Source organism: Triticum aestivum, chromosome 1B (assembly GCF_018294505.1).
Source record: "Triticum aestivum cultivar Chinese Spring chromosome 1B, IWGSC CS RefSeq v2.1, whole genome shotgun sequence".
NCBI lineage: Eukaryota > Viridiplantae > Streptophyta > Magnoliopsida > Poales > Poaceae > Triticum > Triticum aestivum.
Genome location: NC_057795.1, coordinates 471,086,254 through 471,374,611, shown reverse-complemented (window position 1 = coordinate 471,374,611; position 288,358 = coordinate 471,086,254). Strand labels below are relative to the sequence as shown.

The 288,358-nt window shown below is 48.5% G+C and overlaps 5 protein-coding genes and 1 pseudogene across 5 annotated transcripts; 2 read left to right on the top strand and 4 right to left on the bottom strand.

Annotated features, from left to right (window-relative positions):
- Positions 1-110,094: 110,094 nt before the first annotated feature.
- Positions 110,095-111,891, top strand: LOC123092804 (UPF0481 protein At3g47200). The gene is made up of 2 exons (XM_044514634.1): positions 110,095-110,818; positions 110,908-111,891. The coding sequence occupies exons 1-2, from the start codon at positions 110,192-110,194 to the stop codon at positions 111,655-111,657; spliced, it is 1,377 nt and encodes a 458-aa protein (XP_044370569.1). The 5' UTR covers positions 110,095-110,191; the 3' UTR covers positions 111,658-111,891.
- Positions 111,892-113,267: 1,376 nt separating this feature from the next.
- Positions 113,268-120,710, bottom strand: LOC123132401 (pyrophosphate-energized vacuolar membrane proton pump). Its single transcript, XM_044552187.1, has 4 exons — positions 120,289-120,710; positions 114,767-115,721; positions 114,589-114,675; positions 113,268-114,492 (listed from the first exon to the last, which is right to left on the bottom strand). The coding sequence occupies exons 1-4, from the start codon at positions 120,569-120,571 to the stop codon at positions 113,490-113,492; spliced, it is 2,328 nt and encodes a 775-aa protein (XP_044408122.1). The 5' UTR covers positions 120,572-120,710; the 3' UTR covers positions 113,268-113,489.
- A 13,020-nt stretch (positions 120,711-133,730) lies between these two features.
- Positions 133,731-134,715, top strand: LOC123092798 (uncharacterized). The gene has a single exon (XM_044514625.1). The coding sequence runs from the start codon at positions 133,918-133,920 to the stop codon at positions 134,266-134,268; it is 351 nt and encodes a 116-aa protein (XP_044370560.1). The 5' UTR covers positions 133,731-133,917; the 3' UTR covers positions 134,269-134,715.
- A 344-nt stretch (positions 134,716-135,059) lies between these two features.
- On the bottom strand, positions 135,060-252,683 carry LOC123079001 (cytochrome P450 734A1-like; annotated as a pseudogene).
- On the bottom strand, positions 252,667-255,892 carry LOC123132394 (cytochrome P450 734A1). The gene is made up of 4 exons (XM_044552180.1): positions 255,299-255,892; positions 253,962-254,206; positions 253,421-253,778; positions 252,667-253,315 (listed from the first exon to the last, which is right to left on the bottom strand). Exons 1-4 carry the CDS (start codon positions 255,806-255,808, stop codon positions 252,899-252,901), a joined length of 1,530 nt encoding a protein of 509 aa, XP_044408115.1. The 5' UTR covers positions 255,809-255,892; the 3' UTR covers positions 252,667-252,898.
- Positions 255,893-256,832: 940 nt separating this feature from the next.
- LOC123132386 (cytochrome P450 734A1) lies at positions 256,833-259,703 on the bottom strand. The gene is made up of 4 exons (XM_044552168.1): positions 259,073-259,703; positions 258,212-258,456; positions 257,673-258,030; positions 256,833-257,558 (listed from the first exon to the last, which is right to left on the bottom strand). Exons 1-4 carry the CDS (start codon positions 259,574-259,576, stop codon positions 257,142-257,144), a joined length of 1,524 nt encoding a protein of 507 aa, XP_044408103.1. The 5' UTR covers positions 259,577-259,703; the 3' UTR covers positions 256,833-257,141.
- Positions 259,704-288,358: the final 28,655 nt, after the last annotated feature.

The following is a 288,358-nucleotide window of genomic DNA, read 5'->3' as shown; positions in this document are numbered from 1 at the left end:
CCCGAAATATTTAATATATATCTTTGTCTCATCGTGCTCCGACAACTCCCTCCATCTCAACCTGCGCCTTGCTATTTCGAAATTACAACGCGCGCGAAAACTCCCACCTCCTGTGAAATCCCGACACGTGAAATGCCCGTGGTACCCCTGAACTGAAAGAACCGCCTCAAATCGGTGGAGGTACTTTCATAACTTACCCCACATTTCGGACAAGCGCGTCCCTAAGCCATGGTTCCCCACTGCCATCCCATCCACCCACCCATTCATACACCGAGGCCGCGAAAACCTGCGACGAAACCCCACACCCTACTCTATCCGCCACCCAACCGGAGCCTCTTCCCCGACGACGTCATCCACAGCAACACCTCGACGCCCCTCGTCTACCGTACCGGATGAGGATCCATCGTCGATCTCGTCGTCTCGCCGGTTCAGCCACCCCGTCCTCCACCTCCAAGTAGCTGCCCCGACGTTCCCCTCATCTTTCGCGCCACCTCCATTCCCACACCGCCGTCTTCACCTGCACCACCAGAAGAGCATCATCATCACTGTTTCCTCGGATGAAGTTGCAGCCTAATCGGCGCCACCAAAGAGGTTGTACACTAATCGCCGCATTTTCTTCTTGATTCGATCTCACGGTGCTGTCGGCGCTCGGTCCCAAGCTGACATAGCGCAGCTCCATCCACGGTGGCGTCACCCGCCACTTCCTCCACGGCATTGCTCCCTCGGCGGCGACGTCCACATCAATAGGAGCTGCAGCTGCTTTAGCTCTCGATCGCGCTACTGCTCTGCTCTTGCTCTCGGTCCCCTGCCTGGTCTGCTCTTGCTATTGCTCTTGCTCGTGCTTCTGCTCTCGCTGATGCTCTCGCTCCTGCTCTTGCTTGCGATGCTGCTCCGATTTAGCTACACTTCAGTCGACTGAATCGACTTTTGGGTCATTCGATTTTCAGGGGGTGGGGGGCTCGCCGGGGTGAAGGAAGAACTAGCCGCAGCGGGGAGGGGGGCTCGCCGGAGAGGTACCCCTCTATCTATCTTAGAGTTCAGGGTGGGGGCGGTGGTTGCCGGCGGTGGTGGGGCGGTGGCGTGGGGATCACCGGAGAAAAGCTCGGCATAGAGGGGGCTAGAGGGATGGCCGGGGTGGCGGCGGATCGGCGGTGGGGAGTGTTTTCGGGGCGGGCGGGGCGGCGTACCACCGGCCGCGGGCGGCGGGGGGGCTGCTGTTTGGCCGGTGGTGGCTGGCGGCTCAGGGGGGTGGAGGTTGAAGATGAACCATAGGCCCTTGATTTCGTATCCAACGGCTGCAAAATCGATTGACCAGAGATGAAAAAGTCAGTCGACCGACGTGTAGCCTCACCTTGCTAGTGCGTTCAGTTTCGACAGCAAAATTCAGTTTCGATAGCAAAATTCAGTTTCGACAGTTAAGTTCAGTTTCGACAGTTAAATTCAGTTTCGACAGTTAAATTCAGTTTTTACAGTTAAGTTCAGAGATGAGCGGCTGATGTATTTTACATCTAGCACTTTTTGGTTATGTATTTTACATCATGTATTGGAGATGCTATTAGAATTCCACTCAGGTTAACGTTGTTCGTTGTCTCTCTTGTCCTCCTTCAGGCTCGGCATCATACAACTCACCGGAGCTGCTCCAATGACGAAACCCTCCATCACAGCGGAGCAGTACCTCGGGCTCCATCTCCAGATGCCTAAGATCTTCTTCCCCTCCTCCAATAGCAAAGTCAGCCAGAGCATCCTCACCGGACAACCCAATCACGCTGAGATCTACATGGCTTCACCAAAGAGGTTGTACACTTGTTGCATCTCTTTTTTACTGTACATGTTATATATATTGTCCACTGAGCACACGGATTTGTTCCTTTAGTGTCTCCTTGAAAGAAAAAATGTAGGAATTTTAATTTTCACTTGTCCTCCTTTTCAAATTCCTATTCATGAAGCACAAGACTAAGAGCTAGTAGCATAATAGCATTATAACCATACATTTTCTTGTGGTTTGACTTAATCTCACCATGCTTCTTTGCATCCTGTAATCTTCCAATTGTTGTGAATCAAACACCCAGATTGGAAGAAATCATGTGTTTTTTAATTCTCTATTTTGCACGTGCATTCCTACCCTATTCCTGTCTATTTCCTATCCCTGCATTGTTGGAATCCTCCAATTCAAACGAGCCCTTATAGAATTACTTCTCTTACAGACAGTTGCCAAAACAAACCTTGTGTGGTTTATCCCGCTCCTGCTGCGTCGTCGTCCACCCCAGCTCAGCTGCTCCAACGACAAAAGGGTCCAGCACAGCAGGGATCCGGCCTCCAGACTATATTTCGCCGCCTCAGATCTTCTTCCCCGCTGCCGGCAGCCATGAAAACTGCATTACCATCATCAACCGAGCAGATGACCTTGTTCGTAGTAGTTTCACATGTACTCCCTCCGGTCCTTTCTATACAAGTTTTATCTGCAGTCAAAGTATCTCTACTTTGACCAATCTTATACAAAAAAGTATGCACTTTCACAATGTGCAAAGTAAAAAGGAACAGAAGGAGTACAAAGAGTTTGAGTAGCTTTTTAGCGTTTCTGTACATTGCAATCAAACACACAAGGCTGGCAATTCATAGAGAACATACAAAACAATCGATGATTATGCATCTCAGCGACTCACATGTCAGAGGCAATATTTACTTCAGAACTAAAGAAAAAAGAAAAAATTGATCGACGCTGCTGACAGCAAAGGGCGTCCCATTCGAAAATATCAAACTCATGTCTTGCTAAAATCAATGAGCAAAATTTGACAAGGTTGTCCCATTCCAAAATATCAAATTCCTACGATTGTGGAATGGGCAGGGTTTGCCATCAATTCGGACATTGACATGGCACCTCGTGCTAAATAAACCAGCTGTTCTTTTTGTGCAGTTCCACCAAAAGCAACCAAATTCGCGCGTAGCTTGTATGATTTCGCCCTTATATGTTGCAACGCCTTGAACTTATCAGCACCTCCTTTCTTGTGGTGGAAATGAATGATTTGATGTATTCATGAACATTTTGTGCAGTTCCCATTGAAATCAAGCTGAGCACCCCTGTTTGCACAAATACAAAAAAGTGATTAGTATAAAGCAAACTGTACTATGAATTGACAGTTTAAACAGGCACCTACATGGTCCATGTAGAGCACACTTTTAGAAAAATGGAACTCACCAGAAAGAATCCTAGAACAACATTGTACTCGCGCATCACAGCAAAAAAATGGAGATTTGTCAGTCCTTCTGAGCTGAAGTTAGTTTGGTCTTGTGGGGAGTAATGTAACCATCCTTCAACTGCTCCTTCTGATGAGAAGATAGACAGGGCTTCTTCATCCTGGCATGATCGGAACTAGTCACTTCACGTACTCCATATTCTTCTTTAGAGGAAGATGATCCTGTTGTGCAAAGACAAGAGGACTACTAAATGCTAGCATCCCTATTTGCTCGAAAAAAAGGAAATGAAATATTTAAAATAGCACAGATGAAGCACTTCTCAAGGACAATACCACTTTTTCATGACAGTATCTAAATAGTAGCACAACACCAATAGAGATGACAAAGCTCAATCATATGGATGAAATCAGTGGGCTAGTACCAACCTTTGCCAGGAGGCTTACTGTGTAGAGCATATAGATCAAGCACTTCTCCGGAACCATCTATTGCTATCTACTGTGGTGGCCATGCTTACTATATACTTCTCGATTAGTTTAATGTTTCCAACATCTTCTTGTGCAGTTCCACTAAAATATATGGTATCTTCAAAGAAGATCCCTATTTGCACAAGTAGAGATAATTACGTATTATATTAAGAGTGTCATCAAATTAGTGGCAAAACAATTGCTCGTTCCAGCCATAGCTATAAATTAAGATGCAAAACTATATCGTTACTTGTGTCATCACAGTTCTAGTGCTTCATTACAACACCAGGAGTTAATTTTTGTTTTTATTCTGCTTGTTCTTCCCCTTCATCACTTGGTTCAATAATAGACAAGCTTCGCCTTCAATGTAAGATTTGGCATGTCAATTAGGGAGCATAAGTATAGCACTAAACAATGACATTAATTTTCGGATGAAAGTAGCCAAATACAGGCCAACCATTGTGAAATATCCTTATCTTACCTCAATGGGATATTATAGTGCACACACAGATTGGAAGTCTTGTCTCCACTTGTGTAGTTCACTAAAATCAAGCAATATTACCGTACAAGTAGCACAACATATGAAAGCACACTGCAGAATCATGTGAAAGAAGGCTAGTACTGACCTCTCATGACGCGGAATTCAAACAACTCACAAGAAGAAGATCTGAACCAAATTTGCCAACACGGATAGGAAGTAACATCTCCTCTTGTGCAGTTCCACTAAGATCAAGCAATCAAGCAACGCTGTCGGTGTCACATATTGGTTGAACTGCACAAAACACTCCTAAAACAAAAGTGTTTTGTGCAGTGCAACAAATGGTCACAATGGCAATGAGGTTAAGTAGATAACCCTATTTACACAGAGGTGCAAAGGAAACGCCTAGTGGTCAATAACGGTGGATGACACAGAAGCCAACAAAAAGAAGCATCTAACTTATCTAAATGGCAAAGAAAGCAAGACGGTAGCATTTCTCAAACGATGCATTGATTTATATTAACAGAGAGATTATATTAACAAGAAAATTCATTAAACATGCAATTTGCTTTTAACTGTGGCATTGCATCAATTTTCCAGCGGCATTATTAGAGGGTGTTTGTTTACAGGGACATTTTGGTGTAGGGACTAAAAAGCTTCGTGTCAGTCCCATCTAAACCAAACAATAGGTACTTTTAGGGACTAAAAGTGGGAATTTGGGACTAAAGAAATAAGACCCTGAGGGAGAGTCTTTTGGGGACTTTTTCCAACAGTTGCCCCTGCCTTGCATCACACCTTGTCTCTATTAGTTCATTTCTACGGGTGACATGGTCTTTTATCATGTCATTTAATAACCTCTAGTCCATGTTTAGTCCCTGGAACCAAGCAGGTAGGGACTAGGGAGTTTTTAACCAAACAGGGCCTTAGATTAACAACAGCTAAAGAGTTGCACGGGAAAGTGGACGCACCAGCACCATGTGCATCTACCGCTATGCATAGTCTATTGCAACAAAGAACAAACAACCAAGGAGCATATTTCTGTTGGTCCCAGTTTTGTTATCTTTAGACACCTTTCCCTATGTGAGCACAGCAAATCTAGTCCTGCTCAAGCTCTACAGCCTTGTCCCCCAAAACAAAAGATCAGTTTGTTACAAATGTGTGTACTATGTTTGTCATTGTTTTCCCTTTTTGACCAACGTAGGTGCTGGATAGCCAGTCTGTACTAGTACTTTCCTCCCTTCCTTTCCTCTTTGAACCACGTCCTAGATTTATGCCATACAACTTTCCCCACTACTTTCCCCCATTCCTTTCCTCTTTGAACCACGTCTTAGATTCATGCGATACAACTTTCCCCACTACTTTCCCCCTTCCTTTCCTTTTTGAACCACATCCTAGATTCATGCTATACAACTTTCCCCACTACTTTCCCCCCTTTCCTCTTTGAACCACGTCCTAGATTCATGCTATATGACTTTCCCCACCTAGATTCGAGTACAGAAGCGGAAAAAGCCCACATGCAGCTAGAGCAATGCATGTGGAATAAGTAAATTATACCTTAAGGTTCTTGGGGTGTGGTTCGATGCAGGCCTGTCGATGAGGGGGAGCAAGGTGAGCGATCACACAGGGCCCCCAAAATCGCGGGGCCCCCATCGAGAGAAAAAACCGTTCATACGTTGCCTCCCTTTGGTTGAAAGATCGCTAAAAAACAGGAAGGGAAACTAACGTATGTGTGTACGTGACTACGTGGTGTCTTTGATTAATCTGCTAGGCTTCCAGGACTGCTAGGCGTCCAGGTCTGCTAGTGCTAGAGGCCCAAATAACATATTTACATAAAAGAATTTTTGAGGCCCAATAGGTTGACCGGAAGATTGGATACAAATTGCTTGATTCCAGCGATTGCAGATGAACAGCTAGCAAACTGCCATCTAGGTCTCGCGAGCGGCGATCGGGCATTAACAAAGGCCCTGGAAGTTGTGCCGACGCCGAGGTAGTTACCTCTGATCTTATCCTATTGCTGGGTGTATTGCTATGTTAAGCTGCAACAGGTGTGGATCGCGGTTCCGTTCATTGTTTCAATCAGGATCGAGACATCGAGGAACACATCCAGGCCAAACTACAGACTGTGTTTTAATCTCCAAGTGCAAGGTTCTATTTTCAAATCATTTTCTTTGTGTTTTGATGATCTATTCATCTGATGATTGTTACTATTAGAAACTAAATAGATTATGTTTAATCAATGATCACTTTTATAATTTGTTATGTTCCGTGTTCCTGAATCTTCATCATGTTTGCTAGAATTAGGAAGCATGAATCTGGTGCTGCAAAGCGTAAGAAGGAACAAAAACTCGAAGTTGAGGCTCAATCTCTAACGGGTTCCCTTGATAGATATTTGGTGAAAGGGCCCCAACATAATTCTGAAAATCAAACTACAGATTTAATGTTGATGATGGTCTTGATGATAGTGCAGTAGAGGTTGAGGCTCCTGATGCAGAAATTAATGATGGTAATATTGCCAATGAAGGGGTTGATGGTAATACTTGATGGATGCTCCTTTTTGGTAGGACATGAGGTCCGTTCATTGCTTTGCAATCCCTTTACCTTCTAGCATTAGAGTTGAAATATGCCTAAATAAGGTAGAAATAAAGCAGACTTGAAATTAAATAATAAAGTGAGAGTATTCTTTACACATATTAATTATTCCTTCATGTGAATTGTCAAAATTTCAGGCCACATTTTGGTTTTCGCCCGGGGCCCCAATTTTCTGGAGACGGCCCTGGTTCAGTGGGCGAGTGGAGGCCGTTCGGCCCACACAATGTACAACGGCAAAGAAGAAGGGGTCGGAAGCTCTCCCGCGCCACCGCTGGGTGAAAGTGAATAGTTGCGCCGATAGTGGATTCCCTCCCTTGCCGATGGCGACAGCGTTAAGCCTCCTTCCCTTTCCGGCGAATGGATCCTGCCGGCTCTTTGACCAGCAGTGATGGGAGAGAGAGAGGCCAACGAAGTCTTGTATAGATCTGGAGAGGGTGAGAGAGTGTGAAGAGATCAACTACAAGCGCTGAGGCTCCAGCGTGTATATATATACTTGAGAGAGAGTGTGAAGAGTGCAAACCCTAGAAAACAAGCGCTGAGGCTGCATCTTATACGTGATGAGGTGATTATACGGTCACTATGAGATCGTATAGCTCCGTATCCATCCATTTTGACCAGTCAAAGAATCCTCCTGGCACCGCCCCATATCACTTTCTCTCTCTGTCATGCGCGGCCTACCTGTCATTGGGTGGAAGAAAGAAGTCGAACAAAAACAAAATTATGCTCAAGTGTAGTTATCGAACCCGAGACCTCAAGTTTGATGAGCGAACAGGCTAACCAGCTACAGAACCCTCCCGTTATGTTCAATGAGAGGAAAATAACGTTTTGTACATTCCTGCATTCGTGTGACAAGCATGCCGTGTTTTTTTGCATGGTAGTCATTGGGATTTAAATCATAATTGTGTCATGTCGCTTTGGTGGTAAGAGTGTCCACAGTGAGAGTAACATAGGTGGTAACATCACACATCTTTAGGCAAAATACATGATGTGGTGAGTAATAAATGAGGAAAGAGAGGCATGTGGTAACATATCTAGTTATTGTAGTATCACACATACCAAGACAAAATGAGTCTACAATCTAATAAATGAAATGTTGCATGATACCACACAATGTTACTCCCCACTATAGAGGTAGTAACATGGACTAGTAATATATGCATGTTGCTAGTCTAAGTTACTATCCATTGTGACTAGTCTAAGGTGTTTTGGGATTTAAAGCAGTGTTGGTAGTAAAGAAATAATGCAGCCTTAGTCACCTTATCTCTCTCCACATAGTACGTTGGGTCCCACCAGTCAGAGGGTGAAACAAACAAATTAATAAGAAAATTTAAAAGCACCAGCGGTGTATATTACCTCACACATCTCGCTACTGCTCGTGAACACTGTCCAATTGATCCCTATGTTCGCTCACATACTATTTTAAGTGAATCCTTGTTATAACATGCACACAATTTTGGGCACTTGTATTTGACCTAAGTCAGTGTGCCACCGTATCTCATACTACTCCCTCCGTGTAGGTGTAATAAGTCACGTTAGAAGGTGCAGCAGGACCAACGTCCAAGCAGATTGGAGGAGGAGAAACTTGACCGGTCCTTCCTCTAATCAAATCCCTGATTTCTTTCTCTAAACGCAACAATTAATCCAAACAACTAAGAGATGCCATTTTAGCTACCATGCAAGGCCACGTATTAACTTGCATGCAAGCCGACTTTGATTTCTTGACTGATCAATGCGTAGTTGCGCTCCATGCATTGGGTTTCCGGGGGAGATAACAAGGCAGAGTAAGGAGCATTTGGTTACATTGCTTAGGCTGGTCATAGTGGTGAGTAACTTGGACTAGTAACATGCATATGTTACTATTCTATGTTACTACTACATGAAGTTTGCCGTCGAAAGTGAGCCGATCTGGCTCTCCTGAGCTAGCAAGGTTTTTCTAGCCCACCCAAGCTAGCTGGCCCACAAAAGCTAACATATTTTAACACTTCCAAACGCCTAACCTTGCACGGCTAGGCTATAAGCTGTTCTTGCTAAGGATCCAAATGCTCCCTAAGTAACAACGCTCACTAGCAATGAGGCCAGGAGGGGATTGAGATGCGAAGTTAATGGATGACGCCTAAACATTTTGGGAATATCTGATTTCCGTAACATGACTTAACACCTAGACAGAGGGAGTACTACTCCTCAGTCTAGGTTTGATGGAATATTCGTCTCCTCTTCTCTTCTTGTACGTACTCCATTTGTATCTTACTTCATGTGGCTCCGCACTCGCACGATTTTCCTATTCTATGAACTTTTGTGTGCGTGTGCGTGTGTGTGTCCGACATTGGTGCTTTCATTGAGAGTTCCACTGTGCCATCGCGATAAGGCTAGATGGCTCCTTCAATCATCTTAAACGACACGGTCCAGGGGGAGGTTTTCCTCCCCGGACAGATCTTCGTATTTGGCGGCTTCGTACTGCGGGCCAACTCGCTTGGCCATCTGGAGCAGATCGACAGCTACACCCCTGGCCATCAGGACAGGTTTGGAAGCTTCAACTACATTGCCGACATCCGCAGAGACTTGATATTCGACGGATTCAACCCCGTGTCAGGTGCGCCGGACAGTCCTGACGAGCATGACTTAGATCTGCCACCGGACAGTATCCGGGGGATCGCGCCTGCGGCTGCTCCAGGACTCAATCCGGAGCAGATTGTGTCATCCGAGGACGGGGGGATGGACCCCGCCATGGAGGCCGCACACTCATTGGCCCTGGAGCCGAACACTGATCCCACCTCCTATGAGGCCGGTATCATTGGACCCTCGGACTCGTCTCCGGCCACATGATCCGAACCGCGTACGCCTGTGCCTATCGAATATCATTGGGCACCAGTCATGGAGTTCACCTCCGCGGATATCTTTCAGCACTCGCCCTTGGGTGATGTGCTAAATTCATTAAGGTCTCTCTCCTTGTCAGGAGACTCCTCGCAGAACTATGTCCGGCTCGAGTGGGAAGCGGATGACGAGGAAATTCGTCCCCCACCCACCGCCCACTTAATAGCCACTATCGATGACTTAACCGACGTGCTTGACTTCAACTCCGAAGACATCGATTGTATGGACGATGATGCAGGAGAAGAACAGGAACCACCGCATATAGGGCGCTGGACAGCCACCTCGTTATATGATATATATATATATATATATATGGTGGACACCCCCAAAGAAAACAATGGTGACGAAGCAACAGAGGATAATCCCTTGGGGAAGCAATTAAATCACCGACGTCATCGATGCCGCTCTAAGTCCCGCCATGGCAGAAATAGCAACACCGGCACAGGAGATGATAGCAATCCGGATGGTGCCAAAGACGAAAACAACCTCACCCAGCCTGACTTCGAGCAGGCCGAGCATGATGATGGGCAAGCTAGCCGACATGAACAGGCAACGGATGGAGACTTGGAGGATGACAATTATATGCCTCTATCCGAAGATGAGGTGAGCCTCGGCGACGACGAATTTGTTGTGCCTGAGGATCCCGTCGAGCACGAGCGCTTCAAGCGCCGGATTATAGCCACTGCAAAAAGCCTCAAGAAAAAGCAGCAGCAGCTCCAAGCTGGTCAGGATCTGCTAACAGATAGATGGACTGAGGTCCTGGTAGCCGAGGAACACGGACTCGAGCGCCCAATCAAAAGTTACCCGAAGCGTAGGTTGTTACCCCAACTCAAGGACGAGGCGCCAGAGCCTACACTACCAGCGCAAGACGGGGCGACCGGCCATCTCGTGGCTGAGACAACGCGGCATATCAGACCGAACAACCGCCCGCACCCCGCCGCCAAACAAATAAAAATACTAAGGCTCGGGGCAACACGCAGGACCTGCGAGACGTATTGGAAAACAAAGCAGGATAGTCAAGATCGATCTACGGATCGCGGGGGTGCGCCACAATGCATGATGATGACTGTCACGCCGGATACGCTAAAAACAAGTCCGGCCGGGCCGAATACAACAAACCAGACTCATTTGAACCGCATCGAGATGTAGCCCGGCATAGAGGCGCTGCACACCCCTTATGCTTCACTGGGGAAGTAATGGATCATGAATTCGTAGAAGGGTTTAAACTCATAAACATCGAATCATACGATGGCACAACAGACCCCGCGGTATGGACTGAAGATTTCCTTCTCCACATTCACATGGCCCGCAGCAATGATCTATATGCCATCAAGTACCTCCCCCTTAAGCTCAAAGGACCGGCTCGACATTGGCTGAATAGCCTGCCAGTGAACTCAAATGGCAGTTGGGAGAACCTGCAGGATGCATTCCTCGACAACTTCCAGGGCACTTACGTGCGACCACCGGACGCTGATGACCTAAGTCAGATAACCCAACAGCCCGGAGAGTCAGCCAGGAAATTCTGGACTCGGTTCCTAACTAAAAAGAACCAAATTGTCGACTGTCCGGATGCTGAATCCCTAGCGGCCTTTAAGCATAACATCAGCGATGAGTGGCTCGCCCGACACCTCGGCCAAGAGAAGCCGAAATCCATGGCAGCCCTCACGACACTCATGACCCGCTTTTGCGCTCGCGAAGACAGCTGGCAGTCTCGTAGCAACATCACACCAAAAATACTCCGGCGATTTAGACGCCAGAGATAGCAACGGCAAGCCACGATGCAATTGAAACAAGCACCAAAACATTGGCAACAACGCCAAAGACACGGCAGTCAACGCCGGATTTAGAGGCTTTAAATCCAGATAGCAGAAAAAGCCTTTCAAAAGAAACATCCCGGGCTCGTCCAGTCTGGACTGCATACTCGACCGCTCATGTCAAATACACCGGCACCCCCGATAAACCAGCCAACCACACCAACAGAGAATGCTGGGTGTTTAAATAGGCCGGCAAGTTGAATGCCGAACACAAGGAAAAGGGGCTGCAGAGCGATGACGATGAGGAGCCCCGACCACCGAACACAGGAGGACAGAAGAAATTCCCTCCCCAGGTAAAAACGGTGAATATGATATACGCAACCCATATCCCTAAGTGGGAATGGAAGCGCGCACTACGGGACGTCTATGCGATGGAACCAGTCACCCCAAAGTTCAAACCATGGTCTTCCTGTCCGATTACTTTCGACCACAGGGACCATCCTACCAGTATACGTCATGGGGCTCTGCCGCATTGGTCCTTGACCCAATCATCTACAAATTTCACCTAACACGAGTCCTTATGGACGTTGGCAGCAGCCTGAACCTGCTTTATCAGGATACAATGCGCAAAATGGGCATCGATCCCTCGAGGATCAAACCCACCCAAACCACCTTTAAAGGTGTAATACCAGGTGTAGAGGCCTGTTGTACGGGTTCAATCACACTGGAAGTGGTCTTCGGATCTCCGGACAACTTCCGAAGCGAAGAGTTAATCTTCGACATCGTCCCCTTCCGGAGTGGCTATCATGCACTGCTCGGACGAACCGCATTCACTAGATTCAGTGTGGTACCGCATTATGCATACCTCAAGCTCAAAATGCCAGGACCTCGTGGGGTTATTACAGTTAATGAAAACACAGAGCGCTCGCTCCATACAGAGGAGCACACTGCGGCCCTCGCGGAAGAAGTACAAAACAACCTTTTTAGGCAAACAACCAATTTGGCGCTGAAGAGCCTGGACACCGTCAAGCGAGTCTAGAGTACCCCGCAACAGGATCATCCGGCACGCCCTGAGATCGACTAGTAATTCGGCGTCCGTCCTAGTCCTAGTCAAGCGGCAAAATTCGTGTCGCGCGTACATAATTACGCACTTAAAATACCATGGGCATAGGCGGAGGCACGACTATGCTACGGTCCATAGTGCGGCTCAATCGCCATGGAACTCGTATACCTTCATCATTTTCTTTCCTTTCAGGACCCTACTTTTGGGAAGCGTTCTCAGATAGCCTGATTATCGGACTCATCACAGGAAGGAACAACCAAGGAGGCAAGAGTCTTTGACGTACAAGGGAATACCCAGGTGGTCTCTGATAACGATCACTATACCTATTTTACATACCCAGACGCAGCCTGTCCTCGGTTAGGACATGTCAAATAGTCCTATTCTTGCTTATCGCATTACTTGTATAAATACGCTTTGACATATTATTTAAATAAAAATGGAAAAACACATAGCATCAACTTGTTATTCTACCTTCTTTATCCTTTTTCCTTGATTGTTTATATACTATAAATTGCACACGTACACTTTTGTACGTTCAGTTTGCCAGGGGCTTCAGCGTACCCCATAACACGGCAAGAGAAGTCCGAACACTTTTGACAGTGTGGCACCCCGAACTTATAGCACTATATGCATCAGCTCCGAATCATGTCTTGGGTCAATAGTTGGGTTTTCCCGGCTCCTATGTTTTGGTACCTTATGTTCCGCTATATTGGCTAAGGTAGCGCTAGGAGAACTACTGCGATTGTGTCCTGATTCTTCTGGACGAGCACCTCAGTAGAGAAAGCCGAAAACTGACTGTCATGATGCGGCGAGAGCTGGTCGCTGTTCGAGAGGTCTGAAATCCTTAAAGATTTTTTCTGCTTCGACCGAGGAATCGACCTTGTCCGATTTAGGCGTGCATAGCGCCCCAAGTTCGGCCTTTCGAATACTAGGGGCTTCGCCAAAATTTAAAATTGTAGACTTCTATGGCTAAGTGAGAGTGATAAAGCTGTATAATCTGATTGCCTCGTTCGTTTCGCTAAACACCTCCTTATTGGACCAAAAATTTGGATAAAGAGTGTTTAAATTTATCCCGAACACCCCAGTACTAGTTACATGGGGGCAGAAGCCGATGACTGGCCAACTTCCATATTTTTATAAACGGCCGCACAGAAGGTAATATTTTAAATCAACAAAGCGTCACACAGTGCATATGAACCATTTTTCATATTACAGGATGACATGAGTACAGTTACTCAAACATTACATCCTTAGCACATTCATCTGCCACAAGGCGGGCACCCTTCAGGACACCCTCATAATACTTCTCGGGGTGACGGTGCTCCTTGTCCTTCGGCGGCCCCTCCGTCACCAGCTTCTCGGCATCCATCTTCGCCCAGTGCACTTTCACACGGGCAAAGGCCCTGCGAGCACCTTCAATGCAGACTGGCCGCTTTATGGCCTCAAGCCTCGGGCAGGCATTAACAAGCCGCTTCACCAAGCCAAAGTAGCTGGTGGGCAGGGGCTCGGCAGGCCACATCCGGTCTATGAGGTCCTTCATGGCTAGTTCGGCCGCCTTGTGTAGTTCGACCAGTTGCTTCAAATGGTCACTCAAGGGTATCGGCTGTTCGGCCCCAATATACTGGGACCACAACAACTTCTCCATCGAGCTCCCTCCTTCAGCCCGGTAGAACTCTGCAGCATCAGATATGCTGCGCGGCAGATCTGCGAATGCTCCTGGAGAGCTCCAAATTCTGGTAAGTAATAGGAAACCTCCTTCACGTGCTTGCTTTGCATATTGAAAGTCTTACCCGCAGCAATCTTCTTGGCCACCGGCACCTCCTGGAGGGCCTTTTGGGCTTCGGCCTTGGCGTCTTGCGCGCTCTGGAGGGCCTTTGCAAGCTCGAACTCTTGCGTCTTGGAGTCACGCTCCAAGGACCCGTATTTCTTTATGAAATCCTGGAGCTCTTGCTAGACCTCATTTACCCGAGCCTCATGCTTCTCGCGCTCGGTGCGCTCCTTGGCCGCCTTGTCTTTGGCCTCGGACAGCACTTTCTTAAGGGCGGCCACTTCGGTCGCGGCTGAGGAGTCCTGGATAAGGGGGTATCCGGACAGCCGGACTATATACTTTGGCCGGACTGTTGGAATATGAAGATACAAGACAGAAGATGTCGTCCTGTGTCCGGATGGGACTCTCCTTGGCGTGGAAGGCAAGCTTGGCGATTCGGATGTAGATCTCCTCCTCTGTAAACCGACTCTGTGTAACCCTAGCCCCCTCTGGTGTCTATATAAACCGGAGGGTTTAGTCCGTACAACTCATCATTATCAACAACAATCATACCATAGGGTAGCTTCTAGGGTTTAGCCTCTCTGATCTCGTGGTAGATCAACTCTTGTAATACTCATATCATCAAGATTAATCAAGCAGGAAGTAGGGTATTACCTCCATCGAGAGGGCCTAAACCTGGGTAAACATCGTGTCCCTAGTCTCCTGTTACCATTAGCCTTGGACGCATAGTTCGGGACCCTCTACTCGAGATCCGCCGGTTTCGACACCGACATTGGTGCTTTCATTGAGAGTTCCTCTGTGTCATCACTGCAAGGCTAGATGACTTCTCCAACCTTCAACCACGTTGTCCTGGGCGAGACTTTTCTCCCCGGATAGATCTTCGTATTCGGCGGCTTCGCACTGCGGGCCAACTCGCTTGGCCATCTGGAGCAGATCGATAGGTACGCCCTTGGCCATCAGGTCAAGTTTGGAAAGCTAAACTACACTACCGACATCCGCGGAGACTTGATCTTCGATGGATTCGGGCTCGTGTCAGGAGCGCCGAACAATCACGACGTGCATGACCTAGATCTGCAGTCGGACAGTATTCAGAACATTGCACCTGCTACAGCTCTGGACTTCTTTCCAGAGCAGGTCGTGCCTTCCGAGGACGGGTGGATGGACCCGGCCCCGAAGGCCGCACACTCATCGGCGCTGGAGCCGAACACATACTCCTCTCCTCAGGAAATATGTACCTCCGGACCCCCGGACTCATCTCCGGTAGTGTGTTCCGGACCGCGCGCATCCACACCCATCGAATCTAATTGGGATCCAGTCATGGAGTTCACCACCGCGGATATCTTTCACCGCTCACCCTTCGGAGATGTGTTGAATTCATTAAGATCTCTCCTGGCCAAACTATGTCCAGCTCGAGTGGGAAGCTGGCGACGAAGAAATTTGTTACCCACCCACCACCCACTTAATAGCCACGGTCGATGACTTAACCGATGTGCTTAACTTCGAATCCGAAGACATCAACAGTATAGACGACGATGTGGGAGAAGAACAGGAACCACCGCCCACAGGGCGCTGGACTGCCACCTCTTCATATGATATATATATATGGTGGATACTCCCGAAGAAACCAATGGCAATGAGGCAACGGGAGATAACCCCTCGGGGAAGAAATCAAAACATGGGCATCATCGGCGCCACTCCAAGCCTTGCCACAACAATATCGGCACTGGAGAAGAAAATTCAGATGGTGCCGAAGAGGAATACGATCCTGATCAACCCACCTTCGAGCAAGCCAAACAAGAACACGGGCAGGCTACCCTAGACGAACAGGCGACAGACGGATACTTGGAGGATGATAACTATATGCCTCCCTTCGAAGACGAGGTGAGCCTCGGTGACGATGAATTCGGTGTACCAGAGGATCCCATAGGGCAGGAGTGCTTCAAGCGCAGGCTTATAGCCACTGTAAGAAGCCTGAAAAAGAAGTAGCAGCAGCTCCAAGCTGACCAAGATCTGCTCGCAGAAAGATGGACCGAAGTCCTGGCGGCCGAGGAATACGGACTCGAACCCCCAAGCAGGGGATACCCAAAGCACAAACCGCTAGAAGAAGAGGCCGAAGAGCCTGAACTTCCAGCACAAGATGAGGCTGACCGGCCACCACGTGGCCGGGATAAAATGGCATATCAGGTCGGACACCAGCTCGCACCCCCCTCCCCTGCCGGTTCACTACGGCTCGGGGCAATATGCAGGACCTGCGAGACATATTGGAAAACAACGCAGGACAACCAAGATCGATTTACGGATCATGAGGGCGCGCCACAGCTCATGACATCGATCATCACGCCGGATACAATACTGATAAATCCGTCCGGGCCAGACATTACCGATCAGACCTAATCGGACTACGCCGCGACATAGCCCGACACAGAGGCGCGGCACACCCCCTCCGCTTCACTGATGAAGTAATGGAACATGAATTCCCAGAAGGGTTTAAACCCGTCAACATCGAGTCATATGATGGCACAATAGACCCCGCAGTGTGGATCGAGGATTTTCTTCTCCACATTCACATAGCCCGCGGTGATGACCTACATGCCATCAAGTATCTCCCACTCAAGCTTAAAGGGCCAGCCAGACACTGGCTGAATAGCCTGCCAGCAAACTCCATTGGCAGTTGGGAAAATCTTGAGGACGCATTCCTCGATAACTTCCAGGGCACCTACATGCGACCACTGGATGCTGACGACCTAAGTCACATTACCCAACAGCCCGGAGAGTCAGCCAGGAAATTCTGGACTCGGTTCCTAACTAAAAAGAACCAAATTGTCGATTGTCTGGACGCCGAGGCCCTAGCGGCCTTTAAGCATAATATCCGTGACGAGTGGCTTGCCCAACACCTCGGCCAACAAAAACCGAAGACCATGGCGGCACTCACGACACTAATGACCCGCTTTTGCATGGGTGAGGACAATTGGCTGGCTCGCAGCAACACCGCGCCAGGAAACCCTGGCACTTCAGATATCCGTGATAGTAACGGAAAGCCACGGCGCAACAGACACAAGCGTCGAAACAATGGCGACAATGCTGAGGATACGACAATTAATGCCGGATTCAGCAACTCCAAAATCCGGTCAGCGGAATAAGCCGTTCAAAAGAAACAATTCGGGATCGTCTAGTCTGGACCGCATACTCGACCGCTCGTGCCAGATTCACGGCACCCCCGATAAACCAGCCAATCACACTAACAGAGATTGTTGGGTGTTCAAACAGGCCTGCAAGATAAATGCCGAGAATAAGGACAAGGGGGTGCACAACGATGATGACAAGGAGCCCCGACGTCCGAACACTGGAGGACAGAAGAAATTTCCCCCCATGTAAAAATAGTGAACATGATCTATGCCACTTACATCCCCAAACGGGAGCGAAAACGTGCACTTAGGGACGTCTATGCGATGGAGCCCGTCGCCCCAAAATTCAACCCATGGTCATCCTTCCCGATCACCTTTGATCGTCGGGACCATCCCACCAGCATCCGTCACAGCGGCTCAGCCGCATTGGTCCTTGACCCAATCATCGACGGGTTCCACCTCACGCGAGTCCTCATGGATGGTGGCAGCAGCCTGAACCCGCTTTATCAGGACATCGTGTGCAAAATCGGCATCGATCCGTCACAGGTCAAACCCACCAAAACGACCTTCAAAGGTGTAGTTCCAGGGGTAGAGGCCCGCTGCACGGGCTCAATAACACTGGAAGTGGTCTTCGGATCTCCGGATAACTTCCGAAGCGAGGAGTTAATCTTCGATATCGTCCCTTTCCGTAGTGGCTACCATGCACTACTTGGACGAACCGCGTTTGCTCGATTCAATGCGATACCACACTATGCATACCTCAAGCTCAAGATGCCAGGACCTCACGGGGTCATAACAGTCAATGGAAATACAGACCGCTCCCTCCGTATGGAAGAGCACACTGCGGCCCTCGAGGCAGAAGTACAAAGCAGCCTCCTCCAACAAACAGCCAATCCGGCAACGACATCCCCGAACACCGCCAAGCGAGTCCGGAGTACCCCGCAACAGGACCGTCAGGCACGCCAGGAGCTCAATTAGCAACCCGGCCTCCACCCCAGCTCCATTCAAGTGGCGTTCGTGCCACGCGTACACAACTACGCGCTCAACATACCATGGGCATAGGTGGAGGCGAGACGACAATGCGGCCGGAGTGCGGTTCAGCCGCCATGAGGCCCGCAGACCATTTTTTTTCAGGACCCCACTTTCGGGAAGCCCCTTCAGAGAGATCGGATAATTAGACTCATTACAGAGGGGACACCAAGGAGGCAAGAGGCTTTGCACACAAGGGAATACACAGGTGGTCTTCTTCAATGATCGTTATACCTGTTCTTACATACCCACATGTAGCCTGCCCTTGGATAGGACATGTCAAATAGTCCTATTTCTTTCTTCTTAATGCATTAATTGTACACCTACGCCTTGCCATATTGCCATATTGCGTCAGCTTCTTATTACTATCTTCATATTTTCCGTTGAATATTTATTCAATATTGCATCCATACATTTTGGTACGCTAAGTTTGCCAGGGGCTTCTTATCGAGCCCCATAATATGGAAAGAAAAGTCCGAACACTTTCGACAGTGCGGCACCCTGAACTTATAGCATTATATGCATCAGCTCCGAATCATGTCTTGGGTCAATAGTTGGGTTAGCCTGGCTCCCTTGTTTTGGTACCTTACGTTCCGTTATATCGGCTAAGGTAGCGCAGGGAGAACTACTGCGATTGTGTCCCGGTTCTTTCGGACGAGCACCTCAGTAGAGAAAGCCGAAAACTGACCGTCATGATGCGGCGAGAGCTGGTTGTTGTTCACGAGGTACTAAATCCCTAAAAAAATCCGCTTAAGGCGAGGAATCGGCCTTGCCAGATTTAGGCGTGTATAACGCCCCAGCTCGGCCTTCCGAATACTAGGGGCTTCGCCGAAATTTAAAATTATAGACTTCTATGGCCAAGTGAGAGTTATAAAGCCGAATAGTCCAATTGCCTTGTTCACTGCGCCAAACACCTCCTTAAAGGACCAAGAATTTGGAAAAAGAGTGTTTGGGTTTTCCACGAACACCCCAGTACTTGTTACAAGGGGCGGAAGCCGACGACTGGCCTACTTTCAGATTTTGATAAACGGCCGTAGAGAAGGTAATATTTTAAATCAAACAAAGCGTTATATAGCGCAATCAAACTCGTCCTCATATCACACAGACGACCTGAGTACATTTACTCGAAAATAATGTTCTTAGGACATTCATTCGCCACAAGCCGAGCGCCTTTCATAACGCAATTATAATACTTTTTGGGGTAGCGATGCTCCTTGCCCTTCGGGGTTCCATCCTTCACGAGCTTCTCAGCATCCAGTTTGGCCCAATGCATCTTCGCGCGGGCAAAGGCCCGTCGGGCACCCTCAATACATACAGACTGCTTGATAACTTCTAGCCGTGGACAGGCATGCACCATCCGCTTCACCAGGCCAAAGTAGCTGTCGGGCAGGGGCTCGCTAGGCCACATCCGGACTATGAGGTCCTTCATGGCCTGTTCGGCCGCATTGTGGAGTTCGACCAACTGCTTCAGTTGGTCACTCAGAGGCATCGGGTGTTCGGCCCCAGTATATTGGGACCAGAATAGCTTCTCCGTAGAGCTCCCCTCTTCAGCGTGATAGAAATCCGCGGCATCCAAAATGCTGCGTGGCAGATCTGCGAATGCCCCTGGAGAGCTCCGGATTCGTGTAAGTAAAAGAAATGACTCCTCCACATGCTTGCTTTGCATAAAGAATGCCTTACCCTCCGCTATCTTCTTGGCTGCCTAGATTTCCTGGAGGGCCTTTTGGGCTTCGGCCTTGGCGTCGGCCGCGCTCTGGAGGGCCTTTGCAAGCTCAGACACTTGCGTCTTGTAGTCATGGTCCAGGGAGTCAAACTTCTTGCCGAGCTCCTGGAGCTCCTGCTGTACCTCTCCCACCCGAGCATCTTGCTTCTCTCGCTCGGTGCACTCCGTATCCGCCTTGGCTTCGGCTGTGGACAACGCTTCCTTCAGGGCCACCACTTCGGTCGTGGTCCCTATCAAAAGCCATGATGCTTTTTATTAGCATCACCAACTTTTTATCCTCTATACGACATATGCATGGGGTTCCACTTACCTTTGTTCTCCTCGAGCTGCTTCTTCACGAGGTCGAGCTCTTCTTTGGCCTGCCCTAGTTCGCGCTTGAGTCCGGCAACCTCAGCCATGCGCGCAGCAGCGGTCAGCAGCAGTGCCTGTTTGTTCATACAGACAAATATTATTAGCATCCTACGGTTTTTTATTTGACCCTCCGTTTGGCTTTTCTTTCCGAACACCAACCAGAGTATTAGGGGCTACTGTCTATCAGGTGATATTTCCTCACACTTTTTTTACCTCAAAGCCTGTTAGTAGGCTGGTGCAGGCTTCGGTCAATCCGCTCTTGGCGAACCGAACCTTCTCAATCATCGTACCCATGAGCGTACGGTGTTCATCCTTGATGGAAGCGCCTCGAAGCACTTCCAACAAATTATCCGATGCCTCAGGCTGGGCGGAGGTCATCGGCACGGCCGGCTCGCCCTCCTTTGCGAGGGACTGCTTACTAGAATCCGGAACCTTTGTAGGCTCGGGCGCAGTAACCGGCTGGGAGCCAGACTTGTTGTGGCTCCTGTCAGCATAATCCATGGGGTTCCCGCCCCCCATGTGTCTGGCGCCCGAGATTTTGCCTTGGGGCGTCTCCAGAACCATCGCCTCCTGCGCTGGCATCGTCCGAGACAACACCTCAGTGTCATCCATAGGTCGTGGGGAGGTTGCCGTCGGGAGTGAATACATCTCCGACTCGTTCAGAGACTCCTCCGAAGAGGACTCCTCGAGATCGGACCCGGCCGGACTTCATATACGTGTTCGGCGTCATTACAAACCGTGAGGTCAAAGTCGCATGTAAAATATTATGGAATGCAGATACTTACGACCTCGCCCGGGGATTGCCCCTGGGCAGCCACTCCTCGTCGCTGAACGCGGCGGTAGTGGAGTGATCTGGAAAGGAATCCTTTCCCTTCTTCGGCGTCCCGGCCTCCCCCGACGGGGCGGCCTTCCTTTTCTTCTCCTCCCTAGCACGGGGAGGAGGCATCTCTTCATGTTTTCCCCCGTCTTCAGGGGGGAATCTTCCTCGTCGTATTCGGATGACGATTCTATCACAGCCTTGCGTCAGAGACCTTTTTTGGTCCCTGCTGAGGGAGTCTTGGATTAGGGGGTATCCGGACAGCGGACTATGTTCATCGTCCGGACTATTGAAGCGTGAAGATACAAGACTCAAGACTTCGGCCCGTGTCCGGATGGGACTCTCCTTTGCATGGAAGACAAGCTTGGCGATCCGGATATTATATTTCCTTCCTTGTAACCAACTCCATGTAAACCCTAGCCCTCTCTGATATCTATATAAACCGTAGAGGATGGTCCTTAGAAGGCCAATCACAATTACAATCATACCATCATAGGCTAGCTCTTAGGGTTTAGCCTCTATGATCTCGCGGTAGATCTACTCTTGTACTACTCATATCTTCAATATTAATCAAGCAGGAAGTAGGGTTTTACCTCCATCGAGAGGGCCCGAACCTGGGTAAACATTGTGTCCCTTGCTTCCTGTTACCATCAGCCTAAGACGCACAGATCGGGACCCCTACCCGAGATCCGCCGGTTTTGACACCGACATTGGTGCTTTCATTGAGAGTTCCTCTGTGTCGTCGCTTTGAGGCTTGATGGTGTCTTCAATCGTCAACAACATGGTCCAGGGTGAGACTTTTCTCCCCGAACAGATCTTTGTGTCCGACGGCTTCGCACTGCGGGCCAATTCGCTTGGCCAGCTAGAGCAGATCGATAGCTACGCCCCTGGCCACCAGATCAGGTTCAGAAACATGAACTACACAGCGGATATCCGCGGAGACTTGATCTTCGCTGAATTCGGCCATGTGCCAGGAGCGCTGGACAGTCACAACGAGCACAGCCTAGACCTACTGTCAGACAACGCTCGGGATACCATCCCTGCAATAGCCCGGGATCTAAATCCGGAACAGGTTGTGTTGCCTAAGGACGACCCCGCCCCACAAGCCGCATACTCATCGGCGGTGGAGCCCAAAACAGGTCTCACCTCTATTGAGGCCTGTAACCTCGGGCCCCCGGACTCGTATCCGGTTGTTGGTCCCGGTCTGCATGCCCTCGAGCTAGTCAAACTAGGTTGGGCTCCGGTTTACCGCTGTGGACATCTTCCAGCACTCGCCCTTTGGCGACATGCTGAACTCATTAAAGTCTCTCTCTTTGTCAGGCGGCTCTGGGCCGAACTATATCCGGCATGAATGGGAAACACGCGACGAAGGAATTCGTTGCCCACCCACCACCCACTACATTGCCATAGTCGATAATTTAACCGACGTGCTTAACTTTGACTATGAAGACATCGACGGTATGGACGACGATGCAGAGGACGTACAGGGGCCACCGTTCAAAGGGCGGCGGACAGCCACCTCTTTATACGATATATATATGGTGGATACTCCGAAGGAAACCAATGGCGACGAGGCAACGGAGGATAACCCCTCAAAGGGAAAAGCAAAGTACGAACGTCTTCGGCGCCACTCCAAGCCCCGCCATATCAATACCGGTACCGGAGATGAAAGCAATCCGGATAGTGCCAAAGAAGAATACAGCCCTGATCAGACTACCTTCAAGCAGGCTAGACAGGCCACAATGGGATACTTGGAGAGGGACAATTATACACCCCCCTTCGAAGACGAGGTAAGCCTCGGCAATGTTGAATTCAGCGTGCCCGAAGATCCAGTGGAACAAATTCGCTTCAAGCGACGGCTCATGGCCACGGCAAGGAGCCTGCAAAGGAAGCAAGAGCAGCTTAAAGCCGACCAGGATTTGCTAATGGATAGGGGGACCAAGATCCTAGCCACTAAAAAGTACGGACTCGACCGCCCTAACAAAGGGCATATGCGGCACAACTGGCTACCTCAACTTAAGCAGGCGATCCAAAGGCACACAACCTGACGTCCGCACACCACTACAGTCCAAGACAGCAAGAAGGATACACGAAGAGGCATCCTCAAGCCTCGGCGCAATGGCCATAAACGTCAAGTTAGGGAAGCTGGTGCCAAGTTCCGCAACTTCTAGTCCGGTCGGCAGACAAAGAACAGCTCAAGCCTATTCGGCCCAAGCCACAAACTTGATCAACCATGTGAAATTCACGGTACTCCAAGAAGGATGGCAAAACATACCAATAGAGAATGCTGGATCCTCAAAACAAAGCGACTAGTCGTGTGTCGAAAATAATGAAGGGAGGCGTCTAGTCAAAAGACCCCCAGGGCACAACAGTATGGCCGATCGCCCCCCATCATACAAACCACAACAATTCAATTGACGTACCCCCAGACCTAGTAGTACAGGGGCTCCATAATACACAAAGCCCCCGCGGGTATGAATCTACAAACAACACCTTCTACAAGACGTCAGATGCAAAGGCCAAGTTCATTGGCCCACCGCTCTAACGGTTGTTTTCAGATAACCAACAAACACCACATCATCGGCGCATCCCCCCTCATACGGTAACTCACCGTCTGCTAACGGATTGAACCACACTGACTAGATTCCACGTGGTAAACTGTAAGGCCAACACCAGTGATATACTCACGCCTACGTACAAGCCCAACCCCGCCACTAGAGCGGAAATCATACAGCTGCCGAAGTAACAAGTCGTGCATGCATATCAATATTTTGATATGACAGCCAATTATCCTAACACCAACTAAGGAGTCCGGGCTACTTCTCGGTATAGCGGCTGGGGTCACCAGGGTCCGATCAAGAACCTTGAGACCAACCACGGGAGAAAGCTCGGCTGCCTCCAAACATTTACCTTCACAAACTAACTTTTATGCAGAACAGGATTGGCGGTGTGGAATCGGCCCGGACACACAAGGACAGGACCATGCAGGTAGAAGGCAGTCCAGATTCACTTTAGATCCATTCACAGGCCCCACCAGTCCGGCCATCACAGGTTCCGCCAAAAACCATTCTTTTTTCATAATCATAAATCGCACTCATATGCATAGACATATTATCCTACTGCAATGCGTAGACTTACATAACATGCGTCGGCCGTCGTTTATCATCGACGGCTCTTTGCCACAAAACGGCAGCCACGCTTCGTGTTACGCCTGGTTATTCCAGGGGCTTCACAAGACGGCAACAAAGTCCGACCACCTTTTCGGTCGCTCGGCACCCCGAACTTATAGCACTATATGCATCAGCTCCGAATCATGTCTTGGGTCATTGGTTGGGTTTGCCCGGCTCCCATGTTTTGGTACCTTACGTTCCGTTCCGTCGGCTAAGGTAGCGCTGGGAGAACTACTGCGATTGTGTCCCGGTTCTACCGGACGAGCGCCTTAGTAGAGAAAGCCGAAAACCGATTGTCATGATGCAGCGAGAGCGGGTCAGCTGTTCGAGAGGTTGTAAAATCCTTAAAGATTTATTCCGCATAACGCCATCATAATTGCAGACTGCGATGGATTAGTCTTCCGATCAGGCGCCAATAGAGCCCCTAGTTTGGCCTTCCGAACACTAGGGGCTGCGCCAACCATACTCGAATTCCTATGGCTAAGTGAGAGTAGTAAAGCCCTATAGTCCGATTGCCTGTTTCGTGGTGAGAAACACCTCCTCACAAGGACCCAATCATGGGATAAAGAGTGTTCAGGAATATCCCGAACACCCCCGTACTTCTCACGTGGGGGCTGAAGCCGACGACTGGTCAACTCTCAGAATTTACATACAATAAACAGCCGCTCGGGAAGAACATATGTTCACACAAAATAGGCAATACATAATAAAAGTTCCATTATCCCATATTACAAATATTGGCAAGAATGCCCTTAGGGAAATATAATGTCTTTGGTGCACTTATCCGCCGCCAGGCGGGCCCCCTTCAGTACACCTTCATAGTACAGTTCGGGCTTGCGATGCTCCTTACCCTCCGGTGGCCCCTTAGTTATCAGCTTCTCCGCATCAAGCTTCCCCCAATGCACTTTTGCATGGGCAAGCGTCATGCGCGCACCTTCTATACAGACTGATCGCTTGATAGAATCAAGCCGAGGACAGGCACCCACAATCCTCTTCACAAGTCCCAAGTAACTGCTTGGAATTGGCTCTGCAGGCCACAGCCGGATAACCAAGTCCTTCATGGCTAGTTCGGCCGCCTGGTGCAGTTCGACCAGCTGCTTCAGCTGATCGATAAAAGGCACCGGATAGTTCAGAGCCAAATACTACGATCAGAAGTTCCTCTCCGCAGACTCCCTCTCCTCGGTCCAGTAAAAACAGCTTCTGATATGCTGCGAGGCAGATCCGCAAACGCCCCTGTAAAATCAAGAATTCAGCTTGCCTCTTAGAGTCCCCCCCCCACTATCATGTAATAATAGCCATAAATACAACAGGCCTTACCAGCCGCAACTTTCCAGGCCTCCTGAATGTCCCGTACAGCACCTCGGGCTTCTTCCCGAGCATCTTCCACGGCTTGGAGAGCTTGGGCGAGTTCGGATTCTTTCCCTACTAGGCTCTGCTCCAAGCTCTCCCTTTTCCTCACAGCCTCCTGGACTCCCGCTCTGTTGTGATAACCCTGGCCTCGTGTTTTTCATGAAGCGCCTGTTTAGCGGCAGCCTTCTCGTGGGCATCCGCCACTTCCTTCTTCAGCGCCTCATATTCGGCACTCGCTCCTAGAGTGTACAACATAAATACTTTTCGATAGGCACACTTATTCATTCGTGCCCAATGCAAGACAATTTTTAAACATACCTTGCTTCTCTTCTAACTGCTTCTTCACACGGCCAAGTTCTTCCTCGGTCCATTCCAGGCTCCGCTTCAGTTCGGACACTTCCGCATCATGAGCGGCCGTCTTCTTCGCAGACGCCTATTTTTCAAACAAAGGGATATACATCATTAAACAAAGGTTCCCACTACAAAAGAGGGTTTGATCCCCTGCCCGGCTCTCTTTTGCCGGACAGTGTATCAGGGGATACTCCTCATATCATGATGATTCTTCAAAGGTTCCTTTGAAACCATACCTCAAAAGCCTTTATAAGGCCAAGACAGGACTCATTCAGCCTGCTTTCGGTAGCCCGAATCTTTCCAACCACCGTACCCATAAGGGTCCGATGTTCATCGACGACAGACGCGTTCTTTAATGTTGTCGATAGACTGCCCAACAGCTCTGTGTAGACAGAGGTTGCCGGCGGAGTTGTCAAACCTCCCTCCATGGAAGGTGGCCGCTCGCCCGATCCTGGAGCCTTAGAGGCCTCCAGAACCTTATCCGGCTGTGAGTCTCTTTGATACGACACCTCGGTTTAGCGCCTGGACTTCAGAAAAGGAGTCCCCGGAGGCGTCTCGCTCGCCACAGCATCCGAGCTCAACGAATCCTCCGACGAGGGCTGTCTGGCAGGAGACCTTGTTGGGCTGTACGAGATGTGGCGACAGTCAAAACTACTATACCCAGACGACCCTGGATACATAGGCGTATTCGGATTTCGGTTACTTACGATTTTCCCAGGGGCTGGGCCTCGGGATCCCACTCCGAGCTGTTATCGGCAGCCGGGGTGGATGCCTCTGGATGGGAACCTCTCCCCCTCTTGGGCGATTTGGCCTCCAGGGATGGAGAAGCTGCACGCTTCTTGCCGCCTTCAGAGCGAGGCTCGTCCTCCTCTGATTCCTCCTCTTCATCTTTGGAAGAAGGAGCGTCGCTGGAGCCTTCGGATTTGGCGTCCGAAGCCTCGCGGCAATGGAGGCCACTCCGGGTCTTCTTGACCTTCTTGGAGGCCTCCTTCTTTGGTGCCTTGTAAGGCGCATGGACCAGCATCTTCGTTAGAAGAGGTCCGGCCGGTTCCTATGGCAGCGGGGCCAGACATTGTATCCCCTCCACCTTCTTTATCCATCCTTGAGGTCACGACGAAGCACGATTAAAATTTTCCCTCATAACATGCCGGTTGAAGCATGGATGGACATGGCGTGGTTGTAACTTACCGGGCTTGCAGAATGGGATAATTGGTATCCCCGGTCTTCGGCGGAGTCCGGCCATGACTTGTCGGACTTGAAGAGCACCTTCCAGATATCCTTATGGGTGGAGTCGTAGAGCTCCCAAAGGGTTTGGTGCTCGGTTGGGTCGAACTCCCACAAAGTGCAAGATCGACGCTGGCAAGGGAGAACCAGGAGAACTAACATCACCTGGACTACGTCGATGAGTTTGACGTCCTTATCTACCACACTATGAACGCGCGTCTGGAGCAGTGACAGCTCATCGGACGAGGACCAGTTCGGGCCCTTCTTGGGCCAGGACGTGAGCCGCAGTGGAGCTCCGGATCTAAATTCAGGAGTTGCAGCCCACTTTTTGCCGCGCGGTTCGCTGATATAAAACCACTGCTGCTGCCACTCCTTGACGGAGTCATTGAAAGTGCCCTTTGGCCAAACGACCTTGGGCATCTTGCTCACCATGGCACCACTGCACTCGGCGTGTTCGCCGCTCACCACCTTGGGCTTCACATTGAAAATCTTCAGCCATAGGCCGAAGTGAGGCGGAATCTGGAGAAACGCCTCGTATACGACGATGAACGTCGAGATATTGAGAAAAGAGTTGGGGGAAGATCATGAAAATCAATCCCATGGTAATACATGACTCCACCTACAAATGGGTGGAGGGGAAACCCGAGCCCGCGGACAAAATGGGGAAGGAACACGACTCTCTCGTGAGGCTCCGGAGTAGGGACAACCTGTCCCGCCGGTGGGGGACGGTGGCCAATCTTTTTGGCCAGATACCCGGCTTCCTGGAGCTTCTTGATATCCTTCTCCCGGACGGTAGAGGCCATCCAGCTGCCTCCTGCTCCGGATCCGGACATCTTTGGAAAACCTCTCTTCAGTGGAAAGGGAGAGTGCTTGGGAGTTAGGGCTAGAGCGGAGGGGGATGAGTTAGCGGAAGGAGAAGGCGTGGGTAAAGAGGAAGAGACCTTATCTCTTTATAACCGGTGGTAAAAGCTTTTTGCGCCTCCCCACTTGCCTAGTGGAACCCGCTCACCTCCCACTTGCCACGATTAGCGGTGCGGTTGGATTACCCATGCCCGTATTAATGAGAATCCCGTGATAAGGGGACACGATCTTTGCTTTGACAAGACGTGCCAAGGGAACCGCCTCGTGATATACGCTGAGGCTGGAGGAGAGAAAACGGCTCGGATAATGACCCAACCTTGATGACATGTCGCACTGTCCAAAAAGTTGTCAGCAGAGTACATTTTTGAAGTATCGCTATCTCTATGGTGGTATGTGAAGATCATCTTGCAGAACCGAACACGGCCTACGTGTTCGATAATCACCTTGGAGTGTTCGGAAGGAGGAAACCGCCTTGCAATGCCGAAGACAAGACTGCGCGCCGAACTCACCGTCATTGAAGCCTGGTTCAGGGGCTACTGAGGGAGTCTTGGATTAGGGGGTATCCGGACAGCCGGACTATGTTCATCGTCCGGACTATTGAAGCGTGAAGATACAAGACTCAAGACTTCGGCCCATGTCCGGATGGGACTCTCCTTTGCATGGAAGACAAGCTTGGTGATCCGGATATTATATTTCCTTCCTTGTAACCGACTTCATGTAAACCCTAGCCCTCTCCCGTGTCTATATAAACCGGAGAGGATGGTCCTTAGAAGGTCGGTCACAATTACAATCATACCATCATAGGCTAGCTCTTAGGGTTTAGCCTCTACGATCTCGGGGTAGATCTACTCTTGTACTACTTATATCTTCAATATTAATCAAGCAGGAAGTAGGGTTTTACCTCCATTGAGAGGGCCCGAACCTGGGTAAACATTGTGTCCCTTGCTTCCTGTTACCATCAGCCTAAGACGCACAGATCGGGACCCCCTACCCGAGATCCGCCGGATTTGACACCGACACCCGTGGCCACCTTCTTGGACCCTTCGACCCCCTCAGTTGAGGCGGCCTTCTTCTTTCTCTCCTCCCCTTCATGGGAGGAGTGCGCCTCGTCATCTTCTGGCGAGGCGTCTGGTGCGGCCTCACGCCGGAGACCCTTTCGGGTCCCTATGACCTTCTTTTCCGCCTTTTTCTCCGACACCTTGTAGGGCACCGGAACCAGCATCTCCGCTAGGAGTGCGCCTACTGGGTGCTCGAGCAATGGAGCTGGATAGTCAATCCGCTCCGCCATCTCCACCCAATCATGTTCGGTCAGCATAGTGACCTAAGAATCCTCCCACGAATGTACTAGGAAGGAAACATCTTGTAATAACCAGAGGACTTACCGGACTGGCGAGGCGCCTTGTGCTGAGCCCCCGGGCCTCAGAAAGGGGAGGAGAAACTTCGCCGGTCTTGAACAACACCTTCCAGATTTCTTTGTCCATTGTGTCGAAGAGCTCTAACAGCATCTGGTGTTCGGCCGGGTCGAACTCCCACATATCAAATGCCCGTCCTTGACACGGGAGAATCCGGCGAATGAGCATGACCTGGACAACGTTGACAAGCTTGATCTTCTTGTCCCTCATACTCTTGATGCAGGTCTCGTATACGGTCAGCTCCGTGGGTTCGCCCCAGGCCAGACCCTTCTTTTCCCAAGAAGTGAGCCGCATGGGGATTCCGGATCTGAATTTGGGAGCCGCCGCCCAGTTGGCGTCGCGCGGCTCGGTGATGTAGAACCACCCTGATTGCCATCCTTTTATGGTCTCCACGAAGGAACCATCGAGCCATGTAACATTGGGCATTTTGCCCACCATGGCACCTCCCACTCCGCCTGTTGTCCGCTCATGATCTTCGGCTTCACTCAGAAGATTTTCAACCACAGGCCGAAGTGAGGCTTGATGCGGAGGAAGGCCTCACACACGACGATGAACGCCAAGATGTTGAGGACGAAATTCGGGGCCAGATCGTGAAAATCTAGCCCGTAGTAGTACATGAGCCCGCGGACAAATGGGTGGAGTGGAAATCCTAGTCCACGGACGAAATGAGGGAGAAATACTACTCTCTCCCGATAATTCAGAGTGGGGGTAATCTATCCCTCTGCCAGAAGCCTATGCGTGATGCTCTTGGCCAGGTATCCGGCCTCCCAAAGCTTGGTGATGTTCTCCTCTGTGATAGAGGAGGCCATCCACTTGCCTCCCACTCCGGACATGTTGTGGTCCTACGGAGAAGGTGAGAACTTGGGCGCTGGAGCTCGAGGGTGCGAGAACGGATGAGCAAAGGAGGAAGAAGGCGTGGGTGAAAACGGGAGATCTCTGCCCCTTTATAAAGGCAATGTAAAATGTACGCCTCCCCACTTGCCCATCGAAATCTCTTATTTTTACAAGCGCCTCGATTGATGACGCTGGTTGGTTTACCCATGCCCGTATTAATGGAGATCCCACGATAAGGGGACACGATCTCTGCTTTGACAAGAAGTGCCAAAGAAACTGCCTCGCGATGTGTGCGGAAGCAGGTTGTAAAAACGGTTTGAATAAGTTACCGAGTCGTGGCATGATGTCACACTACGAAGAGTTGTCAGCAGATTAGATTCGTGGGTTATTATTCTCTCTACGGTGGTATATGGAATTTTTCTTTCAGAGCCGGACACGGTCCTTGTATTCGGAATTTATCTTGAAGTATTCGGAGATGGAACCCCCCTCTCAATGCCGAAGACAGTCTATGCGCCGGACTCGTTGTCATTGAAGCCTGGTTCAGGGGCTACTGAGGGAGTCCTGGATAAGGGGGTATCCGGACAGCCGGACTATATACTTTGGCCGGACTATTGGACTATGAAGATACAAGATAGAAGACTCCGTCCCATGTCTGGATGGGACTCTCCTTGGCATGGAAGGCAAGCTGTGCGATTCAGATCTAGATCTCCTTCTTTGTAAACCGACCATGTGTAACCCTAGCCCCCTCCAGTGTCTATATAAACCGGAGGGTTTAGTCCGTAGGACACAACAACAATCATACCATAGGCTAGCTTCTAGGGTTTAGCCTCTCTTATCTCGTGGTAGATCAACTCTTGTGATACCCATATCATCAAGATCAATCAAGCAGGAAGTAGGGTATTACATCCAACGAGAGGGCCCGAACCTAGGTAAACATCGTGTCCCCAGCCTCCTATTACCATTAGTCTTAGACGCACAGTTCGGGACCCCCTACCCGAGATTTGCCAGTTTTCACACTGACAGCGGCCCCTATTAACATATATGATGCTTCTATTAGCACCAAAGATTTTCCTTTATATAACACACGAACGGGGTATCACTTACCTTTGTTCTCCTCGAGCTGCCTCTTCACGAGGCCGAGATCTTCTTCGGCCCGCCTCAGGTCCTTCAGTCCGGAGACCTCCGCAGTGCGAGCGGCAGCGGCCAGCAGCGACGCCTGCTTATTCACATAGACATGTTCTTATTAGACTCCTGCGGAAAGAAATTGATCCTCTGTCCGGACTTTCTTGCCGAACACCAAACAGAGCATCAGGGGCTACTGTCTATGCCATGATATTTTCTAATAAATTAATTACTTACCTCAAAGCCTGTTAGGAGGCTCGTGCCGGCTTTGGTCAGTCCGCTTTTGGCGGACCGAACCTTCTCAATCATCGCACCCATAATGGTGTGGTGCTCTTCGGCAATGGAAGCACCGCGAAGCGCTTCCAGCAAATTGTCCAATGCCTCTAGTTGGACAGAGGTCATCACAATAGGCGGCTCACCCTCCTTAGCGAGGGGTTGCCTACCTGAATCTGGAACCATTGGAGGTTCCGGCATAGCATCCTGCTGGGGGCCGGACTTGCTGTGGCCCCCATCGTCAAGATCCATGAGGGTCTTTCCCCCCATGGGCCAGGCGTCTGGGATTTCGCCTCGGGGCGTCTCCAGGACCGTCTCCCCCTGCTCCGGTATCCTCTGGGATAACACCTCGGTGTCGTCCGCGGGTCGGGGGGAGGAAGCCGTCGGGAGTGAATCACTATTCATCTCCGACGGACCCAAAGACCCATCCGAGGAGGATACGTCGATACGGGCTTTGGAAAGACTGCATTACCACATTTGACATGATAAGAAGCAATAAAGAAAAACAAACCAGAAGCATTAGTGTTCGGATACTTACAACTTCGCTTGGGGCTTGTCCCTGGGCAACCACTACTCGTCGCTGTAGGCGGCTGTTGTGGATTGGTCCGGAGGGAGGGTCCTTCCCTTCTTGGACCCTTCGGCCACCCCAGATGGGGCGGCCTTCCTTTTCTTCTCCTCCCTGGTGGGGGGAGGAATTTCCTCTTCCTCCTCCTCGTCTTCATTGTAGGAGTGCGCCTTGGCGTCTTCGGACGATGCGTCCGGTGTAGCCTTGCGTCGGAGACCTTTCTTGGTCCCCGTGGCCTTCTTCTTGGCCTTCTTCTCCGGCACCTTGTAAGGCACCGGAACCAGCATCTCCGTCAGGAGCGCGGTTGCTGGATCTTCAGGTAGCGGAGCCGGACAGTCGATCCGCTCCTCCGTTGCCACATAGTCCTGTTTAATCAGCGTGGTGGCTTAAAATCCTCCCACAAATATACTGGGAAGGCACATCTTGTGATATGTAGAGAGCTTACTGGATTGGTGGGGCGATTTGCGCTGAGTCCGCGGTCCTCGGTAGTGGGAGGAGGTACTTTGGCGGCTTTGAACAGCACCTTCCAAACGTCTTTGTGCATCGTGTTGAAGAGCTCTCGCAGCGTCTGGTGTTCGGCCGAATCGAACTCCCACATATTGAATGCCCGTCTTTGACACGGGATGATCCGGTGAAAGAGCATGACCTGGACCATGTTGACAAGCTTGATCTTCTTATCTGTCATATTTTTGATACAGTTCTGGAGTCCGGTCAGCTCCGCAGGTACACCCCAGGCCAAGCCCTTCTTTTCCCAGGAGGTGAGCCACATGGGGATGCCGGATCATAATTCGGGGGTCGCCACCCAGTTGGCATCGTGTGGCTCGGTGAAGTAGAACCACCCCGATTGCCACCCCTTCACAGTCCCCACGTAGGAGCCTTCAAGCCAGGTATTATTGGGCATCTTGCCCACCATGGCGCCTCCGCACTTCGCTTGCTGGCCGCCCACTATCTTCGGCTTCAAGTTGAAGATCTTTAGCCACAAGCCAAAGTGGGGCTTGATGCGGAGGAAGGCCTCGCACACGATGATAAACACCGAGATGTTGAGGACGAAATTTGGGGCCAGATCATGAAAATCTAACCCATAGTAAAACATGAGCCCGGACAAATGGGTGAAGTGGAAATCCCAGTCCACGGACGAAATGAGAGAGGAACACTACTCTTTCCCGAGGTTTCGGAGTGGGGATGATCTTCCCCTCCGCCGAAAGCCTGTGCGTGATGTTTGCGGCCAGGTAGCCGGCCTCCCGAAGCTTCGTAATGTCCTCCTCCGTTACCATCCACTTGCCTCCCGCTCCGGACATATCATGAATGGCTTTACGGAGAAGGTGAGAGCTTGGGCGCTGGAGCTCGAGGGTGCGAGAATGGATGAGTGAAGGAGGAAGGAGGCGTGGGTGAAAAAGGGGAATCCCTATCTCTTTATAAAGGCGGTAGAAACTGTGTGCCTCACCACTTGCCCGTTAAAATCGCTTATTCTCCAAGCGCCACGATTGATGGCGCGGTTGGGTTACCCATGCCCGTATTGACGAGAATCCCGCGATAAGGGAACATGATCTCTGCTTCGATAAGATGTGCCAAGTAAACCGCCTCGCAATATGTGCAGTAGCTGGTTGTGAAAAATGGTTCGAATAATGACCGGGCCATGGCGTGATGTCACATTACAAAAGGTTGTCAGCAGACTAGATTTGTGGAATATTTTTCTCTCTACGGTTGTATGTAAAATTTGTTTTGCAGAGCCGGACACGGTTCTCGTGTTCAAAATCTTCTATGGAGTATTCGGAGAAGGAACCCGCCTTGCAATGCCGAAGACAATCTGCGCATCGGACTCATCGTCATTGAAGCTTGGTTCAGGGGCTACTGAGAGAGTCCTGGATTAGGGGGTATTTGGACAGCCGGACTATATACTTTGGCCGGACTGTTGGACTATGAAGATATAAGATTAAAGACTTCGTCCCGTGTCTGCATGGGACTCTCCTTTGCATGGAAGGCAAGCTTGGTGATTCGGATATGTAGATCTCCTTCTCTGTAACCAACTTTGTGTAACCCTAGCCCCCTCTGGTGTTGATATAAACCAGAGGGTTTAGTCCGTAGGACACCAAAAATCATATCATAGGCTAGCTTCTAGGGTTTAGCCTCTACGATTGCGTGGTAGATCAACTCTTGTAATACTCATATCATCAAGATCAATCAAGCAGGAAGTAGGGTATTACCTCCGTCGAGAGGGCCCGAACCTGGGTAAACATCGTGTCCCCCGCCTCCTGTTACCATTAGCCTTAGACACACAGTTCGGGACCCCCTACCCGAGATCCGCCGGTTTTGACACCGACAAACGGCCTTCCACCTCGAGCCTGGTGTCGACATTGGCAAGCTCCCCGCCAAGCTGGATCATCGCACGCATTGCCTCGCCGAAGAGCTCGAAGCGAATGGCGTTGCGCCCGCGTGCAAGCGCCAATGCATCGCCAAGGCCTTCTTCTGGCCCAGAGGCTGCCGAGAAGGCACTGGGCATCTCGCATGCCCCCAGCCGGGGGCCACCAGTGTATCCCCACAACTGAAGACAAAGGCCGCCCAAGAGGCGCTATCGGGGATATACCCAGCGGTATGACCCGATCGGAGATATGACCCGGCTGGGATTGGATGTTTCATTGGTGACCCGGCAGACTATAAGCCGCCGGGAACAGTTAAGCAGGTTAAGCTGACGGGAAGAGTTAAGCAGGTTAAGCTGGCGGGAACAGTTAAGCTTTATAACACGGCAGACGCAGTCATATAACCCGGCGGACACAGTCATGTAACCCAGCAGACACAGTCATATAACCCGGCAGACACAGTCATGTAAGCCGGACTATTAAGCCAGCAAATGTTAAGTCAGGCAGTAAGCCAGATGGTAAGCCAGATGGTAAGTCAGATCGTAAGCCAGACGGTAAGCCAGATGGTAAGCCAGATTGTAAGAAGCCCAAGACGTTAAAGAAGCCCATGGAGAGAAGCCCATGATGAAAAGTCAGAATAGTTTAAGTCTTAGTCCGAGATGGACTCTACATGTAACCCGCCCCTCCAACTTATATAAGGAGGGGCAGGGCACCCCAAGAGGGACGAGCAAGAAAATCTCTAAGGCTAGACACAAAGAGCCGGCTTACCAGCGACTCTCTTATGATCATAATGAGACCTAGCCACAAACAACTTGTACGGTTATTACAGGATGATGTTTCCTGGGGCCCGACGCTGTCTAAATCCTTGTATTATGTTGCGTCTCTCGATTCTGCTCAACCCCTCTCAAGCTACCACATAGATGCGTTGGCCTCGCGACTAAGTCATCACATTAAGGACATCTGCCGTGATAATTCCATGACAGTTGGCGCCCACCGTGGGGCTTGCGCATGGTGGTGTTGAGTTCTTGAAGGGATCTCGTACAAGGATCAAGAAGCTCACAAATTTCCGGAGGAAGAAGAGTTATTGCGGAAGGATTTACATTTCCTCGAAAGTAGGCAGTCAGATCGAAGACCCGTCGGAGGTTCAAGAGAAAATTAGGGTTACAATTTGTTCGTTGCCGAGAGTCGCCAACACGAGTCGCCGAGATCAACAAAAGTGATTTCACTTCAGTCAAATATCAGCTGGTTATTGTTTATGATGGAAGAAGTTTCGAAGCAATTCAACAGCCAACGCACAAACATACAATCATCTACTCACGGTCCAATTGAGCACTACGCCACGTGAAATCCATCATCAACTATTTTCTTTTGGAAGAGGGCCAGCACTACTTGAATACTACTACAACCGCAGGTGGATCAGATGTGTCTTCCCCTTGATTATTACATCCATCCGGGTCAGAAGAAATCAAGTGTTGCCGCCAGATATCCTCAAACCCAATGACGACCCGGAAGCGAGTTATTTCAAGACCCGGGCTCCGCCGTTGACTGGCCCGGTTGACCACCAGGCTTTGTGTCGAGCCATTGCGGACTCGCCCCGTCTTGAGACCTCTGTGTGTCGCATAGCCAAGCCGCCATCGCATGAGTGGTCGTTGCTCCTCTGCCGCACTTCAGCTTGATGCCTTGATCCTCCTGCAACTACTCTGCTCCACCTGCCAGCCTCTACCTGCTGGCGAACGGACATGTTGCTTCAGTCGCCGTCCCGCAAGCCAGGTCAATCGCCTCACGTCACCGGCGCTCCTCTACAATCGTACCGACCCGGTGACCTCGTCAAACTGCACCAACATCCGCCCGCCGCAGGCTCAGCTACCATCGCCTCTGCAGTGAGCCACCCTTGCTGACCCGCTGCCACCACGGGCCGCCGTGGCCGACTCTGCATCTGTACCGTGGGATTCGTTGCTGTTGGTGGATTGCCTCTGTTTCAACTACTTCACCTGCAAGCCACCTACTACTGTTCATCTCCACCGGGTGCCTCCGATCGAGGGATTGGTATCACCACAATACCCCTCTAGTCTCCGCTTCACCTCACCCCGTGTGTCGTCACCACGGGCTTGCTGGCGTGACAAGACACCTCCGCTTCAAGCCCCATATCAAGATTCAAGAGGCACCGGTGGCTTGCCGCTGCCACGAGCCGCCCCGGTTTTCACCTTGTGCTGTTGTTGAGCCGCCAGAGCGCCCTCGCACGTCGCGCCTGCCTGAGTCGCCATTGTGTAGATTCGCCGGGGTGCGTGCGTCTGCTGTCGCTCTCGCATTACTGCACCGCCCGGGTGATGCTACTCCGGCCGCGAGTCCTTCTTGCGCGCCCCGACCACTCGGCCATGCGTCTGCGCCCGTCGCCGTCCATGACTCGAGGGTCAAGACACTTTAACCGCAGGCCCTGTTGAGCCGCCGGCCTCCACAAGTCGCCCTGCGGCCTTGCTCCTCTGTCCCCGTCCCCGCGCTTGAGCCACCGTGGCCCCGCCTGAGCCGCCATGGTTGCGCCTGAGCCGCCGTGACCGTGGCCTGCTCCGTTCCACTCCGATCGGCTCCTGCGGCCTCCCCGCATCCGAGCCTCTGCTCCGAGTCGCTTGTCTCCAGCATGGCCCCGATTTGCCTCCACCGCATCGCGTATGCTCCCGAGTCATCACCGTCTTCACGCTGCGGCCCGCCTCTGGGCTCCTCCACCGTCTCAAGTTGCCTTGCTCCTCCACCATAGTGGCTGCGACCTCGGCCACCCTTCCAGCTTCGCTTGGCTGCGTTGATCCGCCGGCTACCGGCTTGCTGTCTACGCAGGCCTCTGCCACTGCTGTGCGCCATCTTCACAAGCTGCCAGTACGTCACTCCGTCGTCGGGCGTTGAGCCGCCCTCGTGCTCCCCATGAGCCGCTGCAGCCTCGGCTGCCGCCGCGAGCTGCCGGCCGCTGTGGTGCTGTCCGGGCCTGCGGTTTTTTCACCGCATCACCGACCCGCCACTCGTATCTGCCCCTGTCTTGATCTCCGCCTCTAACCCATCCATGTCTCATCCTCCTCTGGCTTTCAAAGTGGCCCATCGTCGGCTTCCCGCTGGGCTCCTGCGCGACCTGCCCCCATGGTCTCAAGCCGCCCTTGGCTCAGTGAAGCACCCCTCGATCGGGGCTAGCGACGAGCTGTGCGTTTTCTTGCAGATCGAAGGCAAACTACCACTGCTGAACAGCGCTGATGCTGCATCACGGGTGCTTGATGGCTCAGCGCGGCTGCCAAAGCAGCTGTTCGGGGAGGATGTGGTGATAGAGCTACGCAAAGGAATGTTCGGGAGTTAAGAGAAACAATAAGGGAACGGAGGGAGTACTGAAGATGCTAAGTGTTGTGCAAGTACGGGAGTATCTAGGCCCAAGTTCCAACAAAAACCACTGTTTTGCCGTTGTCACGTCATTGGCAAAAGAAGTCATGGCCACTTGCAAGCAAAACCAGCTCCTAGTCTAGTCACATCAAGTTTCAGTCTACAGTTACTGCATCTACACACAGTGGATTAAATTTTATGTTGGGGACGATCAGCGCAGCACTACGGACTGGACAACTCCGACCACACACGCGCCCTGTGCAAAACAGGGAATCATCAACATACTTGATATGGAGGCTGTCAGTTGGTCCTGTTTACATACCAAAGGCCACAATACGTCCAAACATTATCCAGTACTAGTATCCGCGTTCATCCGGAAAACTAATCAGGTGCTATCTGTACTCAGTATTTTTATAGCACAGGTAAATTTCTTTAAAGAATAAGTACCCTGGATTGCAACATTTTTATGCAAGGCCATTATTTATGACAAAAGGTGATATTATACCGCGGCGGAGGCACGCCAACATTTTTTGGCACAGGTGGTCGTCGTTACTCAAAGGGCTCTCACACCGGTTTACAACGCCGTGGCCGTCTCTCACGACCACACCGGCTTACAACAAGGAGGAAAACTTGCCCGTCCGCGCCGGCTTACAACGAGGAGGACAACTTGCCCGTCCGCACCGTCTTACAATGCCACGGCCAGTTCATCTGTCTGTGCCGCCTCAGATGTCGCGGTCGTCTTTACCATTCGTCTCTCACGGCCTGGTCTACATCAATACACAGGGCCGTGCCTGTATGCATGAGCTATTTATTGAGTATGAGCAAGTCACTGCTTGGGTAGCCCGGTTTTCTTCTAACAATTTGGAGGCAAATTATTATATATTCAGCCGCCGTCTACACTGGATGGCTCAATGGGCATGCGCACAGGTCGCCGCCACTACAGTTTGGTTAACGTCAAACAATCAGTTGGAAGGAACCATTGGCCAAGTTGCTGACATGACTCATATGGGATCATTTATAGCCCGTCGGGATTCAACATATTTCAGCAATCTGTTGTTCAACTATATGCCGGTTTATATCACAGTCAAATATGGAGAATCTCAAGACAACTCCTCGAGTCATCTTAAGACTCGGGGGCTACAATGGCATGACTCGGTAGAATTGGCCGGTTTCAGTGCATTCAAGAACTCCAGGTCATTGGAGGGAAAAATAACCCGGCCCCTGATCGATGAAAATTTAAAAGGCCGTCAGAAAAAATCCGGCTCACAATGATGCTTCCGGTTTACAATCCGGTTCAAGGGAAATCCCATTTACCACAAAACGCCGAAGCTCTCAATATTTGGTTCAAAATCCAGGTCAAGGGAAATCCCGTCGCCCACAAAGCTCTGAAGCTCTCAAATCCGGTTTAAAATTCCGGTTCAAGAAGGATTATCTCTTGCAAAATTGAGTTCCTAGGAAAAATTGAAGGTTGCTAAAGAGAATTTGCTGCCATGATGCGCGATTCAAACATAGGTACCCTACTTTAATGACCATTGGGAGCGGATCGTATTCGAATCTAGCTTAACCCTTTTGGTCTGACCATGATCGTATTCAAATCAAAGTCGTTAAATATTCCCATGATTACTTGGGGGCTTCCTGTTCAAACATAGGTCGTATTCGAACCAAAGAGAACATAGCTGTCGGTACCCTCTTGATCGGCACACTATCGAGCTCACTAGGGTGCTTCTTGATCGTATTCGAATCATAGCTCAACCCCTTTTGGGAACCAACTTTGATCGTATTCGAATCAGAGTCGTTCAAAAACTCTCAAGGTCATTAGGGGGCTTCCTGTTCAAACATAGGTCGTATTCGAACCAAAGAGAACATAGTTGTCGGTACCCTCTTGACCGGCGCAGCGCCAAAACCACTGGGGGCTACATGATCGTATTCGAATCCTAGCTTTAACCCCTTTGGAACGGTTTACTGATCGTATTTGAATCAGAAGCCTCGATTTTTCTTTCTATTTGGCTTAAGTTTTTTGAAAACAATCTTTGATTTTGTCTTGAGACTTTTTTGTTCAGATCTAAGTATAAGTGTGGTTTGAATTTAACCTGGCTTGGTTTCGGATGGTAAGTCGCCAACATACGACAAACATCATACATTTGGAAGTGAGTGGTTTCTAAGGATTGGGTTATCACCCTTACTGCACAGGTATCCTAAACCGGCAGTACGATTCAATATCACAGGAACCGGTTTTCAAACCGTGTTATATTATTCAAATCTTCAAATAGCCAACATGGCTGGATTTTTATTATGGTTATCAATAGCCAATATTATGATGGAGGTCTTCAAAGTCACTTCAGCGCAATGGTTATTATTTTATTAATGGACATGATTTATTTCTACAATGGAAGGAATAGTCCCGAGTCACTGCTGGCTTCCGACCTGGCACTTGGGGGCTACTTTATTCAAATTGAGATTACATCAAATATGCAAGTCCCATGTCACTGCCAACATGCACCATGGCACTTGGGGGCTAATGTAAAGTCATTTTTTGATCAACTTGTTGAAGACCCGACTCATCCCATTGTAATGAGCCGGCCCTTGGGGGCTACCAATTGCTCATGTCCAAATTCAAGGTACACAACCTTCAATCCATTATATTGAAAGATCCACTACTCAGTTGGTAGAGTACAAAGCTCTTAACCTTATGGACATAGGTTCAAGCCCCATGGTGGATATTACATCATATGATGTTATTATCAATGAATTATATTCAAAGTTCCAGCTCAGTATTATCTTACTGAGACGGCCCTTGGGGGCTACTTGTTGCTGCTCAAATTTACATGATCATATTTATAAAGTCCCTGCTCGTTATTTCATAATGATCCGGCACTTGGGGGCTACAAGTGATATGAATATAATGAAGTTCTACATCTTCAAGCTGGCTGAAAATCAGATGAGTGTTTCATGACCAATGTCTTTGAAGCTGGTCTGTTGACCCGGATTTTCTAGAAGAAGCAAATACCAAGGAGTTAAGGATGATCAGGTGCCGACTTACAAGAGTTCTTAACCCGGAGCATAATCTGTCAAAATTGTTCTCGTGTTTGTTTTACAAGATCAATTTAACATGGATGAATCCAAATTAAACTAGGGGCTAATGTCGGGGAAATACCCCATGGTATGACCCGGCCGGAGATATGACCCGGCTGGGATTGGATGTTTCATTGGTGACCCGGCAGACTATAAGCCGATGGGAACAGTTAAGCAGGTTAACCTGGCGGGAACAGTTAAGCAGGTTAAGCTGGCGGGAATGTTAAGCTTTGTAACCCGGCAGACACATTCGTATAACCCGGCGGACACAGTCATGTAACCTGGCAGACACAGTCATATAACCCGGCAGACACAGTCATGTAAGTCAGACTGTTAAGCCGGCAGATGTTAAGCCAGATGGTAAGCCAGATGGCAAGTCAGATCATAAGCCAGACGATAATCGAGATGGTAAGCCAGATTGTAAGAAGCCTGAGACGTTAAAGAAGCCCATGGAAAGAAGCCCATGATGAGAAGTCAGAATAGTTTAAGTCTTAGTCCGAGATGGACTCTACATGTAACCCACCCCTCCAACTTATATAAGGAGGTGCAGGGCACCCCAAGAGGGACGAGCAAGAAAATCTCTAAGGCTAGACACAAAGAGCCGGCTTACCGGCGACTCTCTTATGATCATAATGAGACCTAGCCACAAAGAACATGTAGGGTTATTACCGGATGATGTTTCCCGGGGCCCAAAGCTGTCTAAATCCTTGTCTTATGTTGCATCTCTCGATTCCGCTCAACCCCTCTCAAGCTACCACATAGATGCGTTGGCCTCACGACTAAGTCCTCACACTAAGGAGATCTGCCGTGATAATTCCATGATAGGCGCCTAGTTGCCAGCAGTGACTAGAGGAAGGATTGTTGGTGCATCCCCCATCCTACAAGACGGGACATGAAGAAAGGAAATAGGAAGCTCGGGCCCAGGGCCCCTTGCGGCACCTCGGCGGCCGGAGTCGGCCCCGCTCCCCACGCAGGGCCCGGGCACCGGGGGCTGTGTGCTGGGGCCAAGCCTGGATCCTTGGAGGCGCGAACCTCCCGAGGTTTCTTCATCACAAGAACCCTGCAAGGCCTTGTCAGGAGAGAATGCGGCACGAAAGGAATCGAGAGAGAAGGTACTTACACGACTGCAGCCATATATCTCCTTGGCTTCAGCGGCCGACGGGTGCCATCGTTGCAGCATGGAGATCCCTTCCTCTTCAGGAGTGATTCAAGACTCGGGCGGGGCCAACCGAACCCCGATGGGCGACCCTCGGGAGGAGGAGCGTTCGGCGGGGCGCTCGGGGCGGAGGCCCCAGGAGCAGGGGCGTCTAGCGGGGTCTTCTGGCCAACGGCTTTGGAGCTGTCGATGGGCGCCTCGCCATTAGTAGCCAGCTTGAAGCCATCACCCCGGGATTCAGGAGCATCTGCCTCCAGAGCATAGGGTTGCGCTGACCCCGCGGTGGCCCCCATCAGCGCCAGGCCTCCAGAGGAACCCTTGACAGCTGCTGGCAACGGGCGCCCCCTTGCTTCCACACTTGGGGCGCACGCGGCAGGATCAAGTAGCAGGGGAGCCATGAAGACGGGGTTATCACGAGGCCCCTCAAGGCCCTCCAGGCACAACCCCCACTCATCGAATAGGGGCATCTGCCCCACGAAGGCCGTCTTGTTCGAGCACTGGTAGAGGAGGCAACCATCTCCAGGAAGGTTGGCGGGCTCGGATTCACCCGTCAGGAGTTTAAGCACCATGCTCAGGGTCCCAACGGCCAGTGACGGCTTCTGCAGCCTCATGGGATCCTCGACGCCAGCAAGGTCCCACATAGGGCGATAATGGCGCTGGAGCTGAGCGATGTGCTGCCCGACGAATTCCTTCACCACCATCAGCGTCGTCACCTCCAGCTCTTGCAGCCTCGCCAACCTCTTCCAGACGCAAGTAAGGCATCGGTCCGAGAGCTTCGCGTGCCCCCAACTAGAGATGGGTGAGGCCGGCGCCTCAGGAGTCAGGAGCAGGGGGTTGCACGTGCCGGCATCCATAAGCAGCCACTTCTTCCGGAACCCCTTCGCTGCAGGCGAAAGTTCAAAGTCGATCCCCAAGCCGGCGGTTGCGGCCACTGCTTCGAAGGTCGCACATCCTGAGCATTGGCGAGCATCAACCAGCCGGAGTAAGAAGAAATGGTGAAACAGGGCCACGGAAGGAGTAATGCCGACCATGGCCTCGCAAAGGAAGGCGAAGGTGGCGAGAAGGATAACAGAGCAGGGATCCAGATGCAGTAGGTGGATCTGGTAATGCGAGATTACATCATTGAAGAAGGGAGAGAAGGGGGGAATTAGACCCGCAAGGAGAGCGTGGAGATAGATGGGGATCTCAATGGCACTCATCACACCCACACGCCAAGACGCAGGACGGACATCCGTTGCCTTCCATTCGTTGGAATTGGCTGCAAGGGCATGGCAGACCTTGTCCAGCCCCTCCTGGTTGATCATCGTCGACCACTCAAGAGCTGGCTCCAAGGCCGGCGAGGGCCCGGCCAGGGTACACGGCTTACTCTTCTTCCTCCTGGGCTGAGGGGCCATGACGAAAGCTGGAAAAGGGGGCGAGGCGCCGATGCTGGATCTATGCACGGAGCTACAAGATTTGGAGATGAAGAAACAAAGGCCGAGCGCGACAATCTGCGAGGGTGAGCTACTCTATTAACGGGCAACCACTAGGCCTGGTGAATATCAAGACGGCGTGGGGAAGTGGAGACGCCCACGACCCATCAATCGCCACACGTCATCAAGGCCGCAGGCGGTTAGGGCCCGCGGTGTTCCGCACTTGCCCTTTGGCTTCACCTGGAAGCCAAGTCTGAGCGCGCCTTGGGCTGGGGCTACTGTCGGAGTTCTGGATATGGGGCTATCCAGACTTGCCTACCTGCGTCCCACCGTGTGGCTCCATTGACAGCCTGGTACGGCCCAGCTTCGACATCAACAGCTCAAGACCCTCGCGAGGGGCCAAGCCTCTTAACGCGGACAACGCTAAGACCCCTGAGGGGATCGGCCTCTTCAGTCCGGCTCCCGGGGGGCAGAGAGTTCTATGCAAGGTGCACCTCATGAGGCTCAGCTGACATGAGCCATGACGACCAAGGCCAGGCGGGCGACAGCGGGCGCAGAGCGCCAGTTTACACTTTGGTGCAAGGGAGGAAAGCCATAGGCACAGTGTCCCGAGGAATCAGCCAAAGGTTTCCATTCTGGTGCAACAAGACCAAGACCACTAGGACGGCAGGATGGAGGTCATCACTGAGCCCACTGCAGTGTCATGACCAGGGGCTTTTCAAAGGCGAAGACCACTTTTTTTAGGATAAGTTGTACTACTTGTCTTCTTTCAAATCCGGTCATTGTGGGATCCCTTCCCGCCAACATTTGGGAAGAGGACCAAGGCCACTATAAATAGGACTTAGCCACCACCATAGAGGGGGGTCAGATCACATCTGAGCTAGTCCAGATCCCACTAGCTCTCTTGAGCTCAAGAACACCTCACCTCCTGAGGCTTGTTCATCCACTGTACTAGTTCATCCTCAGCCCTTCGAGGCAATCCACCAAAACGCTGGAGTAGGGTATCACACCACAAGGTGGCCCAAACCAGGATAAACTGTTGTGTCTCTTTGTCTCTTCGAGCTCGACGCTCTAGGCTTAGGAGGATCACGAGTAGGCAGGCTGGGTAAGTTGAGATCTCCGCACGCACCCCAGAGTTTGAACCTTTCAAGGGTTTGCGTAACCCGTAATCCGACAAAGAGAGCACTGCCAGGGAGACAACCCAGAAGTTTATAGAGTCATTTTATTCTGTTGATTGCTTTTATAAAGTTTAAAAACAAAAATAATATAGAGGGGAACTTAAAACTTCACAGAAATAAAAGTGAAAGTGAGAAGGACGAGCACCGTGGAAGCGGGAGCATGCCTTGAACTTTGTTCATGCCCATGGAAAGTTTGTGAATCTTGAATTACAGAAACTTTTCAACAAAAATAATTATCCCGTTGTACAATTCCATTGTATTATAAAAATAATGTGTCAATATTTGCCTTTAGGATGAGTAGATTGCTTGTTGGTATGTGCAATGCAAAAACAGAAACTTTGGTTGTAGCACGCGATTTTATTTAACTAGAATGACGAAAGGTTCTGAAACTTTTTGCACATTCTTGCTATACAAATTGTTTATTTTGTCATAAATTTTTTAAGAATTTTTGGAGTACCAGAAGTATGGTGAATGTTCAGATTACTACAGAATGTCCTATTTAAGATAGATTCTGTTTTTGATGCATTGTTTTGCTTGTTTTGATGAAACTATCGATTCTATCGGAGGTATAAGCCATGGAAAAGTTATATTATAGTAGCTACAATTCAAAAACAAAATATGAATTGGTTTGCAATATTACTTAGAGTAGTGATTTGCCTTATTATACTAATGGATCTTACCGAGCTTTCTGTTGAGTTTTGTGTGGATGAAGTGATCAAAGATCGAGGAGGTCTCAATATGAGGAGAAGGAGGAGAGGTGAGAGCTCAATCTTGGGGATGCCCAAGGCACCCCAAGTAAATATTCAAAGAGACTGTTGGGGATATAACTATCAGGTATGACCCGCCAGGAGGGACCGGGTTATACCTGCAAGACTTCTTGAAGCCCAACGCTCAAGGTTGAAGACGGCGGCTTAGTAAGGGCCTACGGCCCAGAGGCGACTTAAGGCCCGTAGTGATAAACCGCCGTATTCATACGACTTGTATTGTAAGGCAAGAAAGATTAAGAGACCGAGCCGGATACTGTTTATAAGCCGGCCGGGACTCTGTAGAGGCGCTGGGCGTCGACCTCTGTATATAAAGGGACGACCCGACGGCGGTTTAAGACAGAGAACAACAATTCGGGACTCAGGCAAAGCGTATTTGCTCCCTGGTCATCAAAACCCTAATAATCCCATCACAACTAGACGTAGGCTTTCACCTTCATCGTAAGGGGCCGAACTAGTATAAAAACTCTCGTGTCCCTTGTCCCGATTAACCCCTTCAAGCTTCCTGGTTGCGATGGCTCTACGACAAAGTCCGTTCCTTAGGACATTTGACGTGACAATTCCACGACAGTTGGCGCCCACCTTGGGGCTCGAACCCATGACCACAAGGGGTCGCGCACGGTGGATTCGAGTTCTTGAAGGGCAGCTTCGAAGGGCTTAAGGGATATGTTGTGGGCCAGATGACCAAGAGTCGTCGCGGCAAGCTCTACATCGATGATGTAGGCTGGGGCCCCGACGCCGGCTCGATTGAGTACGGGTACCGGGTCCCCTTCGGCGAAATCCACGTCTTCATTGGCAAGATTGGCGAGCCAGGCCCTAAGCCGGACATCTGCACCGACCTCATCGAGACGGCTCAGCATGCAAGACCCGCCCGGGCTCCGCCAGCTGTGAATCGTGCCTTCATGGGATGCATCCACGGAGGGCCTTCTGAAGGATCTGCCTCTGGCGGTGAGACGGCCATCTACTCTAATGGTGATTCATTCATAGGTGAGACGGATTCATTATATCAACTGCAAGATGGTGGGCTTGGGGGCTCTTCTGATGGCAGCAGTATTCCGGACTGCCTTGAGCCGCCAAGCAGGGTTGGGATCTCCATGGCCAGCACACAGCCTGTCCAAGATTCCATAGCTGCGGCAGCCATAACCTCCGGGTCAACAGCAGCCGGGGCAGGAGGCCCTATGCGCTCGCCAGCTCAGGTGTTGATGGATCTCAGAGACAAGCTGACCACCCTGTGAACCGCCATCGTTAACCCGGTAGATCAGGCTCTTCATGATGTTGAGGTGGCGCAGTTAAAATTGGATATGGCACAGGCTAAAGAAAACCTAGCAGCAGAAGATGTCAGGATCACCGCAGAGAGGGAGGCTCTGGATCTCCAGGCTCAGCAGATCCAGGCACATACCTTCCGACTCACACAGGACCAGAACGCGGCTAATGAGGTCATGAGGAGGAGGCACCAGAAGACTCAGTCTAGACTCCCCCCGGTTTATGATCCTCGAAACCTTTTTCACACGCCAGGGGCAGGGCCCAGTAACCCGCCATGGCTTTCTCCGCGTATAGGCAACCCGTCGTGGCTCTCTCCATGCGCGGGAGCGGATCATGTTGCGACACCCGGAGACGGTGCACCGGATCAGCCGCGGATAATGGTACCCCCTCGCGTAGACATGGCACCATGGTACCCGTCGTGGCTCTCTCCATGCGCGGGAGCGGATCATGTTGCGACACCTGGAGACGGTGCACCGGATCAGCCGCGGATAATGGTACCCCCTCGCGTAGACATGGCACCACCTCAGTATGTACTCACACCTCCGGGTCACTATTCTAACCCGTTGGAGAACATGATAGCGGCAGCCACACGATTGGCGCTCTCCCAATGGATGGTGACTCTCCGGCGGCGGTTGAAACCCGCTGGATCAGGGAACTTCTTCAGACAGCTTTGGCACAGCAGGCGGCGTACTCATACAATCGGGACAGGATCCACTCGACTCCTTGTCCAAGCCGAAGCTGGGACCAACCGGGTGGGCTTAACCCGACGCGTCATGAGGCTGTCAACTTGGTGGATCAAGACAGAATATGGCAAGAGGCCGAGCGGGCGGCTCAGCAGGCTGTTCAATGGCAGCTGAGCAGGCGGATCAGTTAATAGCTTACCAGCCATATCCGGGTTATCCGACGACTTCTCTTGAGGCAGGCATATCCACCAGGACCAGAGGAGTCCCATGTCTAGTGTCGGCTCTACGTAACGAGCGTCTGCCCAAGGATTTTAAGGGACCTAGGAAGGTGCCGAACTACACGGCCGACTTATAGCCTGGGGCGTGGATTGAGAGTTATGAGATGGCCATGGAGTTGTTGGAGGTTACTGATGCTGCAATGGCTAAATACTTCACCATGATGTTGGATGGAACTGGCCGCACCTGGTTGAAAGGCCCGCCACCTAATTCAATCAGCTCTTGGGCGGAGTTAAAGGCCCGGTTCATCCAGAACATCAAAGACACGTGCAAGCAGCCCATGTTGATCGTAGATCTGACGAACTGCAAGCAAGAGGAGGGTGAGTCTACAACCCGTTGGGTGTGCCGAGTTAAAGCCATAATACATTCATCTGATAAGATGGATGCCGGCTCTGCAGTCTTAATGTTGGAGAAAAATTGCCATTTCTTGCCTCTGAAACAAAAGCTGGGTCGGCTCAAACGCGAGTGTAATGATATGGGCATGCTGATGGCGGCTCTAGTTAAGTACGCTGATTAGGATAGTACCAAGGATCCCGAGTCTGACGATGACAAGGCCGGGAAGGGAAAAAGAACGGCAACGACAAGGGCCCTCAGCACAACCCGGCAAATCAAGGAGGTAATAAACGTAAGGCTGACGACGATTTGGATTTCATGGCTAACACCAGCGCGCAGGGTAATAACCAGCGGCGCAAAGGGAGGCCACCTCCCTGATCTGGCAGGTCGGGCCCTACACTTGAGCAATTGTTGAATGAGCCATGTCCGAGACATGGCACTCAGCAGAAGACGGCTACCCACTTGTGGAAGGGCTGTATGATCATGAAGGCATTTAAAAATTCCAACATGAATGACGGTAGCAATGGATAGGGCGGCGGCTTAGGTGGCGGCAGGTTTCATGGCCCGGGCAGTGGGTCAAATCCCAATTTTCAGGGTTCCCAGGGCAACCAAGGTGGATATAACCAGCAGTCTGGCTAGGGCGGTCAGCAACAGCAGCAAGGCAGATGCCAAAGCCATCCAAAGCAGCTGAATGGTGGGCAATATCATGTGTTTACCACCAATTTATGTAAACGAGACCAGCAGCTTCATAAGAGGGCTGTGAATACAGTTGAGCCGGCAGTTACTCAATATTTGAGGTGGTTCGAGCAGCCTATCATATGGAGACGGGAGGATCACCCTCCCCGGGTTGACAATCCGGGTCACTTAGCCCTGGTCGTGGCCCCTCAAGTGGGTGGGTACAAATTCACTAAAGTACTCATGAATGGAGGCAGCAGCATCAATATCCTATACTATGAGACTTAGCGTCGCATGGGATTGACTGATAAAAATCTTAAGCAGTCTAACACTGTCTTCCATGAAGTTGTGCCCGGTAAGTCAGTGTATCTAGTCAGCAAGATCGAATTGGAGGTAGCCTTTGGGGATGAATATGACTCCATATCTAAGAAATTGACGTTTGAAGTAGTCAAGATCAAAAGCCCGTATCATGCCCTGTTCGGGCGGCCGTCTTACGCCAAATTCATGACACGGCCGTGTTATGTATACTTGCAGCTCAAGATGCCGGGTCATAAGGGAACCATCACGGTTCACGGAAGCCGGAAGGTGGCCTTGGAGTGTGAAGAAGGTGATGCTGCTTACGAAGAGTCGGTTTGTGCAGCAGAAGAGTTAAAATACTACAAGGACAATGTCGACCCGGCAAACATGACGTCTTTGAAAAAGCCAACCACAGAGCATGAGCCGGTCATGAAGTTTAAGTCCGCAGATGATACCAAGCTCGTTGATTTTGTGCCTGGCGACTCTTCCAAGCAATTTAGTATCAGTGCTAATTTGGATCCCAAATAGGAAAGCGCGCTCATCGAGTTCATCCGTGAGAACTGGGACATCTTTGCATGGAAACCTTCTGACATGCCGGGTGTACCGAGAGAACCCGCTGAGCACACTCTTAACATTGATCCTAAGTTTAAGCCTGTCAATTAGTTTCTTCAGCGGTTTAATGAAGAGAGGCGGAAGGCCATTGGTGAAGAAGTAGCCCGGCTCCTCGCAGCAAGGTTCATCATCGAGGTGTTTCATCCGGAGTGGTTGGCTAACCCAGTGCTTGTTCTTAAGAAAAACGGCACTTGGCGTATGTGTGTGGATTACACGGACTTAAATAAGGCTTGTCCAGCTAATCCTTTTGCTCTCCCTCGTATTGATCAAATCATTGATGCTACGGCGGGTTGTGACCGTTTGAGTTTTTTGATGCTTACTCTGGTTATCATCAGATCAAGATGGCGGTTAAGGACCAGGAGAAGACGGCATTCATTACTCCGTTTGGATCCTTCTGCTATGTTTCAATGCCTTTCGGGCTTAAGAGTGCCCAAGCGACTTACCAGTGGTGTGTGCAGAATAGTCTTCATGACCAAATTGGGCGTAATGTTCATGCTTATGTGGATGACATAGTGGTTAAATCCAGAGAGAAGGAGACCTTGATTGATGATCTCAAGGAAACCTTTGACAATCTTTGGGTTTACAACATGATGCTTAACCCGACGGCTTATCACTGTGAAGTTGACGCAATTGCGGGACACTTCAAGGGTTATCAGGTGGAGCACATTGACCGATGAAAGAACGAGGCAGCTGATGCTTTAAGCCGGCTGGGCTCTCAGCGTAAACCGGTGCCACCTAACATCTTTTTGAAAGTTTTGCATAACCCTTCTGATAGGTTACCTATAGAGGAAGACTTGGCGATTCCTGACCCAGAAGCACAGTTGGTGGCGGCTCTTCGTGTCATTCTAGACTGGACGGTTCCATACCTGGCGTATATGACTCGGGGCGAGTTACCTGAGGACGAGACATTGGCCAGGCAGATAACCCGGTGGTCTAAATCAATGACAATTGTGAATGGCGAGTTGCATCATTGCAGTGTTACAGGGACTTTCCTGCGTTGTGTCTCCCCTGAAGAAGGCCAAGAAATTCTACGTGAGATCCATGAAGGGGATTGTGGTCATCACGCCGGGTCAAAATCCCTTGTGGCCAAGGCCTTTTGTCATGGGTTTTATTGGCTGACGGCTCATGCTGATGCAGAGGATCTGGTCAGTAAATGTGACGGTTGTCAGAAGTTCTCAAGACGGGCTCATGTGCCGGCTCAAGAATTGAGGATGATTCCAATTACTTAGCCGTTTGCAGTCTGGGGGCTGGATATGGTGGGGCCTTTCAAAAGGTCCAAGGATAAAAAGACCCACCGCTTGGTGGCGGTTGATAAGTTCACAAAGTGGGTTGAGGCAGAGCCTGTCAGTAAGTGTGATGCAGCCACAGTAGTTCAATTTATGAAGAAGGTGATATTCTGTTTTGGCTTTCCACACAGCATCATCACAGACAATGGCACCAATCTGTCTAAAGGCGCCATGGAGGAGTTCTGTCAGCGTGAGCATATCCGGCTTGACGTTTCATCAGTGGCTCGCCCTCAGTCCAATTGTCAAGCCGAGAGAGCCAATCAGGAGATCTTGAAAGGCATCAAACCCTGGCTTTTGGTCCCACTACAGCGAACGCCGAGGTGTTGGGTTGAGGAGTTACCCTCTGTGTTATGGAGCATCAACACTACTCCTAATATATCTACGGGTTATACACCTTTCTTCATGGTCTATGGAGCCCAGGCGGTTCTCCCTTCTGACATCCGTCATGACTTGCCCCGTGTGGCGGCTTATGTGGAAGCAGACAATGAACAGGTGCGTCAGAACGATCTCGACCTGTTAGATGAGCAGAGAGACTTGGCAGCAGCTCACTCAGCGATTTACCAGCAAGACTTGCATTGATATCACAGCCGCCGTGTTAAGTCCAGAACCTTTCAAGAAGGTGATTTGGTGCTCCGGCTCATCCAGGATCAAACTGATGCACACAAGTTATCACCACCTTGGGAAGGACCCTTTGTGGTTAGCAAGAACTTGAATAACAGGTCATATTACCTTATCGATGTTCGAGAGCAAAAAGACTCACGTAAGTCGGAGGAGGAGACCCGGAGGCCGTGGAATATTGCTCATCTTCGGCCCTACTATACTTGAGCCATAGGCTCCCCTGATGTACATATTTTGTCAGTGTATATATTATGACAAATAATAAAGCAGGACCCCTGTCCTTATTTTTCCTCACACCAAGGTAAATTTGTCATTGTCATTTTTATTATCTCTTTCATATGATCACTTGGGGGCTGATCATGTTTGATCCAGCTTAACCCGTTTGATCCGGCTTATGATCGTATTCGAATCTAGCCGTTAAAAATTATGATCACTAGGGGGCTTCCTGTTCAAACATAGGTCGTATTCGAACCAAAGAGAACATAGCTGTCGATACCCTTTTGATTGGCACACTGCTGAGCTCACTTGGGGGCTTCTTGATCGTATTCGAATCATAGCTTAACCCCTTTGGGAACTGACTTTGATCGTATTCGAATCAGAGTCGTTAAAAAACTCTCAAGGTCATTAGGGGGCTTCCTGTTCAAATATAGGTCGTATTCGAACCAAAGAGAACACAGTTGTCGGTACCCTATTGATCGGCACAATGCGAAAGCCATTGGCGGCTACATGATCGTATTCGAATCCTAGCTTCAACCCCTTTGGAACGGTTCACTGATCGTATTCGAGTCAATAGCCTTGTCATTTTTTACTTCTTCCTTGATTTAAGTTACTTTGGAAACCCCCTCTTTTGTTTAACTTGAGATTTTTTTTTCTGAAATTTACAAGTTTTTATGCTTACTGTAACTCGGCTCAGTGTTAACTGAAAGATTGGGTTATCACACTTATTGACCAGGTCATATGACCCGGTGGTACAAATTCAAGAAGTATTAAGCGTAAGTCTGTTGCAGGACAGCTTTTGCAACCTGATCAAGCATATGGTCAGCAGATGATAAATCACAACGGATAGACATAGCGCGGCGGCTTAAATACATTAAGCATCAAAACGTGCACGATGGCACGGCCATAACAAAGTCATCTCTATCCTATTACGGGACTCATCGAGTCCAAATATTTCACATTGTTTTTTCACCCCAGGTATGAGCCGCCATGACAGGTTCACCTTCAGGATTGCCCGAAACGTCCGGGTTAGCCCTCCCCACATCTTCCCCTGCTCCTTTTCCTGCAAGGTTGATGATGACCAGTCAATGTTGTTCAAAGCTTCAAATTCGGCTTCACCGTCAACAAGACCGGCCGGTTCAACTTCAGGAGCAAAGGTATGCTTACGAGGGGGAGGAATCAGACTGGTCACGTCATATTGAGGCATTGGAATTCTTCGATTCTCTTCATCATAGCCTGCCTGGTACTTGGTAAGGTCTACTTCACTTGCTATCAGAGTCGCCACAGGGCGTATCTCTTTGACACAGGCGAGAAAATCTGCGTCTTCAAAAGGCGTGCCGTCCTCCTTTAGGCTTGGATAACCAATGGCAATATCTGCCGGGTCTAGTTCTGGTAGCTAGGCTTTAGCCTGGCTTAAAGCATTTATCGCTCCGGCTCTTGCTGCTAACTGTCTCAATGCATTGATCCGTTGTGGAAGAATTGAAAGCTTTATCAAGACATGTGCTAGGAGGGTTGGCACTTCATTGGACAAAGCCACCGAAGCAAGGGTACGTTGAGAACCAGTGTACAATTGCTCCACCAAGGTGTAGACTACCTTCAGTTTGGTCAGCATGTTCTGGTTTAAGTTTGAGCTTCTGGGGCCTGTATAAGCATAAACAGGAGAGTTAATTCCAGGAATGTGATCTACTGCACGGCATAGATTTTACACAATGATAAGGCGACTTACCAAAGATGGCTAAGACCATTTGGGAAATATGGCGCTTTAAGCCGGATAATTCTCCCGTGATGTCTACTAGAGCCGCTTCTGCTTTCTGAGATAGACTTATCAGATCGGCCTTTTCATCTGCCCAGGCTTTCCTTTCAACTTCAAATTCTTTCTTCAGTTTTTCTTGTTTAGAAACACTGAATTCGAACTTGGTGTTGGCCTTTTCAAGTTCCGATTCTTGGATAGTAAGGCGGCTCTTCAGGTTAGTCACCTCTAACTCAAGTTGGCTTGTGGCGGCCTAGACAAGTGCAAAGTTCAAGTCAGGCAAACTGTTTATACAATATTACAAGTCCCAAGCATTTTGCAAGCAACAACACTTGGCACTTGGGGGCTAATGTCCCAAAGAAGTTTTCTATGGCGGTTCATAAGAGCAAGTCCCAATCATTTTGCAAGCAATAACATTTGGCACTTGGGGGCTAATGTCCCTAAGAAGTTTTTTATGGCAGTTCATAAGAGTAAGTCCCAAGCGTTTTGCGAGCAATAATATTTGGCACTTGGGGGGCTAATGTGTACTGCGCTTCACAGAAACATCAAAGTTTCTTTATATAGACCCGGCTCAACCATATTGGTTAAGCCACCCCTTGGGGACTACATGGTAAGCCGGAATTTTTTTTCTTTTTCATTATGATTGTTGAGTTTGTTTCTAAGTCTACAACATAAGTATCATAAGCAGCAGACTTAGGGGAGTAATGTGCTAAAGGATAATGAATAAGAGAGGACGAGTTTTACCTCGAACTTGTGGTGCATCTGCTTCACCATGTCGATCTCGAGGTTCTAGCTACTATGTACTTGGCTCATATAGCCAGAGAAGATATCTCCAATACTCATATGAGCATAATTGGTGACATTGTCTTGACCCGGCGTTCGTCAAGAAGTTCTCCCTTGGCGGAGCATTTTGCCAGTACAGTTGGCCTTCCCGGCTCAGTATAGCCAGTTCTGGTAATTTCCACATCAGTAGTGGAAGGATCATCTGTCCGGACTGGGCTAGGAGCCTCCGGATTCTCTGATTCATCAGCATCTTGATCAGTGGGCAGGTCGGTGGCAGGAGGAGTTAAGTCCTGAGCTGGTTCAGGCGGCGGCTCATGAGTGGTTGATTCTGCCACGACCGTCTCAAGACCTGGTTCAGTTGGAACTCTATCATTAGTTGACTTGTTCGTTCTAACCCTTTTGCTGGGTTTAGCTTGACCACTGTTCCAGAATAAAAGATTAGCACAGGTGCAAGAGATGTTAAATAAATATAAGATGAGCGGGTTAATATACCCTGGAGCTATTTTGAAGGCTGGCGGATTGGATTGCAATGACTCGCCGAAGGAAGGGGAAGTATCCTGATAATCCGAGTCAGAGGGATTAAGTGGTTCACGAAAGTGACCCGCCAAGAGGTAAAACTTAGTTAAAGTAGGAGTAACCTCATTTCGGCGTTTCCTTGGAGTATTTGGTAAGCCGGAGGATAGTTCCACGTCTTTGCTAGTCCGGTTCTGCCTCCGGCTTTCATGAATTTGTTGCTTCAAAAGAAATTGAGGATCATGATGAGCTAGAGGATGAGAAAATCTTACTTTCCGAGTCACCCTGCGGAGTTTCTGTCTTGGCAAAGGCTCGGAGTCGGAGGAAAGGATAGTTACCTCATCAGCCTTGCTCCGGCTTGTCCCAGCGTCCTCCTGTTGGTGATCAGTGTCAATAAGTGTCGGATTTCGGGTTCCGGCAGACCCTCTAGGTTCAAACTATGGGGTGCACGCGGAGATCGCACCTCCTACCTACCTATGTCTCGTCGCCTCGCAAGGATCTAAACTACACGAACAACAACACAAGGGACACAAGGTTTATAGTAGTTCGGGCCACCATTGTGGTGTAATACCCTACTCTAGTTTGTGGAGTGGTGGATTGCCTCACGGGTTGATGATGAACAATACAAGGAAGAACTGCCTCACGAGGGGTGTTCTTGCGTTGGTGGTTCTGGCTAGAGTTCAACTGCTCGATCTCCTGCCTTGAGAGTGGCTAGTCCTATTTATAGAGCGAGGCCCTGGGCCTCTTCCCAAATATTGAGTGGGAAGGAAGCCAACAATTGGCCATTTTGAAGGGGAACATCTAGTACACTTATCCTGACTAAAGTCGGTCCTCGCCTGCCAAAGACTCTGGCGGTGACGCCGGCTTGGGCTCCACGATGACCTCCATCCTACTGTTCTGCTGGTCTTGGTCTTGTTGCACCGAAATGGTTGCCTTTGCTTGATACTCTTGCCTGCGCTTGCTCCCTTTGCACCAAAGAAGAAACAAGGACTCTGCGCAGGCGGGCGCCCGCTTGGCGCCCGCTTGGCTTTGGTCTTCATGGCTTGCGTCACGGGCACCTCGTGAGGTACCCCGCCTTGATCTCTCCGCCTCCTCGCGAGCCAGCCTGATGAGGCCGTGCCTGAGGAAGCTTCCTGTCATCCGCCCCGCGAGGCTTGGCCCCTCGCGAGGGTCTTGAGCTTGTGTTGATGAAGATGGGCCGTACTGGGCCACCCCTTGAGCCACACCGCAGGCCGCAGACAGGCAAGTCTGGGTACCCTCGTTCCTAGAACGCCGAAAGTATCCCCCTGGCCCAAAACGCGCCTGGACTTGGCTTAGCCGAGAAGCGAAGGGGCAAGAGCGAAGCGCCACAGGCCCCAACAGCCTGCGGCCTTGGGCGCCGCGTGGCAGTTGATTGGACGTGGACATCCCCGCTTCCCCTTGTCGCCTCGGCAACTGCATGAATTGGCAAGTCCCTGCATGCAAAGCGGGTGATGATTACCTGTGATCATGGAGGCCGACGGTTGGCCTCCTCTGACTATATGTACGGAACGGCGAGAGCCTTTCCAGTCCACCCTCTCCTGCTGTTCTCCGCCTTCTTCTCCGCCCTTGCTCCACCATACGCCAATGGCATCCATCTGACGGTTTTCTGCCGAGGAGAAGGGGAAAACCCCCCGAGAGGGTCCTTCCCCGCTTCCGCCGAAGAAATGGCTCGTCTCTCGCTGCGGAGAGGAGGGTGACCGGCAGGAGGTGTCGAGGCCATGGTTTGAGCGGCCGCCTCCTGGATTCCCAGTGCCCTTGTACGCCCGGGTCGAGGGTCCTGAAGGCGCAGGCGCCGAGCAACACCGCCAGAGGCGCCGTCTCCATCGGCGGATCACGGCGGTGCGTGTCATTCCTCCCGGGGTTCACGTCGAGGCCTCCTCCCGCGAACTTGTGCTTCGCGCCGCCATGCCTCCTCGATCTTGGATTCTCCTTCCTCCTTCCTTCGCCTTCGAGATTCTGCCAAGGGGGCCTTTCAGGCTCTGGCTACAGCACGCCAACTGCCAGACTCCTACGACCGAAGCGAATGTCCAGGTCGTCGCTCCAGGCAAGGTCTTCATGACCCGGGGTTGGGGCGAGATCGCCCGGGTCTGCCGATCGGAGGGGGCCCTCGTGATCCACCTGGATTATGATGGCGCCTCCTTGATGCTCTTCAAGGTCTTCGGCGAAGATGGGCGGCGGTGGGAGTGTTGTCCCAGAGGCAGCAGCCGAAGCTCTGGAGCGGCAGGGACCAGGTTTGCCGTTGCCTGCTCTTCCAGCAGCTCCTCTAATGGCGGTGGGCGCCTCGAAGAGTCTAGCGATTCCTTCGAGCTCCTTCTGACTCCGGTGACGAGCGACGACACCTACGAGCCTCCGAGCTCGTGCCGTGCCCGGGGCAGGGCCAGCTCGCCCGGCAGCCGACGTGGCCGATCTGGATGAGGCTGGCACCGAGCCTCACGCGGCCCACTGTTGATGATGGCGTCTGCTCGTTAGGGTCCCTGTAGTTAGTCCTGTTCTGGTCTCGCGTCTTTTGTCCCTGCGAGGAGCCAAGAACACACCCCGTGGGGGTTTGCAAGGTGCCTGTAGTTCCATTTGTTAATACGATCCTTGTCACAAAACAGTGCAAGATGCTCGTCCCGTCTAAGCTTAGTTCGTCCTTTCGAACCTCGCGAGGGCTCGGTGCTCTACGCCGACCGGTCCCGGTCCCAAGGCAAGTCTTAGCCGTCGCTGGTATGCCAGGTCGCGATGCCGTGGTCAAGGACAGGAGGTGAGCGGCCCGGGGTCCAGTAAGAGTCCCTGAGTCGCGATGCTCAGGAGGTCCCCTTTGGCGCTCAAGCAGCCATCGTTCAGTGGGAAAGGAGTGCGACGTTGCCAATGCGGGACCGCATTAGGTGCGAGGTCGGTGCTGCGACAACTAGTGTTTCCGGAAGATGACTTATCTCGGGAGTCAGGACCCACTACTTGACGCGGCGTTAGGCCCACGCATCGATAGCTGAGGAGTTGCCCGGCGAGGTCCCCGCGTGCCTCTTCCCTCTCGTCTTTGCTCCCCTTCGCGCTCTACGTCCTCAGGTCCCGGCCCTCGAGCAAGCTCAGCCATCGCTGGTATGCCAGGTCGCGATGCCGTGGACAAGGCCAGGAGGTGAGGGCTGGAGAGCCAGTAGGAGTCCATGAGTCGCGATGCTCAGGTACCCCCCCCCCTTTAACATGCAAGCGGGTCATGCGGACGAGAGTGAAGGAGACGCTGTGAAGGCCTCGCCTGACGTTGCTTCTTGAAGAGACCCTACAGGCTCATCACAAGAAGAACGAGAGTTTGCCGTCATAATTGACAGTCAGCTATTGGTTGCTCTGGAGGGGCGACGAGGGCACTGAAAGCTTGGTGAGGTGGCGCCTTGCGGGGCTGTCGCGGCCAGAGCTCAGCCAATCAGGTTTGTCAACGTTGCAGGGACGGACCCATGCGCAAGCGTCATGCCGTTAGGGAGCAGATCCATCAGATGGTGTCAACCAAGCGGGCGATCAAGTCAAGCACATTAATCATGAGGGAGCAAATCCATTTAGATAGGCGCAGAGAAAGGCGAATATCGCTGGGTCGGGCCCGAGCAACTTGGGGATAATGCAGCCCGTGGGGCGCCCCCAACAAAGCAAGCTAAAAACATGAACCAAAGGGATACATGCCGCAGGGACGGACCCACGCGGCCTGGGAATGATGCAGCCCTGAGGGCGCTCCCAGCTCAAAAATGAAACTCGAAAGATGTCAGCTGATGGTGTTGAAGATGAAGGGAGGCTGAAGTAGCGACGTCGTGTGCTGCGGAAGCCAATCTTCACGAGCCCCCAGGCCCAAGAGCCTCGGGAGGCTCCGGAGGCGCTGCTGGCTCCTCGCGGACCATCTCCATCTCTGCCAGGACTGCGGAACGCCTGGCCGCCTGGGCCTCCAGGATGCTCCTCATGAGGCGCTGGCGCACAGCAGCCGTGTTCGGCAAGCCGTAAGACATGCGAACATAGCTGTGGGGTGAACCTTCGCAGTGTCCCATGCGTGAGGGCCGGAGGCGCTCCTGAGAGGCGGCTTGGTTAAGCCCTGGTATGTCGATGCAGATGCGCAGCCCACCATCCTCGCCCGGATGGGGAGCTACGGCGGGTAAGCGGCGGCTGCCACGTATGACTCTTGACTCCAGCAGCTCCCGAATGATCTCACTAACGAACTCCCGAGGGTTTGGCCCTCCTTGCCTCGCTCCTTCCTGAGGGAAATGTGTTTTGAAACACGCCTCCAAGTGGTGCCCGAGCGCCTCCCTCGTGATCTTAGCAAACTCGATGGCCCTCCAGGAGAGAGCCCCCGAGCCTTGCTCGAGGAGGGCGCCGGGCGCGCCTTCCTGTGAGACAGAAGGAGGCTCCTTTGGAACGGGCGTGGACTCTGAGGGGCTTGCCTCCCAAGGGTTCTGACCAGGCCACACCTTCTTCTTCTTAGGGACTGCCTTGGGAAGCCTTCCGCTCCTGTGATCTGGGTCTTCAATTGATGCGGCTTGAAAGGCACGCTCCAAAGAACACACCGCGTCTCTCTCTTCACAAGGCAATGTGATGACTCCACCGCTTCCTGGCATCTTGAGGACATTGTAACCATGATGAGTCACGGCCATGAACTTGGCCAAAGCTAGGTACCCGAGGATGGCATTGTACGGCAGGCGGATGTGCGCGACGTCAAAGTCAGTGAGCTCAGTGCGGTAGTTGTCGCGCTTCCCGAAGGTGACAGGAAGGTGGACCTGCCCTATCGGGACTGTGGAACCATCAGTGACTCCTGAGAAAGGCTTGGTTGGCTGAAGCTGGTTGTATGGCACTTGGAGATTGTTGAATGTCTCGATGGACAGGACATTGAGCCCTGCCCCGCCAATGATGAGGGTCCTGGTGACTTGCACATTGCTGATGATCAGGGAGCAAAGCATCGGGAGGACTCCGGGTGTGGCTGCGCACTTGAGCTGATCCGTTGAGCTGAAACTTATGACGCATGCTGACCACCTGGGGAGCGCGTGGCTTCGAGCTTGGGGAGGACTGCATTTACTTCACGAGCAAACTGCTTGAAGATGCGCTGAGAGGCTGGGGCTTGAGCTCCGCCCAAGATGCAAGCGATTGCACGCGGCTCCTGGAAGTCCCCAGCCCCCTCGTCCTAATGATGGTCTCCGTTCCTCCTCGGCTATGGTGGCAGAGGAGGGAGGCCCACGTTGCCTTGCGGATGATCCTCGCGAGGCTGATCCCTCCAGCCTCCCTCACGAGGCTGATCCTGCCAGCGGTCCTTGCGAGGTCGGTCGCGCCACCCTTGGCGAGGGCCACGGTCTTCCCATCGTCCTCCACCTCTTCCTCCTCCTCGGCCATATCCCCGATTGTTGCGCTCGGGGCGTCGGCCGGCGCGCACGTCCCGCACGGCCCTGAGCTCTTGGCATTCGTTGGTGTTGTGGGTGTGGAGGTCGTGGTACATGCTGTACCGGCTGCCTTTGGATGACTCAGGCTGATCCGTTCCCCGCTTGGTGTCCGGTTCTGCTGCAAGCATGGCTGCCCCCTTGCGCTTCACGTCCTTGACCTTGGGCTTTTTCTCTTCTGGGTCGGCAGCCGGCAGCTCGAGGAGGGAAAGGCGTCCTTCCTCGGCCCTAGCGCACTTGGTTGCCAAGTTGAATAGCTCAAGGGAGGTGCACATGTCTTCATGGATCGCAAGCTCTTCTTTCATCTTGACGTCACGCACACCATCGGAGAAGGCTGAGATGATGGCCTCCTCAGAAACCCTGGGGATCTTAAGGCGAGCGTTGTTGAAACGCTGGATGAACTTCTGCAGGGTCTCTCCTGGCTACTGCTTGATGTGGCGCAAGTCACTCATGACTGGGGGCCGCTCGCGTGTGCCTTGGAAATTGGCGATGAATCGGGTGCGCATCTCGTCCCAGGAGGAAATCGTGTCAGGAGCCAGGTTCAGGAGCCAGGTGCGGGCACTGTCTTTGAGCGCCATGGGGAACCAGTTCGCCATGACCTTCTCGTCCCCGTTGGCGGCTTCGATGCCCAGCTCATAGAGCTGGAGGAACTCTGCAGGGTCGGCCGTGCCGTCGTAGCGTGGGGGCAAATCTGGTTGAACTTGCCCGGCCAGGCCACACCGTGCAGCTCGGCGGTGAAGGCGCGGCAGCCTGCAGTGGCCACGGGAGGCCTCGGGTGACGGAGGGCTTGATCTTGGAAGTCTCTGTGCGCTGCCGCGAGGAGCAGCGCGGGGTCTTGGCACGCTAGAGCAGGAGCGCGGTCGTGACGGGCCAGCATGGGGAGCGCCCGGGTAGCTTCTTGGGGATGAGGGATCTCTTGGCAGCTCTTCTCTTGCTGTGCTGGTGCCGGACGGGGCGGGTTCCGTCCAGGGGCCACGCGCCTTGGGGCCAAGGCGCCTACTTGAGGGAGAGGCGGCTGAGGCGCCCCCGGAGCTTCCTCGCCCGCGCACGGCGGGGCGTGGTGCAGCGAGAGGGATGGAGCAGGGGAGCCCCCAGCGGCGCTGACGAGCTCGGTGATGCGGGTGAGCCACTCGTCGTAGAGGTCGTCGACGGGGCAGTAGTGCAGGAGTTCTCGCGCCAGGAGCAGCACGGCGTGCACGTCCGTAGGAGCGCGACGGGCATGGGACAAGAAACTGGCTGGAGTCAGTGACGGGGTGGCGGTGCGGCCTTCTTGCCGCACCTAAGGATGCAGAGACGATGCCTACTGCTCGTTCCCCGTTGGGGCGGTGGTGGCGTTGGCGGCAGGCGACGGGGAACGACGGCGGCACCCACCGATGGGGGCCGTCTGGGCGACACGAGTGGCAAGGGCGGCCCGGCGCCCGGCCAGGGCTGCCCGGCGCTCAGCGCGGGCTCGACGAGCATCTGACATCGATGCGAGGGGCGGCGAAAAACAGGGCGGCGGAAGGCAGATTCCGGTGCACCCCTACCTGGCGCGCCAAATGTTGGATTTCGGGTTCCGGCAGACCTTCTAGGTTCGAACTCTGGGGTGCACGCGGAGATCGCACCTCCTACCTACCTATGTCTCGTCGCCTCGCAAGGATCTAAACTACACGAAGAACAACACAAGGGACACGAGGTTTATACTAGTTCATGCCACCATTGTGGTGTAATACCCTACTCTAGTTTGTGGAGTGGTGGATTGCCTCACGGGCTGATGATGAACAATACAAGGAAGAACTGCCTCGCGAGGGGTGTTCTTGCGTTGGTGGTTCTGGCTAGGGTTCAACTGCTCGATCTCCTGCCTTGAGAGTGGCTAGTCCTATTTATAGAGCGAGTCCCTGGGCCTCTTCCCAAATATTGAGCAGGAAGGGCACCAACAATTGGCCATTTTAAAGGGGAACATCTAGTACACTTATCCTGACTAAAGTCGGTCCTCGCCTGCCAAAGACTCTGGCGGTGATGCTGGCTTGGGCTCCACGATGACCTCCATCCTGCCGTTCTACTGGTCTTGGTCTTGTTGCACCGAAATGGTTGCCTTTGCTTGATACTCTTGCCTGCGCTTGCTCCCTTTGCACCAAAGAGGAAACAAGGACTATGCACAGGCCGGCGCCCGCCTGGCGCCCGCCTGGCTTTGGTCGTCATAGCTTGCGTCACAGGCACCTCCTGAGGTACCCCGCCTTGATCTCTCTGCCTCCTCGCGAGCCAGCCTGATGAGGTCGTGCCTCAGGAAGCTTCCTGTCGTCCTCCCCACGAGGCTTGGCCCCTCGCGAGGGTCTTGAGCTTGTGTTGATGAGGATGGGCCGTACTGGGCCACCCCTTGAGCCATGTCGTAGGCCGCAGGCAGGCAAGTCTGGGTACCCCTGTTCCCAGAACGCCGACAATAAGGTGATTAAAAAATAAGCCAAGAGAGTCAAGGGCTACCTCCGACTCAGAAGAGTCCGATAGCCGAAGCATTTCAGAAGCGGAGGCTTTCTTGCCCCTCTTCCTTACAGCTTCTTTTCTGGCGGCTTTCTTCTCCTTCCTTGCTCTCTTGGCAGCTTCATGATCATAGTGAATTTTCCAAAATTTATCACCCGCCTGCAAGGACCAAGCATGTTTTCAAGCATGAGAGAAACTTTACGAAAATAAGATAACATGTCACATGGACGTTTTACCTTTGGAGCCGGGTTATCTTTGCAGAAAGGGGCCAAACCCACTCTGCCGCAATCCGCCAGACTCTCGTTGAGGAGAGATTTTGTCATGTCATCAACAACATGAGCGGGTAAGTTGACAGGGCTATGGCGTAGATGATCTTTCTTGGCGCCAGTGTATTCGCACATTAAGGCAGGGCGGCGGCTCAATGGAATAACTCACCAAGCAAGCCATACATGAACCATGTCAATACCAGTCAACCCATTCCCCAGCAGAGCTTTGATCTTGGCCATGGTGGGAGCAAGGGACTTGCGCTCCGCGGCAGTAATCTTGTCAGGCAGAGGGTGATTGCTATCAAGACGGAGGGCGCGAAAGTCAGGCAGAGGGTTCTCGTCAGCCGGAGAAGTGTCTTGACAGTAGAACCATGTCATGTTCCAGTCTTTGGGATGGCTTGGCGGGTTAGCATAGGGGAAAAATACATCTCTGCGGCGTTGGATTGAAACTCCGCCAAGTTCCAAGCTTTGGCCACTGGCGCACTCCGTCTGGCGGTTCAAGTAAAACAGTTCTCTGAAGATCAGTAAATTGGGCTCCTCACCAAGATAGACTTTGCTGAACACTTGGAAGTTGCAGATATAGACACGGAATTGGGTCCAATGTCTTGTGGGTGAAGGTCAAAAAACTCCAGCACATCTCTGAAGAACTTCGAACCAGGAGGAGTTAAACCCCAGTTCATATGATCTGTGAAAACAATGACCTCCCCTTCCTTGGGTTGAGGTACTTCTTTGTCCGGGTTAGGAGCACGATAATGCATGATTTCTTTCTTCGGCAGATAGCCGGTTGTCACGAAATCATTCAAAGTGCTGTCAGTGACAATGGATTTAACCTAGTTGCCAGAGGTGGCTGCCTTGAGCGCCATTCTATTTGAAAGACTAAAGAGAAAACAATAAGGCCCGGTTCAAATTTAAGCCGGGCAGGATAACAGTCTTACTGTGAATAACAAGATGGCGACTTATGAAGGGGCCTAATGGTATAAGGATAATTACGTCCTAGTTACTTAAGCTGCCATAGGTTTTATAAGCCGTCAGCATGTTTCTGTCAACAGAGGTGGTCTAAAGGATTAATTGAGAATTACTTTGTTATAAGCCGGCGATCAGACTCGCCGTGACTGAATAAATCTAACAGAGTATGGATTTTGCCGAAGTGTTGTACAAACAAGTTTCACAGTGGGCAGTGGTTATTTTGGATCAAATAAAGGTTCCGAAAAGAAAAATTACTAGACCTAACAGCAGGGTGCAGAGAAGTTCATAAGCTATGATGAGTTTTTCTTACATAGAAAGGAGATCTATTGATAATCAAAATGGAAGCGGAATACTGACCGCATCAGATCTATGAGGTTCTTTGGATTAGGTGAAATCATGGCAAGGAAAAACACGAAGAACACCGATGAACTACGCCCGTACAGAAGAACATGACTAGCTCTAGTGCAAATCCATGGCGTGGAAAGGGAAGCACTTACTACGGAGGATTTGCGGAGGAGGAGTGCTGGGGTTCTCTGGTCAGGGTCAGGTTGATGCAGCGGCCGAGCTCGATGAGGGTGACGAATGCAGTGGCGACAGCGATGGAGCTCTAGTGGCAGATGGGGGCGATAGGAGACGATGCGAATGGAGAAGAAGAGGAGACCTAATCGGGTCTATTTATAAGGAAAAACCCGCTAAATGGGCGCGAAAAACGAGGAGGCCGAAAAACAAGAAAAAATTTAGTTATCCAGCTACAAAGGTGCCTCGGTTTTCGGATGGTCATTAAGACAGAGATCCGTTGGGATGCGTTGGACAAATGTGTTTATGACAGGTGATGTCATGGCGGGTTACCACAAATTCAAAGGATGATGTCATGGCGGGTTACAGAAATCTCATAAGCAAGGAGCAGACGATTTTTCTTAACTGTCAAAGATTGACATGAACCAGTTCAAATCAATCTGGGGCCTATTGTTGGGGATATAACTATCAGGTATGACCCGCCAGGAGGGACCGGGTTATACCTGCAAGACTTCTTGAAGCCCAACACTCAAGGTTAAAGACGGCGGCTTAGTAAGGGCCTACGGCCCAGAGGCGACTTAAGGCCCGTAGTGATAAACCACCGTATTCGTACGACTTGTATTGTAAGGCAAGAAATATTAAGAGACCGAGTCGGATACTGTTTATAAGCCGGCCAGGACTCTGTAGAGCCACTGGGCGTCGACCTCTGTATATAAAGGGACGACCCGGCGGCGGTTTAAGACAGAGAACAACAATTCGAGACTCAAGCAAAGCGTATTTGCTCCCTGGTCATCAAAACCCTAATAATCCCATCACAACTAGACGTAGGCTTTCACCTTCATCGTAAGGGGCCGAACTAGTATAAAAACTCTCGTGTCCCTTGTCCTGATTAACCCCTTCAAGCTTCCTAGTTGTGATGGCTCCACGACAAAGTCCGTTCCTTAGGACATCTGACGTGACAATTCCACGACACACACTCAAGCATCTAAGCTTGCGGATGCCCCGGAAGGCACCCCATCTTTCTTCAACAAGTATCGTTATGTTTTCATCTTCGTTTTGTTCATGTGATATGTGTAAATCTTGGAGCGTCTTTTGCATTTAGTTTTCATTTTTCTTTTATGCACCATGATGGTATGATGTAGTCCATGGTTGATTTATAGAATTATCATTGCACTTCACTTATATCTTTTGTGTATGGCTTTCTAGAATGCTTCATGTGCTTCACTTATATCAGTTGAAGTTTGGATTGCCTGTTTCTCTTCACATAGAAAATAGATGTTCGTAAAATGCTCTTTTGCTTCACTTATATTTGTTAAAGCATGATCTTTTGTAGAAAGAATTAAATTCTCATGCTTCACTTATATATATTTAGAGAGACAAATGGAATTGGTCATTTGCATGATTAGTCATAAAAATCCTACATAAAATTTATAGATCACTGAATATGATATGTTTGATTCCTTGCAATAGTTTTGCAACATAGAGATGGAATATGTGGGAAGTACTAGTAAACGGTTGTGGTTAGTAAGAATATTGGTGTTAAGGTTTGTGATTCCCGAAGCATGCACGTACAGTCTCTCGTTACGCCGCGAAGTTGGAGCAAAATTTATCCTTCATTGTCTATCTTTGTGTGAAGGTTGGGGGCGTGCGATGGTTAACTCCTACCAACCTCCCCCCTAGGGGCATGCGTAGTAGCACTTTGCTTTGAGGGCTAATAAACTTTTGCAATGAGCATATGAGTTCTTTATGACTAATGTGAGTCCATGGATTATACGCACTCTTACCTTTCCGCAATTTGCTAGCCTCTACGGTACCATGCATTGCCCTTTCTCACCTCGAGAGTCGGTGCAAACTTCACAGGTGCATCCAAACCCCGTGATATGATACACTCTATCACACATAAGCCTTACTATATATTCCTCAAAACAGCCACCATACCTACCTCTTATGGCCTTTCCATAGCCATTCTAAGATATATTGCCATGCAACTTCCACCGCTTCCGTTTTGATGACTTGAGCATTCATTGTCATATTGCTTTGCATGATCATATAGTGACATAGTAGTTGTGGCTCTGCCACCGTTCATCATTTTTCATACATGTTACACTAGATCATTGCACCTCCTGGTACACTGCCAGAGGCATTCATATAGAGTCATATTTTGTTAAAAGTATCGAATTGTAATTTTTATTTCCTTTGAGTTATAAGTAAATAGAAGTGTGATGATCATCATTATTCATTTTTAGAGCAGTGCCCCAGTGAGGAAAGGATGATGGAGACTATGATTCCCCCACAAGTTGGGAAGAGACTCTGGACAATGAGAGAGAAAAATAAAAAAAAAGAAAAAAAGAAAAATAAACAAAGAGAGAAGGGGCATTGTTAGTATCCTTTACCACACTTGTGCTTCAAAGTAGCACCATGTTTTTCATATGGAGAGTCTCATATGTTGTCACTTTCATATACTAGTGGGAATATACATGCACACCTACTTAGTTTTCATATGGAGCTTTTATACACCTATAGCTCTTAGTGCATTCGTTGCATGGCAATCCCTTCCTCGCATTGATATCGATTGATGGGCATCTCCATAGCCCGTTGGTTAGCCGCATCGATGTGAGACTTTCTTACTTTTTGTCTTCTCTATATTTATCCTCGTCATCATACTCTATTCCACCCGTAGTGCTATATCCATGGCTTGCGCTCATGTATTGCGTGAGGGTTGAAAAAGCTGAAGCGCGTTAAAAAGTATGAACCAATTGCTTGGCTGACACCAGGATAGTACATGATTTATACTTTGTGTTAGGAAGACAGAGCATGATAAGACTATATGATTTTGTAGGGATAATGTTCTTTAGCATTGAATTTTGAAAGACATGATTGTTTATTGGGATGCTTGAGTATTGATGTCTTTATGTCAAATTATAGACTATTGCTTTGAATCACTTATATCTTAATATTCATGCCATGCCTAGATATATGATCAAGTTTATGCTAGGTAGCATTCCACATCCAAAATTATCTTTTTTATCATGTATCTACTCGAGGACGAGCAGGAATTAAGCTTGGGGATGCTGATACGTCTCCGTCGTATCTATAATTTTTGATTGTTTCATGCCAATATTATTCAACTTTTACATACTTTTGGAAACTTTTTATATGATTTATTTGGACTAACTTACTTATGCAGTGCCTAGTGCCAGTTCATGTTTGTTGCATGTTTTTGTTTCGCAGAAGATCCATATCAAACAAAGTCCAAATGCAATAAAAATCTACGGAAAATTATTTTGGAATATTTGTGAATTTTAGGTGGAATCAACGTAAACGGAGGCCCGAGGCCACCACAACCCACCAGGGCCCAGGTGCGCCCTGGTGTAATGTGCCCTCCTCGAACGTCGGTTGGAGCCCTTCTTCTGGCGCAAGAAAGATAATTTATGGAAAAAAATCGTGTAGAAATTTCAGCACAATCGGAGTTACGGATCTCCAGGAATTTAAGAAACCGTGAAGGGCTAGATCTGGGGAGAGTGAAACCGAAAAGAACAGCGAGGGAGATCCAATCTCGGAGGGGCTCCCGCCACTCTGCCACCATGGAGGCCTTGGAACAGAGGGGGAACTCTCCTCCCATCTTGGGGGAGGCCAAGGAAGAAGAAGAAGGAGGGGGGGGGGGCTCTCTCCCCCTCTCTCCTGGTGGCGCCAGAGTGCCGCCCAGGCTAGGATTGTGACGGTGATCTACATCAACAATCTTGCTACCGTAAACACCAACTCTCTCCCCCTCTATGCAGCGGTGTAACACCCCTTCTCCCCGCTGTAATCTCTACTTAAACATGGTGCTCAACTCCATATATTATTTCCCAATGATATATGGTTATCCTATGATGTTTGAGTAGATCCGTTTTGTCCTATGGGTTAATTGTGATCTTGGTTGGTATGATTGTATATTTTATTTATGGTGTTGTCCTATGGTGCCCTCTGTCTCGCACAAACGTGAGGGGGCCATGCTATAGGGTGTTGCAATATGTTAATGGTTTGCTTATTGTCAGTGTTGCGGGGGATGACAGTAGCTTAAACGCGGATAAGTGGGTCATGGCGTATGGGAGTAAAGAGGACTTGATACTTAATGCTATGGTTGGGTTTCACGACCTTAATGATCTTTAGTAGTTGCAGATGCTTGCTAGAGTTCAAATCACTAGTGCATATGATCCAAGTAGAGAAAGTATGTTAGCTCATGCCTCTCACTCAGATAAAATTACAAGAATGATTACCAGTACTTCTTATCAATTGCCTAGGGACAAATGACTTTCTTATTGACAAAAGCTATCCACTTTTATTACCTTGCAATTTATTCATAGTTTTATTTTCGCTAAGTACTCATAGTTTTATTCTTGAATAATAGTTTCATACTTGTTCTAGGTAAAGCAAACGTCAACTATGTGTAGAGTTGTATCGGTGGTCGATAGTACTTGAGGGAATATTTGTTCTGCCTTTAGCTCCTCATTGGGTTCGACACTCTTATTTATCGAAGAAGGCTACAAATGATCCCCTATACTTGTGGGTTATCAGGACACCACAAAATTGAACCCAAAGCTAAGCACTTCTTCCATTGCAAGAAAAACCAATCTAGTAGGCCAAACTAAACCGATAATTCGAAGAGACTTGCGAAGATATCAAATCATTCATATAAGAATTCAGCGAAGAACCAAATAATATTCATAGATAATCTGATCAAAAAACCACAATTCATCGGATCTCGGCAAACACACCACAAAAGAGTATTACATCGAATAGATCTCCAAGAACATTGAGAGGAACATGGTATTGAGAATCAAAGAGAGAGAAGAAGCCATCTAGCTACTAGCTATGGACCCGTAGGTCTGTGATAAACTACTCACGCTTCATCGGTGAGGCAATGGTGTTGATGTAGAAGCCCTCCATGATCAAATGCCCCTCTGGCAGGACGCTGGAAAAGGTCCCTAGATGGGATCTCACCGGTACAGACAGTTGCAGCAGTGGAAAAGTGTCGTGGCTCCCCTCGATATTTTCAGGGTATAAGAGTATATATAGGCGAAGGAACTAGGTCAGGAGACCGACGAGGGGCCCACGAGGCAGGGGGCGCACCCTATGCCCTGGGTGCGCCCTCCACCCTCGTGGCCGCCTTGTTGCGTCTCCGACTTCATCTGCAAGTCTCCTGGTTTGCTTTTGGCCCAAGAAAGATCATTGCGAAAGTTTCATTCCGATTGGACTCCGTTTGATATTCCTTTTCTCCAAAACTCTAAAACAGGCAAAAAACAGAAACTGGCGCTGGGCTCTAGGTTAATAGGTTAGTCCCAAAAATAATATAAAATAGCATAATAATGCATATTAAGTATCCAAAACAGACAATATAATAGCATGGAACAATCAAAAATTATAGATACGTTGGATATGTATCACCGTACCACTCTGGTGCGGATCGTGCTCTGGTTGACCTACGAGGTTCAATAGTAACTTGATCTGAAGGTTCATCATCATCATTAGCTTCCTCTCTTGTAGGTGTAGGCATCACGGGAACGGATTTCTCGGGCGAGCTACTTTCCAAATTGAGAGAAGGTACAATTACCTCATCAAGTTCTACTTTCCTCCCACTCACTTCTTTCGAGAGAAACTCCTTCTCTAGAAAGGTTCAATTATTGGCAACAAAGATCTTGCCTTCGGATCTGTGGTAAAAGGTGTACCCAATTGTTTCCTTAGGGTATTTTATGAAGACGCACTTCTCCGATTTGGGTTGATCTTATCAGGCTAAAGCCTTTTGACATAAGCATCGGATCCCCAAACTTTAAGAAACAACAGCTTAGGTTTATTGCCAAACCACAGTTCATGGGGTGTCGTCCCAACGGATTTTGATGGTGCCCTGTTTAACATGAATGCAACTATCTCTAATGCATAACCCCAAAAATGATAGTGGTAAAATGGTAAGACACATCATAGATTGCACCATATCTAATAAAGTACGGTTATGAAGTTCGGACACACTATTACCCTTTGGTGTTCCAGGTGGAGTGAGTTGTGAAACTATTCCACATTGTTTTAAATGAAGGCCAAACTCATAACTCAAATATTCACCTCCGCGATCAGATGGTAGAAACTTTATTTTCTGGTTACGATGATTCCACACTTCACTCTAAAATTCTTTGAACTTTACAAATGTTTCAGACTTGTGTTTCATTAAGTAGATATACCCATATCTGCTCAAATCTTCTGTGAAGGTCAGAAAATAACAATACCCGCCACGAGCCTCAACACTCATCGGACCTCATACATTAGTATGTATTATTTCCAATAAGTCATTGGCTCGCTCCATTGTTCCGGAGAACGGAGTTTTAGTCATCTTGCCCATGAGGCATGGTTTGCAAGTATCAAATGATTCATAATCAATTGATTCCAAAAGTCCATCTGCGTGGAGTTTCTTCATGCGCTTTACACCTATATGACCTAAATGGCAGTGCCAAAAATATGTTGCACTATCATTATCAACTTTGCATCTTTTGGCATCAATATTATGAATATGTGTATCACCACAATCGAGATTCAAGAGAAATAGACCACTCTTCAAGGGTGCATGACCATAAAAGATATTACTCATATAAATAGAACAACCATTATTCTATGATTTAAATGAATAACCGTATCGCACTAAACAAAATCCAGATATAATGTTCATGCTCAATGCTGGCACCAAATAACAATTATTCAGGTCTAAAACTAACCCCAAAGATAGATGTAGAGGTAGTGTGCCGACGGCGATCACATCGACCTTGGAATCATTCCCGGCGCGCATCGTCACCTTGTCCTTAGCCAATCTTCGTTTAATCTGTAGTCCCTATTTCGAGTTACAAATATGAGCAATCGAACTGGTATCAAATATCCAAGCACTACTATGAGCATTAGTAAGGTACACATCAATAACATGTATATCAAATATACCTTTGTTCACTTTGCCATCCTTCTTATCTGCCAAATACTTGGGGTAGTTCCGCTTCCAGTGACCAGTCCCTTTGCAGTAGAAGCACTTAGTTTCAAGCTTGGTTCCGGCTATGGGCTTCTTCCTGGGAGTGGCGACTTGCTTGCCATTCTTCTTGAAGTTCCCCTTCTTTCCCTTGACCTTTTTTTTAAACTAGTGGTCTTGTTAACCATCAACACTTGATGCTCCTTCTTGATTTCTACCTCCGCAGCTTTGAGGATTGCGAAGAGCTCGGGAATAGTCTTTTACATCCCTTGCATATTATAGTTCATCACTAAGCCTTTGTAGCTTGGTGGCAGTGATTGGAGAACTCTGTCAATGACACTATCATCCGGAAGATTAACTCCCAGCTGAGTCAAGTGATTATGATATCCAGACATTCTAAGTATATGTTCATGATAGAACTGTTCTCCTCCATCTTGTAGCTATAGAACTTGTTGGAGACTTCATATCTCTCAACTCGGGCATTTGCTTGAAATATTAACTTCAACTCCTGGAACATCTCATATGGTCCATGACGTTCAACACGTCTTTGAAGTCCCGATTCTAAGCCGTAAAGCATGGCACACTGAACTTTCGAGTAGACATCAACATGCGACTGCCAGGCATTCATAACGTCTGCAGTTGCTGGGGGGTGGTACACCTAGCGGTGCATCAAGGAAATAATTCTTCTGTGCAGCAATGAGGATAATCCTCAAGTTATGGACCCATTCCGTGTAGGTGCTACCATCATCTTTCAACTTAGCTTTCTCTAGGAACACATTAAAATTAAAAGGAGCGGTAGTACGGGCCATTAATCTACAACATAGATATGCAAACACTATCAGGACTAAGTTCATGATAAATTAAGTTTAATTAATCATATTAATAAAGAACTCCCACTTAGATAGACATCCCTCAAGTCATCTAAATGATACATGATCCAAATGAACTACACCATGTCCGATCATCACGTGAGATGGAGTAGTCATCAATGGTGAACATCTCTATGTTGATCATATCTACTATATGATTCGCGTTCGACCTTTCGGTCTCCAGTGTTACGAGGCCATGTCTGTACATGCTAGGCTCGTCAAGTTTAACCCGAGTATGCCACATGTGCAAAACTGTCTTGCACCCGTTGTATGTGAACGTAGAGCCTATCACACCCGATCATCACGTGGTGTCTCAGCACGAAGAACTTTCGCAACGGTGCATACTCGGGGAGAACACTTATACCTTGAAATTTAGTTAAGGGATCATCTTATCATGCTACCGCCGTTCTATGAAAAATTAGATCCATAAAGATAAACATCACATGCAATCAAAATATATGACATGATATGGCCATCATCATCTTGTGCTTTTGATCTCCATCTCCAAAGCAACGTCATGATCTCCATCGCCACCGGCTTGACACCTTGATCTCCATCGTAGCATCGTAATCGTCTCGCCAACTATTGCTTCTACAATTATCGCTACCGCTTAGTGATAAAGTAAAGCAATTACATGGCGTTTGCATTTCATACAATAAAGCGACACCCATAAGGCTCCTACCAGTTGCTGATAACTTTTACAAAACATGATATTCTCATACAATAACGTATATCACATCATGTCTTGACCATATCACATCACAACATGCCCTGCAAAAACAAGTTAGACGTCCTCTACTTTGTTGTTGCAAGTTTTACGTGGCTGCTACGGGCTTGTAGCAAGAACCATTCTTACCTACGGCACAAAACCGCAATGATGATTTATCAAGTTTGTTGTTTTAACCTTCAACAAGGACTGGCCACAGTCAAATTTGATTCAGCTAAAGTATGACAAACAGACACCCGCCAGCCACCTTTATGCAAAACTAGTTGCATGTCTGTCGGTGGAACCGGTCTCGTGAACGTGGTCATGTAAGGTTGGTCCGGGCCGCTTCATCCATAAATAACGCCGAATCAAAATAAGACATTGGTGGTAAGCATTATGACGATCACCACCCACAACTCTTTGTGTTCTACTTGTTCATATCATCTACGCATAGACCTAGCTCGGATGCCACTGTTGGGAAATGTAGCATGCAATTTCAAAAAAAAATCCTACGCTCACTCAAGATCTATCGAGGAGATGCATAGCAACGAGAGAGGGAGAGTGTACCCACATACCCTCATAGACCTAAAGCGGAAGCGTTTGCCAACGTGGTTGATGTAGTCGAACTTCTTATCATTCCGACCGATCAAGTACCAAACGCACGGCACCTTCGAGTTCTGCACACGTTCAGCCCAATGACGTCCCTCGAACTCTTGATCCAGCAGAGTGTCGAGGAAGTAGAAGAGTTCTATCAGCACGACGGTGTGCTGACAGTGATGGTCAAGTTATCCGCGCATGGATTCGCCTAAGCACTACGTGAATATGACCGGAGGCGTAAACTATGGAGGGGGGCGCCGCACACGGCTAGGAATCAATGTTGTGTGTTCTAGGCGGTGCCACCCCCCCAAATATATATAGGTGGGAGAGGGAGGGGAGCAGCAAGGGGCGCCCCAACTAGGAGGGATCCTACTTGGGCGCCTCTTCCAAGTCGGCCTCCCACCTTCCATAAGTATCGGAGGGGGAAGGAAAGAGAGGGGGAGGGAAGGAAGGGGGGGGCGATCCTCCCCTTTCCTTCTGCCTTCCCTCCTTTCCTTCTCCTCCTATTTCGGCCTATAGGGGGCACACCAGCCCCTTAGGGGATGGTCTATCCCTCTCTTGGCCCATTAGGCCCATATAGTTTGTCGAGGGGTGCCTGGAACCCCTTTCCGGTGACCCGATACATACCCGGTACCCCCGGAACACTTCCGATGTCCGAATACTATCATCCTATGTATCAATCTTTACCTCTCGACCATTTCGAGACTCCTCTCCATATCCGTGCTCTCGTCCAGGACTCCGAACAACATTCGGTCACAAAATCACATAACTCATATAATACAAAATCGTCATCGGACGTTAAGCGTGCGGACCCTACCGGTTGGAGAACTATGTAGACATGACCGAGACACCTCTCCAGTCAATAACCAATAGGGGAACCTGGATGCTCATATTGTCTCCTACATATTCTACAAATATCTTTGTCGGTCGAACCGTTATGACAACATACGTTATTCCCTTTGTCATCGGTATGTTACTTGTCCGAGATTCAATCGTTGGTATCTTCATACCTAGTTCAATCTCGTTACCAGCAAGTCTCTTTACTCGTTCTGTGATGCATCATCCTGCAACTAACTCAGTAGTTACTATGCTTGCAAGGCTTCTTATGATGTACATTACCGAGAGGGCCCAGAGATACCTCTCCGATACTCGGAGTGACAAATCCTAATCATGATTTATGCCAACCCAAAAAACACCTTCGGAGATACCTGTAGAGCATCTTTATAATCACCCAGTTACGTTGTGATGTTTGATAGCACACAAGGCATTCCTTCGGTATCGGGGAGTTGCATAATTTCATAGTCGGAGGAATATGTTTTTGACATGAAGAAAATAGTAGCAATAAAACTGAACGATCATAATGCTAAGCTAATGATTGGGTCTTGTCCATCACATCATTCTCCTAATGATGCGACTCCATTCATCAAATGACAACATGTGTCTATGGTTAGGAAAGTTAACCATCTTTGATTAAGGAGCTTGTCAAGTAGAGGCATACTAGGGACACAGAGTTTTGTCTATTTATCCACACATGTATAAAGTTTCCGGTTAATACAATTCTAGCATGAATAATAAAAATTTATCATGAATATAGAAATATAAAATAACAACTTTATTATTGCCTCTAGGGCATATTTCCTTCAGGCACAAGCCAAGGGGAGCGCCCATACCATGAACTCAAGTCTCCTTTGGTGGTGAAGATGATGATGGCGGTGATGATGTAGTAGCGGACTTATCCTTTTCTCCAGCTTGTGTTGGAGGTAAAAATTATCTATCTTCAACTCATCGTTCTCCATCTCAAGCTTTAATATCCTCTTGCATAATGCTTCATTGCTTTCCTTCAGGAAGCAAGGAGGAATAGGTTCATCTTCACCATCCTCATCTGTATGCCACATATAGGGAAAAGTCTTCTTAAAGATGTTTGGGTCCAGGGGCTGGTAAGAAACAAGGCTCTCTTCCTCTGAATCTTGAGATGACATATTTTTTGATATGCCAGAAAATCAGCAAGAAAGAAGAACAGAAGATTTCTCCGTGATATAGTGGTCAATACATACGGGGGGTATATAAAGATTTTTTTTTATCTTGGGAAACAAGCAAACGGGAGGAAAACGGAGTTAGGAAGGTTCCCGAGGTGGGCACAACCCACCTGGATGCGCCAGGGGGCCAAGCACGCCTTGGTGTCTTCTGCCCCCCTCGGGTGCCTTCCTGGTTGTTTCTTATTTACCTAATTTGAGTAATATTTCAAAACTGGCAGAAAATATTTTTGTGGATTTTTTGGAGTCTGTTTACTTACCTTATCCCGTACCTCCTCTTTTTTAGTTATTCTGGAGTGTTCCGGAAGGTTTGTCTTATGTGTTCCGCTGATGTCATGGTTTGGATAATATTGCTTTCAACATTAATAGGTGTACCTGAGATATAGTGTTTAATTCTTTGACCATTGACCACCTTCAGGTTTGTACCTTCGACATTATTGATTTTGATAGCTCCGGAGCGATAAACCTCCTCGATAACATACAACCCCTCCCATTTGGAGAGAAGTTTTCCTGCAAAGAATCTGAAATGAGAGTTGTACAAAAGAATATATTCTCCAACTTTGAATTCCCGCTTTTGGATTCTTTTATCATGCCATCTTTTCACTTTTTCTTTAAACAGTTTTGCATTTTCATAAGCTTGGGTTCTCCGATCATCTAGTGAGCTATTATCAAATAACCTCTTTTCACCGACAGGTTTGAAATCATAGTTGAGTTCTTTAATTGTCCAATATGCTTTATGTTCTAACTCAAGAGGCAAATGACAAGCTTTTCCATAAACCATTTTATAAGGAGACATACCCATAGGATTTTTATAAGTTGTTCTGTAGGCCCAAAAATGCATCATCCAATTTCTTAGAACAATTCTTTCGGGACCTATTGACAGTTTTTAATATGAGTTTTGTTTCTCTATTTCTAAGTTTGACTTGACCACTAGATTGAGGATGATAGGGTGATGCAATTCTATGGTTAACATCATATTTAACAAGCATTTTACGGAAAACACCATGAATTAAGTGTGAACGACCATCAGTCTTTAAATATCTAGGGACTCCAAACCTTGGAAATATAACTTCTTTAAGCATTTTAATGGAAGTGTTGTGATCAACACTACTAGTTGGAATATCTTCTACCCACGTAGTAACATAATCAACAACAACCAAAATATGAGTGTACCCGTTAGAGGAAGGAAATGGTCCCATATAATCAAAACCCCAAACATCAAATGGTTCAACACCAAGTAAATAATTCATAGGCATTTCTTGATGCTTACCAATATTATCAATTCTTTGACATTCATCACAAGAGAAAACAAATTTACGGGCATCCATGAAGAGAGTAGGCCAGTAAAAACCAGATTGCAATACCTTGTGAACAGTTCTATCTCCCGCATGATGCCCTCTGAGGGAGTCCTGGATTAGGGGGTGTCCGGATGGCCGGACTAAGACCTTTGGCCGGACTCCCGGACTATGAAGATACAAGATTGATGACTCCGTCCTGTGTCCGGATGGGACTTTCCTTGGCGTGGAAGACAAGCTTGGCGATACGATATGAAGATCTCCTCCCATTGTAACCGACTCTGTGTAACCCTAGCCCTCTTCGGTGTCTATATAAACCGGAGAGTTTTAGTCCGTAGGACGAACAACAATCATACCATAGGCTAGCTTCTAGGGTTTAGCCACTCCGATCTCGTGGTAGATCTACTCTTGTACTACCCATATCATCAATATTAATCAAGCAGGAGTAGGGTTTTACCTCCATCAAGAGGGCCCGAACCTGGGTAAAAACATCGTGTCCCTTGTCTCCTGTTACCATCCGCCTAGACGCACAGTTCGGGACCCCCTACCCGAGATCCGCCGGTTTTGACACCGACATTGGTGCTTTCATTGAGAGTTCCTCTGTGTCGTCGCCTTTAGGCCCGATGGCTTCTTCGCTCGTCAATCGCGATGCGGTCCGGGATGAGACTTTTCTCCCCGGATAGATCTTCGTATTCGGCGGCTTCGCACTGCGGGCCAACTCGTTTGACCATCTACAGCAGATCGAAAGCTACGCCCCTGACCATCAGGTCAGGTTTGGAAGCTTAAACTACACGACTGACATCCACGGGGACTTGATCTTCAATGGATTCGAGCCACGACCGGGCACGCCGCACTGTCTCGATGGGCATGATCTAGCTCTGCCGTCGGTCAGTGCCCAGAGTGCTGCTCAGGTGTTCACTCCGACCATTAGCTCGGAGCCGACTGCGCTAGCCAAGGACGGACGGTTGGACGCCGCCCCAGGAGCCGCAATCTCTGCGGCGATAGAGCCGAATACCAGCCTAGTCCTTTGCAAGGCCCGTGACTCCAAGGTGCCGGACTCCGTTCCGGACTCTGAATATTCCGCACCCCTTTCGATCGAACCCGATTGGGCTCCGATCATGGAGTTCACCGCAGCGGACGTCTTTCAGCACTCGCCCTTTGGCGATATCCTAAATTCGCTAAAGTCTCTCTCTTTGTCGAAAGAACCCCGGCCGGACTACGGTCGGGGTGGTTGGGATGCGGACGATGAAGTTCGAACCCCACCCACCACCCACTTGATAGCCACTGTCGACGATCTAACTGACATGCTCGATTTCGACTCCGAAGATATCGACGGTATGGACGCCGATAAAGGAGACGATCAAGAACCAGCACCTATAGGGCGCCGGAAAGCCACCTCATCATACGATGTATGCATGGTGGACACATACAACAGAAACGACAACGAGGACCAAAAGGATGCGGCCAGGGATCGCTCCCCCGAAAAGCAATCAAAGCGGCGGCGTAAGCGCAAGGCCAAGCCCCACCTCGACAAAGACCCAGCCATAGAGCAGGGTGAATCAACGGACGATGAACATGCCGTTGAGCATCCGTCCAAACAGGGCGGACAATCCGAACAACCAATCCCCGGGAAAGATAATAGCCCGGACGACCTCACGCCAGACAAATTGCTGGAACATCAGAACCTCCACCAAAGGCTCGTTGCCACTGCACGTAGCCTGAGAAAGCAGAAGCGGAGGCTCAAGACAGCGGAAGATGCACTCAGGATCAGATGGGGCAAAGTACTCAATACCGCACACAAGTACGGCAGTAGTCGCCACACAAAGAGCTATCCGAAGCGGAAACTACTACCAGAATTTGATGAAGAGGCCATAAAGCCCCCACAGTCAAAAAATAAGGACGCCGCACTCAATATGGCGCGCGATCCGTCCAAGAATTCGCATCAGAAAACTGGCCCAACTAGATCCATGTATAGGCCAAGAAAGCAAGCTCCAGTGAGTGATGCAATGCAAAAAATACCCGAACACCGCGGCACGCCTAAATACAGGGGCGCCGCACACCCCCTATGTTTTACCGATGAGGTGCTGGACCATGAATTCCCAGCCGGATTCAAGCCAGTGAACATAGAAGCATACGACGGAACAACAGACCCTGGAGTCTGGATCGAGGACTACATCCTCCACATACACATGGCCAGAGGAGACGACCTCCACGCCATAAAATACTTACCCCTTAAGCTCAAAGGGCCAGCCCGGCATTGGCTTAAAAGCCTTCCAGAAAACACCATAGGAAGTTGGGAAGTGCTTGAGGATGCTTTCCGGGCAAATTTTCAAGGGACCTATGTCCGACCCCCGGATGCAGATGATCTGAGTCATATAACTCAGCAGCCCGGAGAGTCAGCCCGGAAACTCTGGAACAGATTCCTTATAAAAAGAATCAGATAGTCGACTGTCCGGACGCAGAGGCCCTAGCAGCTTTCAAGCATAGCGTCCGAGACGAATGGCTCGCCAGACACCTCGGCCAAAAAAAGTCGCGAACAATGGCCGCATTAACAAGCCTCATGACCCGCTTTTGTGCAGGAGAGGATAGCTGGTTGGCGAGAAGCAGCACCAGCGACCCGAATACGTCCGAACCCAGAGATGGGAACGGGAAGCCGCGCCGTAACAAAGAACCGCGCCGGATAAAGGACAACAGCCCGATGAGCACGGCAGTAAACGCCGGATTCAAAAGCTCTCGGCAAAATCAGAAAAAGCCGCCCCCAAAGACGATAGGGACGAGCTATCCAACCTCAACAAAATTTTGGACAAAATATGTCAAATCCACAGCACTCCGGGGAGACCTGCAAACCATACCCACAGAGATTGTTGGGTATTTAAGCAGTCCGGCAAGCTCAACGCCGAACACAAGGGGCTCAACACACCAAGCGAAGATGACGATGCACCCCACAAGCAGAACACCGGAGAACAAAAGAAGTTCCCACAAGAAGTCAAGACAGTAAATCTACTTCATGTGACAAAAGGGAAGAGCAGAACGGCACCTACGAAGACACGCGCCGTACAGCCAGCCCCGGAGGAGCAACCCCACTGGTTGTTACAACCAATCACCTTCGATCATCAGGATTACTCCAGAGGAGACCAGAACGCAGGCTGGACTGCCTTGGTCGTAAATCCAATTATTAACGGACTCCAATTTACAAACGCCCTTATGGACGGCGGCAGCGACTTGAACCTGTTATATCAGGACACAGTCCGCAAACTCGGGGTAAACCCAGTTATAATCCACCTCGGCAACACTTCCTTCCAAGGAGTAACGCCAGGCCCGGATACCCCAAGTATGGGTTCCCTTACGTTAGAAGTCACGTTCGGATCACCCGACAACTTCCGAAGCGAAAAGCTAACATTCCACATCGCCCCATTCGTAAGTCGCTATCAAGCGCTACTGGGACGTGAAGCTTTCGCCCGCTTTAACGCAATACCGCATTACGCATCCCTTACACTCAAAATGCCCGGCCCAAAGGGCATCATTTCATTACAGGGGAACATAAATTGACCCCCAAAGTACGGGCAAGGGTGCGGCTGCCTAGACAGCCGCCCACAAATCCAGCCCTACTATCCCGGACACGGCTAGACGAGTCCGGCGTCAACATGCTTAATAACCGCATACCCCCGTGCAAGGGGCTCCATGTGCTCACGCCCGGAGACAATACGGCCCACCTCCTGCTCCAACTATATTTTATTTATTTCGATATAGATTTCTCGCACGCTTATTTTTTTACTAAGTTCCTCTCTTTCGCAGACGAACATCGTGCTACGCCCGTCCAGGATACGGCACAACGGAGACACAGGCGCAGACGTGCAGCAGGGACCCGTTTCAAGGATTCTTTTCAGATTAAGACCCTGCGTAAACCTTTTTTACTGTCTCTTGTTGATAACATCCCCCGGTTTTCTCTATAGCCGAGGAGGAGGCTGGCGTCTTGGCATGTGGCCACGCCAGAATTTTTGCACATACCTGGACACTAGGGGCTTTTTTACCAAGGGCTCTATTTCGGCCCGTCTTCATAAAGACCGAATACCTTAGGGAGTGTTCGGCGTCGCGAGTTTGGCCCTATATGCATCAGCTCCGAATCATGTCTTTGGTCAAATGTTGGGTTTGCCCGGCTCCTGTGTTTTGCTGCCTTACGTTCCGTTATATCGGCTAACGCGGCACCAGGAGAACTACTGCGATTGTGCCCCGGTTCGGCCAGGTGAGCACCTCAGTAGAGAAAGCCGAAAACTGACTGTCATGATATAGCGAGAGACTGGTCAACCACTCGATGACTTTCGGAATCTTTAGGATTCCCCCGCATTAACGAAGGGCCGCTTCCCGGTCAGGCACACTCGCGCCCCGAATTCGGGCGAGCGCGGTGCCCCTAGGGGCTATTCAGTAGCCCCACTGTCAAACTCCTATGGCTAAGTGAAAGTGATAAAGCATTATAGTCCGGTTGCCTAGTTCGCCGCGCCACCACCTCCTTTGTAGGACCAAGACGTTGGATTAAGTGTGAAAAGGCGCCTTTTTGCGAACACCCCCGCATTCTATGCGTGGGGGCTGAAGCCAACGACTGCCATCTTTCAGGTTATATACAAATATATACATTAAACGGCCGCACAGGAGGCATCATGATTCTTGCAAGCACAAGTATAAAAAGCTTTTTTCATAAAAACAAAATTCGTTTTACAAATAGTATAAGCTATTCGAACACAACATCCTTCGAGCACTGCGACTCTATTATACGAGCGCCAGGAAGAACTTCCTCAAAATAGTGCTTGGCAGGTACTCGGCTTTCGTCCGAATCCTGGGACGCAACAATACTGGCCTTCATATCTGCCCAGTATGTTTTGACACGGGCAAGAGCCATCTGTGCGCCCTCTATGCACGCCGACCTCTTCATTGCATCAGCATGCGGCACCGAACCAAGGAACTGCTGCACCAAGCCAAAATAACTCTTCGGCTCCGGCTTCTCCGGCCACAGACGACTCGCAACATACCTCATGGCGAGTCCGGATAATCTGTTCAGCTCCGCCCAGGCGGCTAAACGGTCGGATACTGACAGTGGGCGTTCTGGATTGTGGTACTGCGACCAAAAAAGCTCTTCCAATTCATGGTCACCTCGGCTGCGGAAGTGTTCGGTCGCGTCCGCCGCACTTGCGGCCAAATCCAGATAAGCGTTTTCCGCACTCCACTGCCGGTCTAATGGAACATACTTGGGGTCTCCGAACTTCATCCGCAGCATATAAGGCTTTCCAGCCGTGATATCTCCGGCCTGACGCAGCTCCTCCTTCATCGCTCTCATGGCAGAGCGAGTATCCTTGGCTTCGGCAGTGATCTTTTCAAGGTCCTTCTGAGCCGCCCTACCTTCTTGTTCAAGAAATTTACAGCGGTCGGTAGCATCCTTCAATTTTATGGCCATCTCGGCTATTTCCTTCTTGCTCTGGCAGTGAGCAGCCTGTTCGGCTCTTAGCTCTTCAGCCGCTTTAACGGCAGCCGCATCACTTTTCCTTGCTTGCTCCTTGGCTCGGGCAAGTTCCGCCCGAAGGTTCTCCACGGCAGCAGCACCATCTACATAAAATATATATATAAGGCCCGAGCATCAAGCTCCTATTACTGGGTGTCTTTTGAACATACCTTGAGCCTCGTCTAGCCGCTTATTTACAAGCGCGATGTCGGCATCTGCTACGTCAAGTTGCCGCTTTAGTTCAGCAGATTCATCAGTCCGGCTAGCCACCGAACGCCTCGCCACCTTCATAGAATAGGCGACATATTATACCTGGGGTTATGATCCTCTATGCGCCGTCACTCGTGACGACACACAAAGTCTCAGGGGCTACTATTCATACAGGGCACATTTAATATGCGGCTCTACCAAAAGGTACACCTTTTTACATACCTCAAAGCCTGTTAGTAAACTCCTGGCAGCCTCGTACAATCCGCTTTCCGCGGATGAAATCCTTCCAATCACCGTATCCATCAACATACGGTGTTCTTCTGAGATGGACGCCCTACCAAGCAGATCCTTCAGCCCCTCCGCCGGCGCGCAAGAGGGTGCCGGACTAGTCTGACGACCTTTTCCAGGGTCCGGACTTGAAAAAACCCTCCGGGACGATACCTCGGGGTCGCCAGCCTCGTGAGACGGTGGAACAAGGGGAGGCGTTTCGCTCTCTATCATCTCTGGACGAAGATCCCCTGAAGATGAGCTCTGCTGAGAAGGGTTGAGATCCGAACTGCAAAATAATGTTTCGGTTATTTTCCTCAGGAATAAAACATGAGTGTGATTCATTATGGAACCCCTCCCTTCACTTACGCCTCGGGGGAGAGCGGGTCCCCTTTAGGGGGCGATTCGGCTGGGGCGTTCTCCGGTGCCGAACCCTCTGACGAAGATTTCTTTCCCCGTTTTGAGGTTATCACCTCCGGGTCTTCAGAGGCAGTCCTTTTCTTTCCCTGGTCGGGAGAATTTTCGATTCTTCCCTTCCTAACGGCCTCCTTCGTGGAGGCGGTAGCTCCTTGGGTCCCCCTTCGCCTTCCGCCAACGGCGCGACCTCCAGCATCCTGGTCAGCATGGGATTCGGCACGGTCTCGGGCAGGGGGGCTGGACACCTGATAAGCTTTGCCTTCGCCATCCACTCCTGTTCGAAGGACAACTCTGCTAAAGGGTAGATTTGATAAAAATATGGATGGTGTATCCAAATACGGGGCTACTTACTTTAGCATCCGGGCGATTGCAGCTCAGACCTGCGTCCTCGGACAAATCCGGACACCTTGCTTGTGATCCGAAGAACAATTTGTACATCTCCATGGGTGTCATTCCCATGAAATGTTGTAGGACTCGTGGTCCCTCCGGATTGAACTCCCACAGGCGGAGAGGTCGACGTTTGCAGGGCAGTGTGCGGCGAATCACCATGACTTGCGCCACTACGGTCAAATTGATATCTCTTTCTAGAAGATCTCGAATACGGCCCTGCAGCAAGGGCACGTCTTTGGGCGGCCCCCAGATAAGTCCTTCATTAACCCATGACGCCAGCCGTGGTGGGGGACCCGAGCGAAAAGTAGGTGGTGCCACCCATGTGGTACCCCTAGGGGCTGTGATGTAAAACCAGTCCCGTTGCCATAAGCCGAGCTCCTCTTGAAAAGAGCCTTCGGGCCATGGAGCGTCGTCCATCTTGCTTATTATAGCCCCTCCGCACTCAGCGTGCTGCCCCTCGATCATTTTCGGTTCCACTTTGAAAGTTTTTAGCCACAATCCGAAGTGAGGGGTGATATGGAGGAAGGCCTCGCACACGACAATGAATGATGAGATCTGGAGGATGGACTCCGGAGCTAGGTCGTGGAACTCCAGCCCGTAGTAATACATAAGCCCCCTCACAAAGGGATCGATCGGGAAGCCTAGCCCCCGAAGGAAGTGAGATGCGAACACCACGCTTTCACCGGGCTGGGGAGCGGGAACCGCTTGCCCTTGAGTAGGCAGTCTATGCGAGATTTTGCTGGTTAGATACCTGGCATCTCTTAGCTTTCGCACATCTTCTTCCGTAATGGAGGAAGGCATCCACCAGCCTTGTAGGTCAGAGCCGGACATCTTCGAAGGTCCGAAGCGCCTAAAACTAGAGCTTTGGGTGTTGGAACTCGAAGCAAGGGGCGGATTTGATTGGTTTGAGAAGAAGGGAGCCGGGCCTTGGTTCCTTTATAAAGGAGGTGAATACCAAGTTCCCTCCTCTTAACCGTTTGAGACTCACTTTCAATTAGGGAGTCATACCTAAGTCACGGTTGGGTTACCCACGCCCGTATTGATGAGAATCCCAGAATAAGGAGACACGATCTCTGCTTTGACAAGACGTGCCAAGGAAACTGCCTCGCTAAACACGCTGAGGTGGAACGGGAAAATGAATAAAAGCCAGGCCGTGGCATGATGTCACGCCGCAGAATACATTAGTAGATTCGATTGATGCAAATATTATTCTTTCTACGGTGGAATGTGGAACTTATTTTGCAGAGCCGGACACTACCCTAGTGTTCAACCTCTTCTATGGAATATTCAGAGGAGGAACCCGCCTTGCAATGCCGAAGACAACTTGCATGCCGGACTCGTCGTCATTGAAGCCTGGTTCAGGGGCTACTGAGGGAGTCCTGGATTAGGGGGTGTCCGGATGGCCGGACTAAGACCTTTGGCCGGACTCCCGGACTATGAAGATACAAGATTGAAGACTCCATCCTGTGTCCGGATGGGACTTTCCTTGGCGTGGAAGACAAGCTTGGCAATACGATATGAAGATCTCCTCCCATTGTAACTGACTCTGTGTAACCCTAGCCCTCTCCGGTGTCTATATAAACCGGAGAGTTTTAGTCCGTAGGACGAACAACAATCATACCATAGGCTAGCTTCTAGGGTTTAGCCACTCCGATCTCGCGGTAGATCTACTCTTGTACTACCCATATCATCAATATTAATCAAGCAGGAGTAGGGTTTTACCTCCATCGAGAGGGCCCGAACCTGGGTAAAAACATTGTGTCCCTTGTCTCCTGTTACCATCCGCCTAGACGCACAGTTCAGGACCCCCTACCCGAGATCCACCGGTTTTGACACCGACACCCTCCATAAGCTTCGGAGTGATATTTCTGTAGGATTTGTTCCTGTTCATGCTGAGGTACACAACGTCTAATAATACCATCTACTCCTTTATAAAGATGTGGATCATCCCAGAAGTAATGTCTTAAATCATAGAAGAATTTTTTCTTTTGTTGGTATGTGAAACTAGGTGGTACGTATTTAGCTACAATATAATTAGCATAGTCAGCATACCAAGGAGAGTTCTGAGAAACATTTATTGTAGCTAGTTGTTCATGAGGAAAGCTATCATCAATAGGTAGTGGGTCATTGAGGATATTCTCTAACCTAGACAAGTTATCAGCTACTGGGTTCTCAGCTCCTTTCCTATCAGTGATATGTAAATCGAATTCTTCCAACAAGAGAACCCACGTAATGAGTCTAGGTTTAGCATCTTTATTTTCCATAAGATATTTAATAGTAGCATGATCAGTGTGAACAATTACTTTGGGGTCAACAATATAAGATCTGAATTTATACAAGCAAACACAACCGCTAAAAATTCCTTTTCAGTAGTAGCATAATTTCTTTGGGCACCGTCTATAGTTTTTCTAGCATAATGAATAACATTTAATTTCTTATCAAATCTTTTTCCTAGAAAAACACCAACAGCATAATCACTAGCATCGCACATAATTTCAAAAGGCAAGTTCCAATCAGGAGGTTGAACAATAGGTGCAGAAGTTAAGGCTTTCTTAAGTGTTTCAAAGGCTTCTACACAATCATCATCAAAAACAAATGGAACGTCCTTTTGTAAAAGATTAGTAAGAGGCCTAGAAATTTTAGAGAAGTCTTTACTAAACCTCCTATAGAAACCAGCATGACCAAGGAAACTACGAATACCTTTGATATCTCTAGGAAATGGCATTTTCTCAATTGCATCAACTTTAGCCTTATCCACCTCAATACCTCATTCAGAAATTTTATGACCCAAGACAATACCTTCATTAACCATAAAGTGGCACTTCTCCCAATTCAAGATAAGATTAGTTTGCTCACATCTCTGCAAAACTCGATCAAGGTTGCTTATGCAATCATCAAAAGAAGTTCCATAAACAGAAAAAAAATCTATGAAAACCTCAACAATCTTTTCACAAAAATCAGAGAATATAGCAGTCATCCATCTTTTAAAGGTAGCAGGTGCGTTGCATAGTCCAAAAGGCATACGTCTATAAGCATAAGTTCCAAAAGGGTAGCTAAAGGTGATTTTCTCTTGATTAGGTTGTGAAACAGGTATTTGAGAAGAACCATAATATCCATCAAGGAAGCAAAAGTGTGTGTGCTTAGATAATCTTTCTAACATTTGGTCAATAAAAGGTAGGTGGTAATTATCTTTTCTAGTTGCTTTATTTAGTTTTCTAAAATCAATTACCATTCTATAGCCAGTAACAATTCTTTTGTGGAATAAGTTCATTTTTGTCAATAGGAACATTCTTAGGAACACAATTAACGGGACTTCCCCATCTACTATCAGCTATGGGATAGTCCTCCAGAAGTTTTAATATTTCAGTTCTTACCACTTCTTTCATCTTAGCATTCAATCGTCATTGATGATCAACAACGGATTTAGCATCAGGTTCCATATTAATCTTGTGCTGACAGAGAGTGGGACTAATGCCCTTAAGATCATCAAGAGTATATCCAATAGCAGCATGGTGCTTCTTCAGAATTTTCAATAGTCTTTCTTGTTCATGTTCTGAAAGGTTGGCACTAATAATAATAGGGTGTATCTTTTTCTCATCGAGATAAGCATATTTCAAAGTGTATGGCAACTGTTTCAATTCAAACACAGGATCACCTTTAGGTGGAGGAGGACCTCCTAGAGTTTCAATAGGAAAATTGTGTTTAAGTAGAGGTCGTTGTTCAAAGAACTTTATCTATTTCATTTCTTTCATGCATATGCATATCATTTCCATGGTTTAGCAAATATTATTCCAGTGGATCTGTAGGGGGTACGACAATAGAAGCAAGACCAATTATTTCATCCTTACTAGGTAATTCTTTCTTATGGGGTTGTCTATTAAACTTGGAAAAATTAAATTCATGAGACTCATCACCAAAGTGAACACTGACAGTCTGTTAATGACAATCTATAGTAGCAATGGTCATGAACATAGGCATCACGTCCGTGTCAAGTAGACCGAAATGATTCTGCATCTACTACTATTACTCCACACATCGACCGCTATCCAGCATGCATATAGAGTATTAAGTTCATAAGAACAGAGTAACGCATTAAGCAAGATGACATGATGTAGAGGGATAAACTCAAGCAATATGATATAAACCCCATATCTTTATCCTCAATGGCAACAATACAATACGTGCCTTGCTTCCCCTACTGTCACTAGGAAAGAACACCGCAAGATAGAACCCAAAGCTAAGCACTTCACCCATTGCAAGAAAGATCAATCTAGTATGCCAAACTAAACCGATAATTCGAAGAGACTGGCAAAGATATCAAATCATGCATATAAGAATTCAGAGAAGAACCAAATAATATTCATAGATAATCTTGTTCATAAATTCACAATTCATCGGATCTCGGCAAACACACCGCAAAAGAGTATTACATCGAATAGATAACCAAGAACTTCGAGTAGAACTTTGTATTGAGAATCAAAGAGAGAGAAGAAGCCATCTAGCTAATAACTATGGACCCGAAAGTCTGTGGTAAACTACTCACGCTTCATCGGAGAGGCAAGGGTGTTGATGTAGAAGCCCTCAGTGGTCGATTCCCCCTCCAGCAGATCACCGCAAAAGGCCCCAAGATGGGATCTCATGGGTATAGAAGGTTGCGGCGGTGAAAAAGTGGTTTCATGGCTCTCCCTAATGTTTCTAGGGTATAAAAGTATATATATGCAAAAGAAGTACGTCGGTGGAGCCACGAGGGGCCCACAAGGGCTGGGGCACTGTCGGTGTCAAAATCGGTAGGTCTCGGGTAGGGGGTCCCAAGCTGTGCATCTTAGGATCGATGGTAACATGAACATGGGATTTTACCAAGCTTTAGGCTCTCTTAATGAGACCCTACATGCTGCTTGATTGACTTTAATAAGTATAGGGGTTACAAGAGTTGATCTATCCTGAGATCATATGTTGTGGTCTAAACCCTAGAGGTATGATGACTAATGTCTTAATGCTCTATCGACTAGCATGGCCTTGGTTTATATAATGTACCAGAGGCCTAGGATAACAAGAGTCCTAGCCGAATACGCCGGTGGGGAGGAGTCCTTGTCTTGATCACGAAGTCTTGTAGAATCTTCCTTGTGTATACTTCGGCTATTCATACTGGCCCATGAGTAAACGGCCATGGGGGTCCTCGGCCCAATCCAACTGATCGTGTAGGAGATATGCCCTAGAGGCAATAATAAATGATATTATTTATCTCTGAGTTAATAATTATGTTTATGTTCCATGCTATAACTGCAATGATTCTCGAGTCTGCAATATCCACGAGGCTCGAAGGAAGACTCATATGCACGTGTGGAATAATAAACAGTAAGAAGTATTCCTAGTTTGGCCTCTAAGACTAGCTCAAGTGTTGCATGATGGTTCCGTTTTCCTAATCATGGGCATGTCTATGCCAGCAACTTTGAGGGCACAATGTTAAGAGAACATTTGTGTTGAATCGACCCGGTTTGATGTTATGCTATGAGATTCATTCGTCACAAGTTAATGGTAAATAACACAGAGATGGTTAACGTTTGCATGATTCCTTAGACCATGAGAGTATCGAGTTTCTTCATGCTTGATTCATGAACTTTGGGGTTTGTTAAACGTCATCCGTAAATGGGTGGCTATTACGGCGGCTTACGGGTTCATGGAAAAGTGTGTCAAGTAACTTGATAGCTCAAGATTGGGATTTGCTCCTCCAACTATGGAGAGATATTCTCGGGCCCTCTCGGTGTTACAGTATCCATCATCGTCTGGCCAGACACAGTGTGATTTGATCACAGGGATGCCGGAACACGGAAACGAGAAAAGAGAACAAAACCAGTAACGAGGTAACTAGCATAGTGGACAAATTGTTGATCCACGGGGATGCAAGTAAATCTCACCTCGGGTCTTTGTAACATATCGCGAAGCAACAGGAATAGCACACGGCAACTGGAGGTTCACTCGAATATTCATTCGTGTGGGTATAGGGGTCAATATGGGTGTCCACGGCTCCGATGTTGATCATTGATCGGAAGGGGTTCCGGGTCATGTCTATACTTCACCGAACCTATAGGGTCACACGCTTAAGGGTCATCTATCTGTTGAATACTAGACAGGGAGTCTGAGAGAAAATCACCGAAAAAGTTTCGGACACCGGAATGGTTTCGGACAGCGGAATCGTACCGCAGAGAGAGGTCATCGGATAAGTTTCGATGATACCGAAAAGTTGTTTCGGGATATACCATTAAGTCAAATTTGTTTCGGCACATGCCTGATAATTCTTGGAGGGTGCCAGAATCCTTCTGGAAGCTTTTTGGAATTTTCTGAGATAAAAACCGGAAATGTTCCGGAGCTGCCGGAACCACTTCAGATGCGTTTCGCAGATGAAAATCACTAAAATGGAATTGTTCCAGAACGCGTTGAAAATTATTATGGTGGGTATTGGAAATGTTCTAAGCCCACATAAATATTTTCAGTTCGAACGGACGCTGAAAAATGTCGTCGTGAATAGTGAAAGTGCTTTTTGGGATATTTTTTGGAAAGCCACCTTTTGGGGCTTTACCCAAAAGATCTAGGGATGACATGGATGGATTGGGAGGCCCTCATGGGGGCCCCCCAAGGGGTGTGGCCGGCCACACTTGGGGCTCCACCTTGGAGCCCCTCTTGTTCCTTGGTTTCACTCTTATGCCCTTGAGGAAGGACTTCATTCATGTGCATTTTGGGTTTTTGTGTTAAACTACCCTACCCCTTGGGATTTCCTATAAATAGAGGTGGAGGGGCAGCCCTCCACACTCATCCCTTCTCACATACAAGTGCCATGCAATGATCTGGCTTCTTCTCTCCCTCCCAGCGAAACAGTTTCGTAGAGCCGAAAGGCTGTCTGGGTTCCGGCAGGAACTAGTTCTGGACGGCGAAGCCCTGCTGGATAGATGACACCGTATGTGTGCAACTCTATAGAGAGATCGTAGTTTCGGTCTTAGTTCGTGAGTGCCTCCCGAAGGGCTGTTCGTGTGACCGTCCGAGTTTCGAAGGTCCTCCCGAAGGGCTATCCGCGACATCGTCCGGGGGGGCTGTTCGACCGTCTCCCGGAGGGCTATCTGAGGAGCGGATGAGGGTATACATCCTCGCGGTTGGGAGGTTGTAAATCCTAGCTGCGGGGATCTGCACCGCCGTTCGTCATCGACTCTACTTCCCGCTGCGCTACGAGTCGGTAACGAAAAAGATCAAACCATGTATGCAGTCTCCATAGTGGTCCTGGGCTGGTGCGTAGGTCGGAAATTTTTGTTTTCTCCTGCGTTCCCCTACAGTGGCATCAAGAGCCGTGCTATGCGTAGATGCAGGTTACGATCTAGAATACATGGAGATGTATGGGTATTGCATAATATAATTTTGGAGTAGATGAGATCTATTGCTGAAAATTATTTATGCGGATGACAGATGAAATCTGTTACCCGACGTTCTTGTTGCTTCCCTAGAATTTGCGTTTGCTCAATCTCGAGACAGCATGGTGGAATTTGACAAAGTTCTGGCAATCCGTGATCCTGATTGATCATGGAAGTGCTATCAGTTCTTTGGGTTCTGCCGTAGTCAAAAGAAAGATGAAATTCGCAGATGAACGGGCATTGCAGATATGATCTGCACGGGGGTCATGCGTATGACGAAGTTTAGTATGGGGCTCGAGATTTAACTATCTTATGTTTCATACACCCCGAGATGTTAATCTAGCAACTTGAATAATCATACTTGATGATAAAACGTTGGTAGCTGTGGTTTAAGTCAAAACCTTAGAAGCCACGAAAAACAAGTTTGCATGAACCGATTAGAAACGTCTAACTTGGTTTTGCAGGAGGGTTTGCATGTGCATGTGATGTGGTATAGCAATGCTCATATTCAATTTGATTATGTATGAGATGACTATATGATGTAAATTGATTAACATGACCTGCGTGTCATGATTCGGCATGATGGCTGGAGCCATATGATTGTCACTTTAGTGACCTGCGTGTCAACCTTAAGTAATGCACTTATTTTATTAGCTATGGAGATAGCGATATTATCTGGTGCACCGACAAGGTGGTGGAAATCTACACAAAGGTGAACACCGATGCAAATGCCGAAGACGAAGAAATGAAAGACTTCTCCGTCAGAAAGGGCTATACCATATCATGCTATTATGAATTGCCTGAGATGTTTATCCCTTATGATGCACCCTTCTTGATTGCGCGGTAGTCGCTTTTATTAGGGTGATCTCTCACTAAAATATCAAGTAGTTAGTGTTCTCCCAAGTGTAGCACCGTCACGGCACCTATCTTTTCGGGGTGCGCCATGGATGCATGGGTACGAACGATTAGAGAAGTGTGAGGCGGGTGAGGTCAGACCTCGCAGCAAGATCACTTGGTTGTCTTGACGTTCATGGCAGGATCGTCCTGAGCTCGGAACACACGCATCGAAAGATGAGCAAGAGTCACATAGAGATGTGATCGGCAAGTTGGCCTACCGATTAAAATTCCCGTTATGAGATGATGATTCTATGGCGATGAGTTGAAGTCTGGATCTTGTATCACTCAAAATTAATTATGAGAGATATTGATTTGAGTGGGAGCGCACTGTTGAATTAACATGCTTAATTCTCAGTGAAATTAATTATGAACACTGTCTAAGTGTTTCTTGCAAAATAGTTATAGAATAATGGCTCGCATTTCCACCTTCCCTGTTAAAATTGAATAGCTGTTAAATATCTGGTTAAAAACTTTACGATTGGTAATGTAATGTGAGGATTGTCCTCAAAAGTGTCGAGAAGGACTTTGTCCTATCGCATGCTTTCTGTATCCTCCCGCTAATGCTATGGATCATGTGACTCCCGTCCTTCGATCCAAAAGCTAGAATTCTGTTACGGTCAAGTGGAATATGTTTGCTTCCATGAAACCCAAACTTCGAAGTTGGGATAGTTATATGATATTCATGGAACTGAAAATTAATTTTCAGATACAAACAAAGGCTGAAAGATATGAAATATCCAAAGTAATGTTTGTTTGCAAGTATTAGTAAAAGTGTTTACTATGCATTTGACTGTTGGGAAAGGGATCCAGAAGAACGCCTGTCATATGATGAAAGGTGAATAAAACAACAACTTAAAGAGAAAGGAAGTGTCCGAAGGGTGTTAGTGAGACTTTCACGCCTAGGAAGTCCGGGGATAACGCCAATCTTAAGTTGGGTGCTTCTTCTGAGAGTAGGAGAAATACTAAAAGTTAAACTGTTAGAAGTATAAAGGCAAAAAGAAAGAAGACTGGAATATCCAGCTCATGTATGAATGTCATACAAGTTTTTGATGTATAGAAGGCTGGTCAAAGATATAGTTCTTGGGAATTATGATTAAATTGTTAATCATTGAGTTTTGGGTATTGTGAGTTAATCACAAAGATACCCACTCGATTGCATTCTGTTGCAACTCGATGTAAGAACTGCTATGGCCTGAAAGACTAGCCAGGAATGAGGTTTAGGTATACACAGGGAACATAGTAAATGTTACTATACTTTCCATCGGTGTATTACCGTCTGTATTTATTTTCATAATTCATTTAGAGTTTCACACTCTAGCCTATTGCATAAGGTATCTTGCAAGAAGGTTGTTCATAAGAGAACTTTTCATGTTCGGTGTTATGAATAACATAAGGGCCATACTTTCATTATGAATGAGATGTATGTTATGAATATTGATAATAATACATTACCTCTAGGTTTATTTTCATAATTCATTTTAGAGTTTCATACACTCTAGCCCATTGCACAATGTTTTTTGCAAGAGAGGTTATTCATAAAAACAACAATTGTTGTTCAGTATTATGAATAACATGAAGGGCCATGCTTCCATCCAAGATGGGATGTATGTTATGAATATTGATGGTAATATGATACATCCATAACACTGACACTAAATGTCACAAGACTAAAAGAATACCACACAAGTGTGGCACTACATTTGGTCACATTTGGGGAAACCCGCATGGAAAATTCCATTATGATGGATTTTGAAGTCGTTTGATTTTGAATCATCTGACACTTGCAACTTTCCTCCGAAAGGTGAAGTGACTGAAATACCGTTCACAGGCAATAAAGAATGAACAACTAACTTATTGGTGATCATACATTTGATGTGTGTAGTCCGATAAATGTTGCAAGTAGTGGATTTATCTATCTTCAGAAATGGCTCAAGTAGATATATGGATATTTACTTGATGAGATGTAAGTCTGGATCTTTTGAAATCATTCGAAAGGTTTTCAAAAATGAAGTAGAAGTTATTGTAACAAGAAAATTATGTTTCTACAATTTGATTGCAGAAAGGAATATTTGAGTTACAAGTTTAGCGAATGTCTGATGAGTTGTGAAAGGGGTTTCATAACTTGCACTTCCCAGAATACCACTGCAAGTGGAAAGTCTGTGAAGATGTAATCAAACCATTTATGACATGGTAAGATCAAAGATGACATAAATAAATTTGCCATTATCCATTTTAAAGAGCGATGCTTTAGAGACTATGGCTTTTACACTGAAAAGAGCTCCATCGGGTCTGTTGAAATGACGCCATGGTATGGTACGCCCAACCATGTTATATCTTTTCTTAAACATTTGGAATATGGGGCTTGTGTAAAAGGTTACAAACCTATTCCAAATCAGACAAGTGCTACTTTGTAGGTTATCCCAAGTCATTGGGTACTCCTCCCTCACTATACCGAGGCAAATAGATTTGCCACGAAACGGTATGCTTTTAAAGAGAATGGTTCTTTCAAAAAGGGTGAGTGGGAGGACAGTGCAAACTCGACGAGATAACAGTATCTTTGTCATCAGGTCAAAGGAAAGGAACCTTGGAAGTAATTCCAGAGTTTCCTACTGCGACTGATACGGAAGTCTCTACAATAAAATGTATGGACTTCGGTCGAACTTGCAGCTGAGCCACGTAGGCAAGGCTCGTGCAAACCTCTCAGGTGCACAGACGAGATATTGTTGTTGGACAACAGTATACCTACGATACACAAGGAAGCGTTGATGGGCCCTGACTCCGGAATTGGCTAAATGCCAATACAACCCGAGTTAGTTTTCATATAAGTGATTCAAGATTAAAACCTTGATACACCTTTCAGAAGACTTAGAGTCTAACGAATATTTATGGAACTTAAAACTGATATGGATAAAAATGTTTTATTCATAAAGCTCGACTTGTTGCAATAACAAGTTCAAGGCGTTGACTACGATGAGGTTGTTTCATCGTAGCGATGCTTAAAGTCGGTTCGGATTGAATTAGCAATTAATACATATTTCAATCATGAGATATGAAACATGGATGATAAAAGGATTTCCATCTTATGGAAATAAAACCTAGGACTTGTATGTGATACAGTCCAAAGTAATTTATCGATCCAGAGGACGCTAGTAAATATGCAAACTTCAAAGATCCAGCGATGGACAGAAGAGAGCAAAATGGAGTTGGAATCTTTGTGTTTTGATGAAATGGTCAAAAGGGGTTTTGACTTCATCAATGGGTAACGAAGATGCTTGTAATTCAAGAAAGTAAGTGGGAGCGCAATAATATTTCTAAAAACCTTGTGTGCTTGACACATTGGTAATTGGAAATAAATTTCTTGACACGAATTAGGACTTCATTTGAAAATAGTTTTTCGATGAAGTGCTTAGGCTAAATAGCCTTGGTATTAGGCATGATGATCTATGGAGATAGATTTACCTAATGGGGCTAAGCTATGAATACATATTGACAAGATGCTAAAATCTTTTAGCATTTAAAACACCAAGGAGTGATTCTTGTCGAAGTCACATGGAAAGAGTTTTTGCAAGATTCGGTGTCCCAAAACACTGATGAGTAAAATACATGATGGAGATTCCACACACTCTTGTGTTTGGATTAATCATGTATTCCATGGTATGTAAAACAACCAGATATGTCCGATACTCCAAAGGTGTTGCGAGTATGGATACCAAAATGATCAAAAGTACTGATCATAGGACAACAGTGAAAGATGTCATTTAGTACCAGAGTAGTACTGATGACATGTTTTCTCGCAAGAAGAGATTATGAAGAGCTCGTTGTAAGTAATTACATCGATACAGTCTTCATCAATGCTCCATGCGATTTTTGATTTAAATTATGGGTTCTGTGTTGCACACAATGTGGTGGCACAGTTTGTTGGAAAATGTTCCAAACAAGTTACTGTGGCGAATTCTATAACAAAGGCTAAGTATGTTGACGCTTTCAAAGCGACAAAGAAGATGTTGAATCATATAGTTCATTCATGAAATTAGTATGGTTCCAAGATGACTTTTGTCAATGGGACACTACTGCAGGTAGTTTCTCCATAACTCAGTCTGAGGAATCCAGGTTCAACCTATGATTCACATTTATACAAAGCCAAGTCCGCACAAAATATGAATTTTGTGAAAGCGTGAAAACGCGAGGATATGCAGAGATAGACACGGAGCTGAAGTTGTCAGATCTGATGGACATCAGGCTATACCACATGCGAAGCATTTTTACACCGGCATGCCATAGGTGTAAAGTGCATTAGCATTAACTAGATTATTGACTCTAGTGCAAGTGGGAGTCTGTAGGAGATATGCCCTAGAGGCAATAATAAATGATATTATTTATCTCTGAGTTCATAATTATGTTTATGTTCCATGCTATAACTGCAATGATTCTCGAGTCTGCAATATCCACGAGGCTCGAAGGAAGACTCATATGCACGTGTGGAATAATAAACGGTAAGAAGTATTCCTAGTTTGGCCTCTAAGACTAGCTCAAGTGTTGCATGATGGTTCCGTTTTCCTGATCATGGGCATGTCTATGCCAGCAACTTTGAGGGCACAATGTTAAGAGAACATTTGTGTTGAATCGACCCGGTTTGATGTTATGCTATGAGATTCATTCGTCACAAGTTAATGGTAAATAACACAGAGATGGTTAACGTTTGCATGATTCCTTAGACCATGAGAGTATCGAGTTTCTTCATGCTTGATTCATGAACTTTGGGGTTTGTTAAACGTCATCCGTAAATGGGTGGCTATTACGGCGGCTTACGGGTTCATGGAAAAGTGTGTCAAGTAACTTGATAGCTCAAGATTGGGATTTGCTCCTCCAACCATGGAGAGATATTCTCGGGCCCTCTCGGTGTTACGGTATCCATCATCGTCTGGCCAGACACAGTGTGATTTGATCACAGGGATGCCGGAACACGGAAACGAGAAAAGAGAACAAAACCAGTAACGAGGTAACTAGCATAGTGGACAAATTGTTGATCCACGGGGATGCAAGTAAATCTCACCTCGGGTCTTTGTAACATATCGCGAAGCAACAGGAATAGCACACGGCAACTGGAGGTTCACTCGGATATTCATTCGTGTGGGTATAGGGGTCAATATGGGTGTCCACGGCTCCGATGTTGATCATTGATCGGAAGGGGTTCCGGGTCATGTCTATACTTCACCGAACCTATAGGGTCACACGCTTAAGGGTCATCTATCTGCTGAATACTAGACAGGGAGTCTGAGAGAAAATCACCGAAAAAAGTTTCGTACACCGGAATGGTTTCGGATAGCGGAATCGTACCGCAGAGAGAGGTCATCGGATAAGTTTCGATGATACCGAAAAGTTGTTTCGGGATTTACCATTAAGTCAAATTTGTTTCGGCACATGCCTGATAATTCTTGGAGGGTGCCAGAATCCTTCTGGAAGCTTTTTGGAATTTTCTGAGATAAAAACCGGAAATGTTCCGGAGCTGCCGGAACCACTTCAGATGCGTTTCGCAGATGAAAATCACTAAAATGGAATTGTTCCAGAACGCGTTGAAAATTATTATGGTGGGTATTGGAAATGTTCTAAGCCCACATAAATATTTTCAGTTCGAACGGACGCTGAAAAATGTCGTCGTGAATAGTGAAAGTGCTTTTTGGGATATTTTTGGAAAGCCACCTTTTGGGGCTTTACCCAAAAGATCTAGGGATGACATGGATGGATTGGGAGGCCCTCATGGGGGCCCCCCAAGGGGTGTGGCCGGCCACACTTGGGGCTCCACCTTGGAGCCCCTCTTGTTCCTTGGTTTCACTCTTATGCCCTTGAGGAAGGACTTCATTCATGTGCATTTTGGGTTTTTGTGTTAAACTACCCTACCCCTTGGGATTTCCTATAAATAGAGGTGGAGGGGCAGCCCTCCACACTCATCCCTTCTCACATACAAGTGCCATGCAATGATCTGGCTTCTTCTCTCCCTCCCAGCGAAACAGTTTCGTAGAGCCGAAAGGCTGTCTGGGTTCCGGCAGGAACTAGTTCTGGACGGCGAAGCCCTGCTGGATAGATGACACCGTATGTGTGCAACTCTATAGAGAGATCGTAGTTTCGGTCTTAGTTCGTGAGTGCCTCCCGAAGGGCTGTTCGTGTGACCGTCCGAGTTTCGAAGGTCCTCCCGAAGGGCTGTCCGCGACATCGTCCGGGGGGGCTGTTCGACCGTCTCCCGGAGGGCTATCTGAGGAGCGGATGAGGGTATACATCCTCGCGGTTGGGAGGTTGTAAATCCTAGCTGCGGGGATCTGCACCGCCGTTCGTCATCGACTCTACTTCCCGCTGCGGTACGAGTCGGTAACGAAAAAGATCAAACCATGTATGCAGTCTCCATAGTGGTCCTGGGCTGGTGCGTAGGTCGGAAATTTTTGTTTTCTCTTGCGTTCCCCTACAGATCGGGAGACGATGTGGTGAGTACCTCGTAGTCCAGGACACCGTCAGTAGCCCCCTGAACTGGTCTTCAAGTTGGGGACGCTCCTTGATTCTTCTGAACTGTTCTTCGTCTTCAGCCGTTAGTCTTGAAAACTGGTTCAACAAATCTTCTCATCTTCGATCTTGAGGATCGTCGAAGTAAATCTAAAGAGTTTACACGTTGGGTATCCGAGGAGCCCCTTTAAGTTATCTGCCTTTATCAATGCCCGGTTATTTTTTACGCCACACCTCGGGTTTGAAGTTGTTCCCAAGCGGCAGTGTCTTCTTGCGTCCGAGCTCCAACGCCGGAATGTATTTGAGGTATCTTTTGCAGCTGAGCACCAACGTCGGGCTGTATCCGAGCTCCAACACTGGACGGTATCCAAGCTCCAATGCCGGACTATATCCAAGCTCCAACGTCAGAATGTATCCGAGGTGTCATAGATCACCTTGGTTCTAGAAAGTTATAAGAGTTTAGCCGAGCTTAATGCCGGAAATGCCATCTATGGAGCCAGCCACTGAGCTTTATGCTGGACTGCTTCTGAGGTGGTGCACCACCCCTGACTGCAGGCTGATTTTTTGATTGGTGCAATTTATTCTCTGCCGAGACATATAGCTAATAGCCCTCAAGGTGTGTGTGTCGGTCTAAAACCTGAGATGCACCTGAAGGAAAACATGTAACCGCTGATCCTAGTAGCCCCTGAGACTCAGGTCGATGCGCAAAATCGGCCTGAGGATCAACTCCTAGCTTGGCAGCATACATAGGAATAGAAACACAGTGTAATATATTAGAGATAATAGTGACCAACGAACGGGCCCTTGAGGGAGGTTCTTGGGTAGTTGTCGTAATATACCAGCTTGATGCCGGAAAGGTCCATATGGTACATATTGTTGTCCGAAGATGCCTTTGCGCATATTTCGGTCAAGCCGAACACTAAGCACTTCGAATTTTCTGCATTGAATAGGCAATACAGTAGCCTCCGAGACACTGGTCGGGTGGCAACACCAGATCAGGGGATCGATGTGCCCCTTTAATATTTGTAAATAATAAGCCCGAAGCCCAGTAGCCCTCGAGCCGTAATGCGGGCATGGGTGGCCGAATTAAGGATCAATATCCATAGTATAATCACAAATTATGTGTAGTGACTCTATGTATCCAAGTACTTTTTACATCATTAATGCTCGAATCCGCCTTGTACAAAACTTTGTTGACCGACCATTGGCTTCAACCTCTTTGGCCAGTAGCTGAGGAGTGTTTTCCTACTTTATGAAGTTGTTATAAGGGCAAAGATTTATGGAAAACAAGGCAATCCAGCCATACGGTTTTATAAACAAAGGAACACTGAGAGATATGTTATATTACGTAATATAAGAAATATCTTCCAAGGAAAATAGTCCCGCTATCGGTTCCTTTCTTTGGGTCGTCATGCTTATCATGATCGTGAAACCTCACCTCTGGTCAATGTGGGAGGAAAATATTGAGGATTTAGTTCGGGGAAAGTTCCCGAACTCTATGTTATTAATGAACCAAAATTTTCACTTCGGTCGTTTCCGACCAATGTGATCCTTTAAGATTGCTAGCTTTCGGCTTCACCCAGTCTGAGGTACTTACTCAGATGATCCGGTAGTAACAATCACAGAGGTGCTCCCTTTACCACCTAGCCAAACAATCGGGAAAGTAGGGGTAAGCACAGGAGCCAGGCAACCCAGCTGGGCCAAAATCGTAAGTCAAATTGATGCATATTTATGGCTTTATAACGATGATTACGGAAGGCGGCGCTTGTATATTAAATACAAATGTTGATGATATGTTTATTTTTACTCTGTTGCAACCGTTTATTAGTTGAAAGTGGCCCATCGTCGGCTTCTACCCCTTTGTAGATACTACACAGGGTGTTTCCGCAATAACAAGACAACCCTTAGCCGACGTCTTGGTGCCCAAAGGCGGTTGTGTTAGCAGGAACGAGGCAATCAGATATGCGGGATTTATAACTTTCACTTAGTCATAGGAGCTTTAAACTGGGGAGGCTAGCTACGAGCCCCCAGTTAGTGTTCAGCGACAACCGAGGTAAAGCCATAAACACTTCGGCCAATGTTATGAATGGCATGTCATTTATCATAGTCATTGGATCGCTGACCAGTTTACGCTTATTGTGATAGTCAGTTTTTGGCTTTCTCCACTGAGGTGCTTAACCATGCGAGCTGGAAGCACAATCGCAGTGGTTCTCCCTTTGCACACCTAGCCGAACAAAGCGGAACATACGAGGCAAGCACAGGAGCCAGGCAACCCAACTATTGACCGAAGACACAATTCAAAACTGATGCATATATAGCAATATCCGAGAATGTTTTTGCCAAATCTGTAAAGGTCGTTGCACTGCGAGACTTATGCGGGAAACACTCAAATAGTTTAAAAGTGCCATAAGCTGGGAAAACAGCTCATATAAATTTTAAGAGCCCCCCAAGTGACTTGGGTAAAAGAATTTTATTTATGATGATTGTATGTACCGAAGTACTTATATCACATCTGTGTTCACCTGAACTTTGAACGCGTCTTAACCAACCGTCGGCTTCTCCCTCTTTGGTTAAGGATCAAAAAGTGTTATGTACTCCACCTTCCGAGAAAATCAACGGTGTTTCCGATAACTAGGCAATCAGGCCATAAGGCTGTAACAGACAAAGCGCGCTCAGGGAACTTATGCTACATTACTAACGAAGTGTAACAAGCATCTTCGAAGAAAATAGTACCTCCACCAATACCTTTCTTCGGTTGCTCATTGTTACTATGAGACTTGTGCAATAGATTTTTTGTACTCATGAGTTCCGTTGTGTGCCGACCATGATTAAAAACAATAAGAGTGCTAGCTTTCGGCTTCACCCAGTCTGAGGTCCGAGCTCGGATGAACCGGTCATGACAATTGCAGAGGTGCTCCCTTTACTCCCTAGCCGAACAATCGGGAACGTAGGGGTAAGCACAGGAGCCAGGAAACCTAGCTTGCAGAACACTTAGGTCAATATGGTGCATATTGTGGCATAATACACGAACAAGGAACGAAGCCGTACAAGTATAGTCATATGCAAGAGGAAAGGCTTTATAAAGGAAGCCCCCAAGTAAACTGGGTATTTGAATTTGTGTGTCACAAACAAAGTTATGACAAGGAATTTGTTCACAAACAAGTTTTTTCCAAAAAAAGTATAATGCTTGGTCGAACTGAACAAAATTTAAAACTGAAAGTTTCTGAGCATGAAAGTGACTTAGCTATTTAATGTGTTCGGCATTGATGACGAGGTTTGAGCTTGATGCGGGACAAGGTTCCAGCCCCCAGGCTGGTCCCAAGGTGGCCAAGCAGAGAGTTCGGCACTCCAAGAAGATGAAGCCCCCAGTCCAGCCGATGTAATGGAGCAGGTCGGCGCACCAAGGCAACAACCCAATTCGGTTGATGGAGGCGACAACGCGGCTTAGTCTGAGTCGATTGGCTGCACAGATAAAATAGTGCAAACCAAAAGTAATGACAAATAAAGATAATAATGTATATTAAAAAAATCTTCTACTTATTTAATACAAGTGAAGTAAATAATGAAAGAGATATGGCCTGAGCGTCGAGGTCAATGTCGATGCAGGGCATCAGCGTGATGTGGTAAGGGCGTGGCAAAGCCCGAATTCACATGTCGGTCCGAGTTCCGGATACGGCGTTCGCCGAACTATGTACGGAAACTATCCGAACCACTACGCGACCGTTGTTAATGCAGCCCCCATTTGATAAACCTGTGTATAGATGATGGAACAAAGCAGAGTAATAATTCCTTGGAAAAAATAACCCAAACAAGCAAAAATTGCTAGGATTAATAGCACCTGGTTTATTTTTTGTAGCGGTCCAAAGAAAGGTTACTCCCAAAATTAGGACTCGTTCCGCACACCCATTGCCTGATGGGTGATGTAGCGATGGCATGGCGATGCTAGCAAAGGTTGGCTCGCAATGGCGAAGCCCATGGTCCAGCTAATGTGATGAAGCTGGTCGGCTGGTGACGCCGAAGTCTCCGAAGTAAGTTGATGAAGAGATGACGAATACCTCGGTCTAGTCGAGGTGACGGAGCAGGTCGATAAGGAGACGTTGCAGCTGCCATGTCAGCCAAGGTGTTGAAGCAGTTCGGCATGATGGACATTGGCTTGAAGAAGCAACAGTGCGGCCATGCCGATGCAGGTCGTAAATTGTGACGCGGTTAATGCCGGGTTGATGAAGTGACCATGTGGTGATGCTGGTGTGCCTGCTCCGTGTAATCCGTGGGGCGGCGATGTTGGTGATAATTTATCCTTCGTGATGTCGCACTCTTGTTCGGCTGGCCAAGATGATGATCCGAAGAAGTTGAGCTCGGCTCAACAAATCGACGACGTGTCTAGCGCAGGTCGGCCGTCGTGGAGTGATGTTGTCCGGCTGGTTTGACACCGGCACGACGGTGAAGATTATATTGGAAAAATACTTATAATATTAGTGGGATGTGTTTGAGAATAAAACACAATACCCCATACAAAAATTTCCTTCAAAAAGGATGTCCGAAATCCCGTTCATAAAGAAGATGAATTCGGGTCGGATTCGTTCCTGCGCAGAAAACAGATTCGAAAAGTGATGCACTAATCGGAAGGTTCCCGGATTTTGGACGGTCGGATTGAGCTGAATTTTTGACAGGTGGTAGATATAGGAATTCCCCAGCCGATCAACGGTTGGATCTTCCAAAGGACGTCCGAGCTAGATGCTGGACACCACGCTCCAAACTCATCCGGATTCTCGTCCAGATTCAACACGACTCCGATATATCGGAGATTGCCGAAGATTCGTCCATCGGAACTCGACGAAATTTTGCAGTGTTGTTGTAGACTCAATTCCGCACAATTCCACCGAAGCAATCGTTTAAGCGACACTCGAGGAGGCGGTGGCGGCGGATACTCCCCGACAATGGCGCCAGAAAAGAGCCTTGATGACCCACAAGTATAGGAGATCAATCATAGTCCTTTCGATAAGTAAGAGTGTCAAACCCAACGAGGAGCAGAAGGAAATGACAAGTGGTTTCCAGCATGGTAATGTCTGCAAGCACTAAAATTGTCGGCAACATGTTGTTTGATAGCAAGATAGTTTATAACAAGAAAGTTATGGTAACGGTAAATAAAGTGCAGCAAGGTAGCCCAATCCTTTTGAGGCAAAGGACAGGCCAAAACGGTCTCTTATAATAAGCAAAGTTCTTGAGGGTATACGGGAATTTCACCATATCACTTTCATCATGTTGGTTTGATTCGTGTTCGCTAGCTTGATAATTTAATATGTGGGAGGATCGGTGCTTAGGTGTTGTTCTTACTTGAACAAACCTCCTACTTATGATTAACCCCCTCGCAAGCATCCGCAACAACAAGAAAAGTATTAAGATAAAATCTAACCATAACGTTAAACTTTTGGATCCAAATCGGTCCCTTATGAAGTATCGCATAAACTAGGGTTTAAGCTTCTGTCACTCTAGCAACCCATCATCTAATAACTACTCCACAATGCATTCCCTTAGGCCCTAATAAGGTGAGGTGTCATGTAGTCGATGTTCACATGACACCATTAAGGGAATCACAACATACATATCATCAAAATATCGAACACATATCAAGTTCACATGATTACTTGCAACATGACTTCTCCCGTGACCTCAAGGACAAAAGTAACTACTCACAAATGATAATCATGCTCAAGATCAGAGGGGTATTAAATAGCATAATGGATCTGAACAGTCTTCCACCAAATAAACCATATAGTAATCAACTACAAGATGTAATCAACACTACTAATCGCCCATAAGTACCAGTCTAATGTTTCAATACAAAGATTGAACACAAGAGATGAACTAGGTTTGAGAGGAGATAGTGTTGTTGAAGATGTTGATAGAGATTGCCCTCGCAAAGATGAGAGGGTTGTTGGTGATGACGATGACGATTTCCCCCTCCGGGTGGGAAGTCCCCCGGCGGAATCGCTCCGCCGGAGGGCAAAAGTGCTCCTACCAAAGTTCCGCCTCGATACGCGGAGCTTCGTCCTGAAAGTCCTCTCCTTATTATTTTTAGGTCAAAATGACTTATATACCAGCAGATGGGCACCGGAGGTGGGCCGAGGAGGGCACAACCCACCAGGGCGTGCCTGGGGGCCCCGGCGTGCCCAGGTGGGTTGTGCCCACCTGGTGGGCCCCTCTAGTAGTTATTTGCTTCAATAATTCTTAAATATTCCATAACATTCTCCGTGAAGTTTCAATTTATTTGGAGATGTGTAGAATAGGTAGCTCTAATGTGCTTTTTTAGGTCAAGAATTCTAGCTGCCGGTATTCTCCCTCTTTGTGTAAACCTTGCATATTATGAGAGATAAGGCATTAGAAATACTCCGAAAAGCATTATTATACATTAAACATTATAAATAACAGTAGGAAATTATGATGCAAAATGGACGTATCATCTCCCAATGACATGTCGACCCCACCTGTTAGGGGTGTCCTTAACCTCCCGTTTTAAATTAGTGGATATTCCAAAATAAGTTTTCATTCTGTTTCACTTGAATTTTTGAAGGTGTGAAACAAACAATTGAAATTACTTTAAAATAGTTAGAAAAATTGACGTCAATCTTTAGAAATAGTAAAATTGTTAAAATCACTGAATATGCATAATAATGAAAATGAAGTAGATAATGATCAAAATAGTTTTCGCATAAGATTATATTGAAAACATTTCATTTGGATCAATGTAATGTTTTATGAAATAAATAGGAAAATAAAAACCTTCCAATATATTCGAGATGATCTTGTTTTAAAGGTCTTCACAATATAAATTCAAATATATAAAATGTTTCAGAAACAGATATTTGATTCAATATAATCATTCAAAAAATGACAATGAAATTAAATCATGTCTTTCATACGGGGAGAGAGAGTGCATGCAATGGTCTTTCCCAATCTCCTACCCTCTGTCTCCTTGTATAAAGTTGACACACGTGGCACGATTTCGATGTGGTAATGAGTGGTGGATGCTTTACCGATACATACACGATCTCAACGAGCCTCTCCCTTCTCTCCCTATGACATGTTGACCCCAACTGTTAGCGGTGTCCCTAACCTCCCAATGCGCACATAACGCATGACCTCACAGCCGCCGGCACGACGCCGACAAGTCGTACCCGAGCCCCGTCGGCTACCCTCTCCCAATTCCTTAGCTTACGCACCCCCTCTCACTGCCAGGCCATCGCACAGGCCCGGTCCTGAGATTTTGGGGGCCCGGGACAAGATACCAAAAAGGGGCCCTATGACTACATAGATACTTTATGTTTTTTCTATTTTAATTGCAAATAAATACTAACTACACTATAATCTATGTTGCCTTGTCATCTTGACTATTCAAAAAAACTGGTGAAACAACTGTTCACATAAAAAGTTCGTCACTCTTGTCAATCGATACTTGCTTTTTTTATTAGGTGAATTAGTAACACTTCCGTGCCAAATCAAATTTTTATCATCTTATAATTTTTTGCTATGTTGTTGTTTACTTGTAGGTGAAGCGACTTTGTTCGTCTAGAAGAGGGCTTCAGATTGATCCTTGTATTTATTTTATCAAACTCTCGTGAATAATTAATAAAGATGGTTGTATGGTGATGCAGAAGCCGGGGTAATCCTCCTTTTTGAAAAAAAACGTTGTTTTTCAATAGTAACTAAAGCTAATTCCTCGAAATGCCTAGGAGAAGTAGTTTTCTGAGAACCAATCAATTCATATGCATTTTCTCTTTTTTTCTCATTGTCAGATGGATACTTTCTAAATAAAATCTTGCTAAATTAATAGCACTCTTTCTAATTAGTAAACAAACATATGATAATAAATTAAGAAAACTGCTAATTAAAAAATGCTAAGGAAGAGGCATAGAACAAGGTACCTGGATAGCTAGAACATTACGAGTCACAAACAAAAATCCGAGTTTCCCTTTTCTATTCCCTATCAATACAAGAAACTGGATTGTGAGAAAGAGATATGTACGAGGATTAACTTCATGAACCGAACAATCTGACAAGATTATAAAAAAGGGAATTGGCGTTGAAGAAGAGGTTGATGGAATCTTAAAAATTGTATTACCTTTCGCCACTAATCGTGTCCAGCAGCAGAAAATCACAATTAGACGACGCGGCAACAAGCAGTTGACCTCGGCATTTGCATAGCTGATTCATTGACAGGTCTGAAGAAGAAGTAGAAAGACAAGAAGACCACGCGCGTGAGGCAAGGCTAGAATTGACGGATCTGTTACAATTATTTTCCTTTTTTGAGAAAAATCAGTCAATCTGTTACGTGGGAAAATATTCTTTCCTATACATCAACGCAAAATTAATCATGGGAAAGGATACTTTACCATTTTGAGAATCAGTCGATCTGGAAAGGATTTTTTGTTTCCTAAGAATGACATTTCTTTCCTAAAACATAACACACGCAAGGGAAATCGGGGCCCCTTCCTACTCGGGGGCCCGGGGCGGCCGCCCCCCTGCCCCCCCTCAGGGCCGGCCCTGCCATCGCATCGAAGCTCGAATGAAGGCCCCTCGTCATCTTTCTCCTTCACATGAATGCATGACACAAATAGTACAAATCCACTCTCTAGCTTCTCTCACTCGACAAGTACATCACCACCTTTGCTAATTTAAATCATTAGTATATTTAAACAAAAAATATTTCTAAATTTTGATATATTTGACCCCCCCCCCCCCCGGTCAAGATCTTTAGAACAAGATCAAACCTGGATATTTTAAATTAGTTTAAATTTCAGTGAGTGAAACATATTTACAATTTGTTAAGTTGTTATTTCAATGTGTGAACTATTATTTTCAATACACGAAATTGATTTCTTTCAAATATGTGAAATAGATTATTCAAGTATGTGAAAGTATTCTTTTATGTCTTGTGACCCTTTGTTTTTCAAATATGTGAAACTGGTTATTTAAGGTCATTTAAAAAATATGAACTAATTCACAATTTGTGAAGATTCTTATTTCAATACGATCTCGTTTGAAGTATTTGAATAGTTACTAAAACAAATTTGTGGTGAAAACGAAATATGTCAAATTACAATATATTTAACTCATTTCAGAAAACTATCTCACTCAAAATGGGTAAAAAGAATTCGTGACTGACTGGAACTAGTTTTTTCCGAATAGAGTTATATTAGGTTTTAAAAATGAGTGAACTTGTTTGGTGAAATAAGAAAAAATCACTTTTTTGGAATGACCAGTTTTTAGATTGAGCGAGTTTGTTTTCTGAAATGAGTGAAATTTATTTATTTTAACAAGAAAAATCATATCTTATAATTGACAAATATTAGTTCTTTTGAAATAAGTGAAATCACTTTTTTGAAACGAGTGAAATCCATTTTTTTCAAATGAGATACCAGTTTTTCTTGAATTGGGTGAAAACATTTTTTTTCAAATGAGTAAAGAAAATCTAAACTGTGGAAACAAGTTTTTTTAAAAAATTAATGAAAATATTAATGTGAATTGACTGAGATTATTTTTTAATGAGTGAAACCCTTTTTTGAAATGAGTAAAAGTACTTTTTAAAATGAGTCAAATTTGGACGATTTTTTTTCGAAATTAGTCATATGATTTCCTAAATTATAAAGTCAAAATTTTCTTGCAAAATAGAGTGAAATTTATTTTCTAATGATATTTTTTCCTGAATAGAATGAATTTATGTTTTTCAAACGAGTGAACTCTATTTTCCAAAATAAGTGAAATCTTTTTTTAAAATGAGTGGAATTTATGTTTTGAAACGAATTTAATCTTCTTTCCCGGAATAAGTGAAACCAACTTTTTGAGATGAGTGGAATGTGTTTTGGAATGAGTGAAATTATTTTGAGTCAAATCAACTATTTTGAAAATGGTGTTTATACGAGTGGAATCACCTTTTTGTTGGAAATGAGTAAATTTTCTTTTGACTCAAGTTAAACCGTTTCATGGAATAGTGAAACAATTGAAATCTATTTTTCTTAAATTATGAAAAATTGAAATAAGTTTTTTTTGGTGAGCTTTAGTTTTACCATTTGAATTAGTGGAATAGTTGAATTAATTTTGAAATAATGAAATAATTGAAATCAGTTTTTGAAATAGGTAAATTGTTGATGTCAGGGAAATTTTGAAATAATTTTTCATTATGTTTTACTTTCAATTTTTGAAATTATGAAACAAACAATTGAAACCACTTAAAATAGTTAGAAAAATTGACGTCAATCTTTAGAAATAGTGAAATTGATGAAATCACTGAATATGCATAACAATGAAAATGAAGTGGATAATGATCAAAATAGTTTTCGCATAATATTATGTTGAAAACATTTCATTTGGATGAATGTAATGTTTTATGAAATAAATACGAAAATAATAAACCTTCAAATATATTCGATATGATCTTGTTCTAAAGGTCTTCTTGATACAAATTCAAATATATAAAATGTTTCAAAATCAAATATTTGATTCAAAAGATGTCAGTCATTCAAAAAAAATGTCAATGAAATTAAATCATGTCTTTCATATGGGTGAGAGAGAGTGCATGCAATGGTCTTTCCCAATCTCTTACCCTCTCCTGGTATAAAGTTGACACACGTGACACGATCTCGATGTGGTAATGAATGGCGGATGTTTTACCGGTACATACCCGAACGGCGAGAAAAAACAATTTCAGGAGTTTTGTTCCTTCCTTGGAGGCTTCGACAGTTCGACCCCTTCCATCCATTGTTATTAGGTGCATGCGACGCTTAAGCAAGTGTGGAAAAAAAAGGTGCTTGCGATGCCTTCCCTATTCTCTACTCCATCTCGGACCAAACGATCTCTTGCATGCGCCATTCCCAACAATGGCAACCTTTCACATATTCCTCGCTTCCTCATGGCTCCGGCCAGCTGCTCCCACCCCATAGTTTAGGCACGCCGTACAGTCCTTGGCCCGTATATAGCATCTCGATCTCTCTTTACTTAAAGCTAGAACGACGTGGGGTAGCTAGCTAGCTAGGTTAATGCACTACTCCTGATCATCCTGCAGCTAGCTGTAAAGAGAATTAGAGAAGAGATCGCAATTTGAACGACCAATTGACCATGATGTTTTCCCTGTACTTCCTTCCTCCTAAATCATAATATTCACCTTTCGCTTGCTTGTCGGTGGATCGGCCAGCTTTAATTTACTTTGAGAAGCTAGCGGGGTTCGAACCGTATCAACATGGATTCTACGTGGAGTGAAACAAGGAGACAAGGATTAGCCGTGCGTGCATGCACATGACATTCATGGCCTCTTTTTGTACACTTCACACAGTACACACCTGTCCAGCACGCGAAATGTGGCATGCAATGCAAGTAACGCATATGCATGCATAGCCGCATAGGCAACGTCATTTTCCCTAGCGTCATCTCTTTCTCTACATATAGCTAGCTGATAGCTGATACCTTCCCTTCATCGGCATGCATATGTATGCGTAGATCACCTACTAGTGGAGTCCATATCTAGGATCTAGCTATAGCCTATAGCGATCATACATCTTATAGATCGATGACATCGATCGAGGTGGCGGCCGCCGGCGGCAGTGGCAAGAGGACGTGGGTGTCGGACGTGGAGAAGACGTTGAATGAGGCGGACAAGACGGTGGAGGTGGCGCAGTGGGAGCGGCACTGCATCTACCGCGTGCCGGCGTGCATCAAGGACATCAAGAGCAAGGCGTACCAGCCGCAGGTGGTGTCGCTGGGCCCGTTCCACCACGGCGACCCCAACCTGCTGCCCATGGAGGAGCACAAGCGCCGGGCGCTGCGCCACCTGCTCCGGCGCGCGGGCCGGCCTCTTGACGACTTCGTCGCTGCCGTCGAGGACATCGCGGAGCAGCTGGAGAGCGCGTACATGGACCTCGGCGGCGAGTGGCGCGCCGGCATTGACGGCAAGGGCAGGGAGCGGTTCCTGCAGATGATGATCGTCGACGGCTGCTTCCTGCTCGAGGTGATGAGGAGGACGGCCGCCGGGAACTCGAAGCAGGTCGACGACTACGCCGGCAACGACCCCATCTTCAGCCGCCACGGGATACTCTACATGGTGCCCTACATCAAGCGAGACATGCTCATGCTCGAGAACCAGCTGCCGCTGCTCGTGCTCCAGAGGCTCGACGCCGTCGAGACTGGAAAGTCTCCGGTAACCACGAGCTACCACATCAAATTTTACTATTTTCGTCAAAAACAAAAAACCATTTGAATACTGACGCATGCATGGTTGACGGCCAGAACGACGACTTCATCAACAGAATGGTGCTAAGGTTTCTGGCGCCATTCTCGCGGCCACTGCAACCAGGCGGTCGCCTAGGGCTCCACCCACTCGACGTCTTTCGCCGGAGCATGCTCTTCGGCGAATACCAGAAGATCCGGAGCTCCGAGGACAACACGCAGGACAACGACATCATCCGGTCGGCGGTGGAGCTGTACGAAGCCGGGATCCAGTTCAAGACGAGCAAGTCAAGCAGCCTGCACAAGATCCGGTTCAAGCACGGCGTGCTGAGCATGCCGACGGTGCCCGTGGACGACTCCACCGAGTACATGTTCCTCAACATGATGGCGTTCGAGCGGCTGCACGTCGGCGCCGGCAACGACGTGACGGCCTACGTCTTCTTCATGGACAACATCATCGACTCGGCCAAGGACGTGGCGCTGCTGAGCTCCAAGGGGATCATCCAGAACGCCGTGGGCAGCGACAAGGCCGTGGCCAAGCTGTTCAACAGCATCTCCAGGGACGTGGTGCTGGAGCCGGACAGCGCGCTGGACGCCGTGCAGAGGCAGGTGAACGGCTACTTCAGGCAGCCGTGGAACATGTGGCGCGCCAACCTCATCCACACCTACTTCAGGAGCCCGTGGGCGTTCCTGTCCCTCGCCGCCGCCGTCTTCCTCCTCGTCATGACCATCATGCAGACCGTCTACACGGTGCTGCCGTTCTATAAGCCGGACAGCAACAGCCCGCCGTCGGCTCCATCTCCGATGTGATCCGGCCGCAACAACTTATACCTGCGTCTGCGTGCGTGAATTGGTTTTGCTTTCCGAGTCCTTGTTGCTGGGTCGTTGCGAAGCTTTTGGGTTGTGTGCACTGTGCAAAAGCGAAGAGTGGCGTGTTTGTGCTGCGTTCGTTTTGATTGAATTTCTTTTCAGTTTGGAGCTCCGACAATAAGCATTTGCTTGTGCAGAACTGGAGATTTATGACAATGAGCATTTGCTTGTGCAGAACTGGAGTACAAAACAAGTCATCCACGGACTGCCGCCAACCGCGCCGTCTGTGGTAATTGTACACCAGTGACGGTCACGCTCTACGCGGCTCTACAGCCGTAAATCATAACTTCACCACATGGTTACAAACTTAGGGCATCTCCAATACGACCCTTAAAACAGACCCGGTATTCGTCTGTGGACCGATCTAGATCAGTCTGTGGACAATAATGCGGGAGGCGGCCATCCAACCATATTCTCTAAAACTTTCGTCTTTATTTTTTATGTTCGTCAGCTCAAAATAACAACATATCAAATCATAGATGATTGAAAATATTCAAATGCGACGGTAGTTCTAATTTACAAAGCAACTAAGTTTTCAAATTAAAGTTGTTCAAACTTGAATTCAACACATATATGTTCTAGTTGTCCCCGTTAACCGCCCACAGATGCTCAATCAAATCCTCCTTGAGTTGTTCGATACCAAAATTGTTGATGCATTTGAGCAAACTCATCAAACGTGGCCAGGTTCTGATGTGAAAAATAAACATGATCACCCATGTTCTCGAATTCTAGACCTGCGGCAACATCTTCATCCTCATTCTTCATGATCATTTCATCACTTCCCACAAGGTTTCTAGATCCTACTGTTAAAAAGGTCTACGAACAACTGCAAAATAGGCCTAGAGCACTCCAAATGCCTCCTCCACATCCTTTATAGCCCCCCTAAAAAGCCATCCTTTATAGCTACTTCTTACATGCGTACTGAATTTTTGACATACTTATACACTACTACAAAACAAGCCATCCACGGTCGCCATGTCGCCGATAATGCTGGTGCGGTCAGCTCTCCGGTCACGTCCGTATGAGCGGCATAAATGTGGGTAGGCGATCGTCTAGTCGCGCCCACATTCATCAGCATTAATGCAGGGGAGAGTTTGGGAACACACAGACCAAGGGTTTTGGGTCGGTCAGCCGTGCCATATTCGTATGTGGCGAAGGTCCGGACAACCCGCAAACTTCCCATATGTTTAAATCCAGTTTATAGGATTTTGGACGTTGATTGGTCTAGACAAATTTAGAGACCGTCGTTGGATAACAGAAGCTGTATGGACTGTTCAGTCCAAACATTTAGAAACAATTTGGTGCATTGTGTTGAAGTTGCCCTTAGTTTTTTTAATATATATAAATACGCTGGTGGTCACCAAAGTGAGGTCGAAGCACACTACAGTCGTTGGACTTGATAATACGCTCATTACAGTCATTGAATACATGTAGCGGTGATTTGTCATTGGCTTACTGTAGAGTCCGTATTCTATCTACATGGCACTTGGTTGACTGGCCCAATAGACTGTGTGGCATGTAGCGAAGCTTGGTCATCACCACGTCCTCTCTCTAACTTGTGGGTCCCATCTGTCATTGGGCGAAATAAGCAAATATCCTCTCTAGGCCAACCAAGCTAACCACTTGAGACAATTCATTTAGAAACAATTCACTAAGCAATAATGTCACAACATTTTTCGGGGTTTACCTAAGCCTCTAATGTTCCATATCAATCCTATCATGATATTCTCAGACCAGACACTCATGTATATATCCCTGCTGCAATGTGTGAATCAGCTGATTATGAGGCCTCCATGAGCCGCGAAGAATGGCGCGAAGACTAGGGACTCCACAGCCATGAGCTTGATGAGGATGTTGAGCGACGGCCCGGACGTATCCTTGAGCGGGTCTCCGATGGTGTCACCGATCACGGCGGCCTTGTGCGCCTCCGAACCCTTGGGACCCAGGGACTTGGCGTGCTCCGACGCACCCGCCTCGATGTACTTCTTGGCGTTGTCCCAGGCTCCCCCGCTGTTGGAAGCAGATATGGCCACCTGCACGCCGGAGACGAGCGCGCCGGCGAGCAGGCCGGCGAGCGTGTGGACGCCGAAGAAAGTGCCGACGACGAGGGGCGCCAGCAGCACCAGCGCCCCGGGGGGCATCATCTCCCTCAGGGACGCGTCCGTCGAGATCCTCACGCAGCTGGCGTAGTCCGGCGTCGCGCGCCCCTCCATCAGCCCCGGGATGGTGCTGAACTGCCGTCGCACCTCCTCCACCATCTTCAGCGCCGCGCTGCCCACGCTCTTCATCGTCATCGCCGAGAACCAGTACGGGAGCATCCCGCCGGCGAGCATCCCGGCGAACACCTTGGGGCTCAGCACGTTGATCACCGTGACGCCCGCGCGGCTCACGAACGCGCCGAACAGCGCCAGCGACACCAGCGCCGCTGAGCCGATGGCGAACCCCTTGCCGATGGCCGCGGTGGTGTTGCCCGCGGCGTCGAGGGCGTCTGTCCGCTGCCGGATCCTGCGGCTCATGCCGGCCATCTCCGCGATGCCTCCGGCGTTGTCGCTGATCGGGCCGTACGCGTCGATGGCCAGCCCGGTGGCCACTGTGCTGAGCATCCCGAGCGCGGCGATGGCGATGCCGTAGATTGATGCCAAGGTGAAGCTGATGTAGATTGATAGGGCGATGGCTAACACGGGAACGATGACGGATTTGTAGCCGAGCGCCAGCCCGAAGATGACGTTGGTCGCCGCGCCGGTCCTGCAAGAGTCGGCCACGTCCCGAACAGGGCTGCGCAACCCACAAAGTTAATCACTCCGAATCCGAAAGTTTCCGAATGTGCACAAAACTATCTCACTGAGACAAACGAATAGTAGAACTAATTACCTGTAAGCATTACTGGTGAAGTACTCTGTGGTGAAGCCGATGGCCAGACCTGCCCATAACCCAATGGCGACGCAGAAGAACACGTGCCTGCCATTGCAAACGCCGGCCATTGGTTACCTTAACATGATCCATCAGTGGCAAAATGCATGCAGAGTGAGACTCGGCGGCGAGGGCTTACCAGTTCTTGACCTGTTTCTGCTCCCCGAAATCGAACATGGTGAACCTGGCGGGGAGCGCGGCGAAGGTGACGACGAGGGCCGCGACGGTCATCAGCGCGGTGGAGATGATGAGCTGAAGCTTCAGCGCTGGCGCGACCCCGCGGACGGTCTTGACCTTGAAGAAATCGGTGGCGAAGAGCGTGGTGACCAGGCAGACCACAAGCCCCGCCGAGCTTATCAGCAGGGGGTAGCACACCGCCGCAAAGTCGTGGTCGGCGCCGAACGACGAGATCGATGCCACGAACAGCGCCGCGCAGGTGGACTCGGCGTAGGACCCGAACAGGTCGGAGCCCATCCCGGCGATGTCGCCGACGTTGTCGCCCACATTGTCAGCGATCACCGCGGGGTTCCTCGGGTCGTCCTCGGGGATGTTCCGCTCCACCTTCCCGACGAGGTCGGCGCCGACGTCCGCCGCCTTGGTGTAGATGCCGCCGCCGACCCTCCCGAACAGCGCCATGGACGAGCCGCCGAGCCCGTAGCCGGTGATGGACTCGTACAGGCCCTCCCAGTCGTCGTGGTAGTAGAGCCCAAAGAGCTTGATGGCGACGTAGAGCACCAGGAGGCCCAGGGACGACAGGAGGAACCCCATGACGGCGCCGGACCGGAACGCCGTAGCGAAGGCCGCGCCGATGCCGCGGCGCGCCTCCAGTGTGGTTCTCGCGTTGGCGAACGTGGCAATCCGCATGCCGAGGAAGCCCGACACGACGGAGGTGACGGCGCCCAGGAGGAAGGCCATTGTGGTGAAGACCGCGTTGGCCAGCGCCGGCTTGCACGTCTTGCCCTTGGTGTACTGGCACGGCTGGCTGGCGGTGCTGAAGCGGTGCACGGACCCCAGGAAGAGGAAGATGACCACCGCGAAGATCACCGTGAAGGCCGCGAGGTACTTGTATTGGGTGAAAAGGAACGAGTTTGCTCCTGCAATATTTGACACGTTACTACTCGAATTGTTGTCAAGAGTGTGCACGGACCAATGACGAATTTCAAATGGAAACTTTGCTGGTTACACTTGTTTCAAAACAGATATACTCCGTGCTAGCTTCAGTGGGTGTGATGTATAATCATACAATGCAGGACATGTACAAACTGTACAGACATGTTCTTTATTTTCAGCACTTAACTCAACAATTTGGGTACAATAACAGTAAAACTTGGTTGCAGTAGTAATAATGATCAAATTGAGTAATTTTCACATTCAATTTTTTTCTCCACCTATAAAGAAATCTGGTTACACTTGAGAAAACTTCCATATTTATCAAAATGGCATCAATATGCCAAACTAGTTCAAAAGTTAGAGCATCTCTATCTTGAATTAGGATTCAAGATAGGGGGCAGAAGGTGCCCATCTCGCTGAAATTTAGAGGGAGGGTGGGGGACAAAAATAGTTAGGAAATTTAGAGCATCTCCAACAGGCGTGCGATACTAACGCCGCGCTGAAAAAGTACCTTCTTTTGCGCGTGCGCAGTTGCTCCGTGCGCTCCAGCGAAGGCGTAAAAAACGCGCGCAGCATAAATGGTTCAACGCGTGGAGCGAAACAGCATCGTGTGACGCTTATTTCGTGCGCCCGCTCCCGCGCGCTGCACACTCGAGCGCCCGCGCTGCTTTCGCCCCGCCCCGCGCCGCTGCCAGCGAATTCGCCCGATGGACGGCTGCGTCGACATCCCCCTCACCCCTTCCTACACCCGCGACCCCTCCGCCGCTGCCGGTGCAAACCCTAGCGTGGGGAGCTTTGGCTTCACCTCCGTCGGTGCTCCTCCAAGCACCGGTCTCGCGCGCGGCCTTTTCATGGCTTCATGGACGAGCTCGGCGGGTGGAGTCGCGCCAACGCCCACCGTGAAGCCATGTGCCCCCCTCTCGAAGCTCCCAAATGCGGCGGTGGCGAAGGAGGGCAAGGTGTTCGGGAAGAAGAACAAGGCGGCGGACAGCTCCTCTAGGCGGCTGAAGAAGAGACTTGCAGGGCGTGCGGCGGATGCATCGGCGACCGAAGTACCGGCGAGCTCGCTTGTTGCGCCGACGGGGTCGACGCGCACAAGGTGTTCGATGAAATGCCCACAGGGTATGATTTCGCCCATTTTTTTCGTAGTTGTTTTTTACATGAATGAATACATATGGATAGCTTATTTGTTTCGTTGTATATACTTTGTAGTTTCAACGATGAGACATATATATCAACTATGGGTGTTGGCTCCAACAATTCTCATTGGTCTCAAACCAATTATGTACATTTCCGTAATCATGAGTTTGAGGTGGACGAGGATGGTGAGGGTATCGTCGATGCACCGAAAAGAAGAGCAGACAACTACAGTATGGACCAAGACATCTTGCTATGCAATACATGATTGGGTGATTTTAAACTATGCTATGTCTTGTTTTGATGTTTGAAATATCACCATATTGTCTCCAAAATGAACATGTTGCAAGCGCCGGCTGCTCGCGCGCGTTGTAGTTTAGCACGTCTACTGGAGCGACGCGCGCGCGCAATTTTTTGCAACGGCCGCTGGAGCCAGGCTCCCTAGCGCGCTAAATTTCGATGTTGTAAACTGTTTTTAACGCGGCGCGCCTATCGGAGATGCTCTTAGGTTGGAACTTTTGTAGCCAGCCCGTAGATGTAGGATTATCACTCTACAGTCTACACCCTACCCACCAACTCCGGCACCTGCGACCGTGCACCCGCACAGGTCAAGCCTCTGCCTTGCATCCACTTGAGTGTTGAGACGCCGCGGCGTCCCCAACAGCGGTTGAAGTACATCTTTTAGGCCAACTTCACCGCACCATCCTATCTTGTCCGGCCCCGTTCGTTTGGAGTAAAAGGGACAAACCAGGCGGCCCAGCGCGCGACGGCCCGGACCCATATTGTCCATTTTGTGTCCGGGCCGACCCATTTCGAGCGCAAACTTGCGCCTGGTTTGGGTCGCGGCGGACAGCAAACGGACACGCGCTCGTCCGCGTCGGGGCCGCGTGGCAGGCGGCCACCTACCTCCCATCTGCTAACATAAATGCACACGGGCGGGTGGCCCCACCTGTCATCCGGCCATCGAACGGCCGCCGTCCTTCTTAAATGGGACCCGTGGATCAGTCGTCGTCCTCACCTCCACTTTCGGCCCCTCTCTGCCCCCTCGAAAGCCGACACGACCAAGCCTTATCCGCTTCCCGTCCTCGAACTTGCCGGCCGGCCGCAGCCATGGGGCTATGGAACTACGGCCGCAAGGGGAAGCACGACCGCGAGGCCAGCTCCTCCTCGGGCCGCCGTCGCGGCTTCGTGAAGAAGGAGGAGCCCGCGTCACCGCCGCGCTCCTCCCGTCGAGCCCCCGCACCGGCCCCCTTCACCATCGCCCCTAGGCCCATCGGCGAGCGCAACCGGCAGTACCACTGCGCGGACGTGTGCCGACGCTACTGGGAGACGAGGACGCCGGTCCCGTGGAGCGACGTCCACCTCCCCAATGGATGGCACCTCAGCGCCGACCGGGTCCTGATCCTGTCGGTGCCCGTGGGCGGCCGTGCGTGCCGCGATGAGATCGAGCGCCGCCGCCGCCTCCTCCCCGACGACCTGTACTACGACGACAGGTACGCCCCCGATTCTGTGATGTGGGACACATGGCTCCAGGACGAGCACGGCACGCGCCGCGCGTCGTACTTCGCCGGCACGGTGTTGGGGCCGCGGCGGCCACATCTAGAGGTGCGCGGGCGTACGTGGGTGCACGGCCTCACGCCCACGTCGTCGCCTTCCCCGTCTTCGTCACCACCTCCACCTCCTCGCATGACAGCGGAGGAGGAGGCCCGGCTCATGCAGCATGTCATGGAGGACTCCATGAACATGCACGACGAGCGCCAATGGGACGGCTTGTAGGAGGCCATGGCACTCTCTGCCGCCGGCGACGTCGCCTTCCCCGAGCTGCAGATGGCGGCCGTCAAGGAGGAGGAGAGGAGGGAGGAGGCGATGGAGGAGGAGCCGGTGGCCGCGTTCCACCCGGGCCTGGTGGGCCAGCAATGAAGCTGGTCGTGCACCGCGCCAGAGATGGCCGACGCCGTGGGGGGCGTGAACTGGTGCCCCACGCCGCCGCGGTCACCGGAGTGGGAGGCCTCGCCACGGGAGGAGGTGGTGCAGGCACCTCCGTCCTTCCAGGCCGCCCCCGTGTACCACGCGCCGCCGCCCCACCTCTGGACGCTGCTGGCCTACGTCGACCTCGTCAGCGAGGACAACGACACCGGCGGCCAGTGATGAAGACAGCGAGGGCCATGGCATCGACGGGCGCGGCTGGAGCGCGTGGCGGCGTTTTTTATTTTTTTTATGTAAATTATGACACTTTGTGAACTGCTAAACTGGGCCGTTTTGTGGCCGTCACCCCCTAACTAAGTTTTATGTTTATTAAACTGCGCTTATTTACTTTTTTTAGTCATTTTATTTACGTTTTTTTGTTTTTTTTTAACCATCCCCAACGCGAACGTGATTTGGGGTGCGGCCGCGCGGTGGGCACACGCACGACCCAACGGACAAGGCCGGACACGGGCGAACCCATCGGCGCCTCAAAGGAACAAAATTCGGCCAAATCGGACATCCGTTTGGGGTCGTGCAGTGGAGTTGGCCTTAAGTTTTTCATCCAAGTGGAAAAGACAACACTCCTACCGGGCTCTAAAACGTGCTCAATGCTCAACCAGCAGTAAGAACAGGTCGTGGAGGCTATCACAAAGTCGACCAAATTAATCAAAGAAATAGAACCATACTTCCTAGTAAAGTTAACAGAATGGGAATCAAAAAAACTTGCAAGGATATGGCGTCTCCGGCGGCCCGTCGAACACGTGCCAGGTTAGGTGCCACCACTACTTGGTCAAATCTTTGACAGTGCATCTTTTCGTGAACGAGGAGCAAGTCACAAATCAAGCATATTTAGTTTCCCAATGGCCTGGATTTCCTCAGAGTTGACTTGTGGCATATAAATTATGTCAGCAGCAAGGTGTTTGAGCTGATCATCTACTGTTGGTCAATGGTTTTGACAGTGCATCTTTGCTTTACATCAGGATAAAGTGTTTCGAAAAAAATGGATAAAGTGTCTCTCTTTTTCGGAGCAAGTTCCACATCAAACACGTTGGTAAAGAACTCTGGATGAGGAGATTGTGCAGTTAGTTGCGTTCGATTAGAGTTGAACACGACCCGTTTACGAAGTCCAAACCATGAATTTTCTCCAAAACGTAAATATATAGAAGCTGACGGCAAAGAAAAATACCCTGAACTGTGACTAATTAGTTTACACGAGTGAAATATCATTTTATATAGTTATTATTAAGCATATTTGTCTGCATATATGTGTTCGTGAAAGATCAAATATCACTACTTCGTACAAAATTGGGCAAACAAAATTAATCCCTAGCGGCAGTAGTGAGTAGTGACCCATAAATAAGGGCTAAACTAACAACACCGATCAAAGAAAAGCGTTTGAATTTGAAGAGTCCGCGTAAGGAACTCAAGATAAGTACGAATGGAACTCACCGACTGAAATGGCGTTCTGGATCTCCGCGCACCTGGCCACGGCCGCCGGGCCGTCGCCTCCATCCTCCTCCTCATCGCTCTCGCCGTCCCCGCCGCCGCCGATACGGGTATCCTCACCGTCCTCGTCCCCCGTCCGGAACACCGGCTGCCCGTGCACGCCGTTGCCGGCCGGCGCGTAGGCGGACACCTTCGCCTTGGCGACGAGGAACCATTGCCAGAGCGCGAAGGCAATGCCGACCACGGCGCACGCCGGTATGACCGCGTCGGCCACGGAGAAGCCCATCGCGCGCGCCCCCGGGAACCAGCGGGAAAAGCAAGAGTAGAGAGAGAGAGGGGGGGAGAGAGGCTCGAAATATTGCAAGTTGTGGAGGATTTTGTGAGCGTGGGAACCGGCAAGGCTGGCGAGATCGAGAGCAACTGCCTTCCTCCTCCTGGAGTAGGCGGTATTAAGCAACGGGGTGACCGTTGAGTATGGTTATTGACTTGAGGAGGTGCGCTGTACGATGTACGGTTAGCTTAGCTGGGGGGTAACATAGGCTGCTTCGTCGCCAGGGCATGTGGTGTGTAGTAATAATCTTCAACCCTCGAATAGAAACGACTAAAATAAGCCGAAGTTGTCAGTGTAGTGCATACCTAAGGTGCAACAAACATTAGGTCGTCTGTAGCGTGAGCCCAAGGCCGTTCATATGGGGGCTTGGAATCGGTTCAATACAGTAGCTGGAGGCTGGAGCCAGCCGATTCCAAGTGATACAAATGAACTTTTTAGATAAAAGGCCATAGCCCGACTTTATAAATAGAGCCACACGACAGTGTCACAGACCCGAACATAAACACCGTCAACAGGCGAAACAACGCGAATCCACCGAACAGAAAGTCTGGGACAGGCAAACGAACGAAAGTTTAAGGGGATACATGGCAACCTGCCATACTCGGCGCGCAGGCCGGAAGGGAGAAGACTAAACCCGACGAAGAGAACAACACCAAGATCAGACGGCAGGGTCCAGCCCGGAGATGTGGGATGCCGAAGCCCGAATTTTGGCGATGAGTAAGTCTAGGGCATCCCGCTCTTCCACCTTAGTCAAGAATCTCCACTGCTGCAATAGAATACAAGATTTGAAAAGAACGTCAGCAGGCTTAGATGGGAAAATATGCTCAATAGTAAATTTGTTCCTAATAGTCCATTAAGCCCAGCACAAGGCACCCAGGCCTACCCAGAACACCCTCTTGGTAACCCCAACCAAAACTTTGGCTAGGTTTCTAAGCTCCGAGAATGAAGAAGGGTTCCAAGAAACCTGGAGCCAAGATCTGACACAACTCCACACCAACTTGGCCAGCACGCAGTGGAAAAAGATGTGTTCCGAGTTTTCCAAGGCACCGCAAAGATGACAGAACTCCGAGCCTGGCCCATTGCACTTGCGAATCTGGTCAGCCGCCGGGAGGCGGCCTCGAAAAGCTTGCCAAAGGAAATTTTTAATCTTAGGAGGCACTTTAGATCGCCAGACGCAAGAGAATCTACTCGAAGGATTACCGACGATAAGCCTAGTGTACAACGACTTAACCGAAAACCTGCCAGAGGCCGAAAGAGGCCAAACCACAGAATCAGACGACTCCGAGAGCACAGGGAAGAGGGCAGAGAAACTTTGCCAATCTTCCAACTCTTCAGGAGACAGGGACCGACGAAAAGCCAGATCCCAATTATTCGCCACAACCTCCGCGATGGAGATGTCCGGCTTAGGACAGTAAGAATACAGAACCGGAAAACTAACAGCTAGAGGGGCATCCCCAGACCACCAGTCCAACCAGAAGCGAACCGCAGTCCCGTTACCCACGATAAATTTAACATGCTCCAGGAAGATAGGCTTGACTTTGACAAGGTTCTTCCAGAATTGAGATCCACGACGAGCGGAGGCAAATAGAGGGCTAGAATGTGGGAAGTATTTAGCCTTGAGGATCGAAAACCAAAGGGAATCGGCCCCGCTAGTCATAATTTTCCACCACCACTTAATTAGCAAACATTTGTTCATCACTTACATATTAATAATGCCTAACCCCCCCAGGTTTTTAGGCTTACACATATACTGCCACTTGACCAGCCTATATTTCCGTTTGTTATCCGCAGAGTTCCAGTAAAAAGCTCCCCTATGTTTGTCAAAGCCAGCATGAATGCCAGCCGAAAGAAGATAGAACCCCATAAGGAACATAGGAAGAGAAAGATAAGGAGGAGTTAATTAGAGCAACTTTGCCCGCGTTAGTATTATATCTCCCCCTCCATGGAAGCACCCTGTTTCCCACCTTAGCGACATCCGGAGCAAAGTCCTTAGCGTGCAGCAAGACAGGAGAAATTGGAAGACCTAAATACTTGAAAGGGAAGGAGCCCAAGGAGCAATTAAGAAGCCTGGCCACCCGCAAGGCTTCCACATCATCGACACCGGTCACTAAGACCTCACTTTTAGAGAAGTTAATCTTAAGGCCCGAGATAGCTTCAAAACAAAGCAATATGAATTTAAGGTTGGCAATACAGGAGTCGTCCAGCTCCACCATGATAATTGTGTCATCAGCATATTGCAAATGAGATACCCCATCCGGGAGAAGATGGGAGACCACTGGAATGATGTGACCACATTGGGCTGCCCTAGTGAGCATGCAAGAAAACGCATCAGCCACAAAGTTAAAAAGAACCGGGGAGGCAGGGTCCCCTTGACGAAGGCCTCTGCCATTGGCGAAGAAATTACTAATGAACCCATTCACAGACACGGCAGTATGGCCACCCGAGACCATCTGCATGATACAATGCACAAAAGCTCCGTCAAAGCCTTTCGCAAGCAGGACCTGCTTGAGGAAAGACCAACTAACCGAGTCATAAGACTTTTCAAAATCTAACTTAAGGATAATCGCTTTAGCTTTCCGAGAGTGAAGGTCGTGCACAACATCGTGCAAAGAGAGGATACCATCTAAAATGAAACGACCTTTGATAAAAGCTGATTGGAAGGGGCTAATAACTCTATGAGAAACCGGGGACAGTCGATTCGCAAAGCCCTTAGCAGGAAATTTGGTAAAGTTATTGATCAGAGCAATAGGTCGGAATTGAGAGATTAATTCAGCACCCTTAACCTTGGGAATCAGGGAAATAACAGCGTAGTTGAGGCATGAAATATCGATAGTACCAAGACAGAAGCCCTAAATGACCTTGAAAACCAATTGTTTCAGCTGAGGCCAGAATTTCCAAAAGAAAGGGATCGAAAAGCCATCTGGCCCAGAGGCAGCATTCGGATTAGCAGAATTAACTACATCCAATATTTCCTGATCAGAAAGGGGGATCATCAATGAGGCATTTTCCTCAGGCGATATTTTAAGGCCAAGGTTCCAGAGGGAAGGGGAGATACATAGGCCCGAAGGAGACTTCGCCCCCAGCAGAGAAGAGAAGAAGTCCACCACGTGAGCCATAATAACAGACTGGTCCGAAGAGCGTGCACCATTAATAATCAGGCTATTGATACCACAGCGCCTTCGCCTACCGTTCGCGATCGCAAAGAAATAAGCCGTGGGGGAGTCCCCTTTAAGAGTCCAGTTGAGAGTGCCCCGCTGGCGCCAGTAAACCTCAGCCTGGTAGTGCAACTGCATTAAGGCAGCCTCAAGGTTATACCGAACCGCCCAACCATCATCGGAGAGCCCAGTGGAGTCGGCCGCCAGATCAAGAGAGGCAATCTGTGCCTCAAGGAAGTTTTTGGATCGCCGATCCTCCACCGCACGATTACGAGACCAACCTCTAAGAAATTTACGTAGGTTGTAGGAACACGAGTGCCAGTCATCCAGAGGCCCAAAGGAGCGAGCATTAGAGGAGAGAAGGAGGGATATCTTCGCGGCCACCATCTCATTAAAACCATCAACATACAGCCAAGAGGCGTCAAATTGGAATCTAGCCGGGGGTCTAAGATTAATAAAACCATCGTCAAGAGTTAAGGGGGTATGGTCAGAGCCAACGATGCATTTGGCGCCAAGGGAGGCCCTGGGAAACATGGAATCCCACCTGGGACAAATGAAGACTCGATCAAGAACTGATCTAATCGGATTAGCCTGGTGATTGGACCAAGTAAAGCGAGATCCGCCCCGAGGAATCTCATGAATAGCATTGGTGCTGATAAAATCATTAAAGGCATTCGCCAGAGGCCAGGAAAAGATATCATTACTTTTATCAGAAGGACACCGAAGGAGATTAAAGTCACCCCAGATAACCATCGGGAGATTGCAGGACTCGATCTTCACAGAAAGCTCATTGAGAAATAGAGGGGACAGAGAATGATCAGCAGGCCCATATACCACGATAAACTCGCAAAGAGTATTCATAGCTTTATGACAAACTACAGAGCTAGCCCAAAATATTCCATGATCAAAGGCAACAAAATCAAAAATATCTTTATTAGAGCCAATCAAGATCCCACTCGAGAGGCCCGAGGCAGGTAACACGTGCCAGTCGAATCTGTCCATGCCCGCGATAGCAGAAAGTTCATTAGGTGAAAAAGCTTCCTTAAAGGTTTCAGCCAACCCCACGAAATCAATGATGTTAGAGCGAACCAGATCTTTGAGTTGATCGCGGCGCCCCCTAGCACCGAACCCTCTAATATTCCAAAATAAAGCCCTCATTTGTATGACAAGTTTTTAATGCGGAGACTCGACCTGCTAGGAGCCGCGCAGGATTTAGACCGTTTATTCGTGCCCCTCCTAGATACATTGGGTTGGGGCTGGCCACTACCAGCATCCACACCCGCCTCCCCAATCTGAGAGTTACTAGAGTCAACAGCTGAAAGTACATGTAGTCCCCATGTGTGGTTTTGGTAATTAAATGACAATCCTAATGGACTAATGTTTGCGTTGAGTTGTACATTTGAAGGAAAGTTCCATTTCCAATGCATGAAGAATATTGGATGAACTGAAGGATGTTTGTTCCATCGTGATGCAAGAAGGAGATAGAATGGATTCGAAATGAATGCCATATACATACTGTTGTGCATGCATTAAGGCTTATGGGTTGAACCATGATGGATCAAGATCTTGAGAGAATGATTAAAGAGAAGAATTCTACATATGCTTGATGATAGGATCATTATGAGCTCATTTGTTGAGTCGGGGATTATTATGTATTGAAGCAAGTAATTCAAGTGAAGAATTCATTGTGCCTCTCAAGATACTATGTTGGAGCATAAGAACGGGTAAATGATGTCCAATATGATATTCAAGGAGAAACTTGATATGGTCATGGTGAATTGAGATATTGGTTATTATGTCTTGAAGAAATGAAGCATAGTGAAGATATCAATAGGGCCTTCAAGACATCAATATTAATCATGGAGAAAAGATAAATGTTGACCAAGATGAAGATCAAAGATTGACCTCTAAGATGGACAACACACAAGCGCATATCATGTGCCACATGAGATCTTATGGTATGGTAAGAATTTATCAATTGCGCTTTGTGTACTAACCCATACTATGTGTTGTCTATGTTATGTGGGTTAGGTAATTCTCATGAGCTTGGTGCTTATAAGAAAGCTTGGTGCTCATCAAAGTATGTCATCAAGTAATTAATGTTGATGGACAAGTAAAGATGAATGCAAAGCAAATCTTCCCACATTGTGTATGGGGGAGCTACTTGAAGACTTCTTCAATGTCTTGCCTTCAACTTGAGCCATGAAGAAACATCAATATAAAGCTCAAGTGAAAGGCTCTAGTCAAATGTATTAGTTCCTTTGGCTTTAGATGTGAGGATCGATGACCATCGAAAAGGATATATGCTCAGGAATGAGTTTTCGGAAGCTATCTAGTATAGTTCTTTTATGATTCTTGAGTTATAGGGATCCCGCACTATTAAGAGGGGATCAAAGGGGTTAGTGATGGATTTGCTCAAGTCAACATCATCTATTTCTATTCTTCTCACATCATATTCCAACATAGGCATATTTCTCTCCTATCCAATACAAATACAATATGCCTACATATCTCAAAAGAAAATCCAAAGCCAACTAGGTTCCCCAAAGTATATGTATAACCATTGCATGCTTTGCACCCTCCATTGTGGCTTATATTGGGTGGTTCTATATGTGAGGACCTGGAGTTTTTCCATAGCTTCAAAACGAGCCCAAGATCATCAAAATCGGAGTCCGGATGTAAAGGTTATGCATGTTTCAGTTTTGGGGTTCCTGCTGTTTTTTTGATGGCCGGACATCCGGGACTTGGCCGGATGTCCGGGCTTCCGGGTCGCCCCGGATGTCCGGGATCCTCCCGGAAATCTGGCCCGCAAATTCCAGAACCTGTTTTCAAATGTTGGTTGTGCCCGCCGGATGTCCGGCACTTGCCTGGATGTCCGGCCCTTGCCCGGATGTCCGGCCTGGCGCTGTCACTTACTCACAAACGGCTAGTTTTCTAGGCCCTCTATATATACCCCTCTACTAATCTGGTAGAGGGTTGACCACTTCATCCCAAATCGCCCCAAGAACACAAGTGGCTCCCTCTCACTTCTCCTACACCAAATCTTAGATCCCGGAGAGATTTGTGAGAGTTCTTGAGAGTTTTTCCAATCAAGTGATAGATCCACTCCCTCTCCCTCTCTTGACCAAAGGAAATTCGTGATTTGAGCAAGTCTTGAGCATTTCCCCTTTGTTCTTGTTACTCTTGGAGGTTGGAGACTCCTAGGCGGTAGGAGTGCTCCGGTGAGGAATCAACTTGTGATTTGTCCCCCGAAAAGTTTGTGAAGGTTTGGAGGCCGCCTCAAGGTCTACCACTAGTGGTTGAGAATCGCCTTCGTGGTGATATCTCAAGGAGAATAGGGTGAGCCTTCGTGGCGTTGGTGTGCCTTCGTGGTAACATCCACCTCTCTAACGGTGACTAGCTTCCCTCCAAGGAAGTGAACATCGGGATACATCCTCGTCTTCGTGACTTTGGTTATCCCTAACCTTAACCCCTTACTTGTGGTTTACTTTGGTCACTTGACCGTGCATTCACTATATCTTGTTGTCCTCATTATATTGTGTTGGTTACCATATCGTAGAGATCATTTAGGCCAACGCTTTATAGTCCGCAATTCATACTTGCTACCATTGTTCTATCTTGTGCTGAGTGTGAATTGCTAGCTTGTAACATTCATTTCCATATCTTGTGACATAATTTGTGTAAGCTTGTATTGCTTACTTGTGGTTGTGTGTATTATTCATTTACATATCTTGTGATATACATTGAGTAAGTTTGTGTACTTACTTGCGCTTACTCATATCCTCGTTGTCCTCATCTTGTTTATCCTAAGCTGTTGGTGCACTTAGTGAGCCTAGTATATTTAGGATTTGTGCTTGAAAAGTATCCGCTTAGTTTATTTCCGCATTAGGATATATCCAAATCCGTAAAATATTTTAAAATGCCTATTCACCCCCCCTCTAGGCGACATCGTGGTCCTTTCAACAGCCAAAGAGGCAATGGCCTCTTTGGCTTTGGAAATGGCCGCCTGAGCCACCTCGTTAGCCCGAATGATTGCAAGAAGGGAACTAGGAGAGCCAACAGAAGTATCAACCATCACTCCCACATCCGACATAATATTTAAAAGAAGATCATTCGAAAGAGACGGTAAAACCAACCGAACCGGAGAAGAAACAGAAGAGGGGACGGGATGAGTACCTGGGGGGGTAGATCCTTTATCGCAGCCCGCTTCTCTGCCCGCTCCATGATAGAGCCGCCAGAGTTAGCCACCCGCCTGACTTTGCGAGCCGTGGACGCCGGGGACCGAATCACAGGCGACCGAGCAGCAGGAGAAGCCGGAGAGGGGCCCGAGCGAGACATAGATCCCATATCCTTGTCAAGACGGCAGCATACCCCAGCCATAGATTGCTTCAAGCCCAATGTATTCCTGCTCTTAGCTGAGAATTTGCGCACTGAAGATTTCTTCTTCCACTGAGACTGGACTCCCATCACATCACGCCCAGGAGAGGCAGGCAGATCTTCAATCCCCGAGCGGGTGGGGGAGAGCGACCGGACCGGAAGGTTGGAGCAAGCACCAGACATGGGGGTAGCCGACAGGGAAGGAAGCTTCGCCAGATCATCACCAGCAGTAGAAACCATAGGGACAGCAAGAGGCTTCGCAACAGCCTCGCGAGGTGCAGTGCCAGAAGGAGCTTGGGAATGAAACAACTCACGTTCAGAATCAGCCAAACCATCCCACTCAGATTGGGTGAAGCGGAGGTTAGATCCATTACTCTGGTTGGCACCACCCATAGATCCATCCCCCTCCTTATCACGATTGTCCGAAGGGTTAGAAGGAGGAGGGGGAGGTGGAGCCTGAAAAGCAGCCGCCCCCTCCACCCGCACCCGAAGCTTGATACCATTGGGGGAGGGGAAGATATCAATCTGGCCATGCACACGATCCGGATCCACACACCAAACCTTCAACCTTGCAGGGCTAACCTTGTTCAGGGAATCCACATCCACCTCCACGGGCTTCCCAATCAAAACCCCAAACGCCATTAGAAAGGCAAACGAACGGTGACTAGCAGGCAAGTCATCAATCAGGACCCAGACATGGGAGAGAGGCCCAGCTACCGTACCATTGCAAGACGCCGATTTGACAGAGACCACCAATTGGTTGAGGGGCAGAGTGAAACTTGTGCACGAAGCAATCATCCGCAAGCACTCATTGGAGGGAAACACCACCGAAAACTCATTGTCCGAGATCTGCACCACTTGCCAATCCCACCTTGCCTCATCCCAAATGCGAAGCCCCTCGAGTAAGGTTTGGGGCGAGATCTTTTGGTCCTTCACAAAAACAATCGCCGCATTGGAGAGAGAGGGAGCCACCTCCAGGACAGGCAAGTCACTGTCGAAGGCGAAGAAGGCGCATCCGGGGAGGCCCGATCCAAACTGAATAACCGAGGGGGATTTCTGCCTATTCATGCAGTTGACCGTGAGCTGACCATCAGAGCGACAGATCAAGCAGAAAGGGGGGTTGGTGCATCAAGATTGGAAATGATCAGGTCTATGGCAGGCGAAACAGGTGAGCGCCGAGGGATTACTTTGGGGAGCAGAGGAGGGGCGGGGAAGCGGAATCGGCGAGGAAGGAGGAAGCAGCCTGTCTCCCACCCCCGAAGAGGGAGGAGCACCGGAGAGCGGGCCGAGGGGACGACACGCCGGCCCACCGAAGGACCGGGGCGGCGGACGCGACCCATCATCGGCACCAGCCGGGCAAGGAGGGGGGGAACGCGACGGAGCCAACGAGCCACGCCCCGCGCCAAGGGCAGGCACGGAGCCAGACGAAGAAGAGATCCCACCACCGGAGGCCGCCGCCTCCTCCCACGGATCCAACGCCGGAGAGAGCGAGGGGACAGATCCAGATCCCAGCGGACCAGAACCAGACGCGCGCTCCCGCTCCGAGCGCTGCAGCCACTCCGGACCCGCAGCCCAGGCCGCACGGTCACGAGCCACCTTCTCGCGCATCGACTGCTCCGCCTCCAACTTGGAGCGGAGCGAGGCCTCGAGCTCCAGATCCACCGCAGAAGCAGGAGAGTCCTCGCGTTAGCGCTTACTGCCCGAGATCGCCTCGCAGGAGGAACCCCAAGACTTGTCCATGGCGAGCACCGCAGCGAAAGGGAGGAGAAGAGGAGGAGGAGGGCTAGATCTGACGAGGCGACGAATGGGGAGACGGTGACGGCGCAAATCGCAAGCGGAAGCCGAAAACCCTAGCAAAGGGGGGAACGAGCCGCGGGGTATCCATAAATAGCCCGACCTAGCCGAGCCCACCTGGGCCCGACGCGAAAGATGGGCCGAAGAGGAGAGGGGAGCAGGTAGCAGGCCGGGGGGCCTAACTTGGCCGGGAAGGACAAGAGAGGGGAAGTGATCAACTGACAAGAGAGGGGGGAGGGGGCGTGGGCCCACTAGGCGAACCCGAAGAGATCGGCCCAACAGGCCCAAACGAGGAAACGCCCCGTGACCCACTGGCCACCGAGGCGAAATCCAGATCTAGGGCACACGATGCCAGCGCCGCCAACGCCGCCGGCGCCACCGCCGCCGGCGACGAGGCAGCCGGGGAGGGAGCAGGGGAGCGAGATGGAGAGCGTCCGAGCTCCCCATCAGGCGCACCGCCCAGAATCCCCGGCCCAGGAGAAACGCCAGAAAACTTATCGGACTTACGCCGACGATGATCAACCCGGACCCAACCAACCTCCGGCGAAGCCGAAGCCACCAGCCGACCCCGACCACCAGGGGCAAACTTGCGGGGGCAAGGCGCGACAAGGATAGGCACGGCCCGCCCAGAAGAAGCCAAAGGACAGCGGGGGGAGGAGACAGCCGACCTCGAATCCTCCTCATCGGACGCAAGGGCCCAGAAACGAGATCCAAGCGCAGGCAGCGAAGAAGGCGGTGAAGAGAGCACCATCGGCGGGTAGGCAGGGGGGGGGAGGGAGGGAACACCGACGAGAAGGGAGGGGGAGGCCGAACCACGGCCGACGAGCGGGGGAGGGGGGCTGGCCGACCGGAGTGGGAGGGGGAGGAAGGAGGAAGGGGATCCATGAACACAATGACTTCCTGACACGGTGGACTCCTCGGCTTCTCCCAGCCAATGTAACTTCACCGGCTGCTACACTCCCCCATACAAATGAACTTGTTTGCTTCGGCTCCAACCAATTAAACTACAGTTTCTACTACTCTGAAACAACCGAGATGCTGTTGTCGTAATATGGGGAAATACACATTGGTTTCTGGTTGTATATGCACCCTATATGAGGATTTTTTTTAATATTTTAATAAAGTCAAAATACCTATTTTGACAAAACACTTGACTTACTTTTGCACTAGTATATAAATCTCGACGAAAAAAAAACAAAAGTTGACCTCACAGCAAAAAAGACAAAATTTATTTGCTAATATAGATCACTATTCATACTATTTTAGCCAAAAATTTGTCTTTATTGAAAAGAAGTCAAAGGGGTATTTTTCTTGTGGATTTTATCTCTCACGAGTACAATAGAAGGTCAAGTTTATTTCAAAAATATTTTCAGGAATTTTCAACTTTTTGTTGAATTACTAATTTTTTTCCATATAGTTTGCATATGTCCTCATAGACCAAAAATTCCCCTCTCATAATATGGTCTCTTCTTCCAAGCCATGCAGGATGCTGGGGTTCCCGCTTCCTAGGGCCTTCGAGGGCCAAGAGCACCCCTGCGCCATCCCTTTCCAGGTGGCGCGCCAGGGGGGCTCTCAAAGGCTCTCCGCATCGTCCGATATGTCTGGACGACGCGGATCCGGGCAACCCACCTCAATGGTCCATGACGGGCAGACGCGCGCCGAGCCACCGTAATGCGTTGGCATTGCGTCGCACCTCCGTGCGGAGGCTCACGCGCGACGGCCCGGCTGGACCCGCCTATCGGTGTCCTCACCCGACGAGTTGATTTGGGGCTCTCCACGTCGTTCGGTCTGCTCGGGCAGCCTACCTCAGATGTGCATGGCGAGTTGATTGCGGGCTTGGACGGTGTCGGGGTTTCGATCCTGACAATGAGTACTAGAGGTATGAAAGAGGGTCGGAGCCTAAATGCGACGCAGGAGGTAGCAGCCCTACTTCTCGTGCGTTGAGGCTTGTTTTCTCTTGGGATGAATGATTACAAGGAGTGCTTAACCCCTGCTTAGGAGGAAGAGGGTAGCTTATATAGAATACACCGCAACCCCTTTACTCCCACGTTAAAGGGTGGTTTCATATGTATAACTATGACATTTACTAGTGTTAATAGTCACAACTACGACAGTTACATGTAACGATAGCCATGACTATGGTTAAACCCCGATTTAAGACTACTCGGCCGTTGTAGTTCCCACGCCGCCCCTTTGCCTTCCTTGTCCAAGTGGTGGTGGTTGGGCCGACTCGAGGGAAGACGTCCGAATGCCATCGGTGCGTTTGAGTGGACTTCTGTCATACGCATCTGAATGTGCCTATGGTCCACAGACCTACGAACGATGGTGTGGGACCCTAGATGGGGCTTAGATGTCAGGCCCTTGACCCTACCTATAGTAACTATAGGTGGCCCCATCATACGAGGCCACTGTCGGGGGCCACTGTCGCATGGTGTTTTCAATCGCACGACACCAGCATGTGGTTTGATGAACGGGACCGCTTGTCAGCGTTGCTGGCCCGTGCCGGGTTAGTTGGCTCGTGTCGGCCGATTGTGGGCGAGGGCCCAACTCGTTGTGAGGCCAGCCGAGTGCTTGTAAAGGGCTCTATGGTTGTGGGCAGAGCGTCAGGGCACCCGGCTTTGAGGTCCATCAGTGCATGTTTTGCGATGACAAGAGGCCGGGTCGGCAGCACCTCGTTTGTTTGATCCGTCATGCGTCGGGGTGGCGCTTGCACGCAACGTCTGCCCGGACGGTATTGTTCGTTGTCATATATCGTTGGATGTGCTCACCCATTTGTGTTGGTTCACTACTCGTATATAAGGGTGTGTTTGATAGCATTCTCATCTTAATATGGTTGTTCTCCTCTGATACATGCTGAGTACATGCATTTGCTGTTGCTTGGTAACAGTGTATGTGCTGAGACATGCTAAGCTGAGACTCTGTGTTGGCAGCTTGCATCTGTTTAGACATGCCCGTCGGTACTGTAAAAGTGAACAAAAAAATTCAAAATTCTGAACAATTTTTTGAAACATGAAAAAAAAACATTTTTCAAAATTCTGAAGTGTTTTGAAAGCTTGATCTTTTAAAAAAATTGAAACAAATTTAGAAAGCCTGCAAAAGAAATTAAAAAAACATTTTTCTAAAATCCTATTTTTTTGAAAATTTAAATAGTTTTTAAATTTCTTTTTTTTAATTTAAACACCAAAATCTAAAAATTTCAACAAAACTTGAAAATCTGTACAATTTTTTGAAATTTTTAACAAATTCAATCAAGACTTTTTTTTGCAAAATTGAACAAACTTTAACATTTTTTGGTATTCAAAACATTTATTAAAAGTTATTTATTTTAGAAATTCACATTTTTTAAAACATGTTGTCGCTGGCTTCGCTCATGCATGTTGACCAGCGAACAGTTGTTGACGTGTTCTCTCTTCGTGCATGCTAAGAGGGTATTTGGGCTGAACTCGTGCATGATGAGGAGGCCCCGTGCATACTACCAAACACCCAAAAATGGATTGAGAAGAAAAGTTTTAACCTCATGCACCCTCCATACACTCTATCAAACGCACCCTAAAATGCACCCTTTGTCAAAAAAAAAAAAACATAGCTCCCATGGTGAAGTGGTCATATGGACAACGTTCCTCGCGGCCCGCCATTTTCAACGAGGGAGCGAAACGAGCGGTGCTCCGGCGGCCCCGCAACTCCGGCCTCTTCCTCCGCGCCTTCGTCCGTTAATCCCACTCTCCGACCAGGCAATCGCCACCCCGCATGCCTTTAAAGCGAGGCAGAGGAGAGAAGGGCATGAGCAACCCAATAAGCTAGCGGGACGCCGGAGAGAGGGGGTGGAAGCTGCCACGCGCGCTTCGCCCAAGCCCCCCTCCTCCTCGCCCTCCCCCCGCCGCTCACGCCGTTCATAGCGTAGCACGTAGCACGTACGCGCGCGCGCAGCGCGGGCGAGAGAGACAAAGCTCGTCGGCCGGCTGTCTCTCGCCTGCCATGGGAACGGAGGTGCTCCGCCCGCACGACTGCCTGTCCCGCGTCCGCCACCACGCCCACGCCCACGCTGGCTCCAGGCGGTCGCCGCGCCCGGCCGCGAGGACGCGCCGCCGCACAGCTCGGCGCGGCCAGGCGGCGTCGCCCCTGCCGCAAGAGATGCGGGTACAGGTGCCGGCGGCCACCGTGGACGCCGCGTACGCCGGGCCAGCGTTCGGTGTCATGTCGCCGTCGCCGCGGGCGCTGCCGCTGCCGCGCTTCAGCAACACCAAGACGGCAGCCCCGGCCACCGTGGACGACTCGGCCACGCGGGAGCTCCGGCGGCTGCTGGGCCTGGAGCGGCCGGCGAATTAACCGCGCGCGAGAAATCAAACAGGCAGGCCACGGACTCAGCGAACGAAGGAAGGGTTTGTCAAGATGTACGTGTGGGTCTCTTCCATTGATTCTTTTCGGTCAATCTCCGACTCCGTCTCTCCGACGGCGCGCGTTCCCGGGGCCTCCCCCGTCCGGTGTTTTTGTCAAGGACCGAGGGAGGCGGGGAGCGACGCTGCGGCTTAGCTCCCATTGCGCGGAACCCGTCGTAGGGGAGGAGGAGCTAAACTAGAGGAAGGAGAAATGATGAAATGGCGGGAAGATTTGATGTGGTTAACTGAATCTGATCATCTTCAGATTTGCTCTTGTGATGCTCAAAAACTGGGATAGCTCAAACTTCTTGTCGACAACTGGACCAGTCGATTAGGTGTAACAACTTGTACATAATTTTTCAATCGAAGAACAACACGAACTTATTTCGGTGCGTAATTACATGATACAACAATGCAGAGGAATATGAAACACACGCTTTCAAGACCAAAATTCAGACAAGTTAAGAGCCCTCTCTTCCAAGTTGCTCGCAATCCACACGGATACAGAACATACACAGATCTTGCAGACAAGAACCTTTTTTGGGGGGGAATGAAGACGCACGAAGCGTTCGGCTTTAAATTAATAAAGCCCCAAGGCAGCATCCACAAACGGTTTCGAAACTTACAAACCAAAATAAAAGAAGTTCCACATGCGCAGCGGCCCGGCAATGCAAAGTTGCAACTAGCTAGCAAATATAACATACATAAACTCTCGGCAAATCATAAGCTAACTCAAAAGACTCAAGCTTGCACTCCTTGTTGCCTCGCTTTCACAATGCACAGCTTGATCTGCTCCATGATCTCGATCATGAGGTCCTCGTCACGCTGCTTCCCCAATGACGCCCAAGCCTGTAAGAAAATGTGGCATTTGAAGAGGATATCAGCTGGGTGAGCAGGGAACTTGTGTTCAATTGTAATTTTGTTCCGTACCACCCAAATAGACCATAACAGCGCCCCTACGCTACGCCACAACAACCTCGCATTGGCATCCTTATGTGCCTTCAGCAAGTTTAGCAAGTCCTCGCTAGTTTGCAGGTTCCAATTCTGATTGAAAGTTTCCCTAACGGCGCTCCATGCAAACCTACCTAGACAGCACCCGAAGAAAACGTGATTAGCATCTTCACCGTGGCCGCAAATGGCGCAGGTCCCATTCGCCGGACCAATCCTCTTGGCCAAATTATCGAAAGTAGGGAGGCGATTGCGACACAATTGCCAAAGGAAAATTTTGATCTTGAGGGGAATGCCTGCCTTCCATAGCCCCCTAGCCATATCTAGCACATTCCCCTCCGTCAACTTCGTATATAAGGACTTGATCGAGAATTTCCGGGAAGCCGTGAGCTTCCAGGTGATCTTGTCCCTTTCCTGGCTCAGAGTCCGACCCTCAAGGTCGGCTACTAGAGCGTTCCAGGAAGCAGCCTCGCCGGCCTCCAACGTCTTGTAAAAGGATATCGCCGGAGGGTGAACCTGAAGGGCGTCGGCGACCGTGATTTTAGTGTCTATGGCCAATTGATACAGAACTTGAGCACCGTACTGGGGTTGTAGGGTCATCACCATCAGCGGCGCATGAACATAGGATGGCGAGACATCGAGCACAAACCGCTCGAGGAGCATTGCAATCACCAGCTTTGTCTCAACCATCACGAGATTCTGGCCAACACAGATGGCAGGGCCAATCCCAAAGGGGAAGTACGCGTCGAGGTGATAGCTCTTGCCATCTGCAAACCTCAACGGATCAAACTCTACAACACTAGCGCCCCATATGTCGACATAATGGTGAATGTCAACAAGGGGCAGGTTGAGCTGCATGCCTGTAGCCTGTAGGGATGTCAAGTTTGCCCAGCTTGACATCCTTGATGGCCGTCCTGCTGAGAGACAAAGCTGGAGGATAGAGCTGAGGGTCTCCTTCAGCACCATGTTTACCTGATATCATGCCAACATTGCCAGAGTGTTATTCACAATGTTCCAGTGAGATATCCTCAAGAATAAAAAAAGGCTCTAGCATTCATTTGAGTAAATGGGCCTCACAATTTTGAGATTGCTCAGGTTTTCCGCGTTTGGGTGCTTGTTCTTGCCACATACAGTACTTGATGGACTTCATCGCGTGCTTTGTCTTGCCATTCTTTATGCAATGCCTGTAGAAGTGTTGCCCATGTTAACAGTTTTGCGGTTGTTTCTTTACCGGCAACGTAAAATGTCTTGCACTCATCAATGATCTCTTTGATTTCCATTTTAAACCCGTTGTCTGTTTTGCTGGCTGATAGCATCAAGCCAAGCAAAATTTTGGAGTTCTCACACTTCCTTCCATTGGTCTCAATCAATTTGCGCAGAGAACTTCAGATTTCCTGGTTTAGGCTATGCCTTCTTCGGTTCTTCTTTGTCGGTACAAACCTAAGAAGTAAATAGGTCATATTATTTTTTTCCCTCAACTGCAAAGTTTAATTGTTTTTTTTGCAGGAAACTGTTGATCTATTCATCTTCAATCATGGTAGTACAATGAACACCAGAAATAATAAAAATTACATACAGATTTATAGACCACCTAGCGACGACTACAAGCACTAAAGCAAGCCGAAGGCGCGCCGCCGTCATCGCCCCTCCCTCGCCAGAGCCGGACACAGCTTGTTGTAGTAGACAGTCGGGAAGTCATCGTTCTAAGGTCCCACAGGATCAATGCTCTAGAACAGCAACCGCCGCCGATGAAGAGAATTTTAGATCAGAAGGATCCAACTTGAAGACACATGAACAAAGACAAACAAAGACCGGATCCGAGCGGATCCACCAAAGACAACCACCGACCAAATCTCGCGAAATCCGCCAGAGACACACCTCCACATGCCCTTCGACGATGCTAGACACACCATTGGGACGGGGGCTAGGCAGGAAGAACTTTATTCCATCTTCAAGAAGACGCCGCCGTCTCGTCTTTTTGAGCAGAACACAAACCCTAACAAAACTTAATGACCGGGGGATAGACCCCGGGTATCCACATCAGCCCTTAACTGCATTTCAAAACATCAGGGCTGGCCAAGCCCCTCAGTCCGACTGGTCGCAAGGCCAATGTTGGGGAATGTAGTAATTTAAAAAAAATTCCTACGCATACGCAAGATCATGGTGATGCATAGCAACAAGAGGAGAGAGTGTGTCCACGCACCCTCGTAGACTGAAAGCGGAAGCGTTAGCACAACGCGGTTGATGTAGTCGTACGTCTTCACAGCCCGACCGATCAAGCACCGAAAGCATGACAGCTCCGAGTTCTTGCACACGTTCAGCTCGATGACGTCCCTCGAACTCCGATCGAGCCGAGCTTTGAGGGAGAGTTCTGTCAGCACGACGGCGTGGTGACGGTGATGATGTTCTACCGACGCAGGGCTTCTCCTAAGCACCGCTACAATATTATCGAGGTGGGCTATGATGGAGGGGGGCACCGCACACGGCTAAGAGATCAAGAGATCAATTGTTGTTCCTAGAGGTGCCCCCCTGCCCCCGTATATAAAGGATCAAGGGGGAGGGGGCGGCCGGCCAGGAGGAGGCACGCCAAGGGAGGAGTCCTACTCCCACCGGGAGTAGGACTCCTCCTTCCCTTGTTGGAGTAGGAGAGAAGGAAAGAGGGGGAGAGGAGGAAGGAAAAGGGGGCTGCACCCCTTGTCCAATTCAGACCAAAGGGGGGCTGCGCGCGGAATATCCTATTTGACGCTCTCTGCGTCAAGCTGTCAAGGCTTCGCATAAGAGCTGGCGATCGAACGGCCGGCCCATTTACAGTGTTCGCGTTTTCGGTTTTGGGAATCTTCTAGAGTTTCCCAGCCGGTTTTTTTCTGGTTTTGGGAAGCTTCTAGAAGGTTCCCTAAACCAGTTTTTCTTTTTTGGGTTTTTGGCTTTCTACTTTATTTTCTCTTTCTCTTTTCCTTTTCTGTTTCTTTTTTTCGTTTCTTTTTTATTTTTCAAGTTTTTTTTGAAAAAAGTTTATGTTTCAAAAATTGTTCGTAAACTTAAAAAAATTGTTCCCACTTTTAGAAAACGTTTATTTTTTCTAAAATGGTCGTGTTTTCCAAAATTGTTCATAAACTCAAAAAATGATTGCATTTTAAACAAAATGTTTTGAGATTTAAAAAATGTTCCCTTTTAAAAAAATGTTCGTCTTTTCCCTTTTTCGGTTTTCTTTTTTACTTCGGAATTTTCAAAAAATGTTCTGACTTTTGAAATGTGTTCACTAATTTGAAAACAAATTATGTTTTTGAAAATTTGTTCGCAATCTCAAAATATGTTCAAGGAATTTGAAAAAATGTTCTCATATCTAAATTTTGTTTTCATAAATTTGAAAAGGTTCTGTAATTTCAAAAAATGTTCCAGCCTTTTCAATTTTGTTCACATACTAAAAAAATGTTCATCTTTTCTGAGTTTTTGTAAAAATTGCGTTTTGAACAAATTGTTTGTAATTTCAAAAAATGTTCGTGTTTAGAAAAAATTGTTCATGATTTCAAAAAAATGTCCCTACTTTTTAGAAAATGTTATTGTTTTTTGGAAAATTGTTCACAAATTTTGGAAGTGATTGCGTGTCACAGAACATTCGTTTTTTGAAAAAAAATACTTTCGAAATTCCTAAACTAATTTGGATATGCAAAGCGTGTCTGGTTCTTTATGTCTGATGCTAAGTTATGAGCACATTCGAGGACCAGGTCAGCTGGTAGGAACACATTGTATGGATCACTCGATCGTGTGTTCGAATCCCAGCCATCGACTTATTTTTTGAGCAATGCTCATTCGTGTCGACCGCCATCTTCATGGGCCGGCCCAGTCGGGGACGCTCCTGTGCGAAACCGCAGCAACTTGACGCAGAGAGTGTCCAATAGGAGGTCCCGCTGCGCGCCCCCTTCCTTTCGGCTTCTCTCGTCTATTCCCGTATGGCCCAATAAGGCCCATATACTCCCCGGCGAATTCCCCTAACTCTCCGGTACTCCGAAAAATACCTGAATCACTCGAAACCTTTCCGAAGTCCGAATATAGTCGTCCAATATATCGATCTTTATGTCTCGACCATTTCGATACTCCTCGTCATGTCCCTGATCTCATCCGGGACTTCAAACTCTTTCGGTACATCAAAACAAATAAACTCATAATATAACTGTCATCGAAACCTTAAGCGTGCGGACCCTACGGGTTCGAGAACTATGTAGACATGACTGAGACACATTTCCGGTCAATAACCAATAGCGGAACCTAGATGCTCATATTGGCTCCTACATATTCTACAAAGATCTTTATCGGTCAAACCGCATAACAACATACGTTGTTCCCTTTGTCATCGGTATGTTACTTGCCCGAGATTTGATCGTCGGTATCCAATACCTAGTTCAATCTCGTTACTGGCAAGTCTCTTTACTCGTTTCGTAATACATCATCCCACAACTAACTCATTAGTTGCAATGCTTGCAATGCTTATAGTGATGTGCATTACCGAGTGGGCCCAGAGATATCTCTCCCACAATCGGAGTGACAAATCCTAATCTCGAAATATGCCAACCCAACATGTACCTTCGGAGACACCTGTAGAGCTCCTTTATAATCATCCAGTTACGTTGTGACGTTTGGTAGCACACAAAGTGTTCCTCCGGTAAACGGGAGTTGCATAATCTCATGGTTGTAGGAACATGCATAAGTCATGAAGAAAGCAATAGCAACATACTAAATGATCAAGTGCTAAGCTAACGAAATGGGTCAAGTTAATCACATCATTCTCCTAATGATGTGATCCCGTTAATCAAATGACAACTCTTTTGTCCATGGCTAGGAAACATAACCATCTTTGATAAACGAGCTAGTCAAGTAGAGGCATACTAGTGACACTATGTTTGTCTATGTATTCACACATGTATTATGTTTCCGGTTAATACAATTCTAGCATGAATAATAAACATTTATCATGATATAAGGAAATAAATAATAACTTTATTATTGCCTCTAGGTCATATTTCCTTCAGTCTCCCACTTGCACTAGAGTCAATAATCTAGTTCACATCAGCATGTGATTCAACACCAATATTCTCATCTGTATGTGATTAATACCCATAGTTCACATCGTCATGTGATCAACACCCAAAGGGTTTACTAGAGTCAATAATCTAGTTCACATCGCTATGTGATTAACACCCAAAAGAGTACTAAGGTATGATAATGTTTTGCTCGTGAGAGAAGTTTAGTCGACGGGTCTGTCACATTCAGAGCCGTATGTATTTTGCAAATATTCCATGTCTACAATGCTCCGCACGGAGCTACTCTAGCTTATTGCTCCCACTTTCAATATGTATCTAGATTGAGACTTAGAGTCATCTGGATTAGTGTAAAAGTTTGCATCAATGTAACTCTTTACGATGAACTCTTTTATCACCTCCATAATCGAGAAACATCTCCTTAGTCCTCACTAAGGATATTCTTGACCGCTGTCCAGTGATCTACTATTATATCAAAATTGTATTCCTTTGCCAAACACAGAGCAAGGTATACAATAGGTCTGGTTCACAACATAGTATACTTTATAGAACCTATGACTGAGGCATAGGGAATGACTTTTCATTCTCTTTCTATTTTCTGCCATGGTCGGGTCTTGAGTCTTACTCAACTTCACACCTTGCAACACAGGCAAGAACTCCTTCTTTGACTGTTCCATTTTGAACTATTTCAAAAAATTTATCAAGGTATGTACTCATTGAAAAATCTTATCAAGCGTCTTGATCTATCTATATAGATCTTGATGCTCAATGTGTAAGCAGCTTCAACGAGGTCTTGCTTTAAAAAACTCTTATTCAAGTATCCTTTCATGCTATCCAGAATTTCTATATCATTTCCAATCAACAATATGTCATCCACATATAATTAGAAATGCTACAGAGCTCCCACTCACTTTCTTGTAAATACATGCTTCTCAAAAAGTCTGTATAAAACCATATGCTTTGATCAACTCATCAAAGCGTATATTCCAACTCCGAGATGCTTGCACCAAACCATTGATGGATCGCTAGAGCTTGCATATTTTGTTAGCACCTTTAGGATTAACAAAACCTTCTGGTTGCATCATATACAACTCTTCTTTAAAAAATCCATTAAGGAATGCAGTTTTGACATCCATTTGCCAGATTTCATAAAATGTGGCAATTGCTAACATGATTCAGACAGACTTAAGCATCGATACGAGTGAGAAAATCTCATCGTATTCAACACCTTGAACTTGTCAAAAACCTTTCGCAACAAGTCGAGCTTAGTAGATAGTAACACTACTATCAGTGTCTGTCTTTCTCTTGAAGATCCATTTATTTAACATGGCTTGCTGATCATCGAGCAAGTCAATCAAACTCCATACTTTGTTCTTATACATGGATCATATCTCAGATTTTATGGCCTCAAGCCATTTCACGGAATCTGGGCTCATCATCGCTTCCTCATAGTTCGTAGGTTCATCATGGTCTAGTAACATGACTTCCAGAACATGATTACCGTACCACTCTGGTGCGGATTTTACTTTGGAAGACCTATGAGGTTTGGTAGCAACTTGATCTGAAGTTTCATGATCATCATCATTAACTTCCTCACTAATTGGTGTAGGAATCACTGGAACTGATTTCTGTGATAAACTACTTTCCAATAAGGGAGAAGGTAAATTACCTCATCAAGTTCTACTTTCCTCCCATTTACTTCTTTCGAGAGAAACTTCTTCTCTTGAAAGGATCCATCTTTAGCAATGAATGACTTGCCTTCGGATCTGTGATAGAAGGTGTACCCAACAGTTTCCTTTGGGTATTCCATGAAGATGCACTTCCCCAATTTAGGTTCGATCTTAACAGGTTGAAACTTTTTCACATAAGCATCGCAGCCCCAAACTTTAAGAAACGACAACTTTTGGTTTCTTGCCAAACCACAGTTCATAAGGCGTCGTCTCAACGGATTTTGATGGTGCCCTATTTAAAGTGAATGCAACTGTCTCTAATGCATAACCCCAAAACGGTAGTGGTAAACCGATAAGAGACATCATAGGTCGCACAATATCCAATAAAGTGCGGTTACGACGTTCAGACACACCATAACGTTTTGGTGTTCCAGGTGGCGTGAACTGTGTAACTATTCCACATTGTTTTATATAAAGGCCAAAACTCTTAACTCAAATATTCTCCTCCACGATCAGATCGTAGAAACTTTATTTTCTTGTTACGATGATTCTCCACTTCACTCTGAAATTGTTTGAACTTTTCAAATGTTTCAGACTTGTGTTTCATTAAGAAGATATACTCATATCTGCTCAAATCATCCATGAAGGTCAAAAAATATCGATACTCGCCACGAGCATCAACACTCATTGGATCGCATACATCAATATGTATTATTTACAATAAATCAGTAGCTCGTTCCATTGTTCCGGAGAACGGAGTTTTAGTCATCTTGTCCAAAAGGCACGGTTCGCAAGCATCAAATGATTCATAACCAAGTGATTCCAAAAATCCATCTTTATGGAGTTTCTTCATGCGCTTTACGCCTATATGACCCAAACGGCAGTGCCACAAATAAGTTGCACTATCATTATCAACTTTGCATCTTTTGGCATCAATATTATGAATATGTGTATCACTACGATCGAGATCCAACAAACTATTTTCATTGGGTGTATGACCATCGAAGGTTTTATTCATGTAAACAGAACAACAATTATTCTTTTATTTTAAATGAATAACCGTATTGCAATAAACATGATCAAATCATATTCATGCTCAATGCAAACGCCAAATAACATTTATTTAGGTTCAACACTAATCCAGAAAGTATAGGGAGTGTGCGATGATGATCATATCAATCTTGGAACCACTTCCAACACACATCGTCATTTCACCCTCAACTAGTTTCTGTTTATTCTGTAACTCCTGTTTCGAGTTACTAATCTTAGCAACCGAACAAGTATCAAATACTCAGGGGCTACTATAAACACTAGTAACGTACACATCAATAACCTGTATATCAAATATACCCTTGTTCACTTTGCCATCCTTCTTATCCACCAAATATTCAGGGCATTTCCGCTTCTAGTGACCATTTCCATTGCAATAGAAGCACTTTGTTTCAGGCTTTGGTCCAGCTTTGGGCTTCTTCACGGGAGTGACAACTTGCTTGACATTCTACTTGAAGTTACCTTTCTTTTCTTTTGCCCTTTTCTTGAAACTAGTGATCTTGTTTAATCATCAACACTTGATGCTTTTTCTTGATTTCTACCTTCGTTGATTTTAGCATCACGAAGAGCTCGGGAGTCGTTTTCGTCATTCCTTGCATATTATAGTTCATCACGAAGTTCTAGTAACTTAGTGATGGTGACTAGAGAACTCTATCAATCACTATCTAATCTAGAAGATTAACTCCCACTTGATTCAAGTGATTGTAGTACTCAGACAATCTAAGCACTTGCTCACTAATTGAGCAATTCTCCTCCATCTTTTTGGCGAAGTATTTGTCAGAGGTCTCATACCTCTTAACACGGGCATGAGTCTGAAATATCAATTTCATCTCATGGAACATCTCATATGTTCCGTGATGTTTCAAAAATGTTTTTGTAGTCCCGGTTCTAAGCCATAAAGCATGGTGCACAAAACTATCAAGTAGTCATCATATTGAGCTAGCCAAACGTTCATAACGTCTGCATTTGCTCCTGCAATAGGTCTGTCACCTAGCGGTGCATAAAGGACATAATTCTTCTGTGCAGCAATGAGGACAAACCTCAGATCACGGACCAAGTCCGCATCATTGCTACTAACATCTTTCAATTTAGTTTTCTCTAGAAACACATATAAAACATAGGGAAGCAACACGCGAGCTATTGATCTACAACATAATTTGCAAAATACTACCAGGACTAAGTTCATGATAAATTAAAGTTCAATTAATCATATTACTTAAGAACTCCCACTTAGACAGACATCTCTCTAGTCATCTAAGTGATCACGTGATCCAAATCAACTAAACCATGTCCGATTATCACGTCAGATGGAGTAGTTTTCAATGGTGAACATCAATATGTTGATCATATCTACTATATGATTCATGCTCGACCTTTCGGTCTCTGTGTTCCGACGCCATATCTGTATATGCTAGGCTTGTCAAGTTTAACCTGAGTATTCCGCGTGTGCAACTGTTTTGCACCCGTTGTATTTGAACGTAGAGCCTATCACACCCGATCATCACGTGGTGTCTCAGCACGAAGAACTTTCGCAAGGGTGCATACTCAGGGAGAACACTTCTTGATAATTAGTGAGAGATCATCTTAAAATGCTACCGTCAATCAAAGCAAGATAAGATGTATAAAGGATAAACATCACATGCAATCAATATAAGTGATATGATATGGCCATCATCATCTTGTGCTTGTGATCTCCATCTCCGAAGCACCGTCGTGATCACCATCGTCACCAGCGCGACTCCTTGATCTCCATCGTAGCATCGTTGTCGTTACGCCATCTATTGCTTCTACGACTATCGCTACCGCTTAGTGATAAAGTAAAGCAATTACAGGGCGTTTGCATTTCATACAATAAAGCGACAACCATATGGCTCCTGCCAGTTGCCGATAACTTCGGTTATAAAACATGATCATCTCATACAAAAAATATAGCATCACGTCTTGACCATATCACATCACAATATGCCCTGCAAAAACAAGTTAGACGTCCTCTACTTTGTTGTTGCAAATTTTACATGGCTGCTACGGGCTTAGCAAGAACCGTTCTTACCTACGCATCAAAACCACAACGATAGTTTGTCAAGTTGGTGCCGTTTTAACCTTCGCAAGGACCGGGCGTAGCCACACTCGGTTCAACTAAAGTGAGAGAGACACACACCCGCCGGTCACCTTTAAGCAACTAGTGCTCGTGGCAGTGAAACCAGTCTCGCCTAAGCGTACGCGTAATGTCAGTCCGGGCCGCTTCATCTCACAATACCGCTGAACCAAAGTATGACATGCTGGTAAGCAGTATGACTTATATCGCCCACAACTCACTTGTGTTGTACTCGTGCATATGACATCTACGCATAAAACCAGACTCGGATGCCACTGTTGGGGAACATAGTAATTTAAAAAAAATCTACGCACACGCAAGATCATGGTGATGCATAGCAATGAGAGGGGAGAGTGTGTCCACTTACCGTCGTAGACCAAAAGCGGAAGCGTTAGCACAACGCGGTTGATGTAGTCGTACGTCTTCACGGCCCGACCGATCAAGCACCGAAAGCACGGTACCTCCGAGTTCTTGCACATGTTCAACTCGATGACGTCCCTCGAACTCCGATCCAGCCGAGCTTTGAGGGAGAGTTCTGTCAGCACGACGGCGTGGTGACGGTGATGATGTTCTACCGATGCACGGCTTCGCCTAAGCACCGCTACGATATTATCGAGGTGGACTATGGTGGAGGGGGGCACCGCACACGGCTAAGAGATCAAGAGATCAATTGTTGTTCCTAGAGGTGCCCCCTGCCCTCGTATATAAAGGATCAACGGGGAGGGGGCGGCCGGCCAGGAGGAGGCGCGCCAAGGGGGGAGTCCTACTCCCACTAGGAGTAGGACTCCTCCTTCCCTTGTTGGAGTAGGAGAGAAGGAAAGAGGGGGAGAGGAGGAAGGAAAAGGGGCTGCACCCCTTGTCCAATTCGGACCAGAGGGGGGCTGCGCGCCTCCTTCATTTCGGCCTCTCTCCTCTATTCCCGTATGGCCCAATAAGGCCCATATACTCCCCGGTGAATTCCCGTAACTCTCCGGTACTCCGAAAAATACCCGAATCACTCGGAACCTTTCCGAAGTCCGAATATAGTCGTCCAATATATCGATCTTTATGTCTCGACTATTTCGAGACTCCTCGTCATGTCCCCGATTTTATTCGGGACTACGAACGCCTTCGGTACATCAAAACACATAGACTCATAATATAACTGTCATCAAAACCTTAAGCGTGCGGACCCTACGGGTTCGAGAACTATGTAGACATGATTGAGACACATTTCCGGTCAATAACCAATAGTGGAACCTGGATGCTCATCTTGGCTCCTACATATTCTACGAAGATCTTTATCGGTCAAACCGCATAACAACATACGTTGTTCCTTTGTCATCGGTATGTTACTTGCCCGAGATTTGATCGTCGGTATCCAATACCTAGTTCAATCTCGTTACTGGCAAGTCTCTTTACTCGTTTCGTAATACATCATCCTACAACTAACTCATTAGTTGCAATGCTTGCAAGGCTTATAATGATGTGCATTACCGAGTGGGCCCAGAGATACCTCTTCGACAGTCGGAGTGACAAATCCTAATGTCGAAATATGCCAACCCAACATGTACCTTCGGAGACACCTGTAGAGCTCCTTTATAATCACCCAGTTACGTTGTGACGTTTGGTAGCACACAAAGTGTTCCTCCGGTAAACGGGAGTTGCATAATCTCATAGTTGTAGGAACATGTATAAGTCATGAAGAAAGCAATAGCAACATACTAAACGATCAAGTGCTAAGCTAACGGAATGGGTCAAGTCAATCACATCATTCTCCTAATGATGTGGTCCTGTTAATCAAATGACAACTCTTTTGTCCACGGCTAGGAAACATAACCATCTTTGATAAACGAGCTAGTCAAGTAGAGGCATACTAGTGATACTATGTTTATCTATGTATTCACACATGTATTATGTTTCCGGTTAATACAATTCTAGCATGAATAATAAACATTTATCATGATATAAGGAAATAAATAATAACTTTATTATTGCCACTAGGGCATATTTCCTTCAGCCGCCCCCTGGGCCGGCTGGAACCAGAGGTCCGCCTCCTAGAAGACGGCGGACCCCAAGAAGGCGGTGGACCCCAAGAAGGCGGCATGCTTTCTGCAGGCGGCCTCAGGGAGCCAACCTCTAAAAGGAGGCTCCTCTCCCCCTTGAAGTTTGCACCCACCTGCTACGACAAGACATGGCGTGGCTACAACGCAACCTGCCACCCCCAAATCTAGGGTGGAACATGGTCATAGTACAGGTGTACCAAGCGGACACCCCACGCCCGGCGCGGTACTGTAGCCACGCGACCCATGACATCACCTATGCCAGTGGGAGCTATGCTCCCACGATGGGCGGTCGGTACGGCCCGTAGACGGTGGGCCCCACATATCCACGTATCTCCAGAAGACGGCGAGTCTAGAGCAGGCGGCCGCAAGGGGAGGTCGAATCCTAGCAGGCGTCCATCCCTCCCCTGTGAGTCTGTGCGCCATTAACCTGAAGGGATGGGGAATGGCTACAGTAAATGCCTGTCAGGCGGTGGAACTGTAGCCATGCGCCCCCCGACAAAGCCTCCGTCATCAGGGGCGAGGCTACAGTGTAACACAGTCAGCCTGGCCCGCAGGCGGCGGGACCTACCTGTCGGCCGGGTTCACGGCAGTCGGCAGGACCACCAAGTGGCGGGCCCCAATGGCCGGCGGAGAAGATGGAGCCCAGAGGCACTGATAGCCGGGTCCTACGCCCAGCCGGATTACCATTGTACCCATGGGGGGTAGGCCTATATAAACCCCCCAGGTTCACCCATGCAAAGGGTTCACACTCCATTTCCCCCCACTCATAGCTAGGGAAGAGATAGAGCTAGCCTTGCCTTCTCCTTCCTCTAGCCGAAACAGCTCAAGGACCACTCTTGTAGCTACCCCATTGATCACAGTCATCATGCGGAGATCCCGCAGAGCAGGACTAGAGGTGTTATCTCCACGGAGAGCCCCGAACCTGGGTAAGACTCGTAGGAGTTCGAGGTATCGCTCACTCCCGCTTCTAGAGCCCGGCAACGTACTCCTGTCCCCATCCATGATAACCCAACCCTTGGCATATGTCGAGGAAATACCATGACATTTGGCCCCCACCGTGGGGCTAAGTGCACCGTTGGCCGAAGACATGTTTTGAACGGGAACCATTTTCCTTCCCAGCGAGCACAGCCAGTCCGACGTGCCCGATGGCATTTGCGTTGACACGCTGCATGGTGTGGAAGCTGCTTGCACCGCAAGCTCCCTCGCCGATCTCATCTGCGGGATTTGCCTCTCCGATGAGCCCACGCCCGACGTGGGATCGGCCAGCTCCGAGAGTTGCCTCGTCGACCTCCTCGGCAAGCTCCGCATCACCAACGAGATGGCCTCCAACTTGAAGTCCATCGGCTCCACTGATACGCCCATCGAGATGCTCATCGACTCCGACGCGGCGAGCACAGACGTCTTCCCCGACAACATGGAGATCGTCGACAACCCACTCCCTACCGCAGTCAGCAGCACCAGCACCAGCACCGTCACGGAGGTGCTGGTCATCAGCCATGACGGAGCCTCTGGCGAGGCAGTCCAGGACCTGCTGCAGGCGGCGGCGCAGGGTATGTCCGCTCCCATAGATGTGGGCGCTAACGACGTGATGCTGGAACGTTCCAAGTCTCGCTCCTTGATAGCGCCAACAAGCTGGCAACCATGAAACGTCTCGCGGAATCCTACCAGCGCGAGATCGACCGCACCATGTGCGGCACACCGGCTACTGGTGAGCCTAGCTGAGTGGGTGCGATCCGGCAACGCGGCGCGGCCATTGCCGGCATGCTGGGGGCCGAACGCCCTGTCTACGCCACTCTGCTGGAGAACTTGCACGCCGCCCAGGCGGCGGCAGATGAATTGGACCACCTGGAGGGCGACGAGCATCGCTGCATGATGGCGCGCCTCCAACATCTCCTCGACGCGGCCGCCGCGCAGCATTAAGCCAGCCGCCGTGGTGGAACCCGGCGTGCAAGCCGAAAATCACCCCCCCGCCGTGAGCATGGGGCAACCTCTCGGTCCCCAACAGTCGACACATACGGTCGGAGGAACCCGGAGTCGGCTGCTAGCCGTAGTCGGCGCACCCGCCTCACGATCGAGCACGACCAAGATGGCCACCCACGAGCAGTGGAACGGCGGGACGACCGTCCACCTCCCCCCACGCATGGAGAGGCACGCCTCCCTACCACCTGTTGAGCACCCGACTCTTGGAGGCCGGCTGGGCCCCCGCGAAGGAGTCGGAGAGAATGACGCCCGCCACCGGATCGACCGACTCGCTCGGTCCCTGGCGGTAGAAGAAGAAGATGCGATCGGTCCGCCTTGTTTCGGCCCCCGCATACGCGATGAGCCCTTCCCCAAAGGGTTCTCACTCCCACGAGACACTCCCAAGTACAACGGCTCCGTGAAGCCGGAGGACTGGTTGGACGACTACTCCACAGCCGTCAACATAGCAAATGGCAACAACCATGTCACTATGAAGTGTTCCACTCATGCTCCAGGGCACGGCCCGGACATGGCTGAATAGCCTCAAGCCGTATAGCATCAGTAGCTGGCTGGACTTCACCGAAGTCTTCGTCTGCAACTTCACCAGCACCTACAAGCGGCTTCCCAAGCCTCGCCAACTCTCCATGTGTGTTCAAGGCCCGGCTGAGTCTACACGCGACTACCTGACGCGCTAAGCTGAGATGCGCAACTCTTGCGAAGGGGTGCACGAAGTGCAGGCGATAGAATACCTCACTGCTGGGTGCAGAGAGGGCACCCTACTCCAGCACAAGCTCCTCTGCGACGAGCCGGCTACCCTAGACGAGCTGCTGATCATAGCGGACAAGTACGATGTCGATGTCAAAACCGGCGGATCTCGGGTAGGGGTCCCGATCTGTGCGTCTTAGGCTGATGGTAACAGGAAGCATGGGACACGATGTTTACCCAGGTTCGGGCCCTCTCGATGGAGGTAAAACCCTACTTCCTGCTTGACTAATATTGAAGATATGAGTAGTACAAGAGTAGATCTACCACGAGATCATAGAGGCTAAACCCTAAGAGCTAGACTATGATGGTATGATTGTAATTGTGATCGGCCTTCTAAGGACCATCCTCTCCGGTTTATATAGACACCGGAGAGAGCTAGGGTTTACATGGAGTCGGTTACAAGGAAGGAAACATAATATCCGGATCGCCAAGCTTGTCTTCCACGCAAAGGAGAGTCCCATCCGGACACGGGCCGGAGTCTCGAGTCTTGTATCTTCACGCTTCAATAGTCCGGACGATCTATATAGTCCGGCTGTCCGGATACCCCCTAATCCAGGACTCCCTCAGTAGCCCCTGAACCAGGCTTCAAAGACGATGAGTCCGGCGCGCAGTCTTGTCTTCAGCATTGCAAGGCGGGTTCCTCTTCTCGAATACTCCAAAGTTATTATTGAACACGTAGACCGTGTCCGGATCTGCTACGATGAATAGTGTCTGGTTTTGCAAGATGATCTTCACACACCATTGTAGGGAACATAGCATAAATCCGTTCTGCTGGCAATCTTTGTACGTCGTACCCTTGCATTGTGGCCTGGTCCAACATGAACCGGCGTTTGCTGCCCCACCTCGACTCGCATTGCGAGGCGGTTTTATTGGCACGTCCTGCCAAAGTAGAGATCATGTTCCTCTTATTACAGGATCTTTCATCAATATGGGCGTGTGTGACCCCATGGCGACCGTTGGTATGACCCCGTGTATTTTAGATAAGCCTCAAGCGGTCACGCTGAGGACTCTTGATATTCATCCCCTTTATAAAGGGGTCAAGGCCTACGCCTCTTTTCCACCTCCCTTGCTCCTTCTCGCACCTCGAGTTCTAACACCCAAGACCTAAGCTCCAACACCCCAGATCCTCCAACATGTCCGGATCCGACACAAAAGGCCAGTGGGTGGCCTCCTCAATCTAAGAGGAGGACATTACGAAGCTTAGGGAGGTCGGATACCTGACCGCCGACATTCAGCACAGGCTTCCCGCTCCATGGCAAGTTATCCCTATGCCGGAGCCCAATGAGAGTGTTGTGTTTGTCCCACACTTCCTCCGAGGCCTAGGCCTCACCCTCGACCCCTTTGTGAGGGGGCTCATGTTCTACTATGGGTTGGATTTTCATGATCTGGCTCCGAACGCTATCCTCCATATCTCGTCGTTCATTATTGTGTGCGAGGCTTTTCTCCACGTCACCCCACACTTCGGCTTATGGCTCAAGACCTTCAATGTGAAGCCGAAGATGATCAAGGGTGACATGCGGAGTGCGGAGGTGCCATAATAAGCAGGAACGCTAATGCCCCATGGCCAGAGGGTTCTTTCTAGGAAGTATCCGATGTATGGCATCGGAGGTGGTTTTATGTTACAGCTCCCAGAGGCACAAAGTGGGTAGCCGCACCCGAGTTCCGCTCGAGCCCTCCGTCATAGTTGGCGTCTTGGATCGATGTAGGACGAAATTGGGGGCCCGTTGGTGATATACCAGTACTGCAGAATCGCATCGGGGAGCTTCTTGAGAGTGACATAAATCTTGTCAGCGTAATTCAAGTGATGTTAATCCGACGGATTTTGCCATGCAAACGACGGCCTCTCTGGATGTGGGAGTTCAATCCGGAGGGTCCGTGGACTATTAAGCACTTCTTCAGCCTGAAGCTCGAAGGGATGTGCAAATTATTCTTCGAACCACAAGTAAAGTGTCTGTTCACCACCGAGGATGCGGGCCTAAGCTGCAATCGCCCAGACGCCCAAGTAAGTAACCTTAAAGACGGACACTTCATTTATATTTATCATAACCATTATTCTGAAAAACCCTCCATGGCCAGGAATGGCTTACCAAGGCGGAGAGAATCAGGTGTCCTGCGCCACTTCCTGAAGGCTCACCTGGCCCAACCGTGGCCAAGATGCTTGGCCGGGTGCTCAGCAAAATCCCCTCAGGGAAAGGCGAAGGAAAGGGCGGTCAAGCCGAACTTCACACACTACGCATCCAAACTGGGGGAATCGTTATCTCCCCTTGGGAGGATAGTCGGGAAGGGGAGGTTAAAGCCTCCTCCTCGCGCGGGAGGAAGAGGGCCACCTCCGAAGACTTGGAGGCGGAGATGCCCAAACAAGGGAAGAAGGCATCACCAGGGGGCTCCACCGAGCTGTAAGTTAATCGTTAATTCGAAGGTATGGTGTTTCTCCGAGATTCATAACCGGGACTTCATCTTTTGCAGTCCGGCGAGCAGCTCCTCTCAACAGAGTTCGTCTTCGGGGGATCTTCCTCCGGAGATGATGGAGAGTGAGACACCACCCACCTCTCCGCCTCATGAAGCGGGCGACACTGAGGTGTCGTCACGGAGGAGTCCGGATCTGCCGAAGCCAGAAGCGAACACGTCAGTCTCCCTGAGCCTGGAGCGTTTGGCTCCCACGGGGGGCGATGAGAAGGGTCCTGCACAGTTTGATGTCCGGCCGAACGTACTGACAGGCCTTCTGGAGCGAGCCGCGCTCTCGGAGGAGCATTGTTCTTTAATGACCACGGTGCTCATGAAGATTTCGTCTGCTACAAGTGGTTTGAATGAGGCATTTACAAGCCTGCTCAAAGGCTTTGAGGTATGTAGTGAAAAATGCACAATTTTTTAGTTATGAAGCACGCGCTAGGTGTGCTCCCTATGGATAGTAGCCCCTGAGACTCTGGTTTCCCTCCATAGGCGGCAAACGGGGGATCATATAGTAATGGCTATGCCGTACATGTGCGCGGGTATTTAAGGATCTGGCAGCCGACCAGTCTGCTGAAGTTGCCGAACTAAGGAGGCAGATTGGATCTATTGACGCTGATATCACGCTGGTGAACAAACGGCTGGAAGAGTCACAAGGTATGTGCTTTGCTTCCCTTATTATGATGTATAGGAAAATGCGAGAGGGGTATAACATTAATGCAATGTGTTTGTACCGCAGATGGTGCTACTGCCGTGGAGGCCCTGAGGGCAGAACTTGCTCAGGCCAAGGAACAAGCTCGGGCTAGCAATGCGGCTGCCCTAAAGGCGGCCGAAGAATTGAGAGCCAAACAGGCTGCTCATCGCCAAAGCGAGGAAAAGATAGCCGAAACGGCTGGGGAGTTGAAAAATGCCACTGACCGGTATGTACTCCTTGAAAAGGAGAATAAGGCTAGTTCGGCCGAGCTGGACAAGGCACTTAATGCCGCCAAAGATATGCGGACCGAGATCCGGGGTAGGCGGGAGGAGCTCCAACAGGCCGACAAAATCGTGGTTGGGGGCTCATACTTATTGCGGACGAAGTTTTTGGATCCGAAGTATGCTCCCCTGGCTGGGCGCCGGAGTCCTGCAGACGCATATGCGGACTTGGCGAATAGTACTGCTGACGCTGTCAAGTTCTTCGAGGGTCAAGGTGATAAGGAAGTGGAGAAGCTTTTTTGGTCGCAATTCAATGCTCCCACTCGCCCCGCTGCCGCTAAATGAGAAGGTGGCTGCCGTGGTGGAGCTTGACAGGCTGTCCGGTCTTGCAATGTGGTCTGTGATATACCATTTTTGGCCGAAGGGGCCTAAGCCGGACAGTTACTTTGGTTTGGTGCAGCAATTCCTTGGGTCCGTGTCTCGGATTGACGCCATGAGGAGGTCGACGTGCATAGAAGGTCCACGAATGGCTCTTGCCCGCGTTAAAGCCTATTGGACGGATATGGAGGCCACCGTTATAGCGGCCCAGGATCCGGCGGGAGGCCAATATCCAGCCGAGCACTACTTGGCGCAGGTCATAGAAGGTGCCCGCCTAATAGAGGCGCAGTGCTCGAAGAATGTCTTGTTCGAGTGATAAGTTGAATCATTGTAAAAACAATGTTTATTTTGATTATGAGGCTATATTTATACTTTTGCCCGGAAGTATGATTGTGTCCCCTTTGCGGCCGTTTTTTATATAAATATGAGTAATCCGAAAGTTAGCAGTCGTTGGCTTCAGCCCCCATGCATACAATGCGGGGGTGTTCGCAAAAAATATGCTTAATCACACTTGATCCAACGTCTTGGTCCATTAAGGAGGTGATCGCACATCGAACTAGGCAACCTGAGTATATAGCTGTAACACTTTTGCTTAGCCTTTTGGATCTAACGGTGGGGCTACTATGTAGTCCCTGGTACCTATGCATGCATCCGAATATGGGCGCGTATGTACATGGCCGGGAAACGGCCCTTCGTTAATGCGGAGGAATCCTAAAAATTCTGGTGAGTCTTCGAGTGGTTGAACAGTCTCTCGCTGTATCATGACGGTCAGTTTTTGGCTTTCTCTACTGAGGTGCTCATCCAGAATAACCAGGGCACAATCGTAGTAGTTCTCCTTTGGCCACCTTAGCCGATAATAACGGAACATAAGGCGGCAAACCTAGGAGCCGGGCAAACCCAACATTTGACCAAAGACATGATTCGGAGCTGATGCATATAAGGCCAAACTCGTGACGCCGAACACTCCCGAAGGTATTTGGTCTTTGTAAAAGAAAACAGGCTGACGAAAGCCTATTATAAACTCTAGATTTCCAGGTACGTAATCTGTCGTGGCGAAACGCCAATAACGGCATTATCCTCTATGGGTATGGGACCCCTGGGATGGTTAAACAACGAGAGGCAGTAGAAAAGGTTTACACAGGGGCTTAATCTAAAAAGAAACCTGTTGAACGGGGCCCTGCTGCACGTCTGCGCCTTTGTCTCCGTTGTGTCGTATCCTGGAAGGGTATCACGCGAACATTGTCTGTGAAAAAAAAGAGAACTCGTAAGAGAGTACAACGTAAGTATCCGATTGATAATAAAGGTGTAAGATGTTGGCCTGCCAGTAATGTTGAGCCAGACGTGGGGCTGTGTTAAATATTTGCAGCCCCTGGTATCCGCTATGGGATTACATATACGGTGCCCTAGTTCAGTTTTATCCGGGCTACCGGACTCGTCTAACCGTGTCTGTGGCCGTAATGACCAGTCATGTTTTTTTATATTGGATGCCGCTTACAGTCCGGCCACCAGGGCCGTCGCGTGTTCCTCTGCACGTGAAGAGCGCTTTGAGATTCCGCTAATGGTGATGACGCCACGTGGACCGGGCATCTTGAGTGTAAGGTAGCCATAGTGCGGCAATGCGTTGAAGCGGGCGAAGGCCGTTCTTCCAAGCAATGCTTGATAGCTGCTTTGGAAGGGTGCGATGGTGAAGAGTAGTTCTTCGCTTCTGGAGTTGCCTGGGGAGCCGAATGTTACTTCCAGCACGACGGAGCCCCTGCCATAGGCTTCAACGCCTAGTATCACCCCTTCAAAGGCGGTGTGGCTTTGGCTAATTCTGGATGGGTTTATCCCCATTCTGCGGATAGTGTCCTCGTATGTTATATTGAGACTACTGCTGTCGTCCATGAGGACACGGGTGAGATGGTATCCGTCGATTATTGGGTCAAGCACCAAGGCCTGTGATCCTCCATGCCGAATACTAGTTTGGCTGTCCATGTGATCGAAAGTGATCGGACGAGACATCCAGTAGTCAGATGTGGGTACGATGGGCTCTACATCGTGCGCGTCTCTGAGCGTGCGTTCATGCCTTCTCGTGAATGTGTGAGTCACGTGGATCATGTTTACTGTTTTAACCTCTGGCGGGAATTTTTTCTGTCCCCCAGTGTTCGGCTGGCGAGGTTCATCCTCGTCTTCACTTGGTGTTTCCCTCCCCTTGTGTTCGGCATTTAATTTGCCGGCCTGCTTGAAAACCCAGCATTCTCTATGCGAACCGCATGTTTCTCGGGGGTGCCATGGATTTGGAATAGTCTATCCAGGACTCTGTTCAGATCGGATAGTCCTTCTTTACTGCTTTTAAATGGCTTATTTTGCTGATCAGGTCGAGAGCCCCTGAATCTGGCATTGACCATTGTGTTGTCCGGGCTCTCTTCCTTGTTTTGGCGTTTGTGTTTATTACACCGTGGATTCCCGTTGCCATCCCTTATTTTAGATGTGTTGGGGTCGCTGGTGCCTTTACGGGCTAGCCAGCTATCTTCACCCGCGCAAAAGCGGGTCATAAGGCCTGTTAATGCTTCCATTGTCCTTGGCTTTTCTTGGCCGAGGTGCCGGGCGAGCCACTCGTCGTGGATGCTGTGTTTGAATGCTGCTAAGGCTTCGGCATCCGGACAATCTACAATTTGATCCTTATTAGTGAGGAATCTATTCCAAAGCTTGTGGGCAGACTCTCCGGGCTGTTGGGTTATGTGACTTAGATCATCTGCATCCGAAGGCCGGACATAAGTCCATTGAAAGTTGGCCCTGAAAGCGTCCTCGAGTTCCTCCCAACTCCCAATTAAATTTTCGGGGAGGCTTTTCAACCAGTGTCGAGCTGGTCCCTTCAGCTTGAGGGGGAGGTATTTGATGGCGTGGAGGTCATCCCCACGAGCCATGTGAATATGGAGGATAAAATCCTCGATCCAGACCCCTGGGTCCGTCGTTCCGTCGTATGCCTCTATGTTCACAGGTTTAAAGCCTTGTGGGAATTCATGGTCCAGTACTTCTTCGGTGAAGCACAGGGGGTGAGCAGCCCCTCTGTATCTGGGCGCGCTGTGGCATGCGGCCGGCTGTTGTTGTGTCCGGAGTTTATTCCGAACCGGTATTTGGCTTATATGAGCGTTTGGGTGACCATAGTCCCTCGCCGGGGTGTGTCCTTTAGATCCATAGATGGACCTGGCTGCATCGTCTTTCTTATCCAGATGCTCACGCAGATCGTGTGCGGTGTCAGTAGCCGTTCTATTATGGTTATGAAGTGGTACGTCTGGTCTCCTGGTCGTATTATTCTTTGGTGGAACGGCCTCGTCGTCAAATTCTGGCAGTAGCTTGTGCTTTGGGGAGCTTTTTGTATGGTGATCGTCGCCATATCTTTCTTTAGTGTCTAGCACTTTATTCCATCTGCAACTGAGCGTTTCCTGTGCGGCTTTGAGCCGTTGCTTCTGCTTCTTGAGACTTCTTGCTGTGGCCATAAGCTTTCGGTGGAGGTTGTCTCGTTCCACTTGTTCGTCTGGAATGATGAATGCATCGTCGTCCGGACTATGTTCCTGTTCTGGGGCGGTTTCATGGGCTCGTCCCTCCGAATCATTGTGATCAAGTATTTGCTCCGAACTCGGTTTGGCGTGACCTAGCTCGTCCTGCTCCATCGCTGGGTCCATGTGGTCATTACTGCCGTCGGGGTTTACTGGTATGTCGATCCTTCTTGCGCTCTTGTCGCTATTTTTACTGTTGCTGGACTTTGAGCGGCATCTGCGCTGCCGTTTTGGCTTTTGCCCGGGTGTTTTATCTTCCGGATTATCGCCGTCGTCCTTCTTGGGCGTATCCACCATGTATATATTGTGTGACAAGGTAGCAGTCCCGCGCCCCAGAGATTCTGAAGCTTCTCCTGCATAGTCGTCCATACTGTCGATGTCTTCGAAGTCAAAGTCAAGAGCGTCGGTTAAATCATCGATCGTGGCAATGAAGTGGGTGGTGGGTGGGCAACGAATTCCTTCGTCGCCTGCTTCCCACTCAAGCCAGACATAGTTCGGCCCCGAGCCTCCTGACAAAGAGAGAGACTTTAATGAGTTCAGCATGTCGCCAAAAGGCGAGTGCTGGAAGATATCCGCAGCGATAAACTCCATTACCAGAGCCCAACCTGGCTCGGCTGGCTCGAGGGTATGCAGACCGGGAACAACAACCGGATACGAGTCCGGGGGACCGGGGTCACAGGCCTCCACAGAGGTGAGGCCTATGTTCGGCTCCAACGCCGATGAGGATGCGGCCTGTGAGGCGGGGTCCACCCCTCTGTCCTTAGGCAATGCAACCTGCTCCGGATTTGGATCCGGGGCTACTGCGAGGGTGATATCCCGAGCATTGTTCGACAGCAAGTTTAGGCCGTGCTCGTCGTGATTGTCCGGCGCTCCTGGCACAGGCCAGGTTCCGTCAAAGATCAAGTCTCCGTAGATATCAGCCATGTAGTTCAGGTTTTCGAACCTGACTTGATGGCCAGGGGAGTAGCTACCGATCTGCTCTAGATGGCCAAGCGAATTGGCATGCAGTGCGAAGCCGCCGAACACAAAGATCTGTCCGGGGATAAAAGTCTCACCCTGGACCGTGTTGTTGACGATTGAAGGCGCCATCAAGCCTCGAAGCGATGACACAGAGGAACTCTCAATGAAAGCACCAATGTCGGTGTCAAAACTGGCGGATCTCGGGTAGGGGGTCCCGATCTGTGCGTCTTAGGCTGATGGTAACAGGAAGCATGGGACACGATGTTTAGCCAGGTTCGGGCCCTCTTGATGGAGGTAAAACCCTACTTCCTGCTTGATTAATATTGAAGATATGAGTAGTACAAGAGTAGATCTACCACGAGATCGTAGAGGCTAAACCCTAAGAGCTAGCCTATGATGGTATGATTGTAATTATGATTGGCCTTCTAAGGACCATCCTCTCCGGTTTATATAGACACCAGAGAGATTTAGGGTTTACATGGAGTCGGTTACAAGGAAGGAAACATAATATCCGGATCGCCAAGCTTGTCTTCCACGCAAAGGAGAGTCCCATCCGGACACGGGCCGGAGTCTTGAGTCTTGTATCTTCACGCTTCAATAGTCCGGACGATGTATATAGTCCGGCTGTCCAGATACCCCCTAATCCAGGACTTCCTCATACGCCACGGCCGACTCCTCCATGAAGTCAGAGCTCCAAGTGGATGCATCCGGGAAGATTCTCCCTCTGGCTCCCCAAACGCCAGCTGGCGACACCAACCGGCGCTAGCTGAATGACAACAAGCGCAAGGCACAGCAGCCGGCTTCCAACAGCCGGTAGGTAGCAGCAGTCAAAGATAAGCAGCCAACCGGACAGCCTACCCCCAAGCATCAACGGAGTGGCAAGGGAGCCTAGCAGCCCGCCTTCTCCTTCGAACAGGCCCTCGACGCCCCGTGCAAGTTCCATAGTGGCGCGAGACCGTCCAACCACACCACTCGGAAGTGCAATTGGCTCGCTCGGATTGCCAAGGGCGAGGCCCTCCCACCTCCCCCACCAGCCGTCCTGGCAGCTCCGGCCGCTCAGCAGCCGGCAGCTTGACCTGTCGGCATGCTCCAAGATGAGTTCCCCGATGAACATGCCGTCTACGTCGTCTTCACAAACGAAGCCAGCGACAAGCACATCAGACGGCAGCAACACCATGAGGTGAACGCTGTCAGCTCAGAGGTTCCCACCTGCATGCACTGGTCCGAGAGGCCCATCACCTGGAGCCAAGCTGACCACCCGACCGTGATGCCCTCACCGGGTGCATACGCCTTGGTGCTGGAATCAACCTTCTCAACGGAGAGGCGGACTTGCCATTTCGGCCGAGTTCTGATGGATGGCGGCAGTAGCATCAACATCCTGTACCGCGAGACCATGGAGCGGTTGGGCATCAAGGCCAAGCAGCTTCAGCCAAGCCGGACCATCTTCCACGGCATAGTTCCCGGCCTTTCCTGCTCTCCAATCGGCAAGATCAAGATCGATGTCCTGTTTAGCAACAGGGACCACTTCCGCCGCGAACCAATCTTGTTCAAGGTGGTCGACCTAGACAGCCCCTACCACGCGCTCTTGGGCTGCCCTGCACTGGCCAAATTCATGATGATCGCACACTACACTTACTTGAAGGCCAAGATGCCGGGCACCAAGGGCATCATCACTATTGCTGGCGACTACCAGAAGTCGCTCGATTGTGCCGCCACCAGCAGCCGGATGGCCGAGTCCCTCGTCATCGCTCAAGAGAAGCGTCTCCTTGATCGGATGGTAGCCATGGCCAGCGAGAAGCCAGCCATGCTGACTGATCCCAAGGAGACGGAAGCAGAGGCCTCCTTCCAGCCGGCCAAAGAGGCCAAGCGGATCCCCTTGTACCCAGCACACCCAGAGAGGTTTGCTGTCATAGGCACTAGCCTCGACAGCAAATAAGAAGGCGACCTCTTCAATTTCCTCCATGAGAATTGAGACATCTTCGCATGGTCCCCCAAAGACATGCCGGGTGTCCCGACGGATTTCGTCGAGCACAAAATGCATGTGAGGCCAGATGCCAAGCCAATCAAGCAACCCCTCTGCTGCCTATTAGAAGAGAAGAGAAGAATTATTGGTGAAGAAATCGCCTGGCTTCTGGTAGCCGGCTTCATCATGGAAGTGTTCCACCCGGACTGACTTGCCAACCCGGTCCTCGTCTTGAAGAAGAACAACAAGTGGCGTATGTGCATCAACTACACTAGCCTCAATAAAGCCTGCCCCAAAGATCCATTTGCTCTACCTCGGATATATCAAGTGATTGACTCCACAGTCGGATGCGAGCTGCTGTCTTTCCTTGACGCCTACTCTGGCTACCACCAGATCAAGCTGGATCCGGCTGACCGCCTGAGGTCCGCCTTCATCACACCATTCGGCACTTTCTTCTACATCACCATGACGTTTGGCTTGAGAAATGCCGGCGCCACCTTCCACCGCTGCATGCAGAACTGCTTGTTGAAGCAACTCGGATGCAATGCCCATTTCTATGTGGACGACATTGTGGTGAAGACAGAGAAGTGTGGTACTCTGATGGAAGACCTCAAGGAGACCTTTGAGAACCTGTGTCATTTTCAAATCAAGCTCAACCCGGAGAAGTGTGTCTTCGGGGTACCAGCCGACCAGCTCCTTGGTTTCCTTGCCTCAGAACGCGACATCGAGTGCAACCCCGTGAAGATCAAGGCCATCGAGCAGATGGAGAGACCCACCAAGCTGCACAGCCAAAAGTTCACCAGGTACCTGGCATCCTCAGCTGCTTCATCAGTCGGCTGGGCGAGAAGGCACTCCCCATGTATCAGCTCATGAAGAAAACCACTTGCTTCAAGTGGAGCGACCAGGCGGACGCCACCTTCCTCTAGCTCAAGCACATGATGTCTATGCCGCCTATCCTGGCGGCTCTGATTGCTAAAGATCTCTTTCTCCTCTACATCGCCGCCACCAACCGAGTCATCAGCATGATGATCATTGTGGAGCGTGCAGAAGACAGCAAGGCACAACCGGTCTAGAGGCCAGTGTACTACCTAAGCGAGGTCTTGTCCGCCTCCAAGCAGAACTACCCCCATTACTAGAAGATGTGCTACGGCGTGTACTTTGCCGCCAAGAAGCTGAAGCAATATTTCCAAGAGCACTCCATCATAGTTGTTTGCACGGCCCCCTGCTACGTCTTGAGCTTGCGTTGGTTTTCCTTAAAGAGGAAAGGGTGATGTAGCAATAGTAGCGTAAGTATTTCCCTCAGTTTTTGAGAACCAAGGTATCAATCCAGTAGGAGGCTCCTCAAAAGTCCCACACACCTACACAAACAAACAAAGAACTCGCAACCAACACAATAAAGGGGTTGTCAATCCCTTTACGACCACTTGCGAAAGTGAGATCTAATAGAGATAGTATGATAGGATAAATATATATTTGGTATTTTAAAATATAGATGCAAAACGTAAAGATGCAAATAAAAGTAGATCAGAAGCAAATATGATAAGAGATAGACCCGGGGGCCATAGGTTTCACTAGAGGCTTCTCTCAAGATAGCATAAGTATTACGGTGGGCGAACAAATTACTGTCAAGCAATTGGTAGAAAAGCGAATAATTATGAGATTATCTAGGCATGATCATGTATATAGGCATCACGTCCACAACAAGTAGACTGACTCCTGCCTGCATGTACTACTATTACTCCACACATCGACCAACTCCTGCCTGCATCTAGAGTCTTAAGTTCATAAAGAACAGAATAACGCATTAAGTGTTGGGGAACATAGCAGAAATTCAAAATTTTCCTACGAGTCACCAAGATCTATCTATGGAGAGACTAGAAACGAGGGGGGGAGGAGTGCATCTACATACCCTTGTAGATCGCTAAGCGGAAGCGTTCAAGAGAACGAGGTTGAAGGAGTCGTACTCGTCGTGATCCAAATCACCGGAGATCCTAGTGCCGAACGGACGGCACCTCCGCGTTCAACACACGTACAGCCCGGTGACGTCTCCCATGCCTTGATCCAGCAAGGAGAGAGGGAGAGGTTGAGGAAGACTCCATCCAGCAGCAGCACAACGGCGTGGTGGTGGTGGAAGAGCGTGGCAATCTTGCAGGGCTTCGCCAAGCACCTGCGGGAGAGGAGGAGGTGTCACGGGAGGGTGGGAGGCGCCAGGGCTTCAGGTGCGGCTTCCCTCCATCCCCTCCACTATATATAGGGGCAAGGGAGAGGGGGGGGGGCGCAGCCTTGGCCCTTCCTCCAAGGAAGGGTGCGGCTAGGGAGGAGTCCATCCTCCCCAAGGCACCTAGGAGGTGCCTTCCCCCTTTAGGACTCTCCCTTTCCCTTATCTCTTTGTGCATGGGCCTCTTGGGGCTGGTGCCCTTGGCCCATATAGGCCAAGGCGCACACCCCTACAGCCCATGTGGCCCCCCGGGGCAGGTGGACCCCTGGTGGACCCCCGGACCCCTTTCGGCACTCCCGGTACAATACCGATAATGCGCGAAACTTTTCCGGTGACCAAAACAAGACTTCCCATATATAAATCTTTACCTCCGGACCATTCCGGAACTCCTCGTGACGTCCGGGATCTCATCCGGGACTCCGAACAACATCCGGTAACCACATACAAACTTCCTTATAACCCTAGCGTCATCGAACCTTAAGTGTGTAGACCCTACGGGTTCGGGAACCATGCAGAAATGACCGAGACGTTCTCCGGTCAATAACCAACAGCAGGATCTGGATAACCATGTTGGCTCCCACATGTTCCACGATGATCTCATCGGATGAACCACGATGTCAAGGACTCAATCGATCCCGTATACAATTCCCTTTGTCTAGCGGTATTGTACTTGCTCGAGATTCGATCGTCGGTATGCCGATACCTTGTTCAATCTCGTTACCGGCAAGTCTCTTTACTCGTTCCGTAACACATCATCCCGTGATCAACCCCTTGGTCACATTGTGCACATTATGATGATGTCCTACCGAGTGGGCCCAGAGATACCTCTCCGTCAACCGGAGTGACAAATCCCAGTCTTGATTCGTGCCAACCCAACAGACACTTTCGGAGATACCTGTAGTGCACCTTTATAGCCACCCAGTTACGTTGTGATGTTTGGTACACCCAAAGCATTCCTACAGTATGCGGAAGTTGCACAATCTCACGGTCTAAGGAAATGATACTTGACATTAGAAAAGCTTTAGCATACGAACTACGATCTTTGTGCTAGGCTTAGGATTGGGTCTTGTCCATCACATCATTCTCCTAATGATGTGATCCCGTTATCAACGACATCCAATGCCCATGGTCAGGAAACCGTAACCATCTATTGATCAATGAGCTAGTCAACTAGAGGCTTACTAGGGACATGGTGTTGTATATGTATCCACACATGTATCTGAGTTTCCTTTCAATACAATTATAGCATGGATAATAAACGATTGTCATGAACAAGGAAATATAATAACTAATTTATTATTGCCTCTAGTGAATATTTCCAACAGTCTCCCACTTGCACTAGAGTCAATAATCTAATTCACATTGCCATGTGATTAACATTGACAGGTCACATCGCCATGCGGCCAACATCCAAAGAGTTTACTAGTGTCTAAACTAGTTCACATCACCATGTGATTAAGTCTCAATGAGTTCTGCGGTTTGATCATGTTTTGCTTGTGAGAGAGGTTTTAGTCAACGGGTCTGCAACATTCAGATCCGTATGTACTTCGCAATTCTCTATGTCATATTGTAAATGTTGCTTCCATGCTCCACTTGAAGCTATTCCAAATGGTTGCTCCACTACATGTATCCGGTTTGCTACTCAGAGTCATTCGGATAGGTGTTAAAGCTTGCATCGACGTAAACCTTTACGCCGAACTCTTTATCACCTCCATAATCAAGAAACATGTCCTTTATTTACTCCAAGGACAATTTTGACTGTCCAATGATCTATTCCTGGATCATTCTTGTACCCCTTGACTGACTCATGGCAAGGCACACTTCTGGTGCGGTACACAGCATAGCATACTATAGAGCCTATGTCTGAAGCATAGGGGACGACCTTCGTCCTTACTCTCTCTTCTGCCGTGGTCGAGCTTTAACTCTTAATTTCATACCTTACAACTCAGGCAAGAACTCCTTCTTTGACTGATCCATCTTGAACACCTTCAAGATCATGTCAAGGTATGTGCTCATTTGAAAGTACTTATTAAGCATTTTTGATCTATCCTTATAGATCTTGGTGCTCAACGTTCAAGTAGCTTAATCCAGGTTTTCCATTGAAAAACACTTGTCAAATAACCCTACATGCTTTCCAGAAATCCTACATCATTTCTGATCAACAATATGTCAACAACATATACTCATCAGAAATTCTATAGTGCTCCCACTCACTTCTTTGGAAATACAAGTTTCTCATAAACTTTGTATAAACCAAAATTCTTTGATCTTCTCATCAAAGCGTACATTCCAACTCCGAGATGCTTACTCCAGTCCTTAGAAGGATTGCTGGAGCTAGCATACCTTTTAGCATCCTTAGGATTGACAAAAACTTTCTGACTGTATCACATACAACCTTTCCTTAGGAAAACTGGTAAGGAAACTCATTTTTGACATCCATCTGCCAGATTTCATAAATGCTGCTAATGCTAACATGATTCCGACGGACTTAAGCATCGCTACGGATGAGAAAATCTCATCGTAGTCAACTCCTTGAACTTGTGAAAAACTCTTCGCCACAAGTCGAGCTTCATAGACGGTGACATTACCGTCCACGTCCGTCTTCTTCTTAAAGATCCATTTATCTTAATGGCTTGCCGATCATTGGGCAAGTCCACCAAAGTCCATGCTTCGTTCTGATACATGGATCCTATCTCGGATTTCATGGTTTCTAACCATTTGTCGGAATTTGGGCTCACCATCGCTTCTCCATAGCTCGTAGGTTCATTGTTGTCTAGCAACATGACCTTCAAGATATGATTACTGTACCACTCTGAAGTAGTATGCATCCTTGTCACCCTATGAGGTACGATAGTGACTTGATCCGAAGCATCATGATCACTTTCATCAGCTTCCACTTCAATTGGTGTAGGTGCCACATGAACAACTTTCTGTGCCCTGCTACACACTAGTTGAAGTGATGGTCCAATAACCTCATCAAGTCTGCACCATCCCCCACTCAATTCTTTCGAGAGAAACTTTTCCTTGAGAAAGGACCCGATTCAAGAAACAATCTCTATTGCTTTTGGATCTGAATTAGGAGGTATACCCAACTGTTTTGGGTGTCCTATGAAGATGCTTTTTATCTGCTTTGGGTTTGAGCTTATCGCGATGAAACTTTTTCACATAAGCGTCGCAGCCCCAAACTTTTAAGAAACGACAACTTAGGTTTCTCCAAACCATAGTTCAAACGGTGTCGTCTCAACGGAATTATGTGGTGCCCTATAAAGTGAGTGCGGTTGTCTCTAATGCCTAACCCATGAACAATAGTGGTAATTCGATAAGAGACATCATGGTACACACCATATCCAATAGGGTGTAACTATGATGTTCGGACACACCATCACACTATGGTGTTCCAGGCGGTATTAATTGTGAAACAATTTCCACAATGTCTTAATAGCGTGCCAAAGCTTGTAACTCAGATACTCATCTCTATGATCATATCATAGACATTTTATCCTCTTGTCACAATGATCTTCAACTTCACTCTGAAATTACTTGAACCATTCAATAATTCAAACTTGTGTTTCATCAAGTAAATATACAACATCTATTCGAATCATCTGTGAAGTAAGAACATAACGATATTCACTATATGCCTCAGCACTCATTGGACTACACACATCAAAATGTGTTACTTCCAACAAGTTGCTATCTTGTTCCATCTTACTGAAAACGAGGCTTTTTAGTCATCTTGCCTATGTGGTACGATTTGCATATCTCAAGTGATTCAAAATCAAGTGAGTCCAAACGATCCATCTGCATGGAGTTTCTTCATGCGTATACACCAATAGACATGGTTCACATGTCTCAAACTTTTTCAGAAAACGAGTGAGTCCAAAGATCCATCAACATGGAGCTTCTTCATGCGTTTTATACCAATATGACTTACATGGCAGTGCCACAAGTAAGTGGTACTATCATTACTATCTTATATCTTTTGGCATGAAAATGTGTATCACTATGATCGAGATTCAATAAACCATTCCTTTAGGTGCAAGACCATTGAAGGTATTGTTCAAATAAATAGAGTAACCATTATTCTCCTTAAATGAATAACCGTATTGCGATAGACATAATCCAATCATGTCTATGCTCAACGCAAACACCAAATGACAATTATTCAGGTTTAATACTAATCTTGATGGTAGAGGGAGCGTGCGATGTTTGATCACATCAAACTTGGAAACACTTCCAACACATATCGTCAGCTCACCTTTAGCTAGTCTCCGTTTATTCCGTAGCTCTTTTATTTCGAGTTACTAACACTTAGTAACCGAACCGGTATCTTAATACCCTAGTGCTACTAGGAGTACTAGTAAAGTACACATTAACATAATGTATATCCAATATACTTCTATCGACCTTGCCAACCTTCTCATCTACCAAGTATCTAGGGTAATTCTGCTCCAGTGGCTGTTCCCCTTATTATAGAAGCACTTAGTCTCGGGTTTAGGTTCAACCTTGGGTTTCTTCACTGGAGCAGCAGCTGATTTGCCGTTTTATGAAATATCCCTTCTTGCCCTTGCCCTTCTTGAAACTAGTGGTTTCACCAACCATCAACAATTGATACTCCTTCTTGATTCCTACTTTCGCGGTGTCAAACATCGTGAATACCTCAAGGATCATCATATCTATCCCTGATATGTTATAGTTCATCACGAAGCTCTAGCAGCTTGGTGGAAATGACTTTGGAGAAACATCACTATCTCATCTGGAAGATCAACTCCCACTCGATTCAAGTGATTGTTGCACTCAGACAATCTGAGCACAAGCTCAACGATTGAGCTTTTCTCCCTTAGTTTGCAGGCTAAGAAAATCATCGGAGGTCTTATACCTCTTGACGTGGGCACGAGCCTGAAATCCCAATTTCAGCCCTCGAAACATCTCATATGTTTCGCGACGTTTTGAAAAAGTCTTTGGTGCCTCATCTCTAAACCGTTTAACTGAACTATCACGTAGTTATCAAAACGTGTATGTCCGATGTTCACAACATCCACAGACGACGATTGGGGTTCAGCACACTAAGCGGTGCATTAAGGACATAAGCTTTCTACTGTCCGCATAATCGCTACTGTCAACTTTCAACTATATTTTCTCTAGGAACATATCTAAACAGTGGAACTAAAGCGCGAGCTTACGACATAATTTGCAAAGATCTTTTGACTATGTTCAGGATAATTAAGTTCATCTAATGAACTCCCACGCAGATAGACATCCCTCTAGTCATCTAAGTGATTACATGATCCGAGTTAACTAGGCCGTGTCCGATCATCACGTGAGACGGACTAGTCATCATCGGTGAACATCTTCATGTTGATCGTATCCACCATATGACTCATGCTCGACCTTTCAGTCTCTTGTGTTCTGAGGCCATGTTTGTACATGCTAGGCTCGTCAAGTTAACCTAAGTGTTTCGCGTGTGTAAATCTGGCTTACACCCGCTGTATGTGAACGTAAGAATCTATCACACCCGATCATCACGTGGTGCTTCGAAACGACGAACTTTCGCAATGGTGCATAGTTAGGGGGAACACTTTCTTGAAATTTTAATGAGGGATCATCTTATCTACTACCGTCGTTCTAAGCAAATAAGATGTGTAAACATGATACACATCACATGCAATCAAATAGTGACATGATATGGCCAATATCATTTTGCTCCTTTTGATCTCCATCTTCGGGGCTCCATGATCATCGTCGTCACCGGCATGACACCATGATCTCCATCATCATGATCTCCATCATAGTGTCTCCATGAAGTTGTCTCGCCAACTTATTACTTATACTACTATGGCTACCGGTTAGCAATAAAGTAAAGTAATTACATGGCATTGTTTCAATGACACGCAGGTCATACAATAAATAAAGACAACTCCTATGGCTCCTGCCGGTTGTCATACTCATCGACATGCAAGTCGTGATTCCTATTACAAGAACATGATCAATCTCATACATCACATATATTCATCACATTCTTCTTGGCCATATCACATCACATAGCATACCCTGCAAAAACAAGTTAGACGTCCTCTAATTGTTGTTTGCATGTTTTACGTGGCTGCTATGGGTTTCTAGCAAGAACGTTTCTTACCTACGCAAAACCATAACGTGATATGTCAATTGCTATTTACCCTTCATAAGGACCCTTTTCATCGAATCCGTTCCGACTAAAGTGGGAGAGACTGGCACCCACTAGCCACCTTATGCACCAAGTGCATGTCAGTCGGTGGAACCTGTCTCACGTAAGAGTACGTGTAAGGTCGGTCCGGGCCGCTTCATCCCACAATACCATCAAAACAAGATTGGACTAGTAACGGTAAGAATATTGAACAAAATCAACGCCCAGAACTACTTTGTGTTCTACTCGTGCAAAGAATCTACGCAATAGACCTAGCTCATGATGCCACTGTTGGGGAACGTAGCAGAAATTCAAAATTTTCCTATGAGTCACCAAGATCTATCTATGGAGAGACTAGCAACGAGGGGAGGAGGAGTGCATCTACATACCCTTGTAGATCGCTAAGCGGAAGCGTTCAAGAGAACGGGATTGAATGAGTCGTACTCGTCGTGATCCAAATCACCGGAGATCCTAGTGTCGAACGGACGACACCTCCGCGTTCAACACACGTACAGCCTGGTGACATCTCCCATGCCTTGATCCAGCAAGGAGAGAGGGAGAGGTTGAGGAATACTCCATCCAGCAGTAGCACAACGGCGTGGTGGTGGTGGAGGAGCGTGGCAATCTTGCAGGGCTTCACCAAGCACCTGCGGGAGAGGAGGAGGTGTCACGGGAGGGAGGGAGGCGCCAGGGCTTCAGGTGCGGCTGCCCTCCCTCCCCTCCACTATATATAGGGGCAAGGGAGAGGGGGGGGGGCGTAGGCTTGGCCCTTCCTCCAAGGAAGGGTGCGGCTAGGGAGGAGTCCATCCTCCCCAAGGCACCTAGGAGGTGCCTTCCCCCTTTAGGACTCTCCCTTTCCCTTATCTCTTGGCACATGGGCCTCTTGTGGCTGGTGCCCTTGGCCCATATAGGCCAAGGCGCACACCCCTACAGCCCATGTGGCCCCCCCGGGGCAGTTGGACCCCTGGTGGACCCTCGAACCCCTTTCAACACTCCCGGTACAATATCGATAATGCGCGAAACTTTTTCGGTGACCAAAACAAGACTTCCCATATATAAATCTTTACCTCCGGACCATTCCGGAACTCCTCGTGACGTCCAGGATCTCATCCGGGACTCCGAACAACATTCGGTAACCACATACAAACTTCCTTTATAACCCTAGCATCATCGAACCTTAAGTGTGTAGACCCTACGGGTTCGGGAACCATGCAGACATGACCGAGACGTTCTCCAGTCAATAACCAACAGTGGGATCTGGATACCCATGTTGGCTCCCACATGTTCCACGATGATCTCATCGGATGAACCACGATGTCAAGGACTCAATCGATCCCGTATACAATTCCCTTTGTCTAGCGGTATTGTACTTGCCCGAGATTCGATCGTCGGTATGCTGATACCTTGTTCAATCTCGTTACCGGCAAGTCTCTTTACTCGTTCTGTAACACATCATCCCGTGATCAACCCCTTGGTCATATTGTGCACATTATGATGATGTCCTACCGAGTGGGCCCAGAGATACCTCTCCGTCAACCGGAGTGACAAATCCCAGTCTCGATTCGTGCCAACCCAACAGACACTTTCGGAGATACATGTAGTGCACCTTTATAGCCACCCAGTTACGTTGTGACGTTTGGTACACCCAAAGCATTCCTACGGTATCTGGGAGTTGCACAATCTCATGGTCTAAGGAAATGATACTTGACATTAGAAAAGCTTTAGCATACGAACTACGATCTTTGTGCTAGGCTTAGGATTGGGTCTTGTCCATCACATCATTCTCCTAATAATGTGATCCCGTTATCAACGACATCCAATGTCCATGGTCAGGAAACCGTAACCATCTATTGATCAACGAGCTAGTCAACTAGAGGCTTACTAGGGACATGGTGTTGTCTATGTATCCACACATGTATCTGAGTTTCCTTTCAATACAATTATAGCATGGATAATAAACGATTATCATGAACAAGGAAATATAATAACTAATTTATTATTGCCTCTAGGGCATATTTCCAACATTAAGCAAGATGACATGATGTAGAGGGATAAACTCAAGCAATATGATATAGACCCCATCTTTTTATCCTCGATGGCAACAATACAATACGTGCCTTGCAACCCTTTCTGTCACTGGGTAAGGACACCGCAAGATTGAACCCAAAGCTAAGCACTTCTCCCATGGCAAGAAAGATCAATCTAGTAGGCCAAACCAAACTGAATATTCGAAGAGACTTGCAAAGATAACTCAATCATACATAAAAGAATTCAGAGAAGATTCAAATATTATTCATAGATAAACTTGATCATAAACCCACAATTCATCGGATCTCGACAAACACACCGCAAAAAGAGATTACATCAAATAGATCTCCACAAGAGAGGGGGAGAGCATTGTATTGATATCCAAAAAGAGAGAAGTATCCATCTAGCTAATAACTATGGACCCGAAGGTCTGTGGTAAACTACTCACAACTCATCGCAGCGGCAATGGTGTTAATGTAGCAGCCCTCCATGGTCGATTCCCCCTCCAGCGGAGCGCCGGCGAAGGCTCCAAGATGGGATCTCGCGGATACAGAAGGATACGGCGGTGGAAATTGTGTTTCGGGTGCTCCCTGGATGTTTTCGGGGTACGTAGGCTTATATAGGAGGAAGAAGTACGTCAGTGGCAGCCCGAGGGGCCCACGAGACAGGGGGCGCGCCCTATAGGGGGGGCGCGCCCTACCCTCTCGTGGCCGCCTCGGTTGCTTCTTGACTTGCACTCCAAGTCCTCTAGATCACGTTCACTCCAAAAATCACGCTCCCGAAGGTTTCATTCCGTTTGGACTCCGTTTGATATTCCTTTTCTTCGAAATACTGAAATAGGCAAAAAAACAGCAATACGGCTGGGCCTCCGGTTAGTAGGTTAGTCCCAAAAATGATATAGATGTGTAAAATAAAGCCCATAAACATCCAAAACAGGTAATATAATAGCATGGAACAATCAAAAATTATAGATACGTTGGAGACGTATCAAGCATCTCCAAGCTTAATTCCTGCTCGTCCTCGAGTAGGTAAATGATAAAAACAGAATTTTTGATGTGGAATGCTACCTAGCATAATTCTCAATGTAATTTCTATTTATTGTGGCATGAATGTTCAGATCCAAGTGATTCAAAATAAAAGTTCATATTGACAAAAGAAATAGCAATACTTCAAGCATACTAATAAAAGCAATCATGTCTTCTCAAAATAACATGGCTAAAGAAAGTTCATCCCTACAAAATCATATAGTTAGGCTATGCTTCATTTTTGTCACACAAAGATGTTCCCAACTTCTATACCCCCGATGACGAGCCAACCAATTGTTTCGTACTTAAATAATCTCAAACTCTTTCAACCTTCACGCAATACATGAGCGTGAGCCATGGACATAGCACTATGTGTGGAATAGAATAATGATTGGGGATTGTGTGGAGAAGACAAAAAAGGAGAAAGTCTCACATTAACGAGGATAATCAACGGGCCATGGGAATGCCCATCAATTGATGTCAACATGAGGAGTAGGGATTGCCATGCAACGGATGCACTAGAGCTATAAATGAATGAAAGCTCAACAAAAGAAAACTAGTGGGTGTGCATCCAACTTGCTTGCTCAGGAAGACCTAGGGCATTTGAGGAAGCCCATCGTAGGAATATACAAGCCAAGTTCTATAATGAAAAATTCCCACTAGTATATGAAAGTGACAACATATGAGACTCTCTACATGAAGAACAAAGTGCTACTTTGAAGCACAAGTGTGGAAAAAGAGATAGTAGCATTGCCCCTTTATTTATTTTCTTTTCTTTTCTTTTTCTTTTTCTTTGGCCTTTATTTTGGCCTTTTTTGGGAAATGCTCTAATAATGATGATCATCACACTTTTATTGATTACAACACATGAATTACAACTCGAAACTAGAACGAGATATGACTCTATATGAATGCCTCCGGCGGTGTACCGGGATGGTGCAATGGATCAAGAGTGACATGTATAAAAAACTATCCATGGTGGCTTTGCCACAAATACGATTTCAACTACATGATCATGCAATGGCAATATGACAAAAGTAATGTATGTCATGATGATGATGAACGGAACTGTGGAAAGTTGCATGGCAATATATCTCGGAATGGCTATGGAAATGCCATAAATAGGTAGGTATGGTGGCTGTTTTGAGGAAGATATAAGGAGGTTTATGTGTGATAGAGCATATCATATCATGGGGTTTGGATGCACCGGCGAAGTTTGCACCAACTCTCAAGGTGAGAAAGGGCAATGCACGGTACCGAAGAGGCTAGCAATGATGGAAAGGTAAAAGTGCGTATAATCCATGGACTCAACATTAGTCATAAGAACTCATATACTTATTATAAATATTTAGAAGTCATCAAAAACCAAGCACTATGCGCATGCTCCTAGGGGGATAGATTGGTAGGAAAAGACCATCGCTCGTCCCCGACCGCCACTCATAAGGATGCACAAGCCAGGTACACTTCATGCTTCAAATTTGTTACACAACTTTAACCATACGTGCATGCTACGGGACTTGCTAACTTCAACACAAGCATTCTTTAAATTCATAATCACCCAACTAGCATGACTTTAATATCACTACCTCCCTATATCAAAACTATTATCAAGTATCAAGTTGATCATAGCATCCAATTCACTTCTTATGATAGTTTTTATTATACCCAACTTTGATGCTCATCATTCTAGGACCAATTTATAACCATAGCAAATACCATGCTGTTCTAAAAGACTCTCAAAATAATATAAGTGAAGTATGAGAGATCAACAATTTCTTCAAAATTAATCCACCGCCGTGCTCTAAAAGATATAAGTGAAGCACTAGAGCAAAAACTATCTAGCTCAAAAGATATAAGTGAAGCACATAGCATATTCTAATAAATTTCAGTCAAATAGGCTTCTCCCAAAAGGTGTGTTACAGCAAGGATGATTGTGGTAAACTAAAAAGCAAAGACTAATATAATACACGATGCTCCAAGCAAAACACATATCATGTGGCGAATAAAAATATAGCTCCAAATAAAGTTTTTTTTGAGGGAATTGATAGTAGGAGAGAACTCCTACTGTTTTTTCATATATCTATATAAATGGGGTGTTTACATAGACATACAAGGTTACAAACTCAAGGGCAGCCACCCACTGGCCTCAGCACCAGAGGGGGGCGAGGAAATTTGACACCTACTCAACTCTGTGCACTTAGGACCTTGTTTACAAGAGAGGAAAACTATAACAAACAGACCTAACCCGCTTATACAGGTCAAAGTGCGGCCCAGTAAGTGAGGAAGGCCGCCCTACGGGCAGATATGATCCTATGTTGCAGCAGCCCAAAATCTTCTTTGAAACGTGCACGCCAAGACCCAAAAGTGGGATTGATCCCTCTAAAGTGCTTGTTGTTTCTTTCTTTCCACAAACTCCAGGCCACCGTCAAGAAAACTTCCATAAAGAAAGGGTTAGGCCAGGTAGTTAGTGCATTTTGTAAAGCATTCAGCCTGTCAACGAAGCCCGGCCACTGGACATGCAGAGTGTCCCAACATCTCTTGCTGAACTGACACGTAAATACCATGTGATCCACAGTTTCTTCAATGGTTTGCCCGCACAGGAGACAATTGAAGTCATTACCGATGTTGTAGTGCCTTCTACGGAGCATGTTATGTGTGTTGAGCCTGTCATGGAACAGCAGCCAACCAAAGACTTTGATCTTCATAGTACAACTGGATTTCCAGAGGTGCCGAAAAGCAGGGTGTGTGTCTGCATCATGGAAATAGTTGTTGTAGTAATCCTTAGGCCGGAATTCAGCTGCACCCCAGATGTAGTGCCAAACATCAGTGAGGGATGTGGAAGGGGAAAGCCTGGCTAATTCATCCTGAATATCTCGAATCTCTTGAAGATCTTGAGGGGAAACAGGTAGTTGAAAGGTTTCATGCAGAGCTGTGGAGGCCCAGAAGTCAGCGACAATCATATCTTCATGTGTGGCAAAAGAGAAGGCTCGAGGATGCGATGTTTCTAGTACATCATGGGACCAGAGGTCTTTCCAGAGCAGCACAGTCGAGCCATCCACAGGTTGTACCTTCGAGATCCCTCTATAGATTGGTGTGAGCTTGAGGATGTCTCTCCACCAGAAGGAGCCTACTGGATCCGCAGCATGTGGCACTTGATCAGTATAGTGAGCATCCTAGGTCATGTTAACCCAAGGTACATCCCGTTTGTTATAAAATTTGTGCAGAAACTTCAGAAGAAGGGCCTCATTATGAATTTTGATATTAATCACCCCGAGTCCACCCTTGTTTTTGGGTCGACACACTAAATCACAAGCTGCCATGGAATTGCACTTGTCTCCTTGTTCGGTTTTCTTCGTCCAAAGACAACGATGTCTAATTCTATCAAGGATCTCAATAAGTTTCGGCGGGAACTTGAGGGTGCACATGGCAAATATCAGAAGAGAGGTGGCAGATGCATTAAGCCATGCGAGCCTGCCCCAGTATGACATTAAGGCGATGGTGGAGGAGAGACGACGCTCCAATCTGCAGACCAAGGGCATGAATTCCTGGATAGATGGTTGAGAAGTGCCAAGGGGGAGCCCTAGGTAAGTGAACAGCATCGATCCAACCGTACAACCAAAAATGCTGGCTAACATTGCAGTGGCATTAGTGTCAAGACTAATGGGAATAAGGGTAGACTTATGAAAATTGATCTTGAGGCCGATGGAAGCGGCATAATCAGAAAGGATCTGTTTAACCCTGGTAGCTTGAATAGCGCAGGCCGGCAGAACAAGGAGGGTATCGTCCGCATATTGGATAACCGGATAGTCAGTTTGCCCATTGCAAGGAAAAGGTAAGAGCAAATCCCCTTGTCTGAATGCTGCATTGACTACGGCTTGAAGAAGCTCGGCAGCAAGGACGAAAATGAGAGGGGACAGGGGATCCCCTTGCCGCACCCCACATAGGCATTGAAATTGTCGGCCGGGAACACCGTTGAGAAGCACTGACGATTGATCAGAGGAAAAGAGACATTGTATCCAAGATATCCATCGATCAGGGAACCCCATATGCTGCATGATGTTTATCATTGGTTCGTTGCTATAGTATCAAACACCTTGAGCTCCAAGTAAAGTTACCAATGAACGAAGACGAAAGAGGGGATGCCTTCCGGGGCATCCCCAAGCTTAGGCTTTTGGCTATTCTTGAATATCTTGGGGTGCCTTGGGCATCCCCAAGCTTAGGCTTTTGCCACTCCTCATTCCATAGTCCATCAAAGCTTTACCCAAAACTTGAAAACTTCACAACACAAAACTCAACAGGAAATCTTATAAGCTTCATTAGTGAAAGAAACCAAAACCACCACATAAGGTACTGTAATTAACTCATTTTTTATTTATATTGGTGTTAAACCTACTGTATTCCAAGTTCTCTATGGTTCATACCCTTACATACTAGCCACAGATGCATCAAAATAAGCAAACAACACACGAAAAACAGAATCTGTCAAAAACAGAACAGTCTGTAGCAATCTATAACAAACACAAACTTCTGCAACTCTAAAAATCGTACCAAAATAGGACGTACTGTAAAATTTGTTTATTGATCAGCACCAGAAAGAATCAATGCAAAATCACGTTTATGTGATTTATTGAATTTTTTCTCGTGGGCGCAAAGTTTCTGTTTTTCAGCAGAATCAAATCAACTATCATCATAGGTTATCCTATAGGTTCTACTTGGCACAAAAACTAATTAAAAGGTAAAAACACATCTAAACTGAAAGTAGATGCAAAATTTATTGAATAACAGCAAGGAAAAATATTGGTTTTTCTCCCAACAAGCGCTTTTCTTTAAAGCCTTTTTAGCTAGGCATTGAGATTTCAACGATGCTCACATGAAAGACAAGAATTGAAGCATAAAGAGAGCATCATGAAACACGTGACAAACACATCTAAGTCTAACATGCTTCCTATGCATAGGAATTTTATAGAAAAACAAATTAGCAAGGCAAGCAAGATCTAGCATATGCAAGGGAAAAGAAAGAAACAATAGCAATCTCAACCTAACGAGAGGTAATTTAGTAACATGAAAATTTCTACAACCATATTTTCCTCTAACATAATAATTACATGAGGGATCATAAGAAAATTCAACAAAATAGCTATCACATAAAATATTTTAAACACGATCCACATGCATGCAAAGTTGACACTCTTCCAAAATAGTGGGATTATCATTAACTAAAGTCATGACCTCTCCGAACCCACTTTTATCAAAAATATCATAAGATTGAACATACTCCAAATATGTGGGATCTAAAGTTGACACACTTCCAAATCCACTTTCAATATTATTGCAAACACTATTATCAATCTCATATTCATCATGGGGCTTAAATAAATTTTCAAGGTTATAAGAAGAATCACCCCAATCATGATCATTGAAACAAGTAGTAGGCATAGCAAAACTAGCATCCCCAAGCTTAGGGTTTTGCATATTATTAGCACAATTGACATCAAGAGAATTTATAGGAAAATCATTGCAATCATGCTTTTTATTCAAGGAGTTATCGTGAATCTCTTCATAAATTTCATCATCATAATTTTCAGATTCACAAATTTTTAGCAAAGCTTCATAAAGATAATCTAGTGCACAAAACTCACTAGCAATTGGTTCATCATAATTGGATCTCTTAAAAAGATTAGCAAGAGGATGAGGATCCATAGATTTTAGGTTCTCTGTTTAGAAATAAATAAGCAACTATTCAAACCAAACAAGCAAACGAGCCAAGTAAGACATCAAAGCAAAAAGACAAACAGAAGAAGGGCGAATAAAATGGCAAGGGTGAAGTGGGGGAGAGGAAAACGAGAGGCACATGGCAAATAATGTAAATGCGAGGGAGATGAGTTTGTGATGGGTACTTGGTATGTCTTGACTTGAGCGGAGACCTCCCCGGCAACACCGCCAGAAATCCTTCTTGCTACATCTTGAGCTTGCGTTGGTTTTCCTTGAAGAGGAAAGGGTGATGCATCAATAGTAGCGTAAGTATTTCCCTCAGTTTTTGAGAACCAATATATCAATCCAGTAGGAGGCTCCTCAAAAGTCCCACACACCTACACAAACAAACAAAGAACTCGCAACCAACGCAATAAAGGGTTGTCAATCCCTTCACGGCCACTTGCGAAAGTGAGATCTAATAGAGATAGTATGATAAGATAAATATATTTTTGGTATTTTATAATATCGATGCAAAACGTAAAGATGCAAATAAAAGTAGATTGGAAGCAAATATGATAAGAGATAGACCCGGGGGCCATAGGTTTCACTAGAGGCTTCTCTCAAGATAGCATAAGTATTATGGTGGGTGAACAAATTACTGTCGAGCAATTGATAGAAAAGTGAATAATTATGAGATTATCTAGGCATGATCATGTATATAGGCATCACATTCGCAACAAGTAGACCGACTCCTGCATGCATCTACTACTATTAGTCCACACATTGACCGACTCCTGCCTGCATCTAGAGTATTAAGTTCATAAAGAACAGAGTAACGCATTAAGCAAGATGACATGATGTAGAGGGATAAACTCAAGCAATATGATATAAACCCCATCTTTTTATCCTCGATGGCAACAATACAATACGTGCCTTGCAACCCTTTCTGTCACTGGGTAAGGACACTGCAAGATTGAACCCAAAGCTAAGCACTTCTCCCATGGCAAGAAAGATCAATCTAGTAGGCCAAACCAAACTGAATATTCGAAGAGACTTGCAAAGATAACTCAATCATACATAAAAGAATTCATAGAAGATTCAAATATTATTCATAGATAAACTTGATCATAAACCCACAATTCATCGGATCTCGACAAACACACCGCAAAAAGAGATTACATCGAATATATCTCCACAAGAGAGGGGGAGAACACTGTATTGAGATCCAAAAAGAGAGAAGAAGCCATCTAGCTAATAACTATGGACCCGAAGGTCTATGGTAAACTACTCACAACTCATCGGAGGGGCTATGGTGTTGATGTAGAAGCCCTCCATGGTCGATTCCCCCTCCGGCGGAGCGCCGGCGAAGGCTCCAAGATGGGATCTCGCGGATACAGAAGGTTACGGCGGTGGAAATTGTGTTTCAGGTGCTCCATGGATGTTTTCGGGGTACGTAGGCTTATGTAGGAGGAAGAAGTATGTCGGTGGCCGCTCGAGGGGCCCATGAGATAGGGGGGCGCGCCCTATAGGGGGGGGCGCCCTATCCTCTCGTGGCCGTCTCGGCTGCTTCTTGACTTGCACCCCAAGTCCTCTAGATCACGTTCGTTCCAAAAATAATGCTCCTGAAGGTTTCATTCTGTTTGGACTCCGTTTGATATTCCTTTTCTTCGGAATACTGAAATAGGCAAAAAAACAACAATATGGGTTGAGCCTCCGGTTAGTAGGTTAGTCCCAAAAATGATATAAATGTGTAAAATAAAGCCCATAAACATCCAAAACAGGTAATATAATAGCATGGAACAATCAAAAAATTTAGATACATTGGAGACGTATCATACCCCCTTGCTGAGATCATGTGCAACAAAGATGCTTCAGGCCGGGTGGCCAACTGGGCCATCAAGCTCGCTCCCTACACCATCCTCTACCAGTCCTGCACCACCATCAAGTCCCAAGCACTGGCCGACTTCCTCGCCGATTGGGCCGAGTCCCAGTACCTGCCGCCAGCGCCGGATTCTACGCATTGGCGGATGCACTTTGATGGCTCAAAGATGCGCACCGGCTTGGGAGCCGGCATCGTCGTCACCTCTCCCAAAGGCGACAAGCTGAAGTACACACTGCAAATCCACTTCACCGCCTCCAACAATGTAGTCGAGTACGAGGCACTCGTCTTTGGGCTCCGACTTGCCAAAGAAATCGGCATCCGCCGCATCTTCTGCTACGGCGACTCGGACTTGGTGGTCCAGCAGTCGTTCGGCGACTAGGACACCAACATGGCAAGCTACCATTTCCTCGTCCACCAGATGAGCGGGAACTTTGATGGGTGCGAGTTCCTTCACATACCACGAGCCGACAATGACGCAGCGGACACCCTCGCCTGCATTGGCTCCAACTGGCAGGCCATACCAGCCGGCCTCTCCCTCGAGTTCCTGTGCTAGCCGTCTATCAAGCCCTCGCCGGAGTCTGACTCCATCTTCGTGTCGGCTGACCCCGGAGCAGCCGGATCTGGCTTGGGGACTTCCGTAGCCGGCCTGTGGACTTCGGCAGTTGGCCCAGGGACTTCACCAGGCAGCCCGAGGGCTGCGGCACCAGTACCCGACCCGAAAGCTCCATCAAGTAGCCTGGGGCTGCTGTGGTCGGCCCAGAGACTTCATCGGCACCATCAGGAGTGGTCGGCTCCATCCCGCCGCCTCCCAACCCGACCTCCCTCGTGTCAGTCAATGTATTCACAGTGGTGGCGACCCCATCCTGGGCGCAACCCATTCGCGACTATGTGGTGAGAAGCGTGCTACCAGCCGACCAAGTATTAGCCCGACAAATCCAGCACCGAGCAGTCGGCTACACCATCATCAATAGAGAGCTCGCCAGGCGGAGCGTAACTGGTGTTTATCAGCATCGCATGGAGCCGGAGAAGGGCATCAGATCCTCAGGGACATCCATCAGGGCAAATGTGGCCACCACGCCGCCTCCAGGTCCCTCGTAGCCAAAGCCTTCCGCCATGGTTTCTTCTGGCCGACTGCTTTGGACGACGCCAAGGAGTTGGTCAAGAAATGCAAAGGGTGCCAGAAGTTCAGCACCAAGCAACACCAGTCGGCCACTGCCCTCAAGACCATCCCCGTCACCTGGTCGTTCGCCATATGGGGTTTGGACATGGTAGGCCCTTTCAAGACAGCACGTGGCGGCATGACTCACTTGCTGGTCGTCGTGGATAAATTCACCAAGTGGATAGAGGCCCAGCCAATCAAGAAGCTGAACAGTCCGACTGCCATCACGTTCATCGCCGACATCACCGTCCGATACGGCGTCCCCCATAGTATCATCACCGACAATGGCACCAACTTCGCCAAAGGCGCCTTGGCCTGCTTCTACGCAAACCAGGGTATCCGACTGGACCTAGCGTCCGTTGCCCATCCGCAGTCAAACGGCCAGGTAGAGCGAGCAAACGGCCTCATCCTGTCCGGCATCAAGCCCCTCCTGATCGAGCCACTGGAGCGCTCGGGCGGCTGCTGGATTTATGAGTTGCCGGCCGTCCTCTGTAGTCTTCGGACCATGCCCAATAGATCAATCGGCTTCACGTTGTTCTTCCTCGTGTACGGTGCCGAGGCTGTCATCCCCATGGATGTCGAGTTCGACTCGCCTCGGGTCACCATGTACACGAAGGCGAAAGCAAAAGAGGCGCGAGAAGACGGCGTCGACCTACTGGAAGAGGCCCGGCTGCTAGCATGCAGCTGGTCCGCCATCTACCAGCAGAGCCTGCACTGCTACCACAACAAGAAGGTCAAGTCGCGTTCATTCTGCGAAGGCGACCTTGTGCTCTGCCTGATCCAGCGATCAGCCAGCCAGCACAAGCTCGCAACACCTTGGGAAGGCCCCTTCATCATCAGCAAGGCCCTGGGCAACGACTCATACTACCTCATCGACGCCCAAAAGCCTAGGGCACGCAAGCGGTGCACAGCCAGCGAAGAAACGGAGCGACCATGGAATGCAAATCTGCTTTGCCTGTTTTACAGTTGATTCGAGCGTATGTATCACACCAACTTTTGTATTAAGTTAAAGACCTCAGGTCCCCTGAGATGCACTCGGGGCTACCTTTTCATCTATAAGATAAGCTTATGCTATGTTTTGAGTTTTTTCCCGCCCCGTCCGGGTTCCGGTCAGCCGGCCCAGGGGTCGCTGCCTTGGCCTAAGTTCACACCAGCCGGAGCCGACTAGTAGTGTGCCGACGCATAAGCCCTCTCTTTGTTCCAAGTCACAACTCGCAGCGCGACTGTCCGACTGACAAGAGCCAAAGGTCAGAAACGTTGTCCACATGAAAACCGACTAGGGAAAATGCCAACTAAGGCCAACCCGGCCCATCGCCCGGCTGCTCAGCAGTCCGCAGGCTGGCTTCTAGCTCGATTAGCTACGCTCTATGCAGCTGAAGTAACTTGCCCGTTCTAAAAACGACCAAGTCCCTGACCCAGCCATAGACCATAGAGCGGCTGTCCGGCTGGCAGGGAGGCGGCCAAAGGAACGCGGCAAAGGAAAAGCCAAAGAGAGAAAAGTGAATTGAAGCCAAAACCCGACAACACATGCAATAATGTGCGGATTTAAACTTTATACATTGCAAAAGGCCCAAGGCCAGCATTCATCAAGTTCAAAGATACACCCCCAGTGGGTGGAATTGTGCATAACTGACATTGTTTTTCAAGCATAAAGACAGAAAAAACTTGAAAGAAGATAAACAGGACGTCTAGGCAGAAGACCCCTTGGGCTGAGCGGACTAGTTGGCGGCAGGCGTAGCTCCGGTTGGTGGGGCTTCCGGCTGCTGGGGCTCGGCTTGGCTGTCGGTGGCGGCTCACGTAGTCTCCGGAAGGTCACTAGTCGGCGCTGGGTCAGGCTGAGTCCGGCTGGTCGCTCCCCTTGTCGGTGTCAAAACCGGCGGATCTCGGGTAGGGGGTCCCGGTCTGTGCGTCTAGGCTGATGGTAACAGGAAGCAAGGGACACAATGTTTACCCAGGTTCGGGCCCTCTCGGTGAAGGTAAAACCCTACTTCCTGCTTGATTAATATTGAAGATATGAGTAGTACAAGAGTAGATCTACCACGAGATCGTACAGGCTAAACCCTAAGAGCTAGCCTATGATGGTATGATTGTAATTGTGATCGTCCTTCTAAGGACCATCCTCTCCGGTTTATATAGACACCGGAGAGGGCTAGGGTTTACATGGAGTCGGTTACAAGGAAGGAAACACAATATCTGGATCGCCAAGCTTGCCTTCCACGCAAAGGAGAGTCCCATCCGGACACGGGACGGACTCTTGAGTCTTGCATCTTCACGCTTCAATAGTCCGGACGATGTATATAGTCCGGCAGTTCGGATACCCCCTAATCCAGGACTCCCTCACCCCCATCTAGAGCAACGTAGCTGTCGTCCTCTCCCTCGATGTCCTCATCGACTTCGTCATTGGAGGCGTTCTCCTCCACCGAGTCATACCCCTCCGACGGGTCCAGACTGAACCAAGGGGGAATGATGGCGCTGTCACCTGCCCACTCCAGGAAGAAGACATCAACGTTGGCATAGTCGGCGAGGGCGGACACCCGAATGGCAATGTTCTCACTCTCCGGCACCAGCTCCAGCAGCGCCTCTTGGCGGAAGGTCGCCAGCCGCGACATGCGCACGCCAGGATACCAGGCCTTGACGAACTCCGGCGCCTTGGCTGCACTAGCTCGTGCGGCAGAGATCTTCCAGGCGTCAAGCGTTGGACCGCCACCTCCAGCCAATCGGCCGTCTGACTGGAAGTCCGTGGAATCGGACTACCCGGCCACAAGGCCTCCAAGAACTAAGACACGGCGTGCTGAAGCCGGCGGAGCAGGTGGCATGTCGGCTCAAGGCGCATCCTGATGGCCACGAGGTGCTCACCCATGGTCCGAGGTCGGTCCTGAGGAATCTCCTTGCCCTCACGCTGGCTCTCCTCGCGCTGAGCCTCAATGGCCATGCAAACGGCGATGGAGTGGCCCGAGAGGAACTCTGCACACAAGAAGACAAGGGCATTAGAAGATGGCCTCCGGCAGCAGCCGACGGCATGAAGTCGGAACAGAAGGAAAATGGGCATATCGTCGATCATGTCCTCTATCACGGAGTAGACGCCATCTAGCTAGGAGCTTCTCCCTCTCGGTCCACTCCGCGCGCTCAATCTCGAACTTGGCCCTGAGCTCTGGCTAGTCCGCCTCCAGCTTCTTGACCCGCTCCATGTGCCGCACGGCCTGGTCCGCCAGGTCCTTCTCCAGTTGGTCACGCGTGGAGGCCACCTGGTCACGCTCCTGACTCATGACCCGGAGTTGACCTTCGAGATCCGCCACACGCTTTATATAGACACCAGAGAGGGCTAGGGTTTACATGGAGTCGGTCACAAGGAAGGAAACACAATATCCAGATCGCCAAGCTTGCCTTCCACGCAAAGGAGAGTCCCATCTGGGCTCGGGACAGAGTCTTGAGTCTCGCATCTTCACGCTTCAATAGTCCGGACGATGTATATAGTCCGATAGTCTGGATACCCCCTAATCCAGGACTCCCTCAGTAGCCCCTGAACTAGGCTTCAATGATGATGAGTCCGCGCGCAGTCTTGTCTTCGGCATTGCAAGGCGGGTTCCTTCTCCAAATACTCCAAAGTAATTATCGAACACGTAGACCGTGTCCAGATCCACAAAATGATTTTCACATTTCATTGTAGGGAACATGGCGTAAATCTAATCTGCTGGCAATCTTCGTGCGCCGTGCCCTTGCATCGTGGCCTAGTCCAACACGAACTGGCGTTTCTCTCCCCACCTCGACTCGCGCTGCGAAGCGGTTTTATTGGCACGTCCTGCCAAAGCATAGATCGTGTTCCTCTTATTACGGGATTTTCCATCAATATGGGCATGCATGACCCCACGACGACCGTTGGTATGACTCCATGTATTTTTGGATAAGTCTCAAGCGGTCATGCTAAGGACTCTTGATATTAACCCCCTTGATAAAGGGATCGAGGCCTATGCCTCTTTTCCACCTCCCCTGCATCTTCTCGCACCCCGAGCTCCAACACCCAAGACCTAAGCTCCAACACCCCAGATCCTCCAATATGTCTAGATCCAACCTTAAAAGCCAGTGGGTGGCCTCCTTGATCCAAGAGGGGGACATTATGAGGCTTAGGGAGGTCGGATACCTGACCGCCGATATCCAGCACAGGCTTCTTGCTCCAGGGCAGGTTATCCCTACACCAGAGCCCAATGAGAGCGTTGTGTTTGTCCCTCACTTCCTCCGCGGCCTGGCCTCACCCTCGACCCCTTTGTGAGGGGCCTCGTGTTCTATTATGGGTTGGATTTTCATGATCTGGCTCCGGACGCTATCCTCCATATCTCGTCGTTCATTATTGTGTGCGAGGCTTTTCTCCACATCACCCCACACTTCGGCTTATGGCTCAAGACCTTCAATGTGAAGCCGAAGATGATCGAGGGGTGACATGCGGAGTGCGGAGGTGCCATAATAAGCAGAAACACCGATGCCCCATGGCCAGAGGGTTCTTTCCCGGAAGTATCCGATGTGTGGCAACGGAGGTGGTTTTATGTTACAGCTCGCAGAGGCACAAAGTGGGTAGCCGCCCCCGAGTTCCGTTCGGGACCTCCGTCACAGTTGGCGTCATGGACCGATGAAGGACGGAATTGGGAGCCCGCCAGTGATGTTCCAATACTGTAGAGCCGTATCCGGGAGCTTATTGAAAGGGACATAAATCTTGTCAGCATAATTCAAGTAATGCTAATCCGACGGATGTTGTCGTGCAAACGTCGGCCTCTCCGGATGTGGGAGTTCAATCCAAAGGGTCCGTGGACTATTAAGCACTTCTTCGGCCTGAAGCTCGAAGGGATGTGTAAATTATTCTTCGGACCACAAGTAAAGTGTCCGGACACCATCGAGGATGCGGGCCTAAGCTGCAATCGCCTAGATACCCAAGTAAGTAACCTTAAAGGCGGACACTCTGTTTATATTTGCCATAACCATTGTTCTGAAAAACTCTCCGTGGCCAGGAATGGCTCAACAAGGCGGAGAGAATCAGGTGTCCGGCGCCACATCCTAAAGGCTCGCCAGGTCCAACCGTTACCAAGATGCTTGGTCGGGTGCTTAGCAAGATGCCCTCAGGGAAAGGCGAAGGAAAGGGCAGTGAAGCCGGAATTCACGCACTACGCATCCGGACCGGGGGAATTGATTTCTCCCCAAAGGAGGATAGTCGGGGAGGGGAATCTGAGGCCACCTCCCCGCGCGAGACGAAAAGGGCCGCCTCCGAAGACTTGGAGATGGAGATGCCCAAACAGGGGAAGAAAGTGTCCCCGGGGGGCTCTGTCTTGATGGGCGTTCTCACCACGTCATGCCCGCCAATGGGCCAGCCCTCGACCTAGCTGTAAGTTAATCACTATTCCGAGGGTACTGCCTTTCTCCGAGATCAATAACCATGATTCGTCTGTTGCAGTCCGGCTAGCAGCTCTCCTCAACAGAGTTCGTCTTCGGGGATCTTCCTCCGGAGATGATGGAGAGCGAGACCCCACCCACCTCTCCGCCTCATGAAGTGGGCGACACTGAGGTGTCGTCATGGAGGTGTCCGGATCTGCCGAAGCCAGAGGCCAATACGTCAGTCGCCCTGATCTCGGAGCGTTTGGCTCCCACGGGGGACGATGAGAAGGGTCCGGCACAGTTCGATGCCTGGCCGAACGTACTGACAGGTCTTCTGGAGCAAGCTGCGCTCTCGGCGAAGCACCGCTCATTAATGAGCGCGGTGCTTAAGAAGATTCCATCCGCTACAAGCGGTTTGAATGAGGCATTTACGAGCCTGCTCAGAGGCTTTGAGGTATGTAGTAAAAAATGCACTATTTTTTGGTTGTGAGGCACGCGCTAGGTGTGCTCCATATGGATAGTAGCCCCTGAGACTCTGGTTGCCCGCCATAGGCGGCAAACGAGGGATCATATAGTAAGGGTTGTGCTGTACATGTGCGCAGGTATCTAAGGATCCGGTAGCCAACCAGTCTGTTGAAGTTGCCTAACTAAGGAGGCAGATCGGATCTATCGATGTTGATATCACGCTGGTGAACAAACGGCTGGACGAGTCACGGGGTATGTGCTCTGCTTCCCTTATTATGTTGTATAGGAAAATGTGAGAGGGGTGTCGGTGTCAAAACCGGCGGATCTCGGGTAGGGGGTCCCAAACTGTGCGTCTAGGCGGATGGTAAGAGGAGACAATTGACACGATGTTTTTACCCAGGTTCGGGCCCTCTTGATGGAGGTAAAACCCTACTCCTGCTTGATTAATATTGATGATATGGGTACTACAAGAGTTGATCTACCACGAGATCAGAGAGGCTAAACCCTAGAAGCTAGCCTATGGTATGATTGTTGTTTGTCCTACGGACTAAAACTCTCTGGTTTATATAGACACCGGAGAGGGCTAGGGTTACACAGAGTCGGTTACAATGGGAGGAGATCTACATATCGTATCGCCAAGCTTGCCTTCCACACCAAGGAAAGTCCTATCCGGACACGGGACGAAGTCTTCAATCTTGTATCTTCATAGTCCGAGAGTCCGGCCAAAGGTCATAGTCCGGTCATCCGGACACCCCCTAATCTGGGACTCCCTCAGTAGCCCCTGAACCAGGCTTCAATGACGACGAGTCCGGCACGCAAATTGTTTTCGGCATTGCAAGGCGGGTTCCTCCTCCGAATACTTCATAGAGGATGTTGAACACAAGGATAGTGCCCGGCTCTGCAAAATAATTTCCACATACCACCGTAGAGAGAATAATATTTACACTAATCTAACCTGCTGACGCATTCCGTAGCGTGACATCATGCCACGACCAAGCCTTTATTCGAATCGTTTTACTGTCCCACCTCAGCGTGTTTAGCAAGGTGGTTTCCTTGGTACGTCTTGTCAAAGCAGAGATCATGTCCCCTTATTCCGAAATTCTCATCAATACGGGCGTGGGTAACCCAACCACGCCATTAATCGTGGCACTTGGGAGATAAGCGAGTTTTACTAGGCTGGTGGGGGCTCATAGTTTCGGCCGCCCATATAAGGGGATAAGGATCTACCCTTTCCATCTATGCCTTCTTCCTCCTTCGCTTATCCATTCCTGCGCACTCGAGCTCCAGCGCCCAAGTACGCACTTCCCACCTCAACCTTCTCCAATCATGTCTGGAGCGGGAGGTAGATGGATGGCCTCCACCATCACGGAGGGGTACATCAAAAAGTTGAGGAAGGCCAGGTACTTGTCTAACGACATCACGCACCGGCTTCCAGATGAGGGGCAGCTCATCCCCACCCCCAGGCCCCATGAGAGGGTCGTGTTTCTCCCCCATTTCCTCCGCGAACTGGGCTTTCCTCTTCACCCATTTGTCCGAGGGCTCATGTTCTACTACGGCCTGGACTTCCATGATCTGGCCCCGATCTTCATCCTCAACATCTCGGCGTTTATCGTCATGTGTGAGGTATTCCTCCGCATCCATCCCCTCTTCGGCTTATGGCTGAAGACCTTCAATGTCAAGTCGAAAGTTGTGGGCGGCCGACAAGCGAAGTGCGGAGGCGCCATGGTGGGCAAGATGGCCAACATCACATGGCTCGAGGGCTCCTTTGTGGAAACCATCAAAGGGTGGCAATCGGGGTGGTTCTACATCACCGAGTCGCGTGACCCTGAATGGGCAGCGGCCCCCGAGTTCCGATCTGGCATCCACGCGGCTCACCTCATGGAAAGAGACGGGCCTGTCATGGGGTAATCCGGAAGAGGCGACCGGACTCCAAACCTGTGTCCAGAACCTGATGGACAAGAAGGTTAAACTCGTCAACGTACTCCAGGTCATGCTCTTCCATCGGATCCTCCCGTGTCAACGGCGGGCTTTCAATCTGTGGGAATTCGACCCGGCTTAGCACCAAACTCTGTCCAGGCTCTTCGACACAACGCATGAAGATGCTTGGAAGGTGCTTTTCAAGAGCTCCGAGGTCCACCCTCCCACTATCGAGGATCACGGATTCTGTGCGAAGCGCCAAGCCAGCGCGGTAATCTTAGTTTACCCATTACAGGGTATTTGTTTTTCATAGTTTGACTCTATGCGGGATCTAAACCCCCATTCCTTTAACAGGACTAGCAGAAGAAGGCCGGACAGATCAACTGTCTGGCTCCTTTGCCCGAAGACCCAGCGGACGCCCATTTGGCAAAGCTGCTGGTTCCGGCACCACACGTGGTGCTGGAGAAGAAGGCCAAGAAGAAGGCCACGGGGACTTGAAAGAGTTCCCGACGCCTAGTGGTGTCGGACTCATTGCCCGACAACCCCAAGACGCCCTCCGCCTCCGAAGACGAGGAGGAGGAAGAAGAAGCCTCTCCCCCTCCAACGGGGGGAGGAAAGAAAAGGAAGGCCGCCCCAACTGGGGAGGCCGCAGGGTCCAAGAAGGGGAAGACCCTTCTTCCGGACTACGCCTCTGACGCCGACGACGGCGGAGAGGAATGGCCATCCAGGGTCAAGCCCCTGGCAAAATCGTAAGTATTCGGATACCAGAATAACTTATGGCGTTCCTCTATTGTACAGTACCTTCTGACGCCGAATTCAATTATGCAGTCCGCCCAAGGTTCAACTCGGCGATTCGTCGAGCGGCTCCCTGGACTCGTCAGATGTGAATAGCACTTCACTCCCGACGGCTACCTCCCCTCGCCCTACGGACGATGCCGAGGTGGAGTCCCAAAAGGGGCTAAACTAGGAGGAGGTTGTCATGGAGGCGCCACAAGGCGACCTCCCAGACTCCAGGCCCAAATGGGACGAAGCCCCAGAGGGATCTAAGTCTAGCCCTGGGCCGGACACCGCTCCGGAACCTTCAGTGATTCTGGAGTCCGGCAGGCGCCCCCCTTGCAAGAAGGGCAAGCCTACGACGCCGGCGGCCTCCGTCCAACCGGAGGCGCCGGACAGTTTGCTGGAGGTGCTTAACAGCGCCTCCATCGACGAGGAGCACCGCACTGTCATGAGTGCGGTGATCCAGAAGGTTCAGTCCGCCAAGAGCGGGCTGACAGAAGCCTGTGCCAGCCTTCTAACAGGCTTTGAGGTATGTATTTAAAACATATGAAAATGGTACCGCATAGACAGTAGCCCCTGATGCTCAGTTTGGTGTTCGGAAGGAAAAGCCGAACCAAGGATCTAAAAAAATATACACATGAGTCTAACATAAATATGTCAATATGGGAATGCAGGCTGCGCTGCTGACCTCTGCCGCACTGACTGCGGAGGTCGATGCATTGAAGCAGAGCCTCGAGCGGTCCGAGAATGAGCTCGGTCTTGCCAAGAAGCAGCTCGAGGACAAGGAAGGTATATAGTACCTTATGTAAGTATATAAAAATATCTGGTTGCAAAAATGATAGGACCAACATGAATGTTACAGGGGCCACAACCGAGGTGGTGACCCTGAAGGAAGTGCTTTCCAAGGCCGAACACGCTGTGGCCATGGAGCGCACCGAGCGAGAGAAACAAGAGGCACAGATGGCGGAGGTGCGGCAAGAGCTCAATGCTCTTGTGAAAAAACATGAGAGTTTAGAGCTTGACTCGAAGACTCGAGAGTCCGAGCTTGCCTCGGCACTTGAAAGTGCCAAATCTGCCAAGGCCGAAGCCCAAAAAGCCCTCCAGGAAATTGAGGCGATGAAGAAGATTGCGGCGGGTAAGGAGTTCTTTATGCAAAGCAAGCACGCGAAAGTAAATTACCTGTTACTTACCCGAATCCGGAGCTCTCCAGGAGCATTCGGAGATCTGCCCCGCAGTGTATCCGACGCCGCCGCATTCTACCGGGCCGAGGAAGGGAGCTCGACAGAGAAGGTGTTTTGGTCCCAGTATGCTGAGGCCGGACACCCGGTGCCCCTGAGCGACTAGCTGAAGCAGCTGGTCGACCTTCATAAGGCAGCCGAACAGGCCATGAAGGGCCTGATAGGCCGGCTGTGGCCTGGGGAGGCCATGCCTTTGAGCTATTTTGGGCTGGTGCGGCGGCTGGTGGATGCATGTCCCCGGCTTGAAGTCATCAAGCGCTCCGTATGCATCAAAGGCGCCCGTAGGGCTTTTGCCCGTGCTAAAGTGCATTGGGGCAAGCTGGATGCTGAGAAGCTGGTGACAGAAGGGCCACCGGAGGGGAAAGAGCATCGCCGGCCCGAGATGTATTATGAGGGCGTCCTGAAGGGTGCCCGTCTTGTAGCGAATAAATGTACTAGGGATGTAATTTTTGAGTAAACTCGCTCGTGTTTATCCTGTGCGCTGAAAACTTGTTCATGTGCACTAAGCAACGCTTTTTGAATTTAAAATATTACCTTCTGTGCGGCCGTTTATAAAATCTGAGAGATGCAAGTCGTCTGCTTCTGCCCCCATGCCACGAGTGCTAGGGTGTTCGGGATAAACCTGAGCGCTCTTGTTCCCATTCTTGGGTCCTTCGAGGGAGGCGCTCAGCACAATGAACAAGGCGATCGGACTTATAATGCTTTATCACTCTCACTTAGCCATAGAATTCTATAATTTTAAATTTCGGTGAAGCCCCTAGTATTCGGAAGACCGAGTTTGGGGCGCTATCCACGCCTAGGCCGGATAAATCCGGCTCCTCACTCGAAGCGACATAAGTCTTTAGGGACTCGAAAAACCTCTCGAACAGCGACAGGTCTCTCGCCCTATCATGACGGTCAGTTTTAGCTTTCTCTACTGAGGTGTTAACCCAGCTCAACTGGGGCACAATCGCAGTAGTTCTCCCAGCGCTACCTTAGCCGACATAGCGGAACGTAAGGTACCAAAACATGGGAGCCGGGCAAACCCAACTATTGACCCAAGACATGATTCAGAGCCGATCCATATAATGTTATAAGTTCGGGGTGCCGCACTCATAAGATTGTTCGGTCTTCTCACACCGTATTCTGGGGAACTTAAGCCCCTGGTGTATTGGCCGTACCAAAGTGTACGGTTGCATGATGTCATGACTGAACACATTTACATGAAAAATGAATGCAATAATAGACAAGAGCTATGTATTGTTTATTAAAGGGCTGCTATGAAAGCAGAACGATACAAATATTGTGATAAGCAAGAGATGGGATTGTTTGACATGTCCCCCTCCAGGGGCAAGCTGCGAGACTTTAAGTAAGACAAGTATTTAGCTCGTTATAGAGACCACCTGGACGTTCAACGTGGCTTGCTGTCTCCCTGGCTGTTGCATCATGTGTTCGGCGATTGTATTGCCGGACAGGCCTTCCGAAGAGTGGAGTCCTGAAAGTAAGAAAAGAGAAACAACAAAATTGGGAGCCCCTAGTGCAGTTGAGCCGCCTTCTGGGCATGCCGTGGTTGTGCCCCTCCCCTTATGCCCATGGTACTTCCAGAGCGTAATTATGTATGTGTCGTACTGGTTTCGCAATCTCGCGAGGGCTGGGGTTGGGGCCGCACTGCTATGCTTGCTTGGAATGTGCCAGATGGTCTAGTTGTAGGTTACTCCGGGCACGCTTGATGGTGTCCGGACGTTTAATAGCCGGACTGTAGAATTGCCTTGAGAGGCTACTTTGTACTTCCGCCGCGAGGGCCGCCGTGTGCTCCTCTGTTCGGAGAGAGCGTTCGGTATTTCCATTGACCGTAATGACTCCGCGAGGGCCTGGCATCTTGAGCTTGAGATATGTGTAGTGCGGCACCGCATTGAACTTTGCGAATGCGGTTCGCCCGAGCAGGGTGTGATAGCCACTGCGGAACGGGACTGTGTCGAAGATTAACTCCTCGCTTCGGAAATTATCCGGGGATCCGAAGACCACTTCAAGTGTAACTGAGCCTGTACAACTGGCCTCTACACCTGGTATGACGCCTTTAAAGGTCGTTTTTATGGGTTTAATCCTTGAGGGATCTATGCCCATTTTCCGCACTGTATCCTGGTAAAGCGGGTTCAGGCTGCTGCCGCCGTCCATGAGGACCCTAGTGAGGTGAAATCCGTCAATGATTGGGTCTAGAACCAATGCAGCGAATCCGCCATGATGAATGCTAGTGGGGTGGTCCCTTCGATCAAAAGTGATTGGGCAGGAGGACCATGGGTTGAACTTTGGGGCGACTGGCTCCAATGCATATACGTCCCTGAGCGCATGCTTTCGTTCCCTTTTGGGGATGTGGGTTGCGTATATCATGTTCACCGTCCGCACTTGTGGGGGGAAGCCCTTCTGTCCTCTGTTGTTTGGCGGCCGGGGATCCTCCTCGTCATCGCTATGCAGACCCTTGTTTCTATTTTCAGCACTTAACTTGACTGCCTAATTGAACACCCAACAATTCCTGTTGGTGTGATTGGCTGGTTGTTCGGGGGTGCCGTGTATCTGGCACGAGTGATCGAGTATCCGATCTAAACTGGATGGGCCCGAAGGATTTCTTTTGAATGGCTTCTTCCACTGACAGGGTTTAGAGCCTATGAATCCGGCATTAACTGTTGTATCCTCAGTGTTGTCCCTGTTAATGCGGCGCTTGTGCTTGTTGCAACGCGACCTGCCATTGTTGTCCTTGGTATCTGAATTACCCGGGCTCTTCGTCATGTTATTACTACGAGCTAGCCAGCTGTCTTCTCCCGCGCAAAAGCGGGTCATGAGTGTTGTGAGGGCTGCCATGGATTTCAGCTTTTCCTGTCCAAGGTGCCGGGCAAGCCATTCATCACAGATATTATGTTTGAAGGCTGTGACAGCCTCTGCGTCCGGACAGTCAACTATTTCATTTTTCTTGGCTAGGAACCGTGTCCAGAATTGTCTGGCCGATTCCTCTGGCTGCTGAATTATGTGGCTTAGGTCATCGGCGTCTGGTGGTCGCACATAAGTGCCCTGGAAGTTGTCGAGGAATGCGGATTCCAGGTCCTCCCAGCAGCCAATTGACTCTGCTGGCAAGCTGTTAAGCCAATGCCGAGCAGGTCCTTTGAGCTTAAGTGGGAGGTATTTTATGGCATGTAGATCATCACCGCGGGCCATGTGGATATGAAGGAGGTAATCCTCGATCCATACCGCAGGATCTTTTGTGCCATCATATGATTCGATGTTTACAGGTTTAAACCCTTCGGGGATTTGATGATCCATTACTTCATCTGTGAAGCATAGTGGGTGTGCGGCGCCTCTGTACTGGGCTATATCACGACGTAGCTCATATGAGCCTTGCCCGCCCTGTTCGGCCTAGCCGTATTTGCCATATCCGGTGTGACGGTTATCGTGTGTGTCGTGGGGCACCCACGCGATCCGTAGATCGATCTTGTTTGCCTTGCCTTGTCCTCCAATATGTCTCCCAGGTCTGGCGTGTTTCCCCGTGCCTTGGTACTTTTTGAGCGGCGCCGGGGTGCGGCTTGGGTTGAGGGCCGAAAGGCCTCTCTGTCACGGCCACGGGGTGGCCGATCGGCCGCATCATACGCTGGTGATGTAGTTTAGTTGCTTCCTCCTCTAGTTGGGGTAGTAGCCTGCGCTTTGGGTAGCTCTTGGAGGGGCGTTCGAGTTTGTACTCTTCGGTCGCCAGGACTTCAGTCCATCTGTCGGCTAGCAAATCTTGGTCAGCTCTAAGCTGCTGTTTTTTTCTTTTGAGGCTGCTTGCTATGGCCATAAGCCTGCGTTTGAAACGCTCTTGTTTGATGGGATCCTCAGGCACGACAAATTTGTCGTCGTCGAGGCTTGCCTCTTCTTCGGAGGGAGGCATATAATTGTCGTCCTCGACCTCTCTGGCTGCCGCTCTCTCATGAGGGATGGCTTCTCCATCCTCCTGCGCTGAATCCTGCTGGAGGGAGTTGTCTTCGGCACTGTCCGGGGTGTTACTATCTCCAGTACCGGACTCGCAATTTTTGCTTTGGCGGGATTTAGAGCAGCGCCGCTGACGCCGGCGCTTAGGTTGTTTCTTGGAGGGGTCATCCTCCGCTTTTTCATCGCCATTCCCTTCTTTTGGGGTGTCCACCATGTATATGTCATATGACGAGGTGGCTTTCCAGTGCCCTATAGGCGCTGGTTCTTGGTCGTCTCCTTCATCGGCGTCCATACCGTCGATGTCTTCGGAGTCGAAGTCGAGCATGTCGGTTAAATCGTCGACAGTGGCTACGAAGTGGGTGGTGGGTGGGTTTCGGATTTCTTCGTCGTCCGCATCCCAACCTTGCTGACCATAGTCCGGCCAGGGCTCTCCTGACAAAGAGAGAGACTTTAGTGAATTCAGGATGTCGCCAAAGGGCGAGTACTGAAAGATGTCCGTGGCGGTGAACTCCATGATCGAAGCCCAATTGGGTTCGATCGGAAGGGGTGCGGAAGATTCGGAGTCCAGAAAGGAGTACGGCACCTTGGAGTCACGAGTTCCGCGAGGGACAAGATTGGAGTTCGGCTCGGTTGCCGTACAGATTGCAGCCCCCGAGGCGGCGTCTAGCCACCCGTCCTCGACCGGCACAGTCGGCTCTGAGCTGAGGGTCGGAGCAGACACCTGAGCGGCGCTCTGGGCACTGTCCGGCGGCAGAGCTCATGCCCATCGTGACAACGCGGCGCGCTCGGCTGCGGTTCGAATCCGTCGAAGATCAAGTCTCCGCAGATGTCAGTCGTGCAGTTTAAACTTCCAAATCTGACCTGATGGCCAGGGGCGTAGCTTTCGATCTGCTCCAGACGGCCAAGCGAATTGGCCCGTAGTGCAAAGCCGCCGAATACGAAGATATGTCCGGTGAGAAAGGTCTCACCCTGGACCGCGTCGTGGTTGATGATCGAAGAAGCCATCGGGCCTAAAGGTGACGACACAGAGGAACTCTCAATGAAAGCACCATGTCGGTGTCAAAACCGGCGGATCTCGGGTGGGGGGTCCCAAACTGTGCGTCTAGGCGGATGGTAACATGAGACAAGGGACACGATGTTTTTACCCAGGTTCAGGCCCTCTCGATGGAGGTAAAACCCTACTCCTGCTTGATTAATATTGATGATATGGGTAGTACAAGAGTTGATCTACCACGAGATCAGAGAGGCTAAACGCTAGAAGCTAGCCTATGGTATGATTGTTGTTCGTCCTACGGACTAAAACTCTCTGGTTTATATAGACACCGGAGAGGGCTAGGGTTACACAGAGTCGGTTACAATGGGAGGAGATCTACATATCGTATCGCCAAGCTTGCCTTCCACGCCAAGGAAAGTCCTATCCGGACACGGGACGAAGTCTTCAATCTTGTATCTTCATAGTCCGGGAGTCTGGCCAAAGGTCATAGTCCGGTCATCCGGACACCTCCTAATCTGGGACTCCCTCAAGGGGCATAATATTAAAGCAATGTGTTTGTACTGCAGATGGTGCTGCGGCTGTGGAGGCCCTGAGTGCGGAACTTGCTCAGGCCAAGGAACAAGCTCGGGCTAGCAATGCGGCTGCCCTAAAGGTGGCCGAAGGATTGAGAGCCGAATAGGCTGCTCATCGCCAGAGCGAGGAAAAGATAGCCGAAACGGCTGTGGAGTTAAAAAATGTCGCCGACCGGTATGTACTCCTTGAAAAGGAGAATAAGACTAGCTCGGCCGAGATGGACAAGGCACTTAATGCCACCAAGGAGATGCGGACCGGGACCTGGGGTATGCGGGAGGAGCTCCAACAGGCCGACAAAATCATGGCTGGGGGCTCCTACTTACTGCGGACGAAGTTTTTGGATCCGAAGTATGCTCCCCTGGATGGACACTGGAGTCCGGCCGACGCATATGCGGACTTGGCGAATAGTACGGCTGATGCTGCCAAGTTCTACGAGGATCAAGGTGATAAGGAAGTGGAGAAGCTTTTCTGGTCGCAATTCAATGCTCCCACTCGCCTGCTGCCGTTAAATGAGAAGATGGCTGTTGTGGAGGAGCTTCACAGGCTGTCCGGGCTTGCAATGCGGTCTATAATAGACCATCTTTGGCCTAAGGGGCCTAAGCCGGACAGCTACTTTGGTTTGGTGCAACAATTCCTTGGGGCCGTGGCTCGGATCGATGCCATGAGGAGGTCGGCGTGCATAGAGGGTGCACGAATGGCTCTTGCCCGCGTTAAAGCCTATTGGACGGATATGGAGGCCACCATTGTAGCGACCCAGGATCCGGCAAGAGTCCAATATCCGGCCGAGCACTACTTGGTGCAGGTCATAGAAGGTGCCTGGCTAATAGAGGCGCAGTGCTCGAAGAATGTCTTGTTCGAGTGATAAATCGAATCATTGTAAAACAATGTTTATTTTGATTATGAGGCTATATTTATACTTTTTGCCTGAAAAGATGATTGTGTCCCCTGTGTGGCCATTTTTATATATGTATATAAGTAATCCGAAAGTTAGCAGTCGTTGGCTTTAGCCCCCATGCATACAATGCGAGGGTGTTCGCGAAAAATATGCTTAATCACACTTGATCCAATGTCTTGGTCCATTAAGAACGTGATCGCACATCGAACTAGGCAACCGGACTATATAGTTGTAACACTTTCGCTTAGCAGTGGGAGTCTAAAGGTGGGGCTGCTATTGTCGGCGTTTTGGGAACGGGGGTCCCCAGACTTGCCTGCCTGCGGCCTGCAGCGTGGCTCAAGGGGCGGCCCAGCATGGCCCATCTTCATCAGCACGACCTCAAGACCCTCGCGAGGGGCCAAGCCTCCCGGGATGGACGACAGGGAGCTTCCTCAGGCACGGCCTCGTCGGGCTGGCTCGCGAGGAGGCGGAGAGATCAAGGCGGGGTACCTCACGAGGTTCCCATGATGTAAGCCATGACGACCAAGGGCGCCAGGCGGGCGCCAGCCCGCGCAGTGTCCTCCTTTCCTCTTTGGTGCAAAGGGAGCAAGCGCAGGCGAGAGCATCAAGCAAAGGCATCCGTTTCGGTGCAACAAGACCAAGACCGTCGCAACAGCGGGAAGGAAGTCATTGTGGAGCCCAAGCCGGCGTCACCACCAGAGCCTTTGACAGGCGAGGACCAACTTTAGTCAGGATAAGTGTACTGGATGTTCCCCTTCAAAATGGCCAATTGTTGGCGCCCTTCCCGCTCAATATTTGGGAAGAGGCCTAGGGCCTTTGCCTATAAATAGGACTAGCCACCCACAAGGTAGGGGTATCATCTGAAAACCAGTAGGAAGAGCGACTGAACTCCCCCTAGCAGTTCATCGTAGCAGCCAAGAATAGACCCTCGCGAGGCTGTTCTTCCTTGTATTGTTCATCATCAGCCCAAGAGGCAATCCACCACACCACAAACTAGAGTAGCGTATTACACCACAATGGTGGCCCGAACTAGTATAAACCCTGTGTCTCTTGTGTTGTTCCTTTCATAGATTAGATCCTAGCGAGGCGGCATGGTGAAGGTAGGTAGAGGGCGAGATCTCCGCGCGCACCCCAGTGTTCGAACCAAGAGGGTCTGCCGGAACCCGAAATCCGACATTTGGCGCGCCAGGTAGGGGTGCGCCGGAGCTTTCCCTTCCGCCGACCCACTCTCCACCGACACCACGACTCACCCTGTGATGAGCAGCGCGCCGCCCGCTCCGGTCGCCAGCACTAGCGCGGGGGCCAGGGGGCTCCGAGCCTTGGCCCCAGCCTTACGACAGGTGCGGTGGCCGGACAAGTTCAAGCCAGCGGCGCCGCCGCGCTACAACGGCACGACTGATCCGCTGGCCTTCCTGCTGGCGTACGAGAAGGCCATCCTCGAAGAAGGAGGCGACGACGGGGCCATGCCTAACTGGTTTCCCATGGCCCTCACCGATGCCCCGCGCATGTGGCTGCTCCACCTGCCGGCGGCTTCCGTGGCCTCTTGGGAAGAGCTGCACAACCTCTTCCTCGCCCAGCATGCTGCGCCGGCGCCCCCGGTCATCGCGGCCCTCCTGGGCGGCTCGCAGGCGCCACCTTCAGGCCACCGCGTCAAGCCATTCGTCCGCTAGGTCGGCGCTGCCTCCATGCGGCAGGGGGCTCCCTCAGGTCGGTCGGCGCCCAAGGTCGATCTGGCCTTCAGCTCGGAGAACCACCCCTCCAACTCAGCCTGCTCGGGCGTGCTCCCGATGCTGTGCACCCCCACCATCTACCAGGTGGCCGTCACCAGGACTCTCATCGACGGCGGCGCGGGCCTCAGCATGCTCTCGATTGAAGCCTTCAACCTCCTTCACATACCACCGGAGCGGCTTCACCCCAGCCGGCCCTTCTTGGGCGTCGGGGGCGGGTCATCCAGCTCCCTGGGGCAGATCTGTCTCCCGGTAACCTTCGGCACCTACGACAACTTCCGCACGGAGCTAATCGACTTTGACATCGCCCCCATCGGCCTCCCATACAACGCCATCCTCGGCTACCCAGCGCTGGCCCAATTCATGGCCGCGACTCACCCAGCGTACAACCTCATGAAAATGCCCGGGAGCAGCAGCGTCCTCACCGTGTCCGGAGACACCGGGGATGTGTTACAAGTGCTCAAGCTCGCCTTCAAGGCGGCGGCGTCGACGCAGCCCCTGAGCCCAAGGGGGCTGCGCCGGCCAAGAAGAAGCAGTTGTTCACCCAAGACAAGGCAGAAACTAAGTAGATACTGGTCGACGAGGACGGATCCACTGACGCCACCTTCACCATAGGCGCCAACCTCGAGCCCGAGCAGGAGGAGGCCCTGGTCAAGTTCCTACGCGCGAACAAGAAGGTATTCGCATGGGAGCCTGATCAGCTGGTGGGGATCCCTAGAGGCGTAATCGAGCACCACCTTAACGTGTGCCCCAATGTCCGCCCCGTGAAGCAGAAGGCAAGGCGGCAGTCCACGGAAAAGCAGGCTTTCGTCGTCCAAGAGACCCGCAAGTTGGAAGCTGCAGGGGTCATTCGCAAGGTCTGATACCCGGATTGGTTGGCCAACCCAGTCATTGTGCCAAAGAAAGGGGGGAAGGAACGTATGTGTGTCGACTTCACCAACCTCAACAAAGCCTGCCCGCAAGATCCGTTTCCGCTCCCCCGCATCGTTCAGATCGTCGATTCCACCGCCGAGTGCAACCTATTATGTTTCTTGGATGCCTTCTCTGGGTATCACCAGATCAAGATGGCGGTAGAAGATGTGGAAAAAACGGCTTTCCTAACCCCGTGTGGGGTGTACTGCTACACATGCATGCCGTTCAGGCTGCGCAATGCAGGGGCGACCTTTCAGCGGCTGATGCACATCACCTCGGGCCCGCAGCTCGGGAAGAATGTTGAGGCTTACATCGATGATATTATGGTGAAGTCTCGCGAGGCCAAGACCCTGATACAAGACCTGGAGGAAACCTTCGCGAGCCTCAACGTTGTGAGCCTGCGGCTCAACCCAGAGAAGTGTGTGTTGGGGTCCCCTCAGGCAAGCTCTTGGGCTTCCTCGTATCCCACCAAGGCATCGAAGCTAACCCAGAAAAGGTCAAGGCGGTCGAGGACATGAGCCTGCCAAAGACCCTCAGAGAAATGCAGAAGCTCACTGGGCGCGTGACAACACTAGGACGCTTCATCTCCAAGTTGGGGGAGCGAGCGCTGCCTTTCTTCCAGCTGATGAAGAAAAAGGGACCCTTTGAATGGACTGAAGAGGCCGACAAGGAGTTCCAAGATCTCAAGAGGTACCTAACCAGCCCTCCGGTAATGGTGGCCCCGCGCCCTCAGGAACCCCTGGTGCTCTACCTTGCAGCAACTCCCTACTCTGCCAGCGCAGCCCTGGTGGCGGTTAGGGAGGAGCATCGAACCAAAGTCGCAGCAGCTGCCTGGGTCGAGGCGAAGCATGATCAAGGAAGACCCATAGAGACCACTACCACAGCCAAGAAGGATCAGCCGCCGCAGGGGAACGCACTCGGGACAGCGGAGACCCCTTCCCCTAGCGACCAGCCGCTGGAGGCTCCCCTGTCTCAGGGGGCGCCATGGTCTCCGGAGGGTGCCATCGACACCAGCACTCCCAACCTCGTTGAACACCATGTGTACTTCGTCAGCACAGTGTTGCGGGACGCAAGGGCGCGGTACCCCATGCCTCAGAAACTCCTCCTCGCGCTATTGGTGGCCTCGCGCAAGCTGCGGCATTATTTTCAGGGCCACCCCATCAAGGTTGTCTCAGCGTACCCTTTGGAAAGGGTGCTCAGGAGCCCTAACTCAGCTGGAAGAGTCGCTGAGTGGAACATTGAACTGCAAGCGTTTCAGCTCGAATTCAGCACAACCAGAGTCATCAAGGGGGCCGCCTTGGCAGATTTCATGGCAGAGTGGACGGAGGCGCCGGGCCTCAAGGCTGATGAGGATCGATCCCTCTCCCCGGGAAGCGAGGTGCCGGATGGTTGGGTCATGTACTTTGACGGGGCGTTCTCCAGGCACGGCGCGGGGGCTGGTGCGGTGCTTATATCTCCTACTCAAGATAAGCTCTACTATGCCGTGCAGCTCTGTTTCCAGCACGGAGAAAAGGTCTCCAACAACATAGCAGAATATGAAGGCCTAATAGCAGGCCTGAAGGCCGCGGCTGCCCTAGGAGTAAAGCGCCTTACCATCAAGGGTGATTCACAACTCCTCGTAAACTTCTCCAACAAAGTATACGAGCCGAGGGATGAGCACATGGAAGCCTACCTTGCGGAGGTCCGCAGGATGGAGAAGCAGTTCTGGGGGCTAGAGTTGCAGCATGTGCCCCGTGGCACCAATCAGGAGGCTGACGACATCGCCAAATGAGCATCCAGGCGGCTACCTCAGGAGCATGGCGTCTTTGAGGAACGACTCTTCAAGCCCTCGGCCACGCCATCACTGTCAAGCGCGGTCCAGCCTCGGGAGGAGCTCCCCCAGCCGCCAGCCTCGGGAGCCCCGGTCTGTGGCCTGGCCTCAGGAGCGCGTCTGCTCTTGACGATGGAGCCTTAAGAGGGGTGCTGGATCACGGAGCTCCGGAGCTACTTGACGCAAGGGACCTTGCCAGAGAAGGAGGAGGAAGCGGAGCGTGTGGCGCGGCAAGCCACAGCATACTGCATCAGGGATGGAGAGCTCTACCGGAGGCGACCGAATGATGTCTCCCTGCGCTGCATCTCCAGGGAGCAAGGGAAGGAACTGCTGGCGGATATACATGGCGGAGACTGTAGGCATCATTCATCATCGCGGACCCTCGTTGGCAAGGCGTTCCGCAGCGGATTCTATTGGCCCACTGCGCTCAATGATGCCGTCGAACTGGTGAAGGCTTGCGAGGCCTGCCAATTCCATGCCAAGCAGATCCATCAGCCGGCGGGAGGTCTGCAAACTATACCCCTCTCGTGGCCATTCGCAATCTGAGGGCTGGATATCCTGGGCCCATTTCCTCACGCGCCAGGGAGCTATCGCTACCTCTACGTCGCAGTGGACAAGTTCACCAAGTGGGCTGAAGTGGAAGCTGTCCGCACCATCCCCGCAGGTTCTGCGGTCAAGTTCATCAAGGGCATCGTGAGCCAGTTCAGGGTGCTGAACTGCATCATCACTGACAACGGTTCGCAGTTCACCAGTGACCTCTTCAAAACATATTGTGCTAACCTTGGAACGCAGATATGCTACGCTTCAGTGGCGCATCCCCGGAGCAATGGTTAGGCCGAGCGGGCCAACGCGGAGGTCCTGAGAGGCCTCAAGACTAGGACATTCAAGAAGAAGCTGGAGGCCTGCGGCCGAGGTTGGTACGACGAGCTTCAGTCCGTGTTGTGGTCCATCCGCACGACCGCGACCAAGCCAACTGGCGAGACCCCATTCTTCCTGGTCTATGGAGCTGAAGCGGTCCTCCCTCACGAGGTCAGACGTCGTTCCGCACGGGTCCTGGCGTTCGACGAGGCGCAGCAGGACGCCCTGCGGGGGACGGACCTCGTGTTGGGGGAGGAGCGTCGTCGGGAAGCCGCGCTCCGAGCGGCAAGATACCAACAAGCGCTGCAGCGATACCACTGTCGCAACATCCGCCCCAGGACTCTCGAGGTAGGGGACCTCGTGCTCAGGCGGGTTCTCTCCAGGGAGGGAGTGCATAAGCTCTCTCCCATGTGGGAGGGCCCGTTCAAGGTTGTTCATGTTTCCAGGCCCGGCTCCGCGTGCTTGGAGACTTAGGAGGGGGTACCCGTCCAGAACGCGTGGAACATCCAGCACCTCCGGAGGTTTTACCCCTAAAAAGGCCCAGAGCCTGTGAAGAAGGTGAACGCCTGTGAAGTTGTCGCGTTTTGGAAAAGGCCCAGAGCCTGTGAAGAAGGCGAACGCCTGTGAAGCTGTCGCGTTTTGGAAAAGGCCCAGAGCCTGTGAAGAAGGCGAACGCCTGTGAAGCTGTCGCGTTTTGCAAAAGGCCCAGAGCTTGTGAAGAAGGCGAACGCCTGTGAAGCTATCGCATTTTGGAAAAGGCCCAGAGCCTGTGAAGAAGGCAAAGGCCTATGAAGCTGTCGCGTTTTGGAAAAGGCTCGGTGCCAGTGAAGAAGGCAAACGCTTGTGAAGTTTATCTTTCCGAGAAAGGCCCGGAGCCTGTGAAGAAGGCCAACGCCTGTGAAGCTCGCCGCCCGTGACACTCTCACGTAATAATGAGTTGTGGTTGTACACGCCCCGGAGTCTCAGGAGCGCCGGCCTCAGGCCCTGGGGCTCCCTCCCACGCCCAGTGGTAGCACTTAGCTCCATGCTGGTGAGAAGACATCGAAGACTAGATTAGGTGCCGTACGCGGATTTTTTCATTTGCTTTCTGCAGTTGGCTTGTTCATCCCCATTCGAGGTTTTATTGAAGTTGTTATCGTCTTTGGCTTGTGACTCTTTGTCTTTTTCACTCTCCTGCCCCGATTTCTCTCACGCAAGTCTCGCGAGGGAGCAACGCGGGCACCCTCGCGAGTGTTTTCTGTCCTTATCGTTCGAGGCTTCCCTACCCGGGTCCACTACAGGAGCATCCCTCCAGTCCGTGCCCCACGGGCACCGCGACACGAACATAGGACCTGGGTTGGTCGCCTCCACAGCTGAGGCCGGGAGCTACCTCTCCAGACTAACCCTCGAAGGACATGAAGCGTTCGACGAGGCCTCGGCCTCGTGAAATAAAGGTCACGACACCCCCCCCCCCCGAGCTAAGTAATTTCTACGCGCGGGCGTGCGGCACAAAGGCACAATACCGGAATAGTGGAAGCAGTACGATAATTAACAGAAATAGTCCAAGCACGCCCCCGTGGGGCCCTACACTACTGTCTCTTTGCACAGGAAAAGGGAAAAAGAACAAAACAGGCGTGACTCGCCCGGCACCAACTCGCGGGGGAGACTCGAACTGCCTCCGGAGCTCAAGAGGACTCCATCTTGCGCTTCACCTAGGCGTGACGGCGGGCAGACCCGCTACCTCCCTCCAGGCAGGTGCAGCGGCGCGGAGGCTGATCATGGCCACCGCTGGAGGAGCCGCTGCCCGATGAAGAGCCGTCGAAGCTCGATGAACCCCGAGCGTCGCTGACCACGCGCGCGCTGTCGTCTTCATCGTTGCTGGGGCTTGACCCACGGCCGTGGTCGTCGTTCTCAGGGCAGCACCTAGCGTGGCGACCATCTTCCCCGAACACCCTCACGTAGAGGGTGGCATCGCCGTCGAATTTGAAGTGCAGGATGCACCGCCGGCTCAGACCACGCGCGCGGGCAAACGTTTGCCAGCCGCGGGTCAGGGCTAGGCTCGCGGCTGCAGAGACCTCCAGCGAAACCCAGGAGGCCCGGCTGCAGCAACCGTCTGCCTGAAGCCAGAGGCCGCCCGGGGCGCCAGCCGGAAGCTCACTGTAACAACCTCGATGCGACTATATCTCCCACGTGTCGAGGCACGACTTAGAGGCATAATCGCATTGAAGGCATATGTCGCAAGTGAGGTAATCTTCACACAACCCATGTAATACAATAAGGGAAAGAGATACATAGTTGGCTTACAATCGCCACTTCACACAAATACATGAATAAAGCATTACAACAACCAAATACAATCAGGGCCCGACTACGGAGCCTAAATAAAAGAAGAACCCCAAATGCGACAAAGGTCCCCGATCGACCCCAACTGGGCTCCACTACTGATCAACTAAAACGAAACAACACAAAGGGCAAGATCTTCATCGAGCTCCTCCTGAGCTTGGTTGCGTCAACTGCACAAACTCATCGGCACCTGCAAACTGGTTTTGGAAGTATCTGTGAGCCACGGGGACTCAGCAATCTCGCACCCGCGAGATCAAGACTATTTAAGCTTATGGGTAAGGTAAAGGTATGAGGTGGAGCTGCAGCAAGCGACTAGCATATATGGTGGCTAACATACGCAAATGAGAGCGAGAAGAGAAGGCAAAGCACGGTCGATAAAAGTATGATCAAGAAGTGATCCTGGACTACCTACGTCAAGCATAACTCCAACACCGTGTTCACTTCCCAGACTCCGCCGGAAAGAGACCATCACGGTTACACACACGGTTGATGTATTTTAATTAAGGTCAACTTCGGGTTTTCTACAACCGGACGTTAACAAATTCCCATCTGCCCATAACCGCGGGCACGACTTTCGAAAGTTCAAATCCCTGCAGGGGTGTCCCAACTTAGCCCATCACAAGCTCTCACGGTCAACGAAGGAATAGACCTCCACCCGAGACATTCCGATCAGACTCGGTATCCCGGTACAACAAGACATTTCGACAGGGTAAAACTAAACCAGCAACACCGCCCGAATGTGCCGACAAATCCTGATAGGAGCTGCACATATCTCTTTCTCAGGGCACACTCAGATTGTCTTAGGTACGGGTAGGCCAACCCAGAGTTGCCCCTGGTGGTCACCGGTAGCTGACAGTTGGACCAACACTCAGAGGAGCACTGGCCCGGGGGGGTAAAATAATGATGACCCTCAGGAGCACGACTCCCAAGGGAAAAGAAAAGGCTAGGTGGCAAATGGTAAAACCAATGTTGGGCATTGCTGGAGAAGCTTTACTTAAGGCGAACTGTCAAGGGGTTCCCATTATAGCCCAACCGCGTAAGGGACGCAAAATCCGGGAACATAACACCGATATGACGGAAACTAGGGCGGCAAGAGTGGAACAAAACACCAGGCATAAGGCCGAGCCTTCCACCCTTTACCAAGTATATAGATGCATTAATTAAGTAAGATATATTGTGATATCCCAACAAGTAAATAAAAGTTCCAACAAGGAATGGCTCCAATCTTCCACCTGCAACTAACAACGCTATAAGAAGGGCTGAGCAAAGCGGTAACATAGCCAATCAACGGTTTGCTAGGATATGGTGGGTTAGAGGTTGAACATGGCAATTTGGGTGGCTGACAAGCAAGTGGTAGGCATCGTAGCATTGGCATGGCAAAAGAGCGAGCAAACTAGCATAGCAAAGATAGTAGTGATTTCGAGGGTATGATCATCTTGCCTGAAATCCCGCAAGGAAGAAGAACGAGTCCATGAAGAAGACAAACGGACGTAGTCGAACGGATCCTCACAAACGCGACGTTATCGGAACCAACCCGAAGAAGCAATCACCGGAAAAGAAGCACACAACATAGTAAATAACCAACACATCAACATGGCATGATGCACAAACGAGTATGATGCATGTCCGGATTAAAGAGGCATGGCATGGCAAAGTGCACAATCAGTTCTACAAATTAAGTGGAGATCAATATGCAACGAGTTGCATATTGACGAAACACCACAACAAGTTATTTAGTTTGATCTCGTTTATGTACCCCAACAATATTAAATGTTGATTAACATGGCAAGAGGTGAAGCACAACGAAACTACCTATCTAGGCAAGTTTAAATGAGGCCGGAAGTAACGAACAACAATTCCGGAAACTCCCCATATGCATATTTTAGATTAGGTCCTGTTCTGCCCTAAACACAATTTTAGAGTTGTTTAATGCAAATAAAGGTCACCATGATAAACTAGGCAAAATTCTACCCCATTTACATATAAAGTTTATTAAAATTGGAGTTACGGTTATTTAGTTATGAAATAAAGCATTTTAGCACGGCATAGGAGCAAATTAATGCAAACAGCATTTTTATCATCTCAAACATAGATGAAAGTTGGATATTATTAATCTACACAAAATTCTGAGCAAGTTTTATATATAACTTATTTTAATCCGATGCACGGTTAGTGAGTTATTAAATGCATGAAGTTGAAGGACTTTTCTGTAAAACAGTTAATTCACTGGATAAAGGCTAAAATCACAGATCTGTAAAAAAGCAAATCGGGCCGAAATATGCTGGGCCAGCAGTGCACAGGAGAGGGATCTGGAGGGGGCTGCTCACTTCGGCCCAAGGCCCAGATCTGTTGAGAGGGAGGCCGGTTTGAAGGGGAGGCAGAGGTGGGCGCTGGGCCAGCTGGAGCCTGGCGCGGCTGGGCTGGGCTTCGCGCGCGGCTGGAGGAGAGGCAGCCCAGGCGCGCGCTAGGTCTTGGCGCTGGCAGGACGAGGCGGGCGCTCCCTGGATCGAAGCAGAGGCGCTGGGGCGTGCTTGTTCCCGAGCAGAACGAGTGGGGCGCCGGCGCGGCTTGAAGCAGGAGTTTGGCGGCGAGGAAGAGATGGAGGCGCAGGGGATGGAGGGGCGCGGAGCCAGGCGCGACCACACCCTCCTCGAACAAGAACTTCTCGATGCAGGGGAAGCAGACGTCGGAGCGGCGGAGCTTGCTGCTGGCGACGCGGGATCCGGGCGAAGAGGGCCTTGGCGCGACGCGGGTGACATGGCGGCGCGAACAGGGCGACTTGGCGCTGCTGCGCTGGCGCGGCGTGCGAGGCTGAGGCCACCGGAAGGAGCAGGTCAGGCGCTGCACGAAGCACCAAGGGGCGGCCATGGCGTGGAGCTCCTGGGTCCTTGCGTTCCCTGCGAGAGAGAGAGGGAGCAAGGAGATGAGAGGGAGAGAGAGAAAGGGAAGGGAAGGGAGAAGAGGCACGGGCGCAGGAGGGAGGCGCGGGGTCGCGAGGCCAAGGCAGGGGAACGGCGAGGCGGAGGGCGCCGGGAACGGGGCAGATTTGGCGAGGGGAGGCGGATCAGAGGCAAACCGGCGGCGTCCGGATCCTCTTGGCAGCCTTGCCGTTCGTCCATGGAGGTCCCCTGTCCAAAGGAAACGAGCAGAGGGATGAGCAGAGGGAGAGGAAAACAGAGAGGGAAAAGAAGGGGAAGGGAAACGGGGGAAAAGAGACGGCGGCGAGGGGCTCTGGCCTGGTGCAGTGCCACGCGGGAAGGAGGGCGCCGGATCCATCGGACCGGGTCGAGGCAAGGGGCTCCATGGATGTGGTCGGAGGCTACAAGGTGGAGGCCGAGAGGAATTTTTGGATTGGGGGCTCGGGCATCTGGAACGAGGAGGAGGGAGAGCGCTGGTTGGGTGGAGAAGGATCGGGAGGGGATCCCGAGAGGGTTTGGTCGGGTGGCGGCGGAGGGAACGGGAGGATGGGACAAGGCGCCTAGGATCTAGGGTTGGATATATATATAGGTAGGGGATGGTAGGGACTAATCCGGTCCGTCCGATTATAATCGGGCGGTCGTAAATAAATAGGTTAGATAGCCCGAATAATAAAACGAAGATATTTTGTAGATGTTTGGGGATGATCCGGACACAGCGGTAACGACTGTCCGAGTCGGGTCCGGGACAGCTTTCGGGCGCTCGCGAGGAGGGTCGCGGGCTGACGAGAGAGGTTAGGTAGGGCATGGTGGTGAGTAGTGACTGTGTAGACGGTCTCGAGCTGAGAGAAGAGAAGAGAGGGAGGCCCGACGACTATTTCCGGAGACCGAAAACGTCCGACGTTTTGACCGGCTACTATTGCCGCTATATTTATCCGTTGGGGCGTCAAACGAACTCCGATTGCGATGAAACTGGACAGGCGGTCTGTCTACACTATAATAAGACCACACACCAAATTTCAACCCAATCCGAGAACATTTTCCGGCCACTTATAAAATAATATTTCGGACATGCCGCGGGCGCGTGCAAGTGTGTCTGGGCTCAGAACGGACAACGGACGGAACGAGGAGACCGGGACGGATGCAAGTTTTGAAAACATGATGATGCAATGCACATGATGACATGATGAAATGCAACACGCAAGCAATGACAACGCAACAACAGCGAATAACTGCATGACACCTGGCACATCGGTCTCGGGGCGTTACAACACTCCACCACTACGAGAGGATCTCGTCCCGAGATCTAGGATGGCACCGGAGGGAAAAGAAGAGGAAGAGGAGAGGTAAAACCAAGTTGCTTCTTTGACCAATGAGTGAAACCAAAGAACCTTGAGAGGTTGAACAAAATGAAATGAAGAAAACAACGAAGATGAGCAAAGTTGAAAACACTCCGTTAGAAAAGAGGAGCAAGGGATACAACGAGAACCAATAGGTTTAGTGATAAGATAGATATTGAAACCACTCCGGTTAGAACTGGATAGAGAAAGGATAAGATTGATATAATTTGGGCAGCACTCCGACTGTAAATGGAAGGAATTGAACATGAACTTGACAAGATGGGAGGATACATGATGAAATCAACAACACACTGCCTCCGGAATTGAAAGAATGGCACAAGGGGTAAGAAACATTACAAACCGCACTCCGGTTGAGAAGGGAGGCAAAACTTGATAAGATGAGAGAACTCGAATGAGAACACGAAACTCCGGCTAAACGGATAAGCAAGGAAAATTACATGATAATTTACAAGATGAGATGATGGGTCGAAGAGAGTAACATCACAATGCCTCCGGAACAAAAGAATAGAAGATAGATCACTGGAATAACAGAATGTAGGAGAAAATGCAAACTTCTGCCACAAATGGGCTCGAAAGCACCCTTCCAAGAAGGTTACAACGGGGTTGTTGGGAAAAACTAACAACGAAACGAATAAGCTTGTAGTGGGCTTATGGAAAACATCTCAAAATTATGAGGTGACAACCGGCCACTAACGGAAACAATTTGCTTGCTTGAGATCAACGAAGAGATGAAAACTTCTTCCACCAAGATGATAAAGAGATAACTTGGATCATTGGCAAGCACCACAAATAGCAACATTCCCAATGGAAGGCTTCTAGGTGAAATATGACACAAGATAACTCCAACAACGAGGTTGATGGGTTTAAAATACCTCATTCTTAACAACATGTGAATCACAAAACATGAACTCAAATTATCAAGAATGACATAATACCACCTTCAAAGATTCAGAAGAAAGAATTGCACTCCGGAAAGGAAGATGATGAAAGCTTGAACTCCTCAAAACAAAACATGTGTTGAGCACCATGTTTATTTTTGAGTATAGCTTGGCTGATCTTAACTTCAAGAGAAATCTTGAAGAACAATTGAAGAATGAAAAGAATCCTTGACGAACCACCATGTAGAGCCTCCATGAAGAACTCCGGTAATAAAAGGATGATAAAAAGAAAGAGAAGTTGAAAACACAAGATGAAGCCTTGCGATGATTTAGATGGAGCTTCGCGACGAGATAATGTGGAAAACTTAGAACTCCGAAAGAAAGATGAACAACAAGCAGCCAAGAATTTATTCCTCCTGAACAAACTCTGAAGGAAAGGATTAATCACTTGGATGAAACCAGAATAAGAATTATGTTATGCGTATCCTTCACCAATTTAAATTGATGACAAGCAACGGATTTGGCATACCACTTATTCTTGTAGAAAGGATTAAGAGAGATATGGCGTAAACTTGAGAAGGTCTTCAACGAACCACCGGTAGGATTTGGAAAGAACGAATGAATTGATATGATAACAAAGAAAGAGAACTCTTGAACGAACCACCGTAAGAATTGAAATTGAACGTAGCAAATGCACAAATCACCGGGAAGAATTGCAAAATGAATGAAGATACTTTAGGGTATTTAGATACATGAGAACGAAGAGAGCACGAGCCGATTAAAGATCACTTGAACAAGGCACCAGTAAGATCGGAGAATGATAAATGCAAACTGAGAATGATTAAATCTGAAATAATGGCCTTCAGAGAATCAAACTGAAAAGACTCCTGAATTTGCACCGGATGGATAAAAAGAATTCTCACGATCAAAACAATTATGAGAGGATGGCAACAAGCTAGCACCATGAATCTTGAAGAGAATAGAGCAAGATTAAAGAGAAACTCTTCTTCGGTCTTCAAATGATGAGAATGACAACGAGAAACACCACCAAGAATTATTTAGACACTCCGAAAGAATCAAAACGAAGAGGTTGAGCCAACGATGAAAATAATTGTGAAAGATCTAGGAGATGGCATTTGACTGATGATAACTCATTCTTACGTCAAACTTCGAAAAGAATTTTAAGGACATCTCCGGGAGAATTAGAAGAGTCAGGTAAGATCCTGGGAAAAGACCTGTGGGTTAGGGTCCACTCAAAAGAACACCGTTGAAAAGATTTAAAAGAGATGTTGCACCGGTTGAGTTAAATGGCTTGAATGAGGGAACATCCTCGAAAGAACTTGAACGAAAGTAGAGTGGAAACACGAATCTTCGAGATATCTTGAGCACTCCGGAACAATAGAATAGCGAGAAATGAATAAATATGAGGAGCACCGTCAAGAGAAGGTATTTGAGACGAGAAAAAGGGGATATAATCGACAAATCTTGACTTGAATCCACCGGAGAAGAGAAAGGAATGAGGAATGACGAACTTGAAGCTCCATTAGAATCTTCATGAGAATCACCGGATAAGAACATTGACGGAAAAGAATGGAGAAACTTCCCATCACTAAAATGGATACTCGATTAAGAAATCTGAGTCCTTGAAGAAAAAGGGGTGGGAGGGCGGGAAAACAAAAACAACTTGGGACGGATGAAACAAACACCGTTGAGAGAACTGAGAGGTGATCTTGCGAATGTTGAAATGATCGAATCCACTTGAAGAGAAAGACGCTGGTTGAAAAGGATTGACATGACAATCTCGATTATCGAGAAGGATTGGTATTCACATCGAAGTATGAGAACACCATTTCGGAAAGGTATGGAATCAACACTTGACATTGAAGCAACTCGAATACCACAACTCAAAACAAAAACAAAGGACTGGCTTGCAGAATAAGCCGGAACAAACATATGATAGAGATTTCGTTCGAAGTTTTCGTGGTGGGGCCTACACGGGCTCGATCGTACAACACCATCATGTACAAGGCAGTGCACATGACATACGAAGCGTCCCCGAGTCGGCATAGCCAAGGACTCTTTAAGACACAACGAGACCACTGTAAAATCAACCATGAATAGGCGGACCACTAGACGTCGAACCCCAATTTCATATCATACATCCGTCGGAAAGATATCCTAAGAGCTACTTGAATTCCCACCTATGAAACTCCCGAAATTTTCCGGTTATGCAATCAGGTGTTGGGGATACAGGGGAAGCATAATATCTCACCCAAACTAGCAAATCCTACATCCAGCTGTATCCATCCTTCAACACATAACCAAGAAACCTTCGGAAATCGTCTACCTCAACCTTCAAAAAGCATCCGTTATACAAGTTATGGCAATACTCCCGAACTCCCGCCCCAGTACTGGGTGGCGTCGAGGTTATCTCACCAACGAACTGCATAAAAGAGATTTTCGATGTCGGCGTACTAAACTCAGGTATTCCAGAATTGCAACGATAAAATTATGATGACAACACCTCAGAGCTCAACTCCCCGGGACACTTCCACTAAACCCCTGACAGGAGGCACCAAGACAATGTTCTCATCATAAAACCATCGGAACGATTCCAAGATACCCGCGTGATCCTAAAAAAATTTAGTGAAATTTGAGAAGAGAAGAGTCAAAACTCTACGTCATGATGCCTCACCAGAGCGACGAAGGGACTGGGGAGTAAAAAGAATTCCTAAACTCTCCGATATATAATTCCTAAATGACTCAAAACATTTTTCTAGACTCAAACTCGGCCGCTAAAAACGATCAAGCAGTGGGGCTCCTAAGGTCGGGGAAGGCTCTGATACCAACTTGTAACACCCTCGATGCGACTATATCTCCCACGTGTCGAGGCACGACTTAGAGGCATAATCGCATTGAAGGCATATGTCGCAAGTGAGGTAATCTTCACACAACCCATGTAATACAATAAGGGAAAGAGATACATAGTTGGCTTACAATCGCCACTTCACACAAATACATGAATAAAGCATTACAACAACCAAATACAATCAGGGCCCGACTACGGAGCCTAAATAAAAGAAGAACCCCAAATGCGACAAAGGTCCCCGATCGACCCCAACTGGGCTCCACTACTGATCAACTAAAACGAAACAACACAAAGGGCAAGATCTTCATCGAGCTCCTCCTGAGCTTGGTTGCGTCAACTGCACAAACTCATCGGCACCTGCAAACTGGTTTTGGAAGTATCTGTGAGCCACGGGGACTCAGCAATCTCGCACCCGCGAGATCAAGACTATTTAAGCTTATGGGTAAGGTAAAGGTATGAGGTGGAGCTGCAGCAAGCGACTAGCATATATGGTGGCTAACATACGCAAATGAGAGCGAGAAGAGAAGGCAAAGCACGGTCGATAAAAGTATGATCAAGAAGTGATCCTGGACTACCTACGTCAAGCATAACTCCAACACCGTGTTCACTTCCCGGACTCCGCCGGAAAGAGACCATCACGGTTACACACACGGTTGATGTATTTTAATTAAGGTCAACTTCGGGTTTTCTACAACCGGACGTTAACAAATTCCCATCTGCCCATAACCGCGGGACACGGCTTTCGAAAGTTCAAATCCCTGCAGGGGTGTCCCAACTTAGCCCATCACAAGCTCTCACGGTCAACGAAGGAATAGACCTCCACCCGAGACATTCCGATCAGACTCGGTATCCCGGTACAACAAGACATTTCGACAGGGTAAAACTAAACCAGCAACACCGCCCGAATGTGCCGACAAATCCCGATAGGAGCTGCACATATCTCTTTCTCAGGGCACACTCAGATTGTCTTAGGTACGGGTAGGCCAACCCAGAGTTGCCCCTGGTGGTCACCGGTAGCTGACAGTTGGACCAACACTCAGAGGAGCACTGGCCCGGGGGGGGGGGTAAAATAATGATGACCCTCAGGAGCGCGACTCCCAAGGGAAAAGAAAAGGCTAGGTGGCAAATGGTAAAACCAATGTTGGGCATTGCTGGAGAAGCTTTACTTAAGGCGAACTGTCAAGGGGTTCCCATTATAGCCCAACCGCGTAAGGGATGCAAAATCCGGGAACATAACACCGATATGACGGAAACTAGGGCGGCAAGAGTGGAACAAAACACCAGGCATAAGGCCGAGCCTTCCACCCTTTACCAAGTATATAGATGCATTAATTAAGTAAGATATATTGTGATATCCCAACAAGTAAATAAAAGTTCCAACAAGGAACGGCTCCAATCTTCCACCTGCAACTAACAACGCTATAAGAAGGGCTGAGCAAAGCGGTAACATAGCCAATCAACGGTTTGCTAGGATATGGTGGGTTAGAGGTTGAACATGGCAATTTGGGTGGCTGACAAGCAAGTGGTAGGCATCGTAGCATTGGCATGGCAAAAGAGCGAGCAAACTAGCATAGCAAAGATAGTAGTGATTTCGAGGGTATGATCATCTTGCCTGAAATCCCGCAAGGAAGAAGAACGAGTCCATGAAGAAGACAAACGGACGTAGTCGAACGGATCCTCACAAACGCGACGTTATCGGAACCAACCCGAAGAAGCAATCACCGGAAAAGAAGCACACAACATAGTAAATAACCAACACATCAACATGGCATGATGCACAAACGAGTATGATGCATGTCCGGATTAAAGAGGCATGGCATGGCAAAGTGCACAATCAGTTCTACAAATTAAGTGGAGATCAATATGCAACGAGTTGCATATTGACGAAACACCACAACAAGTTATTTAGTTTGATCTCGTTTATGTACCCCAACAATATTAAATGTTGATTAACATGGCAAGAGGTGAAGCACAACGAAACTACCTATCTAGGCAAGTTTAAATGAGGCCGGAAGTAACGAACAACAATTCCGGAAACTCCCCATATGCATATTTTAGATTAGGTCCTGTTCTGCCCTAAACACAATTTTAGAGTTGTTTAAATGCAAATAAAGGTCACCATGATAAACTAGGCAAAATTCTACCCCATTTACATATAAAGTTTATTAAAATTGGAGTTACGGTTATTTAGTTATGAAATAAAGCATTTTAGCATGGCATAGGAGCAAATTAATGCAAACAGCATTTTTATCATCTCAAACATAGATGAAAGTTGGATATTATTAATCTACACAAAATCCTGAGCAAGTTTTATATATAACTTATTTTAATCCGATGCACGGTTAGTGAGTTATTAAATGCATGAAGTTGAAGGACTTTTCTGTAAAACAGTTAATTCACTGGATAAAGGCTAAAATCACAGATCTGTAAAAAAACAAATCGGGCCGAAATATGCTGGGCCAGCAGTGCACAGGAGAGGGATCTGGAGGGGGCTGCTCACTTCGGCCCAAGGCCCAGATCTGTTGAGAGGGAGGCCGGTTTGAAGGGGAGGCAGAGGTGGGCGCTGGGCCAGCTGGAGCCTGGCGCGGCTGGGCTGGGCTTCGCACGCGGCTGGAGGAGAGGCAGCCCAGGCGCGCGCTAGGTCTTGGCGCTGGCAGGACGAGGCGGGCGCTCCCTGGATCGAAGCAGAGGCGCTGGGGCGTGCTTGTTCCCGAGCAGAACGAGTGGGGCGCCGGCGCGGCTTGAAGCAGGAGTTCGGCGGCGAGGAAGAGATGGAGGCGCAGGGGATGGAGGGGCGCGGAGCCAGGCGCGACCACACCCTCCTCGAACAAGAACTTCTCGATGCAGGGGAAGCAGACGTCGGAGCGGCGGAGCTTGCTGCTGGCGACGCGGGATCCGGGCGAAGAGGGCCTTGGCGCGACGCGGGTGACATGGCGGCGCGAACAGGGCGACTTGGCGCTGCTGCGCTGGCGCGGCGCGCGAGGCTGAGGCCACCGGAAGGAGCAGGTCAGGCGTTGCACGAAGCACCAAGGGGCGGCCATGGCGTGGAGCTCCTGGGTCCTTGCGTTCCCTGCGAGAGAGAGAGGGAGCAAGGAGATGAGAGGGAGAGAGAGAAAGGGAAGGGAAGGGAGAAGAGGCACGGGCGCAGGAGGGAGGCGCGGGGTCGCGAGGCCAAGGCAGGGGAACAGCGAGGCGGAGGGCGCCGGGAACGGGGCAGATTTGGCGAGGGGAGGCGGATCAGAGGCAAACCGGCGGCGTCCGGATCCTCTTGGCAGCCTTGCCGTTCGTCCATGGAGGTCCCCTGTCCAAAGGAAACGAGCAGAGGGATGAGCAGAGGGAGAGGAAAACAGAGAGGGAAAAGAAGGGGAAGGGAAATGGGGGAAAAGAGACGGCGGCGAGGGGCTCTGGCCTGGTGCAGTGCCACGCGGGAAGGAGGGCGCCGGATCCACCGGACCGGGTCGAGGCAAGGGGCGCCATGGATGTGGTCGGAGGCTACAAGGTGGAGGCCGAGAGGAATTTTTGGATTGGGGGCTCGGGCATCTGGAACGAGGAGGAGGGAGAGCGCTGGTTGGGTGGAGAAGGATCGGGAGGGGATCCCGAGAGGGTTTGGTCGGGTGGCGGCGGAGGGAACGGGAGGATGGGACAAGGCGCCTAGGATCTAGGGTTGGATATATATATAGGTAGGGGATGGTAGGGACTAATCCGGTCCGTCCGATTATAATCGGGCGGTCGTAAATAAATAGGTTAGATAGCCCGAATAATAAAACGAAGATATTTTGTAGATGTTTGGGGATGATCCGGACACAGCGGTAACGACTGTCCGAGTCGGGTCCGGGACAGCTTTCGGGCGCTCGCGAGGAGGGTCGCGGGCTGACGAGAGAGGTTAGGTAGGGCATGGTGGTGAGTAGTGACTGTGTAGACGGTCTCGAGCTGAGAGAAGAGAAGAGAGGGAGGCCCGACGACTATTTCCGGAGACCGAAAACGTCCGACGTTTTGACCGGCTACTATTGCCGCTATATTTATCCGTTGGGGCGTCAAACGAACTCCGATTGCGATGAAACTGGACAGGCGGTCTGTCTACACTATAATAAGACCACACACCAAATTTCAACCCAATCCGAGAACATTTTCCGGCCACTTATAAAATAATATTTCGGACATGCCGCGGGCGCGTGCAAGTGTGTCTGGGCTCAGAACGGACAACGGACGGAACGAGGAGACCGAGACGGATGCAAGTTTTGAAAACATGATGATGCAATGCACATGATGACATGATGAAATGCAACACGCAAGCAATGACAACGCAACAACAGCGAATAACTGCATGACACCTGGCACATCGGTCTCGGGGCGTTACACTCACCTAGGAGGAAGCGAGGAAGTTGGAGCCGGGTCCTGGCCGGTTCCGCCAACCACACAACGAACTCCGGCAGTACCTCTGCCGAGTGGGAGCACTTCCTAGGGGGTCGCGCGGCCGTAGCACGCCCCCAGCAACGACCTGCTGCCCGTCACCATGCGGGAGATCAGCTCCACGGCCGCGAGGAGCCACCATGGGAGTCGTAGGGTGTTTACGGGGACGGCCTCGACCGCGCTTGGGCGGGGGAGGCTCGGGCTCCACCTGGCGGGCCTTTCCTTTCTCCGTGGCTGAGAACCTCTTTGGCAGAGCCATGAAGAAGAAGGAGAAGCAAGAGGGGATGGAACGGAAGGGCAGGTACCGTCCCGTACTTATAGCCAGAGGAGGCCAACCGCCGGCCTCCACGATCACAGGTAATCATGACCCGCTTTGCATGCAGGGACTTGTCAGTTCGTGTAGTTGCCGAGGCGTCATGGAGGAGCGGAGCCGCCCACGACCAACCAACCGCCACGCGGCGCCCGAGGCCGCAGGCTGTTAGGGCCGCGGCACTTCACACTTGCCCCTTCGCTTCTCTGCTCAGCCAAGTTCGGGCGCGCCTTGGGCCCGGGGGCTACTATCGGCGTCCTGGGAACGGGGGTCCCCAGACTTGCCTGCCTGCGGCCTGCGGCGTGGCTCAAGGGGCGGCCCAGCATGGCCCATCTTCATCAGCACGAGCTCAAGACCCTCGCGAGGGGCCAAGCCTCGCGGGGTGGATGACAGGGAGCTTCCTCAGGCACGACCTCGTCAGGCTGGCTCGCGAGGAGGCGGAGAGATCAAGGCGGGGTACCTCACGAGGTGCCCATGACGCAAGCCATGACGACCAAGGGCGCCAGGCGGGCGCTAGCCCGCGCAGTGTCCTCCTTTCCTCTTTGGTGCAAAGGGAGCAAGCGCAGGCAAGAGCATCAAGCAAACGCATCCGTTTCGGTGCAACAAGACCAAACCGTCGCAACGGCTGGAAGGAAGTCATTGTGGAGCCCAAGCCGGCGTTACCACCAGAGCCTTTGACAGGCGAGGACCAACTTTAGTCAGGATAAGTGTACTGGATGTTCCCCATCAAAATGGACAATTGTTGGCGCCCTTCCCGCTCAATATTTGGGAAGAGGCCCAGGGCCTTTGCCTATAAATAGGAATAGCCACCCACAAGGTAGGGGCATCATCTGAAAACTAGTAGGAAGAGTGAATGAACTCCCCATAACAGTTCATCGCAGCAGCCAAGAACAGACCCTCGCGAGGTTGTTCTTCCTTGTATTGTTCATCATCAGCCCAAGAGGCAATCCACCACACCACAAACTAGAGTAGGGTATTACACCACAATGGTGGCCCGAACTAGTATAAACCCTGTGTCTCTTGTGTTGTTCCTTTCATAGCTTAGATCCTAGCGAGGCGGCGTGGTGAAGGTAGGTAGAGGGCAAGATCTCCGCGTGCACCCCAGTGTTCGAACCTAGAGGGTCTGCCGGAACCCGAAATCCGACAGCTATGTAGCCCGTGGTACCTTCATGTGCATCCAAATACGGGCACGTATGTACATGGCCGGGAAACGGCCCTTTGTTAATGAGGAGGAATCCTAAAGATTCCGGTGAGTCTTCGAGTGGTTGAACATTCTCTCGCTGCATCATGACCGTTAGTTTTCGGCTTTCTCTACTGAGGTGCTCATCCGGAATAACCAGGGCACAATCGCAGTAGTTCTCCTTTGGCCGCCTTAGCCAATAATAACGGAACGTAAGGCGGCAAACCCAGGAGCCGGGCAAACCCAACATTTGACCAAAGACATGATTCAGAGCTGATGCTTATAAGGCCAAACTCATGACGCCGAACACTCCTGAAGGTATTCAGGCTTTATAACAGAATATGGGCTCAAGAATGCCCATTCATTATAAACCCTGTGTTTCCAGGTACGTGCGGTAATCTGTCGTGGCGAAATGCAAATAACGACAGTATCCTCTGTGGGCATGGAACCCATGGGATGGTTAAACAACAAGAGGCAATAAAAAAGGTTTACACAAGGGCTTAATCTAAAAAGTAACCTGTTGAACGGGGCCATGCTGCACGTCTGTGCCTTTGTCTCCATTGTGCCGTATCCTGGAAGGGTATCGCACGGACGTTGGCTGTGGAAAAAGGAAAACTCGTAGGAGAGTACAATGTAAGTATGCGATGGGTAGTGTAAGATGTTGGCCTGCCAATAAGGTTGAGCCAAGTGTGGGGCTGTATTAAATATTTATAGCCCCTGGTGTCCGCTATGGTATTACATATACGGTGCCCTGGTTTAATTTTATCTGGGCTACCAGACTCGTCTAACCGTGTCTGTGGTCTTAATGACCAGTCATGTTTTCTGATATTTGGAGGCCGCTTATAGTCCGGCCGCTAGGGCCATCGCGTGTTCCTCTGCGCGTGAAGAGCGCTCTGTGATTCCGCTAACGGTGATGACGCGACGTGGACCGGGCATCTTGAGTGTAAGGTTGCCATAGTGCGGCAATGCGTTGAAGCGGGCGAAGGCCGTTCTTCCAAGCAGTGCATGATAGCCGCTTTGGAAGGGTGCAATGGTGAAGAGTAGTTCTTCACTTCTGGTGTTGCCTGGGGAGCCAAATGCTACCTCCAGTACGACAAAGCCCCTGTCGTAGGCTTCAATGCCTGGTATCACCCCTTCAAAGGTGGTGTTGCTTTGGCTAATTCTGGATGGGTTTATCCTCATCCTACGGGCAGTGTCCTCGTATATTAGATTGAGACTACTACCGTCGTCCATGAGGACACGGGTGAGACGGTATCCCTCGATTATTGGGTCAAGCACCAAGGCCTCTGATCCTCCACGCTGAATACTAGTTCGGCCGTCCGTGTGATTGAAGGTGATCGGATAAGACGTCCAGTAGTTAGATGTGGGTACGATGGGCTCTATATCGTGCACGTCTCTGAGCGCATGTTCGTGCCCTATCGTGGATGTGTGAGTCGCGTGGATCATGTTTACTGTTTTAACCTCTGGCGGGAATTTTTTCTGTCCCCTAGTGTTCGGCTGGCGAGGTTCATCCTCGTCTTCACTTGGGGTTTCCCTCCCCTTGTGTTCGGCTTTTAATTTGCCGGCCTGCTTGAAGACCCATCATTCTCTATGCGTGTGGTTCGCAGGTTTCTTCGGGGTGCCATGAATTTGGCACAGTCTGCCCAGGACTCTGTTCAGACTGGACGGTCCCTCTTTACTGCCTTTAAATGGCTTCTTTTGCTGATCAGGTTGAGAGCCCCTGAATCCGGCATTGACCGTTGTGTTGTCCGGGCTCTCTTCCTTGTTTTGGAGTCTGTGTTTATTACGCCGTGGCTTCCCATTGCCATCCCTTATTTCGGATGTGCTGGGGTCGCTGGTGCCTTTATGGGCTAGCCAGCTATCTTCACCCGCGCAAAAGCGGGTCATAAGGCTTGTTAAGGCTGCCATTGTCCTTGGCTTTTCTTGGCCGAGGTGTCTGGCGAGCCATTTGTCGCGGATGCTGTGTTTGAATGCCGCTAAGGCTTCGACATCCGGACAATCGACAATTTGATTCTTCTTAGTGAGGAATCTGTTCCAAAGCTTGCGGGCGGACTCTCCGAGCTGTTGGATTATGTGACTTAGATCGTCCGCATCCGGAGGCTGGACATAAGTCCCTTGAAAATTGGCCCTGAAAGCGTCCTCGAGTTCCTCCCAACTCCCAATTGAATTTTCGGGGAGGCTTTTCAACCAGTGTCGAGCTAGTCCCTTCAACTTGAGGGGAAGGTATTTGATGGCATGGAGGTCATCCCAACAAGCCATGTGAATATGCAGGATAAAATCCTCGATCCAGACCCCTGGGTCTGTCGTTCCATCGTATGCCTCTGTGTTCACAGGTTTGAAACCTTGTGGGAATTCATGGTCCAGTACTTCTTCGGTGAAGCACAGGGGTTGAGCAGCCCCTCTGTATCTGGACGCACTGCGGCATGCAGTTGGCTGTTGCTGTGTCCGGAGCTTGTTCCGAACTGGTATTTGGTTTGTATGATCGTTCTGGTGACCATAGTCCCATGTCGGGGTGTGTCCTTTAGATCCGTAGATGGACCTGGCCGCACCGGCTTGCTTATCCAGATGCTCACTTAGATCGTGTGTGGCGTCAGTAGCCGTTCTGTTGCGGTTGTGAGGCGGTACGTCTGGTCTCCTGGTCATATTATTCTTTGGTGGAACGGCCTCGTCGTCGAATTCTGGCAGTAGCTTGCCCTTGGGATAGCTCTTTGTATGGCGATCATTGCCATATCTTTCTTCGGTGTCTAGCACTTTATTCCATCTACGATTGAGCATTTCCTGTGCGGCTTTGAGCCGTTGCTTCTGCTTCTTTAGACTTCTCGTTGTGGCCATAAGCTTTCTGTGGAGGTTGTCTCGTTCCACGCGTTCTTCCTGAATGATGAATGCATCATCGTCCGGACTGTGTTCTTGTCCTGGGGCCGTTTGATGGGCTCGTCCCTCTGGATCATTGTGATCGGGCGTCTGCTCCGAACTCGGTTCGGCGTGACATGGATCATCCTGCTCCATCGCTAGGTCCATGTGGCCGTTATTGCCTTCGGAGTTTGCTGGTATGTCGATCCCTCGTGCGCTCTTGTCACAATTTTTACTGTTGCTGGACTTTGAGCGGCGTCTGCGCCTTCATTTTGGCTTCTGCCCAGGGGTTTTATCTTCCGGATTGCCATCGTCGTCCTCCTTGGGCGTATCCACCATGTATATATCGTGTGAGGAGGTGGCCGTCCACCGCCCTGCGAGCGGTGGCTCCTGTACTTCTCCTGCATCATCGTCCATACCGTCGATGTCTTCGGAGTCGAAGTCCAGCACGTCTCTTAAATCATCGACCATGGCAATGAAGTGGGTGTTGGGTGGGCAGCGAATTCCTTCGTCGCCTGCTTCCCACTCGAGCCGGACATAGTTCGGCCCAGAGCCTCCTGACAAAGAGAGAGACTTTAATGAGTTCAGCATGTCGCCAAAGGGCGAGTGCTAGAAGATGTCCGCAGCGGTAAACTCCATTACCGGAGCCCAACCTGGCTCGGCTGGCTCGATGGTGTACGGACCGGGACCAACAACCGGATACGAGTCCGGGGGGGGGGGGGGGGGGGGGGTTATAGGCCTCCACAGAGGTGGGACCTGTGTTCGGCTCCTCCGCCGATGAGTGTGCGACCTGCAAGGCGAGGTCCACCCCTCCGTCCTTAGGCAACGCAACCTGCTCCGGATCTAGATCCGAGGCTACTGCGGGGGTGATATCCTGAGCTTCATCTGACAGCAGGTCTAAGCCGTGCTCATCGTGACTGTTCGGTGCTCCTGGTGCAAGCCCAAATCCGTCGAAGATCAAGTCTTTGTGAATATCCGCTATGTATTTCAAGTTTCCGAACCTAACCTGGTGGCCAGGGGCGTAGCTATCGATCTGCTCCAGATGGCCAAGCGAATTGGCCTGCAGTGCGAAGCCGCCGAACACGAAGATCTGTGCTGGGAGAAAAGTCTTGCCCTGGGCCATGTTGTTGACGATTGAAGGCGCCATCAGACCCTGCAACAACGACACAGAGGAACTCTCAATGAAAGCACCAATGTCGGTGTCAAAACCGGCGGATCTCGGGTAGGGGGTCCCGATCTGTGTGTCTAGGCTGATGGTAACAGGAAGCAAGGGACACAATGTTTACCCAGGTTCGGGCCCTCTCGATGGAGGTAAAACCCTACTTCCTGCTTGATTAATATTGAAGATATGAGTAGTACAAGAGTAGATCTACCACGAGATCGTATATGCTAAACCCTAAGAGCTAGCCTATGATGGTATGATTGTAATTGTGATCGTCCTTCTAAGGACCATCCTGTCCGGTTTATATAGACACCGGAGAGGGCTAGGGTTTACATGGAGTCGGTTACAAGGAAGGAAACACAATATCCGGATCGCCAAGCTTGCCTTCCACGCAAAGGAGAGTCCCATCCGGACACGGGACAGAGTCTTGAGTCTTGCATCTTCACGCTTCAATAGTCCGGACGATATATATAGTCCGACAGTCCGGATACCCCCTAATCCAGGACTCCCTCACCCCCATCTAGAGCAACATAGTTGTCGTCCTCTCCCTCGATGTCCTCATCGCCTTCGTCACTGGAGGCGTTCTCCTCCACCGAGTCATCCCCGTCCGACGGGTCCAGACTGAACCAAGGGGGAATGATGGCGCTGTCACCTGCGCGCTCCAGGAAGAAGACATCAACGTTGGCATAGTCGGCGAGGGCGGACGCCCGAATGGCGATGTTCTCACTCTCCGGCACCAGCTCCAGTAGCGCCTCCTGGCGGAAGGTCGCCAGCTGGGACATGCGCATGCCAGGATACCAGGCCTTGACGAACTCCGGCGCCTTGGCTGCACCAGCTCGCGCGGCACAGATCTTCCAGGCGTCACGCGCTGGACCGCCACCTCCAACCATTCGGCCGTCCGACTGGGAGTCCGCGGAATCGGACTACCCGGCCACAAGGCCTCCAAGAACTGAGACACGGCACGCTGAAGCCAGCGGAGCAGGCGGCGTGTCGGCTCAAGGCGCATCCTGATGGCCGCGAGGTGCTCACCCTTGGTCCGAGGTCGGTCCCGAGGAATCTCCTTGCCCTCACGCTAGCTCTCCTCGCGCTGAGCCTCGATGGCCATGCAAATGGCGATGGAGTGGCCCGGGAGGAACTCTGCACACAAGAAGACAAGGGCATTAGAAGATGGCCTCCGGCAGCAGCCGATGGCATGAAGTCAGAATAAAAGGAAAAGGGGCATATCATCGATCATGTCCTCGATAACGGAGTAGCCGCCATCTAGGAGCTTCTCCCTCTCGGCCCAGTCCGTGCGCTCAATCTCGAACTTGGCCCTAAGCTCCGCCTAGTCAGCCTCCAGCTTCTTGACCCGCTCCGTGTGCCGCACGACCTGGTCCGCCCGTCCTTCTCCAATTGGTCACGCATGGAGGCCGCCTGGTCACGCTCCTGCCTCATGACCCGGAGCTGACCTTCGAGATCCGCCACACGCTAGACCAACTGGGCAGCGGCCGCTGCAAAGCGAAAAATGAGCAAGCGGCATCAACTATCTACTTCAACAAAAACAAGCTGCCGGAGACGATCCGGCCCGACTGCTCTGCAGTCGGCCCGAATCTCGGGGGCTACACCCAGTGGGTGCGCTAGCGTGCCCCCAGTGGCGTAGCTAGCCCAACATGCCAGGGTGGTCCACCAATGCAAAATATTCACATAAATATATTTATTTATTATAAAAATATATTTTCTCTATGCTATATAGATTATGGGGAAATTCCAGGGTGGTCCATGGACCACCCTGTCCACCCCCTAGATACGCCACTGCGTGCCCCTACTAAAAGATGGCATACTTACTTCGGCTCTAAGCCGGCTCAGAAGTCCGGGTGGCGAGCGTCTGCTTCTGCACGTTGTACGCGGCCACCCGCATGTTGTGGAGGTCCTGCAACAACAGCAAGCGTTTCAACAAACAAACAAAGCGCCTTGGAGTTCCAACCCACCTGCTCAGCATCTGGCTCGGAACTCGGGGGCTACACCCAGAGGGTGCGCTGGTGCGCCCCCATGGAAAACTACAAGACGGAGAAACAAAAATAAAATATACATACCCGGACGGCTGACCGCGTCGCCAGCATGTTGTCCCTTACCTTCAGAATGGAGGCGTTCTAGGTGAGGAATCTGTCCTCCATCTCCCGCACCGCCAAGTTCAAGGCTGCGGGGCCGGCTTCCTCTACCCAGCTTGAGGAATCGACGCTCGTGGCCCCAGTGTCGGCCCTCCGCGAGTTCGAGGACGCGGCATCCAAGTGCCACCTTGGTTCCGACGCCGCTCGTGCCGCACGCTGGCGTGCAGGAGTGCACACCACTAGGGCCCGACCGGCCATCTAGCCGGTGCCGGCTGGTGGAGCCACCGGCTGGGTGGGCTCGCCGCCTCCTCGTCCGCAGGCAGCCAGCTCACGCTGGATCCCCTCCACCTTAGGAACGACGGTGTTGGGGACCTCTGGCTCCAGCGCCGAGTGGTCGGCCCCGGCCGCTCTAGGCGGCATCTGGTTTTCCGCCGCCTCCACCTCCGGCCGGTCGAGGGGGATGGTCTCCGGGACCTTGCCACCAGCCGGATCCGCTGTGCCCCTAGCATTGGCCTTCGCATGCGCCGAGGTTGCGGCCTCCGCCCTGGGCTTCCTCGCCGCCTCTGCCTCCGCCTCCGTCACGGCCCAGGCCTCCGCCTACGCCTCCGCCTGCGCGTCAGCCCCGCCTTCTCCGCGGCCTCATGCGCTTCGTGTGCCTCCCTCGCATTCCTCTCCTGTGCCTCCCAGAGGGCAGCAGCCGGATCCGGACGCGGAGCATCCGTAGAGCCGTCCGCTAGGTCCATCGGTGAGGGGGGTGAAGCCTGTGAGGTGGCAAAGGCCGTCCTGTTTGACAAGAGGGCAAAGGTAAGGAAAACGCCCCCCAAAAGAATGGAAACACAAAGTCAGAAAAGCAAATGCGCTTACCCGGACGAGAGCGGCAGGGGCTTGGGCCCCTTCCGGGTGGCAGCCACCTTCTGGGCCTCCTACCGCCTGGTGGTGTCCGCCTGTGTGGCTTTCTTAGGCGGATGGCTGCCATACCGCCCCGCCAAGCGGCGCTTGTGCCCAACCAGTGCAGTAGTAGGTCACGGCGTGGGGGATCTGGCTCCTGTTCCCGCACCTCCTCTAGGCAGGTGGCGCTCCTCGTCGCCTTCATCATCATTCGGCCACGCCTGGACGTTGCCGATTCCTTCACCGCCGCCTCCTGCGGAGCCGCCCGCTCCGGGGCCGCCTGACCCTCCGTCGCCTCCTACGGAGCCGCCTACCTTGGGGCCGCCATCCCCTCCGCCACCTCCTCTAGCGACCTCCTTGTCGCCGCCTTCTTCCATGGTGTCCGCTCCCAGCTCGGGGCCATCGACATCGCTGTCCTCGCGGTCCGACATCCACTCATGGCCAGGAGGCGGCGCGCCTTGGCCCGCAAAGCGATGCCACGAAAGCCGATTGGTCAAGTCAGAAGGACAAGGAATGTTAAGAAAGGAGCAGACAGATCTGGCACTTAACACAGGAGGAGGGTTGGCTTGGCTATAAGGCTCTTTGTTGATGCGCCACTCTGCCTCGTTGAGTTTGCAGTTGGTGATTTCGTTGACGTGGCGGGCCACCTCTACCCTCGGCATCTCCTTCATCTACATCCGTCACGGATCCCGGCGGCCGCTCATCTTGCAGATAAGGTGCGGTTGGAGCTGGAGCGGTGACACCTGGTGCATGATAAAGCCGGCCAGTAGGTCGGCCAGGTGGAGCCCCTCCCGGCTGGTCATCTCCTCCAGCTAGACGAGGACGCTGATGATGTTGGGCGGCAATGGGCGCTTGGGCGGCTGCTACTGCGAGTTGCCGCATGACCCAGCAGGCGGCCCGGGTGCGTAAGCCAATAGGTTGATGTAGTCTATGTTCCGGAGGTTCCAGACGTAGAAGTACGACCTCTGCCAGAGTTTGGCTAACTCGTGCAGAGGGATCGAAGGGAAGCGTGTGCCGCTTCCTGAGCGCCTCACGGCCATGCATGCCCCGCACGGGGCCAGCTTGTCCTTCACCGCCATACCAAGCTTGAGGTAGAAGAATCTACCCCAGAGCTCGATAGTCGGCAGAACACTGAGGTACCCCTCGCAGAAGGAGATGAAGGCGAAGAGGCACACCATCGTGTTGGGGGTGAGTTGGTGCGGCTGCAGTCGGTAGTAGTGCAAAAATTCCCTAAAGAAGCCGGAGGCCGAGAGTGCGAAGCCGCGGAGGAAGTGAGCGTGGAAGACCACGTACTCACCGGGCTCCGGCTGCGGAGAGATCTCTGGCGTGGGGAGAATGCACATGCCTACGTTGTTGGAGCGAGGTATCCTCCGCGTTGCATGGAGGAAGTCGATGTGATCATTGTGGATGGTGGATCCCAGCAACCCGCTTTTTGCCATGGCATGGGGACGACAAGGAAGAACTCACCGGAGAATAGGAAGACAATGGACGACATGGCAACAGAGAGAAGCAGTGAGGCCGCGGAAGTGACCGCGGTGGGGTATTTGCCGCGGCGGAGCAGAGACCTCAGCAAGGCGACGGCGGAGAAGAGAAGCAGCCGCGGCAGCACTCCGGTGAGGACGGGGTAGCACAAGAAGAGAGAGTGGGGAGTGGGCGCGTGAGTGTTCTGCTCCTCCTCCTCCTCCCTTCCCCCCACTTTATAACCGGAGGGGGCGAACCCGAGGCGACATGCGGGTGTGGGATTAACTGCTCCCCATACCGCGCATGATCCCGTGCTTTTTGCGCGTTTATGGCGTAGTTAAGGTGCCACGGAAGGGTAACCTCCCGCCTCGGCCGCAGCGGATCCGCGCCGGTCAAGGCCCTATAGCGGCAGGCCCCAGCCTACAGCAATGTCACGTCGCGCGCGTGGGCTGGCAGGTCGGCCTGGCCTGCGGGTGCCACGTGGTGCGCATTCGGCTGGCAGTGCCGCCCCGACTCCCGCCTATCGGTTCGAATTACACCAGGCGGCCGCGGACGTGCCCGACTCCTAGCGTCCGGCTCACTACAGCCGGACGGAGCACAAGGCGGAAGATTACTCATAGGGGAAACTGACGAGGCCCTCCGACTGCCAAACACCATAGAGCCTCACCAGCTTCGGGGACTACTGGCAGGGGGATAGACCCCGGGTAGCCACATCAGCCCATAACCAAATTTCAAAACATCAAGGCTTGCCAAGCCCCTCAGTCTGACTAGTTGCAAGGCCAGCCCCCTGGGCCTGCTGGAACCAGAGGTCCGCCTCCTAGAAGACGGTGGACCCCAAGAAGGCGGTGGACCCCAAGAGGGCGGCATGCTTCCGACAGGTGGCCTCAAGGAGCCGGCCGTTAAAAGGCGGCCCCTCGCCCCTTGAATTTTGCACCCACCTGCTATGACAAGACAGGGCATGGCTACAGTGCGACCTGCTGCCCCTGAGTCTAGGGTGGAACGTGGCCACAGTACGGGTGTACCAAGCGGACACCCCACGCCCGGCGCAGTACTGTAGCCATGCGACCCATGACATCACCTATGCCAGTGGGAGCCATGCTCCCACGATGGGTGGTCAGTACGGCCCGCAGATGGCGGGCCCCACCTGTCCGCGTATCTCCATAAGACGGCGAGTCTAGAGCAGGCGGCTGCAAGGGGAGGCCGACTCCCAGTAAGCGGCCATCCCTCCCCTTGGAGTCTGTGCGCCATTAACCTGAAGTGATGGGGAATGGCTACAGTAAACGCCCGCCAGGTGGCGGAACTGTAGCCATGCGCCCCCGGCCAAGCCTCCGTCATCAGGGTGAGGCTACAGTGTAACGTAGTCAGCCTGGCCCATAGGCGGCGGGCCCTACCTATCGGCTAGGTTCACGGCAGTCGGCGGGACCCACCAAGCAACGGGCCCCAATGGCCGGCGGAGAAGCCGGAGCCCAGAGACACTGACAACCGGGTCCTACACCCAGCCGGATTACCATTGTACCACTGGGGGTATGCCTATATAAACCCCCCAGGTTGAACCCATGCAAAGGGTTCACACTCCATTTCCCCCCACTCATAGCTAGGGAAGAGATAGAGCTAGCCTCGCCTTCTCCTTCCTCTAGCCGAAACAGCTCAAGGAGCACTCTTGTAGCTACCCCATTGATCATAGTCATCATGCGGAGACCCCACAGAGCAGGACTAGGGGTGTTATCTCCACGGAGAGCCCCAAAGCTGGGTAAGACTCATAGGCGTTCGAGGTCTCGCTCACTCCCGCTTCTAGAGCCCGGCAACGTACTCCTGTCCCCATCCATGATAAGCCATCCCTTGGCATATGTAGAGGAAATACCACGGCACTTGAAGAGGCACCTAAAAATGGAGCCCTCCCTCCGGCAAGGGCTGGGATCCACCATGCACCCTGGCCCTAAGGCCACAGGAGACGTGGGAGATCCGCGGCGCCGTCGACGGGAGGCAGAAACCTAGTTGCCTTTTCTTGGAGGAGGGACAAGCGGAGGATACACGATTTTAAAGTGAAGAATTTTTTTATAATTGTGGAGTGAAGGAACAAGTACGGGAAACTAATCATTTATTGATAGCGGAAATCGTGACCCAACTCGAGTCCATGAGTTAATTACACCTGAAGCCAGGAAAGTAGAATGTTCTCATTGCAAGGAGGGCAAGTTTTATCTATTCTTCTTGCAATTGAAAATCTTGCTTGCCTTCCTCGTAGCTACTTCCAAATGCCACACACGAAATGACACCAGAACTCAAAGTTTGGAATTATTTACTTGCATCAATCTCAAACTTAGAGCATCTCCAACAGCCGCATAAAAATTCCACGTCCAATAAAAGTTATAGCACGCCACTGTAGCACTTTTAATGCATCGGGACCAACATTGATTTAGCAGATGCCCAAAAACACGTGCCCAAAAAAGCACGTAGTGCAAATTGTGAAGCGCGCGCAATCCGGAGCCCAAAATATATATGCTTCACGTGATAGCATTTTTCAGCGCGTGCCAAAAACTTTGTAGCGCGCACAATATTTTACAGCAGCTGTTGGAGCTGTTGGGCGTCCTAAGATGATTTCTTAGTGCGCGGAGCTCTTTTTGGGCGCCTGTTGGAGATGCTCTCAATGTGGGTTCCTCCTTGGACTTCCCATTTATCCTGCATGTTTGAAGGGATTGCTGACATTTCTGGTATCCATCCCTAGAAAGAATCCAGAATGAGTTTAGTGGTAAACGATATTTTGCTAACGACGTTATCTAGAACACAACTTTTGATCACATCAATAACATGTTACTAGAAAAAAGAAACATAAATTATCTAAAAATAAATAAAGGACCAAGGAGGACACCATAGATCATGAATACTCGAGTAGCTTCTGCCAGCAACAATTTGTGCATGAAATAATTACTAACGAAAATGGTTTCATTTAAGGTACAATGTTATCAATCAATATACAACCATTACATATATGTTAGGCAATTCAGATAAATTCCATTCCAAATATTAATTGATAAATTGATGGAAGTCAAATCAAAGTTAGCTGAAAGAATGTCACTTTCAGAAAAGAGTTGCTTGAAATAAGTGTGCATGCGGCCTCTTCACTAATAACACCAAAATCAAACCAGTGAAAAAAGCAACAGTTGTGTGAAGGGTTTAATGATATCCCGATTTCCTTGAAAATGGATTTGGAACATTACCGCGGAATGCTAAAGGCCTCTAGGCAAATATTTGGATCTTTTCATTGGCCCTATAAGAAGACTTCCCAATTGTAGAATAGCATTCAGTATAAAAGTTCCAATGCAACCAATATTTTAGCAAGACATATACATCTGAGGATCTTGTTTCTTGTTTACTCTTTACAGTTTTCTGTTAGGGCATCTCCAATGGCAACCCACAAATTTCCTCCATCCAACTGTAGCCCAGATGCTGGAGGATGCCATCCAACCATAGCCGCATACATTTCAAACTCTTTTTCAACAAACCGGATGAAATTCATGCAAACACGGCCAGATTTCATATAAACATGGCGGATTTCATACAAACACGCTGGATTTTCATTACATTTTAAACATTTAGAACAAAAAAGACCCGCCCCTAAACCTATCATACGGCGACAGCGCCCTGCGTCCAAGCCCGTGTCTTCCTCCATCCGTCGTCTCCATGATCATCGGTGATAAGACCCATGAAGTCAATGGAGGTCTCCCGCGAGGAAGAGTAGAACACGGGAGACAGACCGGCCCACATGGGACACCAGGCCGTGCTTCCTCCCGTGGCCTACTCATTCTCAGAGGAGTCCGCGACCTGTCTATTGCCGGTGGACATGAAGTCCCGATGGAAATGATGGCGCAGGCACTGTCCCACCGGGCTACTTGATAGTGTTGGAAATATGCCCTAGAGGCAATAATAAAGTGGTTATTATTATATTTCCTTGTTCATGATAATCGTTTATTAACCATGTTATAATTGTATTGACCAGAAACTCAAATACATGTGTGGATACATAGACAACAACATGTCCCTAGTAAGCCTCTACCGGACTAGCTCGTTGATCAATGGTGGCTATGGTTTCCTAGCCATGGACATGAGTTGTCATTTGATAAACAGGATCACATCATTAGGATAATGATGTGATGGACAAGACCCAAACTATGAACATAGCATATGATCGTATCAAGCTTATTGTTATCGTTTTTCTGCATGTCAAGTATATGTTCCTATGATCATGAGATCATGCAACTCACTGACATCGGAGAAGTGGCTTGTGTGTACCAAACGTTGCAACGTAACTAGGTGACTATAAAGGTGCTCTACAGGTATCTCCGAGGGTGTCTGTTGAGTTGGCATGGATCAAGACTGGGATTTGTCACTCCGTATGACGGAGAGGTATCGCAGGGCCCACTCGGTAATAAAAACATCACAATAAGCTTGCAAGCAGTGTGACCAATAAGTTAGTCACGGGATCTTATATTACGAAACGAGTAAAGAGACTTGTCGGTAATGATTTTGAACTAGGTATGGAGATACCGATGATCAAATCTCGGGAAAGTAACATATCGATAGACAAAGGGAACTACATACAGGATTGGCTGAATCCTTGACATCGAGGTTCGACCAATAAGATCTTTATAGAATATGTAGGAACCAATATGGGCATACAGGTCCCGCTATTGGTTATTGACTGTAGATGTGTCTCGGTCATGTCTGCATAGTTCTTGAACCCACAGGGTCTACACACTTAACGTTTGGTGACGATATAAGTATAGTTGAGTCATTATAGTGGTTACCAAAGGTTGTTCGGAGTCCCAAGATGAGATCCCAGACGTGACGAGGAACTCCGCAATGGTTCGGAGGTGAAGATCCATATATTGGACGAAGGGTATTGGAGTCCGGAATTGTTCCGGAGGTACCGGGTGATGACCAGCATCACCGAAAGGGGTTTCGGGGGGGGGGCGGCAAGTGTTGGGGGCCCCATGGGTCAAGGGGAGGGGGAAAATAAGCCCACTGAGGGGCTGAGCGCCCCCTCGCCCGATCTCATGTAACCAGGAGGGTTGGGGCGCCCCCTTAGGGCTTCCCACCTCCCGGCTTGGGGGGCAAGTCACCCTAGGGAAGATCCCATCTGCCCTGCCCCCCTAGGGGAAACCCTAGGGGCGCCACCCCCTCCTCCCTTCCCCTATATATAGAGAGGTAGAGAGAGGGCAGCCACACCCCAAGAGTAGATCTCCCCGCCACGGCGCTGCCTTTCCTCTCCCTCGCAACCCTCTTCCTCTCCCTAGCGCTTAGCAAAGCTCTGCTGAGATTCTTCCACCACCACCGCCACCACGCTGTCGTGTTGCTAGAGGACTCGAGCTACTATTTCACCATCACTCGCTGGATCAAGGAGGTGAAGGCCTCATCAAGCCGTACGTGTGTTGAACGCGGGGGTGTCGTCCGTTCTGCACTTGGATCGGAGTTCACGGGACGGACCGTGATTGGATCGCGAAGTCGTTCGACTTACATCAATTGCGTTTCTTAACGTTTCCGCTTAGCCATCTACAAGGGTATGTAGATGCAATCTCTCCTCTCATAGATGTTCATCTCCTAGATTGATCTTGGTGAGCGTAGGAAAATTTTTGTTTCCCATGCAACGTTCCCCAACAGTGGTAACAGAGCTAGGTCTATGAGTAGATGACATCACGAGTAGAACACAAAGGAGTTTGTGGGCGTTGATATTCAGATTGCTTCCTTCCTTGGTCTTTTCTTGATTCGGCGGTATTGTGGGATGAAGCGGCCCGGACCAACCTTACATGTCCATGTACATAAGACCGGTTCCATCGACAGACATGTGACTTTGTTGCATAAAGATGGCTTGTGGTTGTCTGTCTCTCCCACCTTAGTTGAATCGGATTCGACAAAGGCGGTCCTTGTAGAAGGTTAAATAGCAACTTGCATATCACCTTGTGGCTTTGCGTAGGTAAGAATAGTTCTTCCTAGATACCCATAGCAGCCACCTAAAACATGCAACAACAATTAGAGGACGTCTAACTTGTTTTTGTAGGGTATGTTGTGATATGATATGGTCAAAGACATGATGAGATATATTTGATGTATGAGATGATCATGTTTGTAATAGTTTATATCGACTTGCATGTCGATGCATACAGTAACTGGCAGGAGCCATAGGGTTGTGTTTAATTATTGTATGACCTACGTGTCAATCATTAAGCGCTATGTGATGCTTTACCTCATCGCTAAGTTGTGCAATAGTAGTAGAAGCATGGTTGGCATGACAACCCTAATGGCATCACGATGATGCAGATCATGATGATGGAGATCATGGTGTCATGCCTGTGATGATGGAGATCATGATGGTGCTTTCGAGATGGAGATCAAAAGCACAAGTTGATGGCCATATCATGTCACTTATGATTTGCATGTGATGTTAATCCTTTTGTGCATATTATTTTGCTTAGGACGAGAGTGGCATTATAAGGTGATCCCTCACTAAAATTGCAAGATAAAATTCTGTTCTCCCCAAGTGTGCACTGTTGCAAAAGTTTGTCATTTCGAAGAACCACATGATGATCAGGTGTAGTAGACCCTACGTTCACATACAACGGCTGCAAGCCAGTGTTGCACATGCGGAACACTTGGGTTAAACTTGATGAGCATAGCATGTACAGACATGGCCTCAGAACACAAGAGACCGAAAGGTCGAACACGAGTCATATAGCAGATATGATCAACATGGAGATGTTCACCATTGAAACCACCTCATCTCACGTGATGATCAGACTTGGGTTGGTGAATTTGGATCGTGTTACACTCGGACAACAGGAGGGATGTTGATTTGAGTGGGAGTTCTTAGGTAATATGATTAATTGAACTCATTATCATGAACAATAGTCTAAAGTTGCCTTTGAAAATTTATGTTGTAGATCAATGGCTCGCGCAGTAGCTCCCCTGAATTTCAGTGCGTTCCTAGAGAAAGATAAGCTGAAAGATGATGGAAGTAACTTTGTGGACTGAGCCTATAATCTGAGGATTATCCTAATGGCTTCCCATAAGTCTTATGTCCTTGATGCACCGCTTGGTGCGCCATCCCTCCAGCGACTGTGAACATTGTGAACGCCTGGCAATCGCGTGTTGATGACTACTCAATAGTTTAGTGCGTCATGTTGTATGGCTTAGAGCCGGGACTTCAAAGGCGTTTTGAACGTCATGGAGCACATGAGATGTTCCAAGAGTTGAAGTTTATCTTTGATAAGAGAATGCCCGGATTGAGAGGTATGAGACCTCCGATAAGTTCTATGCTTGCAAGATGGAGGAGAACGGGTCTGTCAGTGATCACATACTCAGAATGTCTGGGTACTACAACCGTCTGGCTAAATTGGGAATTAAGCTCGCGCTAGAGGCTGTCACTGACAGAGTTCTTCAATCGCTACCACCTAGCTACAAGAGCTTTGTGTTGAACTATAACATGCAAGGGATGAACAAGTCAGTCTCCGAGCTGTTCGAGATGCTGAAAGTCGCTGAGTCATACATCCAGAAGGAGCATCAAGTGTTGATGGTAAATAAAACCACTAGTTTCAAGAAGAGCAAGGGAAAGAAGGGAAACTTCAAGAAGGGTGGCAAAACAGTTGCTCCTCCCGTGAAGAAACCCAAGGTTGGACCCAAGAAATAAACTGAGTGCTTCTATTGCAAGGGAAGTGGCCACTAGAAGCGGAACTGCCCCAAGTATCTGGCCAACACGAAGGGGGCCAACATTAACAAAGGTGTATATGATATACATGTTATTGATGTGTATCTTACCAACTCTCGTTGTAGTGCTTGGGTATTTGATACCGGTTCGGTTGCTCACATTTGCAACTCAAAGCAGGAACTACGGAATATACTGAGGCTGGCAAAGGACGAAGTGATGATGCGCATGGGAAATGGTTCCAAGGTTGATGTGATTGCCATCGGCACGCTCGCTCTTCGATTACCATCGGGATTGGTGTTGAACCTAAATAATTGTTATTTAGTGCCTGCGTTGAGCATGAACATTATATCTGGATCTTGTTTAATGCGAGATGGTTACTCATTTAAATCAGAGAATAATTGTTGTTCTATTTATATGGGTAATATCTTTTATGGTCAAGCACCTATTTTAAGGGGTTTATACTTATTGAATCTCGATAGTGACGATGCACATGTTCATAACATTCATGCCAAAAGATGTAAAGTTAATAATGATAATACAACTTTCTTGTGGCACTATCTCTTAGGTCATATTAGTGTAAAGCGCATGAAGAAACTCCATCCTGATGTACTTTTGGAGTCACTTGATTTTGAATCACTTGACACATGTGAACCATGCCTTATGGGCAAGATGACTAAGACCCTGTTTTCCGGGACAATGGAACGGGCAAGTGACTTGTTGGAAATCATACATACTGATGTGTGTGGTCCGATGAGCGTTGACGCACGCAGTGGATATCATTACTTTCTCACCTTCACCGATGTCTTGAGTAGATACATGCATATTTACTTGATGAAGCATAAGTCTGAAACGTCTGAAAAGTTCAAGCAATTTCAAAGTGAAGTTGAGAATCATCGTAACAAGAAGATTAAATTCCTACAATCCGATCAAGGGGGAGAATATCTGAGTTATGAGTTTGGCAATCACTTAAGACAATGTGGAATTGTTTCACAATTGACGCCACCTGGAATACCATAGTGTAATGGTGTGTCTGAATGTCGTAATCGTACCTTATTGGATACGGTGCGTTCTATGATATCTCTTGCCGATCTGCCACTATTGTTTTGGGGTTATGCGTTAGAGACATATACATTCACTTTAAATAGGGTACCATCTAAGTCCGTGGAGATGACGCCGTATGAACTGTGGTTTGGCAAGAAACCTAAGTTGTCGTTTCTTAAGGTTTGGGGTTGTGATGCTTATGTCAAAAGGCTTCAGCCAAAAAGCTCGAACCCAAAGCAGACAAATGCGTCTTCATAAGGTACCCAAAAGAGACGGTTGGGTATACCTTCTATCTCAGATCCAAAGGAAAAGTGTTTGCCGCTAAGAATGGGTCATTTCTCGAGAAAGAGTCTCTCTCGAAAGAATTGAGTGGGAGGAAAATAGAACTTGATGAGGTTATTGAACCTTTACTTCAACCAGTGAGTAGTGCAGCGCAGAAAGATGTTTCTGTGGCACCTACATCAGTTGAAGAGGAAACTAATGATAGTGATCATGCAGTTTCTGATCAAGTTACTATCGAACCTCTTAGGTCGACAAGGGTACGCACAGCTCCTAAGTGGTACGGCAACCCTGTCTTAGAGGTCATGTTGTTGGACAAGATGAACCTATGAGCTATGGAGAAGCGATGGTGGGCCTGGATTCCAACAAATGGTTAGAGGCCATGAAATCCGAGATGGGATCCATGTATGAAAACAAAGTATTGACTTTGGAAGTACTACCTGAAGGGCGAAAGGCCATTAAGAATAAATGGATCTTCAAGAAGAAGACGGACGCGGATGGTAATGTCACCGTCTATAAAACTCGACTTGTGGCAAAGGGGTTTTCACAAGTTCAAGGAGTTGACTACGATGAGACTTTCTCACCCATAGAGATTCTTAAGTCCGTTATAATCATGTTGGCAATAGCTGTATTTATTATGAAATCTGGCAGATGGATGTCAAAACAGCGTTCCTTAACGGTTTCCTTAAGGAAGAGTTGTATATGATGCAACCGTAAGGTTTTTTCGATCCAAAGAATGCTGAAAAAGTGTGCAAGCTCTAGCGATCCATTTATGGACTGGTGCAAGCATCTCGGAGTTGGAATATCCACTTTGATGAGGTGATCAAAGCATTTGGGTTTATACAAGTTTATGGAGAAGCTTGTATTTACAAGAAAGTGAGTGGGAGCTCTATAGTGTTTCTGGTGTTATATGTGGATGACATATTGCTGATTGGAAACAATATATAACTTTTGGAAAACGTGAAGGAATATTTGAACAAGAGTTTTTCAATGAAGAACCTAGGATAAGTTACTTTCATATTATGCATCAAGATCTATAGAGATAGATCAAGACGCTTGATAGAACTTTCACAAAGCACATACCTTGATAAGATTTTGAAGAAGTTCAAAATGGATCAGTCCAAGAAGGGGTTCTTGCCTGTTTTGCAAGGTGTGAAGTTGAGTTAGACTCTATGCCCGGCGACTAAAAAGGATAGAGAAAATATGAGTGTCATCCCCTATGCCTCTACCATAGGCTCTATCATGTATGGGATGTTGTGCACAAGACCGGATGTCAGACTTGCCATAAGTATGGCCGGAAGGTTTCAAAGTAATCCAGGAGTGGATCACTTGATGATGACCCACAAGTATATGGGGTCAATTGTATCCTTTTCGATAAGTAAGAGTGTCGAACCCAACGAGGAGTAGAAGGAAATGACAAGTGGTTTTCAGCAAGGTAATGTCTGCAAGTGCTAAAATTGTAAGTAGCAGAGTAGTTTGATAGCAAGATAATTTGTAACGAGCAAGTAACAATAGTAGTAACAAAAGTGCAGTAAGGTAGCCCAATCCTTTTGAGGCAAAGGACATGCCAAAACGGTCTCTTATGATAAGCAAAGTGTTCTTGAGGGTACACGGGAATTTCATCTAGTCACTTTCATCATGTTGGCTTAATTCATCTTCGCTACTTTGATAATTTGGTATGTTGGTGGACCGGTGCTTAGGTGTTGTTATTACTTGAACAAACCTCCTACTTATGATTAACCCTCTCGCAAGCATCCGCAACTACGAGAAAAGTATTAAGAATAAATTCTAACCATAGCATTAAACATTTGGATCCAATCGGTCCCTAATGAAACAACGCATAAACTGGGGTTTAAGCTTCTGTCACTCTCGCAACCCACCATCTAATAACTACTCCACAATGCATTCCCTTAGGACCAAATATGTCGAGGTGTCATGTAGTCAACGTTCACATGACACCACTAAGAGAATGACAACATACATATCATCAAAATATCAAACACGTACATATCAAGTTCACATGATTAATTGCAACATGATTTCTCCCGTGACCTCAAGAACAAAAGTAACTACTCACAGATGATAATCATGCTCAAGATCAGAGGGGTATTAAATAGTATAATGGATCTGAACATATAATCTTCCACCAAATAAACCATATAGTAATCAATTACAAGATGTAATCAACACTACTAGTCACCCACAAGCACCAATCTATAGTTTTGGTACAAAGATTGAACACAAGAGATGAACTAGGGTTTGAGAGGAGTTGTTCTTGTTGAAGATGTTGATGAAGATAGCCCTCCCCAAGATGGGAGAGTTGTTGGTGATGATGGTGACGATGATTTCCCCCTCTCGGAGGGAAGTTCCCCCGGTGGAATCGCTCCACCGGAGGGCAAAAGTGCTCCTGCCCAAGTTCCGCCTCGAGGCGGCAGCGCTTCGTCCTAAAGTCCTCTCAGTAATTATTTAGGTTAAAATGACTTATATACCAGAAGAGGGGCATCAGAGGTGGGCCGAGGAGGGCAGCACCCAGCAGGGCGCGCTTGGGCCTCCTGGCGCGCCCAGGTGGGTTGTGCCCACCTGGTGCCCCCCCCCCTCTGGTACTTATTTGCTCCAATAATTCTTAAATATTCCATAAAAAATCCTCGGGAAGTTTCAGCTCATTTGAAGTTGTGCAGAATAGGTAGCTTGATGTAGCTTTTTCACGTCCAGATTTCCAGCTGCCGGAATTCTCCCCCTCTATGCATACCTTACATATTATGAGAGAAAAAGCATTAGAAAAGGCGTTATAATTACTCCAAAAAGCATTATTATACAATAAAACAACATAAATAACAATAGGAAAACATGATGCAAATGGACGTATCAACTCCCCCAAGCTTAGACCTTGCTTATCCTCAAGCGAAAACCGAAATCGAAAAACATGTCAACATGCTTAGAGAGAGAGGTGTCAATAAAAACAAAAATACGGACATAGCAGCATCATGTAACTTATTATAAAAGCAACAAACTTTAACATAATACTTTTATCATAGAACTTTTATCATAGACTTCTCATGAACAAGTGAAAATTCATCACAACATCGAAGTATAAAGCATAAACTCTATTGGAAACCAACAAACTATGTTCTCAGTCAACTTTGCAACTACAGTTCATCATCTTTTCAGGAAGGGTCACGTATCGGAGCCTTTAGGAAAGTCCACATACTCAACCATCATTTAGTCTTCTATAATTGCTAACACTCACCGCGTACACATGAGCAAAATGTTTCAACCGGACACATAGAAAGATAGGGGCTTATAGTTTCGCCTCACAACGCACTCACCTCAAGGGTGATGTCAACAATAATAACTCATGCTACCCATATTGAACTGGATATAGGTGCCTAGATCTTTCCTCACCACATGATGCTTGCCAAAGGAGAAAAATAAAAGGAATAGAGAGAAAAACTTTGACTCTTGCATGAAAGTAAATACATGAAAGTAAAATATAGGCCCTTTGCAGAGGGAAGCAGAGGTTTTCATGCGCTTTTCGTTTGTATGCTCAACCCCTTAGTGCAAGAGAATGTCACGTTATATTTCCCCTTGTGATGGCGACCTTTATTATGCAGTCTGTCGCTTTTATTCTTCACCATCACAATTTCGTACAACGCTCAATTTTCCCTTACACTAAATGATCTCACACTTTAGAAGGAATTTTTATTGCCCTTTCTCCACCGATGACAACTTACTTGAAGGATCTTACTCAATCCATAGGTAGGTATGGTGGACTCTCAAACAAGATTTGGGTTTAAGGGTTTTTGGATGCACAAGTAGTATCTCTACTTAGTGTGGAGTTTTTGGCTAGCATAGATAGGGGCAAGCACCACATGTTGAAGGATCTATGATAATATAACTTCTATGTGAATATGAACAAACATAAATCATTAAGTTGTCTTCCTTGTCCAACGTCAACAATTTTGGCATATAATATTTTGATGGGTGCTCACAGTCATAAAAGATTTCCAGCATAGTATATATCTATGTGAATCTTCTCTTCCCTTTTTAATTCTTTCATGAGTTGCATTATTGACCAATGTTATATTTGTCAGTCTATAATAAAATTTGCTACTTATACTTTTCCTTGTGTAATGCCATCACTTACCATAAGATTAGCATGTGATCTTTTCTTTTATTTCCTTTATTTTTATTGAAACAAGAGAGTAAAGAAGGGAAAACCCAAACTAAACTTTATTATATATTTCGCACACGATTACAAGGATTGATCACTAAGAAAATTCACAAAAAGAAAGGATCAAACTAAACTTTTATTCATCTAATAGCAAAATATAACCATGGATCGAACTAAGAAAGTAAAGGAAAAATATAGTAGGGATGATACGATACCGGGGAACCTCCCCCAATCTTGGCGAAAGCCAAGGGGAGTGCCCATACCTGATACTTAGTTTTCTTTAGTGGTGAAGAAGGAGGTGGTGGTGATGAAGTAGAAGCGATCTGGTCTTTAAGGACCAAGAGACTCTCCAATCTTTGGATGACACTCCACAGGGAAGCGATGTGCTCCATATGTAGAATATTTTCACGAGTGAGATACTTATTTTGTATATGAACCGTTTCAATGATCTTGAAGGCTGCAATCTTAGTGGGGGTAAGATGAGCATAGTAGAGTTTAAGGATATCTTCCTCTTCCTCATCGGCGGGCAAGACTTGCTCATCCATCGGCACTTGATCTCCGGTGGCCTCCTTGCTCTTGTCCTCCTTAGCTTCCCCAACGGGGTCTTCTCTCTTCAGCTCGATCTTCATCAACCAAGCATACTCTTCCATATGATCAGAGGGAGAAGAAGACATGATGACTGGCTCAACAGATCTGACAGAAAACAACAAGAAAATAAAACAGGAGATTTCTCCGCGATACGGAGGTCAACACGTTCGGGAGGTATATAAAGATTTTTTATCTTGGGGAACAAGCAGAACGAAAGAAAAATGGAGTCCGGAAAGTACCCGAGGTGTGCACAACCCACCTGGGCGCGCCTGGCATGCCAGGCGTGCCCTGGTGTATCGTGCCCACTAGGGTCACTTTCCTGGAAGTTTCTTATTTTCTAATTTTTTAAATATTCCAAAACTGACAAAAAAATATTTATACTGATTTTTTGGAGTCCGTTTACTTACTGTATCATGTACCTCCCTTTTTTCATGATTTTGGAGTGTTCCGGAAGGTTTCCTTTATGTGTTCTTCTGGTGTCAAAGTTTGGATAATATTGCTTTCAACATTAATGGGCGTACCTAAGATATAGTGTTTTATTTGTTGCTCATTGACGACCTTCGGGTTAGTACCTTCGGCATTATTTATTTTTATGTCTCCGGATTGATAGACCTCCTCGATGACATAGGGTCCTTCCCATTTGGAGAGGAGTTTTCCTGCAAAGAATCTGAAACGGGAGTTGTACAAAAGAACATATTCTCCAACTTTGAACTCACTCTTTTGGATTCTTTTTTCATGCCATCTTTTAACTTTTTCTTTTAATAACTTTGCATTTTCATAAGCCTGGGTTCTCCATTCATCTAATGAGCTAATTTTGAATAATCTCTTTTCACCAGCAAGTTTGAAATCATAATTGAATTCTTTAATTTCCCAATATGATTTATGTTCTAATTCAAGAGGTAAATGATAAGCTTTTCCATAAACCATTTTATATGGAGACATACCCATAGGATTTTTATATGCTGTTCTATAAGCCCAAAGTGCATCATCTAATTTCTTAGACCAATTCTTCCGGGACCTATTGACAGCCTTTTGTAAGATTAGTTTTATTTCTCTATTGCTAAGTTCAACTTGACCACTAGACTGAGGATGATAAGGTGATGCAATTCTATGGTTAACATCATACTTAGCAAGCATTTTACGGAAAGTGCCATGATAAAGTGTGAACCACCATCAGTCATTAAATATCTAGGGACTCCAAACCTTGGGAAAATAACTTCCTTAAGCATTTTAATAGAGGTGTTGTGATCAACACAACTGGTTAGAATAGCTTCTACCCACTTAGTAACATAATCAACAACAACCAAAATATGTGTATAACCATTAGAGGAAGGAAAATGTCCCATGAAATCAAATCCCCAAACATCAAATGGTTCAACTGCAAGTGAATAATTCATAGGCATTTCTTGACGCTTACCGATATTACCTATTCTTTGGCATCATCACAAAAAGAGACAAAATTATGGGCATCTTTGAAGACAGAAGGCCAATAAAAACCAGATTGCAATATCTTATGAGCGGTTCTGTCTCCCGCATGATGTCCTCCATAAGCTTCAGAGTGACATTTCTGTAGGATGTGTTCCTGTTCATGCTCAGGTACACAACGTCTAATAATACCATCTACTCCTTCTTTATAAATATGTGGGTCATCCCAAAAGTAATGTCTTAAATCATAGAAGATTTTTTTCTTTTGTTGGTATGTAAAGCTAGGTGGTATGTATTTAGCAACATATAATTAGCATAGTCAACATACCAAGGTGTACTATTAGAAACATTTATTGCAGCTAATTGTTCATCAGGAAAGCTATCATTAATAGGTTGTGGGTCATCAAGAATATTTTCAAGCCTAGACAAGTTATCAGCTACGGGGTTCTCTGCTCCTTTCCTATCAGTGATATGCAAATCAAATTCGTGTAGCAGAAGAACCCACCTAATAAGTCTAGGTTTAGCATCTTTCTTTTCCATAAGATATTTTATAGAAGCATGATCGGTGTGAGCAATTACCTTAGAATCAACAATGTAAGATCTGAATTTATCACAAGCAAACACCACTGCTAAGAATTCTTTTTCAGTAGTAGCATAGTTTCGTTGAGCACTGTCTAGAGTTTTACTAGCATAATGAATAACATTCAGTTTCTTATCAACTCTTTGTCCTAGAACAGCACCAACAGCATAATCACTAGCATCACACATAATCTCAAAAGGCAAGTTCCAATCAGGTGGTTGAACAATAGGTGTAGTAATTAAGCCTTTCTTTAGTGTTTCAAAGGCTTCTAAACAATCATCATCAAACACAAAGGGAATATCATTTTGCAAAAGATTCGTAAGAGGCCTAGAAATTTTAGAAAAGTCTTTGATAAACCTCCTATAGAAACCAACATGACCAAGGAAACTACGAATACCTTTGATATCTTTAGGACATGGCATTTTCTCAATTGCATCAACCTTGGCTTTGTCCACCTCAATGCCTCTTTCAGAAATTTTATGGCCCAAAACAATACAGTCATTAACCATAAAGTGGCACTTCTCCATATTCAAGACAAGACTTGTTTGTTCACATCTCTGGAAAACTCGATCAAGATTGCTTAAACAATCATCAAAGGACTTCCCATAAACAGAAAAGTCATCCATGAAAACCTCAACAATCTTTTCACAAAAATCAGAGAAGATAGCAGTCATACATCTTTGAAAGGTAGCAGTTGCATTACATAAACCAAAAGGCATACGTCTATAAGCAAAAGTTCCAAAAGGACAAGTAAAAGTGGTCTTTTCTTGATCAGATTGTAAAACAGGTATTCGTGAAAAACAAGAATATCCATCAAGGAAGCAAAAATGTGTGTGCTTGGATAATCTTTCTAACATTTGATCAATAAAAGGCAGAGGGTAATGATCTTTTCTAGTTGCTTTATTTAATTTTCTATAATCAATTACCATTCTATAGCTTGTGACAATTCTTTGTGGAATGAGCTCATTCTTATCATTAGGGAAAACAGTAATACCTCCCTTCTTAGGGACACAATGAACAAGACTTACCCATCTACTATCAGCTATAGGATAGATTATACCTGCTTCCAGAAGTTTCAATATTTTCGTTATTACCACTTCTTTCATCTCCGGATTTAACCGACGTTGGTGATCAATAACGGGTTTAGAATCAGGTTCCATATTAATCTTGTGTTGACATAGAGTGGGACTAATGCCCTTAAGATCATCAAGAGTATATCCAATAGCATCCCCGTGCCTCCTTAGAACTTTCAATAATCTTTCTTCTTCATGTTCTGAAAGGTTAGCACTAATAATAATAGGATATATCTTTTTCTCATCAAGATAAGCATATTTCAAAGTGTCTAGCAATTGTTTTAATTCGAACACATGATCACCTTTAGGTGGAGGAGGACCTCCTAGAGTTTCAATAGGCAAATTGTGTTCAAGCAGGGGTTGTTGTTCGAAAAAGATTCTATCTATTTCATTTCTTTCACGCATATGCAAATCATTTTCATGGTCTAGCAAGTATTGTTCCAAAGGATCAGTAGGAGGTACATCAATAGAAGCAAGACCAATAATTTCATCCTTACTAGGCAAATCTTTCTTATGAGGTTGTCTACTAAACTTGGAAAAATTAAATTCATGAGATTCATCACCAAAGCTAACACCGACAATTTGTTTCTCACAATCTATTTTGGCATTGATGGTGTTCAAGAAAGGTCTACCAAAAATGATGGGACAAAAGTCATCTTGTGGGGAACTAAGAACAAGAAAATCAGTAGGGTATTTTATTTTCCCACACAAGACTTCAACATCTCTAAGATTCCCAATTGGTGATATAGTATCTCTATTAGCAAGTTTAATAGTGACATCTATGCCTTCTATTTCAGCAGGTGCTATTTCATCCTTAATTTCTTTATATAAGGAGAAAGTAATAGAACTCACACTAGCACCTAGGTCACATAACCCATGATAACAGTGATCTCCTATCTTGACTGAGACAATAGGCATGCTAACAACTAGTCTATGTTTATCCTTTTTTCAGGTTTGGCAATTCTAGAAGCTTCATCACAGAAGTAAATAACATCCCCATCAATATTATCGACTAAGAGACCTTTAACCATAGCAACACTAGGTTCAACTATGATTTGTTCAGATGGTTTGGGTGTTCTAACATAACTTTTGTTAACCACAGTTGAAGCTTTAGCATGTTCCTTCATCCTAACAGGGAAAGGTGGTTTTTCAATATAAGCAGTGGGAAACAACTGGATCAGCATAATAAATGATAGTTTCTTCTTTAGCTTTTACACTTCTTTAATTTCTTCTTTAATTGGTGGATTATATTTAAACCACTTCTCCTTAGGGAGATCAACATGAGTAGCAAAAGATTCACAAAAGGAAGCTACTATCTCAGAGTCAAGTCCATATTTAGTGCTAAACTTTTGAAAAGCATCGGTATTCATAAAAGATTTAACATAATCAAACTTAGGTCCAATACCTGACTCTTTACCTTCATCGAGTTCCCAATCTTCGGAGTTTCGTTTAATTATTTCTAAGAGATCCCTCCGGAATTCAATAGTCTTCTTCATAAAAGAACCAGTACAAGAAGTGTCGAGCATGAATTGATCATTACGAGAAAGCCGAGCATAAAAATTCTGAATAATAATTTCTCTTGATAGCTCATGATTGGGGCATGAATATAACATTGACTTAAGCCTCCCCCAAGCTAGAGCGATACTTTCTCATTCACGAGGCCAAAATATATATATATATAATTCCGATCACAATGAACTAGATGCATAGGATAAATTTTTTGATGAAATTCCAATTTCTACCGATTCCAGTTCCAAGATCCAATATCATCGCATAGCCTATACCATGTCAATGCTTTTCCCTTAAAATATAAAGGGAAAACATTCTTATTAGCTTCATCTCCGGGCAAACCTGCAAGCTTAGATAATCCACAAATTTCATCCACATATATCAAGTGCATATCATGATGTTCGGTTCCATCTCCTGCATAAGGATTAGCTAGCAGTTGTTCTAACATACCCTAAGAAATTTCATATTCAATATTTTCAGTAGGTGCAGTAGGTTGAGGGGCAACTAATTGTGGTTTCGGTCAAGGTGAAGATACCCCGAACAAACCCCTCAAAGGATTGTTTTCCATAGTAGCAAGTTACAATAAATTTTAGCACGTAGTAATAATGTTTCCTTACCAATTTCCACTTACCAAGAGTGCTTCACTCCCCAGAAACGGCGCAAGAAAATAGACTTGATGACCCACAAGTATATGGGGTCAATTATAGCCTTTTCGATAAGTAAGAGTGTCAAACCCAACGAGGAGCAGAAGGAAATGACAAGTGGTTTTCAGCAAGGTAATGTCTGCAAGTGCTAAAATTGTAAGTAGCAGAGTAGTTTGATAGCAAGATAATTTGTAGCGAGCAAGTAACGATAGTAGTAACAAAAGTGCAGCAAGGTATCCCAATCCTTTTGAGGCAAAGGACAGGCCAAAACGGTCTCTTATGATAAGAAAAATGTTCTTGAGGGTATATGGGAATTTCATCTAGTCACTTTCATCATGTTGGCTTAATTCGTGTTCGCTACTTTGATAATTTGGTATGTGGGTGGACCGGTGCTTAGGTGTTTTTATTACTTGAACAAACCTCGTACTTATGATTAACCCTCTCGCAAGCATCCGCAACTACAAGAAAAGTATTAAGAATAAATTCTAACCATAGCATTAAACTTTTGGATCCAATCGGTCCCTTACGGAATAGCGCATAAACTGGGGTTTAAGCTTCTGTCACTCTCGCAACCCACCATCTAATAACTACTCCACAATGCATTCCCTTAGGCCAAAATATGGTGAAGTGTCATGTAGTCGACGTTCACATGACACCACTAAGAGAATGACAACATACATATCATCAAAATATCGAACACATATCAAGTTCACATGATTACTTGCAACATGATTTCTCCCGTGACCTCAAGAACGAAAGTAACTACTCACATATTATAATAATGCTCAATATCAGAGGGGTATTAAATAGCATAATGGATCTGAACATATAATCTTCCACCAAATAAACCATATAGTAATCAACTACAAGATGTAATCAACACTACTAGTCACCCACAAGCACCAATCTATAGTTTCGGTACAAAGATTGAACACAAGAGATGAACTAGGGTTTGAGAGGAGTTGGTGTTGTTGAAGATGTTGATGAAGATAGATCTCCCCAAGATGGGAGAGTTGTTGGTGATGATGGTGATGATGATTTCCCCCTCCGGAAGGGAAGTTCCCCCGGTGGAATCGCTCCGCCGGAGGGCAAAAGTGCTCCTGCCCAAGTTCCGCCTCGAGGCGGCGGCGCTTCATCCCGAAAGTCCTATCCTTAATTATTTTAGGTTAAAATGACTTATATACCAGAAGAGGGGCGCCAGAGGTGGGCCGAGGTGGGCAGCACCCACCAGGGCGCTCCTGGGCCTCCTGGCGTGCCCAGGTGGGTTGTGCCCACCTGGTGGGCCCCCTCTGGTACTTATTTGCTCCAATAATTCTTAGATATTCCATCAAAACTTCAGGAAGTTTCTGCTCATTTGGAGTTCTGCAGAATAGGTAGCTTGACGTACCTTTTTCAGGTCGAGATTTCCAGCTGCCATAATTCTCCCCCTTTGTGCATACCTTACATATTATGAGAGAAAAGGCATTAGAATTACTCCAAAAAGCATTATTATACAATAAAACAACATAAATAACAGTAGGAAAACATGATGCGAAATGGACGTATCACTGGACAGCGGTGAAGAATATTCTGAGGTACCTGAAAAGGACTAAGGAATGTTTCTCGTTTATGGAGGTGATCAAGAGCTTGTCGTAAAGGGTTACGTCGATGCAAGCTTTGACACTGATCCGGATGACTCTACGTCTCAAACCGGATACGTATATATTCTAAATGGGGGAGCGGTGAGCTGGTGCAGTTCCAAGCAAAGCGTGGTAGCTGATTCTACATGTGAAGCGGAGTACATAGCTGCCTCGGAGGCCGCAAAGGAAGGTGTCTGGATGAAGCAGTTCATGACAGATCTTGGAGTTGTTCCTAGTGCACTGGACCCGATGACTGTTCTGTGACAACACAGGTGCCATTGCTCTAGCCAAGGAACCAAGGTTTCACAAGAGGACTAGACACATAAAGCGATGCTTCAATTCCATCTGTGATTACATAAAGGAGGAACACATAAACATTTGCAAAGTGCATTCAGACCTGAATGTTGCAAATCCATTGACTAAACCTCTTCCACGGGCAAAGCACGATCAACACCAGAACTCTATGGGTGTTAGATTCATTACCATGTAATGCTAGATTATTGACTCTAGTGCAAGTGGGAGACTACTGGAAATATGCCCTAGAGGCAATAATAAAGTGGTTACTATTATATTTCCTTGTTCATGATAATCGTTTATTATCCATGCTATAATTGTATTGACCGAAAACTCAAATACATGTGTGGATACATAGACAACATGTCCCTAGTAAGCCTCTATCAGACTAGCTCGTTGATCAAAGGTGGCTATGGTTTCCTAGCCATGGACATGAGTTGTTATTTGATAACGGGATCACATCATTAGGAGAATGATGTGATGGACAAGACCCAAACTACGAACGTGGCATATGATCGTATCAAGTTTATTGCTATCATTTTTCTGCATGTCAAGTATATGTTCCTATGATCATGAGATCATGCAACTCACTGACACCGGAGGAGTGCCTTGTGTGTACCAAATGTTGCAATGTAATTGGGTGACTATAAAGGTGCTCTACAAGTATCTCCGAGGGTGTCTATTGAGTTGGCATGGATCAAGACTGGGATTTTTCACTCCGTATGGCGGAGAGGTATCTCAGGGCCCAGTCGGTAATACAACATCACAATAAGCTTGCAAGCAATGTGACCAATGAGTTAGTCACGGGATCTTGTATTACGGAACAAGTAAAGAGACTTGCCGATAACGAGATTGAACTAGGTATGGAGATACCGACGATCGAATCTCGGACAAGTAACATACCGATAGATAAAGGGAATTGCATACGGGATTAGCTGAATCTTGACATAAAGGTCCGACCGATAAGATCTTCATAGAATATGTAGGAACCAATATGGGCATCCAGATCCCGCTATTGGTTATTGACCGTAGAGGTGTCTCGGTCATGTCTGCATAGTTCTCGAACCCGTAGGATCTACACACTTAATGTTTGGTGACGGTATAAGTATAGTTGAGTCATTATAGTGGTTACTGAAGGTTGTTCGGAGTCCCGGATGAGATCTCGGACGTGACGAGGAACTCCAGAATGTTCCCAAGGTGAATATCGATATATTGGACGAAGGGTATTGGAGTTCGGAACTGTTCCGGAGGTACCGGGTGATGACCAACATCACCGAAAGGGGTTTCAGGGGGGTCCGGCAAGTGTTGGGGGGCCCATGGGCCAAGGGGAGGGGGCAAACCAGACCACTAAGGGGCTGAGCGCCCCCCTCACCCCATCTCACGAGGGTTGGGGGCGCCCCCTTAGGGCTTCCCACCTCCCGGCTTGGGGGGCAAGTCACCCTAGGGAAGATCCCATCTGCCCTGCCCCCCCCCCCTAGGGGAAACCCTAGGGGCGCCACCCCTCCCCCTTCCCCTATATATAGAGAGGCAGAGAGAGGTCGGCCGCACCCCAAGAGCACATCTCCACGCCACGGCGCTGCCTCTCCTCTCCCTCGCATCCCTCTTCCTCTCCGTAGCGCTTAGCGAAGCTCTGCTGAGATTCTTCCACCACCACCGCCACCACGCCTTCGTGCTGCCAGAGGACTCAAGCTACTATTTCACCATCGCTCGCTGGTTCGAGGAGGTGAAGGCTTCATCAAGCCGTCTGTGTGTTGAACACGGAGGTGCCGTCCGTTCGGCACTTGGATCGGAGTTCGCGGGACGGATCGTGATTAGATCGCAAAGACGGTCGACTACATTAACCGCGTTTCTTGACACTTTTGCTTAGCGATCTACAAGGGTATGTAGATGCAATCTCTCCTCTCATAGATGTTCATCTCCTAGATTGATCTTGGTGAGCATAGGAAATTTTTTGTTTCCCATGCAGATAGTTCATCGGCGACGCATAGGAGGTGCAGTCGGCGTTGTTCTCCTTCACGATCACCCGGAGCTGTGACTTGGCGGCGGCCACTTCCTGGCGGGCAGTGGCTTGAGCGCGGACGGCAAAGTAGATGGCACACTACTCCATGATGAAGTTGGGGTTCACGTGGCCATGGCTACCACAACCTCCTCGCCCACGCACTCGCCATAGATCTGGCCCTCCGCCGGCCGTTGCTGCTCCAGGAGGAATAGATTGCACCACTGTTCCTCATGCGCCTACTGGAACGCCGACAAAGGCGTCGACGCAAGCTACACCTTCGTCATGGCGGTGTTGTACTGCGTCTGCGCCTGCTCCATGGTGAAGTTGGCGTGCACATGAGGCGCGGGAGCCGGGGCGGTGTCATCAGAGCCCGTCTCCATCGTGGTCTCATCCTCGTCGTCGGAGACCTCGGGCGAGCTGGCCCGCAAGGCGGCCTCGATCCGCCTGGCATGGTGGCTCTGCCAAGCGGCGGCAAGAGCGGCAAGGGCGGCCATGGCGTCCTTCATCTCCGTGGAAAGGCTCTCCCATAGAGTTTAGCCACCTGCAGTCATGGTGGATGCAATGCAAGGGAGGAGGATCGGAAGCGGCTTGTGTTGTGGTGTGGAGTTAACCGGGTGTGTCCGCCATTAAATAGCGGATTCCGGTGAGGCGAGGCGTCCGGGTGCGTCAATGCACGGTGTCGGGGTGGGTTTCTTGGCTGGTGAGCCTGCTTAATGGTGGCATATGGACGAACGGCGCATTGTATGGGTGTGGTAGATATCCGTCATGTCCCGTCCAGTCACGTGTCTCCAGCATTGAACAGGCACAGACACCAAAGACGGGTCGCGGGCGACGCCCTCGGCCGGCGCGTCACTTCAATGGCGGAGATAGTGAGAGGTTGCATCGCCCTGAGCCGCCTTCAATATGGAGCGGTGCGCTCTATAGCGGTATGACTGTAGGCAGCTGGCGTTGGGCAGGAACGCGCGCGGGAGGGAGGAGGGGTTTGGGTGGGTCGGGGCAGTCAGAAGCAGGCATGGGATCGGTCGGGACTCCTGCAAAGCCCCCCACGTTTTTTCCGGTTTGTATCTAAAAACGCATCCGGACCGTGCCGCGGACCGGTACAGACCTGTGATAGCTGGGTTCCGCGGTCCAGACGGATGCGGAAGGGAGATGCCCTTAGGTAGGTTGCTAGTACCATTTAGTATGATTTACAAGCAAAATCGCCAATTTAATGTTTCAATTCAAACTCAGAAACACCTCCTCACCTTGACCCTTTCCATGTTGAAGGGAGTGAATTGCAAAAAACCATCACATTTCAAGTTTTGTTTTGGAATTGCCACCACATTCCTTGGGCGCCCCAAAAATCTACCGGTTTTCTTGCTAATTTTCTCAATAAACACTAATTATCAATTTGGAGCGAATTAATCCAATTCTGACATACTGGGCCCAATGATAAGTGCCATGTGGCAGTTCAAGTCAACACAAATGGTGTTGACCGTTAAGTTGGACATTGGACCCACCTGTCAGCACACTTGTCTCTCTCAAACCTTCTTCTTCTTCTCTTTGGGACATTCAGTCGAACAGCTTGGATGCGAGGGAGGTTGCAGAGAGGTGGCTCTTGGCCCACACGCCGCGCTGCCTGTACCAGCTCGCTGGCCTGCACACACAAGTAGTAGTGGCAAGCAGCAAGTAGCAACGACAATCAATAGCAGCACGCATCAAGCTAGCATCCATGAAGTAGCACGCTGCATGCGCGCATGAGCAGTACATCCATGGCGAGCTCGGTTCGCGCCGCCGGTCGGACAACGATGTGGGACACGACGTGTCTAGAGAAGAGAGGGTGTGAGCCGCCCGTGTCAGGGTCCCATCGACGACTCCCTCTCCTCCTCTCCTTCTCTCACCGGAGTGCCTCCTCCTCAGCCTCTTCCGCATTGGCCGCCTCCCTGCGAGCAGAGCGCCGCCGAGCCCTCTACCCTTCTCCCGCTCCACTCACCCTCCTCGGCTCCTCCTCCATCCCACCTCCTACGTCCGCTCGCCCAACCATGGCAGCCTCTTCTTGCACTGGCGCCATGGTCACAGCTCAGCGGCAGCGCGCGCCGCGCGACTCAGGGTCCCGCCAGGGCCGACTCACGCCACCGCGTCGTCAAGTCGTTGTGTGGGCCTTCTCTAGCCAGGGAAGACCGCACCACCGGTCTCCTCACCTCTGCTACTAGCATCGACACCGTCACCTCCGAGCCCTCTCGTCCATCTCCGTCCTTGCACGCGAGGTGTTCGTTGGAACGCCCCTAACGAGGAGAATACGGTCTGAGAGAGATGGTGCTGACAGGTGGGCCCTCCATTCAACTTAACGGTAGACAAACGGTTTTGACCATTTACTGCCACGTGGCACTGATCAGTGGGCTCGGTATGTCAGAAATTGGATTAATTCGCTCCAAATCAATCATTAGTGTTTATTGAGAAAATTAGCAAGAAAACCGATAGATTTTTGGGGCGCCCAAGGAATGTGGTGGCAATTCCAAAACAAAACTTGAAATGTGGTGGTATTTTACAATTCACTCTGTTGAAGGCGGGCGAGATCACACGGCGGTGGTGCGCCCACTTCTCCCCGGTGAGCCCCACCAGCCCCTCGCCGATGAGCTGCCGAGCGAGCGGGTTTCTGCTGCCGCCGTTGCCGGCCTTATCGAGGGTCTCCGTGGAGTCGTTTAGCGCGGCCTTGGCGACTTCCGGGGTGGAGAACACCAGCCGCGGCCGGGGCCCTGACCAGAACACGAACGGCCGGCCGTACCGCGCCGCCCACCCGCGGTAGTGCGGCGTGGCGCGGCCGACGATGGCGTGGTGGAAGGAGGCGAGCGGCTTGGACTGGGCGGCGGCGAGGAGGGCGCCGTAGTCGGCCCCGTTTCCGGTGATCAGGCTGCGCGGAGACCCCCGGATGCCCTGCCGGCGCAGGCGGCGCGGGACCCACACGAGGGCGCGGAGCACGTACGCGAGCGCGGCGAGTAGCACGGCTAGGAGGAGGGCTGCGAGGGCGCCCATTGTTTTACTGCTTGGCGACTCCTGGAAGTTTGGAATGAGTAGAATGGGGTTTGGCTCCGAGCCCCTGATGGAGAAGTAGAACCAATGTTGACTCCGTCGGAGCCATCGCCGGCCATTGTTCCGGCTCGTTTTATTCGCGGAGCTCTCTTCTGAATACTTCTTTAGTGCAGAGGACTGACGGCCGGAGCCACTCCCCGATGTGGCGCTGTGGCTGTCTGGAAGCATATGGACTTGTATTGGTAAACTGATCATCTTCAGAACTGCTCCTGCTCCTTCAGAACTGGGATTGCTCGTACTTCTTTTCATTACTGGAGAGACGATTAGGTGTAACAACTTCACCATAATTTAACCGATTTATTTAGGTTGGAGTACAAAGCTAGGTGATGCAAAAGATGCAGAGGAATATGACTGACTTACTGTAAGCATATACTCTCTATACACATTTTCAGGACAAACTTCGGACAAGATTACGACAGATACAGGAGACACGGAGACATCACATTCACATATACCTTGCTGTCACTACTCCCAATCCCATATACAGCACCACACAAGGCTCAGATCTTGTGGACAAGAAGTTGAGCACCATACTGGGGTTGGAGGGTCATCACCTTCATCGGCGCATGAACATAGGACGGCGGGACATCAAACGCAAACCGCTGGAGGACCATTGCAAGCGCCAGCTTTGCCTCAACCATCGCGAGATTCTGCCCAACACAGATAGCAGGGCCAATACCAAAGGGGAAGTACTCGCCGAGGTGATAGCTCTTGCCATCTGCAAACCTCGATGGATCGAACTCCTCTGCATTAGCTCCCCATATGTCGACATCATGGTGAATCTCAATAATAGGCAGATTGAGCTGCGTGCCTGCAGGGATGTCGAGTTTGCCCAGCTTCACATCCCTAGTGACTGTCCTGTTGATAAACAGAGCTGGAGGATACAGCCTGAGGGTCTCCTTCAACACCATATTTACCTGATACATGCCAACATCACCAGAGTGTTACTTGCTATGTTCCGATTAGGAGATATCATCAAGAATATAAAAGACTGTAGTATACATTTGAGTAAATGGGCTCACAATTTTGAGACTGCTCAGGTTTTCCGCGTTTGGGTGCTTGTGCTTGCCACACACTTGATAGACTTCGCTGCGGGCTTTGTCTTGCCATTCTTTATGCAATGCCAGCAGAAGTGTTGCCCATGTCAACAAATTTGCAGTTGTTTCTTTACCAGCAAAGTAAAATGTCTTGCACTCATCAATGATCTCTTCGATTCCCATTTTGAACTCATTATCAGTTTTGCTGGCTGATAGCATCAAGCCAAGCAAATTTTTGGAGTCCTCACACTTCCTTCCATTGGTCTCAATCAATTTCCGCAGAGAACTTCGGATTTCCTGGTTTAGGCTATGCCTTCTTTGGTTCTTCTTTGTCGGTAAAAACCTAAGAAATAAAGAGGTCATATTGTTTTCCCCTCAACTGCAATGTTTGATTAAAGAGCATGAATGGCCACAGAGAGAAGCAGACTTTTTTATATTTTAAAAGTGAAGGAATAACTACGAAAATGAGAAACTAATTGTCATAGAGGAAATCGTGACCCAAATCGAGTCTATGAGTTGATCTCACCTGAATCCAGGAAAGTAGAAGGTTCTCATTGCAAGGAGGGCTAGATTTATCTGTTCTTCTTGCAGTTGAAAAACTCGCTTTCCTTCCTCGTAGCTACTTCCAAATGCCACGCGAGAAATAACATCAGAACTCAAAGTTTGGAATTCTTTATTTGCATCAATCTCAAACTCAGTGTGGGTTCCTCCTTGGACTTCCCATTTATCCAGCATGGATGAGGCGATTGCTGACATTTCTGGTATCCAGCCCTACAAAGAATCCAGAATAAGTTTAGTGGTAAATGATATTTTACTAACGGCGTTATCTAGAACACACCTGTTGATCACATCAATAACATGTTACTATGAACAAGTCCAAAATAAATAAAGGACCAAGGAGGACACCATAGATCATGAACTACTCCAGTAGCTTCTGCCAGCGACAATTTGTGCATGAAATAACTACTAATGTAAATGGTTTAATTTCAGTTACAAAGTTACCGATCAATATATTTTTTTGCGGGTAAAAAAAAAGTTACCGATCAATATACAACCATTTACATATATGTAAACCAATTCAGATAAATTCCATTCCAAATATTAGACACATCGATGGAAGTCAAATCAAAGTTAGCAGAAAGAATGTCAATTTTCATAAAGGAATTGTGGCCTCTTCACTGATAACACCAAATTCATACCATAAAAAAGGTCAATAATTATGTAAAGGGTTAAATGATACCCTGATTTCACTGAAAATGAATTTGGAAAATTATCACAGCTGGTAAAAAAGGGCTCTGGGCAGAGGTTTGGCTCTTTTCATTGGCCCTACAAGAAGAGTTCCCATTTGTGGAAAAGCATTCAGAAGATCAAGCTTGTCTTGCTGAGCGTCAGCGTTCAACATGAAATTTCAGCTTAGCATGCATGTTGCTTCGCAAGGATCTGCTGTTTATCAATTGTTCTATGGTCTATCGACTTGTATTGCTAAAACTGATGTAGTTCATCCTTTTTTTCCTATTCGTTTTAGTTGTCTTGTAAACGTTGCTACCTTGGCCGTTTGGGGATTTAATGATTTATAAAGCCGGACGCAGCCTGCCTTCCGTCTATTCAAGATTTCACTGGATAAGTGATGGCACAACTAACTATTATCACAGCAACCAAGATTAAGTGCTGAAATCGCTAGTCAGCTTGCTACTCCCTCCGTCCGGAAATACTTGTCATTTTATCCATTTCTAGGAAATACTTGTCATTTTATCCATTTCTAGGACAAGTATTTCCGGATGGAGGGGGTACCATTTAGTATGACTTAGAAGCGAAATCGCCAATTTTTATGCTTCAATTCGAATTCAGAGAACGCCTCCTCACCTTCACCCTCTCCATGTTGAAGGCGGGCGAGATCACACGGCGGTGGTGCGCCCACTTCTCCCCGGTGAGCCCCACCAGTCCCTCGCCGATGAGCTGCCGAGCGAGCGGGTTGCTGCCGCCGCCGTTGCCAGCCTTATCGAAGGTCCCCGTGGAGTCGTTCAGCGCGGCCTTGGCGACTTCCGGGCTGGAGAACACCAGCCACGACCGGGGCCCGAACCAGAACACAAACGGCCGGCCGTACCGCGCGGGCCACTCGCGGTAGTGCGGCGCGACGCGGCCGACGATGGCGTGGTGGAAGGAGGCAAGCGGCTTGGACTGGGCGGCGGCGAGAAGGGCGCCGTAGTCGGCCCCGTTTCCGGAGATGAGGCTGCGCGGAGGGCCCCGGATGCCCTGCCGGCGCAGGCGGCGCTCCAGTCGGTACGGGATCCACACGAGGCTGCGGAGCACGCGAAGCACGTACGCGAGCGCGGCGAGTAGCACGGCTAGGAGGATGGCGGCAGGGCTGCCCATTGTTTGCTGCTTGGCGATTCCTGCAATGGGGTTTGGCTCCGAGCCTCTGACAGAGAAGAAGGTTGACTCCGAGTCACCGACGAAGCCGGCCACTGTTTCTGCTCGTTTTATATATTTATCCTATAGTGCTAAAAATCTGGCAGACAAATTTTAAGCATGATAAATCAAACGTTTTTTATGAAAAATATAATTGGCTTGTGGATGAAAATTTTAATTTATAAGCATGGTAACTTGCTGGCAAAATAAATGAACTGAGATGGATTTACCATGCTCGCCAACCAAACATTCATCCTTTGTAAACATAAATTACCATAAAAATGTTTGATTTGCTAACTGTTGGATTATAGATGGCTTTGGCTCATATAAGACAATAATTATTGGTTAATCTCTAAGATCCATTTAGGTGTATGACAAATGGTGGGAAGTTTAGTACCATACTGCTATTAGAGCGAGAGTGAGACCTATTTATAAGAGCTGCTCTTCACATGCTATTGGAGCTAGGAGAGAGGAGCTGTACACACGCGCTCCTCCTCCTCCGCCGACCGCCTCGCCCCGATGCGGGCGGGTGGTAATGGGCCGAGCCTTATGTTTGCCACTCCCTTCTGCATAACCCTAGCCGTCATCTACTATTCCTCTCTCTGTGCTGCTTCCGGTGATCCCTGGTAGGAAGAGAGAGTAGTAGGTGACTACTGCTGCTTCCGCCGCCGCATTGGTCTGGCCAACTGTTGCATACTATGATTGTCATGTTTACTGTTTACTCATGGATTGGATTAATCGATAAAGTGCTAATATTTTCAACACCAAAGTCAGATTTGCAATGATGTCCTTTATTTATTTGCGAAATTTCCTTCTGAGTCCTGAGTACATTTTTCCAGAGCGGAGGGCTGTTGCACAAATCTAGAAGCACACGAGAAGCATTGTTCTATGGACTTGTATTGCTAATCTGGTCATCTTCAGAATTGCTATTGTCCTGCTCATGTTTCCTCACCTCTTGTAAAAACTGGTATGACTCGTAGAGTACTTCTTTTCGACAACTGGACGGACCATTATGTGTAACAACTTAATCAATTTTTGAATCGACGAACAACTTGAACTGATTTAGGAAGAAAACAAGGTGATACAAAAAATGTAGAGGAATATGATGATTTACTGTCGCAAAGCATATACACTTTCTATACACACTTTCTGACTTTCAGGACAAACTTCAGACAAGTTGGCAACCTCCTCTTACAAGTTGCTCAAAATCCACAGGGATACAGGAGACCGGAGATGGAACATTCACATATACCTTGCTGTCACACCTCCCGATTCCAGATACAGCGCCACGGAAGACTTAGATCTTGTGGACAAGAACTTGAGCACCGTACTCGGGTTGGAGGGTCATTGCCATCATCGGCGCATGAACATAGGACGGCGAGACATCAAACGCAAAGCGCTGGAGGACCATTGCAAGCGCCAGCTTTGCCTCAACCATCGTCAGATTCTGGCCAACACAGATGGCAGGGCCAATCCCAAAGGGGAAGTACGCGCCGAGGTGATAGCTCTTGCCATCTGCAAACCTCGATGGATCAAACTCCTCCGCATTAGCTCCCCATATGTCGACATCATGGTGCATCTCAATAATAGGCATATTGAGCTGTGTGCCCGCAGGGATGTCAAGTTTGCCTAGCTTCACATCCCTAGTGACTGTCCTGTTGACGAACAGAGCTGGAGGGTACAGCCTGAGGGTTTCCTTCAACACCATATTTACCTGGTATCATGCCAACATCACCAAAGTGTTACTCGCTATGTCCTGATAAGGAGATATCAACAATCAACAACAATATAAAAAGCTCTACTATTTGTTCAAATTAATAGGGCTCACAATTTTGAGACTGCTCAAGGTTTCCGCATTTGGGTGCTTGTTCTTGCCACACACTTGCAGGACTTCGTCTCGGGCCTTGTGTTGCCATTCTTTATACAATGCCAGCAGAAGTGTTGCCCATGTCAATAAATTTGCAGTTGTTTCTTTACCGGCAAAGTAAAATGTTTTGCACTCATCAATGATCTCTTCGATTCCCATTTTAAACTCCTTGTCAGTTTTGCTGGCTGATAGCATCAAGCCAAGCAAATTTTTGGAATCTTCACACTTCTTTCGATTGATCTCAATCAATCTGCGCAAAGAATTTCGGATTTCCTTGTTTAGGCTATGCCTTCTTTGGTTCTTCTTTGTCGGCACAAACCTAAGAGCGAAAAAGGTCACAATCTTTTTCCCTCAACTGTAGCATTTGATTGAAGAGCAAGAGTAACAACAGAGTGGGGCAAACATTTTTTCCAATGTAAAAATGAAGAAACATGTAGTAGGAACTATATGTTTACTTATGGAGAATAAATGGTGACCCAAAGTGTATGAGTCAATCTCACCTGAATCCAGGAAAGTAGAAGGTTCTCATTGCAAGGAGGGCAAGTTGTACCTGTTCTTCTTGTAATTGAAAAATTCGCTTTCCTTCCTCATAGCTACTTCCAAATGCTATACAAGAAATGACATCCGCACTCAAAGTGTGGAATTCTTTATTTACATCAATCTCAAACTCAGCGCGGGTTTCTCCTTGAACTTCCCATTTATCCAGCATGGATGAGGTGATAGCTGATATTTCTGGAATCCAACCCTACGAAAAATCCAGAAATGAATTTAGTGGTAAACGATATCTGATTTAGTGCATTATCTACATCACAATTGTTGATCACATCAACATGTTAATAGAAAGAAGAAACATGGACACCACAGGTTAGCTTCGGCCAGCTTCAAATTCTGAGTGAAATAACTAGTCATGCAGATGGTTGAATTTCAATAACAAATGTTCTCAATCAATATACAACCATTTGGTGTTTGTCAAACTATTCAGATGAGTTCATTACAAATATTCAGACACGCTGCTAGAAGTCGAAATCAAAATTAGCAGAAAGAATGTCATCTTCAGAAAGGAATTGCTTGGAATAAATGTGTACACGGCCCTCTTCAATAACAGCACCAAGTTCAAACCAATTGAAAATTTCGATAGTTTCGTAAAGAGTTAATGGGTGCCCTGATTCGAAATTTCACTGAAACGTGATGGCACACCCTACGCCTGGAGCATAGGCAGCAACCAAGATTTAGCAAGACTTACATATATCTGAGGATCTTGTTTAGGTAGGTTGAAATCGCTAGGTAAGCTGCTACCATTTAGCATGATGTGAAGACAAATCGTCTATGTTTCAGCTCGAATTCAGGAAACGCCCCCTCACCTTGATTCTCTCCATGTTGAAGGCGGGCGATATCACACGGCGGTGGTGCGCCCACTTCTCCCCGGTGAGCGCCACCAGCCCCTCGCCGAGGAGCTGCCGAGAGAGCGGGTTGACGTTGCTCCCGGAACCCTTTCTGAAGGTCCCCGTGGAGTCGGTCAGCACGGCCTTGGCGACCTCCGGGCCGGAGACCACCAGCCGCGGCCGGGGCCCGAACCAGAACACGAACGGGCGGCCGTACTGCGCCGCCCAGTCGCGGTATTCCGGCGCGGCGCGGCCGACGAAGGCGTGGTGGAAGGAGGCCAGTGGCGCGGAATGGGCGGCGATCAGGGCGCCGTACTCGGCCGCGTTGCCGTAGAGCAAGCTGCGCGGGGGGCCCCGGATGCCCTGCCGGCGCAGGCGGCGCTCCAGGCGGTGCGGGACCCACACGAGGGAGCGGAGTAGGCGGAGCAGGTACGCGAGCGCGGCGAGTAGGGCCGCGAGGAGAAGCGCGGCGAGGGCGCCCATTGCTCACTGCTTGGAGTTTCCCGGGAGAAATTTGATAGTACCTGCCACTCTCAACACCTGACTTGGCAGATTTGCCACCGCCAGGATGGGGCTTGGCAAATTTGCCATCGACCGGATTGTCATTTCGCCTCTTTTACTGATTTTCTTTTTCCTTATCCACTTAGAGCGGATGGCCATCGCTACAGGGTGGACGGCTGCCTCAGCTTCCCATGTAGCCTAGTCCAGGACTTCTCAAATGGTCGCTTGTAGAGGAAAACAGATGCCTGCATAAGAGGTCGTCTCTTCTTTGGAGAAAGTTGACCGTGGCATTTTAGTTTTGTCTTTGGTACCCTTGATGCAACATTTTAAGTTAATAAAAATGTTTTTTATCGAAAAAGTTTTCACTTTTCCTTGTTACTCTTATTTAAATACATTATAACTGAGCATCCTTCCTGCCCTCTCAGGCTATTAGCATTTGTAGCCGTCTGATCAACACTTTTAAGCGTTTTTAGTCGTTCGATTAAGAATGAACATCACGTACGCTCGGTTCGCTCACTACAAACGAGCGCTACCGTGACAGCCGCCGCTCTGGCGACAATTTTGGGGTCCGCTGTTAAATTGGGCCTAATGGGTCTGAGCTGTCTATGTACGTGCATCCGAAGGAGCTGGACTCTCCACGCAACCCTCGTTCTGCTCGCAAGGTCGCAACCCTAGCGTGGCGGCGGACGATGGGATGATGCACGACTCCCGTGGCGACGGCGCTGGGCTCCGACGACACAAGGACCTCCTTCATGCTGACCTCTCATGCCGACCTCTCATGCCAAGGCTATGGCCCTCCCGCCATTGGTGACGCTGACCACAACATCGAGCAACGGCGTTCACCGTGAGGCATGATTTGCCGGAAGGCGGCACTAGTAGATCCGGCGTCCCGGACAACTGCCGTCCAAAGGCAGGGTGGACACACTCCCGAGCAGGTGTGCCTCTTTCTCTTTCTCCTCTGCTCTGATCTAACACCTGTCGCTGGGTTGCCTTCTCCTGTGCGCTCCTCCGTTTTTCTATTGTTCCCGTGGGGATTGGTTGGTTGGTTAGTCCCGTGGGTTCTGCAAGTGTGATTCCCTCCTTGATCGTTGGGACGGCTTGGGATTCCGTTCCTTGTTTAGACATTCGAAATATTTGTTTTCGATGAACACAAATTTTCAGCATCAGTTGTGCTGTTGACTGGCTTAAAAACCATCTGTACTTCTCTATATATATATATGCGTGATGAGTCAAGGCGTTTATGAAAAGTTTGAATAATTCAGCATGGCCGCCGCCGCTGCCACTATCGATGCCATGAGATCCCTCTATCGCGCGAACAACGAAGACACCTCAGGCGGCGGCAGGTACACACAGCCACGACATCCGTGTATCGCCTGGGCGACAAAGACGCCCCCGGCGGCAGGTACACATCGGACACGCACGAGGATTCGGCAGACTGCAAGAAGAAGAAGGCGATGGTGGGCGAGTCGCCGCCGCAGGCCTGGTCCAGCTTCTTTCTACGCTATATTTGAACTTCTCAGCAGCGCCATTGCCGGATCCTATGTCGACCGAGCACCCGATCAGCAAGATAGGATCGCGCGTCATATGATCTCTGGGCGCGATAGAAATGCATGCAACATCGATCGCTAGCTGATGGAGTCACGGCGGGTCACCGTGTCTACAATAGCAGCAGGTGGATTTATACACCCGACCCCTCCTATATACATGTACAGTCGCTGCGATTTAAGGTATAGACCATGCTAACCTGCCGGGGCAATCTACAAGTACCCTATATTCCTCCAATTTCTTTCTGTTGAGATGGCGCTGTAACCTTTGCACTTGAATTGTTCGATGGATTGCCGATATGCTGTGAAAAATATGATGTCAGTGTTCACCATTATCGTCAGGTACTTATCTTCCCTCCTAAATATTTAGATATTCTAACCCTGCAATCCTCATCGCTCACAATCAGACATGGCTTTCTGATGTATCTTTTCGATTTGGTCAATGTCAATCAGATTTCAGGACGTTTGTGAGGACATATATTTCTGATACATCTGTAGCAAAAAGTACTCCAAATAATTCCCTCAAAAAAAAAGTACTCCAAATAATTTATTACCAACTCACTACACAGTTGCAGATTGGTCAATAGAATCATTTTTTTATGTAAGAGCTGCTTGTTTTGATTGAAAAGTATACTGGGGATGCATCGAAGTATTTGTTTTTCTTTCTCTCTCTTCAGCGTTTTGATCTTCGATATATGTTATATATCGCTCTGCTTCTTTCATGCATTAAAAGAAAAATGTGTCAATGGACATGTTTATAAGAAAAAAAGAACGGAAGTGGCGATCAGTAGATCTATTTTTCTTTGCTATGCAAAATGTATCTCCAATGTAACGTGAGCTTTCGCTTTTAGGATGGTTTTCCTTGGCTGGTGTACCTCTTTCTAAATTGTTGCAAATTCAATATTTTCATACTAATTCACTGGTTTCATGATTGGCTCCTCACTAAGTTATCACCGGTTCTATGTTTTTTCTCATGTATGTATATATATTGTGTTCATAACTAAAATCCCCATTCCGTCCATTCTGTCATTATGGATGATTGAATATACAGCTTAAACTATTACTATGACCGAAGCTGCTTCCAGATTTTGACTTCTTTTCAAATTAAATGAAATATTATTTCCGTCAAGCTCTATCGTTTATTTTGTGAGCTATTTAGGCCATCCTTCCTCTGATCAAGTCAGACATTTTATTAGTTACTTATGTGTTATGGTGCAGAGGCGTTTCTCTGAGCTTGATGACCTGAAGCGATGATTGATTCAATATAGTTCAAGCGGCACATTTACAGTACATATGCAGTCTTTTACCTTTACATATGTTTTATTTTATGTGATATCTGAACAGTGAAATATTGTCTCTTCCTGCAAGGAATAATGAAATTATATCTGCATGGTGTGGTGTTGTTGCAACATTGAGGAAATATAACAGCTAGGAATAACAGTGTGCAACATATGAAATTAACCAACACTCCTATAATTCCAGCTTATAGAGGCTATGGTAGGAGCATTGAGAGGTATGTCTGCTAGCTACATCAGTTATTTAATAAACTGAGTCGGCAGAAATTTGGAGATTTGTGCTTTCTTTCTGTGGGCCATCCCTTCATCGGTCTAGCCTATTTTCACGTGTTTATCCATGGCTACCAAGTTAAGAGTATTTAGACATTATTTTCTTTGTTGAGAAAATTGGTCTTGTGAATCTAAATTTGTGTGTTTGTTTGACTAATGCAGGTGCACGTGCTCAAGCATATTGTCTGGTCACCTGAGCCTAATTGAGAAGTTATTTAACCTATTCATGGATCAGGCAAAATATTCCATTCGAAAATGTATTTTGTGTGCTTTCAGTTTGTTGATTTTAACAAGCTTCGGAATACAAAACTTATGTTGGGTCAGTTATTAGCTTTTTACATCTTCACAGATAACTGATGATACGGCTCGAATTGGTTGGAGGTTATTTAGTTTAGGTGAAACAGTCCCAACTTCAACTATATGGTTCGGGAACTATATATAGTCTTGCCAATCTTTACAACATAGCGACAAAAACAGTCATGCATCATGACCGGCTCGAGCTGGTTGGAAGATTAGTTATAGTATTCTCACACTATTGTTGGGCAGCTTTTTAAATGCCTTCTATTTGACGAAGGGGATTACATGTATTCTCACAAAAAATGATCAGTTTATAGGTGTACTATTCAATATGTGCTGATGAGACAGAAACCCATTGTTGCATGTCTCCATCTCCCGCCTAAGGGAATCCTTCCCTGTAAAAGAGGTTTGACATTCCTTTGTTAGAATTATTAAACGTGTTTCATTTTAGTGAATAGATGGTAGCTCAACCTGGCTGCCGAATGACTTAGAAATTATTGTTATGTCTTCTATGTTATTTGATTATTATATTTGCAGTTCAGAGTTTGTCCTTCAATTTTTTGGGAGATGGTTGTGTGTGTTTCATTCCATCATATATGTAATGAATTCCCAGTCATTCTATCGAAAAAATGAACGGGCGCGGCAACGCGCGCCTATCATGATCTAGTACACATCATGGCAAAACTAGATGCATCACTTGCAGTTTTGGAATAAGTGGGAGAGAGAAATAAAAATGTAGAGAAAAAGAGAGAGATGGGGCCAATGAGGGGGTGCATCATTGGGTGAGATTATTACACATGGTGATTTCATGACTTTATCATCATGGATTGGATGGGACTAATGCTTCTTATGGCCTCCATAGGTCATGTCCTTACAAGCTCCGGAAAGAACCATATTGCCCTGGATATTACATGTAGGCTCCATTTGGAAGTCGCCCAGCTTCGCCAAATCCCGCTCGATGAGTTCAAGAAACAAGTCCAACTCCTCGGTGGTGGTTAGGGAAGATATCAAGGAAGTTACCAAATGGACCAAGGTGCACAAGAGGTCGTCATTCCTAGCTTCAGCGGCTTCTTCCTTCGCAATAACGTCAACTAGGTATATGTGAGGCAAGGAAGGAGGCTAGAGAGCAGGAGATGTTGGTGCAGGCGCAAGACAAGGCGGCCTCAAGAAGAGAGAGGCGATGGGGTGGCGGAAGACCAGCACGCAAACACGAGAAAGTGATGCGGCGGGGTGGCGGTGGTGCGGCCGCGGCTGGTGCACCATATTGCCCCTAGATATGTACATGTAGGCTCTGTTTGAAAGTTGCCTAGCTTCACCAGATCCATCTCCGCTTTATGTTCCGGCTTCTCATGGGGAGCTCCATGTGTTTGGGGGGGGGGGGGGGGGGGCAGCTCCTTGACGATTGTTGGGGAATATATAAGGGAAGTTGCCAAATGGACCAAGTTGCTTAAGGAGGCCGTTCTTCCTGGCTTCATCGACATCTTAGTTTGCGGCAACAACAATCGGAGAGAGGTGGGCAAGGGGGAAGACTAGAGAGCAGTAGATGTTGGTGGCGGTGTGAGAAGGGGTGGCCTCAAGCAGAGAATGGTGAGGGGGTGGCGGAGGACCAGCACGTGGACACACACTACTACAGTCGCGAGCAACACTGACCCCTCATCACTGTCAGGTGTTATATACGACTTACTAGGAATGGTATACTACTCACATCACTGTCAGGTGGCTCCCTCGAGGTCTTCGATATTGGCCATGAGATGGGTGGTAGGTGGGTCAAAAAAAATGACATCTTCTGATAGCTCCGAGATCCGATCTGACATCATGATCGGGAGAACCGGCTCCTCCTGCTCTTGGATGTGGCTAGATGCCAAACCCTGGAAGATCAGATCTCCATGGTAGTTTGTGACGTACTCCATGTTTTCAAATCTTACGATTCGGCCTAGAGCGAAGATCTTGACCTGGTCGAGGTGGCCAGTCGAGTCGACGACGAAGGTGGCAATGCTAAAGACGAACAGCTATCCCTGCACAAAGTTCATGCCGAAACCAATCGGATCATTGATCTGAACTCCCATCGAGCCATGGCGGTCGCCTAGCAGGACCTGCATGGGCGCATCTAATTGGCTCGATCAACTGTTTACCATTTGATCGGTCAACCGTTGACTTTTTGAAAAAAAATGCAAAAATGAGCAAATCAAATAATGTAAAAATATCATGAATTAAAAAACATGTGTTTGAAAAAGTATCACAATTCAAAATGTACATGGATTAAAAAAGTTTGCAGTATTGAAAAAATTAAGAAATTGAAAAAAGTCCACTGGTTTTGAAAAGAATCAAGAATTTGAAAAATGTTCATCAATTTTTAAAAAATTAGGAATTTAAAAATAGTTTCGGGATTTTAATTTTAGTAGAAAGTTGTTGGCCTTTTATAGTAAAGGTGACATAATCAATCAAATTTGACTGGTTGGTTCCCCTTATTAGTCAATTGCTTTTGACGTATCAGGTGGGATTGGGAGAGCCTCTTTTCTTTCCGCAATGGAATCAGCTTAAGCTCGACCTTTTCTTTCATTTTCTATCATAGGGATATAAAAAAAATCCAATTACACTTTTCTTAGTTTAGAATATCAAAAGACATCCCACAACCCGGTCTTAGGTTCAGAGTCGCCTTGTTGGAACTTCAAGAGAGAAAGAGAGAGAGAAGAGATCATAGCTTAATATCAAAGGTAAAAAAGTTCACAGATTTGAATAAAGTTCGTTGATTTTGAAAAAAAAGACCATGGATTTTAAAAAAGTTTGCGCACTTGGAAAAAATATTCGCAAATTGTCAAAAAGTTTATGAAGTTGAATATATTCATGCATTTGAAATTTTTTACTGATTTTTTAAAAGTTCACGTGTTTTAAGAAAAACATTCATTAGTTTGAAAAATGTTCGCACATACTAAAATGAAAAAGGAAAAGGAAAGAAAAGGAAAGAATGAAAAATTAAAAATTAATAAAAGGAAAACAAAAAATAAATTTAGAAGATAAGGGAAAAAGCAAAAAGGAAAAGAAAAAACGGAATAAAACCGAATAAAAACCATTCCAGAAAAACAAAACAAAAACCCGGCTGGAAGCTTCTTCCCGTGAAAATAACTTTTTTAGGCAAACTCACAAAGCTTTATTCAACCGTCACAATATTTACAGGGACGAATATGTAGCGACCAGACCTCAAACGGTCAAGTCTCCGTGCATCAGTGTCATCTCTAGATCGGTAATGCTGACACGCATAATACTCGAGGATTTATAACAGAGTCTCAATCACACACTTATTACATCAAAATGTCTCAGAAGAGAACTTATTACAATAATATGGCTTAAGGCCATCTAAGATAATAGCAGAAGGCTTGGAAGATAAAATGAGTCCATCAACTCCAATGGCATAGCTGAGTGAATGACAACAACCTATCGCACCTTACTTTTCGTCTGAAAAGTCTGCAACATGATATGTTGCAGCCCGAAATGGGTCAGCACATGGAATATGCTGGCAATGTAACACAAAAGAGCAATGAACGGAATAAATGCTATCACTACATGCATATATGGCTTGTGGAAAGCTCTATGGTTAATATTTTGCATAAAGCCAATTTTTTCCTACAACAAAGGAATATATTTTATTTAACTATCATGGTGGTTGTTAAACATTGAGAAGATTCCTCCAACTCGATCCCAATTAAACGGTAACAATTAACCCAACAAATTAATTTAGAGTGATGATATCAACATGATAATCCAAGAACCAGATACTCAAGATGTCCATGACCGGGGACACGGCTAACCATGATTAGTTTGTACACTCTGCAGAGGTTTGAGCACTTTTCTCCACAATACTCGATCTCCTCCGTTAGATTTCTCGCACTACATGGTGTTTGAGAAACGGATGACCGAGAACAGTCTTTCAGAAACATTAACTCTTTACTCTGGGTGGACAGTTACACCTACTTTCTCCTACATCTGCTAGCCCACCACTAAAAGAGGTCATGCAACCTACTCAACTATGCTAGAGCCCATAATAGCTTGTGGCTGCACACGGAAGTTTCTAGCATGAATAATCTTATGATCCCTTTGAGCCTGGGTGGCGAACCGTAGGATGATCACATGGGTACTCCGGGATATCCTAGGACAACACTGGATTCTCCAGGTGCCCACAACCAATCCACCCAGATGTGTATTTAAGTAGCCACCTTAAGTTAACCATTAATAAACAACTCTCACATCGGTCATGGATACACTCAACCAATCCACGTCTATGAGCATAGCATAGCAATCCTGAGCATAACGTAGAAGTAACTCCCAAGGGTTTGATAACAAAAGGACAATAGGTTCTACCTCATCATCTACTTCCCAAACCCACATGTTAATCAGCTCCTAATCATGCAATGTTTGAGGATTGGAATTAATGCATAAAAAATGGGTAATAAAGGGATATGATCAAAGTGTTACTTGCCTTGCTGACGATCTGCAAACCCTAGAGACTCGTAGTAGCACGCTTCACACTCCGGAAATTCTAACGTAAACAAACAATAGCATACATAAGCACTCCAGCATAGATGCACAGGTAGAACTCAAATAAGAAGATCCAAACAGAAAGTTCAACTGAAGAGCTTTGATCTGCAAAAAGAATCAACTCAAACGGAGCAACGAAACTCAAGATACGAACGAAACAAAATCGTTTACTAATGTGGACTAAAGTCAAATTTTACAGTATCAAAATCACGTTCAAGTTGGTTAATTGAAAAAGAGGGCTTCGAGATGAAGATTTAGGCGCTGGTTTCATCTAATTTGGATAAACGAGTAGAAAGTTAAACTAGATTGAAGATAAGGGACAGAATCGCGAAAAAAATCGCAGATAAATCCCTGGAAAATAAAACGAGACGAACAGACTAACGAAAGAACGTTTGTTATCTGAACCTAACCGGCGAACAATGTTCATTAAAACGAATGAGCGGATGAACGTCCGCTAAGTAAATAAACCGATGAAAACCGAACTGATCTAACTAAAAAAACAGATCTAGGGTTTTCTAAAAAAATGAACGGACCGGAACAAAACCGGCGGCGACGACGGTCGATGGAGACGGCGGCGGTGAGGCGGCACCGGCTATGGCGGCGTGGGGCAACGGCGGGAGACGGCGGCGCAGGCGGCGGCGGCTTCGGGCGCGGGGCAGCGGTGGTGGCGGTGCGGGAGGAAAGGGTGGCGGTTTTATAGGAGGCCGGGGGTGGTGGCTTGTGGAGGGGGTCGGGCAGAGGGAGTCCGAAGCGGCGACGGCATCACCGGCGGCGGTGTGCGGTGGCGGGACTCCGCCTAGGGTCGGGGTCGACCGGGGCGGCGTCTTGGGCCACGGCCCACTCGGGCAGAGGGAGTCCGAGGCGCGGGGAGGCGGCGACTGGCCCGGCTCGGCTGGGCCGTTGGCCCAGTCGGGCGACGCGCGTTTTTAAATAAATTCTGCCGAAAGAAAGAAAAATCCTAAGAAATATAAAAAAATTCTAAAAATGCCAAAAACAATTTTCACCGTCTAAATAAAAAATTTAGAACAAAGTGAATATTTTTCTGGCCTAAAAATGCAATTTTGAAAAAATGCATATTCTTCTAATTCAAATAAAATAGCAATAAAATCCAAATAAAATCATTAATTTGATTTTAACATTTTTCCTCCAATATTTCTTTTATTTTGGAGAAGTCATTTTATCTCATCTCTTTTATTTTAATATTGGAAATATTCAGAGAGAAAAACACTGAAATCTAAATCATCCTCTTTTCAAATTTGAGAAAATTCAAATATGAAAATAAACGAAATCCCCAACTCTCTCCGTGGGTCCTTGAGTTGCTTAGAATTTCTAGGATCAAACCAAAATGCAATTGAAATATGATATGCATATGATGACCTATGTATAACATTCCAAATTGATAATTTGGGATGTTATAAACATACCCCCCTTAAGATGAATCTCGTCCTCGAGATTCGGGTTGGCTAGAAAATAGGTGTGGGTGGTCCTTCCGTAGATCTTCCTCTCGTTCACAGGTGGCTTCATCTTCGGTATGGTGGCTCCACTAAACTTTGCAAAACTTGATAACCTTGTTGCGTGTGACTCGGCTGGCAAACTCGAGAATGTTCACTGGTTTCTCCTCGTAGGTCAAATCACTATCCAGCTGAATCACTTCCAGTGGCAATGTATCTCTCAAAGGAATATCGACCATCTCCGCGTGGCACTTCTTCAACTGGGAAACGTGAAACACATCGTGAACTCCTGACAATCCTTCCGGCAATTCCAGCTTGTAAGCAACTTCTCCCATACGCTCCAAAACTTTGTATGGTCCCACAAAACGTGGTGCTAGCTTTCCCTTAACTCCAAAATGCTTCACTCCTTGAAGTGGTGACACACGCAGGTACACTCTGTCTCCGAATCAACTTAACCTTCTCTTCAGACTCTTTAATCAAATCTGGTCCAAACAACTGACGGTCTCCAACTTCATCCCACAATAACGGTGTCCTGCACCTCCTTCCGTACAAAGCTTCAAAAGGGGCCATCTTCAAACTGGCTTGATAACTGTTGTTATAAGAGAACTCTGCATATGGCAAGTTGTCATCCCAACTAGATCCATAATCTAGTGCACAAGCTCTCAACATGTCCTCCAGAATCTGATTGACTCTCTCGGTCTGTCCATCTGTCTGTGGATGAAAGGCTGTACTGAACTCTAGCCTAGTACCCAAAGTCTCATGCAACTGATTCCAGAACTTTGAGGTAAACTGGGTTCCTCTATCTGATATAATGGTCATCGGAACTCCATGCAGGCATACGATCCTGGTCATGTATATCTTTGCCAACTTAGCACTTGTATAAGTGGTCTTCACTGGGATGAAATGAGCTACTTTCGTCAATCAATCAACTACAACCCGTATAGAGTCATAGCCTGAACGAGTCCTGGGCAATCCAGTGATAAAATCCACGCCAAGCTTTTCCCACTTCCATTTGGGTATCGGCAATGGCTGTAGCAATCCAGCTGGCTTCTGATGCTCTGCCTTAACTCTCTGACATACATCACATACTGCTACATACTCGGCAATATCCTTCTTCATTCTTGTCCACCAGAAACTTTCCTTCAAATCAAGATACATCTTAGTATTTCCTGGGTGAATCGAATACGGTGAATCATGGGCCTCCTGCAGAATCAACTTCCTGATCTCGGGGTCATTAGGCACATATACATGATCCTCAAACCATAAAGTATCGTGCTCATCCTCACGAAATCCTTTAGCCTTTCGTCTACTCAGACTTTCCTTTATCTCGGCAATCTCCTTGTCAGTCTTCTGGGCTTCTCTGATCTTACCCATCAAAGTGGACTGAATTTCCAATGCTGCTACATAACCTCTCGGAACTATTTCCAAACATAGCTCGCGAAGATCCTCTGCTAACTCCTTGGGTAATCCTTCGGTCATGAGCGTATTAACATAACTCTTGCGACTCAGCGCATCGGCTACTACATTAGCCTTTCCAGGATGATAATGCAATTTCATATCATAATCCTTAATGAGCTCCAACCATCTCCTTTGCCTGAGATTCAACTCCTTCTGTGTGAAGATATATTTCAAACTCTAATGATCCATGTATACCTCACAGTGGTTTCCGATGAGAAAATGTCTCCATGTCTTCAACGCATGCACTACGACTGCTAACTCCAAATCATGCGTAGCATAATTCATCTCATGAGGTTTAAGTTGTCGTGAGGCATATGAAACAACTCTTCCCTCCTTCATAAGTACTGCTCCAAGTCCTCGACGTGAAGCGTCGCAATACACTTGATAATCTTTTCGTTGGTCTGTAAGAATCAACACTGGGGCTGTAATCAAACATTTCTTCAACTCTTGAAAACTGGCTTCACACTCCTCATTCCATTTAAACTTGGTGTCCTTCTTCAACAACTCTGTCATGGGTTTAGCAATCCTGGAGAAATTCTCAATGAACCTCCGATAATATCTTGCGAGTCCAAGAAATCTCCTGATCTCTCCAACTGATGTGGGTGCTACCCATTTAGTTACAGAAACAACATTGGTGGGGTCTACTGCTATTCCTTCTCCGGATATAACATGTCCGAGAAATCCAACTTCCTTTAACCAAAACTCACACTTGCTAAACTAGGCATATAACTGGTGTTCCTTGAGCTTCTCGAGAACCAAACGCAAATGTTCCTTATGCTCCGCTTCATTCTTCGAGTAGACCAATATATCATCAATGAACACCACGACGAACTTATCCAAAAACTCCATAAACACCTTGTTCATCATGTTCATGAAATAGGCAGGTGCATTAATCAGACCAAATGACATAACGGTATACTCGTATATCCCGTACCTTGTGGTAAAAGTTGTCTTAGGTATATCCTGCTCTTGAATCTTCAGCCGATGGTATCCTGATCGCAGATCGATCTTGGAAAATACTTTAGCTCCTTGCAACTAGTTAAACAAATCATTGATCATCGGTAGTGGGTACTTGTTCTTGATCATCACTTCATTCAACGCACGATAATCAACAACCATCCTTGATGACCCATCCTTCTTCTCCACTAGAAGTACTGGGCTCCCCAAGGTGACGAACTTGGTCGAATGTAACCTTTATCCAGTAACTCCTTAATCTGGTTCTTAATTTCCTCCAAGTCCTTTGCGGGCATCCTATACGGTCTCTTTGATATTGGCCCGATGCCTGGCAAAAGCTCAATAAAAACTCAATGTCTCGATCCAGTGGCATGACTGGCAACTCCTCCGGAAATACGTCAGGGTAATCCTTCACCACTGGTACTTCTTCCTGTACAACTCCTGATAAGGAATGCACTTGAGTCCTCCTCGGCACGTGCCGGGATACATACTTGATCCTTCTTCCTTCTGGGGTGGTGAGCATAATTGACTTACTGGCGCAATCGATGTTTCCCCCATACATCGATAACCAATCCACACCCAATATCACATCCAATCCTTGCGACTCCAGAATTATCAGATCTGAGGGCAAAACATGCCTACCTATGGTCAATGGCATATGAAAACATCCTTGGCTTGCCATATGCTCCGCTCCTGGCGAGCTTACTAGCATAGGTGTCCTAAGAACTTTGGTGGGCAACTTATACTTATCCACAAATCCCCTTGATATGTATGAATGCGATGCACCAGTATCAAAAAGAACGATTGCAGTAAATGACTTAACCAAAAACTTACCTATAACTGCATGTTGGAAATATGCCCTAGAGGCAATAATAAAATGGTTATTATTGTATTTCCTTGTTCATGATAATTGTCTATTATTCATGCTATAATTGTATTGACCGGAAACCGCAATACATGTGTGAATACATAGACCACAAACATGTCCCTAGTGAGCCTCTAGTTGACTAGCTCGTTGATCAATAGATGGTCATGGTTTCCTGACCATGGACATTGGATGTCATTGATAACGGGATCACATCATTAGGAGAATGATGTGATGGACAAGACCCAATCCTAAGCCTAGCACAAGATCATGTAGTTCGTATGCTAAAGCTTTTTTAAATGTCAAGTATCTTTTCCTTAGACCATGAGATTGTGCAACTCCCGAATACCGTAGGAATGCTTTGGGTGTACCAAACATCACAACGTAACTGGGTGGCTATAAAGGTGCACTACGGGTATCTCCGAAAGTGTCTGTTGGGTTGGCACGAATCGAGACTGGGATTTGTCATTCCGTGTGACAGAGAGGTATCTCTGGGCCCACTCGGCAGGACATCATCATAATGTGCACAATGTGATCAAGGAGTTAATCACGGGATGATGTGTTACGGAACGAGTAAAGAGACTTGCCGGTAACGAGTTTGAACAAGGTATCAGCATACCGACGATCGAATCTCGGGCAAGTACTATACCGGTAGACAAAGGGAATTGTATACGGGATTGATTGAATCCTTGACATCGTGGTTCATCCGATGAGATCATCGTGGAACATGTGGGAGCCAACATGGGTAACCAGATCCTGTTGTTGGTTATTGGCCAGAGAGTTGTCTCGGTCATGTCTGCATGGTCCCCGAACCCGTAGGGTCTACACACTTAAGGTTCGATGATGCTAGGGTTATAGGGAATAGATATACGTGGTTACCGAATGTTGTTCGGAGTCCCGGATGAGATCCCAGACGTTACGAGGAGTTCCGGAATGGTCCGAAGGTAAAGATTTATATATGGGAAGTCCTGTTTTGGTCACCGGAAAAGTTTCGGGTGCTATCGGTAATGTACCGGGACCACCGGGAGGGTCCCGGGGTCCACCAGGTGGGGCCACCATCCCCAGAGGGCTGCGTGGGCCAAGTGTGGGAGGGGACCAGCCCCAGGTGGGATGGTGCGCCCCCCACCAGGGCCCAAGCCGCCTAGGGTTGAAAACCCTAGGGGAGGGGGCGCCTCCACCTTGCTTGGGGGGCAAGGCACCCCTCCTGGCCGCGGCCCCTCCCCTCTAGATGGGATTTAGAGGGGGCCGGCCCCCTCTCCCCTTCCCCTATAAATAGTGGGGGCTTTGGGGCTTCCAAGTACAAGAGTTTTCACCTCACCTGGCGCAGCCCTACCCCTTTCCCTCCTTGTCTCTCGCAGTGCTAGGCGAAGCCCTGCTGGAGTGCCACGCTCCTCCATCACCACCACGCTGTTGTGCTGCTGTTGGACGGAGTCTTCCCCAACCTCTCCCTCTCTCCTTGGTGGATCAAGGCACAGGAGACGTCACCGGGCTGCACGTGTGTTGAACGCAGAGGTGCTGTCCGTTCGGCACTAGGATCTTCGGTGCTTTGGATCACGATGAGTACGATTCCCTCAACCCCGTTCTCTTGAACGCTTACGCTTAGTGATCTTCAAGGGTATGAAGATGCACTCCCTCTCTCTCTCTCTCTCTCTCTCTCTCTCGTTGCTAGTCTCTCCATAGATTGATCTTGGTGATGCGTAGAAATTTTGTGAATTTCTGCTACGTTCCCCAATAGTGGTATCAGAGCTAGGTCTATTGCGTAGATTCTATGCATGAGTAGAACACAAGTTGTTGTGGGCGTTGATTTTATTCAATATGCTTACCGTTACTAGTCCTGTCTTGTTTTGACGGTATTGTGGGATGAAGCGGCCCGGACTGACCTTACACGTACACTTACGTGAGACAGGTTCCACCGACTGACATGCACTTGTTGCATAAGGTGGCTAGCGGGTGCTAGTCTCTCCCACTTTAGTCGGATCGGATTCGATGAAAAGGGTCCTTATGAAGGGTAAATAGCAATTGGCATATCATGTTGTGGCTTTTGCGTAGGTAAGAAACGTTCTTGCTAGAAACCCATAGCAGCCACGTAAAACATGCAAACAACAATTAGAGGACGTCTAACTTGTTTTTTCAGGGTATGTTATGTGATGTGATATGGCCAAAAGAATGTGATGGATGATATGTGATGTATGAGATTGATCATGTTCTTGTAATAGGAATCACGACTTGCATGTCGATGAGTATGACAACCGGCAGGAGCCATAGGAGTTGTCTTTATTTATTGTATGACCCGCGTGTCACTGAATAACGCCATGTAATTACTTCATTGCTAAACCGTTGGCCATAGTAGTAGAAGTAATAGTTGGTGAGAAAACTTCATGGAGACACGATGATGGAGATCATGATGATGCAGATCATGGTGTCATGCCGGTGACGATGATGATCATGGAGCCCCGAAGATGGAGATCAGAAGGAGCAAAATGATATTGGCCATATCATGTCATTTTTGATTGCATGTGATGTTTATCATGTTTATGCATCTTATTTGCTTAGAACGACGGTAGTAAATAAGATGATCCCTCATTAAAATTTCAAGAAAGTGTTCCCCCTAACTGTGCACCATTGTGAAAGTTCGTTGTTTTGAAGCACCACATGATTATCGGGTGTGATAGATTCTAACGTTCACATACAACGGGTGTAAGCCAGATTTACACACGCGAAACACTTAGGTTGACTTGACGAGCCTAGCATGTACAAACATGGCCTCGGAACACAAGAGACCGAAAGGTCGAGCATGAGTCGTATGGTAGATACGATCAACATGAAGATGTTCACCGATGATGACTAGTCCGTCTCACGTGATGATCGGACACGGCCTAGTTGACTCGGATCATGTAATCACTTAGATGACTAGAGGGATGTCTATCTGAGTGGGAGTTCATAAGATGAACTTAATTATCCTGAACATAGTCAAAAGGTTTTTGCAAATTATGTCGTATCTCGCGCTTTAGTTCTACTGTTTTAGATATGTTCCTAGAGAAAAATTAGTTGAAAGTTGATAGTAGCAATTATGCGGACTGGGTCCGTAAACTCAGGATTGTCCTCATTGCTGCGTAGAAAGCTTATGTCCTTAATGCACCGCTCGATGTGCTGAACCTCGAACGTCGTCTGTGGATGTTGCGAACATTTGACATACACATTTTGATAACTACGTGATAGTTCAATGATGTTAAAAGGTTTGGAATTGAGGCACCGAAGACGATTTCGAAACGTCGCGGAACATATGAGATGTTTCGAGGGCTGAAATTGGGATTTCAGGCTCGTGCCCACGTCAAGAGGTATAAGACCTCTGACAAGTTTCTTAACCTGCAAACTAAGGGAGAAAAGCTCAACCATTGAGCTTGTACTCAGATTGTCTGGGTACAACAATCACTTGAATCGAGTGGGAGTTAATCTTCCAGATGAGATAGTGATGTTTCTCCAAAGACATTGCCACCAAGCTACTAGAGCTTCATGATGAACTATAACATAACAGGGATAGATATGATGATCCTTGAGCTATTCGCGATGTTCGACACCGCGAAAGTTGAAATCAAGTAGGAGCATCAATTGTTGATGGTTAGTAAAACCACTAGTTTCAAGAAGGGCAAGGGCAAGAAGGGATACTTCATGAAACGGCAAAACAGCTGCTGCTCTAGTGAAAAACCCAGGGTTGAACCGAAACCCGAGACTAAGTGCTTCTGTAATAATAGGAACGGACACTAAAGCAGAACCACCCTAGATACTTGGTAGATAAGAAGGCAGGCAAGGTCGACGGAAGTATATTGGATATACATCATATTAATGTGTACTCTACTAGTACTCCTAGCACCATGGTAATAGATACCGGTTCGGTTTCTAAGTGTTAGTAACTCAAAATAAAAGGCTACGAAATAAACAGAGACTAGCTAAAGGTGAGATGACGATATGTGTTGGAAGTGTTTCCAAGCTTGATGTGATCAAGCATCGCATACTCCCTCTACCATCGAGATTGGTGTTAAACCTAAATAATTGTTATTTGGTGTTTGCGTTGAGCATAGACATGATTGGATTATGTCTATCGTAATACGGTTATTCATTTAAGGAGAATAATGATTACTCTGTTTATTTGAATAATACCTTCAATGGTCTTGCACCTAAAATGAATGGTTTATTGAATCTCGATCGTAGTGATACACATGTTCATGCCAAAAGATATAAGATAGTAATGTTAGTACCGCATACTTGTGGCACTGGCATTTGAGTCATAATGGTATAAAACGCATGAAGAAGCTCCATGTTGATGGATCTTTGGACTCACTCGTTTTTTAAAAGTTTGAGACATGCGAACCATGTCTATTGGTATGTACGCATGAAGAAACTCCATACAGATGGATCGTTTGGACTCACTTGATTTTGAATCACTTGAGTCATGCAAATCATACCACACGGGCAAGATGACTGAAAGGCCTCGTTTTCAGTGAAATGGAACAAGAAAGCAACTTGTTGGAATTAATACATTTTGATGTGTGCAGTCCAATGAGTGCTGAGGCATGCAGTGGATATCGTTATGTTCTCACTTCACAGATGATTTTTGTAGATGTTGAGTATATTTACTTGATGAAACACAAGTCTGAATTATTGAAAGGTTCATGTAATTTCAGAGTAAAGTTGAAGATCTTTGTGACAAGAGGATAAAATGTCTGTGATATGATCATAGAGATGGATATCAGAGTTGCGAGTTTGGTACACAATTGAGACATTGTGGAAATTGTTTCACAACTAACACCGCCTGGAACACCATAGTGTGATGGTGTGTCCGAACATCATAGATGCACCCTATTGAATATGGGGCATACCATGATGTCTCTTATCGAATTACCACTGTCGTTCATGGGTTAGGCATTAGAGACAACCGCATTCACTTTAAATAGGGCACCACGTAATTCCATTGAGATGACACCGTATGAACTATGGTTTAGAGAAACCTAAGCTGTCGTTTCTTGAAAGTTTGGGGCTGCGACACTTATGTGAAATAGTTTCATCGTGATAAGCTCGAACCCAAAACGGATAAATGCATCTTCATAGGATACCCAAACAGTTGGGTATACCTCCTAATTCAGATCCGGAAGCAAAAGTGATTGTTTCTAGAAACGGGTCCTTTCTCGAGGAAAAGTTTCTCTCGAAAGAATTGAGTGGGAGGATGGTGGAGACTTGATGAGGTTAATGAACCATCATTTCAACCAGTGTGTAGCAGGGCACAGGAAGTTGTTCATGTGGCACCTACACTAATTGAAGTGGAAGCTGATGATAGTGATCATGATGCTTCGAATCAAGTCACTACCGAACCTCGTAGGTTGACAAGGACGCGCACTACTTTAGAGTGGTCCGCAATCCTGTCTTAGAGATCATGTTGCTAGACAACAATGAACCTATGAGCTATGGAGAAGTGATGGTGGGCCCGGATTCTGACAAATGGCTAGAGGCCATAAAATCCGAGGGAGGATCCATGTATGAAAACAAAGTGTGGACTTTGGAAGAACTACTTGATGGTCATAAGGCTGTTGGGTAGAGATGGATTTTAAAAGAAAGACGGACAATGATGGTAAGTATCACCATTAAGAAAGCTCGACTTGTCGTTAAGATGTTTTCCGACAAGTTCAAGGAATTGACTGCGATGAGACTTTCTCATTCGTAGCAATGCTAAGCCCTGTTGGAATTATATTAGCATTACTGCATGATTTATGAAATCTTACAGATAGGATGTCACAACATTGTTTCCTCGACGATATACTTGAGGAAAGGTTCTATGTGATACAACCAGAAGGTTTTGTCAATCCTGAAAGATGCTAACAAGTGTGCAAAGCTCCAGCAATCCTTCTAAGGACTGGAGTAAGCATCTCGGAGTTGGAATATACGCTTTGATGAGATGATCAAAGATTTTGAGTTTATACAAAGTTTATGAGAAACTTGTATTTCCAAAGAAGTGAGTGGGAGCACTATAGCATTTCTGATGAGTATATGTTGTTGACATATTGTTGATCGGAAATGATGTAGAATTTCTGGAAAGGATATAGGGTTATTTGAAAAGTGTTTTTCAATGGAAAACCTAGATTAAGCTACTTGAACATTGAGCATCAAGATCTATAAGGATAGATCAAAACGCTTAATAGTACTTTCAAATGAATACATACCGTGACAAGATTTTGAAGGAGTTCAAAATAGATCAGCAAAGAAGGAGTTCTTGGCTGTGTTATATGGTGTGAGTATTGAGTAAGACTCAAGACATGACCACGACAGAAGAGAGAGAAAGGACGAAGGTCGTCCCCTATGCTTCAGACGTAGGCTCTATAGTATGCTATGCTGTGTACCGCACCGGAAGTGTGCCTTGCCATGAGTCAGTCAAGGGGTACAAGAGTGATCCAGGAATGGATCACAGGACAACGGTCAAACTTATCCTTAGTAACTAGTGGACTAAGAAATTTTCTCGATTATGGAGGTGGTAAAAGAGTTCGGCGTAAAGGGTTACGCCGATGCAAACTTTGACACTGATCCGGATTATTCTGAGTAGTAAACCGGATTCGTATAGTAGAACAGTTATTTGGAATAGCTCCAAATAGAGCGTGGTAGTTGCATGTAGGAGATGACATAGAGATTTGCAAAAACACACACGGATCTGAAAGGTTTAGATCCGTTGACTAATAACCTCTCTCACAAGCGAGATATGATCAAACCCCATGGGTGTCGATTCATTACAATCACATAGTGATGTGAACTAGATTATTGACTCTAGTGCAAGTGGGAGACTGTTGGAAATATGCCCTAGAGGCAATAATAAAATGGTTATTATTGTATTTCCTTGTTCATGATAATTGTCTATTATTCATGCTATAATTGTATTGACCGAAAACCGCAATACATGTGTGAATACATAGACCATAAACATGTCCCTAGTGAGCCTCTAGTTGACTAGCTCGTTGATTAACAGATGGTCATGGTTTCCTAACCATGGACATTGGATGTCATTGATAACGGGATCACATCATTAGGAGAATGATGTGATGGACAAGACCCAATGCTAAGCCTAGCACAAGATTGTGTAGTTCGTATGCTAAAGCTTTTTTAAATGTCAAGTATCTTTTCCTTAGACCATGAGATTGTGCAACTCCCGGATACCGTAGGAATGCTTTGGGTGTACCAAACGTCACAACGTAACTGGGTGGCTATAAAGGTGCACTACAGGTATCTCCAAAAGTGTCTGTTGGGTTGGCACGAATCGAGACTGGGATTTGTCACTCCGTGTGACAGAGAGGTATCTCTGGGCCCACTCGGTAGGACATCATCATAATGTGCACAATGTGCTCAAGGAGTTGATCATGGGATGATGTGTTACGGAACGAGTAAAGAGACTTGCCGGTAACGAGATTGAACAAGGTATCGGCATACCAACGATCGAATCTCGGGCAAGTACTATACCGGTAGACAAAGGGAATTGTATACGGGATTGATTGAATCTTTGACATCGTGGTTCATTCGATGAGATCATCTTGGAACATGTGGGAGCCAACATGGGTATCCAGATCCCGCTGTTGGTTATTGGCCGGAGAGTTGTCTCGGTCATGTCTGCATGGTTCCCGAACCCGTAGGGTCTACACACTTAAGGTTTGATGATGCTAGGGTTATAGGGAATAGATATACGTGGTTACCGAATGTTGTTCGGAGTCCCGGATGAGATCTCGGACGTCACAAGGAGTTCCGAAATGGTCTGGAGGTAAAGATTTATATATGGGAAGTCCTGTTTTGGTCATCAGAAAAGTTTCGGGTGCTATCGGCAATGTACCGGGACCACCGGGAGGGTCCCGGGGTCCACCAGGTGGGGCCACCAGCCCCAGAGGGCTGCGTGGGCAAAGTGTGGGAGGGGACCAGCCCCAGGTGGGCTGGTGCGCCCCCCACCAGGGCCCAAGGCGCCTAGGGTTGAAAACCCTAGGGGAGGGGGCGCCTCCACCTTGCTTGGGGGGCAAGGCACCCCTCCTGGCCGCCGCCCCTCCCCTCTAGTTGGGATCTGGAGGGGGCCGTCCCCCTCTCCCCTTCCCCTATAAATAGTGGGGGCTTTGGGGATGCCAAGTACAAGAGTTTTCACCTCACCTGGCGCAGCCCTACCCCTCTCCCTCCTCGTCTCTCGCAGTGCTTGGCGAAGCCCTGCTGGAGTGCCACGCTCCTCCATCACCACCACGCCGTTGTGCTGCTGTTGGACGGAGTCTTCCCCAACCTCTCCCTCTCTTCTTGCTGGATCAAGGCACGGGAGACGTCACCGGGCTGCACTTGTGTTGAACACGGAGGTGCCGTCCGTTCGGCACTAGGATCTTCGGTGATTTGGATCACGACGAGTACGACTCCCTCAACCCCGTTCTCTTGAACGCTTCCGCTTAGCGATCTTCAAGGGTATGAAGATGCACTCCCTCTCTCTCTCGTTGCTAGTCTCTCCATAGATTGATCTTGGTGATGCGTAGAATTTTTTTGAATTTCTGCTACATTCCCCAACACGGCATCTGGCTGCTCTTCAACCTCCTCCACGCTAACGTGGTTCACTTGTCCCTTGTTGAAAGGGTTGGGCTTCTTCCCAGAGCTTCCATTTCCATTTCCATTCTTTGCTTCAGAACACTCGGTGGCATAGTGTCCATTCTTCCCGCACTTGAAACAAGTAATGTGACTTAGATCCTTCTTCGCGGGCGTTGCTAGGTTGGAACGGTTCTGGCTGCTGCTTCCTCCATTCTCATTCCCATTCTTGGGGACACTATGGTTATGCGAACTTCCTCCATTGGAATTATGGCCTCCATGGTTATGGTGAATGTGTCCTCCCGAGTTCGAGGTAAAACGAGGTCTTTGGTGAGCTCCTGAATTGTACTTCCCTTGTCCATACTTCCTCTTGCAGCTCTCTATCTGCTGCTGCCTCCCTTCAATCATAAGAGCTCTATCTACCAACTCCTGGTAGTTGTTGAATGTTGCCACCATCAACTGCATACTCAGCTCATCATTCAGTCCTTCCAGAAACTTCTCCTGCTTAGCGGCATCTGTAGCTACGTCATCAGGGGCATAGCGTGCTAACTTACTAAACTCATCCGCATACTGGCCCATTGTTCGTCCTCCTTGGCGCAAGTTGCAAAACTCGCGCTTCTTCATGTTCATAGCTTCTATTGAAACATGGGCAGTGCGGAAAGCCTGCTGAAACTGATCCCATGTAACAGTGTCAATGGGGTAAGTGGCTGTGATATTCTCCCACCATGATGCTGCGGGTCCATCAAGCTGATGTGCGGCAAAACACACTCTCTCTGCATCTGTGCATCCTACAGTGGTCAGATCCCTTCCAATCTTGCGGAGCCAATCATCTGCAACAATCGGCTCGGTGCTACTAGAGAACACTGGCGGATTCAGCCTTAGGAAATGGGCTATGTCGGATATCGGGTTCCAGCAAAACCCTTAAGGTTCGAACTCTAGGGTGCTCACGAAGATCTTCGCCCTACCAATACACGCCCCACAAACTCGCCGTGATTCTAAGCTAGCACGATGAACAACACAAGAGACACAAGGTTTATACAGGTTCGGGCCACCGTTGTGGTGTATTACCCTACTCTTGTGTGTGGTGTGGTGCTCTTGGGCTGATGATGAACACTACAGGGGAAGAACCGCCTCGCGAGGAGAGGTGTTCTTGTGGTGGTGGTGTGCTTTCTACTAAGGAAGGATTCGATCGGGCCTCAGATGAGATCCTCCATTAGATGCCTTCTACTATGGTGGCTAGCCCTATATATAGAGGCCCTGGTCCTCTTCCCAAATATTGAGCGGGAAGGGAGCCAACAACGGACATTTCAAAAGGGGACAACTAGTACAAGCTATCCTGACTAAAGGTGGTCTTCGACTGCCAAAGGCACTGGTGATGACGCCTTCTTGGGCTCCATGGTGACCTCCGTCCTGCCGCTCTGCGGGTCTTGGTCTTGTTACACTGATATGGAAACCTTTGCGTGATGCCTCGATACTCCGCGCCTGCGCTTGCCCTCTTTGCACTAAAGAGGAAACGAGGACACTGTGCAGGCTGGCGCCCACCTGACGCCCACCTGGTCTTGATCATCATGGCTTGCGTCATGAGCACCTCACGAGGTACCCCTCGTCTTGATCTCTCCGCCTCCTCGTGGGCCTGCCTGGTGAGGCCGCCCCTGAGGAGGCCTTGTGTCGTCCACCCCGCGAGGCTTGGCCCCTCGCGAGGGTCTTGAACTTGGGTCGATGAAGACGGGCCGTACTGGGCCACTGCTGAGCCACGCTACAGGCCGCAGGCAGGCAAGTCTGGGGACCCCCGTTCCCAGGACGCCGACAGTAGCCCCCGGGCCCAAGACACACTCGGACTTGGCTTAGCAGCGAAGCCAAAGGGCAAGTGCGGAGCGCCGCGGGCCCCAATAACCTGCAGCCTTGGTCGACGTGTGGCGACTGATTGGATGTGAGCGTCTCCGCTTCCCCACGCTCCCCCAATATCCGCCTGGCTAGGCGGCCACGAAGCTTTACATAGTTTTTCCCCTTCGCTGCCCGCGTGCTTCCTGTTCCCCTTTCTTCCTCGAGCCTCTACTTCCGCCTCCAATCTGACTTGAGTTCTGCCCCCTCCATCGCCATGTCGCCAACGAACAAGGAGAAGGGGAAGAAGCCTCTGTCCTCATCCAGTTCGCCTCTGGCAATCGAGCCCGCCGTTGGCCGGTCGTTGGTGCTCAACTTGGAGGCCCTGGGCAAGGTCTGCCCTGCACTCGCATCCAGCTTCAATGAGTGCAGGAAGACGAAGGCTTGGCCCGCGTCCCATGCCTCCATCGACAGGACAGTTACGGAGGTTCGATTCTTCGTTGATGCCCTGTGGGCTAGCTTGGCTCCCCCTTCTCCGCTTTTTTCAATGTAGTACTCAACCATTATCAGATCCATATGATGCATCTTGATCCTCAATCCATCACCCTCCTTGCCATTTTCGCCTTTGTTTGCTAAGCCATGGTGGGCATTGCTCCTTCCGTCGCCTTCGTGCGCCACTTCTTCTCGTTGCGCCTGACCGACCCCTTGCAGTGTTTGGGGTGCGTGAGCTTCCAGGCCGTGGCAGAGACGGCTGCATCGGGTATCGATTTTGGCCTCCCGCCTTCCACGAGTGGGTTCCGGATGCGGTGGCTGTATGTGGATGTCGGAGTGGCCAGCCACCTACTCTCGCCTTCGATGTTGCCTGCCGTCCCCAATCCAGGCTGGGGCCACGAGAGACTCGTGATCCCCCAGCTTTCCTTCGTCTGGCACCGACTGAGGAGGCTGAGAGAGCTCGGCGTGACATCACCCTGAGTGGTGAAGGAGTTCCTCCAGTGTCGCATTGCTCCTCTTCAGCGCCACTCCCGGCCGATGTGGACCCTGACGGGCGACCTAGACCGCATGAGGCATCAGGAGACGGAACAGGCGCCCGAGACGCTGAAGAAGGTGCTTGAGGTCTTGACTGACAACCTTTCGTCGGGTGATATTCGACACGGGGGTAGCCTCCTGTATCTCTGCTCGAACAGGGCTGATTGCGCGAGACAGATGCCTCTCTTCAACGAATGGGGGCTGCACCTAGCTGGCCTTGCGGGGGCTCGCGAGAATCCTATCGCCGTGGCCCCCTTCATCGCCGCCAGCACCGATCTTGCCTCAGGAGCGGGTGCAGGGAGGCAAGCATCGCTTGAGGCTGGAGGCTCTGGTGTCGCGGTGCTGACGCCGTGTGGGGTTCCTGAAGCGTCATCCTCTGGAGCTTGAGAAGCCTGCCCCGAGGTGGTCGTCGATGGGGGGGGGGGGCGCAACCCGTGGCTCCCGAGGCTGAAGCCCCCATGGCCTCGGCAGGCCATCAGGAGGTGGTGCCTGACCGCTCCTCCCAGCTTGGCGCCCTTGAGGTTGGCTGCCTGAGCGCTTCTTCATCCGTGCCACGCGCTGGTCCTCACGTTGAGCTCCTGGGTCGGTTCCATGTGGACTTCGCAGCCCTCCGCAAGAGGAAGGAGTCTTTGAGTGGCAGTGGGCGCCCCTGCCGACCGTTGAAGCATAGGAAGTACTTCGCCATAGACGAGTAAGTACCTCATTCTTGCAATTCCTCAGTCGCTGCCCCTTTTCCTGACTGTGGCTTTTCAGGATCCCTCCTATCAAGCCTGTGGAGTCTCCCAAGAAGCAACTTCTACCGGCCTCGCCTTCCTCGCTGGCCTTGAGCATCCCAAGCTTGCGTGCTGCCCCTGACGCGGGTTCGACCGAAGAAGTAAGCCGGCCCGCAGGGTGCCTTGAGCTTGTGCCCTTGCCGCCTTTCCTTCGCAACCTAGCCTGGGGCGTGACCAGCCTTCCCAAGGCTCTGCCTCTGACCGTGGACGGCGAATGGTTGAATACGATCCATGGCTCTTCTTCGGGGGGTGGACCTGCGCCGGTCCGGGTCCCTTGCGGAGCCTGTCCGACGATCGTGGGGGCGCCAGCCCCCAGCCCCCTGCCGAGAGGGGGCGAACCACCTCTGGGCCCACGGCCAGCACTGGCGGCGGAGGACGACATCGATGATGTGCTCAGGCGAGCGCGGGAGCGAAGCATCGTTCGTCGAGAGGCCCTCCGAAGGGCGATGGACGCGATGGGCCAGAGAGCTCGCGGATGTGGACGCGTGTCTTGAAGCTGAGGGCCTGTGGCTGATTGAGGAGTGACGCAAGCTGAAGGTCGCAGTCAACCTCGCATGCTATCAGCGCGAGCTTGAAAATGTGAAGGCCGAGGCATCCCTTGCAACCTCGCGAAAGGCCTGCTCCCGAGCTCTGGAGGAGGCTCGGGAAGCATATCATCGTCGCGAGATTGCGGAGAAGCGCGCGTGGGAGCTCCAAGCCTGGAGCACTTCCCTGGAGCGGCAAGTGGAGCTGCGCCAGGCCGCCCTTGCGTCGCTGAAGGGGACACCTGTCGAAGAGGTGGAGCTCCGGATGCGCGAGGAAGCGCTGACGCTAAAGGCCGCTGCTACGTCTTGAGCTTGCGTTGGTTTTCCTTGAAGAGGAAAGGCTGATGCAACAGAGTAGCGTAAGTATTTCCCTTAGTTTTTGAGAACCAAGGTATCAATCCAGTCAGAGGCTCCTCAAAAGTCCCACACACCTACACAAACAAACCAAGAACTCGCAACCAACGCAATAAAGGGGTTGTCAATCCCTTCATGGCCACTTGCGAAAGTGAGATCTGATAGAGATAGTATGATAAGATAAATATATTTTTTGGTATTTTATAATATAGATGCAAAAGGTAAAAATGCAAATAAAAGTAGATTGGAAGCAAATATGATAAGAGATAGACCCGGGGGCCATATGTTTCACTAGAAGCTTCTCTGGACATAGCATAAGTATTACGGTGGGTGAACAAATTACTGTCGAGCAATTGATAGAAAAGCGAATAATTATGAGATTATCTGGGCATGATCATGTATATAGGCATCACGTCCGCAACAAGTAGACCGACTCCTGCCTGCATCTACTACTATTACTCCACACATCGACCGACTCCTGCCTGCATCTAGAGTATTAAGTTCATAAGAACAGAATAACACATTAAGCAAGATGACACGATGTAGAGGGATAAACTCAAGCAATATGATATAAACCCCATCTTTTTATCCTCGATGGAAACAATACAATATGTGCCTTGCAACCCTTTCTGTCACTGGGTAAGGACACCGCAAGATTGAACCCAAAGCTAAGCACTTCTCCCATGGCAAGAAAGATCAATCTAGTAGGCCAAACCAAACTGATAATTCGAAGAGACTTGCAAAGATAACTCAATCATACAGAAAAGAATTCAGAGAAGATTCAAATATTATTCATAGATAAACTTGATCATAAACCCACAATTCATCGGATCTCGATAAACACACCACAAAAAGAGATTACATCAAATAGATCTCCACAAGAGAGGGGGAGAACATTGTATTGAGATTCAAAAAGAGAGAAGAAGCCATCTAGCTAATAATTATGGACCCGTAGGTCTGTGGTAAACTAGTCACAACTCATCGGAAGGGCTATGGTGTTGATGTAGAAGCCCTCCATGGTCGATTCCCCCTCCGAAAGAGTGCCGGCAAAGGCTCCAAGATGAGATCTCACGGATACAGAAGGTTACGACAGTGGAAATTGTGTTTCGGGTGCTCCCCGGATGTTTTTGGGGTACATAGGTTTATATAGGAGGAAGAAGTACGTCGATGGACGCCCGAGGGGCCCACGAGACAGGGGGGCGCGCCCTATAGGGGGGGCGCCCTCCTATCTCGTGACTGCCTTGGCTGCTTCTTGACTTGCACTCCAAGTCCTCTGGATCACGTTTGTTCCAAAAATCACGCTCCCGAAGGTTTCATTCGTTTTGGACTCCGTTTGATATTCCTTTTTTTCGAAATACTGAAATAGGCAAAAAAACAGCAATACGGGCTGGGCCTCCGGTTAGTAGGTTAGTCCCAAAAATGATATAAATGTGTAAAATAAAGCCACTAAACATCCAAAAGGGGTAATATAATAGCATGGAACAATCAAAAATCATAGATACGTTGGAGACGTATCAAGCATCCCCAAGCTTAATTCCTGCTTGTCCTCGAGTAGGTAAATGATAAAAAGAGAATTTTTGATGTGGAATGCTACCTAGAATAATTCTCAATGTAATTTTCTTTATTGTGGCATGAATGTTCAGATCCAAATGATTCAAAATAAAAGTTCATATTGATAAAAGAAATAGTAACACTTCAAGCATACTAATCAAAGCAATCATGTCTTCTCAAAATATCATGGCAAAAGAAAGTTCATCCCTACAAAATCATATAGTTAGGCTATGCTTCATTTTCGTTACACAAAGATGTTCCCAACTTCTATACCCCCGATGACAAGCCAAGCAATTGTTTCATACTTAAATAATATCAAACTTTTTCAACCTTCACGCAATACATGAGTGTGAGCCATGGATATAGCACTATGGGTGGAATAGAATATGATGATGGGGATTGTGTGGAGAAGACAAAAAAGGAGAAAGTCTCACATTGACGAGGATAATCAACGGGCTATGGAGATGCCCATCAATTGATGTCAACATGAGGAGCAGGGATTTCCATGCAACAGATGCACTAGAGCTATAAATGAATGCTCAACAAAAGAAAACTAGTGGGTGTGCATCCAACTTGCTTGCTCATGAAGACCTAGGGCATTTGAGGAAGCTCATCGTTGGAATATACAAGCCAAGTTCTATAATGAAAAATTCCCACTAGTATGAAAAAGGCAACTTATGAGACTCACTATATGAAAAACATGGTGATACTTTGAAGCACAATATATGAGACTCACTACATGAAGAACAAGGTGCTACTTTGAAGCACAAGTGTGGAAAAAGAGATAGTAACATTGCCCTTTTTCTTTTTTTTCTTTTTTTTCTTTTCCTTTCTTTTCTTTTCTTTTCTTTTCTTTTCTTTTTTTTGGGCCTTTCATTTTTTTGGCCTTTTTTTACTTTTTCTTTTTTTCTTTGGACAATGCTCTAATAATGATGATCATCACACTTCTATTGATTACAACATATGAATTACAACTCGAAACTAGAACAAGATATGACTCTATATGAATGCCTCCGGTGGTGTACCGGGATGGTGCAATGAATCAAGAGTGACATGTATGAAAAATAATGCATGGTGGCTTGCCACAAATACGATGTCAACTACATGATCATGCAATAGCAATATGACAAAAGTAATGTATGTCATGATGATGATAAATGAAACGGTGGAAAGTTGCATGGCAATATATCTCGGAATGGCTATGGAAATGCCATAATAGGTAGGTATGGTGGCTGTTTTGAGGAAGATATAAGGAGGTTTATGTGTGATAGAGCGTATCGTATCATGGGGTTTGAATGCACCGGAGAAGTTTGCACCAACTCTCAAGGTGAGAAAGGGCAATGCACGGTACCGAAGAGGCTAGCAATGGTGGAAAGGTAAAAGTGCGTATAATCCATGGACTCAACATTAGTCAAAAGAACTCATATACTTATTGCAAAAATTTAGAAGTCATCAAAAATCAAGTACTACGCGC

What these genes read in the sequence shown, in the direction of transcription:
- LOC123092798 (XM_044514625.1), top strand. Translation starts at nt 133,918, where the DNA reads ATGGGAACGGAGGTGCTCCGCCCGCACGACTGCCTGTCCCGCGTCCGC.
- LOC123132401 (XM_044552187.1), bottom strand. Translation starts at nt 120,571, where the DNA reads ATGGGCTTCTCCGTGGCCGACGCGGTCATACCGGCGTGCGCCGTGGTC. An exon ending in CAGAAACAGGTCAAGAACTG is followed by an intron (nt 114,676 to 114,766) that starts GTAAGCCCTCGC and finishes TTGCAATGGCAG; the next exon opens with GCACGTGTTCTTCTGCGTCG. An exon ending in TTCACCAGTAATGCTTACAG is followed by an intron (nt 114,493 to 114,588) that starts GTAATTAGTTCT and finishes TGGGTTGCGCAG; the next exon opens with CCCTGTTCGGGACGTGGCCG.
- LOC123132386 (XM_044552168.1), bottom strand. Translation starts at nt 259,576, where the DNA reads ATGGGCGCCCTCGCCGCGCTTCTCCTCGCGGCCCTACTCGCCGCGCTC. An exon ending in TCAACATGGAGAGAATCAAG is followed by an intron (nt 258,457 to 259,072) that starts GTGAGGGGGCGT and finishes GATTTTTCGTAG; the next exon opens with GGTTGGATTCCAGAAATATC. An exon ending in CCTTGAGCAGTCTCAAAATT is followed by an intron (nt 257,559 to 257,672) that starts GTGAGCCCTATT and finishes GCATGATACCAG; the next exon opens with GTAAATATGGTGTTGAAGGA.
- LOC123132394 (XM_044552180.1), bottom strand. Translation starts at nt 255,808, where the DNA reads ATGGGCAGCCCTGCCGCCATCCTCCTAGCCGTGCTACTCGCCGCGCTC. An exon ending in TTCTACTTTCCTGGATTCAG is followed by an intron (nt 253,779 to 253,961) that starts GTGAGATCAACT and finishes TTTATTTCTTAG; the next exon opens with GTTTTTACCGACAAAGAAGA. An exon ending in ACCTGAGCAGTCTCAAAATT is followed by an intron (nt 253,316 to 253,420) that starts GTGAGCCCATTT and finishes GGCATGTATCAG; the next exon opens with GTAAATATGGTGTTGAAGGA.
- LOC123092804 (XM_044514634.1), top strand. Translation starts at nt 110,192, where the DNA reads ATGACATCGATCGAGGTGGCGGCCGCCGGCGGCAGTGGCAAGAGGACG. An exon ending in TCGAGACTGGAAAGTCTCCG is followed by an intron (nt 110,819 to 110,907) that starts GTAACCACGAGC and finishes GTTGACGGCCAG; the next exon opens with AACGACGACTTCATCAACAG.